Source organism: Ambystoma mexicanum, chromosome 5q (genome assembly GCF_040938575.1).
Source record: "Ambystoma mexicanum isolate Mex_15411 chromosome 5q, UKY_AmexF1_1, whole genome shotgun sequence".
NCBI classification, from domain to species: domain Eukaryota; kingdom Metazoa; phylum Chordata; class Amphibia; order Caudata; family Ambystomatidae; genus Ambystoma; species Ambystoma mexicanum.
The window spans coordinates 741,493,001-741,781,358 of NC_090933.1; positions in this window are offsets into that span (position 1 = coordinate 741,493,001).

Consider the following 288,358-nt stretch of genomic DNA (forward strand, 5'->3'; position numbering starts at 1 on the left):
TACTCTGCAGGTAAGACACATATGCAGTATGGGATCCATTTCTTTTTTCAACATTGTCTCGTTGAATTGACCACAGCTTGCAAGGGTTGGCATTAAGGACATACATTTTAGATTTTGATGAGTTAATTGTTCCATGACATCAGGAGCAGAAGTGTTTCATCCATAGAGCTAAGGCATTCGTCTACTATGTAAGATGGATTTTGCATCTTTAGGAAGCAGACCAGTTGTAATGCTTTTTAAAATGTTAGCATATGTGAAGTCTGCATACAGGCACATGTTTTGAGTGAGTTCTCTGTACTGAAAATGTTGCCAGAGATTTACATTTCCACTGCTGCTGAGGGTATTGCTGCATTGTTTGTGTCCTAATGTTTTAAAAATCTGTTGATCTTTCACTGGTGTTAACTATGAGAGGTCTCTGAAAACAATAACATATTTTCCTCCAAATAGTTTATCGTAGTTGGTTTTTAGGACTTCTTGCATTCTGACATGAATTAAAGCAAACATGAGGTTGGTATCCATGCTTACTTCATCTATCAGTAGCACATTCATTTGCTTTAGAATTCTGTGTACTTTAGTATCAGCTTCTGCTGATAATTTGTAGTATTCTAATTTATTTTGGTGTTCTATGGGTAGGAGTAGTAGTCAGTGTAATGTTACACCTCCTATGTTGAATGCAGCTAAACCTGTGGGGGCTCTTACTACAGCTGAAAAGTTGTTGTTTGTTCAGTTTCGTAGATATTTTCTGATTATTTTAATTAAATAGGTTTTACCAGAACCAGCTTCACCACTTACATACAGGAGCAGAGGTTGATAATGTTTACATCTGCAGGTTTTAGTTTCATGTTAAAAATCATGTTCAATTTCTTGAGTGACTTCTAGATGAATGGTGAGTTGTTCATCATTTAGCTGTGATTAAAGCACTGACAAGTCTTCTTCAGATTGTTTATATTGCTACACAATAGTTTCTACCTCAGTCATGGCTATTCCGGCTTCATTTAGAATGAGTGGTTCTCCAAGTGGTTTTTGACTTCCTGTAAAAGAAAGTTGACTGCCCTCAGGAGTGTCTTTGTCTAGTTCAGCTTCAATTTCTTCCTTTTTTTGGCATACATTGACCAACATTTGTTTGTATTATTTGAAATTGTGCTTTGGTATACTGCTTTCATTTGCTTTGAATGCTGCCTCAATGGAATTATAGTCACCTAATAATTATTTTTTCTTTTCTCCAAGGTTTAAACGGTTGGAGTAGGGCCATTTAATACAGGTCTCTATGTTGTGGAGAATTAAATGATAACTTTATAGTATCAATTAGACTGGGTTTGGTGACTTTCACTAGGCCTCCTTCGCAAGCTGATACTGAATATTTGCCAGTTCTCTCATTTGATGGGACAGCATTGTTTTTGTAGGTGTAGTTTTGGGCAATGTCGTACAGACACATATTTTCCAAATGAGTACTTCTGTTTGGGTAGCATGTGTCAATTAAATTATTTTTTAAAATGCCCTGGCTATTGGAATCATTTGTGGCTAAGTTTTCTATCACTTGGTGGAATTTTATATTTTGTATTTGTATTTTATTATTTATGTAGCACTTTTTTAGTACTATTTTTCGGGATGAAGCTGGTCCAAGGTTCAGCCAGACAATCTGTTCATTTTGCCATATAAGTGTGTACATGTTAAATGGTCTAAAGCGTCCTAGCACCCACATTCTCTATGGGAGAGAATTTTTATACTGGAACTGTAACATTTTTGTGAAAGTGTTTTGTCAGATGATATGTAATCCCAGAGTTCTATTAGCTCTGTTTTCTCAGCTTTGGTGACATATCTTGGCTCTGCAGTGTAATTGTCTTCAATGTGTTGCATGTCTATGTTTGCATTCCACAAGAGGGCAATGATTGCATTGTAAGCATTGAAGCACTTGGAAGCTCATTTTTTTATTTCTGATTGTATTTTTAGGGGATTTTAGGATGTATCTAACAGAAGATATCCAGCTAGTTTTACTTACTTACTTTTTTGCAAACTGGTCTAGGTAAGCCAAAGCGATATTTGGTAGAGTATTGCCTTTGTTTTATATCTACATCGGCAGTATTTGCCACATTTATGTTTTTGGAAGCGTAACACTTGTGTTTATAGGTCACTCTCTGTGGTTTCTGAATGGATGTCACAGGTAATGTATTTTTCAATAAACTGTAGAACAGTGGCATCACTGTCATGGTCAAAGTTACGAACATCTTTTATCCACAAAAGCATGTGCATTTGTGGTGTTTCTCTGGATTGATATTTTTTTCTCAAAAACAAGTGTTGTACTTCTCTGAGCGAAGGGGTAGTTTTATTGCACATAGAATGCAGCATGGCAATGAAGAGATGGTGAAAGTACCTTGATACATTGACAGGGTCAAGAGAACAGAGTGTTTTTATATCTATTCCATCTTTATTTGGTTTTAGAGTGGGCAAGAAGTTGTGAATGTCATCCCATGCGTACTCTGCACAACTTAAAGTAACAAACCTTGTGGGTGGGCCTAGTTTCGTTAGCATACAACGTGATGTCAGAACCAGTATTCTTTTGTACCATGCATGTTTGCCAAGATACTTGACCACAAAATTCATCTTTGTATTTATTTTTGAAGCAGTTGGGTAACAGATATTTTTAAATGGTTAGTGCCTGTTTTTAATGTGTGTGCAACTCCATAACATAGAGTTGATAACTCACTTTCGAGGAGGAGGAAAATGTGTTTGACATTTTGTCTGAATCTGGGTTGTAGGCTAGATCTATTATTTTTCTCCTCTTTTTTATAAAACGTTCTGTGACAACAGACACATATAGCCTCATCACGAGTTGGGCTGTATTCCCGGCTGTAATACCGCCGACTGTAGTAGCCCTAGCACTGACCGGTCCGGCTGTATTACCGCCAGATCACGAGTTGGGTATTAACGGTAAATCCCCATTCCCAATTGTGTCCATTGGATTCAATAGGGTATTTTCAGCGCTTATTATGCGGGCTAATACAGCCGGCGGTAATACAGCCGAAAACAGGGGATTTTCACCTCCAGAGAAAGGCTGGAGGTAAAACAGCCCATTTAGCGCCCAACTCGTGATAGGGCCAGCCCTTAAATGCGGCTGTAATACCGTTACCACCGTATTTAAGGGCTACAGCCCAACTCGTGATGAGGCCCATGGTCTGGTATTTCAGCAGGTGTGTTTTAAAACATATATATTTCTTTTTTGTATGTCATTATTAGGTCATTGGTGTTTATGAGGTTTTTGGTAATGTTTTCTAAAGGTACAGCATTTTCTAAGTCACCTTCAGTTCCAAAGGATTTATTTTGTATGTGCTCTATTTCTTGAAGCAGTTATTTGGCTGTTCCATGTTGGGGAATGTTAATTACATTTTTCAGTTCTAGAGCAGGACGTTTTGCATAGTATAGTCAATGCACACGATTTTGTATAGTATAATGGTGTGTCACTTACATTTTGATGTGGTGGAAAGTGCTTTTGCAAGCAGTTCCTAAAATACAGGCTAATGAATGTCCTTGCAGACCAGTGTGGCTGCGCACTCGACAGGAGTCTATGGTTTGCAAAGTTTTCATTCTACTTTTGTCTTTTAGTTTCACATAGTGATCAAGGTATTGTTGTAATAATTTAAAGGATTGTTGGCTTAAATTCCACATTGAGCTGCATGTCCATTTGTGCACTGGATGGTTTGTTTGGGTGAAAGGAGCATTTGGTTCAAACTTTCTCTGCAACTTTTTTTCTATCATTTTTTCTTTTACCATAATGGTGTGTTCCACCATTTCCCTGGACCATTATTTTCTATGGAAATTATTTTGTGGTTCTTGTTTATAAGCTTCTTCATTAAAGTATGGTTCTGTACTGCTAGTGTGAATCCATTCACTGTCACAGATGTTTGAATAGTTTTTTATATACACACTGCATATGTGTATACGTACTTTTTGTAATTTATTGATTAATTTAATTAGTGGTTTCATTCTTTTTTAAATCAATATAAACAATTTTCGTTTTATTAGAAAAGCACTGTCAATTAGAGCTTGCAGTATTAGTCAGTCTCCTCCAGCAGATCGAGGGTTAGGTTCATTAGTAGGTTTGCCTTTCTTTGTACATCATTTTTTACTTTTACTTTTTGCAAGAGGGGCCTTACCTTTTTTAGTCATGGCTTGTTTAGTTTTATTGAGTGAGGTTACTAGCTCTTTTGTTTTAATGTTTCTATACACTGTTTTGGAGGTGAATGAAAATATGGTGTAGTTTTAGTTTTATCTGCTCTAATTTTTCTTTCTTATCTACGGAGTTGCTTTTTAGTAGGCATTTTGTTGTGTCTGTTGGGAAAAGAGAAATTATGCTTTGGAAATGTGTGCAATATATATGCATGAATGGTGCATAGGTTTGTGGTTGTGATTGTAGAGATAGAGTGCTGTTTGACTGTGAAGTGCTATATTAGGTGTGGTTGGGAAGGTTGTGAGAGTAAGAGTCTGCAAATGTGTGATCATGTTGGGTAAGTGAGTAAGAGAGTGGTGGTGCCTTGGAATCTGTCGGGTGTTTGTGCTGTTTTGAGCAACAGAGTTGCTGTAGCAATGGTGGTGTGTAGATGGGAAGAATAAGAGTGTGAATAATGGAATTTAATGGGCTAGAGTGAAAGACATGTTGGTTTGAAAAGAGTAGTGTGGGTAATAAATAGTGGAACCGTGCTGCTGTAGCTACATACATATACATGGTACATTAATGTACTTACTTTGTTGGATGGGAAGAGTAGTTGTTTGTCGGGTGTTTTCTTCTGTAAAGTGCATCTTTCCTGTTTTTGTAAAAGAAAGAACGTGGGGATATGTGTTAATGCTGAAGTACTTTTAGTAAGAAAGGATCATATTTATGAAGGAAGGAGGAGTGGTGGTGAAAAACAGTTAATAACATGGGTGGCCGGTTTAGGAGCATTATCATGAAAATTAAGAAATGTGTTTGTGTATTTGTAGATGCTCTGTAACATTTTGTAAACGAGAAGAACATTTGTTGGAAACAATTTGTAGTAGACTTTTAAATGGCAGTTAATGTGTGGAAGTTCAATATGTTAGGACTATATGCATACTTGCAAACATGATGCATAATAATCTTTAGGTGTTTATGTAGTCCTTGATTTTTTGTTTGCATTCTGGGACTTGTAGTTCCACTTTTTCTGTTGTGAAAGTTGGAGCACAAGTCACAGAATGTTGAGAAAAAAGTATGACTGCATAAGCAGATGAAGATTGGAATGGGTTATGTTAGGAAGTATTCATGTACTGTCAATATATTAAACTGGCACACACTGAGTGCCAATTAGAAATTGTGTACAAATCTATTTTATCTGCTTTTAGTTTCTTTCATGTAAAGTTGACACAGTGCTGCTGTACATTTTTGAAATTTATTTAAAATGCTTCCATTTGAAAAGCACAGTACTTTATATGTTTATTTGATATACATATAACAGTTAAGCTGTGTTTTTTTCTGTGTAGCTTGAGTTTTATAATGGACGAAGTAATAGAACTTGACAGAATGCAAAGTAAAAAGAAAAACTTAATAATCATGCATAGATTGGAATGGGTGATGTTGGGATGTATGCATATGATGACAACATATTAAACTGGCAGACACTGACAGCCGCTTAAAAATGGACTAAAGATCTATTTTATATGCTTTTCCTTTATTTTATGAAACAGCGACACAGTGCTGCTATACATGCATTTTTATTTACTTTCATCATATTGATTGTAAATAAAAACATTTTGAAGTGCAGAGCATTGTAATTGTTTGCTGCTTCATGTCAACAGGTAATGAATGCTTCGATAAAAATAGAATATGCTGATTGAGAAGCGTATTACAGGCTAAGTAATAGGAACCCTTTATATATATCTGTGAAAGAGTTAAAGAAACATTTTTTTAAATATAAACATATGTGTACTATGTTGTGTACATTTGTTGGAAACAATTTGTAGTAGACTTTTAAATGGCAGTTAATGTGTGGAAGTTCAATATGTTAGGACTATATGCATACTTGCAAACATGATGCATAATAATCTTTAGGTGTTTATGTAGTCCTTGATTTTTTGTTTGCATTCTGGGACTTGTAGTTCCACTTTTTCTGTTGTGAAAGTTGGAGCACAAGTCACAGAATGTTGAGAAAAAAGTATGACTGCATAAGCAGATGAAGATTGGAATGGGTTATGTTAGGAAGTATTCATGTACTGTCAATATATTAAACTGGCACACACTGAGTGCCAATTAGAAATTGTGTACAAATCTATTTTATCTGCTTTTAGTTTCTTTCATGTAAAGTTGACACAGTGCTGCTGTACATTTTTGAAATTTATTTAAAATGCTTCCATTTGAAAAGCACAGTACTTTATATGTTTATTTGATATACATATAACAGTTAAGCTGTGTTTTTTTCTGTGTAGCTTGAGTTTTATAATGGACGAAGTAATAGAACTTGACAGAATGCAAAGTAAAAAGAAAAACTTAATAATCATGCATAGATTGGAATGGGTGATGTTGGGATGTATGCATATGATGACAACATATTAAACTGGCAGACACTGACAGCCGCTTAAAAATGGACTAAAGATCTATTTTATATGCTTTTCCTTTATTTTATGAAACAGCGACACAGTGCTGCTATACATGCATTTTTATTTACTTTCATCATATTGATTGTAAATAAAAACATTTTGAAGTGCAGAGCATTGTAATTGTTTGCTGCTTCATGTCAACAGGTAATGAATGCTTCGATAAAAATAGAATATGCTGATTGAGAAGCGTATTACAGGCTAAGTAATAGGAACCCTTTATATATATCTGTGAAAGAGTTAAAGAAACATTTTTTTAAATATAAACATATGTGTACTATGTTGTGTTAGATGCAGATCTTGTTGAATCTGGAAATAGAAAACTTGGACAGTTGCAGAATAGTTTTTGATGCAGATGTCTTTCATTAACAGGAGATATGTACTCTGAGAGTTAAAGTGTACATCTGAAGTGTTGAAGTGAGATGACAGCGTTAGGTGTATAGGTTTTGGATGGGAATGGTGGATGGATGTGTGATTCTTCCAGCAGCCAATGAGGGAGTGTTGCAAACATGGCAGTGGAAAGGGTAAAAGGGCTGCCTCTCTATAATGGGGTCCGCGGACACTGCAGTAGTCCGGAGATGGCACATGCCACATCCTGTTCTTTTGAGAATGCATGGCATGGATAGGGGACTGTGGGGATTAGCCAATCAGGATCCCTGGGTGTGGTGTACAGGAAGAGAAGAAAGTAGGGGTTTTGTTTGCAGGAGTTGTGAGATCACTGACAATGGCTATAGCTATGTGTTTGAGAAGGCAGAGAGTGTGGATTCTGGGGGCTCTTTAATTCAGTCATTGAAGGCGTATGCTGAAAATCATGGTATCCTTGGAAATATTGAATTGGCAGAATTCGACGTTTTTTGGTATGCAGTTTGTGGATTAAACTTGGCAAGCTTAGTTTCATCCTGTGAGAGTATGGTTCACTTTAAATGTCCAGACATTGGGATTGTGCATTGGGCAGTTTGGGGTTTGTGACTCCAGTGTCTTTTCAAGTTGCCCTAAATGATTTCTTTAAAAGCAAAATGCAACTGTTTCCTACTGTTAAGGCTATTTTCTCTGAAATAAATCAGAGGCAAACATGGAACTGTCCAACAAACCTTTTCAGTCCACAAATTGTAGAATCAAGGCAGCTTGGCAATAAAACTGTATCTGCTTTTTTATATGCTGCAGGAATGTCATCTTTTGAGAATGATAAGTTCTGATGGTATGATTTCTTTTGTCAAGATGGAGTTCACTTCACAGATTTACAAAATGCAATGTTCCTTTACAATCTTATTAATGCATTGAAAAAGCTCCTGTAAGGAAATTGTAAAGGAAGATGTAGAGTGTATATTACAACTGTACACGAATGCCAAACAAAGCAAAAAAAGGTGTTTGTTAACAGACCATCCCAAAAAAGGTTATTTTGAGAACCACCACTAAAGATTAAATAACTTATATTGTGTTTGACCCCCCCACCTCTTTGGGTGGGGTAACACCTGTGAACATGGCAGTAGTCTGCGGACGGCACATGCCACATCCTGGTCTTGCATGAAAAGGGGGCTGTGGGGATTAGCCAATGGAGAGGGTAGTAGGTGTTTTGATTGTAGGGAAGATGGATGTGGCTATTGCTAAGTTAAAGCTCACTGTGTGAATGTTGGGAGATTGTTGTATACATAATTTGAAATGGTATACTGAGTTGTGTGGCATTTCCGGTACTATTGGTTTGGAGGGAGTGGAGGTTTGGTGATATACAGTGTCTGGGCTAACCTGGGTGAGTTTACTATCATTTTGCAAGACTATGGCTCACTTCCAATGCCCATGTATTATTCTTGTTCATTTTGGAAGAAATAGTTTGGGCTACATTACTCCACTGTATTTGGATGGTGCATTAAAAGATATATTTGGAGGCTTAAGGGAACTATTTCCATGTGCAAAGATTATTTTTTTCAGAAATACATCCAAGGTTTTGTGCACAACTAGAACAAGGTAGGCACCTTGTAAATAAAGGTGTATGTGTTTTTTTAATGGTGTAGGCATGTCACCTTTTGAAAATTAAAATATCAAGTTTGATTCTGCAAACAATGTTCTGAGTGATGCAGTGAATGTTACTGATTTTGAGAATCAGATGTTTCTTGTAAATATTCAAAATGCGCTGAAAAAGTTTACGTGAAAAAGATGTACTGTGCAAATGAAAATATTTTAAGTAGTATTAGGAAATAAAATCAGAAAAACAAAAGAAAATTCAAAACTGAAAAAATAATACCGTTCTTTTAAGAGCCACAATTGTACAATACATGGTTCAAATTAAGTGACAGCACGTGCCGAATTCAGCTCTTTTTCTTTTAAGGTTGCCTGGCATGGAATGGGGACTCCGGAGACCACGGACAGTCATGGGTGTCTGCGGACCTCAGAGGATCAGCCAATCAGATTTCCTGGGTGTGGTGTACAGGAAAAGACGGGAGCAGGATTTTTGTCAGTAGGAGTTGTGAGAGGATTGAAAATTGCCGTGGCAATGTCTTTCAACAGTGTTTGGCTTTTGGGGGACTATTTGGTCCATTGGTTGAAGGTGTATGCTGAGCATTGAGGAATAGCTGAAAATCTTGGATTCCCTGAATTGGAAGTGTTCTGTTATGGAAGCCAAGGCATAAAGTGGGTGGACTAGGTCCATTTTGTGCAAACATGGTTTAATTGAAACCACCAGAGATTATTATTGTTCATTGTGGAGGGAACAGTTTGGGGAACGTGACTGACATTTCATTGCAGTTTGCAATTAGGGAGACAATGGGAAAGTTGAATGAAATGTTCCCTTAATCAAAATAAATTGTTCATGCTTTGTCCAGAGACAGATGTGGATGCATTCCAGTTCATTTGGTCTCCAAATGGAAAAAGCGACTTGCACCATCAATAAAGCAGTGCGTGCTTTTGTTTGAGTTGTTGGCATGGCATTGTTTCAAAATGAGAACATTACATTTGATAGGGCCAACATTGTTCAGCGAGATGGAGTCCAGCTAACTGATGTGGATAATAAGATTTTTGAGGAAAACATTAAAAAATGATTTGATGCAGTTTTTGATAAAAAGTGAGAAAAAATGATTAAATTCAGTGAAATGTTTTCTTGGTTCAGTTTGGAAAAGCAACATTTTAAAAAAATATAAAAGCCACAAACAGAAAAAAGGTTCTTTTAAGAGACACTCTTTTTGAATGCAAAACAATTTAAAAGATTTCAACTGTCCCATGCCTTAAATGGTTTAGATACCTGCGGACTACCATGCTGTCTGCGTACTATGCAGGCTGCACATGGGCCTATAACTTCTTTTCTCACTTTTATTTTTTAACTTTGAAAGGTGGCTCCTAAAGTAACCTTTGATTTGAGTGTTTTTAATTTTGTATTTTTGGGGGCATTTATTTTCAGGGGAGGCAAGTAATGGGAGGTAAAGGAGGGAAGGGGCACCAACCACAGGGCTGAAGGGGCAGGTGGAGAGAGGAAGATGTTGGGGACGGGCCTTAATCAGGTAGGTAGCAGTGTTTCTCATTCTCCTTGACCGCAGCCTCGAAAGCACTATGAAACTGCCCCCCCTACAGATTGGTGCTTCACAGTACCACTGTGACCCTCGAAAGGAAAGGGTCAACAGCAATCTGTAAGGCCTGCAAAGCCGCCGCTGGGATCCTCTACCCCAAAGCAGTATCCTGTGTGGTGATAGGAGCAGATGAAGATGATGGGGTGGAGGTAGTCAACCTGCTCTTACCTGAGAGCAGTCGGGTAGGTCGATTTTGTGATGTCATCTTTGATGTCCTGGCTGTTAGTCTTAACAGTGCACAGAGGTGGTGCAAGTTATGGTTGCATAGCGTACCATAACTGGCAAACTTCAAGGGTTTTTCAGATTTATTTGTAAACCATAATGTCCCTTTAACCAATTTTTTTCACTGAATTTCATGGCTTTTTGTTAGTGCAACTTAACCATAACATCCCTTTAACAAAGTTTTTTCAGTGAATTTATATATATGTATACATATATATTTATATATTACATGGTTATGGTTAAGTTGCTGTTTCCATAGCAAGAGCACTTTTTGGGCGGCTTATAACTCCGCTCACCCTGGACAAATCCTCACCAAACTTTACAAAAAAAGTATATTGGGCACTCTGAATTTGTTTTTGAGAATTCGTCCAGGGGGAGCAGAGTTATAGGGGGGGTCCCAAAATGTCTTTTTTTCCCATACACTGAATGGGGTAAAAACTTTGTGCACGGCTACAGGTGAAACCGCTGGACGGATTTTGACGAAATCTGCGGCAGGTACAGGGGCTTGGTCCCGAAAGGGTGCTTTTGTAAATTTTGTCACCATACGTGCAGTACGCTTCTTTATAATTATGAAAAAGTAGGTCTGAAATAATTAGTGATATCTATATTCACTCCGCGGTCACACTTCCCTGTTCGGTCGACAAACAAGAAACCGATTGGCTAAGGGACAGCCGTCATGACCGCGTACACACAATGTCTCTGCCCAATGTCTCTGCCCATTGGCTGCTGCGAGACGTGTTCTGCGTTAGATGGTTCGGATGCGCCCGACATCTTGGATCCTTGGAAAGCGGAGCAACAATCAGCGTACACATGCTTTTTTCATTAACCTATTTTGCTGTGTCACAGAGCATTGGGAAAGGTTCAGACAGTGAGAAATGGGTGATCTATGCATTTGTACGTACAGTAAATGTGGGGTGGTAATAACGATAGCACTTCAGTCCATGTAGTGGGTAGGAAATTTGTAACACTTCAGTCCATGTAGGGGACAGGAACATTTTTAACTCGTGAAAGCACACGGGTATAGGTAGGCAACATTGAAATTGACAACATGCGTGAACGTATTATTTCTCCCAATGGCTATTTTTATAATCATTAGCACGCCGCCATGGTTGGCACATGCTACAGTGATAGTGGCCAGGGGCTACAGTCTTAACATATGGGTAAATAATGTACTTGTTCTGGGGGTCGGTCGTCATGATGTAACGTGTATGGACATCTTGTACGCACAATACTCTTATACCTACTTAATGATGTATGTTCTATGGCCTCCTTGTACGAACAGAAAAGGAGGGGTCCAATAAGGGCAGTATTTGAGCCTGTGCACTGCATGGGGGAATTGTTACATTTGTAAGGGCACGTGTGGTGTTAGGGAACATTTAAATTGCCTACATGCTGTGAATACATTACATTTTCCAATGGCTATTATTATATTCATTAGTATGCTCCCATGGTTGGCACATGATACGGTGGTTGTGGCCAGGGACTAGAGTCTTGGATGCATGGCCATCGGCCAAAGGCCGAAGGCCTTACTTCCAAGACTCTAGGCCCTGGCCACAACCACCGCCGCATGTGGCACCCATGCATACACCCCTTGTGTTGCATTTTCATTGGGAAGTTGTGGGGAGTGCGTGTAGTGTTGGGTGCATGGCCAGAGGCCACGCACCCAAAAACAAAGAGGTAGTTGTGGGGAGATACTGCACGCTTGGGTGCAGGGCCGAAGGCCATGCACCCAATAATACACTTATACCTACTTTATGACGAATGTTCTGTGGCCTCCTTGTATGCACAGAAAATGAGGGGTCCAATAAGGCCAGTATTTCAGCCCGTGCAGTGCACAGGGAAGTTGTTCAATTTGTAAGGACAGGTGTGGTGTTAGGGAACATTGAAATTGACAACATGCCCTAAATGCATTGTTTTTTGTTATGGTTATCATTATAATCATTAGTACACCGCCAGGGGTGGCACATGCTACGCTGGTTGTGGCCAGTGCCTAGAGTCTTGCATGCATGGCCGTCGGCCTTACTTCCAAGACTGTAGGCCCTGGCCACAACTACCGCGACATGTGCCACCCATGCACACACCCGTAGTGTTGTGTTTTGATTGGCAAGTTGTGGGGAGGGCGTGCAGTCTTGGGTGCATGGCCAAAGGCCATGCAACCAAGAACAAAGTGGTAAGTACTAGAGTTGGAAGACACTGCACACCCATACCATGTAAGATCTCCAGACACACACCTAGGAGGGAAGCCTCTAGGCAGAGGTACTTAATGATAACACGCATATAGAATAACCCCTCTACCACACATCACCGAGGTAGTTGTGGGGAGACCCTGCAGTCTTGGGTGCATGGCTAAAGCCCATGCACGCAAGACTGAAGTTACAAGCAGTGAAGTTACAAGTTAATATGGATGTGGTGGATTGTGGTCGTTGTGTTCATGCCCTAGTTTCTTCATTTCATGGCTGCAGACGATGGTCGGCAAAGTACATTTATAAGCAGCTAATTTACAAGGACCATGTTTTACATATGCAGCAATGGTTGTGGATAGGAACTGTACTCCTTGAAACTTGGTTTAGGCGTAGCTGGTAGGTTACTTACTGCAGACAAAAGGCCAGTCTACAGGCACTGCAGCATATTACTACCATAGATTAGACGAGTTGATTCCCATGTGTAGAAAATGCCTGCCAATATTCTTACTCCCCACTTTGTTCAGAATCCATATTTTTCTTTTACAATTGGTTATCCTACTTGGCAGAAGACCCAGTTTTTCCATTTCTGTGATGAAAGAAAAAGGTGTGTTAATGTTTGCAGTTTTTCCACATTTGACAAATTGCATAATAGACAGTTAACTTTTTTTTTTAGACCATCATATTTAGTTTACAAACCAGTGTACTGTGCATTGCGCTCAGTTTCTGTGTTTGCTTTTCTAATCTTTGGGTCTGGGGAAAAAAATCCTTGTCGGATTAAAAAGAAACCCTTCATTTTTTATGCAACTAAGTACTTCATTTTTTCCTTTCAGTGTTTTCTTCATTTTTCTAATCAATGTTATGTTTGTTGCCTTCCTGCCCATTTTTAATAACAGTTAGATACCTGTAGGCGTATTCTAACTGAGCATGTGTTCTTACACATTTTTGATACTCATTCATTTGTGTCGTTGTTAAATACTGTTTCCTTCATCTTTTCCATTAATGTTTTCTTGGTTGCCTTCCTGCTGATTTTTACCAACACTAAGATACCTATAGGCATATTCTATCTGTGCATTTGTTTCCAACGATCTGTGATTATCATTTATTTGTGTCATTCTTCCATCCTGTTGGGTAGTTAGATACCTGTAGGCGTATTCTAACTGTGCATTTGTTCCTACAGATTTGTGATACTCTTTCATTTGTGTCGTTGAGTGCATTTTTCATTTTTTCTGTTGCTTCTTTGTCGATGTGCCTGGTTTACATTCCCTAATAGGTTCTTCTATGTTTACGGCAGTTGATGAAACCTTAGCTTCTTTTCTTTTTTTTGCAATATCCTGTTGCATTTTGTTGCATTTCTGTTTCATTTACTTTTCTTTTACCACATTTCACTTTATCTGGAACAGGGTATTGTTTCAGATGAGGGGTGTACAGTGAACCGAATCTATTGTATTCTAGAATGCAAGGAATATCAGCTTTGACTTTACTTGAATCAAAGTTTATTAGCATTAGACCGTCAAGTGTACGTAAGCGTGATAATGCTACGTAGCTCATGCCTTCCTGTCTTTCCTATATCTATCATTGCTTTCTCTAGGGTAAGACCTTGGGATTTATGAATGGTAACTGCATATGCAAGAGTTAGATAAAATTGCTCTCTACGTACATACATGTCTTTGAAGAGAAGGAATCGAGCCATTGAGCGACCTATCCTTTTTACTTCTGAAACATTATCAAAACGAATATTGACAAACTGAATGCTGCTATCACGTGGGTATGGTTGAAAGCCAACAACTGTGCCCAGTGCTCCATTAACTAGCCCTTGCTCTACGTCAAGGTTACATTTAAGCATTACTCTACAATTTAATGATAATTTCAATACTTTTTCCAACCCAGCTGGTTGGAGATTGAATTTTTCGAAACTATTTAGTCTTGTTGTGGCTTGCTCACACATGGGTACTGTCAAACCATGTATGTCTAGTTTGTCTGTGGCGCTAATTTCCTATATTGCTTGCATTTCTTTCGTTAACATTGTTTCATTGAATTTGAAACAGCTTGAAAGAGTTGGCATTAAGGCCATAGAATTGACATTTTTGTGCACTATTTGTTCCATAACATCAGTTGCACATGCATTATCGCCATAAAGTGAATGTATATGCCGCTTTTTCAATACAGCTTGTGCTTCTTGCGATAATACACCAACTCTAATACTTTTCAAAATGTTGGCATAAGGGAGATCTGCAGATTGCTGCATGTTCTCAGTTAATTCTCTGTATTGGAAATGTTGCCAAAGGTTAACATTACCTATGCTACCAACAGTTTTCCAGTAGAGTTTGTGGCCTAAGTTTTTAAAAATCGGTTCACCTTTTACTGGTGTCAATTGTAGACGATCTCCAAAAGCGATAATGTGTTTCCCTGCAAAGAGTTCTTCGTTATTACTTTTAAGTACTTCTTGCAATCTGAGATGAATCAAAGCCAACATTAGATTGGAGACCATGCTCACTTCATCTATTAGTAGCATTTTCATTTGTTTCAATACTCTGCGTAATTCCATTGCAGCTTCTGCAGAAAGTTTGTAATAGTCTAATTTGTTCTGGTGTTCTACTGGTAATAGTAGTAATCGGTGTAATGTAACACCACCTATGTTGTAGGCAGCTAAACCTGTGGGGGCAGTGACAACAGCTGACAGTTTGTTGTTTGTCAATTGTTGAAGGAACTTGCTGATGATTTTGATTAAGAATGTTTTGCCTGAACCAGCTTTACCACTGACGTACAATAGTATAGGTTTGTAATTTTGGCAGGTACATTCTTTATTTTCGTGTTGTACGCCATGCACAATTTCTTTTGTTACCTCTTAAAAAATGGTGCGCTGATCGTTGTTAAGTTTTCCTTGTTGTACAGTTAAGTCCTCTGTATCTTCTTGATACTGATACATGGTGTTTTCTACTTCTGCAATAGCAACTTCAGCCTCATTTGCTATTAGTGGTTGTCCTAATGGTTCTTGACTTCCTGTTACAGAAGGTTGACTACTGTCGGAAGAGTCTTTCAGCCTGATTAATGGAATTATTTGCGTGAAAAATGCAGATTTGCCTGTTTGAAGTATGGGGATTTTCGGGCAGAAAGGAATGCAAATCTGCGATTCCACGTGAAAAATTCCATGAATCAGGCAGTTTATCTAGTTGGGCCTGAATTTCTTCTTCCTGTTGTTGCTCATTGTGTAACATTGTTTTGTACTGTGTAAAGTTACCATCGGTGATAGTGCTTTCATTTGCTTTGAAAGCATCTTCATAGCACTCATAATTATCTAGTATGTCTTCCTCTTTTCTCCATAGTTTGAAAAGTTGTAACAGAGACATGTAATATAGTTCTTTCTGTTGAGGAGTTTTTAATGACAATTTCACATGATTAATTAATCTTCGTTTGTTAAGTTTCACTAAGCTCCCTTCACAATCGGTCACTCTATATCGATGTTTGCTTTCATCGGGTTTTACATTATTTTTGTATGCAAAGTTTTGAGTTATGTGGTATAGACACATACTTTCCAGAGTATCCTGTTCGGATAGTATGTGTCCAGTAAATTGTTTTTTAGAATGTCTTGGCTGTTGGGATCATTTCTGGCAATTGTTTCTATGTCCTCATATGATTTTAGCACTCTTTTTCTAGGTTTTGCAGGACCAAGACTGAGCCACACTATGTTGTCTAATTTTCCATACAAAGCAGTGCCAGTTAAGCGATCTGCTGCTTCATAGGCCTCACATTCTCTATGAGAGAGCATTTTTATGCCTAGGCTGTACAATTTCTGTGATAATGTTTTCTCTGATGCTAGGTCATCCCACAAGTCTTGACACTCTGTTTTTACTGCTTTTGTTAAGTAGGCTGTAACATATCGTACAACAGCAGTTGAATTGTCTGCAATGTACTGCACATCTATGTTTGCATTCCATAATAGGGCAATGATTGCATTGTAATCATTTATATATTTTGATTCTTCCCTTCTTTTTATGTAATATGTGTTTTTAGGTGATTTACCATTAACACTATGTCGAACTGAAGACATGAAGTTCTTTACTTCACCTGTTTCTGTAACTAGTCTAGGGAAACCAAAGCGCCATTTTGTATAGTATTTATCTTAGTTTTTGTATTTACGGCGATAATATTTGCCACATTTGTGTCTTTGAAATTGTAAAATCTGCCCATGCAGCTCACTATGTGTCTGTTCTGAAGGGATTTCACATGTGACATATTTTTGGATAAACTGCAAAACAGTGCTATCACTGTCGTGCCCAAATTTTGGAGCACCTTTGATCCATAGCAGCATGTGAATATGTGGTGCTCCTCTAACTTGACATTCTTTTCTCCAAGAGAAGTGTTGTACTTCTCCAAGGGGAGGAACAGTTTTATTGCAAATAAAGTGTACTATAAAGTGTAGTATCCATATAGATGATGGAAATATCTTGAGACATTAACTGGATCTAGAGAGCAAATTTCTCCAGGTGTTAATATATCTATGTTGTTTTTGTTGCTGTTTGATATGCGTAGGAACTCATGCAAATCTTCCCATGCATATTCTGCAAAACGTAGCGTAACAAACCAAGTTGGTGGTCCAAGGTTTCTGATCATGCAACGCACGTCTCCGTGCCGTCTGAACCAGTATTCCTTTGTACCACGCATGTTTGCAAACAAATTTGCTATACTTGACTGTAAAACCTTTTCTTTTTCTTGTACATTTTGTATAAACTGCATAGCTGACATATTTTGAAAGTGCGTTCCAGATTTAAGAATGTGTGCATCTCCATAACATAGTGTTGCTAATTCACTTTCATAGAGTAGGTGGAATATGTATTCCACATTTTGCCTAAATCTGGGATCTTGCGAATACATTTGTAATGAGCGGTATTCTGATGCCACAATCTGAGTTGGTCTATCATCGTATCTCCCACCTTTGCCAGTTGGAAATAGCAGTAGAAAAGCACATGCTTCTATACTTTTTTCCCAAATACTCATTGGTGACCCTTTGGTTTGTCGCATTTGGAACGTTTCTAGTGCATCATCTATGCTTTCATTGGAATGCAATGGATGAATTGTGTAATGGTCCAAAAGAGTGGATACTGTAGCTGGATCCAAACGTTCGAATTGCCCAGTTTCTAATGGCTCTTGGATTATTTCAGTTGTTTGCCTTAAGATTTCATCAACATTTATTTCCTTGTAGTACTCATTGTTATCTTTTAGATATTGCAATGCTTGTGTTACTTTGTGTAAGTCTACTAATCGTTGCCAAATTTTTTTATCCCTTGTTGGTACTCCATTTAGCAAGACTATTAAAGAATGGTTTGTTTGTTTGTTTGTTTGTTTGTTTGTTTATTTATTTATATTGCGCACCGGACCCTGAGGTAGCAGGGCGCATATGATAAGAGGGCTTACAGCTTGGTTACAGAAGTTACAAGTTTGCAGAACATGGTAAAAACACTTTTCTTGGTACATGAACAAATGGTATGCAGACACCAAGACATCGTATATCTGACATTTACATACTACCAAATCTATAACAGGAACGATACAAGCGATCGGTACGTGGGCAGAATGCGGGTCACATAACATTTCCAGTGAGCCATTTTATTGTATTTTTTCTGAATTTGTTGAAAGTTTGGTCAGATCTAAGTTTGAATCTAGGCACAAGAAGGCAGTTGGGGCTAGCTATTCTTGTTGGTCTAGTGGAGTTTTTTCTAGTAAATCGTTCTGTTAGGTAGCGGGGGCTTTGTTGTTTGAGCATTTGTGGATGAGGGAGGCAGATTTGAAGTTGATTTTCTGTTGGGTAGAGAGCTATTTATCCTCCCGTCTTATTTCAGAAATATGTGTTCTTCTGGGAATATTCAGGGCTGCTCTAAGTGCATTGTTTTGGAGCACCTGTATTCTGTTGATGGTTTGTTTGGTTGCCCCTATGTAGAGGGAGTTACAATAATCTAACTTTGATAGGATAAGGGCTCTGGATAAAATTAGGCAGCTGTCATCTGATAGGAATTGTTTCCCGGGTCGTATTAATTTACAAGTATAGGCCATGGAAGAGGCCAGTGAATTTACCTGTTTGGTAAGGGATAAGGTCGAGTCGAGAGAGAAACCTAGGGTTTTTACTTCTCTGGCGACCTTGATAATGTTCCCATCGATGGTAAATGCTGAGTAGTTTGGGTTGAGTTTAGAGATGCGAGCTGCGGTGCCCAGGATGATGAGCTCCATTTTGTCATCGTTCAGGCATAGGCCGTGGTTGGCCATCCATGCCTGAACGATGCTATAGACTCTGTTCACCAAAGCCAGATCTTCCCCATAATCCCCAGTAAGAGGTAGGAGAATCTGGGTATCGTCTGCGTAATTGGTATAGGTGATACCCAGATTGTCAAGATCGTCAAAGAGTGGCTTGGTGAAAATATTGTAGAGTGTTGACGAGACACAAGATCCCTGGGGCACTCCACAGGTGATGGGTATTGTGTCTGCTGCCGCTGAGGGGGAGAACACCCTCATAGTCCTGTCACTAAGGAATGACTGTATCCAGACTATGGCCTCCCCTGAAAAGTGGGCTGCAGAGTCCAAGTGATTACACAGGACTCTATGGTCCACCAAGTCAAAGGCGGCTGAGAGGTCTAGTAGGAGGAGGAGTGCTACTTTACCCTTGTCTCTGAGTGAGTCTATTTGGGCCTTTAAGTCGAAAAGGGCAGTCTCTGTGCCATGTTGGGGTCGGAAACCAGATTGGCGGACACCAAGGAGACGGTTCACCTCAAGGAAGTTCTGAATTTGGGTGTAAGATACCTTATCTAGTATTTTTAGTAAGAAAGGCACTGTGGTAATGGGCCTGTAGTTTGTGGGAATGTTAGGGTCCAGTGTTTGTTTTTTCAGGATGGGTAGTACCGAGGATTCCTTAGGTTACGTGGAATTGTGCCAGTAGTAAAGGAAGCATTGATAAGTTTGGTGATGAAGGGAGCTAGATCTCTAGCAGCGTCCTTGATCAATTGTGCTGGGCATTGGTCGCCTTTGCAATTGGATGGTTTAAGTGCAAGAATAATCTTCTCTACCTCGATCACTGAGACCTTAGAGAAGTTGAATTGGGAGAGTTCTTTGGGTTTGGATATGGTTTTGATCAAGGGATTTTGGGTTTGGGCTGATAGTGAAGCTTTCTTTAGAGCAATTTTAGTTTGGAGGTTGGCCACTTTGTTGGTTAGTGCCAACTGTATCTCTGTGCACCAGGTTGTGTCTTTGATAGAGTCACCCTGTACTGCAATAGAGGTTTCCAATTCTTTTAGAATAGAGAAGATCTCCTTCATACTGGTGTTGGCTTGGGTAATCCTATTGTTATACGTTTCTTGTTGGGCCAGGATGATATCATTTTTATATTGCGTTGAGATATTTATTAGATTGGTTTTATTTTCTGCGCTGTGATGAGTGTTCCATACCGTTTCACATTTTTTTTTCTGTAGTCTTAGGTTTTTTAGGTGGGGTGTAAACCAAGAGTTAAGATGCTTTTTTGGTTTACTGCTCCTAAGTTTAAGCGGAGCAATGCTATCGAGAGCAATAGTCATAGCATTATTGAATTCCTCCACTAGAAGGCCTGGGTCAGTATAGTTTGGTAAGAAGTTAAGATTAGGTAAGATATGGGGTAAGATATTGTCCTCTGTGATATTTTTCTTGTTTCTAGTTAATGTTGGTACGGCAGGGGAGGGTGTTGGCGCAGTGGGTCTTTTAGTGTTGAGAGTAAAGGAGATTAAGTGGGGGTCAGTCCATATTTGGGGGAGGCCATGGATGTAATGGAGAGGTTACAGTTGTGACTGGCAATCCAGTCGAGAGTTCTCCCTTTGGTGTGAGTAGGCCTGTTCACTTTTTGCGTGAAGCCTAGTTCTGTCAGGATGTTGGCTACGGGAGTGGCTTGGTGATCATTGATATCATTGTATCCTAGGTTAAAATCTCCTAACACTAGGGTTTGTGAGGAGTTTTTTAGCTTCTCAGAGATAACAGTGGTAATATCTTCATTGAAGGTGATGATTAGGCCTGGCGGTCTATAGAGGAGATGGATGTTTAATGTTTGAGAGTTGGCGGTGGGTAGTTTAATGGAGAGAAACTCGCAGGATTTAAAGTTAGGTGTAGAGGTGATTCTCACGGAGAGATTGGTTTTAGCGATGATCGCTATTCCTCCACCTCGTGCATCTGGTCTGTCAGCTCTAAAGATAGTGTAGTTGTCTGGGACTGCGAGTGTTAGTGCTGGACGTGCTACCTTGTGGAGTCAGGATTCAGTAATGGCGATGGAATCAAGGTCATTTTCCAGGATAGTGTCTGCAATGTCTGTAGCATGTGCCACTAAAGATCTAGCATTGATTAATGCCCCTTTAAGGTCAGGTTCTGGCTGTAGTGTAGGACGCAGGTTGGCTGTGGCAGGTCGGTAGGTGGTAGGCTTATTTCTTTTGGGGTGGAGTTTGCGGCTAGGAGGAACGGTAGTTTCCACAGGTGGAGGTAGTTTAGGTCGGAGGTGATCCAGGTTAATGTTATATTTATTGACAGGTTTGAATATTTTGGGTAGTCGTGCCCGGAGCCTGAGGTTTCTCTGTACTGTGTTACAAGGGGATTTAGCGAAGGGCGGCATAAGAGAGGCTCTTACGCCCTCTGGGGACAATATGGAGGGCATAATGATGTAGACGGTAGTGATGAATTGCGCTATCCGATTAGTGAGAGATGCTCGAATGACTGGGGTTGGCAGGTAATAGTACATAGTGTTATAGCTCACGCTGGAGCCTGCTATTACATATATTGATCGAGTATTGGACAGCATAGTCTAGATATTCGGCAGAGTGGGCTGGGTGGTGGCCAAAATGGTCTGGGTGCAACAGGCAAATATTTGGGCAGAATGGCTGAATGCAACAATCAGGTATTGAGGCAAAAATGGCTAGATGCAATATTCAAGTATTTAGGCAAAATGGCTAAATGCAACAATCAGGTATTGAGGCAAACATGGATAGATGCAATATTCAAGTGTATAGGCCAAATGGCTAAATGCAACAATCAGGTATTGAGGCGAAAATGGCTAAATGCAATAATCAAGTATTTAGGCAAGAGTAGCTAAATGCAGCAGTCAAATATTTGGGGAGAATGGCTAAATGCAACAATCAGATATATGGGTATAAGGGCTAAAAGCAACAATCAATAATTGGGCAAAGTGGCTAGATCCAACAAACAGATATTTGAGGAGAATGGCTAAATACAGCAATCAGGGAAGGGACAGTGTTCTGATAGGGAGTAGCTTAGACCTTTCAGCACCATGGGACTATCAGCGTAGGCAGTTGGGGGCGAGGTACATATCAGAGACCTGTATGTGCCGCCTGGTACAGGATATAGTATGAAGCGGCACACAGATAGTACATCTTAGGAAACTAATGGGCAGCGTGCAGGTATGAGCATAAGTGAGACACTGTACGAACAGGGCAGAGTATGACAGGTTACTATGGTACAGTATCATAAATTGGGTCACAGTACTGGTTTATGGTGCAGGTAGTATGGTACTTACAACAGATATGCAGGTACCTGTAGGTTGAGGATAGTTCATGCAGTAGCGTCCAATTTGGAGAGGCACCTTGCGCCGAACCGCGGCGAACAGGGGCAAACAGGGCAAGCGGCCTTATGTTGGCCTTAGGTGGCCGCCGGCTTCCGCCTGCCGGCGGATGTTTGGCCTCAAATGCAGGCTGGAAGATGTTGATTAGCAACGGTGAGGACGTGCAGCCTTGCTTTCAGGCCGCATCGCGCCCAACATTTTGTTTTTGCAAATGTCGACGCGTGCGGACCTGGGGGCTCTGTGAGGCTTCGGGGGACTCTTTTGTGGTAGAAGGTGCTCAGGGGAGGCAGGGGCAGAGGCAGATGAATTCTGCTTTGATCCTGCGAAGGGATCAGGCGCCGGTACTTGTCTATGACGGATTTCGGTGTTGCTGATGCGCTTCCAGCGATGTCCTGGTCGGTGGTGGGGGGCTCCTGCCCGCTCCACGGTGATGGGGTCTGAGGGGGCAAACAGGGCAAGCAGCCTTATGTTGGCCTTAGGTGGCCGCCGGCTTCCGCCTGCCGGCGGATGTTTGGCCTCAAATGCAGGCTGGAAGACGTTGCTTAGCAACAGTGAGGACGCGCAGCCTCGCTTTCAGGCCGCATCGCGCCCGACATTTTGTTTTTGCAAATGTCGACGAGTGCGGACCTGGAGGCTGTGTGAGGCTTCGGGGGGCTCCTTTGTGGTAGAAGGTGCTCAGGGGAGGCAGAGGCAGATGAATTCTGCTTTGATCCTGCAAAGGGATCAGGCGCCGCTACTTGTCGACAACGGATTTTGGTGTTGCTGATGCGCTTCCAGCGATGTCCTGGTCGGTGGTGGGGGGCTCCTGTCCGCTCCCCGGTGATGGGGGTCTATTGAACATTCCACTCCTAGAGTGTGCACATTTTGCGTTAGATCTAATGGCAAGTAAACTACTTTGCCACAAATTCCTTTCACCAATTCAGAGGAAGGTAAATTTGCTGTTTTTGGATGAAGGCGTATAATTGCTTGAAATGGGTGAACTATTTGAATTATTATGCTCTCATACAAATTGAGCTGCTGCAGGATTTTTGGTAATGGAAACAATTCCAAATTATTTGTAATGGCACGTGAATATATGTGTGTAATAGAAGGTTGCTATGTACAGAATTGTCGCTACTATGCTCTAAAACTGTTGCATTTTCTATGTGGATTTCACTTCCAAAATACTTTTTCTGAATACCGTCCATTTAGTATTTGGGTGCACCATGCAGAAGAGTGGTATTTAAATTGCCTAATTCTGAAGCTGGACATTTTGCACAGTATATTTTGCACACTAAATATCTCACTTTGGAATGATGTACTACTATTCTTTTGATATCATGGAAGGTACTTTTGAAATAGGGCCCGAAATGCAGGCTAATGAATGTCCTTTTAGTCCTGTGACTTTCCGCCCTACACAAATATCCATATTTTGCAGCACTTTCATTTTACTTTTCTCTTTACCTTTTACATATTGATTGAGTAACTGACGTAAAGATTTGAAAGCTTTGTTTGGAATGGCACACATTGATGTATATTTGTATACTGGACGGTGTGGGTCTACTGAATCAAGAGGTAATTCTGAGTTTTCAGAAGACAGTTTTGTAAGCAGTGTTTCTTGTTCCATGATGGTAGTATTGATTTTCTCATACCCTCGTTCACTGCTATGGATGGCAATTGTGTATGTTTGATTTTGTTTGTATGCTTCTTCATTAAAGTATGGCTCTGTGCTTGTTGTGTGACTCCATTCACCACCACAAACATGCAAAAAATTATTTTTGTTCACATTCCGTTTATTGGTGAGTTTCATTTGTAGTTTGGTACTTAGTTTTGTTAATGCTTTCATCCTTTTCAACACTAATATGAACAACTTCCTTTTGAGAAGGATGGCACTGTCCACGAGTGCTTGTAGAATTAACTTTCTACGGTACGTTTTAAGGGATGAGGATGATTTTGGTCCGCTTCTTAGTAGATTGTGAAGTACTCTGTGACGAAACATTTTTGCTAACATACTATTTTTACTATGGGTTATTCTTACACTATCAGGATTATTAGGAACATTGTTAGCTGTACTGGCAGCTGTTTTTTTTGACAACATTTCTGTGTTTCGTGACACTTTTTGATGGAGGAGGTACAGTTTCGGTAGTTGAGACTTCTTTTATTATGTTACCCAACTGCATTAGGTGGTTTGTACCAAGATTCTCCACTAACTCTACAACAGGTGGATGCTTACATTGGGCACCTTTATTTTTATTTGCTCTAATTCTGCGTTCCTTTTTACAGAGCTGCTTTTTGGTAGGCATTCTTTGGTGTCTGTTGAGAAAAAAAAGTATACTTTAGCCTGTTCTCCAATGTATGTGTGCTGTGTGCATGTGTGCATAAGTGTGATGGGGAAGCTCTTTGGCATGGTGTGTCAACGCACAGTGACCTCTAACTATTATTTGGTAAGGCTACTTTACTGTTTGTATACTAGTACAATGTGCTTTAGATGAGAGTACAAAGTGCCCTACTTGTGATGAGAACCCTTATTAATAACCGAAATTCCAAAAACGTGCTACCACAACTTACTTTCACAATCTAACCTTCTAAGGATTCCCTATGTTCTTTCAGTACCAAACACACAGGGATTTGTCAGCCATTCCACCTGTTATTCTTTTTTCAATAAATGGATATTTGTAGGTAGAATGGTTTACAAATGAATGCTTGCTTTGGTGCCCAAAATAAACAAATAACCCACGCAGCCTCTTTAAGGAGTAGTTACTATATGAAGGTTGTACTGCTTTTGTACAAGATGACCAGGTTTCTTCGGATATGTCATCTGCAGTGTAGATGTTGTTGATTCTCAAGACAGTAATCTTCACTGTGAATTAAAAAAAATATATCAATTACTTTGTGTGTTTGCAGCGGTCATGATACTGCAGACTTTACATGTACTTCTTTCGACAGAGGATTAAACTATCATATTTCAACCCAGTCGACGTGCACATTTCACTTCTCTCTATGCAGTCTTTCCATACTACTTTCAATATGGTACTTGAAAGTCCTTCAAAATGACTACAATTTTTAAGGGTTTGGAAATGGCTTGTTCTTTACAAAATGTAGTATGCATAGGAGAGAGGTTTGTAAGCGATATGGCAAAGTACTAGATGGGCAAGCATTTTGTACTTGTTAATGAAAAGCACAATGCCCAAAAATCGGGAGACCCTCCGAAGGACATGTGAACACCACAATTGGGAGCGTTTACTATTCTCATACGATCACATTGCAAGAAGCATTATTGTAGGCAGTGCAGAGTACAGAACTCCAACATTTTCACATACAAAATTGAGGTCTGCCCTAAATTCTACTTCTAAACTCACACGCTTTTGGCGGGTGTTGCCCGTCTTGTAAAGGGCAGACTCACCCGCCAAGCCTCCTGCACAGCCATTCTATCCAATGGACGTCTTACCCGCCAAAAACAAAATCGGCTGATTTCACCCGCCTTTAAGACAAAAATGGTTGAGAGCTATGAGTAAATAGGCATGCTTGCAACGTATGTACAGGTTATGCAGAGGACAGTAAGCGGTCGTGCAATTTGTTAATGACAAATCGGCATTGTTCCACTTTAAAAGGGGGAGCGTTGTTATGTGTTCCCTATGGAAATTTACAGCTATTATTTTCTCTATTTTACATCATGAGGGTTCCACATGTACGCTGATTAAAATGTACATACCTGTACTCTATACTGATGTACGTGCACATGCATGGAGCTGTACGTAGAAATTCGCAATCCTTGCACAGTCGCTTGTGAAGTAGGTGCTTTGCAATGGTATGCGATTTTCATTAAGAATCATCGACAGTAATTTTGAAGTCTGCAATGTTGATGGCGGAGTTCAAATTAGCGAAGTTCTATGTGATTGGTGGATGATTGTGTGCCCGCATAGTTGTGTCCAATGAGGGACTTACTTTGGTACCGCTGTAGAAAGGGTGGAAGGACTGGGTAAGAGTTACGTGCCGCACGTAGGCAACGCTTGTCCGCTGGTAAGGCATGTCACATACAGGTTTCTACAGCAAATCCTTCATGGCATGATGACTGTAGGCATCAGCCAATCAGATGTTCACATTAGTCTTTTGTGTTGAAAGACGGTGCACACACTGAAAATGGCAGAGGAGCAGAGGGTCAGGGTTTTGCTGCTTAGAGACATTTTTGTGCAAGGCTTACAACACTATGCCGAGAGTAGGCATGTGGCACACCATTTCGATGTGCGAGGAGTGGAGGTGGTGTGGAGCGCTGACACTGATGCCAATGCTGCGGCAATTCTGCAAGTTTGCAGAAACATGAGTCGAATGACCACTCCTCATGTGGCAATTTTGCACTACGGTACTTGCCACTTGGGATACGTGACTTCACGTACTTTGTTGGCAGATTTGGCACAGTTGGTTGAAGCACTCATGACCATCTTCCCAACATCGAAATTTTTTTTTGTTGCTTTACTCCCGAGAGTGCAATGGAACAATACTTCTGTTTTCTGTCCAGATCAAAGCATCGGGAGGTGCATCATCAATCGCGGCATGCGTGCATTCATTCTATGAGTTGGTATGTTTTTTTGTAGCCACAATAACATTGCTCCAAGCAATGTACATTACTTTGAAAGAGATGGTGTTGCGCTATCCTCTTTGGGAAATGCAATGTTTTTTTGGAACCTAAGATTTGCTTTAGAGAAGGTTCTGTAATGTTTGCACGAGTAAAGCAAGGACAAAATATACAAAAAAATACATAAAATACCACATCTCTGTACAATATGTGGCCAAAAATTAAAAAAAGGCTCTTTTCAGAGCCTACCTTAAAGGGGAAAAAGGGGAATAGTACTTTAATGTACCGTCGTCACACTCTGATCCTGTACATGTCCGCAAACATGGCGGTAGATAGCAGCCAGCACATATCACCACCAGGGATTGAAAGGTGGAGCTGCATGTAAATGAGAATGAGTGGAGCTAAGGATTGGTCCATAAAGTTCAGTAGGTGTGTTCTGACCGACGTACTTTAGTAAGACCGTCTTCTCCCTCAGAGGACACCACACAGCCATGGCTTTCCATGCTCGAAAACAGATTATCTGGATTGTGGGAGACTCATGGATACATTGGTTGAAGTGCATGCAGAAAGCTGCAGTTTATCTACAAATCTCAGATTTCCACATGCGGAAGTGCGCTGGCATGGCGTGCGTGACATGAGATGGGTGGACTTGGTACCTCTTTGTGTTACTTTACAGACAGAGCATCCTCCAGATATACTCATCATTCATTGTGGAGGAAACAGTTTAGGCCATGTATCTGGCATTTCTTTACAATTTGCCATGAAGGAAGGACTCGCGAAGCTCATGGACATGTTTTCAAAATGTCAAATACTTTTTTCCCGTATTGCCCAAATACAAAAATGGTTGTGTTTTTTAGCATTTGGTCCACAAATGGAGAAAGCGAGACGCAATGTGAATAAGGCTGTGTGTGCCTTTTTAAGAGATGTTGGCATGTCCTCTTTCCACAATGAAAACATTTTGAGTCCACCTCACATATGCTGGTAATCAGATGTTTCTTCACAATTTACAAAATGCATTGGGCCCTCTTTTGCAATCACACTAACCTATCTGACAATCCATTTTCCCCAATCCACTGTTTTTCACCCGCACAACACACCACCAAAAGGCTCTTTTCAGAGCCGCCACTTACTCCCAATGTACACTTTATTGCATTTGCGCCGCTTGCACCCTCCCTTTTTCCCCTCTACGACTGTCCGCAAACTTTTGCTGAACTCTGCAGGGGTCTACAGCCTTCACTTCATAGTTCTATTGTTACACTGAGAAAGGCAGCTCTGAAAAGAGCCTTTTCTGTAATTTTTGTTGTTTTTACATTCATTAATTAACAGCAATCGACACACTAGGAGAAGAGGCGAAAGGAGGGTAAGGAAGGGACACCAGCCACGGGGATAAGAAAGGGCAACTCAACAGACAAATATTACGGGTGATCTTTATTTTGGTAAGGAGCATATCTTCTGGTGCTCAGTGACTGCAGCCTCAAAAGCACTTCCAAAACTCTCCCCCCTGCATAGTACTGCATCACAATACGTGCACACTACTGTCACCTTTGAAACGTAAGGGTGCACAGAATTGCAAATGGCTTGTGAAGCAGCTGGAGGGAGGCGCTCCCCCACAGGAGTGTCTCTTGTGGTGTGAGGAGCAGATTCCGAGGATGCTGTGGAGGAACTCAATCGACTACGCTCGTCACATGGCATTACCTTGCAAATGTCCGCAGTGTGGAATGAAGTGAGGTGTCGCTTCATGGTTGTCGTACCAAAACTGTACGCCCCAAATCTCCCGCGACTCAACACCACATCGCACTGGTTACACTTCACCAGGTTCGCACATGCTTTTGGTACGTTCCCATAAACGGAAAACAACCGCCACACCCACCACTCCCGCCGAGTGCTCGTAGTGCTGAGTTCCTTCACTTCATTCTCTTCCTCCTCTTCTTCCTCAATCTCTACATCCTCACCCATATATCGTTCTGTAGGCCCTTGGTGAGGTGGTGATGGTGGCGGGTTTGGGGGTGGTGCAGAGGCTAATAACCCAACAGCAGCCATGGAAGCCATACCGATTAGTTTCCTTTTCGTCACTACAGCAGAAAAGGCAACGCACCTCTATCTACTATAGCTAGAAGGACAATGAAAATTCGCTCAGGGGTGTTGCCTTTTGAAGGGGTGCAGGGATGTGCCTTGCACCCGTCTTCATCCCTACAAAGCAGTACACACATTTTACACAGCAACTCATGAGGTGGTCTATTGTTTGGGATGTGTGAAATTACATTTTTACACTACTCAATAGTTTGTCTTGTGTCTACAAGTTCATTTTTAGTGTTGCGGAAGCACACAAATCGTGGAAACTAGTCCCCACATGCGGCGTAGGTGCGGTCACAAGATGACGTCCTCAACACATCCACCCCCTTAATGAAAGTCCCCTGGATAGCAAATGCAAAGATGCAAACATGTGCATGTGCACAAGTGTCCTAAGGACAGTGTTCGGGTTCTCAAACTACTTCAAAGTGCAACACAAGGGAGATGGACAGTTAGCAACTGGGGCCATGTTGCCAATCCTTTCGTCTGTACTGCGCACGCATGCAATGTTCACTATACGGACAGTTCCAGTGTCCTTAGAACAACTCCATTTTGTTTGCCTATGAACTTGCCAGCCACCGTGCCTGTTCCATGGATGGCACCATTTTGACTGCGCCCAATATGGACCACTATACTGTCCTTCCCACACTCCCTTTTTACTTATTTACACCCATTCCGGACATCTTGTGTGTTCTACGACCATGTATTATCTTGTTTCCAAGCGGTACGCCGAGGTAGTATATCCTTTGGACACCCCTTTCTGTTTATGTACGCAAATTTTGAAAAAATGGTGCAGTCACACATCACATCCGTCTTACTTGGCATTAGACAGCACCCACATTCGCGAACATATTACGTTTAAAAAAAAAATACACACAAACTCTTTCTCTACAGCTACTGAACAAAACCATTTACTACACACATACTCACCCATCAATCTAAAGAAACAGCGGGGGAAGCGGACACTGAAACAAATACGGGGGAATTTGCATTTAAAACTGGCTGGTTATGAGGGGAAGATTTTTGAGGGGAAGAAGGGATGGATACTTTATCGAAACGTCTATTTTCCTCTTGCAGGTTTGGTGATGGGTCACTAGGTAATGGAGAAGCAGGGCAGGTGCAGGTGGGACAATGGTACCAAACATTTCCTCTCACAACGTCCTCTACAAACTCCCGTAAACTTTGAAAATTGTCGTTCAAAATGTCCACTTTCTGCTCTATCCTTTTTATCCTGTCTTCTTCTATCTCGTTTGTTGCCCTTTCCTCTTTTTTTTCCTGGTCTGTTGAAAAAAAAACAGCATAAGTTAAATGCCTACAAAATACTGGTCACCATTCTCCATATGCGCACCATAGTGTACCATTGTTGTCGCTGTCTTCAGACATTTCCCTATGAGGGAAATACTCCTCCAGCCACTCCCAAGTACTAGCCATTTCTGAGTCAAAACAACAGAAAGAAATTATTATTTCTGTACCACATACCAAAAAAAAAACCCACGCACATAAAAAAAAGGCCTACACTCACTCTTTTGATGTAATCTCCCTTCGTCCTACTGCGTCCGTCCACTGTCGTTCCAGGCTGCTGAGTTTCTGTGAAGTGCTTACGCTGGAGGCATCCTTTCTTTTTTTTTTGGTTCCATCCACTTCATTCTACATGGTTATTAAATGTGTTGTTTTCTTTTCCCACCTTCAGGTTTCCATATTTACTTATTACTACTTACAATATCTTTATGCCCTTCTTCAACTTTTCACACTTTTTGTGTAAGACAATAGTACATTTTCAGATACCCCCCGCCTCTTTGGTTAATGGTGATTCTGTCCGCCCCCATCCACAAACAGGCGCTCAGTCCATCCCTTTCTAAAATCAATAGGGAGGGGGCTCTGTATGTTCTATGTTAAATGTATGTCAAATACATAGATTATACTACATATCTCTTAAAATCACATGATTACAGTGCATATTCTGATCAACAACTTCATTGCCACAATTTCATGCTTAGGTTCGACCTTCCAAAAACCAGTACAATTCCCTACAAAAAAAACTTTGCTAAGGGGACGTTATGGTTAAGTTGCCCTCCCAAAAATCAGTGAAATTCACAACAAAAAAAACTTTATTGAGGGGACGTTATGGTTAAGTTGCCCTAACAAAAACCTGTTCACTTCACTAAAAAAAAACTTTCCACCCCCCCTTTATGGTTCAAATTAAAACCAAAAAAAACACTGAATTTCATCAGTTATGGTCAACTAAGCCCCAACCCTGCCACCACCCCTGTGCACTGCTAACACTGACACCCACACCATGAAAGATGTAATCTCACATGTCAATGAAGCCATCAATGACAACATCACTTGTTTAGCCCCTTTCTTTCCCTTCCCTGCCATACATATATATGTACATTTACTAAAAAGACTTCACTAAAGGAATGTTATACTTCACAGTGCACCCAAACTCCACTGCACATTCCCCCTTTATAGTAAGCTAAGCAACCATAACTCACACCATCTACGTGCATTGCTAAGACTAACACCCAGGACATCAAAGATGACATCACAAATAACATGTGATGTCATCTTTGATGTCCTGGGTGTTAGACTTAGCAGTGCACAGTGGTGGAGTGAGTTATGGTTGCTTAGTGTACCATAACTGGCGAATTTCAGGTTTTTTTTGGTTTTACTTGGAACCATAAGGTCCCTTTAACAAAGTTTTTTTCACTAAATTTCATAGGTTTTTTAGTAGCGCAACTTAACCATAACGTCCCTTTGACAAAGATTTTTTACTTAATTTCATAGGTTTTTTGTAGCACAAGTTAACCATAATATCGCTGACTTTATATACATGTGATCTAGAACATGCTGAACCCCCAGCTAGTGTTTTTGATGTCCACGGACTGTGCGTATGTCCGCGGACGTACGCGTACAACAGCAACACTATCCAAAAACTCAGGGGGTATCTTAAATTGTTATATCGTGCCATATGAACAGTGCACAATTTCAAAAACCAGCACACAAACACATTATATGTAGTAATAAATACGAAGTGGAACCTATATATCTAACACATCAACCATCCATTTAAATTAAATACCAAATGTACTAAAATGGAATATACCAAAAGAAGAAAGATAGGCTTCCAACATAATTACCTCACAGAAACTGCACAACTAGAAGCAAAAGCAGATCTACAGACCAGCAAGAATTTACCAGAAGCTAATAAGTGTACTGCATTTTTCTTATATATTTATAAAATGTCTGTATTAGATACAATAAACGTAATATACAGTTTTTTTTCACAGAAATGTTTAGTACTTTGTAGTGGCTTGAAGAGAATTTCCCACGTAAGGAAATGTCTGAAGATAATGATACTAATGGTAGATACTTCTCTATATAACCAAATTAATAAGCATTACTTTATGTACACTTAACATATATACATATTTTTTTAACAGCCCATACAAACATTGAAAATAGTAGACCAAAAGATACATTGGAAAAGACTCTCCAGCGCATGGAAGAAAAAATGGACACGCTCATGGCAAATTTCAACCATTTGAAAAACTTTGTGGAGGACCACATAAAAGAAAAACATAAATACCATTGACCCACATGTACCTGTCCCCCCTCACAATAATCCCAGTCAATTATCCCCAAACCCTCTCCACAAAGAAAAACATTTTGATGAGACTTCTTTCCCTTCATCACCTCCTATCCATCCTCTTGAAACCCCCAATTCCCCTGTGTTTGTGTCAGTTTCTGCTTCCCCTTCTCTTTCATAAATTGTACATCTATATATAATAAAACAAAAATATTATATGTGTTTTAATTCAGTTCTTTTTGTGCTTTTTTTTTAAAAGGCAGTTGGGGTGTCTGCAGACAGTACGGGTGTCCGGGATGTCCGTAATTAACCAAGATGGGGGTGTCCTAAGGACACTATACCTGTCCGTACTGTTCGCAAGCAAAATGGAACCGTTCTTAGAACACACTCGGTGTCCGGGATGTCCGTAATTAACCAAAATGGGGGTATCCTAAGGACACTACATCTGTCCGTATTGTCCGCAATCAGGTTGAAACTGTTCTAAAAACACACGCAGTGTCTGGGATGTCTAAAATTAACCAAAATGGAGGTGTCCTAAGGACACTATACCAGTCCGTACTGTTCGCAAGCAAAATGGAACCATTCTTAGAACACACTCGGTGTCCGGGATGTCCGAAATTAGCCAAAATGGGGATGTCCTAAGGACACTATACCTGTCCGTAATGTCCGCAGTCAAGTTGAAACTGTTGTAAGAACACACGTGGTGTCTGGGATGTCCGCAATTAACCAAAATGGAGGTGTCCTAAGGACACAATACCTGTCCGTACTATTCGCAGGAAAGTTGAAACTGTTCCAAGAACACACTCAGTGTCCAGGATGTCCGTAATAAACCAAAATGGAGGTGTCCTAAGAACACAATACCTGTCCATACTGTTCGCAGGCAAGTTGAAACTGTTCTAAGAACAAACACTGTTTCCGGGAGGTCCTCGTATATGCAAAATGGGGGTGTTCTAAGGACACTATACCTGTCCGTACTGCCTGAAGAACATCTACGCACATGCGCACCACACCCGTAAGTTCTCTGAACATCGCACCTGTCCGTAACTGTTCGTCTCACTTGTGTCACACTTTTAATTAGTTTCAGGACCCGAACATTGTCTGTAGAACACCTGCGCGCATGCTCACAACTGTTACCATGCATTTTGTGTCTTGCAGACACCCGTTCCCTTCGCAGACATGTTCGCGACGCCATCATGTGACCGCACCCACGCTGAGTATGTGTCCTGAATTGCGGACCCTGTCCGGGTCCCCGAACATTTTAAAATTACATTTTCAGGCAATCCACAGTATTCTATAGTAGAAATTCACCATAGCACATGTCCCAGACAATGACCCTGACTTTCCACATACTTTTTGGAACTTTTTGAGCTTTCTTGGGGTGTTCGATCTGTCCGCGGACAGTGCGGGTGCATGGGTGTACACGAAGCGCGCCACCCCACCCCTATAAAAGGCCACACCCCAGAGCTCATCCTCATTGTGTTTCTGGCTATCTGACAGAAAACTGTGTACTTTGGCTGCCAATCTTCCAGATTTTGCTGAAACCTGATGGCATCCATGGCTCCTCTACTTCCACCTGGTGCTACATCTGCCTCAGCACCACCCCCGCCCCCTCCACCACCACCACCACCTCCCCAAGGGCCTGAAGAGGGGAACAAGCGTGAGGATGTAGAGGAGGATGAAGAGGATGACGAGGATGAGGTAGTGGAAGTCCCTACTACCAGCACTCGCCATGAGTCTTGGGTGTGGCCGTTATTTACCATTCATGGTAACGTACCCAAGGCGCGTGCGAACAAAGTCACCTGCAACCAGTGCAAAATGGTGCTGAGTCGCGGGAGGCTTGGTTCGTACAGCTTTGGTACAACAACTATGAAGCAACACCTAAGGTTGTTCCAGGTTGTACCTTGTGAGGAGCACAGTAGGTTAAGTTCCTCTACTTCTTCCTCCATTTCTGCTCCTCTCACCACAAGAGACACTCCTGTGGGAGAGCGCATCCCTCCAGCTGCCTCACAGGCCATTCACAATGCTGATGACCCTTACCTTTTGAGTGTCACAGTTTTGTGTATGTACTGCGACACAGTACTCTGCAGGGGGAGAGACTTTGAAGTGCTTTTGAGACTACGGCTCGGAGCACGAGAAGACCTGCCCACTACCTAAGTAAGGCCCACCCTACATCTTCCTCTCTCCACCCGCCCTTTCTTATCCCCGTGGTTGGTGTCCCTGTTACCCTCCTTTCCCCTCCTCTCCTAGTGTGCTGTGTGTAAAAAACCTACAAAAATATAAAACAACAAAAATCCAAAAAAAAAGCCTCTTTTCAGAGCCGGCTTTCACAGTCTAAAAATAGAAGTGACAAATAAATGGAGCAGGGCCATGTGCATTTTTTTTTTAGAAGTCCACGGACAGTTCGCGAACATCGAAAATGTTGGGGTGCTGCCCTATCAAAATCATTGCATTTTTCTCTGGGAGGAAGTGGTGGCTCTGAAAAGAGCATTTTGGTGGTGTTTTTTTGTGTTTGAAAAACTTGAAATAGTCAACACCTACTGCAAAATGGATGGCTGTAATTCCACAAAAGGACGCAATGCATTTTGTACATTTCTCAGAAAAATCTGATTACCTGCATAAGTAAGATGGACTCCATCTCTGCGAAAAAAGTAAGTGCTATGAAACATAATATTTTCATTGTGAAAAGAGGACATGCCAACATCTCCTAGAAAGGCACAAACAGCCTTATTAACATTCCGCCTTGCTTTCTCCATTTATGGACCAAATGAAGAAGAAGGCAGCCACATTTGTCTCTGCGCAATACGAGACACATGTCCTAAACTGTTCCCTCCACAATGAATTATAACTATGTCTGGATGAAGCTCTGTCTCCAAACTAGCACAGTGAGGTACCAAGTCCAGCCACTTCATTCCACCCACTCCATGTCAGTACACTTCCACATGAGGGAATCCAAGATCTGCAGCTACTCTACAGTGTTCTGCGTGCACCTCCAACCAATGTATCCATGAGTCTCCCAAAATCCAGACAATCTGTTTTCTGAAACACATAGCCATAGCTAACTGTTCTTCTCTCAGGAAAAAGACTTTCTAACAAACTCTCTCCTTACACAACACACCAACTAACATTTACTGACCAATCAGATGCTCTGCTCATTCTCATTTTCATGCCTCTCCACCCCAAAATCCCTGTATGTAATATGCGATGTCCTTGGGCTACCGCCATGTCCGCGAACATATCGAAAATCTGAGCATGCTGAATGTAAATTCAAATATTGTGCCCCATTTCCCCTTTGAGGTTGGCTCTGAAAAGATACTTTTTTCTTGTAGATGCTTGACAAACACCTGTTATTTTGTATTTTTTTTGTTTTTTATCCTTACTTTACTACTAAAATATTCACATAACCTTCTCCAAAGCAACCCTTACATTCCAAAACAGAATTGCATTTCCCGAAAAAGATGAGGAAATACCATCTTCTTCAAAATTAACAGCATTACTGGAATCAATATTCTCACTATTACAGAAGAACATACCAGCTCTAAGCATGAAAGCACAGATGCCTTGGTTGATTGCACACCTAGCAATGTTTTCCTCAGGACAAAAAACAGAACTATTGTCCCATATTGCCCTAGGTAATAATCCAGAAAAAATTACTTTGTAATTTGGAAGGATGTTCATTACTGCTTGAACCAAGTGTTCCAAATATTCCAACAAAGTAGGGGCACTGACACAGCCCAAATGGAAAAGTCCATAATGCAAAACTACCACATGGGGACTGTTCATACTGCTCATATCTTTACAAACTTGTACAACTCCCTGTACCTTGTTATCAGGCACAGTGCTCCACACTACCTCCACTCCTTTAACATCAAACATATTTGCCACATGCCTGCATTGAGCATACTGCTGTAAACCATGCACAAACATATCTCCAAGCACCGACACCCTCACTTTCTCCACCTCTGCCAACTTCACTAAACTCAGTCTCTTTCAACACAAATCCACAACCTCAACATCTGATTGGCTGATCCCTACAGTCCCCTTTTCATGCTGCATTTGCTGGAAACCCCAGATGTGGCACGCCCTGTCCGCAGACAACCGCGGTGTCCGCGGACCGCGTAACTCTTAGACAGCCCTTCTACCCTTTCCACATCACTTTCTGTGCCATTCCCTCATTGGATACAGCTAAGCAGTCACACAACCAACCATCAATCACATCCAAGACCTCTACATCTAACTCCATCATCAGAGTTCAGCACTTCAAATATACTGTAGATCACTCTGAGTACATGTCTCATTTCATTGGAAAGCACCTACTACAAAAACTACTGTACAAGTCTTCAGGATTTCTACTTGCAGCTGCATGCATATCCACATGCATGAATACAAACTACAGGTATGCACATTTTCTGCACAGTACATGTACAACTCTTATAAATGAATATAAACAGAGTAACTGCCACTTAACCTGTATAGCCTATAAAATTAATTTATTGTCATTTTTTCCATCTGCTAAAATCAACTATCACTTCCAAACCTGTCTACTATCTAATTTATTTTTTGCACACACACCTATCTAAAAAATTATAATATTAGAAGGTGGAAGAAATAACAATATAATTGTGGAAAAACAAAATTACACACAGCCAGTAAAATTGCATGCATCTTCATAAACTCACACACATAGACGCTATCATTGAAATGCTCTCAGCTGTAATAACACCACTACCTGTAAATCACATCTTTCTACTTCATTACCCACAGCTTCACAAATACATATATGCCATGCTTTTCTATACAGTTTCTACCATTCATCTAATAAAAATTGCAAACTAAATATAACATTATTTGTTCTTTCTCCCAACATTTTATAACACAGCTTTAAAAAACCAAGTGAATTTCATACACTTAATATTCTACTCATTTACAAAGCATGTTGAACTAACATAATGTAAATAAAATATAAAGGCTGCACATAGTCACATGAAACTGCATGCATACACTATATTCAGAAATCAAACAAGAATACTACTACAAAGACATAAAAATGAATCTCTCAATTAACATCACTGCTATAAACACACAAAATCACTGACTTCTTTCTTTTACAATTGCAGTGAAAATCACTCTCCTGGAAAACGGCAACATCTGAACTACAAACACCAACTACAAAGAAACCTGCTCATTCCACAAAAAAAGAGTAAGTACAATACTACCTTACTTTCTCTGCCTACTCTTTAAATCTCTCCACAATCCTGCTCCACCTTATCTCTCCTCTCTCTTCTCTTTCTACACTCCCTCCCATTCCCTTCACTCTGTTGACCACTTTATTCTCACTGTTCCTCCTTCCCCTTGTGCCACATCCAGTTTCCTTTCCTTCCATCTCCTAGCCCCCCCTGCACTGGAACTCCTTACCTCTCTCACTCTGCTCTATTTCTACCTTTTCCTCATTCTACACTTTCCTCAAATCTCTCCTTCTCCATTCTCCAACAGGAAACCCCTCCCACCTTTGTGACCCCTTCCCCTTGCCTTATCTCCTTAATCATCTCCCTCCCCTTCGTTCCCCCCCATTCTCACCTTTAAACCCATCCGTTTCCCTCCTCCTCCTCTCCCCCACCCTTCCCTCTCTCTCACTTCTACTGCACTACTCTCCTTCTCCCCTTCAGTTTAATTGGTCTACTTACTGTTTTCTTGGCCTGATTCATGTAATTTGTTCACCAAAAAACAAAGATTTGTGTACCATTCTACCCACAAATCACCATTTATTAAACAGGGGTTAGCACGCAGAATGGCACACACATCCCCGTTTTTCAGAGCACAAATAACATAACTCAGCCCCTAGAATATTAGTATTACAAAACAAAGAATTGTTTTAATTTTATACCATTTGATTTAGTATTAGTACTTATCCTCACCACTAGCTCACTTTCTGCTGTCATCTGAACCACAGTATAGTAACACAAAAATAGAAGAATAGCCTTCAAAATAATTGTAGCTGCCCAATGCACAATCACACACCACCAGATACATCTTTACCATCATACTCAAACACTCATGCATACAGCACACATACATTGCACAACAGCCCAACTCATACCTTCTATTTTTTGGTTTCAAGAGACCCCACAGACTGCCTACCAGAAAGCAAGTCTGTAGAAAGCAAGGCAGAAATAATGCAAATGAAAATAAAAATGTCCAAAATAACCATCCATCTCTAGCAGAGTTTGTAAAAAAAGTTCAAACAAAACAGCTAATACAGTCATTTAGCAAAACTAAACAATCTTCCAGTACAGAAACTTTGCCTCCTCTATCAAAATGTAAAAGAAAACAGAAAACGATTAACAGAAATGCAGCTACCACTACTGCTAAAACTGTTCCTATACATATTGATATAGTAGGAAGTAATCATACCAAAAAAAGTACATTAGCAAAAATGTTTTGCCACAGAGTCCTTCAGAATCTTATAAAAACAGGAGACAAATCATGCACAACACTTAAAAACTACCGTAGAAAATTAATCTTAGAATCTTTGATAGACAGTGCAATCCTTCTCAAAAGAAAGTTAATTATTTTAGTGTTAAACAGAATGAAACCACTAACAAAACTAAGTACTAAATTACAAAAAAGGCTTCTCAATAAACGGAATGTCAACAAAAATAACTTCTTAAATATCTGTGGAGGTGAATGGAGTCACACCACAAGCACAGAACCATATTTCAATGAAGAAGCATACAAACAAAATCAAACAAACACAATTGCCATCCTTAGCAGTGGACGAGGCCATGGACAACTTAATAATACCATAATGGAACAAGAAATACTGCTTACAAAAATATCCCCAGAAAACTCAGCATCAATTCTCCATTCGACTGAGCCAGAACATCCAGTATAAAAATGGTCATGCACGTCAATGTGTAACATTGCCAAAAAATCTTTCAAATCTTTACGCCGGTTTCTCAATCAATATGTGAAAGGCAAAGATAAAATCAAAATAAAACTGCTGCAAAATATGGATACCTGTCCAGTGTGCAAATACACAGGACTGCAAGGACATTCATTGGCCTGCATTTCAGGGCCTATTTGCAAAAGCAGCTTCCATGATATCAAAATGATATCAACACATCATTCAACTATAAGAAATCTAGTCTATAAACTGTACTATGCTAAAGGCCCTGCTTTAGCACTAGCCAATTTAAATAACAATCTTCTACATGGTACAGCCAAAGACCTACTCGAAGAAATCAACCATATCCAGAGTAAATATTTTGGAAGTGAAAACCACTTACAAAATGCAATAGCTTTACAACAGACTAGCAACAATTCTGCATATGGCAACCTTCTACTACACACATACAAAAAAGAAATACAAAAATTCAAAAGTACATCCGCTGAAATACCAAACCGTGTGTGTGTGTGTTGCCGCAGAACTTTTTATAAAAGTAACACAAAAACTATAGACATAACATACAAAATAGAAGACAATGAAGATTCCAAATGGTTTGAATTAGCTCTCTACCTTATAGCAGAAAACAAATATGAAATAACTGACCCCTTAACAGTTTGCAGTTACTGCACTACAAAACTTGACAACAATCAAACTCCTTAACGTGCTATCACAAATAATTTGGAATTATTCCCTCTACCAAAACCCCTGCAAACACTCAATTTATATGAGAGCATCATAATTCAAACAGTGCACCCATTTCAAGCAATAATACGCCTTCAACCAAAAACAGAAAAATTACCTCCCTCTGAATTGGATAAAGACATTTGCAGCAAAGTAGTATATTTACCATTAGATCGAAAAGAAAATGTGCACACTCTGGCAGTGCAACGTCCAATAGGAAAATCTTTAATTGTCTTAGTAAATGGTGTACCTACAAAAGACAAAAGAAAATTGTCAACAACTGGTAGACTTACATAAAGTTAGACAAGCCTTGCACTATATAAAAGGCAATGATGAATACTACAAAGAAATAAATATTGAAGAAAACTTAAGGGAAACAACTGAAATAATTCAAGAGTCACCAGAAACTGGTCAATTTGAACTTCTAGATGCTGCTACAGTATCCAATATTTTAGACCATTATACAATTCATCCACTACACTCTAATGAAACCATAGAAGATGCATTAGAAAAGTACCAAATGCGACAAACGAAAGGATCGTCAATCAGCATATGGGAAAAAAGTATAGAAGTACATGCTTTTCCTATACTCTTTCCTACTGGCAAAGGAGGAAGGTACGATGATAGACCCACTCAGATAACAGCATCAGAATACCGCTCACTACGAATGTTTTCTGAAGATCCCAGATTTAGACAAAATGTGGAATACTTATTCCACCTACTCTTTGAAAATGAACTAGCAACTCTACGTTACGGAGCTGCACACACATTAAAATCAGGAACCCACTTTCAAAATATGTCAGCTACGCAATTACTACAAAAAGTGCAAGAAAAAGATGATGTTTTACAATCAAGCATTACAAAACTGTTAGCAAACATGCGTGGTACGAAAGAGTACTGGTTCCGATGGTCACGGAGATGTACGTTGTATGATAAGAAACCTTGGCCCACCCACTTGGTTTGTTACATTAAGTTGTGCAGAATATGCATGGGAAGATCTATATGATTTCCCATGCATATCAAGCAAAAACAAAACAAAGATAGATATACCAACACCTGGAGAATTTTGCTCTCTAGACCCTATTAATGTTTCAAGATATTTCCATCATTGCTTCATTGCTATGCTACACTTCATTTGCAATAAAACTGTTCCTCCTCTCGGAAGAGTGCAACACTTCTTTTGGAGAAAAGAATACCAAGCCAGAGGAGCACCACATATCCACATGCTTTTATGGATTAAAGATGCTCGTAAATTTGGTCAAGACAGTGATAACACTGTGTTACAGTTTATCGAAAAATATGTCACTTGTGAAATTCCATCATAAGCAACAAATAGTGTTCTTCATGCACAAATTGTTCAATTTTAAAGACACAAATGTAGCAAATATTGTTGTTGCAAATACAAAAACAAAGGGAAATACTATACCAAATGCTGTTTTGGTTTCCCTAGACCAGTTACAGAAACAGGTGAAGTGAACAACTTCATGTCTTCAGTTAGACATACTGTTAAAGGTAAATCACCTAAAAATACATATTACATAAAATGAACAGACAAAGCAAAACATATCAATGATTACAATCCAATAATTGCCCTATTGTGGAATGGAAACATAGATGTGCAGTACATTGCAGTTGCACGATATGTTACAGCCTACTTAACCAAAGCAGAAAAAACAGAGCTTCAAGACCTCTGGAATGACCTGCCATCAGACAAAACACTGTCTCAGAAATTGTACAGCTTGGGCATAAAAATGCTCTCCCATAGAAAATGTGGCTGCTATGAAGCTGCAGATCGTTTAACCGGTACTGCTTTGTTTGGAAAATCTGAAAATATAGTATGGCTAAGTCTTGGTCCTGCTAAATCTAGAAAAAGAGATCTCAAATCATACGACGACATAGAAACAATAGCCAAAAATGATCCCAACAGCCAAGACATTTTGGAAAAACAATTTACTAGACACATACTACCCAAACAGAAGTACCACTTTGGAAACCATGTGTCTATACCACATAGCCCAAAACTTCACATACAAAAATAATATAAAACCTGATGAAAAAAAGGTAGATGCAGAGTGACAAATTGTGAAGGCGGCTTAGTAAAATTTACCAAATCAAGTTTAATTAATCATATCAAATTGTCATTAAAAACTCCTCAAAATAAAGAACTATATTACATGTTCCTACTACAACTCTTTAAACCATGGACAAAAGAAGAAGAAATACTAGATAGCTATGACTCCTATGAAGACACTTTCAAAGCAAATGAAAGCACTATCACCGATATAAACTTTACACAGTACAAAACAATGTGGCACAATGAACAGCAACACGAAGAAAACTCCAGGCCCAACTAGATAAGGACACTCCTGGCAGTAGTCAACCTTCTGTAACAGGAAGCCAAGAACCACTGGGACAGCCACTAATAGCAAATGAGGCAGAATTTGCTATGACAGAAGTAGAAAACACCATATGTCAGTATGAAGATACAGAAGACTTAAGTACACTACAATCAAAACTAAATAATGAGCAGCATAGCATTTTTCAAGAAGTAACAAAAGAAATTGCACATGGTGTACAACATGAAAATAAAGAATGTACCTGCCAAAATTACAAACCTATACTATTATACGTCAGTGGTAAAGCTGGTTCAGGCAAAACATTCTTAATCAAAATCATCAGCAAGTTCCTTCAACAATTGATAAACAACAAACTGTCAGCTGTTGTAACTGCCCCCACAGGTTTAACTGCCTACAACATAGGTGGTGTCACTTTACACTGATTACTACTGCTGCCAGTAGAACACCAAAACAAATTAGAATATTAGAAACGTTCTACAGAAGCTGCAATGGAACTATGCAGAGTGTTAAAACAAATGAAAATGCTACTAATAGATGAAGTGAGCATGGTCTCCAACCTAATGTTGGCTTTGATTCACCTCAGATTACAAGAAGTACTTAAAACAAACTATGAAGAGCTCTTTGGAGGAAAACACATCATTGTTTTCAGAGATCTTCTTCAATTGACACCAGTGAAAGGTGAACCCATTTTTAAAACCTTAGGACACAAACTCTGCCGGAAAACTGTTGGCAGCATAGGAAATGTCAACCTTTGGCAACATTTCAAATGCAGAGAATTAACAGAAAACATGCGACAGTCTGCAGACCACACATACGCCAACATTTTTAAAAGTATTAGAGTTGGTGTACTATCTCAAGAAGCACAAGCAATATTAAAAACTCGGCACATCCATGCACTTTATGGCCATAACTCATGTGCTACTGATGTTATGGAACAATTAGCGCTTAAAAATGTCAATTGTATGTCCTTAATGCCAACTCTTGCAAGCTGTTCCAAATTCAATGAAACAATGTTGAAAAAAGAAATGCAACCAATAATTGAAATTTTCGCAACAGACAAACTGGACGTACATGGTATAACACTACCTATGTGTCAACAAGCCACAACAAGAATAAATACCTTAGAAAATTCTATCTCCAAAACAACTGGTTTGGAAAAAATATAAAAATTATCCTTAAACTGTAGAGTAATGCTTAAACGTAACCTTGACATAGAGCAAGCACTAGTTAATGGAGCACTGGGTACAGTTGTTGGCTTTCAAACATACCCACGTGACGACAACATTCAGTTTGTCAATATTCTCTTTGACAAACTTTCAGAAGTAAAAAGGATAGGGCGCTCAACAGCTCGATTCCTTCTCTTCAAAGACATGTATGTATGCAGAGATCAATTTTCTCTAACTCTAGCATACGCAGTCAACATTCATAAATCACAAGGTCTTACCCTAGATAAAGCATTGGTAGATATTTGTAACACAGTCTTTAAAGAAGTCATGAGCTATGTAGCACTATCACGCTTACGTACACTTGACGGTCTATTTCTAATCAACCTTGATGCAAGTAAAGTAAACACTGATATTCCTTGCATTTTAGAATACAATAGATTACGTTCACTATACACCCCCTTCTAAAAACATATCCTGTTCCACAAAAAAGAAAATGTTGTAAAAGAAAAATAATTCAAACAGAAATGCAACAGGATCTCACTGCAAATCCTCCAAAGAGACAAAAAGAAGCTAATACTTCATCAATTACCAGAACCAAAGAAAAACCTATTACTCAAAGTAACTCAGGTACTTCTTCAAAGAAGCAACAAAAACTCTGAAAAAATTACTTGGCACAGACCTATCTGGTCCTTTCAAATTTTCAAATATAACTGGTGTAAGTTGCTATGCAAATGTAGCAATTAATATTCTATTTCAATTACCACCAATTGTTGATAACATTTACTTACACAGTACAGACCAATTGTGTTTGCAAATGTTGGTACTTCATAGAAACGCAACAAACAATACTGACACCACTTATAGTGTTCATGGAATAAGACAAGAATTGGACTACTGTGCTGGAATGGTGAAATTCACTATAAATGCACAAGAAGATCCACAATAATTTCTAATGTACTTGAAAACAAAAACATACCTATAAATTTTCCAGATTTCATACATGTGGAAACATACATGCACTCTCTGCAACAATGAGACACAGGAACAAATCCCTAATGAGCACTTTGTGTATGTATCCATACCTAATTTTGAATCCGTTCCATTTCAGCAACATGTACAAAATGCAAACCATGGTAGATTATGTACTACCTGCAATTCAGATAATCGCTCCACCTTACTAATACAAACACATAGTAAATACATAATAGTAATGCTTCTACGTTACAATGCAGATGGTACCAAAAACAACTGCAAGCTGACTGGATTCACACATGGTCAAGTATCACTTGGTAAGAAAACTTTCACAACAATAGGTATAATCTACCACGCAGGAGCCACAACCAATGCAGGTCACTACACTGCATATATTAAAAAGAAATGTGGATGGTTCGAATGTGATGATAGTACCATTACTCTAAAGCAGAGATTACCAGTAAATCTTACAAACACTTATTTAATCTTCTTAAAACCAACATTTAGTAACTAATCTGTACTTAAACATTAACAAAACTTCAATTAAAAAACTATAAACTGTTTCAATACGCCAACAGGTATCTACTGCTCAAATATTTTACAACAACCAAACAGATAAATAAATACCACTAAATCATAACAAAAATAGACAGAATACGCCAACAGGTATCTAACTGCTCCAAAAATGTGCAACAAGCCAACAGATAGAACATTAGTCAAAAACAACGAGTGAATACTAAAAACAAACAAACAAATAGACTGTAGCATAACAAAAAAAGGGTTTTTTATCTACCACGCAGGAGCTACAACCAATGCAGGTCACCACACTGCATATATTAAAAAGAAATGTGGATGGTTTGAATGTAATAATAGTACCATTATTCTAAAGCAGAGATTACCAGCAAATCTTACAAACGCTTATTTAATCTTCTTAAAACCAAAATTTTATAACTACTCTGCACTTAAACATTAACAAAACTTCAATTAAAAAACTATAAACTGTTAGAATACGCCAACAGATATCTAACTGCCCCAAGATTCTATAACAACCAAACAGACAAATAAATACCACTAAATTATAACAAGAAATAAAAAGTTAGAATACACCAACAGGTATCTAACTGCCCCAAGATTTTGCAACAACCAAACAGATTAATTAATACCACTAAATTATAACAAAAATAGACAGTTAGAATACGCCAATAGGTATCTAACTGCTCCAAAGATATGCAACAAGCCAACAGATAGAACATTAGCCAGAAACAAAAAGTGAACTCTGAAAACAAACAAACAAATAGACTGTAGTTTAACAAAAAAAGTTTTTTTTTAATCCAACATGGATTTTGTTTTCCCACAGACCCAATGATTTGAAAAACAAACACAGAAAATGAGAAAAAAGCACAGTACACTGGTTTGTAATCTACTAAATATGAGGGTCAAAATGCATAAACAATGTCTATTGTTCAATGCTATAAGTCCTTACAAACTACCAATACTAACATGATCTTTTATATGTACTCCTGTTACCAAACAAAACAGTGAATATATTACAATAAGTACAACTCATAAATACTGCTCCATAACACAATCATTGAAGCAAACAGTGCATATAACTTCGGTCTTAGGTGCATGCCCCATGCACCCAAGACTTTAGGACCTGGCCACAATCACTGCAGTATATCACACCCATGGTAGCTTATAACTTCGGCACTTATAACTTTTGTCTTTGGTAGGCCCTGGCCACACCCACCGCAACATATCACACCCATGGTAGCTTATAACTTTGCTACTTATAACTTCAGTCTTGGGTAGGCCCTGGCCAACCACTGCAACATATCACACCCATGCTAGCTTATAACTTCGGTACTTATAACTTTGGTATTGAACTTTGGTCTTGGGTGCATGAACTTTGGCCATGCACCCAAGACTCTATGCCCTGACTACAACCACCACATGCACCCAAGACTCTAGGCCCTGGCCACAACCACCACAGCATATCACACCCATAGATCACACCCATAGAATCAAACATTTTAACGATGTCATATGGTCAATTTTTATGTCCGCGGACACCGTGTGTGTTCTTAGAACAGTTTCAACTTGCCTGCGAACAGTACGGACAGGCATAGTGTCCTTAGGACACCTCCATTTTCGTTTAATAACGGACTTCCCAGACACCGTGTGTGTTCTTAGAACAGTTTCAACTTGCCTGCGAACAGTCGATTGCGGACATCCAGGACAGCGCGGCTGTCCGCGGACACAACAAACACAACAGAGGTGCCTGCCACTTAAATAGATACAATATTTGACCTATCTCTTAGTCCCCCACCCTCCCCAAACAGTCTTACACGCCAACACACTCACCAAAATTGTATTTCTCCACCATTTGTCAATGCACTGTCCGCGGATGTCCCCGGATACAAGATGGTGGGCGTTCCCAAAAATCTGACGCACTCCACGCTCTCCACCATCCAATCAGCGGACACGTTGCATGTCTGCAGACATGACGCAAGCCAATTAGCCAATCAGGACACTGTCCGCTGAGCAAACAGGGAAGTGTGTCCGCAGACCGGACATAGATATCACACATTTTTTTTACCTACTTTTTGGTAATTTGTTTACAAAATACTGGACGGGTTTTCACCAAATTTACAGAAACACACTTTGGGGACCAAGCCACTGCTCCTGCCGCAAATTTGATGAAAATCTGTCCAGCGGTTTGGGCTGTAGGAATGAGCAAAGCTTTTTCCCCATTTAGTCTATGGCAAAAAATAAATTTTGGGACCCCCCCTTATAACTTTGCCCCCCCTGGACCAAACCTCACCAAACCTTGCAAATTCAGAGTGGGACATATACAAAGTTTGGTGAGGATTCGTCCAGGGAGAGCAAAGTTATAAGCCGCCCAAAAAGTGCTCTTCCCATGGGATTAGCAACTTAACCATAACTACACGGCCACTAACATGGCCGTGTAATATATATAAAAATAACAAAAGGTTGTTTTAGTTTGCATCATATGTGCAAGCTGGCTTTGCATTTCTCCATGTATTAGAAACTCTATACCCAGAGATAGCTGCTCTTTTCATGTGGGCCTCATGTTAGCTTTCCCTTTAGAGTACACTACTTTCAAGGAATGACAGTAACATGGCTTAAACAAAACATTGTGGATGTTGTGTGTTTACTTAAAGTGTTAAGAGAAATTTAAAACTAAGAAAATATATAGCATCCGTGACTGTGGACTGTCTCTCATCCTTGAAGTGACCAGTCCAACCCTGCTTAGCTTCAAATCCAGAAAGGTACCTGCCCCCCAAGTCATGTTGCTCTTGGGCTCATTTATTCTGCAACATGGCATGAGGGGCTGGCACATTCCTCCCTTTGAAGCTAAGCAGGATCAGTCCCAGTTACTGCCTGGATGTGAGTCCTGGATTCCTATTTCCACTGTCTGGACTACAGGTAGCCGCGGCTATGTGCAGTTTAATAGCTGCGAATACTGGAAAAACAGTCAGGGAAACATTTCTTTTTGTTCCCGACATGCCTTCACCAAGTGCCCCCTCATCTGTGCCAGCACCCCCCACTTTCCAGATGGCCGCCCCACCTCCCCTGCCTGCTCTCTTTCCTCACACAACACACAGTGTTTCTGTGATGCAGTTTTCTTTGAAATGTTGTCTATTCACAGCTATAGCCGAGGTTACAGAAAAGCTTTGTGTTGTAAACTCAGTCTCTAGACCCCCTCCAACTCCCAATGTTCACTTGGTGTCCTCTTGCCTCCCCCACCTGTAGCCTGATAGCATTTGCAGGTTCTTCGACCAACACATGGCTTCTTTCCTGCATTTCAGTTTCTGATACCCTCGGCTATATCCGAGGCTACCTCTCAAATCAACAACAAAAAAGTTGGCAGCTATTCATAAAATTCCTGCTTCTTGGCAATTAACCTGAGATATAGCTAACTATTTCTCCATCAAATATTTTGACAACTACTGGATGGAATTACCCCAAACCACAAAAAGGACTCAAGTCAACACTTCTTGCCCACGTTGTTTCGCACCTGGTCCAAATACATCCAGCTGTTTGGGCTGTGTGGTGGAGCAAAAATGCACATTTTTTGTCTATGGGAAAATGTGTTTTGTGGGGGGTGGGGTGTGTTCTAGATAACTTTTAATTCCCAAAATATGCAGTCTGCAGGGTCACGGGCATACCTAGTTATCTTCAGAATTTCGACCAAATCCGTTGCAAGAGTCGAAAGTTATTATCAATTAATTTGTGTGAGTTTCCTATGGCAGTCCGACTCACCTAATCATAATATACATGGACATTCAGTCGTCAGTATTAACCATATGTGTTTGGAACCGCGTGTGTTCATAGACCACCGAAACACTAGCAGTTTACATTCCGTGCTTTAATTGAATCAGCAGCAAGACAGCATCACGTGGAATATTTTGACTGATTATAAGCTGTTTCATAGCTATGCTGTTACTCAAAGGCACTTGCTTATAGCCTTTGTAAAAAAAAGAGGAATGAAGTAGGAAAAAAAAAGAAACAAGGCATGGATAGAGGCTGTGTCATTTATGTAGCTGTGTGTTGTGTGCGAAACATCATCTTCAACACATGTTCCCTGTGGCCTATCATCCAACAGTTTTTTTAAATTTATTTTTTTACAGGTTAGAAAAGCAGAGGAAACCTGGATATATGTATGCACTGTCGAATATCACTGAAGCCCGTTTTCAGGCTATATGAAAGTTGTCGTCCTAATTCTTGTACTCGCACATGCGCTCTGTCTCCAGATGGGTATTGCTTTCAAAGACATTATACGTAACCTCTGTTCTAAAATGACTTTCCATTTTAAAGTGAAAATAGACACTCTTGATGAAGTGCACACAGTAATTTACAATTCTGAAGTTTGTAATTTCAGTGATTACTATATCTCATGGTAAGCTGCTTAGGCTTTTGAATTTCTAGAGCTAAAACATTTGGCTGCGCAAAAGAGGGCATACGCATACCTTGTCATACAATCAATTTTTTTTAATCATCTTCGATTTATAATCTAAATGATGATTAAGCTTGTCTCTGAGATTTCTTTCCTCTTCTAAGACACATTTGCATTAATCCCTTGCTAGACGTTTTGATTTGTTCTTACATTTTTAGGAACGAATCTGATTAAAGCTCTCTTTTAAAACGATCAGATCGAATGCAATAATATTTAAATGCACATGCTTAAATCAAGTTTGGCAGCTAGACATAGAACATTAAAATAGAACCAAACTGACATGGAAAACGGTGGGGATGAATTGTGGTTTTGTAAAAGGTAACAAAACAAAAGTCACAGGGCCTCATTACAAAGATGGCGGAGAACCATGGCGCTATTAGCGCCATGGTTCATGCCGGTAAAATACTGGCACCGCCTTGGCGGAAAGGGGAATTATCGCCCCATTCCAAGGTTGGCAGGGCAGTAATTCCCCCTTCCACCATTGCCCTTCCCCATTCCCATTTTTGCCCCATAGGGCATAATGGGAATGGGGAAGGCGCTAATTACGGTACCGCAAATTGAGGTACCTTAATTAGCTCCCTGGGTCCGTTTGCGGTTTGGTTTTTAACGCCTGCAAAAAGCAGGCGTTAAATCCCCCAACCCGCAAAGGGACCTCGTAGTAAGGCAGTAAGGATGTACCGGTACCGGTATTTTACCGGTACCGATAAATCCTTACCGCCATCCGTGTAATGAGGCCCACAGTCTTTAAAATCTGAATTGATTAAACAAATATCCTTTTTTGAACATCTGGTTTTGCACATGTGCACAAAATATATATGTGTGTCTGTGTGTGTGTGTGTTCTGTGAATAGTACTTCTATTGGAACAGCAATATTGGCTTTTTACCTAAACTCTATAAAGCAAGGTGACTGAGAAGTAAGACCTAGACTCAGGATAATGTGGGGGACCGGGATGGTTCAAATACACACACAAACACAGCACTCTTAATAATTCAAGTTCGACAGTACCTATACAAATACAGCTATTCATACAGTGTTGAACAAACTTCAGCATTGGGTGCTATTTTCCTTTTCAACAGCTAGCCACGATTCAAGTAAAAACACAAGAAAACTGTATGCAGTAAAATAAGTGAAGAACTATGTATTGTACAACCAGTTAGAAACAGGTAGGTATGTAAACAATGTATCCTCCATTACAATATAATGGTGTAGCACCTACAACAACTGTCCTGGCTAAAGAGAATGGTGACCTAAGAGTCACAAGTCCAAAAGCAAGACCTTTGTAGTGGGTAAGGAGCCCTCTAATGTCAGAGACCTTGTTTTGCAAAGCTAATATGTGAGTGCAAGTTTTCCAGGAATGCAAGAAGAGGGTAAGCAAAGCTCTTTATGGGTCCTCTCCCAGTTCCACCACTTGAGGAGAAGCGCAGGGGAGGATCATTGGTCAGATCACAACCAGGTAAAGTAGAGGTAGGGAAAGGACTTTGGACCTGTTAAATCCTATAGCAGCGCTTTTTTAGTTTAGAAAAAGATGTGTGAACTCAGCCCCTTTTGAATCCGATTGCTTCAGGGCACACCCTGATGTTTCTGAATCCACTGGTCCCAATTACTTTGAGTGTTTGGTATCATTGGATGGGGGTCTAATGTTCTCTGGTGCAGAGCCGATTTAGGCAGTGTGTTTGGGTCTGGCTACTGTATGGCTCTGTGCACTGGTCAGACTGTTCCTTTGACTGGGTAGCTGGATGACCCTGACACAATTGGAAGAAGGCCACCATAATACCAATGGCCTCCGGAGACCCTCAGGACATGAAGAAAGTGGGTTGCAATGGTGAACACACAATCAGGTGGTGAAAACTACCCTCATGGCATAGCAACAGAGCTTGTCCGGGAAGGCCCCTCTTTGTTCTGGAGAGCTGCACCTGCAAGGGTAGGCATTTGTCTTACAATCTGAGAGTCTGCAGCGACTCACATCCAAACTCAGGATGGTGATTGATGCAGCAAAGAGCTCTAGGAGGAAAAGATGGTCAGTTCAAAGATCGATCCCAGGGCCCTTCTGAAACCTCAAACGGAGGATCCTCGAGCAGGGTTCGGAATTGTTTGTTCCTACTGGTCTAGAGGTTCAAGCAAAGTTGAAAGCGTTAAGGAGATCTGAACAAAGAAGCAAGCCTTCACAGTGAGTTTGCTTATGGCAATGCTAGTTTGGCTGCACTCATGATCCACAGTTCCTTAGCAGGATGATCCTCTTCAAATGGGTCTTGGCTCCAATGACAATCTGAAGAATTGATGCAGGAGTCCTCCTTTCATTCTACATTTGACCTGGGGTCACCCCTGAGTCCACCAATGGTAAAGATCTACACTGTTCACACTGGCAGGGGCTTATATGTGCCTTTCGGGTCCACTATCTTTTTAGACTTGAAACCAGACTGGACTGCAAGTACAGGTAGATTACACTAAAATCTCTTACTCATTAGATTTCAATTAAGTAGATAATTCAAAAATCAATCGATAAAAACAATCTCACCCTTTGGTTTGAAATGAAGGTATAGTACATATCAACAAGCCAACATTAAACACATCAATCAATTTAAAACACATATAAAAACGAATATAAAGTGTAATTGTGCTAAGGTTTCACCGTTTTGAGTCTTTTGACTACTATCACAAACCCTACCTCATGTGCAAAACTTACAATTGTTCTCTAGATCATGTTAGAGATCCATACAATCGTCAAGTGCCCAATATGTTTAGTTCTTTTTTCATTAGAATCAATTTATAGAACTTCTTTAGGGGCTAGTACCCCTTATCAAACCTATTGTACAATTGCCTGTACTTGGGTGATGTGTGCATTACTTCTCTACGCTGCCAAGAGCCGTACAATCTTAAAACTCCACCTTCCATGGTGGGCTAGAGGTTGTGCAAATATTATACCTATACTTGCTAAGGTTGCTTTTTAATCCCTCATAATGTTTCCACATTACAAATCAGCCTTTTGTTATTATTATTATTATTATCAGCCTTTGGGTTTGATGGCCTTATCTATGAGCCAGGCAAAGTGGCTCGATGTCCAGCTTTTGGCTTGAAGTCCTCCATGACTACATACGTGTCATTCACTGTGGCTCTTCTTCAGAGTGAAGTGTCAAATGTCCACCTTCACCTAAGCAGCAGATGCTGGGTCCTGGTCTGGTATGGAGATTAAAGGGTTAATGATTCACTCTGGTAGCTTGGAATCATAATTCTTTGGCTTGACAGTGGACGCTGGTTAGCCTTATGCCTGTAGTGTTCTTCTGTGTGAATGCTATCCTTGCAGTTTTTGCTGTTCGGAACAGTGGTCTGCTTATTCCTGGTTTGCTCTCTGTATCGTGTCTGCACTAAAACTGTCAACCTCTGTCAACCTTCAGACCCTGGCTAGTGAGCACAGCCTTCAGGTGTTCCTATTGTATTGTTTAAATCACTACCTTTTTTAGCCCTCACTTGACATGGCCTTCGACCATGACCATTGGCCCCGGCATTCGGCCGTGGTCCCTTTACATGTTGTCCCAATAGCTTTCTTTTGGTCCCACTTGCCATGAACTTTGGCCATGTCCAGTGCCCATGGCCTTCGGCTGTGGCCATTCCACATATTGCTCCAATAGGTTTTCTAAACCTATTGGAACAATAAGTAGAGCCAATCCATCCCCCCACACCCTCCTTTGGTTGTGGCCTCACCACTAGGTTTCTTTTGGGTCAACTAGCCATGGCCTTTCACTGTGGCCCCTTGGCATGCAGCCCACTAGGTTTCGTTAGGGCCCACTAGTCATGACCTTCAGTTGCGGCTACTTTCCATATTGTGCCATTTGGTTTCTTAATCTAACCCAGTAGCCATACCCTTTGGACTTACCTCTTATCTCACCTCACTGTAGCTATGAAATTACCCCTTTTTTGTCTTAATTGCATTTTTTAACTCTTACTTTTTTAAAAGACTTAGTCCCCAAAACTACAGTTGTCAATGTACTACAAATAACTACAGTTATCCGTAAACATCCACAAATAACCACAGTTATCTGTCAAAAGCGTGCAAAATCCCAAACTCTAACACACCCTCCCAGCACTCACCAAGTGCCCCCTCCTCGTGACATCCACCAAAGACCTTAAGTTCTTTTTCCCTCCCTAGCCCACTCCCATTCCCCAACACTTCTCCTTTTGTCTGACTCACTTTCATTCCCGATCTTGTTTTCTATCATAACCATGGTTATTCCCCCGTATAAGTCCGGTTATGAGAACATTTTCATGCTCTGAACTTGTTCCCCAGCACATCCCAACTTCTAATTTCACATGGTGTCCTCTTTCCCCCTCTCCATCTCATGCTAATGCCAGTCATCCTTTTTCCTCCTCCAAATGGCATTTTTTCCACTTTTTGTTTTCAGCTAACTCCGGTTGTACCTGTTATAAATACAGATAATTTGCAGTGAGCAACAAAAAAAACTCGCTGGAGCATTGTGGGATATATATATGGCTATAATTTTGGGAGAAGATGGCACCCCTGTTCTCCATCAAATATTTTAAGAACTACTGGACGAAATAACTTCAGACACCTCTCGGAAAATTAATTTGCCTCTCTACTGCAAAGCGACAAGACCGACATATAGGTTTTAAGGAGCAGGGCACACCCTGTTCTCTGTTGAACATTTAAAAAACTACAGGATTATCCCAAAACTAGTCAAGGGAATTAAGTCAATGCTTTGCGCCCAAATTGTTTCTAATTTGGTCCAAATCTTTAAAGCTGTTTTCACGCTACGGCTGTTCAAAAACTGCACTTTTCTCTTTGGCAAAACAAATGGGTGTTGGCTCAAAACTGTTTTTATATCTTTTCATTTTTTATCCTTTCTTAATAACATCTTCATTTTTTTGATGAATTGTTCCAATAATTTCCAGTTTGGGGGAACTTGACAAAACCTTGCTGTAGTAAATATCCTATAAATCCCTCCAGCAAGCCTAAAGTTATTGGCATCTCTCAGCATCTTTTCTGCAAAGCACCAAGACTGATATAAATGTTTTAAGGCGCTTGGGGTAACCCTGTTCTCTGTTGACTATTTTAAAAACTACTTGATGGATTTGCCCCAAAATGTCAGGGAAATTAAGTCAGCTCTGTGTGCCCAAATCGATTCTTATTTGGTCCAAACCTGCTAAGCAGTTTTCATGCTATGGCTGTTCAAAAACTGCATGTTTTCTCTCTGGGAATTGGCTGAAAACATCATTTGTATGTTTTCTTAATAAAATGTTCACTATCCAATGGGTTGTTCCCAAAATGTCCAGTTCAGTGGGCTCCTGACAAACTGTTTATAAAATGTCATCCAAATCCATCCAGCAAGTCAAACGTTATTAGCCTCGCTCAGCCTCTCTGCTGTAAAAAAAAAGCACGAAGCCCAATATGAGGCAGTTACATCTCTCACAACTAACTATTTAAAACACTATAAAAAACACCCTTGTCAAAGAATACGGAACATGCATAATTGATATGTGTAGGCAATCTGGATACTTGAGCTAGGAGAAAAAAGGCACACATTGAAAGAATGCCCCTGAAAAGGATATTTTATTTAGAAAAAAGATGCAACAAGGGGCAGAATCAGTCACTAGGCCTCCAAAGATGGACCAAGGTGACAGAGTCTCTCAATAGCACCTCTATCCAGTTCTTAGGCTGTATTACACCTTCAAACTAGACATCAAGATGCATCTGGATTGAATTGGGTTTGAAGATGCGAATCATGTCGATCTCAGGCAGCAAGTTGGCTTTAAGTCATGTTTTAGCAGTGTTTCATGCAAATAGATAACCAGGAGTGGTTTGATGATCGCGCGAGAATTGAAACTAAGAAAACTGATGTTAGTTTGGTCGATGAGTGACTGGATCATCCTGCTGTTCGAGTCCAGCTGCGATGCTAAGTCCTGGAGGTTCGATGCTTGGTTCTATAACGCAGTGGTTTGAAGTCATCTGCAGGGTGCACTTGTGCTCTGTCCTAACAGGTAATGACAGTCTGCTGGGGTGATTCATCATCAAACTAGGTCGATGGATGCAAGAGGCAGTTCAAAGTTTGAAGGCAGAACTGCGTGTCCTGGTGGTTTCAAAGCAGTGAACACAGTTTGAATTCAACTTAAGTTGGTTCAAGTGATGAAAACAGAAGATCTGGCTATTCTGGACGTTGTGGCAACCCACTGCAGGGCAAAGGCTGTCCATTTCAGGCATTGCTCTCCTAGAGCAGCAGGCCTAGGTTCTGAGTAAAGTCAGCCCCTTTGTGCCCTGGGAATGGGTTGGCAGCAGAGCATGCCAACCCTCTTCCTTGAAACACCTATATTCACCTCTAGCAGAGGGCTTTGAAAAGGGCAGCTTCCAGATGATTTTTTCCCTGAAATCCTTGAAGGTCCAAATGATTAATAAAAGAAAAAGTAGGAGCCCCTTTGCCACCTCCCATTGGTAAAAGGCCACAGGTCTGTCGCCCTACTGCACTTAACCCAAGTTTCTTGTCCAGATTTCCTGCAGTGCTCAGCCCCTGTACAGTGTCCCTGCAGCTTTCAGCCTCTGTTACTTGCGCTGTTTTCATTCAATCTCCTTCTCAGCTCCCTGCTCTGCCCTTCCTCGGCTTTCAGTTCTATTTACTTTCATGCTTTACCCAATTAGTCAGTCTCTGTTTATCTTGCTTCTGTGTGTACCCTTTACCCTTTGTTCTAATCCTGTTTCTACATTCTGGTCTTGTAAAGTTTGTGTGGTTCCAGTCCAGTTTTCTAGCGTGCTTTTTTAACCTAGATTCAGTTACATTGCAACAGTGCCCTGCTCTGTGACCTTGTACCAGTACCCTGCTTTACTACCTTGAATCAGTATCTGGTCTCTGGAACATTGTACCAGTATCATGCCTCTGTCACGTTGTACTCTTATCTTGCCTCTGTTACCTTATACCAGCTCCTTGCTTCTGGTACCTTGTACCGGCTCCTTGCCTCTGTTACCTCGTGCCAGTTATTTGCCTCTGTTATGTTGTACCAGTTCCGTGCTACAGTTTTCTGCATTTCTGGTTCCAGTTCTGAACTCCTGTTTCCCGTTTGGGGCTCGTAGTGTCTAGTAAGTGTTTTATGTGGTCCGTACCCATGCCTCTGTGTAATCCTTTGTACAGAGATTGGCTCCTATACCCTAGGAGGCAATATGTGTCCCTTCCTTTGTCAAATTGTACCTGTAGTCTATAGTGTATTTAATTTAACAATGCATTGTGTTCTGTTCCCACAGAAGGCATTCACTGTATGTTCCTGCTGGATCCACACCGGCTTGTCTTGTGTAAGTACACTCCTTGTTTATGCCTTAGGGTGCAAATACAGAAGCCACACTTGCTGCCCCCTTCCATGGGCTTGCAGGGTGTGGTGCATGTAAGAGTAACTTGCACAGAGGCATTGAGCTTCCCTTTTTTCAGTGGGTAGTCTCACATCTGACCTGTGTACACCCCTAGTGGGACTCCTCATTGTTTGTCTAGTACATGGTTTCCATCTCTTCTTGTTCACATCAAAGTCTACCCTTTCTTACTGTTCCGTTGTTCAGATTTACAATGTCTGTTCTTCCTTCTTGTTTACCTTCCTGGTGTACGCGGTTTCCTGTCCCCTTATATCAGCATAGTTACCCCACACCTACTTGTGTGCCCTGTGTATCTCCTGGCAGGCAACATGGTGCATGTATACTAGACTTTTGACATTGAGTTTTATGAAAGGGATATTTTGGTTAGCAGGACACCCATTCTGTGATGGATTACCTGCAACATGTTATCAATAAGACAACTCAAAAAATGCCAGATGGAAATGCTTCAGAGGGGTATTGTGCTTAAATCAGGTAACTTATCTAAATTGAGTTTGGATCTTCACAGTGGAAATCAGGAGTGTCCTCAAAAGCCTTTAGGAATATGGTACTTTGAGAAGGAATTGTCACAAGATAAATGCACGCACAACTCACCCCTCAGTGTAATTTGGTTTAATCACAATTACGGTACTGTGTACATTTAGAAACAAAAACATAAAAATCATGGTAGATAGTTGTGATGATCACCCAGCATTTTAAACAATATTGCTTGCCAAATTCTCCATTTGGTACATTAGTATCAAAAATCTCCTTAAAAGAAAAATGTCAAACCTCTATTGTGGAGATGTTTTAAATAGTATACAGTGATGGCCAGTGTTAATGCACCAATATTATTTAAAATGTCAAATGGTGTCAAATGATGGATTTCTTTTGAATGTGTATACTATGAATGAAGCAAAGAGTTTTGTTTGGAAAACTATTTAGAAATAGAATGTTCTTCTGAAAATTGTATATTTGGATGCAAAATTCAGTGAATTTTAAATGTTAATAAATGAGGCATAACCAAACGACAACCTGCATGGGCACCTCTGAGGATTAACCACAGATCAACTACCACTTTCAATGTTAGCAATTCAGCACTATTGAAGCTGCTGCTTCACACAGTCCCTAAAATTAAAAATCTAAAATTAAAACATAGCTTCCCTAACACCAAACATATAGTTTCTTAATGCAAACCATCCCAGTTACTGTTTTACATGTATGTATACACAAGAAAACAACAACTATATATATATAAAACACATGTATTACATAATTGCATTACTATAGACAAAACACAAAAGACACAAGAACACATACCAATATGGGAATATACAGGGAAAGTGAAGTTAGCAAAAAAGCACAAGTAGTAGCAGAAACAATTCATAACTTAACTGCTCATTTTCATGCAAATAAATTATTGCTCTGTTTCAAAGCTGCTATTTACCCTATGTATATGTATCACTTGATGTGATTTGACCCTAAGGAAAGTAGTGTGAGTACAATGTATACAAATATGATCATATACAGGGAAAATAAAGCCATAAAAAAAAACAACAGAACTATCAGAAAGTGCTCATTAGTCTATTGGTTATCTTTATGCACAAAAAGGATTGCTGTCTTTCAAGCTTGTGTCTTCCCGTATGTATATGTTTCATATGATGTGACTGGACTCTAAGGGAATTACTGTAAGAACCTACTTGAAGGATATGTCCACAAATAAAATAACATTTTTAGTTTCTGACTGTTACTGAAGAAAACCATGTGGGCTAGACATGTCAGCAAAAGAAAAAAGAGCGCGCCAGACATGTGATGTCATCAGTGATGTCATCAATGACATTTGTGATGTCATCTTTGATGTCCTGGGTGTTAGTCTTAGCAGTGCACGGTGTTGGCGCAAGTTATGGTTGCTTAGCTTACCATAACTGGCGAATTTCAAGGGTTTTTCGGTTTTACTTGGAACCATAACGTCCCTTTGACAAAGTTTTTTCACTGAATTTCATAGGTTTTTAGTAGCGCAACTTAACCATAACGTCCCTTTAACAAAGTTTTTAGTAGTGCAACTTAACAATAATGACTTTCACTTTATATACATATCATATGGAACTGAGTGAATCTCTTCTACTGTACTTGATGTCCGCGAACTCATTTAATGTTCGCGGACATGTTCGAAGAACAGTATCACTACCTAAAAAACTCTGGGGGGGTATCTTTGATTGTTATATCATAACATAGGAACATTTAACAAATTTAAAAAAAGCACACAAACACGTTATATGTACTAATACATAATAAATGTAACCCATATATACAACACACTAACCATTCATTTAAATGCACTATGTTCTAAAATGGAATATACCACAAGAAAATAAATTGGCTTCCAACATAATTACCTCACAAACACAACAGAACTGAGAACAAGAGCAGAGCCACTGAGTACATTGGACATATCTTACCTGAAATAGTAAGTGTACTTAATTTTATTCATATATTTATAAACATTCTGTATTAGATAAAAAAATATATTATCTTTTTTTTTTTCTCTCACAGAAATGTCTGGTACTCTGGAATGGCTAGAGGAACATTTCCCACGTGAAGAAATGTCACAAGATAGTGAAACTAATGGTAAACACTTTATAATATAAACCATTTAAATATTATTATTTTGTATACATTTAACATATATATATTTTTTTGTACAGAGCATAACAAAATAGAAACTACCTCTGAAGAAGCTGTTATGGAAAACACGCTTGACAACATAAAAGAAAAAATTGATTTATTGTTGAGCAATTTTAATAATTTGAAAACTTTTGTTGAAGATCATTTTAAAACAAAAACGTCATACCATTGCCCCACATGTACTTGTCCCCCCTCACCATATCCCAGTCAATTATCCTCAATCCCTCTCCATAACCCAAAACGTTTTGATGAGACTTCCATCCCTTCTTCACCTAATAACAATTATGATGAAACTCCTAATTCTCCTGTTTTTGTTTCTGTTTCTTCCTCACCTTCTCTGTCATAAATTATTAATATATGTTAAATAAAATTTAATTTTTATATTGTGTTGTAAATAGTTTCGCTTTTTTTTTTAAACAATGTAGGTGTCCGCGGACATTGCAGGTGTTCTAAAATGTTTGTAAATAAATGAAAAAGGAGGTGTCCTGAAGGACACTATACCTGTTCGTACTGTTCGCTAGCAAGATGAAACTATTCTAAGAACACACGCGGTGTCCTGAAATGTTCGTAAAAAAAAAAATTAAAGTGTCCTAAAGAACACTATATCTGTCCGTAGTGTTCGCTAGGAAGTTCAAACTGTTCTAAGAACACACGCGGTGTCCTGAATTGTTCGTAATTAAACGAAAATGGAGGTGTCTTAAAGAACACTATACCTGTCCGTACTGTTCGCTAGCAACTTGAAAATGTTCTAAGAACACAATTGGTGTCCTGAAATGTTCGTACATAAACGAAATTGAACGTGTCCTAAAGAACAGTATATCTGTCCTTACTGTTCGCTAGCAAATTTAAACTGTTCTAAGAACACACGCAGTGTCCTGAAATGTTCGTTTCACGTGTGATGCAATTTTAATTAGTTCAGGACCCGAACAGTGTCCGTAGAACATCAACGCGCATGCGCTAGCCAATCTCCGTGCATTTGGTGTCCTGCGGACATGCGCTTCCTTCGCGGTCTTGTTCGCGAACGGATCATATGACCGCACCCACGCTGATCACGTGTTCTGAATGCGGACTCTGTTCGGGTCCCCGAACAAATTAAAAGTACATTTTCAATTAATCCATAATATTTTTCAATAAAATCTCACCATGGCACAAGTCCCACATAGTAATCCTGAGTTTCTATATACCTTTTGAAACTTTTCAAACTTTTTTTTTGTGTTCGATCTGTCCATGGACCGCGCACAAGACCCATATAAAAGACCACGCCCTAGAGCTTATTCTCATTGTGTTTCTGGCTATTCTTCGAAACAAAGCGGTTTTTGCTGCCAACTGCAGATTTCCATCGCATCTTTGATGGCATCCCTGGCTGCTGAACTGCCACCTGGTGCTGCCCCTGCTTCAGCACCACCCCCACCCCCTCCACAACCACCACCTCCCCAAGGGCCTGAAGAGGGGAACAGGAGTGAGTATGCAGAGGAGGAAGAAGAGGATGATGAGAATGAGGTAGAGGAAAACCCTACCACCCGCACTAGGCGTGAGTCTTGGGTGTGGCGGCTATTTACCATTCATGGTAATGTTCCTAAGGCTCTTGCGAACCGTGTTACCTGCAATGAGTGCAAAATGATACTCAATTGTGGGAAGCACGGTAAGTACAGCTTTGGGACCACTACTATGAAGCGACACCTGAGGTCATTTCACTCTGGGGCTATTCGCAGGGTTGTACCTTGCGAAGAACGTAGCAGGTTGATTTCCTCTACTTCATCCTCTGTTTCTGATCCTGTCACCACAAGGACCACCTCTGTGGGACAGCGTCTTCCTCAAGCTGCCTCACAGGCCATACAGAATGTTGATGACCCTTACCTTTCGAGGGTCACAGTTGTATGTATGTACTGTGACACAGTACTCTGCAGGGGGGAGTGACTTCGTAGTGCTTTTGAGACTATCGTCTCAGAGCATGAGAAGATTTGCTCACTACCCAAATAAAACCCACTCTACATCTTCCTCTCTCAGCTCGCCCTTTCTTATCCCTGTGGCTGGTGTCCCCCCCTTTACCTTCCTTTCTCCTCCTCTCCTAGTGTGTCGTGTATAAAAAACCAAAAAAAATACAAAATATCAAAAATCAAAAAAAAAAATAAGGCTCTTTTCAGAGCCGCCTTTCACAGTTAAAAAATAGAAGTGAAAATAAATGAAGCAGGCCCCTTTGTGTTTTTTAGAAGTCAGTTGACAGTTCGCGAACATTTAAAAAATTGGGTTGCTGCCCCATCACAAACATTGCAATTTTCTCTGGGAAGAAGTGGTGGCTCTGAAAAGAGCCTTTGGGTGGTGTTTGTAAGTCAAAAATTATAAATGCTTAACACCTACTTCAAAATGGTTGTTGTAATTCCAAAAAAGGTCGCAATGCATTTTGTACATTTCTCAGAAAAATCTGGTTGCCAGCATAAGTAAGATGGACTCCATCTCTGCGAAAAATGTATGTACTACGAAACATAATATTTTCATTGTGAGAAGAGGACATGCCAAAATCTCTTAGAAAGGCACAAACAGCCTTATTAACATTGCACCTTGCTTTTTCCATTTGTGGACCAAATGAAGAAGAACGAAGCCACATTTGTCTCTGCGCAATCCGTGAAAATATCACTTGAGAATTAGGAAACATGTCCATAACCTTCCCAAGTCCTTCTTTCATAGCAAATTGCAAAAAAATTCCAGTCACATGTCCTAAACTGTTCCCTCCACAATTAATTAAAATTATGTCTGGATGTTGCTCTGTCTCCAAAGTAGCACAGAGAGGTAGCAAGTCCAACCACTTCATTCCACGTACTCCATGCCAGTGTACTTCCACATGTGGGAATCCAAGATCTACAGCTACTCCACAGCTTTCTGCATGCACCTTCAACCAATGTATCCACGAATCTCACAAAATCCAAACAATCTGTTTTCTGAAACACACAGCCATAGCTATCTTTTGTTCTCTCAGCAAAAAGAGTATCTGAGAAACTCTCTCCTGGCACAACACACCCACTAAACTTTTCTGACCAATCCCTTTCAGTGCTTATTCTCATTTGCATGACTTCTGAACCCAAAAATCCCCGGATGTAACTCCCGATGTCCACGAACTACCGCCATGTCTGTGGACATATCGTAACATGAACAGCCCTTCTACCATTTCCACTTCACTCTCTCTGCCATTCCCTCATTGGATGTAGCTAAAAAATCACATGACCATGCACCAATCACATTCAAGACCTCTAGATCTAACTGCATCATCATAGATCAGCACTGCAAATGTACTGTGAATCTCTCTGAGTACAAGTGCCATGTCATTGGCAAGCACCATCTACCAGAAATACTGTACAAGTCTCCAAGATTTCTACTTGCAGCTCCATGCATATGATATGATATGATATGATATAGCATTTGTAACGCGCCTATACACAAGTGTTTCAAGGCGCGACGAGGCAGGGGGGGGGACAAGGGGATGACAGACAACGATCCTACTAGGCCAGGTGTCATTCAGATCGCGCAAGTGCAGGGGTGGGGGGAAGGGAAAAGTGCAAGGGGAAGGGGAGGGGGGGAAGTGCAGTACAAGGTAAGTAACGTAAAAAATAATAAATAAGGCCAGCTGGTGGCAAGTGCAAGGTAGATGCAGAACAAGTGCTGGGAAGGGGGGGCTGTAAGGATACAGTGATAGTCCCGCAGTGCAGGGGGGTGCCAGGGAGGCAGTGCAAGTGGAGAGTGGCTGGGCCCTGGACCGAGGTCACTGAGAGTGGCCCAGTTGCAGATTCAGAGCAGATTCAGTGAAGAATTAAAGCTGTTCAGCAGGGGAGAGGGAGAGAGAAAGCAGAAGCAAAGAGGAAGGTTTTGAGGTACTTCCGGAACCGGAGGTGGTTCTCCTCAAGTTTCAGGGAGGCAGGAAGGCTGTTCCAGAGGGAGGCCCCTTCTGCAGAGAGAGATCTACCCCCAGCTCGTTGCTTCGAGAAGCGGCTGACCCTGAGGGAGTTGGAGACGGATGAGCGAAGGGCTCGGGAAGGAAGATATTTAGGAAGAGAGAGTTGAAGGTATTTGGGCCCCAGGCCCCAGAAGGCCTTGTGGACAATGCAGAGGGTTTTGAACTTAATCCTCGCAGCCACTGGGAGCCAGTGTAGAGATTTCAGTCCTGGAGAGATATGCATATCCATATGCATGAACACAAACTTCAGGTATGCATATTTTCTGTACAGTAGATGAACACATTTTAAAACAGACTTTTAGCTTGTGTAATCTGTAAAATGAATTTACTGTATTTTTTTCAATATCCTAAAATCAACTATCACTTATAAACCTTTATACTATTTACTTTCTTTATACACACAAACTGAAATCATGTTAAACTAACATTTTTTAAATGAAATATATAGACTACATATATTCAAACAAAATTGAATGCAAGAACAATCTATGTTTAAATCTTTAAAAAAATACTTATACAATTTCATATTTTTTTGTTTTTATTTATTTATTTACTTAATTACTTTAATTTAGACATGACATTGAGGCGCTGTTACCTAGAACAGCTTACTTACAGAAATAGTAGTATTCACTGGTATATTATAAATTTCACAAGACATAGTAAAGATATTTTTTTTTGCTACAGATAGTCATTCAATACAATTTGTTCATTAAGAACATATCATATGTACTGAACTGATGCAATGTATCTTATGTAAATAAATTAGTTTAATGGTTTTAAAGAAGGCTCTGAGAATTTCAATTAAAAAAATCAATATCTAAATTAAAAACAGCGCTATATACAAACAAAGTTACTATTTTGAAGCTTTTACAATTGCAGTGAAGACCAGTCTACTGAAAAGAAGCAGCCAAATTCGAAGAACAAAGAAGAACTAAGAAGTTACCTGTTAATTTAAGAAAAAAAGTAAGTAGAATATCACCATAATATTTGTATTATTAATCAAACATACCATAACATTAATACAAGCTATTTTGGTGCCTAAAAATAGATGTTTACCATTCTGTCCAAAAATCTCCATGTCTTAAACAGCGATTTACAGCCAGAATGGCCCACAAATTCCTATTTTTGGGCACACAAATTACCCAACTGAACCGCTACAATTTTCATATTATAGAACAAACAACTGTTTTAATTGTATACATTAGATTTACTATTTGTACTTTTCCACACCAGTAGCTTACTTTTTTTTTTGGCATCTGAACCCCAGTTTAGTAACACATAAATTCAAGAATACCTATCCCTATTAGTTGTAGTTCCCAATGCACAATCACACACCATTACATACATCTTTATCAACTTACTCATACACTCATGCACACAGCACACATACATTCCAGAACACCCCAAACCATATCTTCTTTATTTTTTTCAACAGACCCTAAAGAATGCCTACCAAAATTCAAGTCCGTAGAAAGCAACGCAAAAGTAGAGCAAATGAAAATAAAAGTGTCCAACATAAGCATCCATCTCTAGCAGAATTTGTAAAAAAAAAGTTGAAACAAAATAGCTAATACAGTCATTTAGTGAAACACAAGAAGTTTCAAGTACAAAAACTTTGCCTCCTCTATCAAAATGTAAAACAAACCAAAAAACAATTAACAGAAAATCAGCTATCACTACAGATAAAACTACTTCTTCACATTTTAATATAGTGCAAAGTAAGCATACCAAGAAAAGTGTTTTAGCCAAAATGTACCGTCACAAAGTCCTTCAAAATCTTATAAAAACAGGAGAGAAATCAGGTTCAATGCTTAAAACCTATCGTAGGAAATTAATCTTAGAAGCGTTGATGGACAGTGCAATTCTTCTGAAAAGAAAGTTATTTATTTTACTGTTAAACAAAATGAAACCACTAACAAAACTAATAACTAAATTACAAAAAAGACTTCTCAATAAGCGAAATGTCAACAGAAAGAACTTCTTAAGTATCTGCGGAGGTGAATGGAATCACACTACGAGCACAGAACCATATTTTAATGAAGAAGCGTACAAACAAAAGCAAACAAATACAATTGCCATACATAGCAGTGGTTGAGGTTATGAAAAAGTGAATAAAACCATAATGGAACAAGAAGTACTCCGTACAAAAATATGCCCTGAATCAGAACGTCTAGTGTACAAATGGCCATTCACGTCAATGTGTAACATTCCCAAACAATGTTTCAAGTCTTTACGCCAATTCCCCAATAGATATGTAAAAAGCAAAGACAAAATCAAAATGAAATTACTGCAAAATTTGGATACCTGTCCAGTGCGCAAGTACACAGGACTACAAGGACATTCATTGGCCTGCATTACAGGACCTACCTATAAAACCACTTTCCATGATATCAAAAGGATATCAACACATCATTCAACTATAAGAAATCTAGTCTATAAACTGTACTATGCTAAAAGTCCTGCTTAAGCACTAGCAAAGTTAAATAACATCCTTCTACATGGTACAGCAAAAGACCTACTTGAGGAAATTCACTATATCCAGAAAAAATATTTTGGAAGTGAAAGCCATTCACAGAATGAAATAGCTTTAAACCAATTAAGCAACAATTCTACACATGGCAACTTTTTGCTAAACACATACAAAAAAGAGCTGAAGTACCAAACCATGTATGTGTATGTTGCCATAGAACTTTTTATAAAAATAACACAAAAACTGTAGACCTATCATACAAAATAGAAGACAATGAAGATTCTAAATGGTTTGAATTAGCTCTCTACCTTGTAGCAGAAAACAAATACGAAATAACTGAGCCCTTAATACTTTGCAGTTACTGCACTACAAAACTTGACAACAACCAAACTCCTTCACGTGCTATCACAACTAATTTGGAATTATACCCAGTACCAAAACCCCTACAAAAACTTAACTTATATGAGAGCATCATAATTCAAACAGTACACCCATTTCAAGCAATAATACGCCTTCAACCAAAAACAGCAAAATTACCTCCTTCTGAATTGGTAAAAGGCATTCGTGGAAAAGTAGTTTATTTACCATTAGATCTAAAAGAAAATGTGCATACTCTAGGAGTGCAACATCCAATGCAGTAATCTTTAATTATCTTAGTAAATGGAGTACCTACAAAAGACAAAAAAAATGGCAACAGCTGGTAGATTTATATAAAGTTAGACAAGCCTTCCAATATCTTAAAGAGAGTAATGAATATTACAAAGAAATTAATATTGAAGAAAACTTGAAAGATACAACTGAAATAATCCAAGAAACACAAGAAGCTGGTCAATTTGAGCTACTAGATCCTGCTCCAATATCAAATACTTTAGACCATTATACAATTCATCCTTTGCACTGTAATGACAACGTAGAAGATGCACTGGAAACTTACCAAATGCGTCAAACAAAAGGATCGCCAATCAGCATATGGGAAAAAAGTATAGAAGCACATGCTTTTCCTCTACTCTTCCCTACTGGCAAAGGAGGAAGGTATGATGATAGACCTATTCAAATATCAGCTTCAGAATACCGCTAATTACGGATGTATTCTGAAGATCCCAGATTTAGACAAAATGTGGAATACATATTCCACCTACTCTTTGAAAGTGAACAAGCAACTTTATGTTACGGAGTTGCACACATATTAAAATCAGGATCACACTTTCAAAATATGACAGCTACACAATTATTAGAAAAAGTGCAACAAAAGGATGAGGTTTTACAATCAAATATTACAAATCTATTAGCAAATATGCTAAAGAGTACTGGTTTCGACGTCATGGAGATGTACGTTGTATGATCAGAAACCATGGCCCTCCCACTTGGTTTGTTACATTAAGTTGTGCAGAATATGCATGGGAATATTTACATAATTTCCTACGCATATCAAATAAAAACAAAACAAACATAGATATACTAACACCTGGAGAACTTTGTTCTTTGGATCCTGTTAATGTTTCAAGATAGTTTCACCATCGCTTCATTGCTATGCTACATTTTATTTGTAATAAAACTGTTCCTCCCCTTGGAGAAGTGCAACACTTCTTTTGGAGAAAAGAATACCAAGCCAGAGGAGCACCACATATCCACATGCATTTATGGATTAAAGATGCTCCTATATTTGGTCAAGACAGTGATGCCACTGTTTTACAGTTTATTGAAAAATATGTCACTTGTGAAATTCCATCAGAAGCCACAAATAGTGATCTTCATGCACAAATTTTACAATTTCAAAGACACAAATGTGGAAAATATTGTCGTCGCAAATACAAAAACAAAGGGAAATACTACACCAAATGCCGATTTGGTTTCCCTAGACCAGTTACAAATGCAGGTCAAGTGAACAACCTCATGTTTTCAGTTAGACATAGTGTTAAAGGTAAGTCACCTAAAAATACATATTACATAAAAAGAAAAGAAGAAGAAAAATATATCAATGATTATAATGCAATCATTGCCCACTTATGGAATGCAAACATAGATGTGCAGTACATTGCAGACAATTCTACTGCAGTTGCACGATATGTCACAGCATACTTAACTAAAGCAGAGAAGACAGAGCTCCAAGACCTCTGGAATGACCTGTCATCAGATAAAACAGTATCTCAGAAATTATACAGCTTGGGCATAAAAATGCTCACCCATAGAGAATGGGGATCATATGAAGCAGCTGATCGTTTAACTGGTACTGCATTGTATGGTAAATCTGAAAATATAGTATGGCTAAGTCTTGGTCCAGCGAAATCTAGAAAAAGAGTTCTAAAATCATATGAAGATATAGAAACAATAGCCAAACATGATCCCAACAGCCAAGACATTTTAAAAAACAATTTATTGGACACATACTACCCAAACAGAAGTAATACTTTGGAAAACATGTGTCTATACCACATAGCCCAAAACTACACATACAAAAAAAATATGAAACCTGATGAAACAAAAGGTAAATATAGAGTGACAAACTGTGAAGGCAGCTTAGTTAAACTCACTAAACCAAATTTAATTAATCATATCAAATTGTCATTAAAGACTCCTCAACATAAAGAAGTATATTACATGTCCCTGCTACAACTCTTCAAACCATGGAGAAAAGAAGAACAATTACTAGATAACTATGACTCATATGAGGATGCTTTCAAAGCAAATGAAAGCATTATAACTGATGTAACTTTACACAGTACAAAACAATGTTGCACAATGAACAGCAACACGAAGAAGAACTCCAAGCCCAACTAGATAAGGACACTCCTGACAGTAGTCAACCTTCTGTAACAGGAAGCCAAGAACCACTAGGAGAACCACTAATAATAAATGAGGCAGAATTAGCTATGATAGAAGTAGAACACACCATGTGTCAGTATGAAGATAAGGAAGACTTAACCATACTACAATCAAAACTAAACAATGAACAAAGTAGCATTTTTCAAGAAGTAACAAAACAAATTGCACATGGTGTAAAACATGAAAATAAAGAATGTTCCTGCCATAATTATAAACCTATACTACTGTACGTCAGTGGTGAAGCTGGTTCTGGCAAAACATTCCTAATCAAAATCATAAGTAAGTTCCTTCAACAATTGACAAACAACAAACTGTCAGCTGTTGTCACTGCCCCCACAGGTTTAGCTGCCTACAACATAGGTGGTGTTACATTACACCGATTACTACTATTACCAGTAGAACACCAGAACAAATTAGACTATTACAAACTTTCTGCAGAAGCTGCAATGGAATTACGCAGAGTATTTAAACAAATGAAAATGCTACTAATAGATGAAGTGAGCATGGTCTCCAACCTGATGTTAGCTTTGATTCACCTCAGATTACAAGAAGTACTCAAAACAGACTATGAAAAGCTCTTTGCAGGAAAACACATTATTGTTTTTGGAGATCTGCTTCAATTAACATCAGTAAAAGGTGAGCCTATTTTTAAAATATTAGAACACAAACTCTGCCGTAAAACTGTTGGCAGCATTGGAAATGTCAACCTTTGGCAACATTTCCAATACAGAGAATTAACAGAAAACATGCAGCAATCTGCAGATCTCACTTATGCCAACATTTTAAAAAGTATCAGAGTTGTTATACTTTCTAAAGAAGCAGAAGGAATATTGAAAACCTGGCACATTAATGCACTTTATGGCGATAATGCATGTGCTACAGATGTTATGGAACAATTAGCCCACAAAAATGTCAATTGTATGGACTTAATGCCAACTCTTGCAAGCTGTTTCAAATTCAATGAAATCATGCTAAGTAAAGAAATGCAACTAATCATGGAAATTAGCGCCACAGACAAAATAGATTTACATGGTATGACACTACCCAAGCCACAACAAGACTAAATAGTTTAGAAAAATCAATCTCAAACACAGCAGGCTTAGAAAAGATATTAAAATTATCCGTAAATTCGCAGAGTACTGCTTAAACGTAACCTTGACATGGACCAAGGACTAAGTAATGGAGCACTGGGTACAGTTGTTGGCTTTCAAACATACCCACCCGACAACAAAATTCAGTTTGTCAATATACTCTTTGACAAACTTTCAGAAGTAAAAAGGATAGGACGCTCAACAGCTAGATTCCTTCTCTTCAAAGATATGTATGTACTCAGAGAACAATTTTCTCTAACTCTTGCATACGCAGTCACGATTCATAAATCACAAGGTCTTACCCTAGACAAAGCAATGATAGATATTGGTAACACAGTCTTTAAAGAAGACATGAGCTATGTAGCACTATCACGCTTACGTACACTTGACGGTCTATTTCTAATCAACTTTGATGCAAGTAAAATAAACGCTGATATTCCTTGCATTTTAGAATACAATAGACTTCGCTCACTATACACCCCCCACCTAAACACATATTCTGTTCCACAAAAAGTAAAACGTTATAAAAGAAAAATAAATCAAACAGAAATGCAACAGGATGTCACTGCAAATCCTCCAAAGAAAGTAAAAGAAACGAATACTTCATCAAGTACCACAAGCAAAAAAGAATCAATTAGGGAAAGTAAACCAAGTACTTCTTTAAAGAAGGAAGACAAACTCCAAAAAAAGCAGTTAGATACAGAACTACCTGGACCATTTAAATTCTCAAATATAGTTGGTGTAAGTTGCTACGCAAATGTAGCAATGAATATTCTTTTTCAATTACCACCAATTGTTGACAACATTTACTTACACAGTACAGACCCATTGTGTTTGCAAATGTTAGTACTTCACAGAAATGCAGCAAACAATCCTGACAACACGTATAGTGTTTTTGGAATAAGACAACAATTGGACTACTGTGCTGGAATGGTGAAATTCACTATAAATTCACAGGAAGATCCACAAGAATTTCTAATGTACTTACTACAAGTACTGGAAAACAATAACATACCTATAAATGAAATCTTTCAGATTTCATACATATGGAAACATACATGCACTCTCTGCAACAATGTAACACAAGGAGAAATCCACAATGAACGCTTCATATATATATCAATACCAAATTGTGAATCCATTCCATTTCAGCGACTTGTACAAAATGCAAACCATGGTAGATTATGCTCTACCTGCAATTCAGATAATCGCTCCACATTAGTAATACAAACACATAGTAAATACATAACACTAATGCTTCTACGTTACAATGCAGATGGTACCAAAAACAACTGCAAGCTGACTGGATTCACACATGGTCAAATATCACTTGGTAAGAAAACCTTCACAACAATAGGTATAATCTACCACGCATGTGCCACAACCAATTCAGGGCACTACACTGCATATATAAAAAAGAAACGTGGATGGTTTGAATGTAATGATAGTACCATTACTCTAAAGCAGAGATTTACCAGGAAATCTTACAAACGCTTATTTGATGTTCTTAAAACCAAAATTTGATAACTAAACTGTATTTAAACCCTAAGTAAACTTGTGTTAAAAAATATAAACTGTTAGAATACTCCAAAAGCTATCTAACTGCTCAAAGATTCTACAACAACTTATCAGATAAGTGAATACCACTAAATTAGACCAAAAAATATACAATTAGAATACGCCAATTGGTATCTAACTGTCTCAAAATTTAACAATATCCAAATAGATAAATCAATACCACTAAAATATATCAAAAAACAGACAGTTAGAATACGCCAATTGGTATTTAACTGCTCCAAAATTTTATAATATCAAAACAAATAAATCATATGTTACTGCTCCAAAAAAATACAACAAGCCAAAGTATTAAGCATTAGCCAGAAACAACAAGTGAACACTGAAAACAAACAAACAAATACACTGTAGCATAACAGAAAAAGTTTTTTTTTAATCCAACATGGATTTTTTTTTCTCCCACAGACCCAATGATTTTAGCAACAAATACAGAAACTGAGCACATAGCACAGTACTCTGATTTGTAATCTACTAAATATGAGGCTCCAAAAAAAAAAGTATATTGATTATACAATGTAATAAGTCATTACAAAATACTAATACTAACATGCTATTTTCTTTTATCACAGAAATTAACAAGAAAAACATGGACTCCCGTTACTAGACCAAACAGTAAGTATACAATAATAAGGAGAACCATAGCAGCATATCACATCCATAGTATCTAATACCTTTGTTCCTTATACATTTGTTTTTCACCCAAAGTTATAAGCAAATATGAATGTGATATGCTGCGGTGGTTGTTGGCCATGCACCCAAGACTCTATGCCCTGGCAACAACCATCGCAGCATATCACATCCATAGAGTCAAACATTTCAACTATGGTCTATGGAAACTTTTAATGTCCACGGACATTATGAGTGTTCTTAGAACACTTTCAACTTGCCAGTGAACAATACGGACAGCGTTTTCAGGACACCCCCTCCGAACATTTCAGAACAACGCGATAGTTCTTAGAACACTTTCCACTTGACAACGAACAATACGGACAGTGTCCTCAGGACACCCCCATTTTGTTTATTTGCGAACATTTCAGGACACTGCGAGTAATCTTAGAACACATTCAACTTGCCAGCGAACACTAGGGACTATGCCTTCAGGACACCCCCTACGAACATTCCAGGACACCGCGAGTGTTCTTAGAAACGTCTTCAGAACACCCCCATTTTGTTTATTTGCGAACATTTCAGGACACCACGAGTGTTCTTAGAACACATTCAACTTGACAACGAACAATACGGACAGTGTCCTCAGAACACCCCCATTTCGTTTATTTGCGAGCATTTCAGGACACCATGAGTGTTCTAAGAACACATTCAACTTGACAGAGAACAATACGGACAGCGTCCTCAGGACACCCCCATTTTGTTTATTTGCAAACATTTCAGGACACTGCGAGTGTTCTTAGAACACATTCAACTTGCCAGCGAACAATACGGACTACCCCTTCAGGACACCCCCTACGAACATTCCAGGACACCGGGAGTGTTCTTAGAAACGTCTTCAGAACACCTCCATTTTGTTTGTTTGCGAACATTTCAGGACACCGCAAGTGTTCTTAGAGCACATTCATCTTGACAGAGAACAATACGGACAGCGTCCTCAGGACACCCCCTACAAACAATCCCCGGACACCGCGAGTGTTCTTAGAAGCGTCTTCAGAACACCACCATCTTGTTTATTTGCGAACATTTCAGGACACAGCGAGTGTTCTTAGAACACATTCAACTTGACAACGAACAATACGGACAGTGTCCTCAGAACACCCCCATTTCGTTTATTTGCAAACATTTCAGGACACCATGAGTGTTCTAAGAACACATTCAACTTGACAGAGAACAATACGGACAGCGTCCTCAGGACACCCCCATTTTGTTTATTTACGAACATTTCAGGACACCGCGAGTGTTCTTAGAACACATTCAACTTGACAGAGAACAATACGGACAGCGTCCTCAGGACACCCCCATTTTGTTTATTTGCGAACATTTCAGGACACCGCGAGTGTTCTTAGAAAACATTCAACTTGTCAGCCACAACCCCATTCATATTTGCGAACATTTCAGGACACAGCGAGTGTTCGACAACGTCTTTAGAACACCCCCATTGTGTGTATTTGCGAACAATTCAGGACACCACCAGTGTTCTTAGAACATATTCAACTTGACAACAAACAATACGGACAGCGTCCTCAGGACACCACCATTTTGTTTATTTGCAAACATTTCAGGACACTGCAAGTGTTCTTAGAACAGTTTCAGTTTGCTTGCGAACAAAAAGGACACATATTGAGTCCTCAGAACACCCCCCATTCAGTTTATTTAGAACATTTCAGAACACCTGTGATGTCCGCAGACAAATCGAACACAAAAAGAACATCTAACACACAAAAAACACAACTTTCATCCTATCTCATACACTCCCACCCTCCCCAAACACTCCTACACACCAACACACTCTACTAAATAAAAATTTTGAACAAAGTTTTACCGCGCTATCCGCGGACGACCGCAAATCCAAGATGGCGGGCGCTACCGAAAATCTGACACGCTTCACGCTCCACGCTGTCCAATCAGCGAACACGTTGCATGTCCGCGAATATCACGCAAGCCGATTGGCCAATCAGGAACAGGGAAGTCTGTCCGCGGACTGAACACAGATATCACTAATTTTGTTTGACCTACTTTTTGGTCATTTTAAAAAAAACTACTGGACGGATTTTCACCAAATTTGCAAAAGCACGCTTTTGGGACCAAGCCGCTGCTCCTGGTCCAAATTTGGTGAAAATCCGTCCAGCGGTTTGGGCTGTAGACGTGAGCAATTTTTTTTCCCCATTCAGTCTATGGAAAAAAAAAAGTTTTGGCACCCCCCCTATAACTTTGCTCCCTCTGGACGAATCCTGGACCAGGAGCAGCGGCTTGGTCCAGAAAGCGTGCTTTTGAAAATTTGGTGAAAATCCGTCCAGTAGTTTTTTTTAAAATGACCAAAAGTAGGTAAAAAAAATAGTGATATCTGTGTTCGATTCGTGGATACACTTCCCTGTTCGCTCCGCGGACAGTGTCCTGATTGGCCAATCGGCTTGCGTGATGTCCGTGGACATGCGACATGTTCGCTGATTGGATGGTGTTAAGCGCGAAGCGCGTCAGATTTTCAGTAGCGTCCGCCATCTTGGATTTGCGGATGTCCGGGGACAGCGCAGTGAAAGTTTGTTCAAAATGTGTATTTAGTAGAGTGTGTTGGTGTGTAGAAGTGTTTGGGGAGGATGGAAGGGTATAAGATAGGTTAAATGTTGTGCTTTTTTATGTGGTAGATGTTCTTTTTGTGTTCGATTTGTCTGCGGACATCACGGGTGTTCTGAAATGTTCTAAATAAACTGAATGGGGGGTGTTCTGAGGACTCAATATGTGTCCGTTTTGTTCGCAAGCAAGCTGAAAGTGTTCTAAGAACACTCGCAGTGTTCTGAAATGTTCGCAAATAAACAAAATGGGGGTGTTCTGGGGACGCTGTCAATATTGTTCTGTGGCAAGTTGAATGTGTTCTAAGAACACTCGGGGTGCCCTGAAATGTTCGCAAATAAACAAATTGGGGGTGTCCTGGGGACGCTGTTCGTATTGTTCTGTGGCAAGTTGAATCTGTTCTAAGAACACTCGGGGTGTCCTGAAATGTTCGCAAATAAACAAAATGGGGGTGTTCTGATGACGCTGTCCGTATTGTTCGTTGTCAAGTTGAAAGTGTTCTAGGAACTCTTGCGTTGTCCTGAAATGTTCGTAGGGGGTGTCCTGAAGACACTGTCCGTATTGTTCGATGGCAAGTTGACAGTGTTCTAAGAACTGTCTCGGTGTCCTGAAATGTTTGCAGGGGGTGTCCTGAAGACGCTGTCCGTATTGTTCAATGGCAAGTTGAAAATGTTCTAACAACACTCGGGGTGTCCTGAAATGTTCGCAAATAAACAAAATTGGGCGTGTTCTGAGGTCGCTGACCGTATTGTTCGTTGTCAAGTTGAAAGTGTTCTAGGAACTCTCGCGTTGTCCTTCTAGGAACGCTCGCGTTGTCCTGAAATTTTCGCACATAAACAAAATGGGGGTGTGTTCTAAGAACACACGTTTTGTCCTGAAGTGTTCTAAGAACTCTTGCAGTGTCCTGAAATGTTCTTAGGGGGTGTCCTGAAGATGCTCTAAGAACACTCGCAGTGTCCTGAAATGTTCGCAAATAAACAAAATGGGGGTGTTCTGGGGACGCTGTCCGTATTGTTCTCTGGCAAGTTGAATGTGTTCTAAGAACACTCGGGGTGTCCTGAAATGTTCGCAAATAAACAAAATGGGGGTGTTCTGGGGACGCTGTCCGTATTGTTCTGTGGCAAGTTGAATGTGTTCTAAGAACACTCGGGGTGTCCTGAAATGTTCACAAATAAACAAAATGGGGGTGTTCTGATGACGCTGTCCATATTGTTCGTTGTCAAGTTGAAAGTGTTCTAAGAACTCTCGCGTTGTCCTGAAATGTTAGCAGGGGTGTCCTGAAGACGCTGTCCGTATTGTTCGATGGCAAGTTGAAAGTGTTCTGAGAACACCTGGGGTGTCCTGAAATGTTTGCAAATAAACAAAATGGGGGTGTTCTGAGGACGCTGTCCGTATTGTTCGTTGTCAAGTTGAAAGTGTTCTAAGAACTCTCGTGTTGTCCTGAAATGTTCGCACATAAACAAAATGGGGGTGTGTTCTAAGAACACACGCGTTGTCCTGGAGTGTTCTAAGAACTCTCGTGGTGTCCTGAAATGTTCGTAGGGGGTGTCCTGAAGACGCTGTCCGTATTGTTCAATGGCAAGTTGAAAGTGTTCTAAGAACTGTGTCGGTGTCCTGAAATGTTCACAAATAAACAAAATGGTGGTGTGTTCTAAGAACACTTGCGTTGTCCTGAAATGTTCGTAGGGGGTGTCCTGAGAACGCTGTCCGTATTGTTCGTTGTCGAGTTGAAAGTGTTCTAAGAACTCTCGTGGTGTCCTGAAATGTTCGCAGGGGGTGTCCTAAAGACGCTGTCCGTATTGTTCAATGGCAAGTTGAAAGTGTTCTAAGAACTTTCGCGTTGTCCTGAAATGTTCGTAGGGGGTGTTCTGAAGACGCAGTCCGTATTGTTCGCTGGCAAATTGAAAGTGTTCTAAGAACACTGGTACTGTCTGCGGACATTAAAAGTTTCCATAGGCCACAGTTGAAATGTTTTACTCTATGGGTGTGATGTGCTGCGGTGGTTGTGGCCAGGGCATAGAGTGTTGGGTGCATGGCCATTTGGCCATGCACCCAACACTCTATGCCCTGGCCACAACCACCGCAGCATATCACATTTATAGTTGCTTATAACTTTGGGTCAAAAACACATTTATAAGGAACAACGTTATAAGATACTGTGGGTGTGATATGCTGTGATGGTTGTGGCCAGGGCATAGAGTGCATAATATACTTACTGTTTGGTTTAGTAACTGGAGTACATGTATTTCTTGTTAATTTCTGTGATAAAAGAAAATAGCATGTTAGTATTAGTATTTTGTAATGACTTTTTCCATTGTATAATCAACATTTTTTTTTCATATTTAGTAGATTACAAACCAGAGTACTGTGCAATTTGCTCAGTTTCTGTGTTCGTTGCTAAAATCATTGGGTCTGTGGGAGAAAAAAAATCCATGTTGGATTAAGAAAAAAAACTTTTTCTATTATCCTACAGTTTATTTGTTTGTTTGTTTGTTTGTTTGCAGTGTTCATTTGTTGTTTCTGTCTAATGCTTTATACATTGGGTTGTTGCATTTTTTTGGAGCAGTAACATATTATTTATTTGTTTGGATATTGTGAAATTTTGGAGCAGTTAGATACCAATAGGCGTATTCTAACTGTCTATTTTTTATATATTTTAGTGGTATTGATTTATCTGTTTTGAAATTGTTACATTTTGGGACAGTTAGATACCAATTGGCGTATTCTAACTGTCTATTTTTTTATATATTTTAGTGGTATTGATTTATCTGTTTGGATATTGTTACATTTTGGGACAGTTAGATACCAATTGGCGTATTCTAATTGTCTATTTTTTGCTCTAATTTAGTGGTATTCATTTATGTGATTAATTGTTGTAGAATCTTTGGGCAGTTAGATAGCTTTTGGAATATTCTAACAGTTTATATTTTTTACTACAAGTTTACTTGAGGTTTAAGTACAGTTTAGTTATCATATTTTGGTTTTAAGAACATTAAATAAGCGTTTGTAAGATTTGCTGAATTGGTTGTGGCTCCTGCGTGGTAGATTATACCTATTGTTGTGAAGGTTTTCTTACCAAGTGATATTTGACCATGTGTGAATCCAGTCAGCTTGCAGTTGTTTTTGGTACCATCTGCATTGTAACTTAGAAGCATTAGTATTACGTATTTACTATGTGTTTGTATTACTAACGTGGAGCGATTATCTGAATTGCAGGTAGAACATAATCTACCATGGTTTGCATTTTGTACAAGTTGCTGAAATGGAATGGATTCACAATTCGGTATTGATATATATACGAAGCGTTCATTGGGGATTTCTTCGTGTGTCACATTGTTGCAGAGAGTGCATGTATGTTTCTACATGTATGAAATCTGGAAGATTTCATTTATAGGTATGTTTTTGTTTTCCAGTACTTGTAGTAAGTACATTAGAAATTCTTGTGGATCTTCCTGTGAGTTTATAGTGAATTTCACCATTCCAGCACAGTAGCCCAATTGTTGTCTTATTCCATAAACACTATTAGGGTAATTCATAGAATTTCGCACAAAAGTGGCGCACGCTGTTGGATGACCTGTGCGCCGGCGTGCGCCGTGCACTTTTTCAGCGCACATCCATTATTTTTCTCACGCACGGACTTCCATGGATCGATGTGCGCTGGTTTCCCTGCGATTTTTGCATTTGCACTGCGATTTTCACACTTTTACTGCGAATCGCACGTTTTGGCACCTCTGCGCCGGAATTTTCGGTGCACATTAATTCCATGAATCGGCCTGTCAACGTGTTGTCAGGATTGTTTGCTGCATTTCTGTGAAGTACTAACATTTGCAAACACAATGGGTCTGTACTGTGTAAGTAAATGATGTCAACAATTGGTGGTAATTGAAATAGAATATTTATTGCTACATTTGCGTAGCAACTTACACCAACTATATTTGAGAGTTTAAATGGACCAGGTAGTTCTGTATCTGACTGCTTTTTTGGAGTTTGTCTTCCTTCTTTTTTGCTTATGGTACTTGATGAAGTATTACTTTCTTTTACTCTCTTTGGAGGATTTGCAGTGACACCCTGTTGCTTTTCTGTTTGATTTATTTTTCATTTATAACGTTTTACTTTTTGTGGAACAGAATATGTGTTTAGATGGGGAGTGTATAGTGAGCGAAGTCTATTGTATTCTAAAATGCAAGGAATATCAGCGTTTATTTTACTTGCATCAAAGTTGATTAGAAATAGACTGTCAAGTGTACGTAAGCGTGATAGTGCTACGTAGCTCATGCCTTCTTTAACGACTGTGTTACCAATATCTATCATTGCTTTGTCTAGGGTAAGACCTTGTGATTTATGAATCGTGACTGCGTATGCAAGAGTTAGAGAAAATTGTTCTCTGCGTACATACATGTCTTTGAAGAGAAGGAATCGAGCTGTTGAGCGTCCTATACTTTCAACTTCTGAAAGTTTGTCAAAGAGTATATTGGCAAACTGAATTTTGTTGTCACGTGGGTATGTTTGAAAGACAACAAGTGTACCCAGTGCTCCATTAACTAGTCCTTGGTACACGTCAAGGTTACGTTTAAGCATTGCTCTGCAATTTAAGGATAATTTTAATATCTTTTCTAAGCCTGCTGTGTTTGAGATTAATTTTTCTAAACTATTTAGTCTTGTTGTGGCTTGGTCACACATAGGTAGTGTCATATCATGTACATCTAGTTTGTCTGTGGCGCTAATTTCCATTATTGGTTGCATTTCTTTACTTAACATTATTTCATTGAATTTGAAACAGCTTGCAAGAGTTGGCATTAAGACCATACAATTGACATTTTTGTGGGCTAATTGTTCCATAACATCTGTAGCACATGCATTATCGCCATAAAGTGCATTCATTTGCCGGGTTTTCAATATTGTTTCTGCTTCTTTAGAGAGTATACCAACTCTGATACTTTTTAAAATGTTGGCATAAGGGAGATCTGCAGATTGCTGCATGTTTTCTGTTAATTCTTTGTATTGGAAATGTTGCCAAAGGTTGACATTTCCAATGCTGCCAACAGTTTTACGGCAGAGTTTGTGTCCTAATGTTTTAATAATAGGTTCACCTTTTACTGGTGTCAATTGAAGAAGATCTCCGAAAACAATAATGTATTTTCCTGCAAAGAGCTCTTCATAGTTTGTTTTCAGTACTTCTTGTAATCTGAGGTGAATCAAAGCCAACATTAGGTTGGAGACCATGCTCACTTCAACTATTAGTAGTATTTTCATTTGTTTCAATACTCTGCGTAGTTCCATTGCAGCTTCTGTAGAAAGTTTGTAATAGTCTAATTTGTTCTGGTGTTCTACTGGCAATAAAAGTAATTGGTGTAAAGTGATACCACCTATGTTGTAGGCAGCTAAACCTGTGGGGGCAGTGACAACAGCTGTCAGTTTGTTGTTTGTCAATTGTTGAAGGAATTTACTGATGATTTTGATTAGGAATGTTTTGCCAGAACCAGCTTCACCACTGACGTACAGTAGTATAGGTTTATAATTATGACAGGAACATTCTTTATTTTCATGTTGTACACCATGTGCAATTTGTTTTGTTACTTCTTCAAAAATGCTACGTTGTTCGCTGTTTAGTTTTGATTGTGGTATAGTTAAGTCTTCTTTATCTTCATACTGACACATGGTGTTTTCTACTTCTATCATAGCTAATTCTGCCTCATTTATTATTAGTGGTTCTCCCAGTGGTTCTTGTCTTCCTGTTACAGAAGGTTGACGACTACTGTCAGGAGTGTCTTTATCTAGTTGGGCCTGGAGTTCTTCTTCGTGTTGCTGTTCATTGTGCAACATTGTTTTGTATTGTGTAAAGTTTACATCAGTTATAGTGCTTTCATTTGCTTTGAAAGCATCTTCATATGAGTCATAGTTTTCTAGTATTTCTTCTTCTTTTCTCCATGGTTTAAAGAGTTGTAGCAGGGACATGTAATATATTTCTTAATGTTGAGGAGTCTTCAATGACAATTTGATATGATTAATTAAATTTGGTTTAGTGAGTTTAACTAAGCTGCCTTCACAGTTTGTCACTCTGTATTTACCTTTTTTTTCATCAGGTTTTATATTATTTTTGTATGTGTAGTTTTGGGCTATGTGGTATAGACACATGGTTTCCAAAGTATTACTTCTGTTTGGGTAGTATGTGTCCAATAAATAGTTTTTTCAAAATGTCTTGGCTGTTGGGATCATGTTTGGCTATTGTTTCTATATCTTCGTATGTTTTTAGAACTGTTTTTCTAGATTAAGCTCTACCAAGACTTAGCCATACTATATTTTCAGATTTACCATACAATGCACTACCAGTTAAATGCCCAAGCTGTATAATTTCTGAGACACTGTTTTATCTGATGACAGGTCATTCCAGAGGTCTTGGAGCTCTGTCTTTTCTGATTTGGTTAAGTATGCTGTGACATATCGTGCAACTGTAGTAGAATTGCCTGTAATGCACTGCACATCGATGTTTGCATTCCATAAGTGGGCAATGATTGCATTATAATCATTGATATTTTTTTCTTCTTCTTTTCTTTTTATGTAATATATATTTTTAGGTGACTTACGTTTAACACTATGTCTAACTGAAGACATGAGGTTGTTCACTTGACCTGTATTTTTAACTGGTCTAGGGAAACCAAATCGGCAATTGGTGTAGTATTTCCCTTTGTTTTTGTATTTGCAACGACAATATTTGCCACATTTATGTCTTTAAAATTGTAAAATTTGTGCATGAAGATCACTGTGGATTCTGATGGAATTTCACAAGTGACATATTTTTCAATAAACTGGACAACAGTGGCATCGCTGTCTTGACCAAATTTAGGAGCATCTTTAATCCATAAATGCATGTGGATATGTGGTGCTCCTCTGGCTTGGTATTCTTTATTCCAAAAGAAGTGTTGCACTTCTCCAAGGGGAGGAACAGTTTTATTACAAATAAAATGTAGCATAGCAATGAAGCGATGGTGAAAATATCTTGAAACATTAACAGGATCCAAAGAACAAAGTTCTCCTGGTGTTAGTATATCTATGTTTGTTTTGTTTTTATTTGCTATGCATAGAAAATCATGTAAATCTTCCCAAGCATATTCTGCACAACTTAATGTAACAAACCAAGTGGGTGGGCCAAGGTTTCTGATCATACAACGTACATCTCCATGACGTTGAAACCAGTACTCTTTAGTACCACGCATATTTGCTAATAGATTTGTAATATTTGATTGTAAAACCTCATCCTTTTGTTGCACTTTTTGTAATAATTGTGTAGCTGTCATATTTTGAAAGTGGGATCCCGTTTTAATATGTGTGCAACTCCGTAACATAAAGTTGCTAGTTCACTTTCAAAGAGTAGGTGGAATATGTATTCCACATTTTGTCTAAATCTGGGATCTTCAGAATACATCCGTAATGAGCGGTATTCTGAAGCTGATATTTGAATAGGTCTATCATCATACCTTCCTCCTTTGCCAGTAGGAAAGAGTAGAGGAAAAGCACGTGCTTCTATACTTTTTTCCCATATGCTGATTGGCGATCCTTTTGTTTGACGCATTTGGTATGTTTCCAGTGCATCTTCTATGGTGTCATTAGAGTGCAAAGGATGAATTGTATAATGGTCTAAAGTATTTGATATTGTAGCATGATCTAGTAGCTCAAATTGACCAGCTTCTTGTGTTTCTTGAATTATTTCAGTTGTATCTTTCAAGTTTTCTTCAATATTAATTTCTTTGTAATATTCATTATTCTCTTTAAGATATTGTAAGGCTTGTCTAACTTTATGTATATCTACCAGTTGTTGCCATATTTTTTTGTCTTTTGTAGGTACTCCAATTACTAAGATAATTAAAGATTGCTGCATTGGACGTTGCACTCCTAGAGTATGCACATTTTCTTTTAGATCTAATGGTAAATAAACTACTTTTCCATGATTGCCTTTTACCAATTCAGAGGGAGGTAATTTTACTGTTTTTGGTTGAAGGCGTATTATTGCTTGAAATGGGTGTACTGTTTGAATTATGATGCTCTCATATAAATTAAGTTGTTGTAGGGGTTTTGGTAGTGGGTATAATTCCAAATTTGTGATAGCATGTGAAGGAATTTGGTTGTTGTCAAGTTTTGTAGTGCAGTAACTGCAAAGTATTAAGGGGTCACTTATTTCGTAATTGTTTTCTGCTACAAGGTAGAGAGGTAATTCAAACCATTTAGACTCTTCATTGTCTTCTATTTTATATGAAAGGTCTACAGTTTTCGTGTTACTTTCATAAAAAGTTCTGCAGCAACATACACATACATGGTTTGGTACTTCAGCTGATGTACTTATACATTTTAGTATTTCTTTTGTGTATGTGTTTAGCAAAAGGTTGCCATGTGTAGAATTGTTGCTAATTTGGTTTAAAGCTATTTCATTCTGTAAATGGCTTTCACTTCCAAAATATTTTTTCTGGATATAGTCAATTTCTTGAAGTGGGTCTTTCGCTGTACCATGTAGAAGAATGTTATTTAAATTTGCTAGTGCTAAAGCAGGACTTTTAGCATAGTACAGTTTATAGACTAGATTTCTTATAGTTGAATGATGTGTTGATATTCTTTTGATATCATGGAAGGTGGTTTTACAAGTAGGTCCTGTAATGCAGGCCAATGAATGTCCTTGTAGTCCTGTGTATTTGCGCACTGGACAGGTATCCAGTTTAAACTGGAGTTATATGTTATTGTAAGCAGACAGATGCAGCTAAAGTTGTTTAATAATGTATGTAATGAACACTGCTATATCCATGTTGAAAATCAATAAAACCAATTTTTAAAAAAAGCAACACATCAATAAATTACGTTCAACAAAAAATAAGAAGTGGAAACTGTATATGTAAGACACCAACCGTCCAATTAAATAGTATATGCAACATAATGGAATATAACAAAACAAAATAAATATGCCTCCAACAGAATTACCTCACAGAAACGGCACAGCAAAAAGCAGCAGCAGACCTACGCAGAAGTAACAACAAAACTTAGCAAGAAACTGGTAAGTACACTACATTTATGTTACATATTTATACACTTTCTGTATTAGGTACACTAAAAGGATATTTTTTTTGTTGTTTTTTTTATACAGAAACGTCTAATACTTTGGAATTGCTGGAAGAAAATTTCCCTCTGGATGAAATGAGTGAAGACAGTGATACTTATGGTAGAGACTACACTTCTCTATGTAAGCCAATTAATAACCATTACTTTATGTGTTAACAATTTTTGATTTTTTTTAACAGACCATACAGACATTAAAAATGATATACCAAGAGAGACATTAGAAAATCCTCTGCAGGGAATGGAGCTAAAAATGGATCTGTTAATGAAACATTTCATTCTTTGTAGAGGAGCATTAAAAGAAAAAATGTAATATCAGTGCCCCAGATGTACCTGTTCCCCCTCTCAATGTCCCAGTCAACTATCTCCAAAACCTCCCCAGCAAGAAAAACATTACGATGAGAGTTCGTCCCTTCCTCCCCTACCGTCCATCATGTCCAAACCCCTAATTCCCCTGCATTTGTTTCTGTTTCTGCTTGCCCCTCACTTTATGTAATTTTTATACTTTTATACAATAATAAAATATTAAGTGTGTTGTTAGTATATTCCTCTGTGTCTTATTTTTTTTAAAAAGGCAGTTGGGGTATCTGCGGACAGCGCGGGTTTCCGGGATGTCCGTAATTAACCAAAATGGAGGAGTCCTAAGGACACTATACCTGTTTGCACTGTTCACAATCAAAAGGGAGGTGTCCTTAGGACACACAAGATGTCCACCTGTAAGTAATTAACCAAAATGGGGTTGTCCCAAGGACAATATACCTGTTCTCACTGTCCCCAATCAAGATGGAAGTGTCCTTAGGACACACAAGATGTCCGCCTGACCGCAATTAACCAATATGGGGGTGTCCTAACGACACTATACCTGTTCGTACTGTACATAGTCAAAATGAGAATGTTCACAGAACACTAAAGACATCTGCATGTTTGCAACTATGCAAATTAAGGTGTCCTAAGAACATTCCCCCTGTTCGCATTGTCCGCAACCATAATGAATATGTCCGTAGAACACATCTTCCGTCCACCTGTCCGTAAACTTGTGACACACATTTATTTTGTTTCGGGGACCTGAACACGGTCCGCAGGACACCTGCGTGCATGCGTATCACACTCTTGGGTCCTACGAACATCACGGCTGTCTGTAAATGTCCGTCACACGCGTGTCACACATTTAATTAGTTTAATTAGTTTGGGGACTGGAACACTGTCCATAGAACAACCGCATGCATGCGTAGACCCGACCCTGAGCATTTCGTGTCCTACGGACAGCTGTCTCATTCGCGAACATGTCCACGACGTCAATATGTGACCGCACACGCGCTAAGCATAACGAACACTGTCCGGGCCCCCCGGACACCTAAAAAGTGATTTTTTGAGTAATCCAATGTATTTGTCTGTGAAAGTTGACTCTTGCACATGTCCCACACCACGTCCCTGGCGATCTGCATACTTTTTCTTTGGAACTCTTTGAACCCTTTTTTGGAGTTTGAAGTGTTCACAGACAGCACGGGTGACTGCAAAACACGCCCCAGCACCCCTATAAAAGGACACACCCCAGAACTGTTCCTCATTCTGTTTTTGGAGTTCCAGGACAGACATTGCTGAATTTTATATTCTGCTAATTGCTGCCTTTGCTGTGCCTCTTGAAACCATTGAAGATGGCAAACATGCCTGCTGCTGCTACAGCTGGTGCTATTCTGCCTCAGCACCGACCCTAACCCTTCCACCACCACCACCTCCCCAAGGGCCTGCAGAGGTGAATAGGCGTGAGGATGCAGAGGAGAGTGATGAAGAGGGTGAAGAGGATGAGGTAGTGAAAGTCCCTACTACTAGCAATCATCGTGAACCTTGGGTGTGGAGGTTATTTGCCACACTTGATGGAGTACCAAGAGCATGTGCAAACAAGGTGCGCTGCACTCAGTGCCAGATGGTGCTGAGTCATGGCAAGCCTGGTTTGTTTAGCTATGGTACTACATCAATGACGCGACACCTAAGGTCATTCCATGGTGGGGCTATTCATAAGGTTGTACCTTGCGATAAACGTAGTAGGTAGAGTTTCCTAGCAGCATCCTCCGTTTCTGCTCCTGTCGCCACAAGAGACGCTCCTGTGGTACAGCGCATCCCTCCAGCTGCCTCGCAGGCCATATGTGTTGCTGTTGACCCTTACTTTTTGAGGGTCACAGTATTATGCATGTATGCGACGCAGTACCCTGCAGGGGGGAGAACCTTCGAAGTGCTTTCGAGGCTGCGGCCAAGGAGCATGAGAAGGACTGTCCACTACCTGAATAAGGCCCACCCTACATCCTCTTCTCTCCACCTACACTTTTTTATCCCCATAGTTGGGGTCTCTTCCTTACCCTCCTTTCCCCTCCTTTCCTTGTGTGTCGTGTTTAAAAAAAAACAAAAAAATATAAAACAACAAAAACCAAACAAATGGCTCTTTTCAGAGATGTTTTTCACAGTTTAAAAATAAAAGTGTCAATGAAATGCGCTAGAGCTCTGTACATTTTTAGAAGTCTGCGGAATGTCCACGGACCTCTAAAGTTTTTGCAGTGCTGCCCTGTGAGAACCATTGCACTTTTCTCTGGGAGGAAGTGGTGGCTCTGAGAAGAGCCTTTTTGTGGTGTTTTTTGTATTTCAAAAAATTTAAATGGTCAACACCTACTGCAAAATGGATTGCTATAATTCCAAAAATGGTTGCAATGCTTTTTGTATATTTCACAGAAAAATCTGATTGCCAGCATAATTAGGATGTACTCCATCTCTGCGAAAAATGTGTGTGCTACAAAACGTAATATTTTCATTGTGAAAAGAGGATATGCCAACATCTCTCAAAAAGGCACAAACAGCCTTGTTGACATTGCGCCTTGCTTTCTCCATTTGTGGACCAAATGAAGAACAACGCAGCCACATTTGTCTCTACGCAATACGAGAAAAAATTACTAAGGAGTTTGGAAACATGTCCATGACTTTCCGAAGTCCTTCTTTCATTGCAAATTGCAAAGAAATTCCAGAAACTGTTCCCTCCACAATGAATAATAATAATATCTGGATGACACTGTGTCACCAAAGTAGCACAAAGAGGTACCAAATCCAGCCACTTCATTCCACGCACTTCATACCACTGCACTTCCACATGAGGGAATCCAAGATGTGCAGCCACTCCACAGCGATCTGCATGCACCTCCAACCAATTTATCCATGAGTTGAGAAAATCCAGACAATCTGCTTTCTGAAACACACAGCCATAGCTATCTGCTCTCCTCTCAGGAAAAATACTTTCTGACAAAGTCTCTCCTTACACTTCACACCCAGTAAACCTTATTCACCAATCCCTTGCTCTGCTAAGTCTCATTTGCTTGACTCTCAGCCTCAATGAGCCTTTAATGTGCGCTGTCCATGGACAACCCCGGTGTCCGCAGAGAAATAGAAAAATCTGAGAGTGGGGAATGAAAATTTAAATAATGTGCCCCATTTCCCCTTTGAGGTTGGCTCTGAAAAGAGCCTTTTTTGTTTTGTTTTTTTAAGATGCTTCAGAAATACTTTTTATTTTGTTTTTCTGTTTTTTTTCTTATTTTCCTCCAAAAATCTTCACATTAGCTTATCCAAAGCAATCCTTATGTTGCAAAACAGCATAAAAAAATGCCATCTTCTTCAAAATAATCAACATTACCAGACTCAGGGCCTGATCATGACTTGGCCGTTACCGCTGGTGGTATTACCGCCAGTGGTAATAGCCCTACCGCCGAACTCCCCGGCGCTAATAGCGCCGGATCACGAGTTTGGCGGTAAAGTAATTCCCCATTGAGCCCATTCGGGAATGCCCCATTGGGTTCAATGGGGAATTTTCGTGCTCTTACCACGGGTGGATTTCCCGACGGCGGTAATAGCGCAAATTTTCGGCGGATTTTCCCCCAGCTCAGAGCTGGGGCAAAATCTGCAAAAGCCCTGATTCAGCGGACCCTTAAATCCGGCGGTATTAGTGCTACCGCCGGATTTAAGGGTTACCGCCGAAGTCGTGATCAGGCTCTCAATGTTGTCATTGTTACAAAAGAACATGCCAGCTCTAAGCATAAAAGCAAACATGCCTTGGTTAATTAAACACCTAGCAATATTTTGCTGAGAACAAAAAAATCAGAACTATTGTCCCATATTGCATAGGTACCAAACCAGAAGAAATTACCTTGGCATTTGGAAGTAGTGTCATTACTGCCTCAAACAAGTTTTCGAGATCTTTCAACAAAGTAGGGGCACTGACATAGCCTAAATGCAAAGCACCACAGTGCATAACAACCACATGTGGATTGTTCACCCTGCCCATATCTTCACAAAACTGTACAATTGACTGCAAATTGAAACCAGGCACAGTGCTCGACTCCACCACCACTCCATTTACATCACATTTTTTTGCCACAATCCTACATTTTGCATACTGCTCCAAACCCTGCACAAACATATCTGCAAGCGCCAACACCCTGACTTTCTCCACCTCTGCCATCTTCACTAAACACAACCTTTCTTAATACAAAGCTGAACCTCAACACCTCATTGGCTAATCCGTACAGTCCCCTTTCCATGCTGGATTTGCTGAGAAACCCCGGATGTGGCACATCCTGTCTGCAGACAGCCCTGCTGTCTGCGGAGCACGTAACGCTGGGGCAGCCCTTCTACCCTTTCCACTTCACTCTCTGCACCATTCCCTCATTGGCTACTGTTAAGCAGTCACACAACCATCTACCAATCACATGCAAGAATTATACTACTATAAAACTCCCCAAGATTTCTACTTGCAGATTCATGCACATCCACATGCATGAACACAAACTGCAGGTATGAATATTTTCTGCACAGTACAAGCACAGCTCTTGTATGGATGCATATAAACAGCGTAACTGCCACTTACCCTCTACAACCTGTAAAACAAACTTACTGTAATTTCTCCTATCTGATATTATCAAGTGTCACTTGCAAACCTGTCTGCTCTCCACATTTTTATTTACACACACAGCTATCTAAGAAAGTATCATTTCATGTTAAAAAAAGTGAGAAATAGCATTATAATTGTGGAAAAAAGGCTTTTTAGTGTGTTATAAAATGACACACAGCCAGGATGAGTACATGCATCTTTATTCATGCACATAGATAAGCAATATGATTTAAAAGGCTCCCAGCTGAAACAACACCACTGCCTCTACATCAAATCCTTCTGCTTTATTTCCAACACCTTCACAAATGCATGCATTGCATGCTTTTCTGTACAGTGCCTGCATTTACCCTTTAAAAAGAGCAAAACAAGCATATGATTATGTCTTCTATCTGCTAACATCCAACAACACCGACTTAAGAAGCAAAGTGTGCTATGTGTGCTTACTATTGTTCTCATTTTTAAAGCACGTTCAACTAACAGATTCTAAGTAAAATATACATAATGCAGATAGGCAAATGCACATAGGCAAAGGAAAGTGCATGTACATACTATGCTCAGTTATCAGAAAACACTACTACTACAATAACAAAGAAATGAATGTCTACATTAACAGCAGTGCTGTTAACACACACATTTACTAACTTCTTTGTTTTACAATTGCAGTGCCGACTACTCTCATGAAAAACAGCAGCGTCTGAAGTACGAACAAGAATTCAAAAGAAACCTACTCTTTCCATACAAAAAAGTAAGTGCAATACCACATAATGTTCTAACTGTTACTCAAACACAGTAGAATTTTAGTATTGTAGAACAAACAATTGTATTAACCTTGTAACATTAGAGTGTTTTCCCTCACCACCTGCATACTTTGTATTGTCATCTGAACCCCAGTATAGTAGCACACAAATACAAGAATAGTCTTCCCAACCTGATGTAGCTGCCCATTGCACAATCACACACCTCCATATACATCCTTACCATCATACTCAGCCACTCATGCACAAAGCACAAAGCACACATACACTGCACAACAGCCCAACTCACACTTTCTTTTTTTCTCCAACAGACCCCAAAGAATGCCTACCAAAAAGCAAATCTGTAGAAAGCAACGCAAAAGTAAACAATATCAAAATAAAACTCTCCAAAATAAGCATCCACCTCTATCAGAACTTGTACAAAAAGTTCAAACAAAACTTTGCCTCCTCTTTCAAAATGTAAAACAAAACAGAAAGTAATTAACAAGATTTCAGCTACCACTACTGCTAACAATACACCTATAAATCGTGATGTAGTGGCAAGTAAGCATACCAAAAAAAATATTTTACAAAAAATGTTCCGACACAGAGTCCTTCAGAACCTTAGAAATCATGCAAAACCCTTAAAACCTACCGTAGAAAATTAATCCTAGAGGCTCTCATAGACAGTGCAATCCTTCTCAAAAGGAAATTATTTATTTTAGTTTTAAACAGAATGAAAACACTAACAAAAGTAAGTACTAAACTACAAAAAAGACTTCACAATAAATGGAATATCAACAAAAATTGTTTCTCAAACTTCTCTGGAGGTGACTGGAGTCACACCACAAGCACAGAACCATATTTCAATGAAGAAGCATACAAACCAAAGCAAACAAACCCAATTGCCATACATAGCAGTGGACAAGGGTATGAAAAAATACCATTATGGAACAAGAAACGCTGCTCACAAAAATATCCCCAGAAAACTCAGTATCACCTCTCCATTCCACTGAACCAATACGTCCAGTCTACAAATGGCCGTGCACATCAATGTGTAACATTGCCAAAATATCTTTCAAATGGCCAGTTCCTCAATCAGAATGTGAAAGGCAAAGACAAATTCAAAATGAAACTACTACAAAATATGGACATTTATCCAGTGCGCGCATCCACATGACTACAAGGACATTCATCAGCCTGCATTTCTGGACCTATTTGTAAAAGCACCTTCCATCATATCAAAATGATATCAAAATGATATCAACACATCATTCAACTATAAGAAATATGGTTCATAAACTGTACTACGCCAAACGTCTGGCTATAGCACTGGCCAATTTAAATAACAATCTTCTACATGGTACAGGCAAACTACTCAAAGAAATAGAGCATATAAAAAAAAAATATTTTGGAAGTGAACGACACTTACAGAATGCAATAGCTTTACAACAAACTAGCAACAACTGTACAAATGGCAACCTTCTACTACACACATACAAAAAGGAAATACTACAGTTTAAAAGTACATCCGCTGAAGTACCAAACCATGTGCGTGTGTGTTGCCACAGGATTTTTTATCAAAATAGCACAAAAACTGTAGACATAGCGTACAAAATAGAAGACAATGAAGATTACAAATGGTTCCAATTAGCTCTCTTCCTAGCAGAAAACGAATACGAAATTACTGACCCCTTAATACTTTGCAGTTAATGCACTGCAAAACTTGACAACAACCAAACGCCTTCATGTGCTATCACAAATAACTTGGAATTATTCCAACTACCAAAACCCCTGCAACAACTTAACTTATATGAGACCATCATAATTCAAACAGTGCACCCATCTCAAGTAATAATACACCTTCAATCAAAAACAGCAACATTACCTCCCTCTGAATAAGTGAAAGGCATTTGTGGCAAAGTAGTTTATTTGCCATTAGATCTTAAAGAAAATGTTAGCACTATGGGAGTGCAATGTCCAATAGATCGATATTTAATTGTCTTAGTACATGGCCTACCTACAAAAGACAAAAAAAAATTGGCAACAACTCGTGGACTTACATAAAGTTAGACAAGCCCTGCAATATCTAAAATACAACAACGAATACTACAAAGAAATTAATATTGAAGAAAACCAGAGGGAAACCACTGAAATAATTTAAGGGTAATCAAAAACTGGTCAATTTCAACTTCTAGATCCTGCTACAGAATCCAATATTTTAGACCATTATACAATTCGTCCATTACACACTAAAGACATCATAGATGATGCACTGGAAATGTACCAAATGCGACAAACCAAAAGATCTCCAATCAGCATATTGGAAAAAATTGTAGAAGCATGTGCCTTTCCTCTAATCTTTACTACTGGAAAAGGAGGAAGGTACGATGATAGACCCACATAAATAAAAGCATCAAAATACTGCTCTTTACGATTGTATTCTGAAGACCCCAGATTCAGACAAAACGTGGAATACACATTCCACCTTCTCTTTGAAAGTGAACTAGCAACTCTATGCTACGGAGTTGCACAAACATTAAAATCAGGTGCCCATTTTCAAAATATGTCAGCTATGCAATTACTACAAAAAGTACAAGAAAAAGATGAGGTTTTACAATCAAGCATTACAAATCTTTTAGCAAACGTGTGTGGTACAAAAGAATACTTGTTCCGACGTCATGGAGAAGTATGCTACATGATAAGAAACCATGGCCCACCCACTTGGTTTGTGACATTAAGTTGTTTAGAATATGCATGGGAAGATTTACACGATTTCCTATGAATAGCAAACAAAAACAAAACAAACATAGATATTAAAAGACCAGTAGCACACTGCTCTCTAGCTCCTGAAAATGTATCAAGATATTGCTGTCATCGCTTCATTGCTATGATACACTTCATTTGTAATAAAACTTTTCCTCCCTCGGAGAAGTGCAACACATATTGTGGAGAAAAGAATACCAAGCCAGAGGAGCACCAAACATGCACATGCTTTTGTGGATTAAAGATGCTCTTAAATTTGGTAAGGACAGTGATGCCACTGTTTTGCAGTTTATCCAAAAATATGTCACTTGTGAAATCCCTTCACAAACAACACAAAGTGACCTTCATGCACACATTTTACAATTTCAAAGACACAAATAGGATTAATTAAGCTGCATTTGGTAAGTTTCACTAAGCTGCCTTCACACTTTGCCACTGTATATCTACCTTTCTTTTCATCTGGTTTAATATTATTTTTGTATGTGAAATTTTGGGCTACGTGGTATAGACACATGGTTTCCAAAGTGGTACTCCTGTTTAGGTAGTATGCGTCTAGCAAATTGTTTTTCAATATTTCTTAGCTGGTGGGATCATTCCTGACTATTGTTTCATTGTCCTCATATGATTTGAGAACTCTTTTTATAGATTTAGCAGGACCAAGACTTAGCCATACTATATTGTCAGATTGTCCATACAAGGCAGTACCGGCTAAACGGTCTGTAGCTTTATAGCTGCCACATTCTCTAAGAGAGAGCATTTTTATGCCTAAGCTGTACAATTTCTGTGACAGTGTTTTGTCAGATGATATGTCGTCCCGCAGGTCTTGAAGCTCTGTTTTCTCTGCTTTGGTTAAGTAGGCTGTGACATATCACACAACCGCAGTGGAATTGTATGCAATGTACTACACATCTATGTTTGCATTCCATAGGAGGGCAATGATTGCATTGTAATCATTGATGTATTTTGAATCTTCTGTTTTTTTTATGTAATTTGTGTTCTTAGGTGATTTACCTTTGACACTATGTCTAACTGAAGACATGAAGTTGTTTACTTGACCCGTTGTTGAAACTGGTCTAGGAAAACCAAAGCGACATTTGGTGTAGTATTTCCCCTTGTTTTTATATTTGCGATGACAATATTTCCCACAATAAGGCTAAACACCTTGGAAAACTCTATCTCTAACACAGCTGGTTTGGAGAAAACATTAAAATTATCTTTAAACTGTACAGTAAAGCTTAAACGTAACCTTGACTTGGAGCAAGGACTAGTTAATGAAGCACTTGGTACAGTTGTTGGCTTTCAAACATACCCAGGCAACTATGACATTCAATTTGTCAATACTCTCTTTGACAAAATATCCGAAGTTAAATGGATAGGACGCTCAAAAGCCCACTTCCTTTTTTTCAAAGACATGTATGTACACAGCGAACAATTTTCTCTAACTCTAGCATGCACCATCACCATTTACAAATCACAAGGGCCCTCATTACGACCCTGGCGGAAATCGAAAAATGATGGCGGAAATGTAATACCGCCATCGAATACCGCTCTGTGCGATTATGACCCGTCACCGTAAAGTACGATGCCATTAGCGACACCGTAGTGAACGCCAACGCTAACTGCACCAAGTACGCGCACGCGCGCCATGCAAAACCGTAATTACCACCATGGCGCAACGGCACACGAATTCTGACCCTAGCGGACATTTACTTAACGCCATCAAGCATGGCGGAAAGTACCATTCCGCCATGGTGAGAATTACGGCATCGTGAACCAACCGTAAATGGCCCTACTGAGTGCCTGTACACCACTCCCTGCCCACATTGCACAACTCCTCGTAGGTGCAATGAAGTTACACAATGCAACCAGTGAAATGTACAAGTCACCCATGCATGCCAACGAACAAATGAATGTAGGGGCTCCAAGTTCCTTGTGAGTGGCCATCCATATTTGGCATGTCACCATTGCCGTACTGATGCAGCACAGGCATGTGAAGGTTCAAGTACAGCAATATGAACTGAAAAATGAGACAAAACAACAACAGGCCCCCATCGCTTGACACCGGTGTAAGGCAACATTCAAAGCAGTATCCTGAGGGAGACTGCACCAGCCCTGTACTCTTGCCAGTAAACAAACCAACCATCAGCATAAGCATGTACCACACAAGTTGGCAGAGTGACTGAGCAGCCAGGCTCATCTCAAGAGGGGCCAATGGGAGCTGCAGGGCACAGATGGCACGAATACAGAAGCTATTCCAATGGACATGACCTCAGTCTCCCTCCAAGAAACGCACGCAAACACAGGCACCTGTGACCAGCCATTTTCTGATAATCACATCATTCCACCAATCCACCTGGCTGACCGGCATCTGTTACACAAAAGCTAATCCCCCGCTCCTGAGCATGACATCATTAAAACAGTCATAATGGCAGCCCCTATCCCTGACCTTACTGGGCTTCGTAGGCAAACGCGGCCAGTACAGTACCACGCAACTATACTCAGAAGCCGGAACCCAATGCAGATCTTCTCACAATACATCGCTCCACAAATAGGAATATGCTACATTACTTGCAAAGAATAACGCTACACGGTTAATATCAGAATAAAATTTAAATGCACATCAAATTCACCAAGCCCATACAGCTATTAGGTCATAAACTCCAAAATATTTTTCATTACTGTGGGCTGCATCCGCAATAAATGACCAGCTTCTTCTTGTGTGACGCCCTGTTCCTTCATGGTACACAGGGGCTACATTCACGTTCGAAAAGGCAACATGGAAGCGCCTAGAATCGCAGGGCCGTCCCATTAGGTAGGCACTAGTCCAGCTGAAAGGTTGATATGTTGCTCCTAGCCACTAGTACTGCGTAAGGGCATGTGGCCCATTGGCGATCGTCCCATAAGATCGTAATGGTGCTCCACTGATTAACTCGAAGCAGCAGGTGTCGGGAGTAAAAGCCATCTGCAGGAGTGGCATACAGATGGCAGCGGCAAAAGGGGAGGAGATACCTGTCACCCAAATGAAATGAAAAAGAATAGTATGGGCATCAGAACTTCATTTGTATTACTCACTTCAATGATCACACTAAATCTACAGCCATATGCATGCTAGCCCACTCAAAAGGATTATTTCCACCCAAAAATCACTTGCGAATCATAACTATATAAATCGAGGTGAAAACACTATTACAAACGAGTGTTTGTGTGCATGCGTCTGTTAAAACAGAATCCATTAGATGGGATTAGTAACGTGCATAGACACAAGTGTTTGAAGGCGCGTCGAGACAGGGAGGGTTCAACAAGGGCAGATAGACGATGGTCCCACTATGGCAGCTCTGCATCACATAGCGCAGGGGAAGGGGATAGATTCCAAAAAGCCATGTACATGGCAAACTCTCAATTAAATCATCTGTCCATGCATCCATACATCATTCCCTCATCCCGGTATAAAAACGCCTGATTATTTACTCACATAACATTTGAAATTTCCATTGAGTCTGTGCGTAATGCAGTCTGCAAAATCCACTGTGCTCCAGCCCGGAATTCTAGTGTTGTGAAGTAACATGTATTTGGGAACGTCCTGCCTTATCGTCCACTACGCTATTGCGCAACCCATACTATTCATATCAATCATTGCATTCTCGCCATGGCCCCTGTCCCAAGGACATTAAACAATAGAACGTTATATTTGCAGTCAGACCTGTGGGCGTCTCCTCGCCGCTAGCTGAAAACCGAAAGCGCTGTCCTTCGAATTCCTCATTTGCAACATCACGTCGAAAAGGCATCTGTGACCGCTTGAAATCACAAATTCATCAATGTAGTGCGGCAGTGTGTGAAAATGGCAACTGGCTTCACTCACAAATGGGTCGCCCCGCCCGTCGGTGAACCTCGGTACAGTGCTGCATGAGGGTCCACCGTTAATCGAGTACTACATTCCACTGACCCTTCACAAGTTTGTTCGCGACTGCAAAGATAGTATGTGAAACAATGGGACCATAGCAGAATGAACATATAAACCAATATTTCACTGCCATCGGGATTAAATACATGATTGTAATAGCAAGATGCCATGCGTCACATTGCAGCGTTGTGTGCGGGACGTGCTCGCCCAAAGGGGATTGCAGCTGGCACAGGTGGAATGAATCACCACAGATGGAGGCTATACAGCCTGAAAACACATAAATTGCACACCCAACCCCCTCCCACAACCACACCCACTCCAAAATGCTACCGGCAGGACTAGCGATGTTGGCCCTGGGGGACCTGATAGCACTGCAAGTACTCCAACTTCAAGAAGAAGACGAACACCAACTACTACAACAACCGGCCGCACAGAGGAGACGCAGGAGGAGGGCAAGGCAGGGCCAGCAAGGCCCACCAGCACAGCCACTACCACCACGCAGGCAGCCCGCAATCCCACGCCTCCGAGCTCATCCGTTCAACCTCACTGCTGAGCAGATCCACACCCTCTACCGTTTGGACCGGGACACCATAACCGCCATTGTGAACATGACACACGCTGACCTTGTCAGCATGATAGATAGCCCAACCGCCATCCCACCCCTACTGAAGGTGGTGTCTGTACTCCACTTCCTGGCCACAGGCACCTACCAGCACACAGTCGGACAGTTGCATGGCATTTCACAGCCATTGTTGTCACGGACACTATCGCAAGTGCTCGATGCCCTCCTGAAGCACGCAGACGACTACATCTCTTTACCACGCTCGGAGCAGGAGATTACAAACACAAAAGTGGGATTCCATGCACTTGCCGGCATACCGGGTTGCATTGGTGCCATCTACTGCACCCATGTGGAATTGGTTGTCCCACATGCCATGGAGGTCCAGTACCGCAACCGGAAACAATATCATTCTCTTAATGTACAAATGGTGTGTGACTCCAACAGGATCTTTACACATTGTTGTGCCCGATTTCCTGGATCAACCCATGATTCTATGGTCTTGAGGAACTCTACAATACCACGCTACATGGAGCGACACGCAGGGAACAGATCCTGGCTACTCGGTGAGTCTCATTTCATGCATGATAATGTGGGGTATGTGATGCGGCAATGACCTGGCAGGAAGGGGGGGATGCGTACGTAGCAATGTCATTCCACAAACATCCTTTATTGTCCACATACAGGTGATGCCGGGTATCCACTGAAGAGATGGCTCCTTACACCACTCCGGAACCCACAGAACCAGCATGAGGAGGACTACAACCATGCCCACTCACGTACCCGTGTAGTCATAGAACAGGCATTCGGCCTACTGAAGGCTCGTTTCCGCTGCCTCAGCAGGTCTGGCGGGGCACTCCTGTACCGCCATGAGAAGGCTGCAAAGATGGTCATGGCATGTGTCATGCTACACAACATGTGCGTACGTAGAAATGTGCCCATGCCCCCTGACGCAGAACTGCAAGCACCTGAAGATGGTCATGATGAGGGTGGGGATGTGGCTGCACCTCAAGGAGTCCGCGAGGCACAGGAGGCCTGTGAAATTCGTCAGAATATCATAGATTCATGCTTCTAGCACTCACGCCTGGTGGCTGATACATGGACACGGGACTTGTGGCACTGTGTGTGTCTGGAACATGCACAATGTGGACTGTACGCCTATAAAGGCCTCGTACACAAAGATCAATGTCCACACATCTCATTGGATGATTATGAAATGTTTATAGCATATGTGAAATTATATTACACACCCCATCGACCCGCCACCCAAGAAAGCCCAACACCCCCCTTCACCCTCCTACCTCCCCCCCGAACACCAGTGTCCAAAGATGCTCATTGTCAGTGGGCAGACGCTATTGCAAGCCCCCTCTCCGGGTATCAGGGGCACCCCTGCCTGTGGAGCGCAGGTTCCTCCCAGATCTACGTTGGGGGCTGCCCTGGACGGAACTTGCAACGGATGATGTCTCTGCCTGCTCACGTCCATGCATGTCCCTAAGGGTTTGTGAGAGCTCAGTGAGCACACGGCGCACAGCGGCAAGTTCACCACATACGTCTTTGGACGTCGCATGCAGTTCCCCCCTCAGGCTCTCGGTGCTTCTCTCCATTTGTACCCTTAGTGTCTCTGTACTTCTCTCCATTTGTACCCTTAGTGTCTCTGTACTTCTCTCCATTTGTACCCTTAGTGTCTCTGTACTTCGCTCCATTTGTGCCCTAAGTGTCTCAGTAGATGTTTCTATGGCTGCCTTAGAACCCCCAGATTCATCAGCATGCTCCTTGAGGATCGTGGCCAGTTGCTGCTGTTGCACGATCACCTGGTCGAGGGACTGTTGCCTCTGCTGGGCCATGCCCATTTGCGGTGGTGTCACAGAGGGGCTGATCACCTCATGTTGCCTTGCCACAGGGCTTGTGGGGGATGGCCAGTCGTCGTCTTGTGGGTGCCCCTGCGTGGTATCCTCATGGTGTACGGGATGAAACAAACAGGGGGATTGAGACAGGTCATGGATGGGTCCTACATCGACAGCACCGTTTTCTGTGTCGGAGCATGCTGGCATTAATGCAGTGTCACCTATGGTGCTGCTGCCACCAGAAGCAGTGCCTTCTGTGGCATCCATTGGGGGGACCTGTGGTGCTGCTGTTGTGGGCATGCTGGATACTGGGGTGCCTGTTGAAGTCCCCTCCTGTGTGCTGCCACTTGATTTGTGCTGCTGCCGTGTCTTGATCCGTGCAGCTGAGGTGGAGGGTCTTTGGCCGTTGGTCTTGGCCCTCTTTGCAGGTGTGCTGGTAGGGGTGTCCTGAAGCTCGTCGTTTGAATCGGACCCTGTGGTGGAGGAAAGGAGGGCGAGCGTTATTTATGGGTCTGTGTAAATTGGAATGGCAATGTATCACATGCATTGGGGTGGTACCTGAGGGTGATTTGGGTCAGGGCCTTGGTGGTGGTTTCATTTTTGTGTGGATTGAGGATGCAGTTGTTTTGCAGCCTGCAGTTAGGGTGTGCATGCTGCACGTGTAGAGGGTGTTTTTAGGATTTTTAATTATTTATGTATTTAATGTGACTTTTAAAGTGCGCTATCAGGCCAATGTATGTGGACGTTCTCCTGGACATGTGTTTCTGTTGCACTATGTGGACACATGGTACTTCACATGATTGGACATTGTGGATTTAGCATTGTTTTATTTGGCCCACCTACCTGATTCTTCGGATGTCTGCACTCCTTTCTCCATCCCTCCGACTCCCTCTATACTCTCCATTCCAATGGTGGAGGCACAGATTTCTTCCCAGGGGGTCAACTTGATGGGTGATTCCGATCCTCCCCCGGTAGCTGTGGCAATGTTACGGTTGGCTGATAGTATGCTCCGTACGCGTATCCGCAAGTCGTCCCATCGCTTTCTGCATTGCTGTGGGTTGCGGGGTGCGGTCCCCACCGCACTTACCCGCTGTGCCACCAGGGCCCATATGGCCTTCTTGTTCGCAAGTGCCGTCCTGGTCATTTGCGTCGAGAAGACGACGGCAGCATTCTCCTGGAGGGTCTCTGTGAGCACGGTGAGTTCCTCATGGGAGAAGTGGACCTGCCGCTTGCGGTCGCACGCTTTTTTAGCAACTTTTCCCATTTTGATTGTTTTTACTAGGGTGGCTAACGGGTTGGGATGTGTCTCAGGGTCGGATTTTTAATGGTTGTGTTGGGATTCTGATTTTATAGGTGTACGGCGTGCTGTTTCCCGTTCCGGCCCCATGTTTTTACTTCCGTTTCCGTATATTTACGGTCACCGTATTTTGCGATCACCGCTCATTACGGTGACCGCTATGATGGGTGGCGGAATTGCACCTAGGGCGCCGTACGACGGCGGTGAGGGGCGTTTTGGGGACATTTCCGCCATCGCGGACTTTGCACTTCCGCCATGGCGTAATGCTCGTGCCCGATGGGTCAGAATTAGCCGCACTTTACTCCATCGTGCAATGGCGGAAACGCTATTTACGCTATGGGGGTCAGGTCAGTTACTTTCCGCCAGGGTCGTAATGAGGGCCAAGGTCTTACCCTAGATAAAGCATTGATAGATATTGGTAGTACAGTCTTTAAAGAAGGCATGACCTATGTAGCACTATCACGCTTACTACACTTGACAGACTATTTCTAATCAACTTTGATGCAAGTAAAGTAAATGCTGATATTCCTTGCATTCTAGAATACAATAGACTGTGTTCACTCTATACTCCCCATCTAAAAACCTATCCTGTTCTGCAAAAAGCAAAACGATGTAAAAGAAAACTACTTCAGACTCAAACTATGCAGGATCTCATAGCAATTCCTCCCAAGAAAGTGAAAGAAGCTAATACGTCATCAATGACCACAACCAAAGAAGGATCTACTGCTCAAAGAAACAACTACCTCTTCAAAAAAGCAATGCACACTCCAAACAAATGACTTGGATACAGAACTGTCAGGTCCATTAAAATTTTCAAATACATCTGGTGTAAATACTTACACAGAACAGACCAATTGTGTTTGCAAATGTTAGTCCTTCATAGAAATGCAACCAACAATCCTGACAACACTTACAGTGTTCATGGAATAAGGCAGGAATTGGACTACAGTGCTGGAATGGTCAAATTCACTGTAAACTCACAAGAATATCCACAAAAATTTCTAATGCACTTGATAAACTAAAGCATGCCATGAATGAAATCTTCTAGATTTCATACATGTGGAAACATACATGCACTCTTTGCAGGCATGTAGTACAATAAGAAGTTCCTAATGAACACTTTGTATATGTATCCATACCTAACTGTGAATCCATTACATTTGAGCAACTTGTACAAAATGCAAACCATAGCAGATTATGTACTACCTGCAATTCAGATAATCGCTCCACCTTACAAATACAGTCACATAGTGAATACATAATAGTAATGCTTTTATGTTACAATGCAGATGGTACCAAAAACAACTGCAAGCTGACTGGATTCACACATGGTCAAGTATCACTTGATAAGAACACCTTCAGAACAATAAGAACAATCTACCGTGCAGGAGCCACAACCAATGCAGGTCACTACACTGCATTTATAAAAAAAGAAATGTGGAAGGTTTGCCTGTTATGAAACTACCATTACTCTAAAACAGAGATTACCAGCAAATCTTATAAACGCTTATTTAATAATCTTAAAACCAAAATTGAATAACTAATCTGTGCATGAACATTAACAAAACTTCAACGCCAAAAATATAAACAGATAGAATACGCCAACAGGTATCTAACTGCCCCAAAATTCAGCAACAAGCAAACAGATAAATACCACTAAAATCAAACAAGAAATATACAGTTAGAATATGCCAACAGGTATCTAACTGCCCCAAAAATCTGCAACAAGCCAACAGACAGAAGAATAGCATGAAACAAGAAATAAACAGTTATAATACGCCAACAGGTATCTAACTGCCTCAAAAATCTACAACAATCCAACAGATAGATGAATAGCGTAAAACAAGAAATAAACAGTTATAATACGCCAACAGTTATCTAACTGCCCCAAAAATCTGCAACAAACTAATAGATAGATGAAGACCACTAATATGGAAAAAGAAATAAACAAATATAATAAACCAGCTACTATCTAATTGCAACAATACTACCACCACTTCCAAATAAAAAACCCTACACCTATTCAATTCCTCCTACTGAAATCAATGAAATAAATATATTGTACCACAACGTATAATGTTTTTTTTTTAATCCAGCATGGATTTTGTTCTCACAGACCCAATGATTTAATAAGCAAACACAGAACTGAGCAAATTGCACAGTACACTGGTTTGAACTATAGTACTTCTAAAGTACTAACTATGAGGGCCAACAGAATACAGAAATGTCTATTATGCAATGCAATAACTCATTATGAACTACCTACACCTGATCTTTTCTTTTATCACAGAGTTTGAAAAAGAATGTCTGCTCCAATTACCCATGCCATGAAAGAACTGCATACAACCACAAACGTCAAATAGTAAGTATATCATGAATGGACTCACAAACACCACAGCATGACACACTCATTCAAGCAAACATCTAACCATAGACCACAATCCACAATGTTTGCTTCCATGGGTATCTTATGCTGCAGTGCGTGTTGCCAAACCCTACAATCTTGACTGCATGGCCTGGCCAAACCTCTACATACAGCCTCAACAAATTAAACAGTAAAGAAACTTTAGAAAACATATATCCCCTAAGCAGCCCACATACCACAGTCAAAATGTTTGGTAGCATGGGTGTGTTTTGCAGCAGTGTGTGGCCAGGGCCTAGAGTCTTGGGTGCATGGCCAAAGACTCTAGGCCCTGGCCACAACCAGCACAGCATAACAAACCCATAGAATCAAACACCTACCAAATACCCACAACCCAAAAACATAACCTATCCACCTCAAAACCTATCCACTTCAATTAACATTCTAAAAATAATTACAATCAATGCTCTACTAACAACCCAAAACCAACATCATACTAAAGAAAAATAGCCAATAGGGCGCCAGGTATTTAGTATGTCCATGGACAACCGCAGTGACCGCGGACACCGCAAACACATCAAGGCCTCCTGCCGCCTTAACAAATACAGCATTTGACCCATATCTTATTCGCCCACCCTCTCCAAGCACTCCTACACAACAACACACTCCCCAAAATTAGATTTATGCTCACTTCCATGCCGTGCTGTCCGGATCCAATATGACAGGCGCATTGAAACAATGCGACGCACCTCACGCTTCATCCCTGCCAATCAGAGAACACGTTGCGTGTCCGTGGACATGACGCAAGCCGATTATCCAATCGGTGTCCTGTCCGCGCAGCGGACATAGATATCACTAATTTTTTATTTAGACCTACTTTTTGGTCATTTTTAAAATAAACTGCTGGATCACCAAATTTACAAAAGCATGCTTTCGAGACCAAGCCATCGCTCCTGCCGCAAATTTGGTGAAAATCCGTCCAGCAGTTTGGGCTGTAGGCACAAAAGAAATTATTTCTCCATTCAGTCTATGGGAAAAAATACATTTTTGGAGTCCCCCCTATAACTTTGTGCCCCTGGACCAAACCTCACCAAACTTTGCAAAAGAATTCAGAGTGGGCCATATACTTTGTTTTTGCAAAGTTTGGCGAGGATTCATCCATGGTGAGCAAAGTTGTAAGCTGCCCAAAAAGTGCTCTTCCTATGGGTTTAGCAACGTAACCATAACTACATGGCCGCTACCGCAGGCCCTATAATGTCATCAATTACTTTTGTGATGTCATCTTACTAATATGATACTTAAACCAATATAGCACAATTTCTGTCCAATTTCAAAGTTTCACCTTAAAACTCAGCCAGTTCCGACCTTCTAGCATCATTTTTAATACTTCTATACACTCTTCGCAACATTTTCCACTGTTTTTATGTTTGCGAATGTTCGCGGATATTCGCGGATGTCTTACATCATTGTAGACTTTCTGGAGAATGTCACATGATCACGCGCGCGGCATGATGATGTGTCTGTGAACGTGTTTGCACCTTACAAATGGGTCTGTGCTTCAGGAACAGTTTGGAATTTTAGCAAAACTGATTTTTATTTTAAAAATGGCATCATCAATTGCCATCCCTACTTCCCAAGAGCTACCACCACCACCACCAGCTGGAGGATCTACAGAACAAAAAAAGCACAGTACTTCAAAAGACAATGAAGAGGAGCAACAAGAAGAGGTAGAGGAAGACGCTACCTCTAGCACACAGAGAGAATCATTGGTGTGGCAGTTCTTTAGCTCTGTTGGGAATGTACCAATGGCTAACGCTACCAAAGTGAAATGCACTGAGTGATGTTGTACTCAGTCACAGACTATCTGGACAGTAATCCTATGGGACCACTTCCATTCACTGCCACACCAAATCCAACCACCACAATACTCTCAGAAAGATTGTTCTTTTCTTAGCAAGTAGTAGGCTGTCTTCCTCCACCTCATCTTCCTCAACCAATACTGTAATCGCACAACCTACTTCGGTGGAACACAAATCTCACCATTTACTTGGCAAGCAATAAAAGAGGCTTTTGATACATATCTTGTATACTGCAACACACCACTATGCAAGGGGGAGCAATTTAGAATTGCATTTGACAATGTAATCAAAGAGCATGAGAAACACATCCCCCTACATTAGATGCAACACACTGGCAACATCTCCCCCTGTCCACCTGTCCCTCCATATTTGTGGTTGGTGCCTTGTCCCTCATTTCCCTCCCCACCTTAAATTCTGACCTCTTCTGCCAAAAAACAAAAACAACAAAAAAACACAAAAAAAAGATTCCTTTAGGAACCACCTGATTCATGGAAGTGTTTTATAATGGTGCAATCCCATAGAAAATTGTTCCATGAATCAGGCACCATATCTTTTAGTCTCCATCTACTTTACATTTCTCAGTAAATTAGATAGACTCAAAAAGATTCTCCAACATTTCCATTGGCATTTAGTGTTATGCTAGTAAGAACAATGGACAAGTGTATGCTGGAGAAAAAAATAGGACAGAAACAATTTTCTGTCCCAAATACTTTTCTCTAGCATACAAGGAAGACCATAATCGATGGACCTCTATGACTATCTGCTCTCTCCGCAGTCCCCTTTCCAGGCCATGGATCATTAAAACACTGGATGGCAAGTGCACACCATTGCACAGGGCAGTCCTTATAACATTTTGATATTTGTAACAATGCCGCAATGCCTGCTTTTAAACAGTCACACATCCATCCACCAATCACACCAACTGCGCCACTTAACAATGTTTTACAAATCTTTTGCATCTGCATTTCCCTTACATATACAAACAGATTTTACATAGTGCTCCTAGAAATGCACATATGCACTGTGCAGTGAGAGAAGTGCATAAATATAAGGAGCAGTATGGATTGGCAAGTGCTCATGAGAACCCAAGATGAAAGGGCCAAGGGATGACAAGGTGGGATGTCACTGGCTAACTACTGTAGCAGAGGAGTCCCAGGTGTGGGATGCATCTTAACCGTAACAGTTTGTTCTCTCAATTTCATACTTTTTATTAAAAAAAATGGTTCATGGTGTTACATCGCTGTATATACGTTTTCATAATTTTCCTTTTCATATATATGAAAGAACTATAAACTTCCTTTAAGAAACATATTTTTCACAACACATACTTATGTCTGTCATTATCGCAGTGCATGCTGGGGATGCAAATCATCGTTCAATTGCCTATGGCATAAGGCTCCACCATGAACCCAGCCAAATCAAACCACCCCTGTTATTCACTGAACCTACCATGCATCCTAGCTCAGCGTTCACTATACCCTAATAATGCAACCAATGGCCAGTGATCATGGCTTGCAGCCATGCCAGTCTCCAAATGCATGGGGCATGGTATCGGCCTTGCCGCATTCCCCAATTAGCAAATCAGAGTACACATTTGCATTTGCTGAGGGCCAGGCCCGCTACTCAGACACCAAATGTATATCACTAGTTTTTCTAATTACACTATGGAAAAATAAAACACAACACATATTTCCAAAAACATGCTTTCAGGTCCTTGCTAATGTTTGTCATGCAAGTTTGGTGTAATCTAGCCTACCACTTCACGCTGTAACCGCAAGCACAAAATTCTTTCTCATTCAAACCCACCGCTTCAGCTACGCTGCATGCCCCAATAAGCAAATTACAATACGCATTTCTCCTTGCTGAGTTCTGGGCCCATTGCCCAGACACCAATGTTATATCACTGTGTTGTGCACTTTCATTTTCACACTTTCCAAAAAATAAAACAAGGACATATTTGCAAAACCATGCTTTGAAGTTCTTGCTGACCCTCCTCGTGCATATTTGGTGCAATCCTATCCAGCACTTCAACCTATACCCAAAAGCAGATTTATTTTTCCCATTCAAACCTATTCCAATTGCGAAAAACTTTACCATATAGCCAGTCCCTGGTGGGCATGTCCATTTTAACACCACGTGTCCCTCGTGTTCATGGCCAGTAGCCAGATTGTCCGGGTCGTGGTCTTGGCCAGTGACCCGTACAATCTGGCCACTGCTCATGGCCGCAGGCTATATCTCATTCACCATAGGTATATTACTATCTTTTGTACTTAAATTTTGACACTTTTCAAAAAATAAAACAGGGACACATTTGCAAAATCATGCCTTAATGTACTTGCCAATGATCCTTACACAAGTTTGCTGAAAACCTGGGCATTTTTTTTTTAAGTGTCAAAATGTACATACATAAAATAGTCATATAGCCCCCACTTGAGAAAATCCATTCAGACTTTGCACAAACATTCAAGGCTGGCTGTATAATCTTTCGTCAAATTGCAACAAAGTTATAAGCCATATACAAATGTTGGGACCACCTTCTAACTGGGCCACGTCTAAAATTTAAAAAATGGAACCACATTTGTAAGCCTTTAAAATATTTTGTGACACCCCCTCTAATGTTGTTCCCTCTTATCAAAACCGCAACACTAGCTATTGTTCCATGAAAACGCGCTGTTACAAGAATTGATTATAAAAACAATCTGATTGAAGTATACAGTCCTTTTTTAATCAGGATTGTATGTTTCAGTTAGTGCAGTCTTTGCTGACACGTGTTTCCACCACCTTTGGCCCTTTTTAAGGCAAAACTTGTTCCAACACTATATTATGCCATAGAAATACAAAATAGTTGTATGGATGTATACAAATCAGTGAGATCATAACAAACAAGAATGATGAAATATTGTGCAATAGTATTTACATGGATCAATTAAAATCAACCACAAGAAAGAGAACAAATCCATTGGATGAAAGAGAGAGAGGGAAGAATAAGACATAAGTTTGCTATCAAAATATTGAAACTTTCTTAGCATGAGTCTTATACAACTGAAGGAATTTTCTCATAGCCTCAGATTGTCATGCTGAGATCCATGCACTATAATTTGCCAGACCATGTTTAACAAAAAGTGAGATCTGATACCAATTAAACAACTAAAATTAGTTTGCACTCATTATTCCTATGCCCGGCTTATCATTCAAGGTCAGTTTGGAGTACTGGAAGGTATTGTAACTAAATAGTGGTTTGTGACTGCATATTATAAACACACTTTTGTTCTGCTATCAAACACTTCTATAAGGCTAATATACAAACGGGGTAGGTGATGATTTCCAATGCAAAGGCTACCTGTTCGGTATTTCCAATCTGCTGTGAAGGCATTGTTATCGGACCAAACTAATTGAAATGCCTAATCCTTAAATTAAATTTAGGTTAAATGGGTAACGGGAGAAACCCCTGTCATTAAGTCTTTCCATTGTGTGTGTTAACCACCTTGTACCAAAGTGCATGAATTCTATACGTGATATTCACTTCCATGCTGTGTGACAAATGAGAGTTAACAGAGAACCCAATCTGTTCAATACATATATTTATCTCACTGAGTTGGAATTTTTGTTCGTTGGACTGCAAGTAAATGGAATGGACCCACAATTGGGTATATTCTGCAGAGAAAAGCAATAGAAGATATATTATACTCGTGCTGTTTCTTGAGACGCATACATTCTCATATTGTTGAAAATATTGCAAATATTGGGGGGCGCTGTTGCGCGGCTAACCAAGATGGCTGTAGCCTGAGAGGCTCCATCTACAGCAATAATATCCTCTTCAATATTCTTGATCCTGACTGCTCGACTAGCCCCAAAGAATAGCAGATCTGCAAGGCAAAGGACTCTGGCACCCTCCGGTGTCACATTGACAAACATCGCAGCCTCTCTACACAGATAGTTTATTATTTGGTGAGGCACTTGGCCTGTGGCCGTTGGAGTCAGAGAGATGCAGACCGCGAACATATCGCGGGCGCCCAGAACACGGCATTCTGTGACTGCGGCTCCTGAGGTCTGTCCCCCCACCAGGGGAAGAAGAAGAGAGCACCGCTCCCCGTGACACGCTGTGAGGAACTGCAGACAGATTTTGATTACTCTCCCTGGATGGGTCTCAAATTCGCATATATTGACATTCAAGAGGTGCACATCGGGATATAAGGCTGTGAAGTCATGTTATTATACCGCATATGGCAATTTGAATTATACTAAGGAGGGTGTTGTGCACAGTTGTCACTACTGAACGATTATGGGATATCAGATTAATATCTGAAAATATACTTATGATGTTTACTTTTTCCTCCCTATTCCTTTTCCTTTGTTGTTTTCTCTCTCCCCCTGACCATTCTGTCATTTTCTCATTATGTTCATGCATATTTTGTGATTTCTTTTGATGTATCCTTTATTACAACAACAATTGGATTTGTATTTGGATTTTTTCCAAAATGGTGAATGCATATGTTGTGTATAGAACAACTGTGCATTACAACCTTATCATGATAGATGTTTTAAGCCCTGAGGATCTCATGGAGGTCGGAAAACGTGTTGGATTTTTGTGATAAATCTTATATAGTGGCAAAGCATTGTTCCTTATACAATTCCACACTGTTTCACTAATCTGCACCACATGTTACATAGCTGCCTATTAGGACCCTCTTGATATTACTGGCTACATGATATTTGGAAACCCCACCACTTTCCCCGGATTTCAGCAAACATCCAAATGTGTTTGTGGGTTTGTGGCTTGGTGAAGCGTTGTTCCTTATACAATTACACACTGTTCCAGCAATCTGCACCAAAGTGTACCTAGTTACCTGTTAGGACTCTCCAGACATGATTGGCTACATGATATTTGGACACCCCACCTCTTTACCCAGACTACAGCACCTTCACACATGAGACTGTTATCTGAAATCAGTGAAACGTTAATGTGGTCGCAGAAGGACCCATCCTGAAACAATGAACACAACTCAAGGTCCAGGCCCTAGGATGCAGTTTCCAAGATATTTTCACTGCAATGGACTGCAACAAACTGCACCACACTAGGGTGAGGTGACAGGTGGGGTGAGAACTCAGAAGGTGCCAGTATGCAGCAGCACACCAATGCTTGCATCCCCCCAATTTCTGCTCTGGGGTATGCCAGCCAGTCACACGCATCAATTCTAAGTGCGATGTACTTTAGGGTGCAAAGCACATCAAGCCATGAGTAAATCTGTACAGCGACCTACAGGATCAGTGTTTTAATGCCTGTCTACAGAACCAATTCAGAGAACGGGTACACCTGCTAGTTATCATTATATTCTTGACCAGTTTATGGTCTCTTGGTTTGTATAATTATCATTTTTTGTGAATTAGAGTTTCATTAGTGCAAGCCAGTAATTTCAAGTTTGAATTTGTTATCATCAGGAGATAAGGAGTGCATGGACCATAGTTCTTCTTACTTTAACATATGCAGCATAGTGGCCTGAAATGGTTGTGGCACCAGCGTGGTATATTATGCTTACTATTATGATGGTTGTATTGCTAATTTTTGGTACCAAGCTTATGAGTTTACAGTCATTTTTGGTACCAGCTGCACTGCCCCTTAAAAGCATTAGTATGGCATGATGACAATCTAAATATATTTGTATGATGGATTGATTGTCTGATTACAAAAAGAGTACAATATGCCATGAGTTGCATGTTGTTAAAGCTGTTCAAATGGAATGGATTCACATTTGGGTTTGGATACATAAACACATTTTTCATTTGGGATTTGCTCTTGTGAAACATGGTTGCAGAAAAAGCATGTATGTTTCCACGTGTATGAAATCGGAAAGATTTAATTTATAGGTATGTTCAATAATTCTAGTACCTGTAGTAAGTAGATTAGGAATTCTTGATTATTGTGGATCTGTGTGTGTTTATGGTCAATATAATCATTCCTATCCAGTGGTCTACATCTTATCTTATAGCTGAGACACTGTCAGGATTATTTGTGACATTTCTATGAAGGAGGAACATTTGCAAATACAACTGCTCTGAACCATTTCAGTAAATGTTCTCAGCAAATGGTGGCAATTGGAAGAAAAGAGTGATTGCTAAATGTGCATAGCAATTTATTTCCCTTGTGCTGCGGAATTGAAACGGACCAGAGAATGTTGCCTCTGCATACTTTGATGGGCCTGCAGTTGTTTTTTGGGCCAGAGAGCTTTGTCTCTGTGTCCTTTGATGGACCTGCAGTTTTTTTTGGACGGGATAGTTTACTTTTTGTATCATTTCATGGACCTGCAGATGTTCTTTTTTATTTTTATTTTTATTAAAAATTGTTTTAATCAAGTAAAACTTGATTTTTCAACATACAATCTACGTAACATTTTTAAGAATAAAAGAATGAAAATATAATCACGAATCATATACATATACAAAAATTGCATAATCACTTGCAAATTAGGATATATACTTGTACTTATTCATGCTTTATAAAAAAAAAAGGAAAAATAAAAGAACCAACAAGATGCAAATGGCAAAGTGTAGCCTGAATCTAAAACTTATCTAGTGAACTCCTTAGATGCGACTTAATGTACTGACTTTGCTTTTTAGTCCCAAGCCATACAGAAAATTCAGTATGGCATATCTGACAATTTTCAGGTGACTATGAAATAACAGATTCCAACAGCGCATTTGAGACATAGGCATATACCCAGAAAACAGATATTCAAAATAAACAATGCTTTTTGTTTGCAAGCTTTGGCATTCAACACATAAATTCTGCATTGTTTCAATGGCAAATTGCCAAAACCGACACTGAACATCATTTTTTGAGATAATTCTGTGAGAACACAGCATTTCCTTTGTGGGCCAGATATTGAGTCGAAACCTTAGGTAATCATCCCGCTGTCGGGAATGTGGGAACATAACCAAATAGCTTTTTAAGGCAAATGGGTTAATGTTAAACTTTTTGTATAGGAGACATGCTGACCTTGTTTTTATCCAGTCATCCTCCCAAATCCGTTTCTTCGCCTTATCGGGATTTCCTAGCAATAATGCCAAAGAAAAAACGATATTATTAATGATTTTTTCGGCGTTACTTCTCCAGGATACCGCAAATGCATCGTCAGATCTTAAAAGGTATATTGCAATCATTCCTAACAACCCAGGTTGATTGATACTTAGTATACATTTTCGATACAACGAGCATAATCTCCATTTATAGATGGCATAAAGGGACAGATGTCCTCGCTCGTGTCGCAGGATGCAAATGGGTTCCGACAGTGGGAGGTTTAGAGCACGCTCCCAATAGCAGCCTTCTAATATGGCCCAATATTGATATAACTTTCCCATGATGGCCTCCGAACCGTAAAGAATTACAGGGGTACATTTCTGTCTATAATAGACCAATAATGGTGTTATGCAGAATTTCAATATTTGCTCCTAATAAACCTACTTTGTGAAATGGCGGTCGTTAAACGCTGCTTTAGATGTTGATGGTTAGCGTGCTTGTCTGATGAATTACTTATGTAGACCCCCAAGTAGATATAAGAGGAGACTGATAAGAGGTTAACACTTTGTAAGGGCCATCTATATGTAACATTCCGTTGCTTACTTTTACCAAATTGCATTACCTTTGTTTTACTTAGATTAAAGGTGATACAGTTCTTTTTGGTATATGTATCCAAAGCACACAGGAGTGCACGTAACCCTTTAGGTGTTTTCAAAAATAGCACCATATCATCAGCATAAAGCAGATATTTTACTTTGACTCCATTAATTTTAGGTGGATCTGCTACAATTTTACTGAGATCTACACCAATGTCTGAAATGAAGAAGGTAAATAAGGCCGAGGCTAGCAGGCAACCTTGTTTCAACCCACATGCAGTCTGAATAGGATCGGACAGAAGACCATCACTGGAAAGTTTGATTTGTATTGAAGTGTCTGTGTGTAAATCAATAAGCCACTTGACAATTGACCATGGACATTTTCTATTCATCAATTTTTTAAAAAGGAGTTCACGAGGTACAGCGTCAAACGCCATTTTAAAATCTATAAAGGCGGTATAGAGTGCCTGTTGTTGTTGGAGTGCCTTCTGAATAATACTTGTGAGAGTAGTAGTATTTACCGTCGTCCCATTTCCAGGCAAAAACCCTGTTTGAAACACATCTCTGAACTTGTTTGCGTCCAGTCATGTGTTAAATCTATTCAACACTAATCGTGCAAAAGTTTTGCCCGGACAATCCAGGAGCGCTATGGGGCAGTAGGCGGCTGGATCGTCCTGGTTTCCTTTCTTGAACATGGGTAGGATGATGGACTTCTTCCATGAGTCAGGAATAACACCTGTCAAAAGTATTTTACTGAATATCTGATGGAGAATCCTTGCCCATTCTTTTGGATGATCTTTAAGTATACCATTATGAAGACCATCCAGGCCCACCGACCTCGAGCGACTCAAGTTTTTAATACATATCTGTATATTGTCAATGGAGATAGCAAAGTGATGGGACCAGCCTAGAGAATGTGTATTCGGGATCAAGTTTGGAAAAGGTGATGAGTAGAGCTTACCACAATAGGCTTTCCAGGTTGCATTTGGAATGGCATTTACTTGAACAGCATCCTGTGTTTTAAACGTGGCCTCATTCAGGCAAGCCCATATGCCACTAGTGGACTTCTTAAGGATTTGAACAGCATTACCTCTCCATCTCGTTGATAGCAGAGGGCTCGCTGGCCCTTTAGCCATGTTTTATAGGAGGCTTTTAGTTGTTTTTTGACTAAGGAACGATCGATTATTGGTACAAATTTTAGGTTACGTAGATCTCTTCGTAATTCAGCTTTTCTACACTGTACTATAGGATCAAAGGGATGACAATGTTTGTGCCGAACACTCAGGTCCGGCATTCTTACCTGCTTAAACAATCGCATCACTGTTACATAACAGTTGTTTGACCCAGATGACACAAGAAGCGCCTCATGAAACTGATCTAATCGATTTACAGTTCATCTCACTCGGGTGCCACTGTTGTTTACGAGATTCGAATGTGCATAGGTCTCAATCCTAAAAGGGTTTACAGGTGGTGTTCTTAAATAACGCATAACAAGCTTATTATGATCACTACGATTAGTTGCAACGACTTGCATAGATTGTACACAGTTTAAGAAATTCTTATGGACAAAAACATAATCGAGGATTTCTCGCTGTGGCCCCCTACTCCATGTAAATTCAGCAGGAATGTCCCCCACAATTGCACCATTCAGCGTCACAAAACCTTTCTCTTCCATCATATTTGACCACATTAGTTCATCAGCAGTGTGTCCCTGTGGACTTTGTGATATCAAATGGAGGTTTAAATCACCTACTATGATAGTTTGACAAATATTGCTTTCAAAGGTCAAGCGATCGAGAATCGAATTTAATGACTGAAAAAAGGATTCCGAAGTCATATTACCTCTACTCCAATAAATGTTGACAATTACTATGAGCACATTGTTTCTCTGCAGTCTAACAATCTGAAAATACATGGAGGGAGAGACTAATTTTTCACTTACAAAGCCAGCAGATTTGTTGATTGCTAGCAAAAGGTCACCTCTAGGTCAGCCCCTACAGTTTTGAATAGCCGGTGTTATTATAATGTTATGGGATTCCCAGATGGGGCAATCAACAAGCCAGATTTCCTGTAGGGCTATCAATTCATAGGAAGCCAAATCTTTACTTGCAAGGTCAAATAAGTGCCTATGCCCTCTCGTGTTCCACGAAAGTAGGCTGCCTATATTATCGTTGACATTATGTTATGATCTTGTAATGAATTCATGTGATGTCAACATTTTTGGAGCAAAGTTTACAATCTGATTCGATTCTCTATTTTTAGTAGGTTGGTATGTCCTGATTTGAGCCTTGTCCATCACTTTACTTGTTGTAAGTGGATCTTGAAACAGAAGGAAGCCCATTTCATAAAGGGCTGTTTTGGATTGCCACAAAATATTCATCACAATTGTTGATTGAAGATGGATTCTTGTTTCAGATGGATCATTTATGTTAGTAAATTCGACCAATGTTACATCTGATGAGGATATGTCAGACAAGGATGGGATTTCACTGCATATGTTCAAGATGCTAGACGACTTAATACGTATTGAGGATAAGGGTCATCACGACATCTGATCACTAGGCAGTGAGACCTGAACTTGGCTTGTTGTTTATTACCATCTATAGAATTAATATTGGGGGCTTGAGCATTTGTCGAGAATTTTAGCCTTGTTGCAACATCATTTTCTAACGCTACTCGATCGACCAACTGGGCTGGTCCCTTCAATAACTGGCTCACATCAGGATATCGCAGCATTTGACTATCACCAGCACCTTGGGAACATTGGCTGGTCTCGTCGATATATGCCGCAATCGAAGATTTTATAATATCTCTGATATCCTGAGTCTGGACAGTAGTTTCTGGCCGGAGCACCTGACCATGTATTTGTGTGATGCCATATTGTTGGGGCAGTGGAGCACCCAAGATGTTTACTGATTGTCGGGGCATGGCTGAAAGCTGAGGTTGACCAAAGGAACTCGCCTCAGCTTGTAAGTGGATTTCACCAAACGTTACCGTTTTTACATTTCCCATTACAGTAGTCTCTTTGCCCACATCAACACCCTGCATCATCATAGAGCCTGCACTGTTCAGTGGACAGGCGGGAGCCTCGGGTATGAGTGACATATATGACTTGATAGATGTTCTAATTTCCTCTCTAAGTTCGGCTAGGGCCAACTGACTCAAATGCCCATCACTCGCCTCCGTGGGCACCTTGGTCTGTGCATCTTCATGGCCCTTGTTGTATGGTCTTATACCATTGTTCATAGAATAACCAGAATTAGGATTATTTGATGTTTTTGGGGGATTAGGACACCGTTCAGATTCTGGGGCACCCTTGCCAACTGAAAGAGTAACCAATTCATCCAGGGGCCCATACGGCATGAAGGTTTGAGTGGCTTGCTTGGGGCATGGTTTTGCCAGATTGCCTTTTGCAGCTTTAACAATTTGTTCATGTCTAGATAGGGTTTTCATAAACTTGCGCCTTGGGACCTGTGATCTGGTACCTCGCCCCTTTGTAAATAATATGCTGGGTGCAGGGGGCAAGGGGTCTGTAACTACCGCTATTGTCTTGACTGCATTTGCTTTAGCAGGTTTAGATGAAAAAAATGTGTAGCTTGATGATGCTGCGGTGATTACTGGCCCCTTCTTCTTAATCTGAACATCGGTCTCATGGATAGTTTTATCATCAATTATTTTGATAACATTAAGTTGTTCGGTACCTTTACTGTTAGATGAATCTGCCCCAGCCAGATCTATCATTATCGTTGTCTGCTGATTACAACCATTCAGATCTACATCACACATTCTTTCATTGCCTCCTGTTTCAGTCAAAGCACAGACTTTTATACATTCATCATTCATGAGGTTTCGGGAATCAGGCCGATGAGCTTGAACAGCCTCAACAATGGACTGAGTGCACACTAGCTCATTGGGCGGAAGTTGTGTTAACACTGCTAAGCCACTGCAACATTGTTCTAATAAGATGGTTTGATGATTGAGCTTGCCATTGAGAATTTCGTAAAGCTTTGCTAAAGCTAGCAATGCAGTATTCATGGCGCCAAGAGTATTATTAAGCGCCGGGGCTTCCGGAAATGAAAACCGCTTGGAGCAGTTCTTATTAATAAAAAAGTCAGACTCTCAATTAGGTTCCTCGAACCTTGTCCTTCGAGGAGTCGGAGCTATGAAAGAGGGTGATTCCTCAATACATTTGGATCTAGGCATTTGATCAATATCTGGAGGGGTTTGATGAAATTTTTGAATGGGAGTCCCCCCTCCCCTGCAATTAGCTGCCTGATTTTCGATCCCTTTAGTATTATCTTGGTGTAGTTGGATTAAATCCCCAGTGTTTGAACATATATACATGACATCAGTGGAGGGGGAGATGGACCCTCCCGATGTATTCAGAAACTCCATAGCTTCCTCGTCAATTTCCCCTGTCAGAGTAAGCGCCTCATGGGCAGCGCGCAAACGATGTTGGGCTGCCACTGAGCAACAAATGGGCTCCAACATGGGCTGTGTGCCCATGTCAGTCTGGGGCATGAACTCTCCACCAGGCTGGAGACCATCAAGAGTACAAGCTGTCACCAAAGTCATGCCTGTGACTTTGCATGAAGGGTTAGTAATCACATGCACATCAGCAGCTATCAGATTATCTCTACTAATAATTTCATTCATATCAACTGACATATGTGATTCCGCAAGTGTTCCGGAAACAAGCAAAGGGGCAGCACTCTCGGTAGCCTCTGCCAACACATTCTTTGTCAGCTCTTGGCCAGACTCAGCGCGCAGTAGTTGGTTAGGGGCCGTTATTGACAGAGGCTCAGTTGACAGACACGTACTACCATTAGACCCACTCTCTTCACTAGGCAACGTTTCTTGGGTATAGTACAGGCGAATGTCAGACAAGGTTAATTTACATTTTTACTAACCGTTGTTGTCATTTTAAATCAACAGCCAACAAATTTGGCAATTCAGAGGGGCAGCCGCAGCCCGCTCACACGCGAGACAGCAAGACAGCCCACTCATAAACCACTCTTGCAAAATGCGCACGCAAAAACGCGCAGCGTTGATGGTTTTGAAGAGGTTGCTGGGAAAAGGGGCGGGCAGGAAGCTGGCAAATGGCCTGAAGAACGTCAATGTAATGGACTGGTTACACAAGTAACTATGAAAAACAAAGAAAATAAGCCGCTATCCACCAGAATAAAGTCAATCAGTTCCTTAGTAGAATTTCATAACTGGTTTGTACCAAAGTTCAGCAGAATCAACAGAGTCCAATCCGAAATCGATTCACAGTGGTTTTGCTATTGACACAGGAGCAGCATGGAAGACAGCAAGACAGCCCACTCAGCAACCACTCTTGCAAAACGCATGAGGTTCATGGTATATATCTAGATAGGGGGTGTACAGTGCACATAGACTGTTGCATTTTAGGATGCAAGGAATGTCAGCATTGACTTTGTTTGCATCAAAGTTAACTAGGAATAAACCATTGAGTGTAAAAAAATGTGAAACTTCTATGTAACTCATACCTTCTTTGAAGACTGTACTGCTCATGTCGATCAGTGCTTCATCCAGAATTAGGCACTGTGAGTTGCTTATAGTGACAGCATACGCAACAAAGAGAGAGAGAGAAGTGTTCTCTTCATACATACAAGTCTTTGAAAAGAAGGAAGCGTGCTATTGTGGGGCCTATTCTTTTAACTTCTGCAAGTTTGTCAAAGTCGATGTTGACAAACTGATTATTGATCTTGTGTACATATGTTTGGAAGCCAACAACTGCTCCAAATGCTCAATTGCTCCATTTATTAACCTATATTATGTTTTAGAATGGCTCTGCAGTGTAGACACAGAGTTAACAGTTTTTCTAATCCAGCTTTGATGTAGAAGCATTTTTCTAAGCCTATTTAGTCCTACTGTTGCTTGTTGACATATAGGGAGTAAAAAACAAAAAACAGTGTCCTAAATTAGTGTAGTACTATCTAGAAAGATAGGCACTACTTTGATACTGATGAAGTATCAGGTTTGTTAATGAGCTATCTTCTTTAATTAATACTTCAATCACAGTGTTCAAGAATTCCAAATCTTTTTTAATTATTCATTAAACACAATTGTGTTCAGTTTCAAACATAAACGGGCCGATTCATGGAATGAATCTGCTCCGAAATCGGTGGAGCAAGCGTGAAAAAACCAGCACATGCATGCGAATCGCATGCAAGCAATTCATGAAAGGGCCTGAGCATGGCTTACCGGGGAGCTGCGCCTAATTCGCGCTTACCTCACATATCACTGCAATATCCCAAACGCGTGCGCGACACGAACAGTGGAAGTGCACAACGTGTAGCACATACACCTAAGAAAGGGTGGAACACACGGAATGGGGAACAAAGTGTGAAAATGGGGGCGTAACAGGGGAAGTACGTCTGGGAAATACACACAACGCCCACACATTCGCGAACATTACGTATTCATGGAATCGAATAGGGGAAACACGCGCACGCCAAAAGACACACACAGGCGTAAACACGTCAGCCACACAAAAGCAGGCGGAAGTGCCCCCACGCAGTACCAAAGTGTGTGCAAACAACAAACAAGCATGTACAGCTACAATGAATGTCCCATTTCTTGCAGCCTTGATCGTGGTACACCACAGGAGGAGGAGAATAGTGAGGCCTGATTATTTTTGCCCAGGACCAGCCTTTTTGGGATGCCTGATGACCAGGTTTATGGCCGGTATAGGTTTCCAATTCATATCATCCTACACCTGGTCGCTGAGTGGGAGGATGACCTCACATCACCCACCTTGTGCTCCCAAGCACTGAGCCCCTTGGAAAAGCTGCCCAATCTACTGCATTTTTTGGCCACTGTGTCATTTCAGCAGACAACTGCCATAGTGGGGGGCGTCTCACAGCCCACGCAGTCACGTTGCCTACACCAGGTGTTGGCAATCATGACTGTGCACCCCTCAGTACGCAGGCACATACATGCCCAGAACACCCGCAGAAAGGCAGGCCGTGATCCAGGACTTCTACAGGGTGGCACACTTCCCCAAAGTGCTTGGTGCCATAGAATGCACCCATGTAGCCCTACGTCACCGAGGGCCACTGCAAACATCTACCACAACCGAAAGCACTGGCATTGCATCAACCTGCAGGTTGTATCCGATGCCAAGGAAATCATCACCTCTGTCTATGCAAACTATCCAGGGTCCACCCATGACAGTTTCATATACAGAGTGTCCACCCTGAGTCGGGACCTGGAAGCTGGGAAGCATGGCAACACATGGCTCATTGGTGAGTACAAATGCCTGTGCACATGCATGCATGTCACACACATACAAATACACAAACCCAACTAATGCCCACCATTATCACCTCCCCAGGGGACAGTGTCTACCCTCTGAGGACACACATGATAACGCCAGTACAGAACTCCACCACACCACCCCATGTAAGATACAAGGCAGCCCATATTACAACCAGGGGCATAGTGGAGCACACATTTGTAGTGCTCAAGTCACATTTCCGCTCCGTTGACTGCTCTGGCGGGCAGCTACTAAATGCGCCCCCAGTAGTGTGCAGGATCATTGTGGCAGCATGCGTGTCCTGCACAACGTTGCAACACGGCGGGGCGTACCGGTGGACATGGCGGTGCCCCCACATCCCCAACCACACGCACAGCCGCTGCGCATGGAAGGGGAAAGGGTATGTGGCGAGGCAGCCAGTACCAGGCTTGTGGTCACATTATTCAACTAAACTCCCACCCCTGCAGAGTGCACACAGGCCTGTCACATAGCAGGTGACAATCAATGATGACAAAGAGACAGTCAACTGTCACAACCTTACAGCCCTAAGAATGTGTCCACAGAAGTGCTACATTGTGTGCATCCCTACCTACTTAAACATAACCAATCCCGTGTGACCAAAAGGAACACATGCAAGGTGCACATCCCACCACCCCCTGCAAAACAGGCCATGAAAATACTGGTATGTCACCCAAACCCTCACAACCCCCATGACCCCATCTGCCACACCATGCAATGGCATGCAACATCAAAACAGAAAAACAAATGCACAATACATGACACAATCCTCATGAGGTGTCATCTGAGAAATGTAAACAGGCACAAGACAATTACACCTGACATGGAATCTGATGAAATTACTGACCAAAAGCTTCCATCCCTAAAAAGTGTGGCACAAATGCATGCCACCAGCAGTACAAGCAACAAAAGTCCAAATGCCTGTTGGCATGCACATCGGGCAATAGAAATTTCCTAATAGAAACACTGTGTGCTGCGTGTGTGTCCCCTGCAACACACCCCTCACCAGACAGCCAGCACAGTGAGTGGGCTTTGCGTTGGGGAAACCCCTTGAGCATCATGAAAAACATGTACAATCAACCTAAAGTACACTGTGATGCATGTACATGGTCATGGAATTGAAAGTGATCATGCACTGCAGGGACACAGAATGCCTGAGAAGGAAATCTGGGTGCACGTGGGTGCATGTTTTTGTCGCTGTTGGTGTGGGGGTGCATTGTCCAAGTGTTTGTGTCAGTGTCAGTAGGGACATCACTGAATGCATGCATGCATGATGAAATGAAGTGACCCTCGTTGTTCTGTACACCTCACATGTTAATATTGCCCTCGTGGACCCCCCAGTGTGTTAAACCACACCAATCCCTGATACCTCAAAAGCAAACCCAATGCAGGATCATCCATTGATCAGCTTAACAAATCATGTACAGAGTACCCCACATCGACAATGTCAGACAGTGACCAATGACTATAGTCCAAATCTCCCAATGTGACATTGTCACCACATGGACCCCTCCCATCATCAGTGTGTTTCACAGCCAAAGGGTGCACGGTACCGCCTACAACAAGTGCATCAACAACATAGATAGGCAAGTCATAAAATACATCACAAGCAACATGATAAAATGTACAGACAACAAAATACTCACCAAAATGAAGTGCAGACATGCATTGGAGAAACCATCCGGAATCCCCGCTAGGGGTGTATACACAAGTAGGACTGCAGACTGGCCACAGATATGACAGAAGCCCAATGCCCCTGTGTAAGATGCTGTCACACCGAGCCATCCTTGTGAGCCTATGGAAAGGGGAAGCAGGAGTGGCATATGTGTCAGGACCCCAAGCCACAAATACATACACGAAACAAGCCTGTATGGGCCCAGCTGCAAAACACAGTGCTTTTAAATGCCACAAAGCACCACAGTGTCACATGAATGCGCAATAGACAAAAAATAATAGAAAACAAAAATAAAAATGGCAAAATACGACCCGGGGGGGGGGGCTGCAGGGCGCACCTCAACACCCACATGTGTTGATGTTGAGATAAAAAAAAATCCTCCATGGGCTAAACGCCTGCATGGCCTGACCTGTGTGAGAAATAAGTTGTTGTCGTCGTCACCATCTGGATGTAAATCAGAAGGTTGATGTGGCACAGTTGCCTGACCACGCCTGTCTGCAGCAAGCCCCTCCATGGCAGCAAGCATGCGGGTCTGGTAAGCCCGGTCCTGCATGGCTATGGCACGTAGGTCTGCATGCAGCATATCACGTGATACACATGCTTCCTCATGCAAGGTCTCACGTGTATGATGGAGTTCTGCCTGCATGGCCACACATGACATACGGAGCACCTCCCGGCTTGCATGGAGTTCAGCCGAGATGGTGTTTTCAAGCTCCTACATCCTCTCTTCTGACCGCGTCCTCTGGGTCATCATGAGCACACCCAGAGTAGATCTGAGGGATTGGTGTTCTTCCCTCAGGGCCTCCCTCTGTGCCTCTGCCTGAGCAGAAAGTGCTTCGCACAGAGCCACCATTTCAGTCTGGCGTGCCCTGTCAGTGGTCACCATGCCCAGCCTGAGTGAGAGGCACATGGACCGCATTGCCTGCTGCTGGAGCTCCACCTGCCTCTCAGGGGGGAGGATGGAATGGGCCACACTTCATCATCTCAGCTGCTCCCCCCTGTTGCTGTGCTATGGCATACATGGCATGCTTCCACTCAGTGGTCCCGGCTGACGCACGGCCACCGCGTTGCCGGACACTACACTTGCTGGGCCCAAGGAGTCATGGTCCTTGCTGGGTTGGCACTGCCCGTGGCTGCAGGACTGCATCCCTCCGTCGACCTGATGCCCCAGGAACATAAGCAACTGGTCTGGAGTGTAACCCTGCACCTGCAACCACCACAGGCAGACATTCCAACACTGCTTGGCCTCTTGAGGGCACTACCCTCACAGCAGGTGTCGCAGACAGAAGATCATCCACTGCAGGATCACTTACCGGTGGGGACACATCATGACGCACATCCAATTCAACATTGTGGTCAGATAGTTCATCAGAGCTTGTCTCGTAGTCAGCCCTGGACACGATGGTCTGGAGAAATAATGGGTTTTTGTGGTCTACTACCCCACGACCACCACTGGTGCTAAATTGTTGACGTAAACCCACCACTGTGTCTGGAATCACATCCTCATCCTCTGCCTCCAGTGCCTTATCATCTGTAATGTAAACAAAAGAAACATGAGCACACATGTCAGCAGCACACACCACACATATAGACACCAAAACATCGACAGCCAACACATGAAGCAGACATGTCACACACAACTCAAACTCTGACATGCATCCAGTGGCATTGCAATGCAAGGGTATCCCAAAAGCAGACATGAATGTGTTTAAAACGTGAAGCCTAGACATGTACTACATGTTACATATCACCTGCATCACACACAACCTCTGGCAGGCACAGATCCAAGGCAGAAACGAGAGATGGCATCAAAGAGATGGCATCTAGCATAAGCATGGCGGAACAGCCAAATAGCCTCATCTGCAAGTGAAACCAAACACACCACAATACATGTAATATGCATGTTGACATGCAGCACTCAACAACCATCACCAATACATAGTACATGTGTCACAGGATGCACCTACGCTAGTGCGTTTCAATACAGTGAAGGGATGAACATGGGAACATACATGCCAGATCACTTTGACATAGCAGCATTGCATAGGCATGTTGAAGGGCGGAACATGGTACAAAAGTGGGTGGGTGCAGTGCAGTGCATGTATACTGCCTCAACTTCCAACATTAACACGTACGTAGTGATGTCAATCTCTTAACATGACGGCAGTGTAAGGCCAAGTGCAGCCATCATGTGCAAAGTGCATGTACTGGGTTGCATGGATACTGTGAAGCCCCCACCCTTTGGGGAATTGCAGGGAGGCAGTGCATGGCAATGAAAGGTTGACCAGAGAACTGTGCATTGGCAGACAGTGTTGGCATGTGTCAATTGCATCTCATCACTCAAATGACACTACAGCAGATGAGAAGTGGACATTAAGCAGGACACATGAGGAACCATCAGTAGTACAGCCATGCATGCAGAAGCCACGGCAACAGTTGAGCAAAGGCAAGGGGCCTGTAACAGGGTGAGGCCTGTGCACGACACAGACAAGGAGACCCTAAACTTGTTCGTGATGAGGGACTGAACCAGAGTGAGCATTAAAAGGATGACCAAATACCATGACAATTATATAATCCTGGAGACGTACTACGATGATCAGCCTGTCAAGGACCCATAAGGGCATACATGGAATGCACATGGAGCATGAATGGGCACTCATGTCCACGGGGAGCCACTGCCATCTGCACAGTCCGAGTGAGACACACTGCACCAAGGACAAAGGATGTACACCACAGTACGTGTTTTGCAGATTTGCAGAGGGAAGTGTGCATGTACACAGGAACGGGGGACAGGCAATTGCAGTAGTCCAATATGTGACTCACTAGTGCCATGTTGAAATTGAGCTAGCAGGGGTTTGACAGTCAAGGAAGCGTGCCCGTGAGGAGGACCACCTTGCAGGCTGTCCACACATACACAGCAGTCATGTGATGAGATAGGGCGAGTGCTGAGTGCAGCAACACCACAGGCTACATGCAAACATGTGAGTGAGCAGGAACATGTACCGGAGGGCAGCCGAGTGACTAGGATGTGAGTAGAGTGCATGTGTGGTGATGAGGGCAGTCCCTATGTACATCACATATACTGCATGCATCACAACAGGCATGCATCAGTGAAGCATTGCATGACTCAATCATGACAACCATGTATACATAGCATGTAGTGGCAGTCAAGCACAACACATCACACAAGCCAAACACACATGTCCTGGACAAACACGCATCAACACTCACCGGCCGATGCATCATAATCCATCATCTCTCCCACTCCATGGATTAGTTCTGCCTCCATGAACTCTGCAGCAATCTCCTCGTGCCGTGTGAGTGCATCCTCCTCTGGTGCTGGCCCACTGTCACGGCATAATTGGAGGCACAATTTTTTGCACAGCGTCAGAGGTAATTCCAACGCTTGCAGCAGTCTTGAGCTGCTCCATGGCATTCACATATTTCATAAAAGGTAGCAGGCGCTCCTCTCTAGAAAGAACATGGCATGATAACCTGTTCTGGGATGAGAGTTTGCAGCACACACGTTTTGCTCACTGTACCTTTCACAGATGGGAATGGGCTGTGTTCGTGCTGGTAGAGTTTCCCAGACCCCCCTCTGTTTTGCATACCAAGTAACTTTGGGTCTCACCCTAAGTTACCAGGGTAATCCAGACGTGGACCCCTTGCTCACTGCTCTTAGAGAGGCACAGCCTCACCTTACTGATGATGCCCAACTAGGCTGAAACATGCATATGGGGTTGCTGTGGTACTCTTGTTCAGAGGAGAATTGCTTAGCATTTCGGTGCTGGACTTCCCCTGCTTGTTGAAAAGCTTCTTCCTCGATGTGCCGGAGGCAGGAGCTGTGTCTGGGGTCCCGGCCTCTTGCATAGAGGCACCCTTCCTCCTCTTGGGCGGTAGTATGGACCTTGAGTGACCAATATGCCCGGATCAGTAGGGGCAGTGGCACTGGTGGGCTGGACCATGGGAGTGGTTGGCGGAACCAGGACGAAAGTCCTGACTTGAGTCAGTGGTTGCTGGGTGCTGTTGCAATTCTGCCTGGGAGTCCTCAGGTGCCAACGCAACATGCGCAGGCTGACCCCGACTACTGGTGGGCCGATGACAGCAGATGTAACTGACTGTCTGGTAATATGGGTGCCTGGGTTGGATGCAACAGCTGCATCTCTTGGAGCGCAGGGGGTGGTGGCATGGCTGTACCAGCACGTGGCTGGACATCCTATCACAGTAGTGCAGCCCTGCCTCTTCCCCCTCTGCGGCCACCCTGGCAACCCTGGACTCCCTGTACTCCCTGGTGACTCCGACCAAGTGCCCGACCACTCACAACACTGGGAGGATGCCCAACTTTGCCGTCCTTTACCTTTGGTGGCCTCCCAACCATGGCACGGATGTGCTAAAGCCAATGGTAGGTGCACACAACAATTGTCCTGGGCAATTGGGGCGAGGGGGGCAGGGTATGTGATGTTAAACGCACCCCTGTGCTCCTGCAATGCTGTCTGTGACTCCTGGTGTAAAATGACGGGTCACGCAATGGTCAGGTACCCCAAAAATACAATAAAAACATGCAGTCAAGCCCCGGTAGCCCACGTGCGTGAATAAAGCTCCCGCAGTATACTGTGGCACCCAGGGACACAAAAAACACATACGCGTGGAACAGGCAGGCTACTATGACCTCAAAAACGGGTACACGATACACAGGAGGAACCACAGTGGGAAAAATAGTGTACGCGCCTCACCGTCAGCCTTGCGTGGAAAAGAAAAATACACGCCCTTATGCGCTTAGTCAACACCCCCGCCAAAAGAAAAAGTACGAACTCTATCCTCTGTGAAGTAATTGCATGTGAAACCACAAAAAGAACCTCTGTCTCCATGAAAAAGCACGTAGAGCGAACTGCTGGCCCGTGCTCACATTTAACCCGTGGAGAGGTAAGCGTCCATGCATGTCACATCACTTACACACTCAGGGCCTGTCCTCAAATTACAGACTTGCCTGCTTTCTCTTCACGTGCTGAATCACTCTGCATCGAGCTGGCCAAGTGACAACACACGGAAGACCACGCTCCTGCCCAGAAGGCAATTTACCTGCCCCCCAGAGCCCCGAGCAGCCTCCTATTAGCCATCTCCTGCTGCCTTCCTGCATGCGTCCAATATGCCCTGCTATTTGGTGCCTGCACATCAGCCATTGCCAGGGTCCAGTTGCTGTGACCACCCCTGCTGGAACAGAAGACTCCCGACTGGTGTTCCATCGCTCCACACCCCAGCCCCAGAACCCAGTTGCCCACCCACACCTGCCTCAGGGGTTGCCATGTTGGGCCAAACTACATCTGGAACCAGTGGCGACCCCCTGGCAGAGAGGCAGAGGGCTGCCAGCTTCACTTCAAAAGAAGTTGGCATCCTGTTGGAGAAAGTCCTGGGGCATTATGATGCCCTCTTCGGATGACCACACTCTGATAACGATGAACGGGGAAGGATCTGGTTGGACATTGTCGGTGCCATCAACACAGAGGTGGGTGGCATCCCCCGAACCTCAAACATGTCCATAAGTACTGGGAGGACTTCAAGTCCAGGACCCTCAAGAAGGCCCGGTGTCTCTTGGACGCAGCGGATGCAGTGGGGTGTCGGGTCCTGCTTACCACTGACCAGATGAGGGTCCTGGAGTGCATTCGCCCATTGCTTCACCAACAGGTCCTCAAGAGGCAGACCCATCTGGAGTCGAGCGGTAAGTGTACATGAGTTCTCATTCAACACAGTGCAAGTTGAGGTGTGGCAGGAGTGTGAAGCTTAAACATATGTCTGAAATGGCCCATGTATGCATGTGTGTGTGCAGGGACATGACCATGCTGCACATCAATGGCTTATGTGTTCCGATGCATGATGCACAACTGCATGTGAAGATGCACACATGTTTGTATGCCTGTGTATGTACTCAGCCATGTTTGTGGTGTGACACATGGATGATCGTCCCACCTTAATGTACATGCACGGTGTACGTGTGTGTATCTGTTTGGTATGTGTGTGACTGTGAGACGCCATGGATGTATGTGACATTGACATCTAGGTACCCGATTGGAAGACGTGACATAGTTGACAATGATTGCACTGTGACAGGAGGTAGATATGGCCAGATGCATGTCTTTCTGGTGGCGTGTGTGCATGTGAATGGCATGCTCCATGATGCTTGTGACGTCATGCCACCCTTAGGATGTTCATGCAGTTCCATGTGAATGGATGCATATGCTTATTGCACATTCCCTGCTTGTGTGTGCATGTGTGTGGGTTCAATTGACCTGAGTGATGGGGAGTGTGATGCAGTCTGTGATGTTTGACACTGCCACTCATGTGCAATAGTTATGTGTCTAGCAGACCATTGTACGGTGTCCTGATGACTGTGTTCTGGCTCTCCCAGTCTGCATCGTGGACGGATGAAGAGGGCGGTTATGGCGATGTGGAGCCTAGCGGCAGGGATGCCACGGCCAGCCGGAGACCCAAGACCCTGCCCCCCTCCCAGGTAATAATATCTTCAGGGAGTGAGAGGACTGGTGCCACGTCCAGGGCCGCAGCTGCCGAGGGGGGTCCAAGAGGCCAAGGTTGGATGTAGATTCCTCGAATCGGCAAAAGGGGCAGGTGAGCACAAACAGGGGCATACTACCGAAGACGGCACGGAGTCATCCAGGTTGGTGGTGGGTGTGGTTGTGGAGGAGGCCGTATCAGACCCACACATGGGGCCTTGAGGGGGTGGTTCCACTAGTGCAAGTGGTGCAGTCCAGGGGCAGGAGCAGGAGGCAGAACAGGTCGCTGTGGAGGTGCCTGTGTGAAATCCTGTCCCTGATCCTGTGACTGCATCATCCTGCACCAGCAGGGATGCCTCTGTCCAGGCCTGTTCGCAGGTAGGGGAAGCATCTACGTCAACTGACCTTTGCAATCCGTGACAGGGTTGAGCCTGTCCTAGTCGGTGTCGCATTGCGCACATGGGGGATTCAGGATGATGTGCGTTGTTCTAGTCAGGACAACGCACATCATTTTGAATACCTGTTTGCCACCGTCGACTTGCTAGGACAGGTCCTTGGCACAATGTTCCTCTGTGTGCTGGGAGCTCTTGTGACCCCCTCCTCATCTGCACACCGTATGTGCCCATCGTCCTCCGTGCTGTCTTCCTGCCCATGTGTCACATTGGCCCCCTGTGGACTTGCCCCATCCACTGTGGCCAGGCTGGTGGATATCACATCCCTGCCACAGTCAGGAGTCGGAGGACCAGCAGAGGTGGTCACCCCAACAATTGGACTCCTGCCAATGGAGGATGTGCAGGCACCTCCGAGCAGGGCACTTGCATGGCAGCACCGGGGGATTCCATCGTCCCGAAGGCCATCATGGTGGCACAGGCAGATGGAATTGTGGCAGCAGTAGGCTCGACGTGGGAGGCGTCAGCACTCGAGGCCAACACCACCCTGGGATGTCATCGACCAACGGGCAGGAGGACCCAGGACTGAGTGTGTCTTCCGTGTGGCAATGGTTGGGCCAGCGTATAGATGCAGAGCGGCAGCAGGCAGAGAGGGCATGGCTCACAATGGTCAGGGTGGAGAACTGCATGCACTGGGCATTGAGGCGGGCAGCATTCCTTGAGGAGACTCACAGGGAGTTGGTGGAGACCATGGCAATATCCCTGCGAGCCCTCAAGGACAGAGTCCAAGCCTGCCTCCGGGGTATCAACATGGAGTTTGATGATGCCCTGGCCAGAAACATTAACAACAGAAGTGAACCGTAGGACTAGCCTGCCGCCGTTGTAAATAGTTCTTTAGGTATAAGTTTACTTTTACTTTTTTATTTATTTTGGAGTTATTGGACATTGCTCCACTTTTTGTAAATAGTTGGATTTTTGATGGACCTTGTTCCTGGATTGTTCATTTTTGTGGGGATCATGGATCCTTGTGGACATTACTTGTACATAGATGGATGTTCTGTGGATTTTATTTTTATTTTTGACATGAGGTAATAGTTTTTTTATTTATTTTTCCTTGTGGCTATGCGGAAGTGGTGAAGGACAATGAACTATATTTTTCTTTGTCATGTTTTTCATGGATTTCTTTTCACGTTCTGATTTTGTTTTCATTTAAATTTGCATTATTTGTTCATACATAGTCATTTTTTTTCATTTTGTCATATTTTTTTTATATTTAAACAGTTCATTCATGTCCAGTGTTGGTGTGGTCTGATATTACTTGCTTGATGCATGTTTCAGTTGTCAATGGCTAAGTCTTGTGTCACTGCTGTATGCCTATGTTGCACATGTCTAGGGGTGCATGCACATGTGCTTCTGTGATTGACTTGGAATGGGGCATGTGCTGGGCAGTGGCAACAATGGATGGTCGTGGATTTGCATTGTGTGGCGTTGATATAGGATTACATTTGGTTGTGCATACGATGCTGGGGTCAGTGTTGTCATGACCGGGGTTGGGGGACTTGAGTCAGGGCCTGCTGGCAGGTTGCCGTCACTGATGGGGGGACATGAGTCGAGGCCTGCTGGCTGGTTGCTGTCACTGGTGGGGGTGGGGGGACATGAGTCGGGGGCTGCTGGCAGGTTTCCGTCACTGGTGGGGATGGGGGGACATGAGTCTGGGCTGCTGGCAGGTTGCCGTCACTGGTGGGGATGGGGACATGAGTCGGGGCCTGCTGGCAGGTTGCCGTCACTGGTGGGGGAGGGGGACTTGAGTCAGGGCTGCTGGCAGGTTGCCATCACTGGTGGGGGTTGGGGGATATGAGTTGGGGCCTGCTGGCAGGTTGCTGTCATTCAGGGGCTCCGTTGTGGTGTGGGCTGCCTGCTGCCAAGCTCATGCTCACGGGTGATGGGGGGCTCTGTTGTGGTGTGGGCTGCCTGCTTGCATGTTCACGGGTGATGGGGGGCTCCATTGTGGTGTGGGCTGCATGCAGGCATGCTGACAGGTGATGGGGGCTCCGTTGTGGTGTGGGCTGCCTGCAAGGTGCGTTTGCGGGTGTTCCGAGCAAACGCAGACTTTTTCACGCGATTTGGCTGGCGCGAGCGGGATATGTGTATTTCGAGGGGTGCGCAAGTAATTTTTACATGCGATTTGGCTGGGGTGAGCGGGGTACGCATATTCCAAGGGGTGTGTGAGGAGTTTTACACACGATTTGGCTGATGCGAGCGGGGTGCGCGTATTCCGAGGGGTGCGCAAGGAATTTTTCACGCGATTTGGCTGGCGTGAGCAGGGTACATGTATTCCGAGGAGTGAGTGAGTTATTTTGACATGCGATGTGGCTGTCGCAAGCGGGGTATTCGTACTCCAAGGGGTTCGCAAGGAGTTTTACACATGATTTGGCTGGCACGAGCGTGGTACATGTATTCCGAGGGGTGCACACGGAGTTTTACACGTGATTTGGCTTGCGCAAATGGGGTAGGTGTATTCTGATGGATGCGCAAGGAGTTTTACACACGATTTGGCTCACGCGAGCGGGGTACGCGTATTCTGAGGGGTGTGCGAGGAGTTTGACACGTGAAATGGCTGGCACGAGAGAAGTGATTTTGCTTTTTTGTCGCAGTTACGTTGTTGGGGAGCTGTATGCTGGTCCATTGGCCTTTGCACCATATTGGGGATTTGTGCGGCTGTTTTTGGAGCAAGGGGCGGGGTTGGGGGCGTAACTGGCACTGCTGGATGGTCGCTGCCCCATGGCTGGATATGGATGTTGTAATCAATTAATACTCGGTGCGTGGAAATGGAATTTAGCGCACGCGGCTGGCACACACTGCCTCTCTGTGCCAGCTGCGTATGCTACTTCTGCGTGGGAATCTATGAATTACCCCGATAATGTGCTCAACATGTTTCGAGAGAGACCCTTCTTCACAAGCTGATTGATCTTTCTTCCTAGAATTTCCAATCGTATCTATAGAAAAAATTGGGATCTATATATAGAAAACAAAGTTGTATTTGTTTGTGGGTTTGTATCTGTCTTTGATCTTGGGGACATAACTCCTCATGAACAGTGAGGTCTGGTGTCATGAATTTTTCATGGAATATTCTTTATTTCATTGCCAAATGAATTCAACTATTTCTTGTTCGATAGGTCATCTCGTTCCAGAGATAATTAACTTTTTGTGGGGTTTTCAGCATTACTTTTGTGGTGTTCCACGTGCCCTCTACAGGTCATTTGTTGAAAGTGCTCATCATCACCCTGTCTGTGTTGAACAGGGCTTTTTTTTGCTTTTTATTTGGAAGAGAGAGTGTCTTTGTTTTCATTGGTTTCTTTTGCAATAAACTCAATGCATGTTAGTTTCACTAATTAATTGAACACCACACTTTTATTTACCTCCAAATTAAATTCTCATATGAATATCATATTTGTATGCCTACGTTGATTATTTGCAGTGTGTGTTTAGCATTGACAATGGTCACCACTGCTAACAACGATGCAAATACTCAGAGTAAGCATAAAAATATGATATTCATATGAGAATTTAAATTGGAGATAAATGAAAATGTGGTGTTCAATCAATTAGTGAAATTAACATGTATTACATTTTACCTTTGAGGCAAACAACAATATTTGTAAATCTTTTTTCGGTGGAATATTAAAACTAATTTGAGAATGTACATCCCGGGCAAAGCCGGTACATAGGCGAGAATGTACATAAAAGATTTGTATCTTAAGATAATCAGTTAATATATACATGTGTCTACTCTTTATATAGAATGCAAGAATCCTTCACCTGGCTAGACTATGTTGTGTGCCTGCTTCAGGTAGGGTTTCATAGGTCACAGTCTGTAGTTCTTCATGGTTCCCTTCGTATAATAGAAATGGTATGTAGTCATGGGGATGACCTCCTTATGTTCACAGTGTTTAATTATATCTTGGTTTAGAGCATAAATGCTGACCTCTTCAGATATATTTCCATGGGTAGTCATCCCAGTGAATTATAATTTAGATTCTTTAGTTTTTAATGTAGTCATCAATCTGTGCGTTTAGGTGTAAAATAAATGTATTTTCAAATCTATGAACATTGTGGATGATACTTAGAATACAATCGGGTAGTAAGGCACAATCACATGAGTATGGGTGTCTTGTCACAATTCCAATTCTTGCTGATGTGGTTGTTGATTAAATCCATCCACATATTCTAAATGGGTAAAAGTTCTCTGTGTTCATTTTCTAGGTAGAGGTATTGGAAAAATCAAATAGTTGTCGTCAAAAGGTTCCATGTCCTTTATTTCTCATCTACTTACTACATGACTTAGTTCAGAATGGAACATTCTGATAAAATGACAAAGTACTTACTCGGGGGATTCTTAAACAGCATCTCTCGCTCATTCTGCTTGTTAAGAGGTATGTTTGCCATCCACAAAGGCCACAAGTTTTATCACATCATGTTTGTGACACAATCACGTGAGGACATCATCATGTCTGTAAATTTGCATGATATCATGTGTCATTGTGTTGTATCATGGTCCTCTTTTAAAGGATTCCTGTTTATGTGTACAATTTGAGGTTCAATGATTATGCAACCTCATGCCCTTACACCATTTAGTTGTGATCTCTTACCACTCTAAGCACATCCATAAATATACATGTCCTTCAGAGATTTCTGTGCTTAGTACCATTGTGGGGATTTTCTTGTAATCCTATTAATGAACAGACAGGTATGAGTTCAGATGAATCTGAATTCTTACTATTAAGTGTATCTCCTAAGCAACATGTCAACATGACATTTGCCTATTTTAAGTTCCAACCCCTCTATTATTCCATATTTACAATCTAAAGTGTCTTGGATTATAGATTATGTTTGTAATTACAATGACCGTCAGTACTAGAGTTACATATGTTATCGTATTTCCCTCTTCAGAACTTATTCAGAGCATTTTGACTGATTACCAAAATCAAAATACTAAATTCATCCTTCACAGTAGGGTGGTGTTACTTCTACATTCCAATTTCAAAAATACCTTTGATGTCATGTTTTCCCGTCTCAGAGAGATCATCAAGTAAGAAAATCATTTGTATTCAGTTAGTTATTACAAGTCGATAATATTCCTACACATTGCAATAACTGAATTCCCAGTATTTGCACCAGTAATTTAGTCATCATTTTGAATATTCAGAACATTAGCGAACTGTGAACATTGGCAAATTTCCCAGGTCAAATAGTTCACATCTACAACTGCATAATGGTGCCAACCTTCATACAAATGGTGCTAATGTGAATTCATCATTTATTCCCTTTGGATCCAATGTGTCTAATCTATGGTTTCAGAACATCTCTCTTTTGAACATAAGACTTGTCATCCCCCCTCAGGGTGGTGCTTTGATTGTTTCCAAGATTAGAAATCACAGTTGTGAAATGGTATGTCTCATTGTTGTAAAATGTCTGGCTGCTGGTGATTTTTATTATTTTGTGCAGATTTTGGATTTGTGTTCAGTTATTCATTCTTTTGTTTTATGTGACGTTTGGCCTATGTACAATTTTCCACATGGACAAATGAGTCTATAGATCAAATTATTTGAATCACATGTAGCATAATCTGTTTGCATTATCTGTTTGCCCGTATTAGGGTGCCTGATCTGATCTCCGTTCTGGATGTTGTTACAGTGTCCACACTGTAGACACTGGAATGTTCCCTGTTTTGGTCTTGACAAGAATGGTTGATTTGACTTCCTTATTCTTTCTGCTATTATCAAGCTGCCTTTCAAATTATTTACTCCCATGTTGGCCACCATGGTTGGGTTCAGAAAGAATTTATCAAGTTGTGGGTCTAGCTTTGTTATTTTCCAGTTCTTCGTTATTAATCAATTAATTTGATTGCTCTGTCTTGAGAATTTCATGATATGAATTAATTCAGGTACATTGTTATTTTGGGTGCTAGAAAGGTGGCTCTTTTTTTAGACATGCATCTCCTGTTTGCTATGGCCAGTATTTAATTTGGGTAACCCCTATTTCAGAATCTGTTCAATATCTCTTATGTCACATCAATGCCTTTGTTTTCCTTAAACCTCATTCTTTTGATTCTCAGGTACTGGCTCAAGGGGTGATTGTCCTTCAATTGCTGTGGATGGAAACTCTTGTAATGTAAGGTGTTATAAATATCTGTGGATTTGCGATATGCCGTGGTTTCTTAGTTGTTGGTTTCAAAGGTGATAACCACATCCAGAAAGTAGATTTCTGGACTACCTTTTTCTTGTGTACATTTTATTTGTGAATGACATGTATTCAAGAATTCAAAGAACTGTTCAAGTTCTGTTCTTGTGCCTTTCCAAATTCCAAATATAATGTCTATAAATTTCTTCCACGTTAGTAATATCTTGGACCAGAGTGTATTTTCTAGTATGTTTTTCCATTCAAATACATGCATAAACAAGTTTGCATAGATTGGGGCCATGGCAGAGCCCATTGAGATGCCCAAAATGTGCCAGTAATAATCTTCTCCAAATCTGAAATAGTTACTGTATAAGAATATTTTTGTCAGCTCTATAGTACAAGTTTTGTCTGCTTTGAAATAATCTTCCCTGAGTAATGCCCATTCTAGTGCTTCAAGTCCCTCCCCTTGTGTGATGGAAGTGTAGAGACTCTGCAAGTCTAGTGTGAAAAGGATCAAGTCTTGTGGAAGGTCAGTCAGGTCCTTTAGTGTATTTAGGACATGTGTGGTTTCTCTTAAATATGTAGATGTTTTCTGGATGATAGGTTGAAGTAATGTGTCAATATACTTCGCCAGTCTATCAAAGATATTGTCTGTTGCTGAGCCAATTGGTCGTAAAGGATGATTTAACACATTATTATGAACTTTGGATAAGCCATAAAAGACTGCCATGTGATTCTTATCTTAAGATAATCAGTTTCTATATACATTTGTCTACTCTTTATATAGAATGCAAGAATGCTTCAGGTGGCAAGACTATGCCATGTGCCTGCTTCAGGTAGGTTTTCATAGGTCACAGTCTGTGGATCTTCACAGTTCCCTTCCTGTGATGCCAGACTGAACTTCCACATGTGTGTGTGTGTTGCGAAGCATGATGACATATACTACAGCAGCAGGCAGGCACTCCGAAGACCTAAATCTAAAATGTGTGTAAACAGTGTAGTAGAATGTAAAATGGTGTTCTGTTAATGTTGACAAAAAATGTGTCAAGTCATCCCCAGAAATAAATATTAGGATGATGGAGGGCAACTGAGTAATGGAATGCAAGTAAGCAAGAATTTGGAAACAGGAGGTATATACTGACATTGTCAATTATAAACTGATGTCCTATTGATGGTGCTAATATTAAAGACTCATCTAGTTGCACCCAGAATTGAAAGTAAAAAATACAAAGACAGGAAAATAAATGAAGATCAGAGTGCAAGTAGGCATGAATATGCAGACGTGGAAAGGCACAAAGCCTTGTAGGAATGGTAAAGACTGCAAACAATATGAGTTAGTGAACATGGGGCAAGAATTACACAGACATGTTCAGAAATGATTGTAGTGACCTTCATGGTCACATAGGAGCATGGAGGAGTGGCATGATTGCTGGTACTGTGGGATGTTTTGACCTACTCAGCTGTGCTATGCTACATCACTTTGCTGCATTGGGGCAAGAAACAGTAAAATGGCTGCGCTGAATCCTGTGCACGCCAGGATCTCTAAGCTGCATTTTTGCAACAACCAGAAAATGGCTGCACCAGCCTGCCACACACATTTCAGGTGGGATGGAACAGAGTACTCACTGCAGGAATGTGCCAGTGTGCTCTGCAACATTTAACATGGAGTGAAGTGAAAGAGGCAGCATTACTTTGCTGAAAACCCAAAATGCATCTTTAAAATGACACATTTTTCAACCTTTAAAAGTGTTGCTTGGTGCTGAATTCATCCAGTCCTTATGAACCACTGTGATTGAAAATGCACTGCAATGCCCAGGTTCATCCATTGTGTCTCAGAAGAACCGGGCCTTACTTGAATGACAGCTCCTGTCAAAAGTATCCTTGAAAAATCAATCACAGGCTTTGTTTTCATTATACAAAAGAAACAAGTCTAATTTCTTTGCAAAAGTATCAAGAATCAGCTGTTCAGAGAAAGACGCTAGATAGATGCCTGTTAAATGTTTCCATGCTGCAAAACAATTCCCGCGCTCAAGAAAAGAACTATAGCGGCAGAAAGTGTGTATTTGCTGGAGATGAAAACCAAATTTAAAGAAATAGTAAAATGTGCTTTTTCTAACTGAAGAGAGAAAATCGCCTATTTAAAAGTACATTGTTGTGTGAAGACCTGCTTACTTAGACATGTAAAAGTATTTGTTCCTGGTAAAAGTGCACCTATGAACTGTTTTCATTCCATAGGTTTAAGTCAAAATGTAAAATGAGAAAATGAAAGCTAAAACTCAGGCTAAGTTGGCAAACTATAAAAAACTAGACTGCTTTTCCATTTGCTAGCCCTGAGAAAGGGTGACACCTCATAAACCTCTGGAACAGGAAATGCTAATTGCTAGCTTGGAGGACTTTGAATGCACCAGGACAAATGGAATTCCCCAGCTCATAAGACATTTGTCTTTGTTCCAGGCTGGGACAATAGTATGCTGAGACTCTCACCAGCCAAGTGTGAGGGGCAATAAAAACTTCAATCAAGAGAGAGGCCCCTCATCCTGCTTCAAAGGAATTGACAGCTGCTTGCAGTTGGGGGAAAGAAAAAAAACGGATCAATTGACAATAGACTTCCTTTTGGTTGTAAAGGCTATCTTGTAACTGAACTTTAAAGACATTTAACTTTGCAGCAAGAATTAGGAAAAATATGAATAGTTGGTAGTTCTAAATCTAATTTGATGCTCTTTCTTTGAAAACTTGGTAGAACTCATTACTGCATAAGGAACAGAAGTTGTAAAAAATGACAGATTACGGGGAAAGTAATGATGTTGCGAACATTACATTTTGTACACACATCTCAGGGGTAAATGTGCATCTGTGTACAAAATTGGGGCATTTTAGGCCAAATCTTTCATGGTCAAAATTGCCAAAATGTAGCAGAAAGGCAAAACCAGGTCCCACAGGATTTGGATTGAAATATGATGCACAAAATATGTGAACAGTGTAACTGATTTTCTCTGAGGTTACAACTGCATACATATGTATTTGTGGCAAAATTAGATTGTGGTTCCAGCTAGATTCTGGTTCTAAACACTGTAAAAGTCACCCCATAAACATGACATCCTTTTTCTGTGATCCAATCAGCCGTGGGCAAGGCAGAAACTATGCTTTTGCCCAATCCTAGCATTATGGGTGTGGGTAGTAAGTCTGCCCCTGCTACATACTGTGGTGATTTCATTTGGCATGATACATAAAGGCACCTGACAGCACACACACACACACACACACACACACACGGATTCCTGACTTACTTCCTGAATTCCTGCGTGGCGTTCTTTTCCTGATTTCTTCATCCTGTTTGATCCTGATTCAGATTTTCATTGCAAAACCAGGGCCTATGCTTTGCTGAACCTCTTTTCAGCTAGGCCTCAAATTCTAAAAATCCCCAAAACCCAAGGGAAGCATCCGGATCCAGCCTGGCTTGCGGGTACTAAATGCATGCCTGCTCCAAACTCGCCATGCCACTGATCTGTAGTATCCAGTAACAAGAAGCGCCAGTCCAGTACAGTCCAGTGACCAGAACGGCCCAGCTGATCCTGTCCCACCCGATTTGCCCAGCTGTCCTGCTGGAGCCCAGATCCATGTGGTGACCACAACCCTTGATGGTCCAAAATCCTAAGTTAAATTGGACTGTAAATATTAATAGGAATCATAGAAAACCATAGCATACCTTTCCTTGCCTTGTCCTATCCCAATCTCTAAACAATCCTATACATACCCTAATAACTGGTAACAGTGTCAGAATCCTTACTGCAATCCTGTCTTTGATTTATTTTGCTAAGCGCCATTTCCTTAGTCATTTTATCTTGTGTAAATCCTAAAATATCAATTCTATTTTGAGTGGTCAGTCTGGTTCCGCCAGAGCGGATGCTGGGGATCTGGGGTGAAGTCATGAATCAACTCGAGAGCTTACTGTGTCCCTCTTTGGTATTCTAGTAGGAATGCTCTAGTCTAGAGTAAAACTATAGTTAATATTTTCTTGTTCAAACTAAGTTTCTTTTCTGTTTTCACTACTTGATTTTTCTAAAAACGCCTCTCATTCTACATTGCATATCTCCCTCAGTTTAGTAGCTAGAGACTTCATTTCAATTCCAGATTATACCTTAGACCTATAGCTACATCCCAGCACTCATCAATCAGTATATTTCACCCGTTTCAATTAAATACTGTTTAGTTAATTTTAGGCGTGAATCAACATTTATGCAAAGTTTTACATGTGTTATTTTTGTTCTAAATTATTTTCAACCTTCCATTCAAATTTGAATTGTTTACTTTTGCTCAAACTATTGTTTATGATTGCTAGTATCTTTCCAATGTTGCTCCTATAGAAATTTGAACTGATTTAAGGATTTTTGCACATTTTCAGTTTTTTATTCAGCCATTTACGAAATGTCATTTTAAACAGTAGTGTTTCAAATCCGTGTTTCTCTCGTGTTTGGGGAGGGAAGGTTGGAATTGAATTCTGTTTTCTATTTCTTATTCCTGATTGCCTGCTGCTTCCTTTTATCTTTTTAGAGTTGCTTATTTGTGGGTTGAGGAATATTGCAGGGGGAATTCCTAATTTAAGTGCTATCTTTCTAAACAAGCCAAAAGTTTTTTTTAATTTCGTGTTGCTAAAGAGTGAACTTAAGTGCATTGCATACCTTCTTATTTGTTATTGTCACCACGTTGGTGATTGCTGCCGCATATAAAGTATATGTTTGATTTGAATTTTAAAAAAATAAATACATAAATAAATAAATATTACCTTTACCAACCAGCCTGATTCCTGGTTCATTGTGACCCGGGGCATTTGAAAAGGTGTGTGATATAAGTTATGTATCACTCAAAATATTGAACCTATATATATAATAAAATAAGCATTTTGGTTTGTACACTGCATACTAGGCTGAGACCAGGGTGTATCACCTGATTGAAATACTTAACAGTACATACTGTTCATTCATTCCATAATACTTTCAGTACAGTCTATCTATCCAGCGTGCTTCCATGTTGAGCAAGCTACGTTGGATATTCAGTGTTCTTTTCATAAATTCCAACACGCACAATGTCAGATCATTGGGGGTATGCTGGTACTCCATATAATGAGACACAATGGTTGCCGTGGCACTTTTGCACCTTATCCTAGATCTATGCTCAGATATGCAGGTATGTACAGAGCACATTGTCTGGCCCAAATCTCTGAGGCTGCACAAACATTCTATACAGTAGAACACTTGCCATGTTGTGCAGTTAGAGAGGCTGCACAGTTCCAATCTCTTATCACCAATCATGAAGAACTTCATTTTCCTGGTGAATTTGCATACTACAAAGTTGCCACATGGAAAATGTCCAACAGCTTGTCTCAATTTCCAGAGGTGTGACCTGTAGGGTTTCTTTTCAAATTTGGAGTGGACAAGACGGTCATGTATGTTACTGGTTCATTTGAATGCAAAACATAGGGGTGGTTCTCTGAGTAGGTTGGGTTTCACCAGTGCCCAATCTCTTCAGATCAGATTCTTGATCTCGAAAGTATGGGGGCCATGTGTGATTACACAATACAATTGAGTTTGATCAGGGCTCAAGACTTGAGTATGTGTTGTAAGTAAGAATTCCTGTGGTGTAAAATGAGTCTTCTTTCCAGAGTCCCTGGTATTTGGATATCCCGTTGGCGGAGCCTATCATCCATTTTGCGTGCATGTACCTGAGTGACATACGATTATGTCTGATGCAAAAATATTGACCAAAGGGTAGATTTTCCTTGATATGCTTAGGGTAGTTGCTGTCAAAATATAATGTGTTCCTGTCACTGGGTTTTCTGTATAGAGTTCATGCCAAGGACCCTTGTTGATGTTTAATGATCAAATGTAGGAAATGTATTTGATGGTGGTCATGATCCAGGGTAAACTGTATTTCTTTTTTACATTATTGTGCATTCAGCTTTAAAACAAGTTAAAACCTTACACAAATTCATCAAGCATCATGAAGAATGAAACAAATAATTAAAATAATTAATAAAAAGCCATAATATACATTACAATGCATTCAAATACATCTTATATAATAGGTTCATCAGTCATCCAGCAATTAGATAACGTACTTCAGTGCAAACACCCATTATCCCACCAATTCTATCCCACCAATTTGATCATAATCAAGAATTGAAACAGGGACCGACTCAGCTGATAAGGCATTTTGGACAGGTAAATATTCCATATTACCATCCCTGTATTTCATCCCTACAAATTGATAAGTTTAAGAAAACAGGCATGATGTTGCACCGGCGGAGCGTTCAAGTGCAAAAGTAAGTGTTGTATTGTCTCCCTGTTCGCTAGACAAAATCTACATCTGCCGGACAGGCTGACCTCCTTCTTCCATCTAATACATTTTAAACTGGTGGTTAAAATTTCAAGCCTGAACCTCAACAGTGTATACCTAATTTTCCAGGAAGGAAATGCACTAAGGTACTGTACACATACTCCCAATTTTTTATACCTGACAGTTAAGATCTGAACCACATTGTGAGCCACAGTCTGTAACACCCAGAATCTCATTTAGCAATTCCCCATTTAAACCCCACTCTTCCAGTGTTCCAGCTGTTTCTTTAACAAGGGAATTATCTAATAGGGTATCACTCTCTTTAAAATCCCAAAACAGCGTGTTTGCTGGTGAGGATTTAAATTTGTAACACAATCAGATCCTCTTCCATAGAATATGAGCTTCTATTTATAATACAACCAATACAAATTCAATAACAGAAATGGGTATGGCCTACGGTAATCTTAAAATGTTCTTCCATATAAAAACTTTCAAATTATAAAAATCCTTGAGTAGCAAGCTATGGTGCGTCTCTACCCCGTAGATCAGCATGGAAATCATTTTTGCTTTATAACAATTAAGAAAGGGAATTTTGAAGAACTTTCCATATTTTAAATAAAAAATGTACATCTGTCTTACTGCCTCAAGAGCTTTCACATACAACCCTTCCATGACCAATCTCTTGCCAGGATTGCTAAATATTTTGAAAACAAGATACTTCATACTGCCCACCTGGTCTATTCTTTGAACCCCCCCCCCACCCATCCATAGAGAATTTCTCTTTTTATGTTTACCTGCTGACAAGGTTAACAGATGGGTTTTCTGTGTATTTACGGTAAGATCATTCTTTGTACAATATAAGTGGAAACAATTGAACAGTCTTTGGGATCCGACCTTTGTACAGTCCAACAAAATGATATCATCTGCATATTTTATTCAATACATTTTTGTTCCCAAAACATTCAGGGCAATGAAAGATGCAGACTTAAGATACTCCCCTATGTCTCCCATATATTTGTTGAACAAAAACAGTGCCAATATGCAGCCCTGGCAGAGGCCACTATTTGTCCGAATCTTTGAAGACAACATACCCTCATGGTTCAACCTAATCTTAAGCATAGCGTGTTCATGGAGGTGGATGAGGGGTGATAGTAGGCCCTTCGGAAGACCCCAGTCTAGAAGCTTTGTCCGCAGTTTGTTCCTGTTGAAACAGTAAACTGTATATTGTTGTCACACATGCTTAACAGTTCAGAAAAGCGTACTAGTTCCTACTCTGTACCTTGTCAGATGAAAATAGTATCACCAATATAGTGTTTCCAAGATAAGATCTCCTGCTTAAAGGGATTGGTGTCTGATAATATGTACTCTGACTCAAAGGATGTCTTAAAACAAATCCCAGGACTGGGTGTGAAGGCCACTTCCATGGCAGTACCTTTGGTCTGGAGAACAAACTGCTTGTTGGTGACAAAATAGTTCTTGCACAGGGTGATTGACATGAGTTCAACAATAAAGTTATAGGGAACACGTGTTTGAAGGTTAAAGGAATTTAAATGTTCTCTCATACACTCAATATCAAGTTGTGGGATGCTCGGATATAGGGACTGTATGGCCATTGTCACTAAGAATTGAGTCTCTGGGCCATAAGGTGTGCCTTCAAATTTGAGAATAGTATGAGCTGTGTCTCTTAGGTGTGTCTCTGTGCGTAAGCACATGGGTTTGAGGGAATTATGTAAAAACGTACAGACCAGTTCTATGGCTTAGCCACTTCCAGACATGATGGAGCAGACATGGGGGTTCATGCGATCCGTATGGACCTTTGAAAGTACATACACATTTGGGGTACAGCCATGTGAGCTGTTGAAAAAGTCAAACTCTTCCTTTGTGATCAAATTGCGTTGGTACCCATATAAGGTGGTGTCTGCAATACACTGATGAATTTCCTTGGTTGGACCTTTGGAGCACACAGAAGCCAACAGGTACACAAGGTAAGTAAGCTTTATTGTGATTTCAGGTAACAAGCTAGAAGTAAGGGGAGAGCATAGGTACACACAACCTTCCAGTAATGTCTCCCATCCTGAATCCCCAACTGTAGTCAGTAGAATCCTGAGGGAACACAAGGTTCCAACCTGACCAGCATTCCATGGTTTGCATTGCCATATGCAATGCAAGCCCACACTACACATCCCCCATTCTTATAAAGAAGGGGTCAACACATAGACTCACACCAAACCAAACAGGATGCCTCACCAAGCACACCCAACAACAACCACCTAGTAACCAAAACCACATTCACAAACTGCAGAGCATAATATACAACCTTGTAACTAACAAACAAGACCAGCACATAAACATACACCCATTAATCCACAATTGCCATTCTAAGATCTCAGAGCTGCCACCTTCGAGCACAAACCATACCATAAAACACTCAGAACCATCACATCGTACTCTTCTATTACCCTGGATGCCACACGGTGCGTCAGGTCTGCCGCACCCAAGCACATTTGCAAGGCACACTTGCAACCCACGCATCATCACATAACATACCCGAAAGCTGAGTCATTCGCAACCTTCTGCTAATAAATCTAAACACACCTGTCTTACCAACATCCTCAACATCCTGAACACCCACAGTAGGATCCTGCCATTAAACAGATATGAAACAACATCATGCAACACAACCAGACTCTTCCCCATAGAGCACACAGAGCACGTAGGAAAGGACAGCAAAGGAACAAACAAAATAAACAGCACATACAAATGGATGACAATGTTGATGAAACAGAGCATCTAGAAACACTGACACAGGTTAATTACTCCCGTGGAGTGGCAACAAAATGAAATAGAATCAAATGCATGCAAATAACCGGTATACTGTTTCCTTTTCTTGTGCACAGACATATCGCTTTTAAATAATTATTCATTTCTCTCACTGGCATTTAAATTGTAATATATCATCATATTCATCGCCTATAGCAGAGGTTAAAATTTCTCAGGCTGAAACATGCGCTACTGCTACTCAACATAATGCCAAGGATAACTGCAGCAAATATATAACAAGATGAATATCCCCATTAACATTTTAACTGGCAACATTAAAATATGTATGGATTGTGAGTGCCGGTAGATTAATGCCACTTCCCTGCAAGTGGTGGTGATCAGGCACCACTCACAGAAAAGCATTTAATAACAAATAATCTATCATGAGCTATCTGAACAGAAAACATTTGAAGTGTCCTGGTTCAGGAAGGCAGGCAGGACACAGTGAGCACACGGGAGCCAGCAGGTACAAAAGGCAAGTAAGCTTTGTTGTAATGTCTGGTTACAGGCTAGAAGTAAGGCGAGAGCATAATTACAGACAACCTTCTAGTAATATCTCCCATCCGAGGGACCACAAGGTTAAAACCTGACCAGCATTCCATGGCTTGCAATGCAATGCCACACTCCACATCCCCTTCCTTACACTCTTGTACACAGTTCCTGATTAATTAGATTAGAAAGATTTTGCCAGAACCATATTCACCACTTACATACAAGAGCATACAAGAGCAGAGGTTTATAACATTTACAGCTGCAAGTTTTAGTTTCATGTTTTAGTCCATGTTCAATTAGTTCAGTGACTTCTAGTTAAATGGTGAATTGTTCATCGTAGCAGGTCTGATAGCACAGAGAACTTGCTTTGACATCTGTGCAGATCCTGCTGACGCAGCTTTTCATCCTTCCGAGGTCGATAAATGAGCACCACACACCGTGGGTAATAATAAGCAGGGCTCAGATACCTGAGGGTTTGTAGCGCTATATAAATGCTAGATTATTATTATAATCATTTACCTGTGATTTGAGCACTGGCAAACCTTTGTCAGATTGTTTAGATTGATACATTGTGTTTTCTACCTCAGTCATGGATATGATATGATATGATATGATATAGCATTCATAACGCGCCTAAACACAAGTGTTTCAAGGTGCAACAGGGAGGGGAACAGAGGGAGGACAGACAACGATCCTACTAGGCCAGTTGTCATTCAGATCGTGCTCTGGTTCATTTTGAATGAGTGGTTCTTGGCTTCCTGTAAGAGAAGGTTGACTGCTTTCAGGTGTGTCTTTATCTAGTAGAGTTTAAATTACGTCTATATTGATGCTCATTGTGCAAAATTTGTTTGTAATCTTTAAAATTGACATTTATTATACTGCTTTCATTTGCTTTGAATGCAGCTTCAAATGAGTCATGGTCACCTAACAATTCTTCCTCTTCTGTCCAAGGTTTGAATAGATGCAGTAGGGCCATGTAATAAAGTTCTCTATGCTGTGCAGATTTAAATGATAACTTTACATGATAAATTAGACACGGCTTGGTATGGTTTACTAGGTTCCCTTCACAAGTTGAGACTAAACATTGCCAGTTGCCTCATCAAGCACAATATTATTTTTTTGCAGTAGTTTTGGGCTATGTCGTACAGGCAAATATTTTCAAAAGCAGTGCATCTGTTTGGATAGTATGTGTCGATTAATCCTGGCAGTTGGGATCATTGTTGCTATTCTTTCTATCTATTGATAGGATTTTAGTACCCTTTGTTGTGATGCAGGTGGACCAAGTTTTAGCAGGAAAACGTTTTCAGATTTCCCATATTTGCAATTGTCACAATCCTAGTCATCTGCCACCCAGCACCGCTACATGTACACATTCAGAGACTCACTTGCAAAGTTAAAACCTGCAAACTACCTCTGTATTTATTTATTTATTTTACCGCTGCAGTTTTGGACCAATCTAATTGCATGTTCCATTACAGCTTTTGGGTTAAACCAGCAGATGCATTTTGGGACATTTATGCTGTCCAAAAGGCAGAGGGCTGGAGGAGGCATACTAAATACATTTGTTTGCAGCAAGCTGCTAAGAGCTGCAGAGGACCTGATTGCATTCAACTGTTCCAAGCTACTGCAGGCTAGGCTGCATAGAGCTGGAGAGCCCTTAATTAGAAACCACTGATGCAGGCTACTGAAGGCAGGGCTGGCTAGGCTTAATTGAATAGAGCTGCCAGCATCTGCAATCAGCTCCACCCTGCTGGCCTGCTGGCTGGAATGGTCTTTATAAACTCACTTTGAACAGAAGCAGTTGTTAGTGAACTGTTTCCACTGGGAGTTTTTTCTTTTGCTCCTGTTACCAGTTTTTGACCTTTCCTGGAAATCCTCTTGGTGCTGTTTTACAGTGTGACCCTTGGTTGGTCTCCCTTCAGACCAGATAAGGGAATGACGTCTGTTGCCTTCGCCTAATCCATTGAAGTCGTACCTGCCTCAGTATATGGTCTTCAGTTTTACCCTTGCACTGACTACAACAGTTTCTTCTGCACGCCTAAGTTATGACGCTGCTGTATGACTGTTGTTAAGAGTAATCTGCTGGTACCTATCCCAAGGGTTTTCCTTAATCCCTGGAGAAACCTTACCATATTCCGGTACACCCTTATTTCTGATCAATCCATGTTGCCCAGTGTACCTGCTGGTCTTTGCTTTTTCTCTGTCTCTTCGTTTACATCCTGCTTCTGCTCCTGCAGTTCCTGTGAATACCTGTTTCAACTAACAACTTGGTATGTACCCTTTTTCTACTAAATGCTAGCATTGCCTCCGGAATCTTCCCTATTCTATGTGCATACTGTAAGAGACAGCCTCTACCCTGTGCTCTCCGCCCAGACTTGTAATAGCAATATACTGAATGTCTACAATTGCATTACTCACGAGGGCATATTGTATGTGTATATAGGGGATTTGGCTTTTACACTATGCGTAACAGAAGAAATCAAATGATTTACTTGTCCTTTAGTAGAAACTGGTCTAGGGAAGCCAATGCAATATTTGGTGTAGTATTTACCTTTGTTTTTATATCGATGCTGGCAGTATTTGCCACACATATGTCTTTGGAAGCGTACGCTTTGTGTACATAGGACACTATATGTGGTTTCTGAAGGGATGTCACAGGTAATTTATTTTTGAATACATTGTAAAACAGTGGCATCACTGTCATGGCCACATTTGGGAGCATCTTCTATCCACAAAAGCATGTGGATGTGTGGTGTTTCTCTGGATTGATATTCTTTTCTCCAAAAGAAGTATTGTACATTTCTGAGTGGGGGGGGGGGGGGTGGTTTGTGTTTCAGATGAAGTGCAGCATGGCAATGAAGCAAAGGTGAGGTTATCTTGAAACATTGACAGGATCAAGAGAACAGAGTTCTCATGGACTTGTTATGTCTTTATTTTGGTTTGCACTGCATAGGAAGTCACACAAGTCATCCCATGCATATTCTGCACAACTTAAATTAACAAACCATTTGGGCAGGCCTAGGTTCCATAGCATAAAACGTACATCAGCATTACATCAGAACCAGTATTCTTTTGTACCACGCAAGTTTGCCATGAGATGTATGATACTTGATTGCAAAACTTCTTTGTTTTTTATCTTTTGATGGAGTTGGCTATCTGAAATGTTTAAGAAATGAGAGCCTGTTTTATTTTCTGTGCGTCTCTGTAACTTAGAGGTGCAAGTTTGCTTTCAAACACGAAGTGGAAGATGTGTTCTATATTGTGTCTGAATATTTGGTCTTCAGAATACTTTCGTAAAGAATGATATTCTGATGTGCTAATTTGTGTGTCTCTTTTATCATATCTTCCTCCTTTTCTGGTGGGAAAGGAACTGTGCGTCTACACTTTTTTCCCATATGCTCATTGGAGATCCTTTAGCTCAATGCATTTAGTATGTTTCTAATGCATCTTCTGTAGTGTCTTTGGAATGTAGTGGGTGAATTGTATACTGACCTAAAATGTTGCCTGCAGTAACAGGATCTAAACATTGAAATTGGCCAGTTTGTGGTGGATGTTCAATTATTTGGTTGGTTTCTTTTAAGTTTTTTTCTATTTTTATATCTCGGTAGTATTCATTGTTTTAAGATTTTCTAGGGCTTGTCTAACTGTGTTAAACTCACCTAGTTGTGGCCACATATTGTTGTTTAAGATATTCTAGGGCTTGTATAATTTTGTTTAATTCAACTAGTTGTGGCCACATTTGTTTTGTGGTATACCATTATCTTTTTCTTTGGAATACCAATAACTAGCACAATTAAAGATGGTTCTGTTGGCCGTCCTACTGCTAGAGTTTCTAAATTATCTTTAAGATCTAATGGCAAATATAGTATTTTGCCACAAATGCCTTTGATTAACTTGGGAGGCAAATTGACAGTTTTGGGTTGAATACGTTTTATAGCTTGAAATGGGTATGCTGTTTCAATTATGCTGCTCTCATTCAAGTTAAGTTGTTGGAGAGCCTTTGGAAGTGGGGAGATTTCTAGTTACTAGATACTAGGGATAGCTCTTGCTGGCATTTTGTTATTGTCAAACTTTGTATTGCAGTATGTGCAAACTATTGAAGGATAAGGTATTTTCTGCTGTTAGATATAAAGCTAATTGTAGTCATTGGTATTACTCATTGTATCGTATTTTGAAGGCTATTTCTACTATTCTTGTACACTGTTTATAAAAGGTTCTGCAACAACAGACATATATGTTGGTATTTTGGCAGATGCATTCTGAAACTTTGCTATTTCTTTTTTGTATGTATTTGTATGGAGGTTGCTGTTGGTGATGCGTTCACTAATGTTAAGTAACTGAATTTTCTTAGTCAACTTCAGTTCCCAATATTTAGTTTGGATGTGTTCTACTTCTCGAAGGAAATGTTTGTCTCTTCCATTTAGGAGAGTGTTATTTAATTTTGGGAGTTCTAGAGCAGGACTTTTTGCATAGTAGAATCTATGGACAAGGTTTTTCTTAGCAGAACGGTGTGTTGCTATCATTCTGATGTGATGGAAGGTGCTTTCCTAAACAGTTCCTGAAATGCAGGCTAATTAATGTCCTTGCAGTCCAATGTGGATGCATACTGGGCAGGAGTCCATGGTTTGTAATGTTTAAATTTTACTTTTGTCTTTTAGTTTCACATAGTGATTGAGGAGTTGTCATAAACATTTCAACGACCGTTGGTGTACATTACATATTGCGCTGCATATCCATTTGTACACTGGATGAAAAGGTTTGGCCAAAAGGAACATTTGGTTGAAAATCTGTTCGGAAATATTTTTTGAGTATGGTTTCTTGTGCCATGATGGCGTCTGCTACCACTTCATACCCTCGCCCATTATTGTCTATGGCAATTGGGATTGTTTATACTTGTTTATATGTGTTTTCATTGAAGTATGATTCTGTGCTGCTGGTGTGAAGCCATTCACCTGCACAGAAGTTGGAACAGTTATCTATATTGACATTTCACATGTTTACAAGTAGTCTTTCTTGATTCATTGTGTTAGTGGCTTCATTATGTTTAAAATCAATACGAACTTTCTCTTTAGTTCAAATGAACGGTAAGTCAGAGGTTGAAGGGCCAGTTTTCTGTGGTAGTTTTTGAATGCAGAACGTGACTTGGCAGACTCTTTACTTTCATTTTTTGAAGCAGGGGCTTACTTTTTTAGTGCTGACTGTTTTAGTTTGCTTCAGTGAGTTTACTAGCTCTTCTGTTTGTCTTTCTTTTCATCTTATCCAATTTTTCTTTGTTTTCTATGGAGTTGCTTTTTAGTAGGCATTCTATTGTATCTGTTGGAAAAAAGAAAGTGCGTGTTTTAAAGTTGTAGAATGTGTATGCATGTGTTGATGTATGGAGATGGGTCTGTAAGTGTAATTGTGGAGGGTTGAGAAAGACTGCTGTTTGATTGTGTAGTGGGATGATAGGTGTGGTTGGGAATGTTGTAAGAGTGAGTGGTGTTATAGATTTGGGTAAACATGACATTGAAATCGGGGAGTATTGTATGGAATAAGTATGTGTATGAGTTGGGGAATGGGTAATAAAGTGTTTGCACTAATATATGTTGCACATTAGTGGTGTTAGAGTGTAAGGAAGTGGTGGTGGTATTGAGTAAGGAGGAATATTGTTCTGTGATGAGAAAGATAGTGGTTGCTATAATGATGTGACGTACTGTGAAAGTATGAGGGTTATGTTGTTGTAATCATAAAGGGGTGCAGGTTTCTGAAGGAGGTGCGGAAGACTCTAGTTTCCTAATATGGAAAAGAGTTCTTTTGTGCTTGACTTGGCATTCTGAATTCTATCATTATAGATGTCACTTTTAGTACCGATAATAGCTGCTTTGTAGGTAGTAGCGGCTGTGGTGAAATTCTATGCCACACCCATGACTGCTTCTGTGTGACCATGGTAGTAGGTACCTCCTCTACCTCATGTTCCTCTTTCAAATTCCCCTCCTCTGCACATGTTGAGTCGGTTGTGATAGAAGGATCTAATGTGTCTATCCGACCATTTACTAGAGAATTTTCCTGTCAGGTATTTTGGGGCTGTGTTTGACAAGCATTTATGCATGACAACTAGTGCACGGAGTGTGATTCTATCACGCAAGGTTAGCCACTGTACGTCACATCTGTATTTTGAGATATGAAAGGCTCGTGAGATATTCTGTGCCGATCTAAGGGCATTGTCCTTGAGAACTTGTAATTTATTAGTTCTGTGCTGATGGGCCAAGGAAAAGGGTGTTGCAATAATCAAGCTTTGAGAGGATCAGGGCTCTGGCTGGCGTAATACAGCTAGTAAGGCAGCTATTGGTTGATAATTAGGGTTTGCAGGCATTTATTAGTTTGTTGATATAGGCTGTGGTTGAGGCTATAGAGATAAATTGTTTATTGAGAGATAGAGTGGAATCTAGGTACACCCCTAGTGTTTTAACCTCGCTAGCAACTTTGATGGTATTTCCATCAATGTTAAAGGTCGTGTAACGATTATAAATGTTGTTTAGACAGGCTTGTGAACCAATGATCAGAGGTTCAGTCTTGTCATCATTTAAACAAAGGCTGTGGGTGGCCATCCAAGCTTGAATCCCCAGGTAGATGTCATTAATCATTTTGGAATCTTTAACATAGCAACCAGAGAGCTTGATTAGGACCTAAGTGTCATCAGCATAATTAGTGTAGGTGACACACAGGTTATCAAGACGATCAAAGAGGAGCTTTGTAAAGATGTTATATTGTGTGGGCAAGATGCAAGATCCCTGTGGGACTCCACAGTGGATAGGGTGAGAGGGGGGTGGACGCTGCAGGTGTTAAGACCCTAGTTGTTCTATTTGATAGGAAAGATTGGATCCTGCGCAGAAGAAGTTAGATGTGTGGTAAGGATCTGATGTTCAACAAGATCGAATGCTTCTGAGAGGTCTAATAGAACGAGGATGGCCAGCTTACCCTTATCTTTGGTTTCATCCATCTGGATTTTTAGGTCATGGAGTGCGGTTTCAGTCCTGTGTCTGGGTCTGAAACTGGACTGATGAAGGCCTAATATATCATTATCATCCAGGTGTTTTAGAAATTTGGAGCTAGGCAGCTCGATCTTTTTAAAAGAAATGGCACTGTTGTTATGGATCTGTAATTAGTTGTGTACTAGGGTCTAGGTTAGATGTTTTAAGAAGCTTCATGACCCATGCCTCTTTTAGATAATTGGGGAGTGTACAGCTTTTGAAGGAGGAATTAAATAAGGCTGCTATGAATGGGGCTAGGTATTTAGCTTCCTCCTTAATGATTGGGGCTGGGCATTTATCTCCTTGGCAGTTGGAAGGTTTGAGACCTAAGATGATGTTTTCTACTTCTTTGGTATTGACTGAGTAGAAGTGGAAAGGGGGGCACAAGGGTCCTCTAGGGTGAAGTAGTTTGTGGTTGTTGGTGCTCATGGCTAAGCTGTTTTACTTGGTTTCAGTTTTGGTTTCTAATAAGGCTATTTTGTCCGAGAGGGTCTTCTGGATGTCTGCGCACCAGGCTGCATCTTTCAAGCAGGTTTCTGAAGGAGGTGTGGGAGACTCTAGTTTCCTAAGTATGGAAAAGAGTTCTTTTGTGCTTGACTTGGCATTCTGAATTCTATCATTATAGATATCTCTTTTAGTACCGATAATAGCTACTTTGTAGGTAGTAGCGGCTGTGGTGAAATTCTCTTTGTTGAGGATTGAGGGAGTTTTTCGCCAGATAATTTCAGTGGATCTCTTAGCATTACTTAGCAGTTTTAGGTCAATTGTGAACCATTTATTTAGGTGGGCTGAAGGTTTAGCCTTTCTAAGTTTTAGTGGTGCAATTTTGTTTAGTGCCGTTTCAAGGCTATTATTGTACAATTCAACCAGCGATGAAGGGTCCATGTTTCAGTTACATGGCATGCTGAAAATGGGCTGTAGTAAGGGCCATAAATTGTCAAGGGTGATGTTGCGCTTATTTCTGGATAGGGTTTGAGATGCTACAGATGAACTAGTATTAAGGAATGTCTTCTCCTGTATGGAAAAGGTGATGCAGGGGTGATTGAAACCTAGTTGTGAAATGGTATTTTCGACGATGGTGACCTTTACATCTTTGGGGTCATGGAGACCTAGGCTCAGATCTCCCAGAAGAATAATTTGTGAGCTAGGTTTAGTATTGTGTGTCAGAAGGACTGAGAGTCTTCCTCGAAGGAAGAAATGGGGATGGGGGCCGATAGATCAGATGGAGTAGTAAGGTACGGGTGGCGGAGAGCGGGAGTTTAACTGAGAGGAGTTCGGCTGAGTGGAGGGGAGTACTTGTGAATTCTCTAAGGCCGAGATGTGATTTGGCTATGAAAGCCACCCTGCCACCTTTGCCCCTGCCTCTGTCTGCTCTAATGATTGTATATTTGTCTGGTGAGGCTTGCGCTAGGGGAGGGCCTGCAGTTGGATTTAACCAGGTTTCAGATATGGCCAGGAAATCTAGTTGGTTGGTCACTATGAAATCTGCAATGTCGAGAGCATGGGCAACAAGTGAAGGAGAATTGATAAGAGCTCCTTTCATGGATGGTGAGTCTGGGGTGGATTTTGTGGTGAAGAGACTGTGGGTAAAGGATGAGTTGTTGATGGAAGGGCGACGCCAAGGTAAGGCTAGTGCGCTGGGGCATGATGGTTGTCACACTATCGTGGTGAGTATTATGACTAGTTTTTTTCTTCTTGAGTAAGAAGCGAGATCTCAGTCTTGCATTCCTCCAAATGATAGAGCATGGGACAAGTGGCATTGCTGGAGAGGCGTAGCGAAGGATCCACTCCCCTGGGATGATTGGACAAGAGGCACTGGGGAAAGATGATGAGTTAGAGACAAAAGGCGGTAGGTTGGACTGGAAGGGGGGTAGGAACTTTGTTGGAGTAATGTTGTGGAATAGAGGTAGGAGAGTAGCCATGGTGAGCATTACCCTACGTAGAGTAGCCATTTGTGCAGGGGTATAATATTAGTGGAGAGAGTTTTGCTGCATAAGGCTGGTATAAGCATTGGCAACCAATATTGGGGTGTAGTCTAGCAGTGGAATGCAACACATTAGCTATGCGAGATGGGTGGTACTGGTGGACAACAAACTAGCTATGCAAGATAAGTAGTACTGGAGGGCAACACATTAGCTATGCAAGATAAGTAGTACTGGAAGGCTACACATTAGCTATGCAAGATGGGTGGTGCTGGTGGACAACACACTAGCTATGCAAGGTAAGTAGTCCTGGAGGGCAACACATTAGCTATGCAAGATAAGTAGTACTGGAAGGGAACATATTAGCTATGCAAGATAAGTAGTCCTTGAAGGCAACACATTAGCTATGCAAAATGGGTGGTACGGGTGAGCAACACACTAGATATGCAAGATAAGTAGTACTGGAGGGCAACACATTAGCTATGCAAGATAAGTAGTACAGTAAGGCAACACATTAGCTATGTAAATAGGCATTGGAAGCAGTAAGTTAGTGAGGCATTTCCTGTTTACTTGCAAAACAAGTCCTCTGGACAAAGACCTTCTTTTGACTTGCCACAGTGGCTGACACAAAGAGTTTACCTTTTTAGTGCCATGCAACGTTTAAAATGCAGACCATAGCAAAAGCAGCCCCAGGGTTTAAGAAAGCCAGCAAAAACACAAAATCTGGTTTCCAATGACGTAGCTCACTAACTCTAAGCACATTCAATAAATGTATTTTATGGGTATGCTCATATAAAAGGAAATGTTCTCCTCAGCACGTAGGCAATGCCCATCACCTTGATTGGGGGCAGCCTACCATTAAAAGGTGTTTGCTTTTAAATGGAAGGAATGTTTCGGTGTCCTACAAGAAAAGTGTTAGGTGTTGGGGACCATATTAGTACCCAAGGCAGGGATGGCAACCAATCAGGTTGTTCGAATCACAGGCTGAATCCCATGATCTCAGCCTGCACTCCAAGCAACCTGTTGGCTGCTTTCCCAGCCTGCCATCTTCCCTCCACAACCTCCTCAGGTCTCCCTCCCCTTCACACTCTACCTGCCCCACTTACCTGATTCCTTTGGAAGTAGGCCCCCGCTGCCAGCGCTGCTGCCACTATGAGTCCCCACTGGTTGCCATAGAAATGGAAGAGGGGCTCCATATGGAGCTCTGTCTTCCAACTCCATAGTGGCCATCTTAAGTGAGTATTTTGTTTGAAAGAACAGGACACTGTAAGGCATGCCATTCACTCAAATAAAATACATTGCTGTTAGCGCGCCAGACTCCAAATTGAAAACCCAGGGAGCTAATAGCAATGACACCTGATCCAGCCTGCTCGATCGAGTGTTAACCGTGCCCGGCCCCACTGTATCTTGGGTCCCGTGCCATTAACACCTGATCCATCCTGCCAGATTGTGTCTTATTGCTATATTAACATACCCTATTAATGCCCAAAAATACAAAGCGGGAGAAACAAGATAACAAATATTATATAGGGTTGTCTACAACCTTAAAGAAAGCTTTAAAGAACTGGATAGACATATTGGTGATAGGTTCAGGGTTTTTCAAAGCAAAAATAAAGTCTGATAATTACTAATGTCCTTTTAATAGTGACCAACCAGCCATTTTTGGACAATTCCCCAAAGTAAGTTGATTTGTTTTGTAACAATATGGTTAGTGTTCCCTCATTACTCACACACACAACACGCTACAGTAAAATCAACCTTAAAGACAATAAGTCTGTTAAAAAGGTAGCCTTGTTTCCAAATGCAGTGGGTAAGTTGATGTAGTTGGCAGAACACCAAGAGGCCAGACAAAAATGAGGGTTTTCCCCTTCTGTAGAGTCTCTAAATTCCACAACCCCAAAGTTCACTCCTAAATGCCCCAATACCTATCAACTTTCCCCAGTAGTTTCCCAGCATATGCCCAACCTAGTGCTGCTTCATTATATGGCAATTCTGAACAGGCCCCTGTCAACTTGATTAATTTTTAACCTGTGTGTTTCAATATTAATCTTCCACGTGAGGCATTGAATGACGATAATTCCAAGGTAAGCAACATGCTTACAAACTTGCAATCTAGAACCATTTAGAAAAATGTATATTTTCGGGGGCCTTCTTGGGGTATGTGAAAAGCACCTAACAAAGCATTTCCCTGCATTTGCGATCAGTCCACGGTGCCGTGTAAGCCATAATTCTTAGCAAGTGACTGCAGAGATGTTGGTGTTCTGGTAAGTGCACTGCGTTATCGGCATAGCTCTGGACCGCCAGTCTTCTGCCGCCAACATGTGGGATGTCGTCATTTACAACTTCTAGTGTGTATGTAAGGGAATATATATAACGAGAACGCACCTCTGTCTAGCACCCTTCCCTACCTTATGACCTTGCTAAATTCGCCACCCCTTACCATAATGAACCCAAACTTCTCAATCGCTATGGAGAGCCTTCATCATCGGAAGCAAGGTTATCGAAATGCCCATCAGATCAAAGTTTGCCAAAAGGATCCTCCTGTCCACGTGATCAGTGGTTGAACTCAGATCCATAAAGGTCACTTAACTTTAGAACCAATAAATTTTTCGTACCACAGGAGCATCTTGCCAGAAATTAGTTTCTTTATGTAATATGTAGTATATGTACTATATGTACAAGCCTTTTCCCCGGCCATAACATATGGGTTGAAAGCCCTCCTCGAGATCAACCTAAAGTAGCTTCTGGTGATTGAAGGGAGATTTTGGCGTCGTATTCTTGGCCTACCCCCGGCATTCCAATGGCCTTAATAAGGTTAGAGCTTGGGCTGATCTCCTTAAAGGCTACAGTTTTGAAGAAGCGGGCCTCACTATATTTAAAAATGACCCGAGACACAAGCAACCGATTATTAACAGCAGTCTAACAGGAAATGACTATGGAGAATTCTTCATGTACAACTATTGGACAGATGGCTAAACTGTTCACTGAAATAGGCAATCAAGGGAAGGGTGCTATTCAGTTGAGGCACAAAGAGCATTGGGTAAACAAATAGATCTCTGGGATTGGTTAGAGAACTATGATCACCTGAGGAGTTTAAAAAGTTATCAATTTGTGCAGTACAGATTGTACGAGTTTAAGAAGCCTCAGAGATATTTGAACCTCTGTCCATCAGCAAGGCTTAGACTGTTTATTTTATTGCTCAGATTGGAGCAACTGCCCACTATGATGATCACAGCGAGGAAGGATAAGATTGCTGTAGAACCCCAAACATGCCTTCTGTGTAAAGCACAAGATCAGTTGGAGACAGCTAAGCACCTTCTGATAGAATGCCCTGAAATGGCTAGCACATTTAATCTCCTTGTTGGTAGATACGTCCATGACAATGAGCACATTAAGGAGGAACTTTTCTGGCTCCACTATGTTAATTCTAATAGTATGCGCCTGCTGACAGCTTTGTATAACATCTGTCTGAGAGTTGAAGTTAGCTTGGGCATAACACTATAAGAAGTTGATTAAGGAAAAGTGATATTGTATTGTTTGCTTGTTTGTTTTATTATTTGTAATGCGCAGGCATACCCTCGGGGAACAGTGCGCAACATTTACATGAGATTGCGAGACTTAGTTACAACAACAAAAATTATGTACATACACATATTAGAAATAATAGCAGGAATATATACATATATGCAGATAGGCAATAGTAAGTACAAACAGTGGGCCGTACGATATGTACAGATGGCAGGAGTATAGAGACTATGTGCCTGGATGTGTTAGCAGGCATACGTTTTCAACCATAAAATGAACTTAGATCGAAGTTCTGATAATGCAGGTCCATTCTGAGAGTTGGGAGTTCCACAGTTTAGATGCTTTCACTGGGAAGCTGTTACCCCCTATGGTGGAACGTTGGAAGTTGGGTACAGAGAGGCAGTCTTTATAAGCTGTTCTTATAGGTCTCAGGGAGGTCTGTCTATGAAATCTGTCAATCAGATAGATAGGGGCAGCGTTATTGAGGGATTTGTGGGTGAGTGAGGCAGTTTTTAAGAGAATGTTGTCCTTCATGGGGAGCCAATTGTTCTGTTGGCAGTGTGCTGTAATATGCTCTTTTCTGGAGATGCTCAGTGCTGCTCTAAGAGCGTTGTTCTGTAGAGTTTGAGGTTTTCTGGTGATGGCTTTAGAAGACCCAAGATAGAGAGCATTACAATAGTCCAAATGGGACAGTATTAGTGCTCTAGCGAGGGTCAAGCAACTGGTGTCAGACAGAAAGGGTTTGGTTGCACAGATCAGTTTACACGTGTAAGCCATGGAAGAGGCTAGGGAGTTCACCTGTCTATTGAGGGAGAAGGTAGAATCCAGGTAGAAGCCTAGTGTTTGACCTCTTGTCCTACTTTGATGTTGTTACCGTCAATCGTAAAAGAGCAGTAGGCAGGGTCTAATTTCTTTAGGCTGGTGGTAGTACCTAGGATAATGAGTTCAGTTTTATCATCATTCAGGCATAGTCAATGTGTGGCCATCCATGCCTGGATGATGATGTACACTCTATTCACCAAGGCCAAATCCTTCCCATTATCTCTACTAATAATTTCATTCATATCAACTGACATATGTGATTCCGCAAGTGTTCCGGAAACAAGCAAAGGGGCAGCACTCTCGGTAGCCTCTGCCAACACATTCTTTGTCAGCTCTTGGCCAGACTCAGCGCGCAGTAGTTGGTTAGGGGCCGTTATTGACAGAGGCTCAGTTGACAGACACGTACTACCATTAGACCCACTCTCTTCACTAGGCAACGTTTCTTGGGTATAGTACAGGCGAATGTCAGACAAGGTTAATTTACATTTTTACTAACTGTTAAATCAACAGCCAACAAATTTGGCAATTCAGAGGGGCAGCCGCAGCCCGCTCACACGCGAGACAGCAAGACAGCCCACTCATCAACCACTCTTGCAAAATGCGCACGCAAAAACGCGCGGCGTTGATGGTTTTGAAGAGGTTGCTGGGAAAAGGGGCGGGCAGGAAGCTGGCAAATGGCCTGAAGAACGTCAATGTAATGGACTGGTTACACAAGTAACTATGAAAAACAAAGAAAATAAGCCGCTATCCACCAGAATAAAGTCAATCAGTTCCTTAGTAGAATTTCATAACTGGTTTGTACCAAAGTTCAGCAGAATCAACAGAGTCCAATCCGAAATCGATTCACAGTGGTTTTGCTATTGACACAGGAGCAGCATGGAAGACAGCAAGACAGCCCACTCAGCAACCACTCTTGCAAAACGCATGAGGTTCATGGTATATATCTAGATAGGGGGTGTACAGTGCACATAGACTGTTGCATTTTAGGATGCAAGGAATGTCAGCATTGACTTTGTTTGCATCAAAGTTAACTAGGAATAAACCATTGAGTGTAAAAAAATGTGAAACTTCTATGTAACTCATACCTTCTTTGAAGACTGTACTGCTCATGTCGATCAGTGCTTCATCCAGAATTAGGCACTGTGAGTTGCTTATAGTGACAGCATACGCAACAAAGAGAGAGAGAGAAGTGTTCTCTTCATACATACAAGTCTTTGAAAAGAAGGAAGCGTGCTATTGTGGGGCCTATTCTTTTAACTTCTGCAAGTTTGTCAAAGTCGATGTTGACAAACTGATTATTGATCTTGTGTACATATGTTTGGAAGCCAACAACTGCTCCAAATGCTCAATTGCTCCATTTATTAACCTATATTATGTTTTAGAATGGCTCTGCAGTGTAGACACAGAGTTAACAGTTTTTCTAATCCAGCTTTGATGTAGAAGCATTTTTCTAAGCCTATTTAGTCCTACTGTTGCTTGTTGACATATAGGGAGAAAAAAACAAAAAACAGTGTCCTAAATTAGTGTAGTACTATCTAGAAAGACAGGCACTACTTTGATACTGATGAAGTATCAGGTTTGTTAATGAGCTATCTTCTTTAATTAATACTTCAATCACAGTGTTCAAGAATTCCAAATCTTTTTTAATTATTCATTAATCACAATTGTGTTCAGTTTCAAACATAAACGGGCCGATTCATGGAATGAATCTGCTCCGAAATCGGTGGAGAAAGCGTGAAAAAACCAGCACATGCATGCGAATCGCATGCAAGCAATTCATGAAAGGGCCTGCGCATGGCTTACCGGGGAGCTGCGCCTAATTCGCGCTTACCTCACATATCACTGCAATATCCCAAACGCGTGCGCGACACGAACAGTGGAAGTGCACAACGTGTAGCACATACACCTAAAAAAGGGTAGAACACACGGAATGGGGAACAAAGTGTGAAAATGGGGGCGTAACATGGGAAGTACGTCTGGGAAATACACACAACGCCCACACATTCGCGAACATTACGTATTCATGGAATAGAATAGGGGAAACACGCGCACGCCAAAAGACACACACAGGCGTAAACACGTCAGCCACACAAAAGCAGGCGGAAGTGCCCCCACGCAGTACCAAAGTGTGTGCAAACAACAAACAAGCATGTACAGCTACGATGAATGTCCCATTTCTTGCAGCCTTGATCGTGGTACACCACAGGAGGAGGAGAATGTGAGGCCTGATTATTTTTGCCCAGGACCAGCCTTTTTGGGATGCCTGATGACCAGGTCTATGGCCGGTATAGGTTTCCAATTCATATCATCCTACATCTGGTCACTGAGTGGGAGGATGACCTCACATCACCCACCTTGTGCTCCCAAGCACTGAGCCCCTTGGAAAAGATGCCCAATCTACTGCATTTTTTGGCCACTGTGTCATTTCAGCCGACAACTGCCATAGTGGGGGGCGTCTCACAGCCCACGCAGTCACGTTGCCTACACCAGGTGTTGGCAATCATGACTGTGCACCCCTCAGTACGCAGGCACATATACATGCCCAGAACACCCGCAGAAAGGCAGGCCGTGATCCAGGACTTCTAGAGGGTGGCACACTTCCCCAAAGTGCTTGGTGCCATAGAATGCACCCATGTAGCCCTACGTCCACCGAGGGCCACTGCAAACATCTACCACAACCGAAAGCACTGGCATTGCATCAACCTGAAGGTTGTATCCGATGCCAAGGAAATCATCACCTCTGACTATGCAAACTATCCAGGGTCCACCCATGACAGTTTCATATACAGAGTGTCCACCCTGAGTCGGGACCTGGAAGCTGGGAAGCATGGCAACACATGGCTCATTGGTGAGTACAAATGCCTGTGCACATGCATGCATGTCACACACATACAAATACACAAACCCAACTAATGCCCACCATTATCACCTCCCCAGGGGACAGTGTCTACCCTCTGAGGACACACATGATAACGCCAGTACAGAACTCCACCACACCACCCCATGTAAGATACAAGGCAGCCCATATTACAACCAGGGGCATAGTGGAGCACACATTTGTAGTGCTCAAGTCACATTTCCGCTCCGTTGACTGCTCTGGCGGGCAGCTACTAAATGCGCCCCCAGTAGTGTGCAGGATCATTGTGGCAGCATGCGTGTCCTGCACAACGTTGCAACACGGCGGGGCGTACCGGTGGACATGGCGGTGCCCCCACATCCCCAACCACACGCACAGCCGCTGCGCATGGAAGGGGAAAGGGTATGTGGCGAGGCAGCCAGTACCAGGCTTGTGGTCACATTATTCAACTAAACTCCCACCCCTGCAGAGTGCACACAGGCCTGTCACATAGCAGGTGACAATCAATGATGACAAAGAGACAGTCAACTGTCACAACCTTACAGCCCTAAGAATGTGTCCACAGAAGTGCTACATTGTGTGCATCCCTAGCTACTTAAACATAACCAATCCCGTGTGACCAAAAGGAACACATGCAAGGTGCACATCCCACCACCCCCTGCAAAACAGGCCATTAAAATACTGGTATGTCACCCAAACCCTCACAACCCCCATGACCCCATCTGCCACACCATGCAATGGCATGCAACATCAAAACAGCAAAACAAATGCACAACACATGACACAATCCTCATGAGGTGTCATCTGAGAAATGTAAACAGGCACAAGACAATTACACCTGACATGGAATCTGATGAAATTACTGACCAAAAGCTTCCATCCCTAAAAAGTGTGGCACAAATGCATGCCACCAGCAGTACAAGCAACAAAAGTCCAAATGCCTGTTGGCATGCACATCGGGCAATAGAAATTTCCAAATAGAAACACTGTGTGCTGCGTGTGTGTCCCCTGCAACACACCCCTCACCAGACAGCCAGCACAGTGAGTGGGCTTTGCGTTGGGGAAACCCCTTGAGCATCATGAAAAACATGTACAATCAACCTAAAGTACACTGTGATGCATGTACATGGTCATGGAATTGAAAGTGATCATGCACTGCAGGGACACAGAATGCCTGAGAAGGAAATCTGGGTGCACGTGGGTGCATGTTTTTGTCGCTGTTGGTGTGGGGGTGCATTGTCCAAGTGTTTGTGTCAGTGTCAGTAGGGACATCACTGAATGCATGCATGCATGATGAAATGAAGTGACCCTCGTTGTTCTGTACACCTCACATGTTAATATTGCCCTCGTGGACCCCCCAGTGTGTTAAACCACACCAATCCCTGATACCTCAAAAGCAAACCCAATGCAGGATCATCCATTGATCAGCTTAACAAATCATGTACAGAGTACCCCACATCGACAATGTCAGACAGTGACCAATGACTATAGTCCAAATCTCCCAATGTGACATTGTCACCACATGGACCCCTCCCATCATCAGTGTGTTTCACAGCCAAAGGGTGCACGGTACCGCCTACAACAAGTGCATCAACAACATAGATAGGCAAGTCATAAAATACATCACAAGCAACATGATAAAATGTACAGACAACAAAATACTCACCAAAATGAAGTGCAGACATGCATTGGAGAAACCATCCGGAATCCCCGCTAGGGGTGTATACACAAGTAGGACTGCAGACTGGCCACAGATATGACAGAAGCCCAATGCCCCTGTGTAAGATGCTGTCACACCGAGCCATCCTTGTGAGCCTATGGAAAGGGGAAGCAGGAGTGGCATATGTGTCAGGACCCCAAGCCACAAATACATACACAAAACAAGCCTGTATGGGCCCAGCTGCAAAACACAGTGCTTTTAAATGCCACAAAGCACCACAGTGTCACATGAATGTGCAATAGACAAAAAATAATAGAAAACAAAAATAAAAATGGCAAAATACGACCCGGGGGGGGCTGCAGGGCGCACCTCAACACCCACATGTGTTGATGTTGAGATAAAAAAAAATCCTCCATGGGCTAAACGCCTGCATGGCCTGACCTGTGTGAGAAATAAGTTGTTGTCGTCGTTACCATCTGGATGTAAATCAGAAGGTTGATGTGGCACAGTTGCCTGACCACGCCTGTCTGCAGCAAGCCCCTCCATGGCAGCAAGCATGCGGGTCTGGTAAGCCCGGTCCTGCATGGCTATGGCACGTAGGTCTGCATGCAGCATATCACGTGATACACATGCTTCCTCATGCAAGGTCTCACGTGTATGATGGAGTTCTGCCTGCATGGCCACACATGACATACGGAGCACCTCCCGGCTTGCATGGAGTTCGCCGAGATGGTGTTTTCAAGCTCCTACATCCTCTCTTCTGACCGCGTCCTCTGGGTCATCATGAGCACACCCAGAGTAGATCTGAGGGATTGGTGTTCTTCCCTCAGGGCCTCCCTCTGTGCCTCTGCCTGAGCAGAAAGTGCTTCACACAGAGCCACCATTTCAGTCTGGCGTGCCCTGTCAGTGCTCACCATGCCCAGCCTGAGTGAGAGGCACATGGACCGCATTGCCTGCTGCTGGAGCTCCACCTGCCTCTCAGGGGGGAGGATGGAATGGGCCACACTTCATCATCTCAGCTGCTCCCCCCTGTTGCTGTGCTATGGCATACATGGCATGCTTCCACTCAGTGGTCCCGGCTGACGCACGGCCACCGCGTTGCCGGACACTACACTTGCTGGGCCCAAGGAGTCATGGTCCTTGCTGGGTTGGCACTGCCCGTGGCTGCAGGACTGCATCCCTCCATCGACCTGATGCCCCAGGAACATAAGCAACTGGTCTGGAGTGTAACCCTGCACCTGCAACCACCACAGGCAGACATTCCAACACTGCTTGGCCTCTTGAGGGCACTACCCTCACAGCAGGTGTCGCAGACAGAAGATCATCCACTGCAGGATCACTTACCGGTGGCGACACATCATGACGCACATCCAATTCAACATTGTGGTCAGATAGTTCATCAGAGCTTGTCTCGTAGTCAGCCCTGGACACGATGGTCTGGAGAAATAATGGGTTTTTGTGGTCTACTACCCCACGACCACCACTGGTGCTAAATTGTTGACGTAAACCCACCACTGTGTCTGGAATCACATCCTCATCCTCTGCCTCCAGTGCCTTATCATCTGTAATGTAAACAAAAGAAACATGAGCACACATGTCAGCAGCACACACCACACATATAGACACCAAAACATCGACAGCCAACACATGAAGCAGACATGTCACACACAACTCAAACTCTGACATGCATCCAGTGGCATTGCAATGCAAGGGTATCCCAAAAGCAGACATGAATGTGTTTAAAATGTGAAGCCTAGACATGTACTACATGTTACATATCACCTGCATCACACACAACCTCTGGCAGGCACAGATCCAAGGCAGAAACGAGAGATGGCATCAAAGAGATGGCATCTAGCATAAGCATGGCGGAACAGCCAAATAGCCTCATCTGCAAGTGAAACCAAACACACCACGATACATGTAATATGCATGTTGACATGCAGCACTCAACAACCATCACCAATACATAGTACATGTGTCACAGGATGCACCTACGCTAGTGCGTTTCAATACAGTGAAGGGATGAACATGGGAACATACATGCCAGATCACTTTGACATAGCAGCATTGCATAGGCATGTTGAAGGGCGGAACATGGTACAAAAGTGGGTGGGTGCAGTGCAGTGCATGTATACTGCCTCAACTTCCAACAGTAACACGTACGTAGTGATGTCAATCTCTTAACATGACGGCAGTGTAAGGCCAAGTGCAGCCATCATGTGCAAAGTGCATGTACTGGGTTGCATGGATACTGTGAAGCCCCCACCCTTTGGGGAATTGCAGGGAGGCAGTGCATGGCAATGAAAGGTTGACCAGAGAACTGTGCATTGGCAGACAGTGTTGGCATGCGTCAATTGCATCTCATCACTCAAATGACACTACAGCAGATGAGAAGTGGACATTAAGCAGGACACATGAGGAACCATCAGTAGTACAGCCATGCATGCAGAAGCCACGGCAACAGTTGAGCAAAGGCAAGGGGCCTGTAACAGGGTGAGGCCTGTGCACGACACAGACAAGGAGACCCTAAACTTGTTCGTGATGAGGGACTGAACCAGAGTGAGCATTAAAAGGATGACCAAATACCATGACAATTATATAATCCTGGAGACGTACTACGATGATCAGCCTGTCAAGGACCCATAAGGGCATACATGGAATGCACATGGAGCATGAATGGGCACTCATGTCCACGGGGAGCCACTGCCATCTGCACAGTCCGAGTGAGACACACTGCACCAAGGACAAAGGATGTACACCACAGTACGTGTTTTGCAGATTTGCAGAGGGAAGTGTGCATGTACACAGGAACGGGGGACAGGCAATTGCAGTAGTCCAATATGTGACTCACTAGTGCCATGTTGAAATTGAGCTAGCAGGGGTTTGACAGTCAAGGAAGCGTGCCCGTGAGGAGGACCACCTTGCAGGCTGTCCACACATACACAGCAGTCATGTGATGAGATAGGGCGAGTGCTGAGTGCAGCAACACCACAGGCTACATGCAAACATGTGAGTGAGCAGGAACATGTACCGGAGGGCAGCCGAGTGACTAGGATGTGAGTAGAGTGCATGTGTGGTGATGAGGGCAGTCCCTATGTACATCACATATACTGCATGCATCACAACAGGCATGCATCAGTGAAGCATGGCATGACTCAATCATGACAACCATGTATACATAGCATGTAGTGGCAGTCAAGCACAACACATCACACAAGCCAAACACACATGTCCTGGACAAACACGCATCAACACTCACCGGCCGATGCATCATAATCCATCATCTCTCCCACTCCATGGATTAGTTCTGCCTCCATGAACTCTGCAGCAATCTCCTCGTGCCGTGTGAGTGCATCCTCCTCTGGTGCTGGCCCACTGTCACGGCATAATTGGAGGCACAATTTTTTGCACAGCGTCAGAGGTAATTCCAACGCTTGCAGCAGTCTTGAGCTGCTCCATGGCATTCACATATTTCATAAAAGGTAGCAGGCGCTCCTCTCTAGAAAGAACATGGCATGGTAACCTGTTCTGGGATGAGAGTTTGCAGCACACACGTTTTGCTCACTGTACCTTTCACAGATGGGAATGGGCTGCGTTCGTGCTGGTAGAGTTTCCTAGACCCCCCTCTGTTTTGCATACCAAGTAACTTTGGGTCTCACCCTAAGTTACCAGGGGAATCCAGACGTGGACCCCTTGCTCACTGCTCTTAGAGAGGCACAGCCTCACCTTACTGATGATGCCCAACTAGGCTGAAACATGCATATGGGGTTGCTGTGGTACTCTTGTTCAGAGGAGAATTGCTTAGCATTTCGGTGCTGGACTTCCCCTGCTTGTTGAAAAGCTTCTTCCTCGACGTGCCGGAGGCAGGAGCTGTGTCTGGGGTCCCGGCCTCTTGCATAGAGGCACCCTTCCTCCTCTTGGGCGGTAGTATGGACCTTGAGTGGCCAATATGCCCGGATCAGTAGGGGCAGTGGCGCTGGTGGGCTGGACCATGGGAGTGGTTGGCGGAACCAGGACGGAAGGCCTGACTTGAGTCAGTGGTTGCTGGGTGCTGTTGCAATTCTGCCTGGGAGTCCTCAGGTGCCAACGCAACATGCGCAGGCTGACCCCGAGCCTGGGTGGTGGTCGCCACAGCTGCACCTGCAACTTTCACTACTGGTGGGCCGATGACAGCAGATGTAACTGACTGTCTGGTAATACGGGTGCCTGGGTTGGATGCAACAGCTGCATCTCTTGGAGCGCAGGGGGTGGTGGCATGGCTGCACCAGCACGTGGCTGGACATCCTATCACAGTAGTGCAGCCCTGCCTCTTCCCCCTCTGCGGCCACCCTGGCAACCCTGGACTCCCTGTACTCCCTGGTGACTCCGACCAAGTGCCCGACCACTCACAACACTGGGAGGATGCCCAACTTTGCCGTCCTTTACCTTTGGTGGCCTCCCAACCATGGCACGGATGTGCTAAAGCCAATGGTAGGTGCACACAACAATTGTCCTGGGCAATTGGGGCGAGGGGGGCAGGGTATGTGATGTTAAACGCACCCCTGTGCTCCTGCAATGCTGTCTGTGACTCCTGGTGTAAAATGACGGGTCACGCAATGGTCAGGTACCCCAAAAATACAATAAAAACATGCAGTCAAGCCCCGGTAGCCCACGTGCGTGAATAAAGCTCCCGCAGTATACTGTGGCACCCAGGGACACAAAAAACACATACGCGTGGAACAGGCAGGCTACTATGACCTCAAAAACGGGTACACAATACACAGGAGGAACCACAGTGGGAAAAATAGTGTACGCGACTCACCGTCTGCCTTGCGTGGAAAAGAAAAATACACGCACTTATGCGCTTAGTCAGCACCCCCGCCAAAAGAAAAAGTACGAACTCTATCCTCTGTGAAGTAATTGCATGTGAAACCACAAAAAGAACCTCTGTCTCCATGAAAAAGCACGTAGAGCGAACTGCTGGCCCGTGCTCACATTTAACCCGTGGAGAGGTAAGCGTCCATGCATGTCACATCACTTACACACTCAGGGCCTGTCCTCAAATTACAGACTTGCCTGCTTTCTCTTCACGTGCTGAATCACTCTGCATCGAGCTGGCCAAGTGACAACACAGGGAAGACCACGCTCCTGCCCAGAAGGCAATTTACCTGCCCCCCAGAGCCCCGAGCAGCCTCCTATGAGCCATATGCTGCTGCCTTCCTTCATGCGTCCAATATGCCCTGCTATTTGGTGCCTGCACATCAGCCATTGCCAGGGTCCAGTTGCTGTGACCACCCCTGCTGGAACAGAAGACTCCCGACTGGTGTTCCATCGCTCCACACCCCAGCCCCAGAACCCAGTTGCCCACCCACACCTGCCTCAGGGGTTGCCATGTTGGGCCAAACTACATCTGGAACCAGTGGCGACCCCCTGGCAGAGAGGCAGAGGGCTGCCAGCTTCACTTCAAAAGAAGTTGGCATCCTGGTGGAGAAAGTCCTGGGGCATTATGATGCCCTCTTCGGATGACCACACTCTGATAACGATGAACGGGGAAGGATCTGGTTGGACATTGTCGGTGCCATCAACACAGAGGTGGGTGGCATCCCCCGAACCTCAAACATGTCCATAAGTACTGGGAGGACTTCAAGTCCAGGACCCTCAAGAAGGCCCGGTGTCTCTTGGACGCAGCGAATGCAGTGGGGTGCCGGGTCCTGCTTACCACTGACCAGATGAGGGTCCTGGAGTGCATTCGCCCATTGCTTCACCAACAGGTCCTCAAGAGGCAGACCCATCTGGAGTCGAGCGGTAAGTGTACATGAGTTCTCATTCAACACAGTGCAAGTTGAGGTGTGGCAGGAGTGTGAAGCTTAAATATATGTCTGAAATGGCCCATGTATGCATGTGTGTGTGCAGGGACATGACCATGCTGCACATCAATGGCTTATGTGTTCCGATGCATGATGCACAACTGCATGTGAAGATGCACACATGTTTGTATGCCTGTGTATGTACTCAGCCATGTTTGTGGTGTGACACATGGATGATCGTCCCACCTTAATGTACATGCACGGTGTACGTGTGTGTATCTGTTTGGTATGTGTGTGATTGTGAGACGCCATGGATGTATGTGACATTGACATCTAGGTACCCGATTGGAAGACGTGACATAGTTGACAATGATTGCACTGTGACAGGAGGTAGATATGGCCAGATGCATGTCTTTCTGGTGCCGTGTGTGCATGTGAATGGCATGCTCCATGATGCTTGTGACGTCATGCCACCCTTAGGATGTTCATGCAGTTCCATGTGAATGGATGCAGATGCTTATTGCACATTCCCTGCTTGTGTGTGCATGTGTGTGGGTTCAATTGACCTGAGTGATGGGGAGTGTGATGCAGTCTGTGATGTTTGACACTGCCACTCATGTGCAATAGTTATGTGTCTAGCAGACCATTGTACGGTGTCCTGATGACTGTGTTCTGGCTCTCCCAGTCTGCATCGTGGACGGATGAAGAGGGCGGTTATGGCGATGTGGAGCCTAGCGGCAGGGATGCCACGGCCAGCCGGAGACCCAAGACCCTGCCCCCCTCCCAGGTAATAATATCTTCAGGGAGTGAGAGGACTGGTGCCACGTCCAGGGCCGCAGCTGCCGAGGGGGGTCCAAGAGGCCAAGGTTGGATGTAGATTCCTCGAATCGGCAAAAGGGGCAGGTGAGCACAAACAGGGGCATACTACCGAAGACGGCACAGAGTCATCCAGGTTGGTGGTGGGTGTGGTTGTGGAGGAGGCCGTATCAGACCCACACATGGGGCCTTGAGGGGGTGGTTCCACTAGTGCAAGTGGTGCAGTCCAGGGGCAGGAGCAGGAGGCAGAACAGGTTGCTGTGGAGGTGCCTGTGTGAAATCCTGTCCCTGATCCTGTGACTGCATCATCCTGCACCAGCAGGGATGCCTCTGTCCAGGCCTGTTCGCAGGTAGGGGAAGCATCTACGTCAACTGACCTTTGCAATCCGTGACAGGGTTAAGCCTGTCCTAGTCGGTGTCGCATTGCGCACATGGGGGATTCAGGATGATGTGCGTTGTTCTAGTCAGGACAACGCACATCATTTTGAATACCTGTTTGCCAGCGTCGACTTGCTAGGACATGTCCTTGGCACAATGTTCCTCTGTGTGCTGGGAGCTCTTGTGACCCCCTCCTCATCTGCACACCGTATGTGCCCATCGTCCTCCGTGCTGTCTTCCTGCCCATGTGTCACATTGGCCCCCTGTGGACTTGCCCCATCCACTGTGGCCAGGCTGGTGGAGATCACATCCCTGCCACAGTCGGGAGTCGGAGGACCAGCAGAGGTGGTCACCCCAACAATTGGACTCCTGCCAATGGAGGATGTGCAGACACCTCCGAGCAGGGCACTTGCATGGCGGCACCGGGGATTCCATCGTCCCGAAGGCCATCATGGTGACACAGGCAGATGGAATTGTGGCAGCAGTAGGCTCGACGTGGGAGGCGTCAGCACTCGAGGCCAACACCACCCTGGGATGTCATCGACCAACGGGCAGGAGGACCCAGGACTGAGTGTGTCTTCCATGTGGCAATGGTTGGGCCAGCGTATAGATGCAGAGCGGCAGCAGGCAGAGAGGGCATGGCTCACAATGGTCAGGGTGGAGAACTGCATGCACTGGGCATTGAGGCGGGCAGCATTCCTTGAGGAGACTCACAGGGAGTTGGTGGAGACCATGGCAATATCCCTGCGAGCCCTCAAGGACAGAGTCCAAGCCTGCCTCCGGGGTATCAACATGGAGTTTGATGATGCCCTGGCCAGAAACATTAACAACAGAAGTGAACCGTAGGACTAGCCTGCCGCCGTTGTAAATAGTTCTTTAGGTATAAGTTTATTTTTACTTTTTTATTTATTTTGGAGTTATTGGACATTGCTCCACTTTTTGTAAATAGTTGGATTTTTGATGGACCTTGTTCCTGGATTGTTCATTTTTGTGGGGATCATGGATCCTTGTGGACATTACTTGTACATAGATGGATGTTCTGTGGATTTTATTTTTATTTTTGACATGAGGTAATAGTTTTTTTATTTATTTTTCCTTGTGGCTATGCGGAAGTGGTGAAGGACAATGAACTATATTTTTCTTTGTCATGTTTTTCATGGATTTCTTTTCACGTTCTAATTTTGTTTTCATTTAAATTTGCATTATTTGTTCATACATAGTCATTTTTTTTCATTTTGTCATATTTTTTTTATATTTAAACAGTTCATTCATGTCCAGTGTTGGTGTGGTCTGATATTACTTGCTTGATGCATGTTTCAGTTGTCAATGGCTAAGTCTTGTGTCACTGCTGTGTGCCTATGTTGCACATGTCTAGGGGTGCATGCACATGTGCTTCTGTGATTGACTTGGAATGGGGCATGTGCTGGGCAGTGGCAACAATGGATGGTCGTGGATTTGCATTGTGTGGCGTTGATATAGGATTACATTTGGTTGTGCATACAATGCTGGGGTCAGTGTTGTCATGACCGGGGTTGGGGGACTTGAGTCAGGGCCTGCTGGCAGGTTGCCGTCACTGATGGGGGGACATGAGTCGAGACCTGCTGGCTGGTTGCTGTCACTGGTGGGGGCGGGGGGACATGAGTCGGGGCCTGCTGGCAGGTTTCCGTCACTGGTGGGGATGGGGGGACATGAGTCTGGGCTGCTGGCAGGTTGCCGTCACTGGTGGGGATGGGGACATGAGTCGGGGCCTGCTGGCAGGTTGCCGTCACTGGTGGGGGAGGGGGACTTGAGTCAGGGCTGCTGGCAGGTTGCCATCACTGGTGGGGGTTGGGGGATATGAGTTGGGGCCTGCTGGCAGGTTGCTGTCATTCAGGGGCTCCGTTGGGGTGTGGGCTGCCTGCTGCCAAGCTCATGCTCACGGGTGATGGGGGGCTCTGTTGTGGTGTGGGCTGCCTGCTTGCATGTTCACGGGTGATGGGGGGCTCCATTGTGGTGTGGGCTGCATGCAGGCATGCTGACAGGTGATGGGGGCTCCGTTGTGGTGTGGGCTGCCTGCAAGGTGCGTTTGCGGGTGTTCCGAGCAAACGCAGACTTTTTCACGCGATTTTGGCTGGCGCGAGCGGGATATGTGTATTTCGAGGGGTGCGCAAGTAATTTTTACATGCGATTTGGCTGGGGTGAGCGGGGTACATGTATTCCGAGGAGTGAGTGAGTTATTTTGACATGCGATGTGGCTGTCGCAAGCGGGGTATTCGTACTCCAAGGGGTTCGCAAGGAGTTTTACACATGATTTGGCTGGCACGAGCGTGGTACATGTATTCCGAGGGGTGCGCACGGAGTTTTACACGTGATTTGGCTTGCGCAAATGGGGTAGGTGTATTCTGATGGATGCGCAAGGAGTTTTACACACGATTTGGCTCGCGCGAGCGGGGTACGCGTATTCTGAGGGGTGTGCGAGGAGTTTTACACGTGAAATGGCTGGCACGAGAGAAGTGATTTTGCTTTTTTGTTGCAGTTACGTTGTTTCGGAGCTGTATGCTGGTCCATTGGCCTTTGCACCATATTGGGGATTTGTGCGGCTGTTTTTGGAGCAAGGGGCGGGGTTGGGGGCATAACTGGCACTGCTGGATGGTCGCTGCCCCATGGCTGGATATGGATGTTGTAATCAATTAATACTCGGTGCGTGGAAATGGAATTTAGCGCACGCGGCTGGCACACACTGCCTCTCTGTGCCAGCTGCGTATGCTACTTCTGCGTGGGAATCTATGAATTACCCCGATAATGTGCTCAACATGTTTCGAGAGAGACCCTTCTTCACAAGCTGATTGATCTTTCTTCCTAGAATTTCCAATCGTATCTATAGAAAAAATTGGGATCTATATATAGAAAACAAAGTTGTATTTGTTTGTGGGTTTGTATCTGTCTTTGATCTTGGGGACATAACTCCTCATGAACAGTGAGGTCTGGTGTCATGAATTTTTCATGGAATATTCTTTATTTCATTGCCAAATGAATTCAACTATTTCTTGTTCGATAGGTCATCTCGTTCCAGAGATAATTAACTTTTTGTGGGGTTTTCAGCATTACTTTTGTGGTGTTCCACGTGCCCACTACAGGTCATTTGTTGAAAGTGCTCATCATCACCCGGTCTGTGTTGAACAGGGCTTTTTTTTGCTTTTTTTTTGGAAGAGAGAGTGTCTTTGTTTTCATTGGTTTCTTTTGCAATAAACTCAATGCATGTTAGTTTCACTAATTAATTGAACACCACACTTTTATTTACCTCCAAATTAAATTCTCATATGAATATCATATTTGTATGCCTACGTTGATTATTTGCAGTGTGTGTTTAGCATTGACAATGGTCACCACTGCTAACAACGATGCAAATACTCAGAGTAAGCATAAAACTATGATATTCATATGAGAATTTAAATTGGAGATAAATGAAAATGTGGTGTTCAATCAATTAGTGAAATTAACATGTATTACATACATTTTACCTTTGAGGCAAACAACAATATTTGTAAATCTTTTTTCGGTGGAATATTAAAACTAATTTGAGAATGTACATCCCGGGCGAAGCCGGTACATAGGCGAGAATGTACATAAAAGATTTGTATCTTAAGATAATCAGTTAATATATACATGTGTCTACTCTTTATATAGAATGCAAGAATCCTTCACCTGGCTAGACTATGTTGTGTGCCTGCTTCAGGTAGGGTTTCATAGGTCACAGTCTGTAGATCTTCATGGTTCCCTTCGTATAATAGAAATGGTATGTAGTCATGGGGATGACCTCCTTATGTTCACAGTGTTTAATTATATCTTGGTTTAGAGCATAAATGCTGAACTCTTCAGATATATTTCCATGGGTAGTCATCCCAGTGAATTATAATTTAGATTCTTTAGTTTTTAATGTAGTCATCAATCTGTGCAGTTAGGTGTAAAATAAATGTATTTTCAAATCTATGAACATTGTGGATGATACTTAGAATACAATCGGGTAGTAAGGCACAATCACATGAGTATGGGTGTCTTGTCACAATTCCAATTCTTGCTGATGTGGTTGTTGATTAAATCCATCCACATATTCTAAATGGGTAAAAGTTCTCTGTGTTCATTTTCTAGGTAGAGGTATTGGAAAAATCAAATAGTTGTCGTCAAAAGGTTCCATGTCCTTTATTTCTCATCTACTTACTACATGACTTAGTTCAGAATGGAACATTCTGATAAAATGACAAAGTACTTACTCTGGGGATTCTTAAACAGCATCTCTCGCTCATTCTGCTTGTTAAGAGGTATGTTTGCCATCCACAAAGGCCACAAGTTTTATCACATCATGTTTGTGACACAATCACGTGAGGACATCATCATGTCTGTAAATTTGCATGATATCATGTGTCATTGTGTTGTATCATGGTCCTCTTTTAAAGGATTCCTGTTTATGTGTACAATTTGAGGTTCAATGATTATGCAACCTCATGCCCTTACACCATTTAGTTGTGATCTCTTACCACTCTAAGCACATCCATAAATATACATGTCCTTCAGAGATTTCTGTGCTTAGTACCATTGTGGGGATTTTCTTGTAATCCTATTAATGAACAGACAGGTATGAGTTCAGATGAATCTGAATTCTTACTATTAAGTGTATCTCCTAAGCAACATGTCAACATGACATTTGCCTATTTTAAGTTCCAACCCCTCTAGTATTCCATATTTACAATCTAAAGTGTCTTGGATTATAGATTATGTTTGTAATTACAATGACCGTCAGTACTAGAGTTACATATGTTATCGTATTTCCCTCTTCAGAACTTATTCAGAGCATTTTGACTGATTACCAAAATCAAAATACTAAATTCATCCTTCACAGTAGGGTGGTGTTACTTCTACATTCCAATTTCAAAAATACCTTTGATGTCATGTTTTCCCGTCTCAGAGAGATCATCAAGTAAGAAAATCATTTGTATTCAGTTAGTTATTACAAGTCGATAATATTCCTACACATTGCAATAACTGAATTCCCAGTATTTGCACCAGTAATTTAGTCATCATTTTGAATATTCAGAACATTAGCGAACTGTGAACATTGGCAAATTTCCCAGGTCAAATAGTTCACATCTACAACTGCATAATGGTGCCAACCTTCATACAAATGGTGCTAATGTGAATTCATCATTTATTCCCTTTGGATCCAATGTGTCTAATCTATGGTTTCAGAACATCTCTCTTTTAAACATAAGACTTGTCATCCCCCCTCAGGGTGGTGCTTTGATTGTTTCCAAGATTAGAAATCACATTTGTGAAATGGTATGTCTCATTGTTGTAAAATGTCTGGCTGCTGGTGATTTTTATTATTTTGTGCAAATTTTGGATTTGTGTTCAGTTATTCATTCTTTTGTTTTATGTGACGTTTGGCCTATGTACAATTTTCCACATGGACAAATGAGTCTATAGATCAAATTCTTTGAATCACATGTAGCATAATCTGTTTGCATTATCTGTTTGCCCGTATTAGGGTGCCTGATCTGATCTCCGTTCTGGATGTTGTTACAGTGTCCACACTGTAGACACTGGAATGTTCCCTGTTTTGGTCTTGACAAGAATGGTTGATTTGACTTCCTTATTCTTTCTGCTATTATCAAGCTGCCTTTCAAATTATTTACTCCCATGTTGGCCACCATGGTTGGGTTCAGAAAGAATGTATCAAGTTGTGGGTCTAGCTTTGTTATTTTCCAGTTCTTCGTTATTAATCAATTAATTTGATTGCTCTGTCTTGAGAATTTCATGATATGAATTAATTCAGGTACATTGTTATTTTGGGTGCTAGAAAGGTGGCTCTTTTTTTAGACATGCATCTCCTGTTTGCTATGGCCAGTATTTAATTTGGGTAACCCCTATTTCAGAATCTGTTCAATATCTCTTATGTCACATCAATGCCTTTGTTTTCCTTAAACCTCATTCTTTTGATTCTCAGGTACTGGCTCAAGGGGTGATTGTCCTTCAATTGCTGTGGATGGAAACTCTTGTAATGTAAGGTGTTATAAATATCTGTGGATTTGCGATATGCCGTGGTTTCTTAGTTGTTGGTTTCAAAGGTGATAACCACATCCAGAAAGTAGATTTCTGGACTACCTTTTTCTTGTGTACATTTTATTTGTGAATGACATGTATTCAAGAATTCAAAGAACTGTTCAAGTTCTGTTCTTGTGCCTTTCCAAATTCCAAATATAATGTCTATACATTTCTTCCACGTTAGTAATATCTTGGACCAGAGTGTATTTTCTAGTATGTTTTTCCATTCAAATACATGCATAAACAAGTTTGCATAGATTGGGGCCATGGCAGAGCCCATTGAGATGCCCAAAATGTGCCAGTAATAATCTTCTCCAAATCTGAAATAGTTACTGTATAAGAATATTTTTGTCAGCTCTATAGTACAAGTTTTGTCTGCTTTGAAATAATCTTCCCTGAGTAATGCCCATTCTAGTGCTTCAAGTCCCTCCCCTTGTGTGATGGAAGTGTAGAGACTCTGCAAGTCTAGTGTGAAAAGGATCAAGTCTTGTGGAAGGTCAGTCAGGTCCTTTAGTGTATTTAGGACATGTGTGGTTTCTCTTAAATATGTAGATGTTTTCTGGATGATAGGTTGAAGTAATGTGTCAATATACTTCGCCAGTCTATCAAAGATATTGTCTGTTGCTGAGCCAATTGGTCGTAAAGGATGATTTAACACATTATTATGAACTTTGGATAAGCCATAAAAGACTGCCATATGATTCTTATCTTAAGATAATCAGTTTCTATATACATTTGTCTACTCTTTATATAGAATGCAAGAATGCTTCAGGTGGCAAGACTATGCCATGTGCCTGCTTCAGGTAGGTTTTCATAGGTCACAGTCTGTGGATCTTCACAGTTCCCTTCCTGTGATGCCAGACTGAACTTCCACATGTGTGTGTGTGTTGCGAAGCATGATGACATATACTACAGCAGCAGGCAGGCACTCCGAAGACCTAAATCTAAAATGTGTGTAAACAGTGTAGTAGAATGTAAAATGGTGTTCTGTTAATGTTGACAAAAAATGTGTCAAGTCATCCCCAGAAATAAATATTAGGATGATGGAGGGCAACTGAGTAATGGAATGCAAGTAAGCAAGAATTTGGAAACAGGAGGTATATACTGACATTGTCAATTATAAACTGATGTCCTATTGATTGTGCTAATATTAAAGACTCATCTAGTTGCACCCAGAATTGAAAGTAAAAAATACAAAGACAGGAAAATAAATGAAGATCAGAGTGCAAGTAGGCATGAATATGCAGACGTGGAAAGGCACAAAGCCTTGTAGGAATGGTAAAGACTGCAAACAATATGAGTTAGTGAACATGGGGCAAGAATTACACAGACAAGTTCAGAAATGATTGTAGTGACCTTCATGGTCACATAGGAGCATGGAGGAGTGGCATGATTGCTGGTACTGTGGGATGTTTTGACCTACTTAGCTGTGCTATGCTACATCACTTTGCTGCATTGGGGCAAGAAACAGTAAAATGGCTGCGCTGAATCCTGTGCACGCCAGGATCTCTAAGCTGCATTTTTGCAACAACCAGAAAATGGCTGCACCAGCCTGCCACACACATTTCAGGTGGGATGGAACAGAGTACTCACTGCAGGAATGTGCCAGTGTGCTCTGCAACATTTAACATGGAGTGAAGTGAAAGAGGCAGCATTACTTTGCTGAAAACCCAAAATGCATCTTTAAAATGACACCTTTTTCAACCTTTAAAAGTGTTGCTTGGTGCTGAATTCATCCAGTCCTTATGAACCACTGTGATTGAAAATGCACTGCAATTCCCAGGTTCATCCATTGTGTCTCAGAAGAACGGGGCCTTACTTGAATGACAGCTCCTGTCAAAAGTATCCTTGAAAAATCAATCACAGGCTTTGTTTTCATTATACAAAGGAAAAAAGTCTAATTTCTTTGCAAAAGTATCAAGAATCAGCTGTTCAGAGAAAGACGCTAGATAGATGCCTGTTAAATGTTTCCATGCTGCAAAACAATTCTCGCGCTCAAGAAAAGAACTATAGCGGCAGAAAGTTTGTATTTGCTGGAGATGAAAACCAAATTTAAAGAAATAGTAAAATGTGCTTTTTCTAACTGAAGAGAGAAAATCGCCTATTTAAAAGTACATTGTTGTGTGAAGACCTGCTTACTTAGACATGTAAAAGTATTTGTTCCTGGTAAAAGTGCACCTATGAACTGTTTTCATTCCATAGGTTTAAGTCAAAATGTAAAATGAGAAAATGAAAGCTAAAACTCAGGCTAAGTTGGCAAACTATAAAAAAAAGACTGCTTTTCCATTTGCTAGCCCTGAGAAAGGGTGACACCTCATAAACCTCTGGAACAGGAAATGCTAATTGCTAGCTTGGAGGACTTTGAATGCACCAGGACAAAGGGAATTCCCCAGCTCATAAGACATTTGTCTTTGTTCCAGGCTGGGACAATAGTATGCTGAGACTCTCACCTGCCAAGTGTGAGGGGCAATAAAAACTTCAATCAAGAGAGAGGCCCCTCATCCTGCTTCAAAGGAATTGACAGCTGCTTGCAGTTGGGGGAAAGAAAAAAAACTGATCATTTGACAATAGACTTCCTTTTGGTTGTAAAGGCTATCTTGTAACTGAACTTTAAAGACATTTAACTTTGCAGCAAGAATTAGGAAAAATATGAATAGTTGGTAGTTCTAAATCTAATTTGATGCTCTTTCTTTGAAAACTTGGTAGAACTCATTACTGCATAAGGAACAGAAGTTGTAAAAAATGACAGATTACGGGGAAAGTAATGATGTTGCGAACATTACATTTTGTACACACATCTCAGGGGTAAATGTGCATCTGTGTACAAAATTGGGGCATTTTAGGCCAAATCTTTCATGGTCAAAATTGCCAAAATGTAGCAGAAAGGCAAAACCAGGTCCCACAGGATTTGGATTGAAATATGATGCACAAAATATGTGAACAGTGTAACTGATTTTCTCTGAGGTTACAACTGCATACATATGTATTTGTGGCAAAATTAGATTGTGGTTCCAGCTAGATTCTGGTTCTAAACACTGTAAAATTCACCCCATAAACATGACATCCTTTTTCTGTGATCCAATAAGCCGTGGGCAAGGCAGAAACTATGCTTTTGCCCAATCCTAGCATTATGGGTGTGGGTAGTAAGTCTGCCCCTGCTACATACTGTAGTGATTTCATTTGGCATGATAAATAAAGGCACCTGACAGCACACACACACACACACACACACACACGGATTCCTGACTTACTTCCTGAATTCCTGCGTGGCGTTCTTTTCCTGATTTCTTCATCCTGTTTGATCCTGATTCAGATTTTCATTGCAAAACCCGGGCCTATGCTTTGCTGAACCTCTTTTCAGCTAGGCCTCAAATTCTAAAAATCCCCAAAACCCAAGGGAAGCATCCGGATCCAGCCTGGCTTGCGGGTACTAAATGCATGCCTGCTCCAAACTCGCCATGCCACTGATCTGTAGTATCCAGTAACAAGAAGCGCCAGTCCAGTACAGTCCAGTGACCAGGACGGCCCAGCTGATCCTGTCCCACCCGATTTGCCCAGCTGTCCTGCTGGAGCCCAGATCCATGTGGTGACCACAACCCTTGATGGTCCAAAATCCTAAATTAAATTGGACTGTAAATATTAATAGGAATCATAGAAAACCATAGCATACCTTTCCTTGCCTTGTCCTATCCCAATCTCTAAACAATCCTATACATACCCTAATAACTGGTAACAGTGTCAGAATCCTTACTGCAATCCTGTCTTTGATTTATTTTGCTAAGCGCCATTTCCTTAGTCATTTTATCTTGTGTAAATCCTAAAATATCAATTCTATTTTGAGTGGTCAGTCTGGTTCCGCCAGAGCGGATGCTGGGGATCTGGGGTGAAGTCATGAATCAACTCGAGAGCTTACTGTGTCCCTCTTTGGTATTCTAGTAGGAATGCTCTAGTCTAGAGTAAAACTATAGTTAATATTTTCTTGTTCAAACTAAGTTTCTTTTCTGTTTTCACTACTTGATTTTTCTAAAAACGCCTCTCATTCTACATTGCATATCTCCCTCAGTTTAGTAGCTAGAGACTTCATTTCAATTCCAGAGTATACCTTAGACCTATAGCTACATCCCAGCACTCATCAATCAGTATATTTCACCCGTTTCAATTAAATACTGTTTAGTTAATTTTAGGCGTGAATCAACATTTATGCAAAGTTTTACATGTGTTATTTTTGTTCTAAATTATTTTCAACCTTCCATTCAAATTTGAATTGTTTACTTTTGCTCAAACTATTGTTTATGATTGCTAGTATCTTTCCAATGTTGCTCCCATAGAAATTTGAACTGATTTAAGGATTTTTGCACATTTTCAGTTTTTTATTCAGCCATTTACGAAATGTCATTTTAAACAGTAGTGTTTCAAATCCGTGTTTCTCTCGTGTTTGGGGAGGGAAGGTTGGAATTGAATTCTGTTTTCTATTTCTTATTCCTGATTGCCTGCTGCTTCCTTTTATCTTTTTAGAGTTGCTTATTTGTGGGTTGAGGAATATTGCAGGGGGAATTCCTAACTTAAGTGCTATCTTTCCAAACAAGCCAAAAGTTTTATTTATTTCGTGTTGCTAAAGAGTGAACTTAAGTGCATTGCATACCTTCTTATTTGTTATTGTCACCACGTTGGTGATTGCTGCCGCATATAAAGTATATGTTTGATTTGAATTTTAAAAAAATAAATACATAAATAAATAAATATTACCTTTACCAACCAGCCTGATTCCTGGTTCATTGTGACCCGGGGCATTTGAAAAGGTGTGTGATATAAGTTATGTATCACTCAAAATATTGAACCTATATATATAATAAAATAAGCATTTTGGTTTGTACACTGCATACTAGGCTGAGACCAGGGTGTATCACCTGATTGAAATACTTAACAGTACATACTGTTCATTCATTCCATAATACTTTCAGTACAGTCTATCTATCCAGCGTGCTTCCATGTTGAGCAAGCTACGTTGGATATTCAGTGTTCTTTTCATAAATTCCAACACGCACAATGTCAGATCATTGTGGGTATGCTGGTACTCCATATAATGAGACACAATGGTTGCCGTGGCACTTTTGCACCTTATCCTAGATCTATGCTCAGATATGCAGGTATGTACAGAGCACATTGTCTGGCCCAAATCTCTGAGGCTGCACAAACATTCTATACAGTAGAACACTTGCCATGTTGTGCAGTTAGAGAGGCTGCACAGTTCCAATCTCTTATCACCAATCATGAAGAACTTCATTTTCCTGGTGAATTTGCATACTACAAAGTTGCCACATGGAAAATGTCCAACAGCTTGTCTCAAATTCCAGAGGTGTGACCTGTAGGGTTTCTTTTCAAATTTGGAGTGGACAAGACGGTCATGTACGTTACTGGTTCATTTGAATGCAAAACATAGGGGTGGTTCTCTGAGTAGGTTGGGTTTCACCAGTGCCCAATCTCTTCAGATCAGATTCTTGATCTCGAAAGTATGGGGGCCATGTGTGATTACACAATACAATTGAGTTTGATCAGGGCTCAAGACTTGAGTATGTGTTGTAAGTAAGAATTCCTGTGGTGTAAAATGAGTCTTCTTTCCAGAGTCCCTGGTATTTGGATATCCCGTTGGCGGAGCCTATCATCCATTTTGCGTGCATGTACCTGAGTGACATACGATTATGTCTGATGCAAAAATATTGACCAAAGGGTAGATTTTCCTTGATATGCTTAGGGTAGTTGCTGTCAAAATATAATGTGTTCCTGTCACTGGGTTTTCTGTATAGAGTTCATGCCAAGGACCCTTGTTGATGTTTAATGATCAAATGTAGGAAATGTATTTGATGGTGGTCATGATCCAGGGTAAACTGTATTTCTTTTTTACATTATTGTGCATTCAGCTTTAAAACAAGTTAAAACCTTACACAAATTCATCAAGCATCATGAAGAATGAAACAAATAATTAAAATAATTAATAAAAAGCCATAATATACATTACAATGCATTCAAATACATCTTATATAATAGGTTCATCAGTCATCCAGCAATTAGATAACGTACTTCAGTGCAAACACCCATAATCCCACCAATTCTATCCCACCAATTTGATCATAATCAAGAATTGAAACAGGGACCGACTCAGCTGATAAGGCATTTTGGACAGGTAAATATTCCATATTACCATCCCTGTATTTCATCCCTACAAATTGATAAGTTTAAGAAAACAGGCATGATGTTGCACCGGCGGAGCGTTCAAGTGCAAAAGTAAGTGTTGTATTGTCTCCCTGTTCGCTAGACAAAATCTACTTCTGCCGGACAGGCTGACCTCCTTCTTCCATCTAATACATTTTAAACTGGTGGTTAAAATTTCAAGCCTGAACCTCAACAGTGTATACCTAATTTTCCAGGAAGGAAATGCACTAAGGTGCTGTACACATACTCCCAATTTTTTATGCCTGACAGTTAAGATCTGAACCACATTGTGAGCCACAGTCTGTAACACCCAGAATCTCATTTAGCAATTCCCCATCTAAACCCCACTCTTCCAGTGTTCCAGCTGTTTCTTTAACAAGGGAATTATCTAATAGGGTATCACTCTCTTTCAAATCCCAAAACAGCGTGTTTGCTGGTGAGGATTTAAATTTGTAACACAATCAGATCCTCTTCCATAGAATATGAGCTTCTATTTATAATACAACCAATACAAATTCAATAACAGAAATGGGTATGGCCTACGGTAATCTTAAAATGTTCTTCCATATAAAAACTTTCAAATTATAAAAATCCTTGAGTAGCAAGCTATGGTGCGTCTCTACCCCGTAGATCAGCATGGAAATCATTTTTGCTTTATAACAATTAAGAAAGGGAATTTTGAAGAACTTTCCATATTTTAAATAAAAAATGTACATCTGTCTTACTGCCTCAAGAGCTTTCACATACAACCCTTCCATGACCAATCTCTTGCCAGGATTGCTAAATATTTTGAAAACAAGATACTTCATACTGCCCACCTGGTCTATTCTTTGAACCCCCCCCCCCCACCCATCCATAGAGAATTTCTCTTTTTATGTTTACCTGCTGACAAGGTTAACAGATGGCCACTATTTGTCTGAATCTTTGAAGACAACATACCCTCATGGTTCAACCTAATCTTAAGCATAGCGTGTTCATGGAGGTGGATGAGGGGTGATAGTAGGCCCTTCGGAAGACCCCAGTCTAGAAGCTTTGTCCGCAGTTTGTTCCTGTTGAAACAGTAAACTGTATATTGTTGTCACACATGCTTAACAGTTCAGAAAAGCGTACTAGTTCCTACTCTGTACCTTGTCAGATGAAAATAGTATCACCAATATAGTGTTTCCAAGATAAGATCTCCTGCTTAAAGGGATTGGTGTCTGATAATATGTACTCTGACTCAAAGGATGTCTTAAAACAAATCCCAGGACTGGGTGTGAAGGCCACTTCCATGGCAGTACCTTTGGTCTGGAGAACAAACTGCTTGTTGGTGACAAAATAGTTCTTGCACAGGGTGATTGACATGAGTTCAACAATAAAGTTATAGGGAACACGTGTTTGAAGGTTAAAGGAATTTAAATGTTCTCTCATACACTCAATATCAAGTTGTGGGATGCTCGGATATAGGGACTGTATGGCCATTGTCACTAAGAATTGAGTCTCTGGGCCATAAGGTGTGCCTTCAAATTTGAGAATAGTATGAGCTGTGTCTCTTAGGTGTGTCTCTGTGCGTAAGCACATGGGTTTGAGGGAATTATGTAAAAACGTACAGACCAGTTCTATGGCTTAGCCACTTCCAGACATGATGGAGCAGACATGGGGGTTCATGCGATCCGTATGGACCTTTGAAAGTACATACACATTTGGGGTACAGCCATGTGAGCTGTTGAAAAAGTCAAACTCTTCCTTTGTGATCAAATTGCGTTGGTACCCATATAAGGTGGTGTCTGCAATACACTGATGAATTTCCTTGGTTGGACCTTTGGAGCACACAGAAGCCAACAGGTACACAAGGTAAGTAAGCTTTATTGTGATTTCAGGTAACAAGCTAGAAGTAAGGGGAGAGCATAGGTACACACAACCTTCCAGTAATGTCTCCCATCCTGAATCCCCAACTGTAGTCAGTAGAATCCTGAGGGAACACAAGGTTCCAACCTGACCAGCATTCCATGGTTTGCATTGCCATATGCAATGCAAGCCCACACTACACATCCCCCATTCTTATAAAGAAGGGGTCAACACATAGACTCACACCAAACCAAACAGGATGCCTCACCAAGCACACCCAACAACAACCACCTAGTAACCAAAACCACATTCACAAACTGCAGAGCATAATCTACAACCTTGTAACTAACAAACAAGACCAGCACATAAACATACACCCATTAATCCACAATTGCCATTCTAAGATCTCAGAGCTGCCACCTTCGAGCACAAACCATACCATAAAACACTCAGAACCATCACATCGTACTCTTCTATTACCCTGGATGCCACACGGTGCGTCAGGTCTGCCGCACCCAAGCACATTTGCAAGGCACACTTGCAACCCACGCATCATCACATAACATACCCAAAAGCTGAGTCATTCGCAACCTTCTGCTAATAAATCTAAACACACCTGTCTTACCAACATCCTCAACATCCTGAACACCCACAGTAGGATCCTGCCATTAAACAGATATGAAACAACATCATGCAACACAACCAGACTCTTCCCCATAGAGCACACAGAGCACGTAGGAAAGGACAGCAAAGGAACAAACAAAATAAACAGCACATACAAATGGATGACAATGTTGATGAAACAGAGCATCTAGAAACACTGACACAGGTTAATTACTCCCGTGGAGTGGCAACAAAATGAAATAGAATCAAATGCATGCAAATAACCGGTATACTGTTTCCTTTTCTTGTGCACAGACATATCGCTTTTAAATAATTATTCATTTCTCTCACTGGCATTTAAATTGTAATATATCATCATATTCATCGCCTATAGCACAGGTTAAAATTTCTCAGGCTGAAACATGCGCTACTGCTACTCAACATAATGCCAAGGATAACTGCAGCAAATATATAACAAGATGAATATCCCCATTAACATTTTAACTGGCAACATTAAAATATGTATGGATTGTGAGTGCCGGTAGATTAATGCCACTTCCCTGCAAGTGGTGGTGATCAGGCACCACTCACAGAAAAGCATTTAATAACAAATAATCTATCATGAGCTATCTGAACAGAAAACATTTGAAGTGTCCTGGTTCAGGAAGGCAGGCAGGACACAGTGAGCACACGGGAGCCAGCAGGTACAAAAGGCAAGTAAGCTTTGTTGTAATGTCTGGTTACAGGCTAGAAGTAAGGCGAGAGCATAATTACAGACAACCTTCTAGTAATATCTCCCATCCTGAATTCCCAACTGTAGCCAGTAGAATCCCGAGGGACCACAAGTTTAAAACCTGACCAGCATTCCATGGCTTGCAATGCAATGCCACACTCCACATCCCCTTCCTTACACTCTTGTACACAGTTCCTGATTAATTAGATTAGAAAGATTTTGCCAGAACCATATTCACCACTTACATACAAGAGCATACAAGAGCAGAGGTTTATAACATTTACAGCTGCAAGTTTTAGTTTCATGTTTTAGTCCATGTTCAATTAGTTCAGTGACTTCTAGTTAAATGGTGAATTGTTCATCGTAGCAGGTCTGATAGCACAGTGAGTAGAGAACTTGCTTTGACATCTGTGCAGATCCTGCTGACGCAGCTTTTCATCCTTCCGAGGTCGATAAATGAGCACCACACACCGTGGGTAATAATAAGCAGGGCTCAGATACCTGAGGGTTTGTAGCGCTATATAAATGCTACATTATTATTATAATCATTTACCTGTGATTTGAGCACTGGCAAATCTTTGTCAGATTGTTTAGATTGATACATTGTGTTTTCTACCTCAGTCATGGATATGATATGATATGATATGATATAGCATTCATAACGCGCCTAAACACAAGTGTTTCAAGGTGCAACAGGGAGGGGAACAGAGGGAGGACAGACAACGATCCTACTAGGCCAGTTGTCATTCAGATCGTGCTCTGGTTCATTTTGAATGAGTGGTTCTTGGCTTCCTGTAAGAGAAGGTTGACTGCTTTCAGGTGTGTCTTTATCTAGTAGAGTTTAAATTACGTCTATATTGATGCTCATTGTGCAAAATTTGTTTGTAATCTTTAAAATTGACATTTATTATACTGCTTTCATTTGCTTTGAATGCAGCTTCAAATGAGTCATGGTCACCTAACAATTCTTCCTCTTCTGTCCAAGGTTTGAATAGATGCAGTAGGGCCATGTAATAAAGTTCTCTATGCTGTGCAGATTTAAATGATAACTTTACATGATAAATTAGACACGGCTTGGTATGTTTTACTAGGTTCCCTTCACAAGTTGAGACTAAACATTGCCAGTTGCCTCATCAAGCACAATATTATTTTTTTGCAGTAGTTTTGGGCTATGTCGTACAGGCAAATATTTTCAAAAGCAGTGCATCTGTTTGGATAGTATGTGTCGATTAATCCTGGCAGTTGGGATCATTGTTGCTATTCTTTCTATCTATTGATAGGATTTTAGTACCCTTTGTTGTGATGCAGGTGGACCAAGTTTTAGCAGGAAAACGTTTTCAGATTTCCCATATTTGCAATTGTCACAATCCTAGTCATCTGCCACCCAGCACCGCTACATGTACACATTCAGAGACTCACTTGCAAAGTTAAAACCTGCAAACTACCTCTGTATTTATTTATTTATTTTACCGCTGCAGTTTTGGACCAATCTAATTGCATGTTCCATTACAGCTTTTGGGTTAAACCAGCAGATGCATTTTGGGACATTTATGCTGTCCAAAAGGCAGAGGGCTGGAGGAGGCATACTAAATACATTTGTTTGCAGCAAGCTGCTAAGAGCTGCAGAGGACCTGATTGCATTCAACTGTTCCAAGCTACTGCAGGCTAGGCTGCATAGAGCTGGAGAGCCCTTAATTAGAAACCACTGATGCAGGCTACTGAAGCCAGGGCTGGCTAGGCTTAATTGAATAGAGCTGCCAGCATCTGCAATCAGCTCCACCCTGCTGGCCTGCTGGCTGGAATGGTCTTTATAAACTCACTTTGAACAGAAGCAGTTGTTAGTGAACTGTTTCCACTGGGAGTTTTTTCTTTTGCTCCTGTTACCAGTTTTTGACCTTTCCTGGAAATCCTCTTGGTGCTGTTGATGCTTGCAGCTCCCTCTTCAGTCTGCTGATCGCTTCAGTCTGGCTTCTCTGGGCTCCCACCTGATGGCTCTGCCACACTGCGATGCCCTGCGCCCTGCTCCTCTGGCCTCCCGCCTGAAGGCTCTGCCACACTCTGCTGCCTTCCGCCCTGCTCCTCTGGGTTCCTGCCTGGCAGCTCTGCCGCTCTCCTCTGCCTTTTGCCCTGCTCCCCTGGGCATCCGCATGACGGCTCTGCTGCACTCCATTGCCTTCCACCCAGCTCCTCTGGGCTGCCTGCCTGGTGGCACTGCCTCACTCTGTTGCCTTCCACCCTGCTTTCTGGGCTTCCCGTTTGGCAGTCCTGCCTCACTCTGCTGCCTTCTGCCCTGCTCCTCTGGGCTTTCCTGCCTGGCAGGCCTGCCACACTCCTTTGCTTTCTGCCCTGTTCCTTTGAGCTCCTTGCCTTGCAACCTGCCTGTTCTAGCTTCTGATATCTTTCTGTCTTGCTTTTCTTTCTTCCTTGTTCCAACTCAGTCTGTTGAAGTTTTCCTGTTTGTTCCTCGCCTACGATATTTTCCAACTTCAGTCCTTAGTTCTAGTGTCCATATCCTATCCTGTCCTGTACCTGGTTATTTCTTTGAATGCTGCGTTCTACTTGTATTACATCTTGGTCCACTGTGGTGCCGCCACTTGAATCCATTTTACAGTGTGACCCTTGGTTGGTCTCCCTTCAGACCAGATAAGGGAAAGACGTCTGTTGCCTTCGCCTAATCCATTGAAGTCGTACCTGCCTCAGTATATGGTCTTCAGTTTTACCCTTGCACTGACTACAACAGTTTCTTCTGCACGCCTAAGTTATGACGCTGCTGTATGACTGTTGTTAAGAGTAATCTGCTGGTACCTATCCCAAGGGTTTTCCTTAATCCCTGGAGACACCTTATCATATTCCAGTACACCCTTATTTCTGATCAATTCATGTTGCCCAGTGTACCTGCTGGTCTTTGCTTTTTCTCTGTCTCTTCGTTTACATCCTGCTTCTGCTCCTGCAGTTCCTGTGAATACCTGTTTCAACTAACAACTTGGTATGTACCCCTTTTCTACTAAATGCTAGCATTGCCTCCGGAATCTTCCCTATTCTATGTGCATACTGTAAGAGACAGCCTCTACCCTGTGCTCTCCGCCCAGACTTGTAATAGCAATATACTGAATGTCTACAATTGCATTACTCAAGAGGGCATATTGTATGTGTATATAGGGGATTTGGCTTTTACACTATGCTTAACAGAAGAAATCAAATGATTTACTTGTCCTTTAGTAGAAACTGGTCTAGGGAAGCCAATGCAATATTTGGTGTAGTATTTACCTTTGTTTTTATATCGATGCTGGCAGTATTTGCCACACATATTTCTTTGGAAGAGTACGCTTTGTGTACATAGGACACTATATGTGGTTTCTGAAGGGATGTCACAGGTAATTTATTTTTGAATACATTGTAAAACAGTGGCATCACTGTCATGGCCACATTTGGGAGCATCTTTTATCCACAAAAGCATGTGGATGTGTGGTGTTTCTCTGGATTGATATTCTTTTCTCCAAAAGAAGTATTGTACATTTCTGAGTGGGGGGGTGGTTTGTGTTGCAGATGAAGTGCAGCATGGCAATGAAGCAAAGGTGAGATTATCTTGAAACATTGACAGGATCAAGAGAACAGAGTTCTCATGGACTTGTTATGTCTTTATTTTGGTTTGCACTGCATAGGAAGTCACACAAGTCATCCCATGCATATTCTGCACAACTTAAATTAACAAACCATTTGGGCAGGCCTAGGTTCCATAGCATAAAACGTACATCAGCATTACATCAGAACCAGTATTCTTTTGTACCACGCAAGTTTGCCATGAGATGTATGATACTTGATTGCAAAACTTCTTTGTTTTTTATCTTTTGATGGAGTTGGCTATCTGAAATGTTTAAGAAATGAGAGCCTGTTTTATTTTCTGTGCGTCTCTGTAACTTAGAGGTGCAAGTTTGCTTTCAAACACGAGGTGGAAGATGTGTTCTATATTGTGTCTGAATATTTGGTCTTCAGAATACTTTCGTAAAAAATGATATTCTGATGTGCTAATTTGTGTGTCTCTTTTATCATATCTTCCTCCTTTGCTGGTGGGAAAGGAACTGTGCGTCTACACTTTTTTCCCATATGCTCAGTGGAGATCCTTTAGCTCAATGCATTTAGTATGTTTCTAATGCATCTTCTGTAGTGTCTTTGGAATGTAGTGGGTGAATTGTATACTGACCTAAAATGTTACCTGCAGTAACAGGATCTAAACATTGAAATTGGCCAGTTTGTGTTGGATGTTCAATTATTTGGTTGGTTTCTTTTAAGTTTTTTTCTATTTTTATATCTCGGTAGTATTCATTGTTTTAAGATTTTCTAGGGCTTGTCTAACTGTGTTAAACTCACCTAGTTGTGGCCACATATTGTTGTTTAAGATATTCTAGGGCTTGTATAATTGTGTTTAATTCAACTAGTTGTGGCCACATTTGTTTTGTGGTATACCATTATCTTTTTCTTTGGAATACCAATAACTAGCACAATTAAAGATGGTTCTGTTGGCCGTCCTACTGCTAGAGTTTCTAAATTATCTTTAAGATCTAATGGCAAATATAGTATTTTGCCACAAATGCCTTTGATTAACTTGGGAGGCAAATTAGCAGTTTTGGGTTGAATACGTTTTATAGCTTGAAATGGGTATGCTGTTTCAATTATGCTGCTCTCATTCAAGTTAAGTTGTTGGAGAGCCTTTGGAAGTGGGGAGATTTCTAGTTACTAGATACTAGGGATAGCTCTTGCTGGCATTTTGTTATTGTCAAACTTTGTATTGCAGTATGTGCAAACTATTGAAGGATCAGGTATTGTCTGCTGTTAGATATAAAGCTAATTGTAGTCATTGGTATTACTCATTGTATCGTATTTTGAAGGCCATTTCTACTATTCTTGTACACTGTTTATAAAAGGTTCTGCAACAACAGACATATATGTTGGTATTTTGGCAGATGCATTCTGAAACTTTGCTATTTCTTTTTTGTATGTATTTGTATGGAGGTTGCTGTTGGTGATGCGTTCACTAATGTTAAGTAACTGAATTTTCTTAGTCAACTTCAGTTCCCAATATTTAGTTTGGATGTGTTCTACTTCTCGAAGGAAATGTTTGTCTCTTCCATTTAGGAGAGTGTTATTTAATTTTGGGAGTTCTAGAGCAGGACTTTTTGCATAGTAGAATCTATGGACAAGGTTTTTCTTAGCAGAACGGTGTGTTGCTATCATTCTGATGTGATGGAAGGTGCTTTCCTAAACAGTTCCTGAAATGCAGGCTAATTAATGTCCTTGCAGTCCAATGTGGATGCATACTGGGCAGGAGTCCATGGTTTGTAATGTTTAAATTTTACTTTTGTCTTTTAGTTTCACATAGTGATTGAGGAGTTGTCATAAACATTTCAACGACCGTTGGTGTACATTACATATTGCGCTGCATATCCATTTGTACACTGGATGAAAAGGTTTGGCCAAAAGGAACATTTGGTTGAAAATCTGTTCGGAAATATTTTTTGAGTATGGTTTCTTGTGCCATGATGGCGTCTGCTACCACTTCATACCCTCGCCCATTATTGTCTATGGCAATTGGGTTTGTTTATACTTGTTTATACGTGTTTTCATTGAAGTATGATTCTGTGCTGCTGGTGTGAAGCCATTCACCTGCACAGAAGTTGGAACAGTTATCTATATTGACATTTCACATGTTTACAAGTAGTCTTTCTTGATTCATTGTGTTAGTGGCTTCATTATGTTTAAAATCAATACGAACTTTCTCTTTAGTTCAAATGAACAGTCAGAGGTTGAAGGGCCAGTTTTCTGTGGTAGTTTTTGAATGCAGAACGTGACTTGGCAGACTCTTTACTTTCATTTTTTGAAGCAGGGGCTTACTTTTTTAGTGCTGACTGTTTTAGTTTGCTTCAGTGAGTTTACTAGCTCTTCTGTTTGTCTTTCTTTTCATCTTATCCAATTTTTCTTTGTTTTCTATGGAGTTGCTTTTTAGTAGGCATTCTATTGTATCTGTTGGAAAAAAGAAAGTGTGTGTTTTAAAGTTGTAGAATGTGTATGCATGTGTTGATGTATGGAGATGGGTCTGTAAGTGTAATTGTGGAGGGTTGAGAAAGACTGCTGTTTGATTGTGTAGTGGGATGATAGGTGTGGTTGGGAACGTTGTGGAGTGAGTGGTGTTATAGGTTTGGGTAAACATGACATTGAAATCGGGGAGTATTGTATGGAATAAGTATGTGTATGAGTTGGGGAATGGGTAATAAAGTGTTTGCACTAATATATGTTGCACAGTAGTGGTGGTGTTAGTAGTGGTGTTAGTAGTGGTGGTGTTAGAGAGTAATGAAGTGGTGGTGGTATTGAATAAGGAGGAATATTGTTCTGTGATGAGAAAGATAGTGGTTGCTATAATGATGTGACGTACTGTGAAAGTATGAGGGTTGTGTTGTTGTAATCATAAAGGGGTGCAGGTTTCTGAAGGAGGTGCAGGAGACTCTAGTTTCCTAATATGGAAAAGAGTTCTTTTGTGCTTGACTTGGCATTCTGAATTCTATCATTATAGATGTCTCTTTTAGTACCGATAATAGCTGCTTTGTAGGTAGTAGCGGCTGTGGTGAAATTCTATGCCACACCCATGACTGCTTCTGTGTGACCATGGTAGTAGGTACCTCCTCTACCTCATGTTCCTCTTTCAAATTCCCCTCCTCTGCACATGTTGAGTCGGTTGTGATAGAAGGATCTAATGTGTCTATCCGACCATTTACTAGAGAATTTTCCTGTCAGGTATTTTGGGGCTGTGTTTGACAAGCATTTATGCATGACAACTAGTGCACGGAGTGTGATTCTATCACGCAAGGTTAGCCACTGTACATCACATCTGTATTTTGAGATATGAAAGGCTTGTGAGTTATTCTGTGCCGATCTAAGGGCATTGTCCTTGAGAACTTGTAATTTATTAGTTCTGTGCTGATGGGTCAAGGGAAAGGGTGTTGCAATAATCAAGCTTTGAGAGGATCAGGGCTCTGGCTGGCGTAATACAGCTAGTAAGGCAGCTATTGGTTGATAATTAGGGTTGGCAGGCATTTATTAGTTTGTTGATATAGGCTGTGGTTGAGGCTATAGAGATAAATTGTTTATTGAGAGATAGAGTGGAATCTAGGTACACCCCTAGTGTTTTAACCTCGCTAGCAACTTTGATGGTATTTCCATCAATGTTAAAGGTCGTGTAACGATTATAAATGTTGTTTAGACAGGCTTGTGAACCAATGATCAGAGGTTCAGTCTTGTCATCATTTAAACAAAGGCTGTGGGTGGCCATCCAAGCTTGAATCCCCAGGTAGATGTCATTAATCATTTTGGAATCTTTAACATAGCAACCAGAGAGCTTGATTAGGACCTAAGTGTCATCAGCATAATTAGTGTAGGTGACACACAGGTTATCAAGACGATCAAAGAGGAGCTTTGTAAAGATGTTATATTGTGTGGGCAAGACGCAAGATCCCTGTGGGACTCCACAGTGGATAGGGTGAGAGGGGGGTGGACGCTGTAGGTGTTAAGACCCTAGTTGTTCTATTTGATAGGAAAGATTGGATCCTGCGCAGAAGAAGTTAGATGTGTGGTAAGGATCTGATGTTCAACAAGATCGAATGCTTCTGAGAGGTCTAATAGAACGAGGATGGCCAGCTTACCCTTATCTTTGGTTTCATCCATCTGGATTTTTAGGTCATGGAGTGCGGTTTCAGTCCTGTGTCTGGGTCTGAAACTGGACTGATGAAGGCCTAATATATCATTATCATCCAGGTGTTTTAGAAATTTGGAGCTAGGCAGCTCGATCTTTTTAAAAGAAATGGCACTGTTGTTATGGATCTGTAATTAGTTGGTGTACTAGGGTCTAGGTTAGATGTTTTGAGAAGCTTCATGACCCATGCCTCTTTTAGATTATTGGGGAGTGTACAGCTTTTGAAGGAGGAATTAAATAAGGCTGCTATGAATGGGGCTAGGTCTTTAGCTTCCTCCTTAATGATTGGGGCTGGGCATTTATCTCCTTGGCAGTTGGAAGGTTTGAGACCTAAGATGATGTTTTCTACTTCTTTGGTATTGACTGAATAGAAGTGGAAAGGGGGGCACAAGGGTCCTTTAGGGTCAAGTAGTTTGTGGTTGTTGGTGCTCATGGCTAAGCTGTTTTACTTGGTTTCAGTTTTGGTTTCTAATAAGGCTATTTTGTCCGAGAGGGTCTTCTGGATGTCTGCGCACCAGGCTGCATCTTTCAAGCAGGTTTCTGAAGGAGGTGTGGGAGACTCTAGTTTCCTAAGTATGGAAAAGAGTTCTTTTGTGCTTGACTTGGCATTCTGAATTCTATCATTATAGATATCTCTTTTAGTACCGATAGTAGCTGCTTTGTAGGTATTAGCGGCTGTGGTGAAATTCTCTTTGTTGAGGATTGAGGGAGTTTTTCGCCAGATAATTTCAGTGGATCGCTTAGCATTACTTAGCAGTTTTAGGTCAATTGTGAACCATTTATTTAGGTGGGCTGAAGGTTTAGCCTTTCTAAGTTTTAGTGGTGCAATTTTGTTTAGTGCCGTTTCAAGGCTATTATTGTACAATTCAACCAGCGATGAAGGGTCCATGTTTGAGTTACATGGCATGCTGAAAATGGGCTGTAGTAAGGGCCATAAATTGTCAAGGGTGATGTTGCGCTTATTTCTGGATAGGGTTTGAGATGCTACAGATGAACTAGTATTAAGGAATGTCTTCTCCTGTATGGAAAAGGTGATGCAGGGGTGATTGAAACCTAGTTGTGAAATGGTATTTTCGACGATGGTGACCTTTACATCTTTGGGGTCATGGAGACCTAGGCTCAGATCTCCCAGAAGAATAATTTGTGAGCTAGGTTTAGTATTGTGTGTCAGAAGGACTGAGAGTCTTCCTCGAAGGAGGAAATAGGGCCGGGGGCCGATAGATCAGATGGAGTAGTAAGGTACGGGTGGCGGAGAGCGGGAGTTTAACTGAGAGGAGTTCGGCTGAGTGGAGGGGAGTACTTGTGAATTCTCTAAAGCCGAGATGTGATTTGGCTATGAAAGCCACCCTGCCACTTTTGCCCCTGCCTCTGTCTGCTCTAATGATTATATATTTGTCTGGTGAGGCTTGCGCTAGGGGAGGGCCTGCAGTTGGATTTAACCAGGTTTCAGATATGGCCAGGAAATCTAGTTGGTTGGTCACTATGAAATCTGCAATGTCGAGAGCATGGGCAACAAGTGAAGGAGAATTGATAAGAGCTCCTTTCATGGATGGTGAGTCTAGGGGTGGATTTTGTGGTGAAGAGACTGTGGGTAAAGGATGAGTTGTTGATGGAAGGGCGACGCCAAGGTAAGGATAGTGCGCTGGGGCATGATGGTTGTCACACTATCGTGGTGAGTATTATGACTAGCTTTTTTCTTCTTGAGTAAGAAGCGAGATCTCAGTCTTGCATTCCTCCAAATGATAGAGCATGGGACAAGTGGCATTGCTGGAGAGGCGTAGCGAAGGATCCACTCCCCTGGGATGAGTGGACAAGAGGCACTGGGGAAAGATGATGAGTTAGAGACAAAAGGCGGTAGGTTGGACTGGAAGGGGGGTAGGAACTTTGTTGGAGTAATGTTGTGGAATAGAGGTAGGAGAGTAGCCATGGTGAGCATTACCCTACGTAGAGTAGCCATTTGTGCAGGGGTATAGTATTAGTGGAGAGAGTTTTGCTGCATAAGGCTGGTATAAGCATTGGCAACCAATATTGGGGTATAGTCTAGCAGTGGAATGCAACACAGTAGCTATGCGAGATGGGTGGTACTGGTGGACAACAAACTAGCTATGCATGATAAGTAGTACTGGAGGGCAACACATTAGCTATGCAAGATAAGTAGTACTGGAAGGCTACACATTAGCTATGCAAGATAAGTAGTCCTTGAAGGCAACACATTAGCTATGCAAAATGGGTGGTACGGGTGAGCAACACCCTAGCTATGCAAGATAAGTAGTACTGGAGGGCAACACATTAGCTATGCAAGATAAGTAGTACAGTAAGGCAACACATTAGCTATGTAAATAGGCATTGGTAGCAGTAAGTTAGTGAGGCATTTCCTGTTTACTTGGAAAACAAGTCCTCTGGACAAAGACCTTCTTTTGACTTGCCACAGTGGCTGACACAAAGAGTTTACCTTTTTAGTGCCATGCAACATTTAAAATGCAGACCATAGCAAAAGCAGCCCCAGGGTTTAAGAAAGCCAGCAAAAACACAAAATCTGGTTTCCAATGACGTAGCTCACTAACTCTAAGCACATTCAATAAATGTATTTTATGGGTATGCTCATATAAAAGAAAAATGTCCTCCTCAGCACGTAGGCAATGCCCATCACCTTGATTGGGGGCAGCCTACCATTAAAAGGTGTTTGCTTTTAAATGGAAGGAATGTTTCTGTGTCCTACAAGAAAAGTGTTAGGTGTTGGGGACCATATTAGTACCCAAGGCAGGGATGGCAACAAATCAGGTTGTTCGAATCACAGGCTGAATCCCATGATCTCAGCCTGCACTCCAAGCAACCTGTTGGCTGCTTTCCCAGCCTGCCATCTTCCCTCCACAACCTCCTCAGGTCTCCCTCCCCTTCACACTCTACCTGCCCCACTTACCTGATTCCTTTGGAAGTAGGCCCCCGCTGCCAACGCTGCTGCCACTATGTGTCCCCACTGGTTGCCATAGAAATGGAAGAGGGGCTCCATATGGAGCTCTGTCTTCCAACTCCATAGTGGCCATCTTAAGTAAGTATTTTGTTTGAAAGAACAGGACACTGTAAGGCATGCCATTAACTCAAATAAAATACATTGCTGTTAGCGCGCCAGTCTCCAAATTGAAAACCCAGGGAGCTAATAGCAATGACACCTGATCCAGCCTGCTCGATCGAGTGTTAACCGTGCCCGGCCCCACTGTATCTTGGGTCCCGGGCCATTAACACCTGATCCATCCTGCCAGATTGTGTCTTATTGCTATATTAACATACCCTATTAATGCCCAAAAAATACAAAGCGGGAGAAACAAGATAACAAATATTATATAGGGTTGTCTACAACCTTAAAGAAAGCTTTAAAGAACTGGATAGACATATTGGTGATAGGTTCAGGGTTTTTCAAAGCAACAATAAAGTCCAATAATTACTAATGTCCTTTTAATAGTGACCAACCAGCCATTTTTGGACAATTCCCCAAAGTAAGTTGATTTTTTTGTAACAATATGGTTAGTGTTCCCTCATTACTCACACACACAACACGCTACAGTAAAATCAACCTCAAAGACAATAGGTCTGTATAAAAAGGTAGCCTTGTTTCCAAATGCAGTGGGTAAGTTGATGTAGTTGGCAGAACACCAAGAAGCCAGACAAAAATGAGGGTTTTCCCCTTCTGTAGAGTCTCTAAATTCCACAACCCCAAAGTTCACTCCTAAATGCCCCAATACCTATCAACTTTCCCCAGTAGTTTCCCAGCATATGCCCAACCTAGTGCTGCTTCATTATATGGCAAATCTGAACAGGCCCCTGTCAACTTGATTAATTTTTAACCTCTGTGTTTCAATATTAATCTTCCACGTGAGGCATTGAATGACGATAATTCCAAGTTAAGCAACATGCTTACAAACTTGCAATCTAGAACCATTTAGAAAAATGTATATTTTCGGGGGCCTTCTTGGGGTATGTGAAAAGCACCTAACAAAGCATTTCCCTGCATTTGCGATCAGTCCACGGTGCCGTGTAAGCCATAATTCTTAGCAAGTGACTGCAGAGATGTTGGTGTTCTGGTAAGTGCACTGCGTTATCGGCATAGCTCTGGACCGCCAGTCTTCTGCCGCCAACATGTGGGATGTCGTCATTTACAACTTCTAGTGTGTATGTAAGGGAATATATATAACGAGAACGCACCTCTGTCTAGCACCCTTCCCTACCTTATGACCTTGCTAAATTCGCCACCCCTTACCATAATGAACCCAAACTTCTCAATCGCTATGGAGAGCCTTCATCATCGGAAGCAAGGTTATCCAAATGCCCATCAGATCAAAGTTTGCCAAAAGGATCCTCCTGTCCACGTGATCAGTGGTTGAACTCAGATCCATAAAGGTCACTTAACTTTAGAACCAATACATTTTTCGTACCACAGGAGCATCTTGCCAGAAATTAGTTTCTTTATGTAATATGTAGTATATGTACTATATGTACAATCCTTTTCCCCGGCCATAACATATGGGTTGAAAGCCCTCCTCGAGATCAACCTAAAGTAGCTTCTGGTGATTGAAGGGAGATTTTGGCGTCGTATTCTTGGCCTACCCCCGGCATTCCAATGGCCTTAATAAGGTTAGAGCTTGGGCTGATCTCCTTAAAGGCTACAGTTTTGAAGAAGCGGGCCTCACTATATTTAAAAATGACCCGAGACACAAGCAACCGATTATTAACAGCAGTCTACCAGGAAATGACTAGGGAGAACTCTTCATGTACAACTATTGGACAGATGTCTAAACTGTTCACTGAAATAGATTGGCAATCAAGGGAAGGGTGCTATTCAGTTGAGGCACAAAGAGCATTGGGTAAACAAATAGATCTCTGGGATTGGTTAGAGAACTATGATCATCTGAGGAGTTTAAAAAGTTATCAATTTGTGCAGTACAGATTGTATGAGTTTAAGAAGCCTCAGAGATATTTGAACCTCTGTCCATCAGCAAGGCTTAGACTGTTTATTTTATTGCTCAGATTGGAGCAACTGCCCACTATGATGATCACAGCGAGGAAGGATAAGATTGCTGTAGAACTCCAAACATGCCTTCTGTGTAAAGCGCAAGATCAGTTGGAGACAGCTAAGCACCTTCTGATAGAATGCCCTGAAATAGCTAGCACATTTAATCTCCTTGTTGGTAGATACGTCCATGACAATGAGCACATTAAGGAGGAACTTTTCTGGCTCCACTATGTTAATTCTAATAGTATGCGCCTGCTGACAGCTTTGTATAACATCTGTCTGAGAGTTGAAGTTAGCTTGGGCATAACACTATAAGAAGTTGATTAAAGAAAAGTGATATTGTATTGTTTGCTTGTTTGTTTTATTATTTGTAATGCGCAGGCATACCCTCTGGTAACAGTGCGCAACATTTACATGAGATTGCGAGACTTAGTTACAACAACAAAAATTATGTACATACACATATTAGAAATAATAGCAGGAATATATACATATATGCAGATAGGCAATAGTAAGTACAAACAGTGGGCCGTACGATATGTACAGATGGCAGGAGTATAGAGACTATGCGCCTGGATGTGTTAGTAGGCATACGTTTTCAACCATAAAATGAACTTAGATCGAAGTTCTGATAATGCAGGTCCATTCTGAGAGTTGGGAGTTCCACAGTTTAGATGCCTTCACTGGGAAGCTGTTACCCCCTATGGTGGAACGTTGGAAGTTGGGTACAGAGAGGCAGTCTTTATAAGCTGTTCTTATAGGTCTCAGGGAGGTCTGTCTATGAAATCTGTCAATCAGATAGATAGGGGCAGCGTTATTGAGGGATTTGTGGGTGAGTGAGGCAGTTTTTAAGAGAATGTTGTCCTTGATGGGGAGCCAATTGTTCTGTTGGCAGTGTGCTGTAATATGCTCTCTTCTGGAGAGGCTCAGTGCTGCTCTAAGAGCGTTGTTCTGGAGAGTTTGAGGTTTTCTGGTGATGGCTTTAGAAGACCCAAGATAGAGAGCATTACAATAATCCAAATGGGACAGTATTAGTGCTCTAGCGAGGGTCAAGCATCTGGTGTCAGACAGAAAGGGTTTGGCTGCACAGATCAGTTTACACGTGTAAGCCATGGAAGAGGCTAGGGAGTTCACCTGTCTATTGAGGGAGAAGGTAGAATCCAGGTAGAAGCTTAGTGTTTGACCTCTTGTCCTACTTTGATGTTGTTACCGTCAATCGTAAAAGAGCAGTAGGCAGGGTCTAATTTCTTTAGGCTGGTGGTAGTACCTAGGATAATGAGTTCAGTTTTATCATCATTCAGGCATAGTCAATGTGTGGCCATCCATGTCTGGATGTTGATGTACACTCTATTCACCAAGGCCAAATCCTTCCCATAATCTCCAGAAAGCGGAAGGAGGATCTGGGTATCATCTGCGTAGTTCGTGTAGGTGATACCGAGATGATCCAGATCATCGAAAAGGGGCTTGGTAAATATATTGTACAAAGTAGGGGAGACACAAGAGCCCTGTGGCACACCACAGGTAATAGGTATTGGATCTGCTGCAGCTGTGGGTGAAAAGACCCTCATGGTTCTGCCGTTAAGGAATGATCTGATCCATGTGATGGGCTCAGCTGAAAAGTGAGCTGAGGTGTGTAGATGCGTACATAAGCCTGTGTGATCGACCAGGTCGAATGCTGCAGAAAGGTCTAGGAGGAGGTGTAAGGCGGCTTGGCCGTTATCTCTAAACTTGTCGATCTGTATTTTAAGGTCGATGAGAGCCGTCTTAGTCCCATGTTGTGGACGGAAGCCTGATTGTCTGGCTCCTAATAGGTGGTGTTCTTCCAAATACTTCTGTATTTGAACATAAGCAACCTTGTCCAATATTTTTAGGAGAAATGGTACGATAGTTATGGGTCTATAGTTTGTAAGCGTGGCTGGGTCAAGTGTAGGTTTTTTTAGTAATGGGAGTATCCAAGATTGTTTTAGGTTGGTGGGGATGGAGCCAGTGGAGAAGGAGGCATTGATTAATTTTGTGATGAAAGGGGAAAGGTCACGGGCAGCATCTTTGATGAGCTGTGCAGGGCACAGATCGCCCTGACAGTTGGATGGTTTCAATGACAAAATAATTGTTTCTACTTCCAATGCGGTGACTTGAAGTGGGTAGTTTCCCTTGAGGTAAGCTTCTCAGGCAGTTTGGAAGGGAGAGGGTCATTCAAGGAGGCTTTTTTACAGGATATTTTGTTTTGCAGAGTAGCAATCTTGTTGGCTAAGGCATTTTGGATTTCTGAGCACCAATTTTTATCTTTGGTACAGGTATCTGTAGGAGCTATGGGGGTTTCTACTTCTTTCAGGATGGAAAATAATTCCTTCATGTTTGATTTTGCTTGGGATATGCAGGAATCGAAGGAGGAATGTTTTGCAAGGTAGATTTCTTTTTTTTATAGAGGGCAGCTAGTTTAGAAAGTTTGAGTTTATTAGCTGCTGAGGGGAGTTTTATCCAAGTGGCTTCACAATTTCTTTTTTGTTGTCTTAAACCTTTAAGGAATGGTGTGTACCATTTGTTCAAGTGGGTTTTGGGCTTACTTGGTCTAAGTTTGAGGAGTGCGATTAGATCCAGTGAGGTGGACATGATTTTGTTGTTTTCTTTGACCAAAGTCTCTGGATTCAGGTTCTCAGGTAGTGTGTTGAGTGTGGGGAGAACGTTTGGGATAAGTCTCTCCACAGTGATACTCTTCTTGTTTCTCATGATTGTGGATGGGGCCCTGCTGATAGGCAGGGGTGGGGGTCGGATAGTCGAGAGCATGAACGATACCAGATGGCGGTCAGTCCAGGCTAATGGTGAGATGTCGGTGATGTTAGTTAGACAATTATGGACAGCCACCCAATCGAGTGTTCTGCCCTTGGCATGTGTAGGTTCCGTACATCTTTGGATAAATCCTAATTCAGTGAGGGTATTAAGTGTAGTACTGGCAATGAGGTCTTCAGGGTCATTGAAGCATATATTGTAGTCCCCTAGGGTGAGTACTTGGGTAGAGCTTTTGAGGTTGCTAGATAGAATAGTGTTAATGTCCTCATCAAAAGTGACTATTCGGCCTGGGGGGCAATAGATCAAATGGATATTGAGAGTTTGGGCATTGGTAAGAGGGACTTTAACGGAGAGTAGTTTGCAAGAGAGGACGTTAATAGTGGTTACATTTCTCATGGTCAGACTACATTTGTGTATAATTGCAACACCCCAACCTCTTGGTCTTGTCTTGTTTCAAGATGGAGTAGTTGTCTGGGACTGCAAGCATGAGCAATGGGCCTGCTGCCGGATGTAACCAAGTCTCCGTAATCACAAATTGATAATTGAAAGCCGGACATACGATTATATGTCTGTGAAATTATGGTTTTATATGATATGTTTTTCTTTGCTTTTATTTGTATTATATATTTGTATTTTATTATCTCAAAAAGTTTGTGTAAAGTTTATAATGTTATCATTATCATTATCATTATTATTATTATTATTATTATTATTATTATTGTATGTAATTCTGTTACTGCTTCCTAGTCCCTGTGAAGTCTTCTGTCTGAATAAACTATTCATTTTACCAGTATGACAACTGGTGTCTTGTGCATTGCATGCCTATTGCTCGTCTGAGATTTCGTGCACCATGAAACGCATTCGTCACACCAGACGCCCTACATTGTTTATTTCTCTAGACATAGGTGTGTGCGAGTAATGCAAATGAAGGGATGAAGTTCACTTATGGCATGAGAATATTTGTCATAACCCCATTTCTGACTACTTCTTGCTCATCGTTTGCACTGTACACTAGACAAATAACCTGTGTTGGCAGTATTTTCCCAACAACATTTCCGAATACAACTTATACAAAGATAAGAACATCAGAAAAGCAATGATGCCAATACAGCTCTTGAAGTCCATGTTTAGAAGGGTGAATTGATGCAAGATGCAAAAGTAACGAAGTATGAATACATGAACCTCAAATATGAAAAAAGATCATGAGTGGTATTATGGCTTATTTGGCCACGTTCATGAACTGTATTATAACACTAGATCCATCCAAATACATTTAATGATCTTCATTCATATAATGACAACACAGAGGCAAGAGGAGAAGTTCTACTAGGCGCAGGAACCAGAAGGCCCACAATGACTGTAGGAATGACCTGGAAGGGAGTCAGGCTTTACCTACAGCACACAAGAGAGCTCTATTACTCACATGATGTAAACAAAAAAATAACACTCTCAGTAAAAATGCCACTCATATTCCATTGTCAGAAACACATGTTGAATGTACCACAATGGCTCCATTAGAAACGGCGACTTTGTTCTGACAGCCTTGGCAACGCAAATGAATGTTCTCAAAGCAAATGAATGTTCTCTTTCCTCCGAGCGTGGAACCTACCCACACAAATAATGCCAAAGAGAGTCAAGGACTAGGATTTAGGTTTGCTTATCAGTAAATATGTCGTTCTATTGTGATTTTACATTTTAGATATGCAGGAAAAAAGAAAATACAAATGGGTGCCTATCTCCAGAGGAACGACACAATATACGTGTTTGCAGTGGGTCAATGCCTACATTCTGTCAAGGCTTCATCAGCGGGAATATGTTGTTGATGAGTATGGCAATTAACTTAGGGTCATGAGATGAATCTAATGGAAACAAAATAATACAAAATATGGAATGCAGTCCTTTCATGATTCGTCATAACACACAGGACACATTACATTGAAAACAGGTCACTGTGAATTCTTTGGATGGCGTATCAAATGCATCTCAATACGGGCGGTGGGAGGATCACCAGGGCCAGAAAATTATATTGTACGAACTACATGTACTGTAAGAGAAATGTATACATGCATACATTTTTACACTATGTTCCTTTCAATTGAAGGATTTGTGCTCGCTTGATAAACTGTCAATTTACAGACATTTTAATTGTTCATTCACCAATTTTTAATCTAGTCAAATTGTATATGATTTATTCAACACTACTTTTAGGTAAGAATTTAAATAATATCCTTCCCTCTTTTGATTTAATAACCATCTTTTCTAGTTAGGGACTGTGACAGTGCAGGCTTTTTCTGTGACTTGTAATTAAAAAAGCCTACCTGGTCAAAGTCCCTTTCAAAAACAAATGATACGATGCATTACATTTTGAATTTGTCAACCCTTTTACAAAATGATATGTCTATAGTGCACAGCCCAATTTAAGGTTGGGTTGTGCACTATAGCATTTGAATTTAGTAATATTGTTCAAGACTTGAAACGGCGAAATACAAGATGAGGCCTGCCAGTGTGCAAACTCTTAACTGAATGTTTTTCGTTCCTTGATGTTTCTTACTGGTGAAACGTGTGGGTTCCCAGCATGACCCTCACAAAGTTATTTCATGCTAAGTAGGCTTGTGGGCAAACTGATTTGGGCAAAATGTGTTCCACCAGACATTGAGGCGGTATGAGTCCCACAAATCTTTCCAGCTGAGCAGCACATGGAGGCTTGTGTTTAAAGTCACTTAGGAGAAGGGCCCTTTCAGAATAATATGGATATCTCCTACGAAATGCCGAATACCCTACCAGGTTCTAGCAGGTGGTATTAGGGCATGATAAACTTTGTTTCTATTGCCAGCACTGTATAACTGAACATACATGTAAACAAATGTAAAACATTCTTACTTTGCTGATGTGTGGGAGTCAGCCCATGGATTCAGTGTCCAGTCAGGACGGTTGGGATCAAAGAAGCTGATTTGCACACTCAAAAGGAGCCAGAATTCAGTGGGACACTTTTGGAAGATTTTGATCTCAACTATTGTTCATAATGTGGGTGCTGTACATCGTAGGCAGTGGCTCTCTACTGATGTGAGTCAAGTCACAGATGTAAGGTGCACAACTGAACTGACCATGCGATTGTGGGAGTATTTCGATCTGGGTAAAGGCAACAAAGTCATTTCTACATAAATATACCCTGAACTCTGCAATATGTACATGTCATTAGGATGACAATCGGATGAATCTAGGAACACAATCTAACATCATTTTACATTTTCTGAAGACATGTACTGCAACAGTAATACACAACACTTACTCAACTCCTTGAAAGAATTTAAAATGCAGGCTAGCACTAAACCTGTCATACCACCAAACATAAACTACACTTCAAATTACAAAAACAGTTTACATAACTACAAGCCAAACTAAAATGCATCCAACAGGGCCTGATCACGAGTTGGGCGGTAGCCCTTAAATGTGGGAGTAACGCTAATACCGCCACATTTAAGGGCTCTAAATGGGCTGTGTTACATCCAGCTTTTTGCTGGAGGTGAAAATCCCATTTAGCGCCCTGTTTTTCAGCGCAATTACTGCCGGTTGTATTAGCGCACATTAATTGCACCGGAAATGCCCCATTGAGTCCAATGGGGAATGGGGATTTCCCATTATCGCCCATCCCGCGATCCGGCGCTAATAGCGCTGGACCAGGTGGTGCTAAAGCAATTAACGTTGGACGGTATCCAAGCAGTGTTACCACTGTGATACTGCCCAACTCGTGATCAGGCCCATGTGCCTGGAAGGACTGGGCACAGGGCCTGTCATGCAACCAGGCCCCTTGCCACTTTACAATCGGACTGACTCCCATAACATCCATAACAACACCCACACACATGCTCCAAGCATATTTTACAACACTAGTATCAGTGCCTCAACCATTACCAAGCAAAAGCACACATAAAGCCTAGGGTCCTTTAGAAACATTTCATTGTATGTGCCAACTAAGTTACAAACCCCCTGACATTGCACAAACACTACTACACAACATACAAAGCAGCTAAAACTCAGCAAATACTACATCATTATAACACTACTACCACTGAATCATCAATAGAAGGCAGACGTGGGCATCAGACATGGCCCACCTTTCCCTGACATTATTGATGAAAAGAGCCACACACCTCTTTACGCGACTACCAGCCAAGCTACTACACACCCAACATTGTTCAGACACTTTTGCAACACTATACGGGCACATCATTAGTGCCAGGAAAGATTGGGTGCTGTGCTGCAACCAAAACCTATACCTACTTTACAATGAAACAGAACACTCAGAAAACACTACCTCATTCTGAGTATGGAGGTCTGGTAAAAAAAGTGCTGATATTCGTGGATACTGGCACTTTTTCGGACTGTACGACTACAGGTTTGCCGGTGGGGCACCTGGGTTACCTCCAGCACTGGAGGTAAGCCAGGTACCCTACCAACCAAAAAAGCCCTTGTTACCGCCACCGGCATTGCCGGTGACGGTAATGATGGAAAATCCCCTCAAGGAGTCGTATGGGACACCATGAATGGGGATTTACACCATACCGCCTGCAATCGTAATCAGGTACTGGTAAAGGTAAGTACAAGATGCCGGTATCCTGGCGTCTCTCCCGCCAGGATAACGGCAAACTCGGAATGAGGCCCATTATCTCTTAACAACACTACAAATAGTTCATCATCAGCATCACCTGGCAATGAAGATCAGAAAACCCACCTACCTCTGTACCAAAGCAGCAACCAACCTCTGACACACCTAACATTGCACAGACACCTTTACAACACTACAAATAATATATCAGCAGAACCAGAAAAAGTGGACATAGCACCCGTGCTGCGACCACGACACATGCCCAGTTTTCAAAGTGACAGAACACTCAGCAAATACTATCACTTTATAGCACTACAATTAGAACAGTGCTAGATGGATCTCTTCTCAAAACGACCAGGCAACCTACTGCACACCCAACATTCCTCAAACACATGTATAATACTACAAACAGTATATCATCGGCACCAGAAGAAATGGGCATGGGGCATGTGCTGAGACGAAGATACGTGCCCACTTTACAGTGCGGTGAAACAGCAATCATTACTCTTTACAGAACTGCAATCATTGCATCATCACACCCTGTTGTACACTTATCCCTGGCACTAACAGTGACAAGATAAACACACCTCTTTACAAGACTAGCAACTAACATAGCATGCACCCAGCATTCTGCAGCACTACAAGCAGAGCCAGCTAAGAGTGGGATAGGGCCTAATCTGCAACCACAAGCACTTTACAATGACACTGTTCATAACAACATACACACACATGTCACACAACTTTTAAAACACTACAGTAAGTAGCAAGCAAAGTGAGCACAAAGCCTGGCCTCCATTACAATAATTTCCTCTGTCCCCCCAAAAATGTCAGTGCACAGCAACAGTGAAACGAGGCTACTTGTTTTGTACCATTTTGCACACCTTTACTGACCAATCATAACCACCCGCCACAAACCTTGACCATATTTTATGGGTTACGTTTTCCCAAGGGTCTCTTCCTCCAATATGACGAGCATGCTGTCCATGATCGTCAGTCAGCAGACATCGTTAGGGACAACAACGCATATTGCAGGGTGTGTGAAGGGCATGCCAGGGTTGCTCTATGGCATGTGCAATGTCCATGCCTAGCCACTGGTGTTTGCAGACTTTGCAAGAGAGACAAAGCAGGTTTACTTCTTCTCTTTCAACTGAGATATATTCAAGTCATGCTGATTGGCAATTTCAAGCAGGCACATTAGCATCCAGCAATCAAATGGACAAACACTTGATCAAACCTTCTCATCTCTGATCAACATTTCACAAGCATCATTCACCATTCAGATTTTAAAATGTCAACAGAAATACAGTTGGGGGGGCAAGAGATAAACTATGTTCCCACACATACAATTGAACTGTCTTGAGCACCTGTATATAATGGATTTCATATTATGCACTTTAAAGAAATGTAAACAGGGCCAACAAACTTCCCGTGTCTTCTACACACCTCTATGTCACTTCCATAGACTTAGCAAAGTGGAGCTAAGAATTGGGTCCACATTTACAGGAGGGCAGAACAGGGGCAGTAGAACACACGTTTTCTCAAACCCTTTGCAACTTTTGTCCAGCTACATTCATAACACCTAAGAAGATATCTGAAATTTATATGTAACTGTCAACTATTTTAAACACGCAACTCATCTCTTTATCAGAATACAGTGCTTACCTCTCAAGATTGCATATTTAACAGGCAATGCACATATTTTCTGTAGCCAACATACATCTCATCAAAATGATAAACTGGGCTTTTCCTTTAACCGTCTCTTTACAGTTAAACGTTGATTCACTTGAAAGCAAGTGTTAAAATGTGTTGATTCATCCAAAAGCTCATTTGTTGTCATTGTTTACATTTGTAGAACACACTTTACATAACTTCAACTGTTAGAAGTAATCCATTTGTTCCAAACAAACACACAGCAGTTACATAGTTCTGTTTCGTTTTAACCTGTATTGTTTTTCAAAATACGTGCTGAGTCACATCCAAAGAAGCATTTCCATAACCATATTCTCAAGTGTACTTTCTTTCTAAACACCTGATGCACTTTGAAATGTGCTGAAATGTTAATTCATTTTTAAAGGGCAATTACGATAGAAAAGATATGTAAATGCCTGCATGCACCATGTGCATACTTGCATATCTTTAGAGCATCAAGTTATAAGAAATGTGACTCTATGCAGCAAAGGAATATTGTGTACACAATGTCAATAGGAAGAGGACAAAGTCAAAAGTACACTAAAGAAGAGTCCCTGATAAGTGGAGAGGTGTCCTTGGACACCAAATCAAAAAGTGAGTCAGCAGACCAGACTGAAACATAACACATGTTTCTACCTACATTTAGACCATTGAAACCATATCATCTGTAATGATTAATACCACATTACCAAAAGCATGCTTTTGGGATCAGGCCACCACTCCTAGGACCAGTTTGGTCACACTCAATCTGGCGTTTCAGGCTGCAGCTGTGATAGGAATTATTTTCAGTTTAAGTTAATCACGATGTAAAAAATGCTGTGACGCAGCCATAACTTTGCCCTCTTATAGAAACTGCACAAAACATGTGGGACTTTATTTTTCTGTACATTTCTAAAGGTAACAAAAGTTATAAGACACCCAAAAGAGCTTCTCTTTTGTGGAGAGAAGCATAATCATAACTACAATGTTGCTATCACTGACCCTGTAATATACATGTATTGATGCATACAGTTAAGAGAGCAATATAAAAAAGGCATATGGAAAGCTGGAATAGAGATTGGCTTCAGTAGAGATATTTTGAGGGAGACTGGGAATGAAAAATAAAATACAAAAAATCAGACAATACTATGTGACCATGACAGGTGAGCGGGGTGTGCTGTAAAAGGTAGATTTAGTAAATGAATGTAGGCGGAAATCCTCAATATGCTGACAGAGGTCCCTTGGGAAAACCCTAAGAAGAAGAAGAAAAAGAAAATAAACCACCAATTTGTATTGAATTTTCTCCAAATTCTATTGCTAATATCCTTAGATTCACTAGACAGATTTGAATGAAATGTTCCAAACATAATTTCTGGCGAGGGCTTCTCCAAACTGGAAATGTTGGGGACCAAGTAGTCAATGGTACAAAAGTGTAAATCTGTCCAGTAGTTTTCAAAAACAGGTGATAGATGATGAGCTGCACCAGCCCACACATGTGTATATATCTCCATGGCATTGTAACAACTGAGGATTTAAAAAAATGAAAATTCCCCATTCTGTGCCATTTTCACATTAAAGTTGCAGTATAAAAACACTCATTTTGAGAAACATTTTAAAGGAAACAAATGGTCCCAAAAAACTATTTTAAAAATGTATGCCAAAATACAAAGTGTGCCATTTTGCAAAAAATAAACATTTTAGTTGCATACTGGGGACCACCAACATTAGTACACACATGTTGGCATATTATTTACTTACAAATACAAACATTTGCAAAACAGAGACTAAAAGTGAAGAGTAAAAATGTCTTTTTATTTTTAAACTACAAATGATACTTTTCAGACATCATTCGCAATGGAGTCCTATGGAATCCAAATGCCTTTATATGGTGATTAAACAGCCAGATCCAATAGGAATGCCTGGGTTGATCTCCTGCATTAAAATCTCGTAAGCAGATCTTTATTTATTTATTTATTACTTGTGTTTATCCAAATAAATAGATTTTACAAGAGTCTTGCGTTGAAGGTGTGTTCAGGAGAAGATTTCGAGAAGTTGCAGAAGTTACAGTTACAGAGGCCAATCTGTGATTCTATGGATGCGGGTCATCCTTTATGAGACGCGGAGCATAGGAGAGGCAAGGTAGCTTACTCCTGGCTGTTTGCTACATTCTTCCAAAGCAGCTTGAAGGGTCTTGGCTGTGGCGATTGTCCAAGAGGTTTTAGCCCCACTAATTAGGCGCGGCCACCTCTCCTCTTCCTCAGCATCGCCCTGCGATTCAAGCACCGGTCGTAGGTATTCAAGCCGTATTTCGGCCATCACCGAGCAGGTGGTTAACAGGTGCCAAACAGTTTCTATTTGATCACTTTTTTTGCACAGTCTACAGGTTTTTGATGCAGATTGGCCTTTGATTTGGAGAATTTCATTGGTATGTAAGAGATTGAGACGCGCTATCAAAAAGAGATGCCGTAAGGGTCTGCTTGGGAATCTCTTCAAAAATTGGGGAATGCCATTCTGTTTCATTGTCTGTGCTGGAAGATGGCCTAGGAGCTTGATCTCATTTGCTTTTTCCAGTGAAGAGATCCAATCTAATTCGGCCAATTTCTTTTTGATTTTGGATGGATTAATGATTAGGTTGGCCTCAGTACAGGTGATTTGATCAAGCTGGTTCTTTATCTTTGTCACCCAGTTGGTAAGCATTTTGCACTTGCCTGTGGTGATTTCGACGTTTATCAGTTGGTATAGCGGAAGACATTCCAGCAGGATCATTTTCCTGTATAAGGAAATTCTGTTAAATTCTACTGTGGCTTTAAGAGAGACTAGGCCCAGTTCTCTCCTTATTGCTGATATTGCAGTGGATTTGGGAAGATTCAGCACTGATTTCCAAATGTAGCCCCTATTTTTTGCCAAAAGGACTCCGGAATTGAGGGCAAGGCTTCTCCCCCATAGGTTAAAGCTGGGACGACTTTCGCCTTGTAGAATTGCAGAGTCGGAATCAGTGAAAAGCGACCAAATATCTTCTCCAGAATTTGAGCCTGTGTAGTTAGTGATCTTGCTTTTGCCCACAGATGGTTTTGCATGCTGATTTCTGACTTTGTGCTGTCGACAATAACACCCAGGTATCTGAACTTGGACACTGTTTCAATCTCGATCTTTTCCAGACTCCATTTGAAGGCACTAGCTCTTTTCAGTTTCCTCTCCAGGATTAAGATTTTAGTTTTGGTCTTATTTATCTCTAAGTTGGATTTGCTGATGTATTTGTAAAGGTGGCTTAACTGTCTCTGGAGATCGATCTGGGTTTGGTCGATGAGTGCAATATCGTCGGCATACACTAGGCATGGCATGGCGCCCCCTATTTTTGGCAGGAAAGCTCTCACAGTGGCACAGGTGTCTTTAAAGTCTCCCATAAAGGTCACCAACAGTGCTGGCGCCTGCGGACAACCCTGCTTGAACCCTCTGCACGTAGGTATTTCCCCCCGATAAGAGACCTTTGCTGTTCAGTTTTATTTGCATGGTCGTATCTGTGTGTAGTGCTCTGATGGGAGCTTGCTTTGCAGGCACTGTCAAAAGATAAGCTTTGACCATAGAAGGTCTCTGTCGATAAGGTCGAAAGCTTGGGTCAAGTCTATAAATGCCACAAAGAGTCTGGTCGAACTTTCTAGAGTTTTGCTTTTGGCTATGCTAAGTAGCATGATGTTTACTGTTGTGCATGAATTCTTTTTGATGCCCGCTTGGAAGGGGTCTGTGCAAGCTGCCGCTGCAGCCCAGCTCTGAAAATGCTTTAGCAGCAGCATACCGAAGATTTTTCCAATCGTGTTGAGGGGGGCTATTGGCCGGTAATTGCTATTGGCCGGTAATTGCGTGGGTCCGATTTGTCGCCTTTTTTATATATTGGGACCACTGTCGCTGAGGTCCAAGATCTATGAATAGATCTGGTGGTTTCAGGCCATTCCATGTTTTAATTGCCGCAGATTTTACCCCATTTTTTGACAGTTTAACTGCTACTGATGTATTTGTATATATCAGCTTGATTGATTCCATTATATCTGCCGGACACTTCCACGCTGTCAATTTGGACCACAGTTTCTGCCTATTTATGGAATCAAATGCCATTGTGAGATCAACAAATATTGCATGGACCACAGATTTTGAGGTTATAGCTTCATGCTTAATGAGATTTATTGTCAGAAGATTAATGTTGGTGCCTACATTTGCTGTGAAGCCTGTCTGCCTTATTGCCAGGCGGTTGCATTCTTTGGCCCAAATCTTTAATTTCTTCAGGAGGAATGACACAAATAGTTTGCCCAAAGGGTCTAATAGGGCTATAGGCTGATAATTAGATGGTTCCTCACGTGAGCCTTGTTTGAAGATAGGGATCAGGATCGCTTTGTTCCATGATTCCGGGATCTGGTCTAATTTGTTAATCAGCCTCAGGATTTGCATCACCATATTTGCCCAAACTACAGGATCTTGTTTTAAGGCTGCATTAGACAGGCCAGGGGACTGCAACCCTTTCAGACGCTGTATTGTCATCAATTCCCCATTCTAGTTTCCAATTTTGTACCTGGTTTGGTTCATCCACATCCTTTGGGTCTTTTTTATATATAGAAGCAAAGTGAGCAATCCATTTCTCTCCTGAGACATTTGAGACTAGCCGGTGTTGGCATTGAGCGTTATTGTTCAGCAGGGACCATTTGTCTCGTAGGTTCCGATTTCTGAACGTTGCCAGCATCAATTCAGCATCGTTTTGTTCCATCATCATTAAATGAGATTTCTTCCAATTAATATAGGATTGTTTGGCTTTTTTGATTTGTAGTAGGTTTCCAGGATTGACAATTATTTTCAATGATCGTATGGTTGCCCTTAGTGTCTTCTTTTTGTCTGCTAATTCCGGGTTGTACTGATGTTTGTGGGGAGCATGACTTGCACTGGCACAAGGCTTCTGAAAGGGCGCCAGTAGCCATTCATAGTTTAATTTTGTTGTATCAGTTCGGTCTGCTTCCTCATACAACTTTGGGAGTGTGTTTGCTTGAATTGTTGTTAATCTTTGTCTTGAGAGTTTTGGATTGACTTCCAGTTGGATTGCTGAGTCTCTCTTCTTTTGATGGCCTACAATTGTTCCTTGCATTGTCACCATATTATGGTCACTTTTATGGGATGGAATAACTTTGATTCTCGTTATTGATTGATGTAGCTGCAATGACGTGAAGATATAATCAATAGTGGCCACCGATTTCCCTCGGTTCCACATCGGTAAAAGTGACGCTCCTTTTTCACTGGTCATATTACATAAAATCACATTTCTGTAAGAAGTTTCTTTCAGCCATCTGTGGGCACGTTGGGATAGTTCATGTAAGCCTTTACTTTACCCTTTATTGTCAAGTAAATGGATGTTCATATCTCCACAGACAATCGTCTCTAAATTTGCATAGCTGTCTGCTAGTGTGTCTATTGACATGAATACAACATCTATAAAAGTCTCATCATTGATTGCAGCTGGATTCCAGTAGATGTTCATAATCACTATGTGTCTGGCAGGAGCTTTCCTGTTCTTGAGTCCATTCGTGCTCGCGTTGCCGTGGATCTTTAAAATGGTATATTGGATCCATGGATTCAAATTCACTGATTCTACCAAAGACCATTCTAGGTCAATTTTGATCAGAGTAATCAATCCAGCCGATGGACGGCTTATGGTTTTTTGTATAGCTGGATTCAAAAAGGTCAAATAGCCGTCGCAACATGGCGGTGTACTTAGCCATGTCTCTTGGAGACAAATGATTTGATATAGGGACAGTTCTGGGGCTGTCTGATCAAAAAGATGTTAAAGGCCTCTCGTGTTCCATGAGCAAAGTGAACAATTTACATTGTTCAGTTCTCTTAATGGTTATGAATTTTGATTCATCCGCTCTGAGCTGTTGTGTAGATTGTCATCGAATTCACGACGAAAAGGGTTTCTAAATTGCAGATTTCTTGAAGACTCTCTGTCTCTTTCTGATGACACTTCCCCAGGCTTGGATGACCTACTCATCGTGGCTTGAGTTTTCTTAGAGCTGCTCGCTTGATGACTACTTGTTTGTCATACTGATGGGTTCCGGAGTTTCTGGAGTGGATGTGGCTGCGTGGTTTTACTTTGTAGGGGCTCAATAGAGGTTGATAGTCAATGTCAACTTTTTGCTGGTCTGTGACAAGCTGTTTTGATTGGTAGCTCAACGTCAGTTCATCCACTCTAGCCGCGGTAATTCTCAGGCGGTTACCTTGTGTGTTGCACTCATTGCATGTCTTCATTGTGGGATTGATTGACGCGATCAAGTTCCATGCTGTTCTTAAGAGATTGTGGTTGTTCGCGACTGTGCAAATTACTTCAAATTCCGTTATCAATTCCAACATAGCATCAGAGACGAAGATATGATCTATTCTGGTGTTTAGGTTATCTCTTTCCCAGGTGGGAATCCTTCCTGGGACGGGTAAAACCAAGTCTGTGTTGTGGAATCCTTGTGAAGACATCAGGTCTCTCCAGAGCTCGCCTCTTGTCTCTGATGCCGTTTTCGGTTTAAGCGCCTGGCTCTGGGGGGCCACATTCTTGCATTTCGTGTTACGATCACCACAGATGATAACGTGGGTGATGTGTTTATTGGCGTAGATGTTGTCGCAGGAATTTTTCTTTTTGGTAATCGTTTATGATGGCTATCTCGGTGGTTGTTTTTTTTTCCAAGAGCAGATCGTATTTCATCCAAGAAGTTCTGATCGCTAGGTGGTGTGTTGTGAAGGCGAGAGTTTCGACAATGCTGCTGTCGTTGTCAACCTGGACAGCTGGAATCAGTCCGGATGAGGGGCGACCCAGCTGATTTTTGCTGGCCGGAGCGAAGGTGATCTGGAAGCCCTCTATGGCCGGTTTGTCGGTCAACCATAATTCTTGTAGGGCTAGTTTGGAGCGATTGGAGATGTTGAGTTGCAGGCCCCGTCTCTAAGGGCCACTGGTTGCTATTTTTTCAAAGTCGATGCTAAGCACTTCGGCAGCCAGGCCCAGAAGTGTTTTGAGGGTGCTGATGAAGCTGACGGTGTGAATTTGCCCGGTTCTTTGGGCAAATTTGTTTTAACGATGCACGTGGATTTGAGTTTGAGTGGTCTTTCCTGCCGAGTAGTAGTTTTCGATGCATGAGATGATTTGAGAGGTGCTTCACCTTTTTTCGGGCAAGAGCCTATTGTCTTTGTATAGGATTTCTGTTCTTGACACATAGCGGGGTCTTTTCTCAGTGGTGTGTTTTGGGTTCGCTTTAGCGATATCCAAATCGCTGTTGCTGGTTAGGTCTGTCAGCTTTAATCCCCGCTCCAGTAGGGCTTCCTGACCTTCGTCCAGTTCGAATCCGAGCTTCTCCGACCTGATGTGTAGGTAGCATTTGGCTTTTGCAGCCTGTGGTACGGTTCCACTAGGATTAGGTCCTCCGATGTTAGGTGGCGCAGAGACCTGTTGTGTCTGAGGATTTTCAATACCGTTCCTCTGTTGAGTATAAGAGCTTCTTTGTTTCTGCTTGTTTGTTTCAATTTCAAAATTATAGTTGGAGTTGACTTTCTGGACTGTGCCTTTCTCGACTGTTCTTGGTGTGCACTGGATTTAGGGTGATGAGGCCGTTTCCTGCTGAAGGAATGCTGGCGACTAGCCTTGTGGTGGATTTCACGCTGCGAGAAGGTATGGTTGTGAGATAAAGGTTTCCAGGGGCGTTTTTTGGAACTGTGAAAGTATTGTTTCCGAATAACCCTCCGTTCTTCTTCGATGTGGAGATGATGGGGGTTTGGGCGATTTCAATCCTGCCTCTCTTGGTGGGGCTTAGAGCTGTTCGGAGGTTGTCGGCTGGAAGATCTTTGGTGATTGTGTCACCGGAGAGGCAGACAGCATGCTTGCTGTGGGCCTTAGGTGTCATTCAGTCGACCAAGCGAGTTTTCTTATCGAGCACCTCAACTTTGTCTTCGTACACTGAGATGTTCATCAAATTTCTGTCTACCAAGAAATCCTCAACGGAAATTGGCGAGCCATTTCACTGGTTCGATGGTGGGTGTCTCGAGACGCAATTGTCCTTTGTTCCCCTGAAAGTTGGCGGCTCTTCGGTTAGGTTCAGAAGTGAACTTGAAGCTGATGATGAAATTGTCTTAGTGTCTGCGGATGTGGTACTTTCTTTGCTTGGTGGTTCTGGGAGCTTAAGAAGCATTTGATTCTTTTTGTGAATCTTTGAGACTGTTGGTGTGGAGTCACCCTTTTTTTGTTTGGCAGTGGAAGTCTCTGTCTTTGTGGGCAAGTCCTCAATGATGAAAGGCATAGGATCCACTTGGACAGATCTGAAGATGAAGGGTTCTGACTGAGGAAGTGATCAAATGGAACCGTATCCAGAGTTGTTGTTAAAGATGCTGAAAATCCCTTGGGTTTGGGTTTCAGTTTCTTTCGTGTGGCTAGTTTGTTCCTCGTTGAGAGGGACTGAGGGGGTCTGCGTTTCCGTGTCTAAGGATGGCGTTTTGGAGGTATTCTGCAATGTAGGCGCTTGTCTTTCCTACCGGAAATTGCAATGCTTCTCCCTGTTTAATTCGTTTTGGTGAGCCTCTGTTCGTTTTTCCATAGCAGTCACGTAACTCTCCAGGTATATCAATTTTGGATGCATCATTGCAGAAACTGTTGTGTGATCTTTCAGAGTGTCATTCAGCGATTCATACAGTTTGCCAAACGGTGCTAGAGCAATTGTGATTGCAGACATGATTGTGAGCATGTCCAGTTTTTTAGAAAGCATGTCTTTTGGGCGAGTTTTGAAGCATCGGTTCTACTCCCTGTCCCAGAGGGGGTGTTTAACAACTGGTCACAGGACTTTCGACGGGGCGGTGTCAAAGAGATTTGTTAGTTGCTGTCCATTCCAGATGGACGGTGGTAGTATTGTTGGGAGTCGTTTAGTGGATGGTGACCTTCCTCTGTGTTTATTCTTTCACCCTGGAGCATTCTTGGTGGCCAGGGGGGGTGTGAGTAATTTGGCTGCCATGGAAGTTGGACTCTTAGGGGAGCCCAGCAGTGGAATTCCCATTTTTTTCCTGTCGGGGAGCGAGTATTTTTCTCCAGCATTCGCTTGGATGGTGCCTCAGGCCGCTCCAATGATGGTGACAGTGAGTGGCTTGTGGGAGCAGATTTCCGCATTTCAAAGTTCACGGAGTGCAGTTTAAACTTTTGGTGCTTCGGACGATGTTGATCTTCCCGACAGATTCCACAGTCTTCTCAATTGATGGGCAAATTGGATTTGCAGAATTGGGCGGTTCGCTAGAGGCGTCCCAGGTGATGGGTGATAACTGATCGTTCCTCTGGTGGGGAGGGGTTTGTGTTAGAGTTTGGGTTGAAGCTGTGCACAGGGCTTGCAATTTTCTCATATGGAATTTCAGGACTCACAGTGGTTTTCTGCACTTTAGGCGGAGGAAAGGCTTCTTGGATTGCTTCCAGGATCTCTGCATCGGAGAGTTCCAGGATGTCATATTTTCGTTTGCCCTGGCTTTTGAAGGAAGAAGTCTTTCAATGAGTAATATTGCACTGTTTTGGCGAGCACCTTTTTAGGGATTTGCAATTTGTGTGTGCTTTTGTTTTTTTGTTACTTTTTTTGGGTTATCTTGCTCGTTGGTGATCCCCGTTACCTTCTTTCCCCTGGGAGGGGGTGAAGTTAAATTTATCACTTCTTCAGGGGCAATTGGCGGTTCTAGATATTTGTTTTTTGTTTTCTTGTTTTTGATTGTTTGTGGCCGATGGTTTAAATGTGTATTGGAGTTTTTCTTTGCTTTTTGAGTTGTGGAGCTGCACTTTTTTCAGGTGTGCACTCCAACTCTTCCCATATGTCTGGGGGTAATTCTCCCCTCTTTCCAGCAGGGTGATTCACAGTCACAGCGACTGGGCTGCTGTGTCGGGCTCTTTCTCTGGAGGATCATCCGGAATGCTTCCTTCCAGAATGGGGTGCAATTCCACATAGTCCTGGGCAGCGTGGACCAGGGCGGTCGTGTTCTTCAGGACTGTGGGTGCGTCCACCCTCGGGCTGCTGTTGGAGCTGGGGGATGACGCCCGGTGGAGCTGGAGCTTCTCGTGAACGGTATCCACTGGGTGAGGGGCCTGCCAAGGTCCCGTGCGCGGCGTCCTGGGCCCCATGCAGCTCCCGAAAGGAGGAGGGAGGCTCACAGCAGTCGCAGGCACAGTAGGCATTTTCTCATTATTTCCCATTGGGGGACCGCTCGGTGGATGGTGAGCACTCATGGTCGCTCGGGTCCCCGCCTCCTCCGCCATGGCAGAACCAGCCTCTTCAGCCCTTCAGCTAGCGGCTGTGAGGACGCCAGCTCAGTGGAGGCCAGCAGGGAGTCCGAGTGTAGAGCTTGCAGGTCCGGTGATTAGAGTTCCAATTGTACGAGGGTGCACGATATCTCAGAGGTGGGATAAACACCGGCCCTCTGATGTTCTTGACTTGGCTGACTCTGTTGTTGTTTCCCGCCGATTGGCTTCAGTCCGCTTGGCCTGTCCGATGGAATTACGATCGGCAGCTGCTTCTGTGGGCTGGTGTAATCAGCTGCTAGTGCGTCAGAGAGTTTGTGCACCGTAGTGGGGGTTGAAAGCAGATGGGCCGGGGGTGGTCCAGACCTGCCTCACTTAACATCATTGTGGGCCGAGTGCTCTGCAATGTTCTTTTTTCTCCTTTGCCGTCCGTCATGGGGGAATGGCTTAAGCAGGATGTTGCGGCCATCTTCAGTCTAAAGGTCCTGACAGGTCCTGACAGGGACTGCAGAGACAGCAACTCCCTCTGCGACTGGCTCCGCAGATCTTTATGTATATCATAGGGTGGTAGTTGCCCAGAGTGCGACATATGTAATAGGGACAGCACTCATAGTAGTAAGGGAGATATGGGTCTTGTCTGTAGGCCCGGCCCATTGGCCATGGCCATGCCCACAATCTTTTAGCCAATTTACCAGAACAGGCACATCCAATAATAGTTGTACCACATTTCTGAAGTATCGATAGTGGACATTGTCACATTGTCACATTGGCAGATGAATGTGGACCACAGCCATAGACGGGCATAGCCAGTTGGCCTCAGTCTTTTTTAGTAATTAGTGCAACATGTACAGTGGCCAGGGCTAAAGGCGGTGGCTGTTGACTCTGGCTGTAATTGTCATGCCAAAATACCTATGAATGTTTAGCTCCATATAAATATAATACATCAGTGCATACATTTTTTCTGAATCAATACGTTTTAAACACATTGAAGATATATATTTTTTAGAGGAAATCTATAATATTACTGCTTAGAAGTGAAAGAAATATAAGGTGTGTTTGCTTCCAACTCTTACAAATGTGCTCTTTTATTTCGATCAAGGAGCCTCATAACAATGTAAGTGTCTCAGACATTTCTCAGAAAGAGAATTGTAACACTTCACAATATAAAATAATACGAATGCAACAAAGGAGACCTTAGGATATGGAAAGATCTGGAGCCCACTTACAGAATATATTGTAGTATCCAGCTGTGATCAGGTGGACCAGCGTTAAGGTAAGGAACACTCCGTAACCCGGTAAGTGCAATACGAGCTGCTTTATTTGTACAGGGTAGTAATAGAAAGGTTAAGTAGGAGAGTCATAGGGTAAACTCCCTTTCCTGTCAGAGCTTCCATCCTGTTTCTTCCAACTGTCACATCTGGAACACCCAGACCTCCAGGTTCCACATTCCATGATGCCTTCCTCCCACTCAAGCAATGCACCCAGCCACGTACTGAACATTTGCATCATTTTAAGGGGAATTTTAGATTGGTAATACCACTCTGGCAAATCTTGCCCTAGTGCAAAGGACTATGCTTGCTTGAGTACTAATACCATGCCTTCATTGCAGTAGGGCTAGCATTTCCTGGGTGGAAAAGTGATTTTTTGTCATCGTGCTATTAACATGAAGAATTGTAGTTGCACCGGTGAAACATTTTCGTAATGAATTCACGAAAGCGCTGGCGTCAGGGCACTCCTGGTGAATGCATCCGCAGTGAATGAAAGCTCAAACGTCCAAGCTTTGAGCACAAATCATTGGTACCGCAGTGTGTTTCCCAATGTTTGTAATTCACAATGCAATGCTGCTTTAAGGGAAAGACACTGCCTTCAATTAACAAGCATTGGCAGTGCCAACAGTGTGGGCTTTTGTGTAGGTATCGGAAAGTCACTTGCGAGGCAACACCATAGTGGTGTTAACTACCCATTGTTGGAAGCAGGTGGAAAATAGTGCGAGTATCTGAGCATCTAATAGCAGTCCATGGCAATAGCTTAAAACACATGCACAATCCAACAATGTTGGCTTTGCCAATGTTTGTTTTTAACGGGACTTCAGTGAAGGCATGCAGAGTGCTTATAAATCGAGTGACTGAAGGCAGGTCTTTTAAGATATTTTTATTACACCATTTGTGTGCTTAAAACTGAAATTACGTCATTAGCTCTCAGCAGGCTGCTTTGAAAAAAGATTGGCAGGCAGTCTGAGTGCAAAGTTTTATGGTAAGGCTTGATTAAATCAAACTCAAAGAATGACTATGAGGAGGTGTTTTAGGTGGGCAGAGACAGGAATGAGTGGGGATGGCCATAGGGACCAGCATGGCCATGGGCAGTCAATTTGTGGGCCCATAACCAACCATACAAAACCTACATACTCTGTGTACCACCTCATATTTCATTCCTCCCTATGGGTACTCCAGTGCAATATTTTCAGCTTATAAGTGTTGCTTGCTTTAGCCCAAACTAAAAAGAAAACAGAACCATAAGTCCCAGAACACAAGTGCTGGTGTTTGAAAAGGCAGAACGGACTTAAAGTGTTCACTTGGCAGCCCCGCCATGTACGAACGACCCTGCTTGCAGCATCTTGATATTTAGCATACAGGCAATGATAAAATGTGGAGCTTGCAAGGTAATTGCATAGAAAAGGCATGAACTTTTAACAGAACTGTGCAGATTGTCACATGTGGGAGCAGGGTTGGCCCTAGAATTTGCCGGGCCAGGGGTGGCAAAAGATGTGTGTTCCCTCCCTAATTTGCATATATAATGGCATCAGTGATATCACAGAATTAGTCTTTAGTACGCAAAGGTCTCATGGGAAGGTACATTAAAAACATATTGCCATGCGTAAGGTAGTAGACATATACACTGAGGTCTCCAGTATATGAATTGTGAATATTAATCTGAACTTGTGTGGCAATATTAGGAGCACGTTATTTTGGAAGTAGCAGACAGTGTAAGCTGAATCACTTGTATAGACTTCTCATTTTAGCAGATAAGGCATAGTGTGAAAAAAAAGGGGTTGCCTGGATTTGTGGGCAATATGCGAGTCAGGAATTTGAACAAATCTCTTCCCATATGTAATTGGTGGGAATACTCTTTTCAAAGATATTTGTGAAACTTTGGTTTGGAAATACTAGCGGACTGTGAAAGGCATTGCAAAAATATGGTGACTGTGTTTTGCTAAGTGGAACAAACTCGTTTTTTCAGATATTTCACAATTGTTTTTATTTTTATTGTGTGTATATTTGATCATATTGTCCAAATTAGCAATAAGCTTTTATTTGAGAAGGTATAGATCAGGATTATTTTGACTGTCAAAAGTCGAATATAAACTCCAAGCAGATTATAACTATGTTTATCAAGTGCTGCTCTATAAAATGACAAGGGAGACTAATTGATGCACCCACTGAGCCTTGATTGGAGGGAATGAGAAACCTAGATCTGTTCGTTGGGTGCAGCAATAGCAGGGAATCCTATAGCAAAATATTGCAGAGGCAACTAAGGAGGTTAGGAGACTGTAGTGAGATGTTTTATGTTTGTAACTTCTTGTAAATCAAATGGCTTTTTCCTATTCCTTCTGCAACATATGCTGTAAAATGTGTTGTTCTAACCTGTGGATGAATACGGCTCCCTCGCTTCACTCAGTGTTGAATCTTTTGCCCCCATAGGGAAAATCAAAAGCTAGCACACATGGATATACGCACAGAAAGCAAACATATTTTAAAGAGAAATATAGTTCAATTGAAATTTCTCCTTAAAGGTAAGTTCACAAGACGAAAGAGTTTTGGCCTGTCCAAAAAAGTAATGAAACACCAGAAACATATCCTAAGAGAGGAAATGTTCCAATAAATATGCTGGCAAAGTACAAAAGGGGCTCACCTTTTAATTAAGCATCTGCACTGGGAACATGAACACCTGAGTGAAATCCTGGAAGCCAAATGCTTGAGCAAGCTTGCAATCTCAAAAGAACCCAAAGGAGTTGTGTTCAACCTCTGGAAAAGTTAGGCTGTCCACCCACGTTTCCTTTACTTGGTCCATGAAAAGCAGCACATGGCCACAATCTGGGCAAAAACTACACCAGTATCCAGGATGCAACCTCTCCTGCCACATCTCAGGCAAATGTTCATGGCTCACTTGCTCTCTCATCATTTCCCCTTGTCAACCTCATGTCTGGCTTTAAACAATACTCTGCTTTATAAGAAATGAATTGAAATGCACACATGCCATAGTAAGGTACTTACTCAAATATATAAATTCTTGGAATATGTTATGCAAAAAGTGTACATTTGTGGCATTATTCCACCCATCTCAACTGAGAGACTACAAATACCAGAATGCAATTCTGCAGAAGGCACAAATATGGCCTTTGGGTTTTGAAAATGTACTTTTAAACTCCCAGAAATGCACGCTTTTGGGCGTCTTGAACATGAACATCTGAATGTAATTAAGTTAGTTTAAAAGTATTCTGTATGATATAATTTAATTGACCTGGAGGAGGGTGCAGACGCAGGCAGCTAATGTGTGCTTACCGTCTGCTTTCAAAATGAAAATGCCTATTTGCATTTAGTAAGATGGAAATGTTATGAACGTCCTGTCCAAAACAACGGCCGCTTAAATAGGAATTCACCCCCACTTTAAATGCTCTGCTTGAAGGAATAAACTGATAAGCAGTAATAAAAGGCTAAAACAACTTTTTGCTCACAGTTTAGTGTATTTGTCCACACTGCCGGGCACACATCTATACGAAATCAGAACAAACCCCTAAAACATGTGTTGTTTCCTCAGCATTTTATTTGTTTTTGTATAAATTGAGCAGCCCATCGATTTAATGTCACAATGTTTACAACTCCAATTATGTCAATAACCCTCAGAAGACTGCTTTGAACAAACAATGCCAAGCACTTTGAACGCAAGCTCAAAGAGATCCCAGGAGGAGATGTTTTTGGGGGGGGGGGGGCAGAGGCGGGAATGGGTAGGAAAGGCCCTAGAGATTAGCATGACCAAGGCCATTCAATGAGTGGGCACATAACCAAATAACACCTACAGTCTATGTGCACCTCCTCATTTATCATTCTTCTGTGTCCCTTCTCATATTCCCCATGCCTCCCTGTCTGTACTCCAAGGCAATAGTTTTGGTTTATAGGTGTCGTAAGCGCACCTAATAGCCCAAACCAAGAATGCGCCTAGACTATGTGTAATTTAAACATCTTCATGGCAGTAATGAATTCAGTGAATATTCAATAAGAAATCCTGAAAATCATTTAGAGAAAGGCATCCTCGTTAGGAAAACAATAATATCTGTTTTAGTGGATTGTATTTTCTTCCTGATGGATGAAATCCTTTATCCCAGTTGCTAAATTGGTACATAGATATAACATAAAGAAATATTTATATGCTATGCTGAGTGGAAAAGCTATCCTGGTAAATTTCACATATCCATCATTTTTCAAGTCAAGGGCTTCTCGGAAATGGTTGGGGCGAGGGAAATCTTTGCAGCATGGCATTTGTCATCAGGTTAATGCCTGGCACTCAATTGCAGTATTGTAATGCTTAATTATTTTACAGTTTATGTGGAGAGCAGGTCTAGATGTAGATGCATGAACCATTCCATCATTAAAATGTTCTGCACAGTGTAACATAGCAGATAATCTACTCTTGTACTGGCTGGTAGACACCACCGCTCATCTTTCTCTAATAAGCAGACACAGTCTTGTGATAATATTGATTAGAAACTTTTCTGGTGTTTCCACTAACTTGAATGATTAATCTGAAGGATATACAAACTGGTATAACCCGCTTCCTACTCCGCCTGCCTCCCATTCTGGACCTTCAATAGTTAGAGTCTAAGTCTTACTCTTTGCCACCCTGAAGGTACAGCTGCTTAGGAGGAAGAGGATAAAGATACACATTTATTTCTTTATTTTATTTATATTTATTTGTAATCAGTTATAAAACTTTTACAAAATTAAGATTTAACTAAAATAAAACAATTCCCAGTCAATGACAAAGTATATCTTTCAGTTAAGACATTGGGCCTCATTACACGTTGTGCACTAAAAATCTCAAATTATCGGCATGGCGCTCTTAACGTGTCCGCCCTCGCAAGAGGGCACTAATAGCGTACCATTACGAGTACGCGGACACGAGCATAGCGCCATGCCGGTAATGACCCTACCACCATGCCGCTAAAGACCCCAAAAAGTCTCTTACCGCCTTGGACGAAAGTGCAGATAGCATCTCCGCCCTCACGCTGCATGCAAATAGCAGTCACCGCTATTAGCGGTGATCGTTAAATTGCGGAACCGGAAATAGCGTCATCGCACAGGAACGGGAAAGAGCACAACGGCCAGCTTTAAAAACACAATCCATTGCCATCCTCTGCCCCCTGGACCTGTTTGGAGTAGCTTGCAGTTGGAAATCATCAGGGACACCCTCAACATGCCCAAGGCATTGAAAAAAACCACCGACCGTCAGCGGAAAGAAAAGTTCTCCTCAGAGGAGCTTATCATGCTGACCCAGACCCTAGCTGACAATGCCGCCGTGGTCTTTGCCTGCGACATACGGCGGGAGACTCTCATGAAAAAAAAGGCAATCTGGGCTGAGGTTGCATTAAAAGTCAGTGCTGTGGGCACCACCACCCGCAATGTGCGTGAGTGCCGAAAGAGGTGGGATGACCTGAGACTCCGGGTGCGAAGCATCCTTGCCGAAAACCACCAAATTGCCACAGCAGGTGGATCTGGGTCGCCCACAAAACTTAAAGAATGGGAGGAGACATACGCCAACCTCATTGGTGTGGAATGCATAGATGGAGTCGGCACGATGGAGCATGGCGTGGCAACCACTTCAGATGGAGGTGAGTGTACACATGAAAGCATGCAATGTGAATCTACTGGTCCCCTCAAATGTGAGCCTAGAATCACCTCATGGATGGGCAAACATCCACATATGCAACACACCCTGCCCATGTCAGTGTCAGACCCAAACACACACACATGCACACATCACCAGCGACAAGTGCCACACACAACCATTCATGGATGAGCCACTGCACTGACACATCACCTGTATCCTTTACAATGTAGTCCAAATGCCCACAACTGCATCATTGATGTATACTGCATTAAGTACATTGAACCGTAACCAGTAACATCCTCCTTCTTGTCCCCGACAGGCTCACATACAGACAGTGAGGATGCTGGCAATGCATCACTAGCACCCCCTGCGCATAAGAAACAAAGGGCTTTGGACACAGAGTACACCCCCACAACCTCAAGTGGCAAAGGCAGAAGGGTCCAGAAGCAGAGTGCGAAACATCGTTGGAGAGCCACTTCCAAGCCACAAGTTGCCACACCACCAACAACTGCCCCACCTCCGGTGGTTAACCCACCACCACCGATCCCGGCCACAGAGGGCCCACCCTCAGCTCCAGCTAGTTCAGCAGGAGAGGAGGCAGCCACTGCCCCACTATCAGATGTGGAGGACCCCACCGACTTCCACATGGAGATGCACACCCCAACCCCCCCTGGAACCCCTGAGCCATCACCTCAGCACACACCTGGGTCCAATGTCACTGGCGATGAGAACATGGGAGCTTTTAGTAGCCCCCCGGTGGCTTCATCTGTTGACCTGGTCTCATCACAGGCCACAGCAGCCACACCACCAGGACCCAACACTGCCCTCGACCTGGCCAGCATCAGCCAGCGGCAACAAGAAATAACTGTGCTGGTTGGGCAGAATGTTGAGGAGGCTGCCCGTCTCAGGGCAGACATCACGGAGACAGCAAGGCACTCCAGGGAGGGGATGGTGGCATGTACAGACAGGCTGTGTGGGGAGATCATCCGAGTCAGGGAGGTCCTCACACGGATAGCGGACACATTGGACCGCCAATTCCCACCACCACCACCACCAGGACAGTTTGCAACATTCTCATCTGCCAGTTTGAGGCAGACAAGCCCCCTCCGCCGCTCCTCACGCACCACCAGGCGCACCTCTAGTCAGCCTCCCAATGCTGGTGTTGGCAATGGCCAATAGGGAGTGCATGGTGAAGCCTCTGCGTGCATGGCTGGAGGGAAACATTGTGCAAGACACATGTGGAACTGTTTTGGGGGTGGGGGGAAGAGTGTTAGGGGACTGTTGTGGGGGGTGGGGGGAAGGGTGTTAGGGGACTGTTGTGGGGGGTGGGGGGAAGGGTGTATTGGGACTGTTGTGGGGGGAGGGTGTTGGGATGTTTGGGGACATGCACATTTTCTTCTTTACTTTCCTTAATACACTGGTGTTTGAACAAAACACAGGCTTGTACTTCTTCATTGTGTATGTGTACTTTATTGACGCCATGGTCCATTGTGCGCTTCCAAACAGACACCAGTGCACTACTACCCATATCCATGTGACAATACGAAACCATGTTACTCAGAATATTTGGTTGATCAGATGCTGTCTCACAGCACGTCCCTCCCGGCCATCCCCTCTTGCATGACCTGCATCCCCTTCACCTCCATCCTCATCACCATCATCATCCTCATCAGGTGCTTCTATTTCAACGTCAGGGGGCAGTGGCACATTCCGTCTGATACACATATTGTGCAGCATGACACATGCCATGGTGATCTTGGCCACATTCTCATGGCCATACAACAAAGCGCCACCAGACCTGCTAATGCACCTAAACCGTGTCTTCAATAGGCCAAAAGTCTGCTCGATCACAATGCGGGTACGGGTATGTGCACGATTGTATTCCTCTTTGTGCCTGTTCTGTGGGTTCCGTACAGGGGTGAGGAGCAACCTCTTCAGGGGATAGCCGGCATCACCTGTATGGGGGGACCAGGGGCGTTGCTAGGGGGCGGCTAAGGGGGCTATAGCCCCTGATCTTTTGGTTGTAGCCCCGGATAGAATCTCAGGAGCTACAGCCAAAAGACTAGCTAGACCCCAGTCCCAACAGTTCCGACATCAGCTTAGCCCCGGGTCTTTTCCAGACCTAGCAACTCCCCTGGGGGGGACGAATGGGGTCCTGTTACTGTTCAACTCAAGAGCGGCCTGTCCATATGACACAAATGGACTTTGCATTGTGATTGAAGTACACAATTAACAGCATACATACTGATGGTCTGTGTGACTGCAATGACATGCCCCATGAATGCCTCCAACAGTAATTGACATGTCCTGGGTGAGGCCAGGTCTCAGGTGTCCCTAGGCCCAGGCAGATTTGGTACCACACTGCTGGTGTGATGCCATTCCAACATTGATGTTCTCATTCTGAGAGGCATCCCTTCAATCCCTTCAGTGCTATAGTTGTGTGGTGCTATGCTATGGCTAGGGGTGATCCCTTTGCATGCTTTCAAGGGCACATTGCATTATTGTTGTTGTGCTGGACTAATTCTGTATGACTATCTTGACGGCATGTATGACATTTGTGTATTTGGTGGCGTGGAATGTTGTGCAATGTGGATGTGGATGGATGTATAAGGTTTGTAGACCTGGATTGTCATCTATGTTGTGCAGCTTATACTTGCATGTCCGTTCATCTGAAGTACGTTGCGGCCTTCCCAGATGGACATTGGCGTGCATCTGTATGTGCATTCATCCGACGGACGACAAGCTACAGCCATTTCGAGTATGTATCTCTCCCCCCCAATCACACCCAGTTGGAGTATGTATCCCCCCCATCACACTGACATGTGCTTGTCCTGCTACTCACCAAGTAGCCACGAACGTTGTCCGGCTTGTCGCTCCATGTAGCGCGGGATCTTTGAGTTCCGCAGGACCATGGAATCATGGGTTGATCCGGGGAAATGGGCACAACAATGTGTGATTACCTTGTTGGCATCACATACCATTTGGACATTGATGGAGTGGAATTGCTTCCTATTTCGGTAGACTACTTCATTTTGATGTGGTACAACCAATTCCACATGGGTACAGTCGATGGCCCCGATGCAACTTGGGATGCCTACCAGTGAATAGAAGCCAACTTTGGTGTTTGCAATCTACTGGGCAGTCCGTGGCATGAATATGTGTTCAGGTGCATGCTTCAGGAGGGCATCGAGTACCTGGTTCAGCGTGCGTGAGAATACTGGTTGTGAGATGCCATGCATCTGGCCCACTGTATGCTGGTAGGTGCCTGTGGCCAGGAAGTGGAGCACAGTCACCACCTTGAGTAGTGGGGGGATGGCAGTTCTGATGTCTATGAGGCTCACAATGTCATTGTGTATCATGTCCACGATGCTGGTGATGGTATCCCGGTCCAGACGGTACAGGGTATGTATCTGCTCTGGGGTTAGATTGAATGGACTGGCTCTGATCCTGGGGATTGGTGGGTGCCTCTGTGATATGATTGGGTGCCGTGGTGGTGCTTGCTGTGGCTGTCTTGCCCTCCTCCTCCTCCTCCTGCGTCTCCTCTGTGCTGCCTGTTGTTGTTGCTGCTGCACTGCAATCATGTCCTCCAGCCCATGTAATGCTGCAAGTATTGGAACCATCTTGGTGTGGGAAGGGGTGTGGGAAGGGGTGTGGTGTGCTCCTTTTGGGCTGCCACAGTCTCCATTACCTCCACCTGTGCAGATTGTGTCCACCTGTGGCAGGTGGGAACACTGCTCACTTCTCTTAACGGGTGGTTCGCGATGGCCTTGTGATGCTGTGCTATTAGCGGCATGGCGTTATTTACGGGATGGAGGGTCGCGCGCACGCGGACTGCCCGCTATTAGTGGCACTGTACTTAGCGGTGCCACTAATAGCAGTGAGCAGGGTCATAATTAGAATGGGGATTTAACGTTACCGGTATTCCATTACCGGTAACGTTAAATCCCTACCGCCTACCGTGTAATGAGGCTGCATTAGGGGTTAACCATTCACCAAATTGGTTTAACATCAACATGAACACACTTTAGAAACTTGTATAAAACACAGGGTATAGATGCATGATACTAAAACTTGAAAACAATAAATAATGATAAAAGATAGTCCATCATCTAGACTATTAAAACACCTTTAAACTCATTGTCAGAATGGGAGTATAAGACATTCTATCCATAGACATTAAGTAGATTTATTACGCAAACTCATTACTATCATGTTTCGGGAGCATTTTACTTATCATTCTTCAAAGCCTAAATAAAGCAAGATGCATTGTCACATTATCCGTGTTCAGGCAATAGGTCCAGAATGCATCTGTTTGGATAGTCTCATAACTATGCACTAGGCTGCCAAAAGTTGACATTTTCTCTGGGGCCAGCCCCACACATTCTGTAAACAAGTGTTGTGTTGTCTCCAATTGCACACTACTCTTACAGATCCTACATGTACGTGCCACAAGGGGTATTTTATACCTAGCTCCAAGCTTAAACCAAACAGGTAGCTGATTCAATCTTAATTTCAAATGAAAATCCCTAGCTGCAATGCTATGACATAATATGAAATAGCTCTGAGCTTTAAGGTATCAGTGGGTAACATTTTCCACATCCTTATGGGAACTTAAACTACTAAGGTACTCACTAGCATTAGGAAGGTACAACCAATTCCACATGGGTACAGTCGATGGCCCTGATGCAACTTGGGATGCCTGCCAGTGAATAGAAGCCAACTTTGGTGTTTGCAATCTAATGGGCAGTCCGTGGCATGAATATGTGTTCAGGTGCATGCTTCAGGAGGGCATCGAGTACCTGGTTCAGCGTGCGTGAGAATACTGGTTGTGAGATGCCATGCATCTGGCCCACTGTATGCTGGTAGGTGCCTGTGGCCAGGAAGTGGAGCACAGTCACCACCTTGAGTAGTGGGGGGATGGCCGTTCTGATGTCTATGAGGCTCACAATGTCGTTGTGTATCATGTCCACGATGCTGGTGATGGTATCCTGGTCCAGAATGTACAGGGTGTGTATCTGCTCTGGGGTTAGATTGAATTGACTGGCTCTGATCCTGGGGATTGGTGGGTGCCTCTGTGGTATGATTAGGTGCCGTGGTGGTGCTTGCTGTGGCTGTCTTGCCCTCCTCCTCCTCCTCCTCCTGCGTCTCCTCTGTGCTGCCTGTTGTTGTTGCTGCTGCGCTGCAATCATGTCCTCCAGCCCATGTAATGCTGCAAGTATTGGAACCATCTTGGTGTGGGAAGGGGTGTGGGAAGGGGTGTGGTGTGCTCCTTTTGGGCTGCCACAGTCTCCATTACCTCCACCTGTGCAGATTGTGTCCACCTGTGGCAGGTGGGAACACTGCTCAGTTCTCTTAATGGGTGGTTCGCGATGGCCTTGTGATGCTGTGCTATTAGCGGCATGGCGTTATTTATGGGATGGAGGGTCGCGCGCACGCGGACTGCCCGCTATTAGTGGCACTGTACTTAGCGGTGCCACTAATAGCGGTGAGCAGGGTCGTAATTAGAATGGGGATTTAACGTTACCGGTATTCCATTACCGGTAACGTTAAATCGCTACCGCCTACCGTGAAATGAGGCTGCATTAGGGGTTAACCATTCACCAAATTGGTTTAACATCAACATGAACACACTTTAGAAACTTGTATAAAACGCAGGGTATAGATGCATGATACTAAAACTTGAAAACAATAAATAATGATAAAAGATAGTCCATCATCTAGACAATTAAAACACCTTTAAACTTATTGTCAGAATGGTAGTATAAGACATTCTATCCATAGACATTAAGTAGAGTTATTACGCAAACTCATTACTATCATGTTTCGGGAGCATTTTACTTATCATTCTTCAAAGCCTAAATAAAGCAAGATGCATTGTCACATTATCCGTGTTCAGGCAATAGGTCCAGAATGCATCTGTTTGGATAGTCTCATAACTATGCACTAGGCTGCCAAAAGTTGACATTTTCTCTGGGGCCAGCCCCACACATTCTGTAATCAAGTGTTGTGGTGTCTCCAATTGTACACTACTCTTACAGATCCTACATGTACGTGCCACAAGGGGTATCTTATACCTAGCTCCAAGGTTAAACCAAACAGGTAGCTGATTCAATCTTAATTTCAAATGAAAATCCCTAGCTGCAATGCTAGGACATAATTATTATTTTTTATTATTATTTTACTTGTGTATAATCAAAGAAAAAGAAAATGATTTTTACAAGAAGTTGATGGTTACAGTAGATGAAAATCAAAAGAAAATCAAAAGAAAGGTTCGCCAAGTTAAGACCCAGCGACTCAGCTGCACAGTAGTTTTCAAAAGTAGCAGAAAGCCATCAGTTAAACAGCCATGGTCGGCAGGCCACTAGCTATGCCGCCAATTTTAGTGAAGGCTGCTTCCAATATTTTGGCCGTGACAACCGCCCAACGAGACTTCTCGCCAGATATTAAGCGGCACCACCACGTGTGCTCCTCGATCAAGACCGAGTCTAACCAAAGCGGAGACAGAAATGGGGCGCGAATGTCGTTCAAAGCCGGGCAGATTAGGAGCAGATGGCGGATGTTCTCCACAGAGCCAGGGTCTTCACACAATCTGCATGTAGTTGAACTGGTCTGCAGTCTTCTTCCCAAGGTTTCGCGGGTATGGAGCAGATTTAAACGAGCCCTTAGAAAAGTTGAGCGCAGTTTTTTATCTGGGAATCGCAGACAGTACGTCATGGGAGATTTCAGTTTATTGTAGGTTGGAGGAAGATGGTTTAAGCACTTGATGGACGCTGCTTTGTCCACGGTGGTGATCCAGTCCTGCTAGGACATAATATGAAATAGCTCTGAGCTTTAAGGTATCAGTGGGTAACATTTTCCACATCCTTATGGGAACTTAAACTACTAAGGTACTCACTATTATTAGTCCAGTCCCTTAACCGTATTTTATTTTTCAACATACGTTTCAACACTCTGTTGCTAGTTCCCCGATTAAATTACGGTGTCCAGTCAATATTCTCAAAAAACTTCATCATGAGATTTTCAAAATCTTTACCTTTGTGCCTAACACTGTCATGATCATGTACAGCCAACAATCCCAAAAGATGACATTTTGGATTTATGTGAATTTTCAAATCAAGCATCCCCTGGTTTATTCTAACCCAGCTTTTTACGGACACTAAGCCCAACTCCAGCCTTATATACTCTCCATTGATGTAGACTGTGCCAGGCCCAGTATCCTTCTCCAGAAATACCCCTCAATGACATCCAGCCACCTGAGATCCACCATCGCCAATGCATCCAAGCCGTATACTAGCATTGTACAAAGACTTTGATTATACAATGTCAACACCCCTTCCAAGGAGAATCCAGTGTCCGGTTTGCAAACCTCTATATCAAATTAGTTAACCTCTTAGCCTTAATGCCCTTACTTTCTTTTATGTGAATATATGTAAGTAAAAAATTCATCTCTAAACCGAGATTTGTGTATTTTTCCACCCTTTCAATAACTGGTATTAAATAAAGGGCATTGAATATGCTTGGAGGCGACAACCATTATCTTCGTTTTTTCCATATTAATCACAAGTTTATTATTCTTAGCATATTCCACCAATTTCTTAAACATATCCTTCGCACTGCTCAATGTATGGTTAAACAGTGCAAGATCATCCGCAAAAAGGATACACAGTACATTACAATTACGAATTTTAGGGCAATATCCCATGGTCTCACTAAAAATAAGTGGAAGATCCGCAGTATATAGACAGTACAATAGAGGTGCCAGTGTACATCCCTGCTTAACCCCGGTGGAGGTACGTATCCACCATTATCATCCAATCGCACTTGCACCAAAGTTTCATGATGTAGACCCTTGAGTATGCAAAGCAGCCACATGGGGAAGCCCCAGAGCTCCAATTTAGCCCAGAGATTTTCACGACATACCCCATTGAAAGCGGCCATAAAGTCCATAAATATAGTATACAAGGCCACCCCCCAGCCCTGTGCAGTGGCATCCCGATATAGGCTATCCATCATTAGTCGTATATTATGGACAGTACCACATTCAGGCCTAAAACCTGTCTGCCCATAACTCAGGATCTTGGTCGTATCCACCATTGCTGTAGAGCATCCTGAACATAGGATGCAAACAGTTTCCCAGAAGTATCCAGCATAGACAATAGCCTGGAATTATTCACAAGATTGCAATCTCCTTTCTTGTGAACTGGAACCAGGACAGCCTGTTGCCAAGATAATGGTATGGTCTGGTTTCTACACACCTCATCAAATAAGATTTTCAATATATGTGCGCCCCGTCCTGGATTTAATTTGAGGACGGCATTCGCCAGTCCATTTGGACCGGGGCCCCTAGATCCATTTAATTTACCAATCCTATTCTCAATTTCAGCAATGCCCACATGTATTTGATATGACATATATATATCACACATTTATATAACAGGGCATCAGTGAGTCAACATTACATCATGATTTTAATAGCTGCAATGGTGGGCCCACTAGTTTCAACAACTAATCCCTAGTGTTGTCTTCTCAGGGACAATCCACTTCACACTGCAAGTAAAACAAAGAAATATAGTCTGAAATTTCTGGACCAACTCACTATCACAGTGATGACAACACAAGGCCAAGACAGCAACAGTTTTGTGTATGAGGTAATAATATCCCCATACATAATGTCACTGGGAAAAGCCATTGACAACATTATATATGGTGACATTATGTATGGGGACGAGTTGCGGGGATGTCCCCTGTTCCCCTTCTAAAAAAGAAAAAATCAAGAGTTGCGGCAGTGTCCCCACACGTTCAATGTAATAATGTCTCTGCAAAAAACAGTGACATTTTTGTCAAGAGACATTTTTGCAGGGACATTATTACATAGAACCCATTTTTGAGAATACCTGTACTGGAGGGGTACAGATGACCAGTTACCACCCCTCTAAGCAGTTCCATACTACATCAATGCTGGAACACAAAGCACAAAACATGGGACAATAAGCATGTGCGTTACTCGGTTAAAACACAAAGGGCCTCATTACACGGATGGCGGAGAACCATGGTATTATTAGCTCCATGGTTCATGCCGGTAAAATACCGGCACCGCCTTGGCGGAAAGGGGAATTACCGGCCCATTCCAAGGTTGGCGGGGCGGTAATTCCCCCTTCCACCATTGCCCTTCCCCATTCCCATTTTTGGCCCATAGGGCTCAATGGGAATGGGGAAGGCGCTAATTACGGTACCGCAAATTGCGGTACCATAATTAGCTCACTGGGTCTCTTTGCGGGTTGGTTTTTAACGCCTGCAAAAAGCAGGCGTTAAATCCCCCAACCCGCAAAGGGACCTCGTAGTAAGGCGGTGAGGATTGTCCGGTACCGGTATTTTACCGGTACCGGTAAATCCTTACCGCCATCCGTGTAATGAGGCCCACAGAATGGCAAATGACCATCAAATGTATAATCTTTCTCCTGCAAGAGGAAAAATGAAACACAAACTACCCCTGTCTACCACTTTGTATCTTACTGTACACATTCTTTTGATTCTCATTTCATATGTAACTTGTTCAAAAAGGTTTAGCGAGTCTGCAAAACAGCCTGTACACAGCGAAAGGGAAAGCTCTTGCGACCAAATGCATGTACTCTAGACACCGGTTCTGGACCTGATGAGAAGTGACCCATGTTTTAGGATCTAGGACAAGTTTGACATACGGTCAGCATAAGAACAACAGAATTCCTCTAGCATTGTATGCTGAAGCACGGTAGTCCCCGCTAACAGTCTACTCAACAAGTGTTTTTGCCAACATAGCTACAAGAATATTAGCCTTTGATCATCAGTCACCTGTCCTGAAGAAGACCTTTACACGAACATCTGAAGAATCCACTATAGGAGGTGGTTCATTCAACACCAGATAGGCCGAAATGCGTCGATACTTAATCCTGCCAGATCAAAATGGCTATTTCAAGTATTGTTTATATTTGAAATCAAAAAACTGTTTGGCAGAAATCACTAAAGCAATTTTGTCGAAATGTATGTTTGTTAACATGGTTTGAATTAAACAAAGTAAAGATAAATAAATGTTATATATATTTTCCTAAATCCAGGGTCATGTATGTCCACATAGTTTTTTGAACAAGTTACATATGAACTGAGAATCGAAGGAAAGTGTACAGTAAGATACAACGCGGTGGACAGGGGTAGTTCGTGTTTCATTTTTCCTCTTACAGTATCCTTGCTCAGCTACAACACGCTCCCCCCATTAACAAATAACTCGAGTATGACCTACCCCTGATTATAATCTTAGTCCTGCCCAAAGTGTCCTGCTATAACAAGAAACGCAGCGACACCCACTTAAAAAGCCTACTGTTTTTAATCAAAATGTGGAATCAAAATGCTTCACTGGCTTCATCAGTGTACTAAGGGGAGAGAAACTGACCGTTTCTCTACAGCTTTGCGCAGCAGCAGGCATGAAACCTAGACTCAGTTCAAAGTTAAACTTCATAGATGGATTGGGCAAACTGTAATGTTTAGTGCAGCCTTACATGGTGGACATATTAGCATATGCATTCAATCAGGTAACTTATAGTATTAAATGCAACACAAATCCAAAGACGGTATAGTAACCTCACTAATCCCTAATCTAATGTTTCAAATATATGGGATTTAGCTCAGCCTTTCCCTGTGGCCTTATTTTTATTAGAATATAGTGAATAAAAATGCCTTTCCAAACAGTTTCTAATGTATACACAGCAAACAGAATCGAATTTGAAACACATGAAGCATTAGCCTTGCATGCATTTCACATGAAAACTGGCCAGTCAAAATGGTCATTCAAACTATAAATATGGGAATTTAATCAATAAATCCAGTGCTGTTCCAATCTGGATAGAAAGTTTCCATCACCTCTGTATCACTTTTTATTGCTTTATCGATGACAAACCATCGCAGGTCTCCCTCCATGTGATTCATCTGACAAAAGTGCGACACCAGTGGAGCCATAGCTAATCTATTATGTTTTCTGGACTTATGTTCCAAGTGAACTGCGCACATAATTTCAATCACATACAGTTTGTTGCAAGGACAGTTAATAACATAAATAACACAATTGGGCCTCATTACAACAGTGGCAGTAAGGCAACAACGGTGCCAGTAGTTCTACCGGCACCGTTGTGGCCATGCCACCACATTACGAGTTCTGTACGCGGGGGCCGCTCTGCACTCCTGGTCAGACCAGACGTGCAGAGCGGCACCCATGAGCAGAACAGGATGGTAGCAACGGTACCATTATGAACTTAACCACTGCTACCATCCTCCCCATTCACATTGAGAGCCATGGGGGCTCAAATGGGAATGGGGACGTACCGGGTGCGGGTCCCGCGAAAGGGAAATTACCGGGCCCGTAGAAGTCGGAATGGCCCGGTAATTCCCCTTTCGTGGGACCTGAGCCGGAGACCCGAGTTTGGGGGTAGCCATGCCCTTGTTAAGGGCATAGCTACCTCCAAACCTGTAATGAGGCCTACAATTAGCAAGGTGTTATAGCATCCATGTTCGATGTCTTGCCTTAAAGGAGGACGTTTGTATTGTGCATTCACATATAGCACAGTTGAACACTTGAAATGCCCCTTAATCAGTGGCAATCCCAGTAGTTCACGGGTGTCACTTCTATCCATACTGATGCTCACTGCTGCATGCACTAGTGATTGTCACAGTTTGACACCCTTTTTCAAAGCAAACAGTGATTTCTCTAATTCTGGTTCAGCCACTTGTAAAATATGCCAGTTATGATTGATAAGGTTGTGTAGCATCACTCAGATTGCAATATACCATGGCACATAACAATCTAGTGTTAGGGATCTTTCATTTAGATTCCAAAAGTTTTTTCCTAGGAGAAAAGCGGGCACATATGATTGAGTGTTTAAGTAGTTCCTTTGAGCATGTGAAGAGTGGAAGATAATTTGGGACCATCCTACATAAAGTCAGGGATGATGAGAGTGATCATGGTAACATATTCTAATATGACAGTGTGCTGATTAAGAGTATGCATTTTGAAGAACACCTAAATGTTCTATACCACAAATTGTCAGAGATACCGAAAGTTTAAGGAGAAATACTTGGGTGAAGAGGTCACACACAAATGTTTCAACCAATAGAAAGATTTGAAGCTGGGCTCAAGCTAAAGGATTCCACAACCATCAATGAATTGAGTATTGTTGATGAGGTTGACTAATTATAGGAATATGAGAAAAATTGCATCTGTGCCTACACTTGTTTGTGCCAAGATAGATTGTTAACATGTATACTTTAACTATGAGTAACCATTCCAAAAACCGTTGTATTCAACACAGTCTTTTATTTGATATTTTCAGCCCGTCTTGGATGACACGTGTTTCGCGTATATACTGTGCCTTTTTCAAATCCGGGCTAATTTGATTCATAAAGAAAAATAAAACATACAAAACAACATTTTGAGACTAATATATGAAATCCATGTCGATTATCAAAGACAAAAAAGTGTGACCTTATTTGTGTTTTAACCACATACCTTATATTATACAAAACATTTCACCTCGTGCATTTTGTGAAACCAGACTGTAAATATATGCCACTAAGTCCGAGCGTTAGGTGGAGGGATGGGGATTGGGATGCTCCTGCTGATTGTATCTACATCTGATTTGATGTTCTATTTATAGATATCATTACTGTTAATTGGTGTGATTATCATTATTTTGTTTCTCCTAAGATTATTTCACCTCTTACCCTTTTTTAGCGTTGCAGTTAATACAGTAATTACTGTTCTTCTCTTAACCGATTAGCTGTAAAATTCTTGGGCTCAATCCCACCTATACAAAGAAGCATAAATACATATGTATTGGTGTAAGACTTGCTGATTCTGTCTCCAAATTGACATCCCAATTTACTCTAATTATATTTGTAAACACTACTTGAATATACTTAAATATACTTTTCACCGTCTAAGCCGAATCGCAGTCTACTGTGTGTAAGGCCATGAAACTTTATTTTAAATATGCAGCGTATGGCATGACACCCTCTTTAACACTTCACGGCAGTTGATTTTATATAAAATTAGTTGCGTACTAATAGATAATACCCCAAATTTCAAATGCCTAAAGCGGCAATGCAATGCTGTATGCGTTGTCTTTAGAGAAGAATTCCATCTGTTGCAACGCGTATTACTATTTACATTTCTGAGATTATCACATTTTTCTATTCCAAATGTCCTGATGTGGGATTGTTTTCATAGCACGATCTAAGGCGTGCGAGTAACTTTAGGTGGACTTCCCTCCTGCTTCAAGGGCTTACCTAAAAATTCTAATGCTCGCGCTCTAAGCGTCGGGTTTCCTCTTTCTTGGGGCATGCTGATTGTTGCTAAATGCCCCATGTACCTAAGTCCTTCTTCACTTTCCTTTCACTTGAAAACGTGACGGCCATATTTTGGGATGGCTTGCCGCGTTCCCCTGTATCGCGGGTTATCGTTGCCCTTCCTAACCCCAGTTTTCAATGATCAAATGGTTTTTAGTAGTTGAAGAAGGTTTTTGGGCACATTATACCCGAATGAAAATAAATTATCGGCTAATGTTTATCACCATATGCAATTGTCAACCCATAATAAATGTATTGCTTAAAAAATGTTGTTAACCATATTTTGTTTAATTTGAGTGAAATGACTAAGGGAGAGTGTTAATCATTGTCATCCCAAGGTGTAAAGGATTATGGTTATGGTAGTTAGTTCGCCCAAAGTTTATTCTGCACCTGATTCTGTTTCCGGCCTCTCCATTTTCATTTTGCATATCCTAGTGTGATCTCGTCATGATTCTAGATGGACTCTATTCATTCTTGGGGTTGTACACTTTTCACAACTATTTGCCACCACCAATCAGTCATCCAAAACATCCCTAAAGGGGAATTTATTTGTGCAAAACGGAATTGTACAAATGTATCATCATTTGAGAAAGAATGTAATTTACTATCCAAAACGTTTTTCAGTCAGAGGGTACCCTTACAAAGCAATCAAAACTGCAAGGAACAAAGCTCAAAATATGACTAGGGAATCAACATTGACTCAAAAGACTAAGGAGATACAACCAGACAATACGATCCAATTTATCACCATGTACTGCACAAACAACAAGGAAATCAAGAAAGTCCTTAAAAGAAATTGGTATCTATTGAAGCTAGATCCACATATAGGCAAATGTATCCAAGATCATCCGACGATAGTGTACAGAAAAGCCAAAACTTTGAAACTGATTTTAAACCCATCACTACTGCCAGAAAAAGAGGAGATGAGACCAACGACTTGGTTACACCAACCATTTTCGGGGTTTAGTAAGTGTGGTTTTTGGAACATGTGCAATTATGCAGTGCCAAATACTGATGTGTTCAGAAACAAAAACGGGGTGAAAACTCAAATTAAAGAACAGATAAACTGCAGATCCAAATACGTTATCTATGCCATAATATGTGTTTGCAACCTATTATTCATTGGAAGCACCATTCGTGAGCTAAGAACGAGAATTAGAGAGCACATCTCTGCAATTGGAAGCCAAGACAAGAACCTTCCACTGTCACACCACTGGCAAAATCACCATCAGTTACAAAATAAAAAGGACCTCAGATTTGTGGGCCTCAAAAAGATCAAAATGGGCAAACGTGGAGGTGACCAGGAACTACGTCTACGGCAGGAAGAAGCCAGACTCATTTGTCGTTTTAAAACTGTGGAACAGGGTCTGAACTGGGACAGTGAAATGGTTCACTTCCTATGATAAAAAAGCATATGTCTGGAATGTTTTATCTTTATCATAATCCCTAATGCATAATGTTTCTTTTTGCTATTTAATTATAAACCAGCACCAATCATCATAGAGATGTTTTTCTAATACCAACATATTTAGAGCAATGTGTAGTTAAAACTACACGAACCACAGACCTCTTAAATAAATACGAACCCCAAGAATGAATAGAGTCCATCTAGAATCATGATGAGATCACAGTAGGATGAAAATGAAAATGGAGAGGCCCAAAATAGAATCAGGTGCAAAATAAACTTTGGGTGAAATAACTACCGTAACCATAATCCTTTACACCTTGGGATTGACAATGATTAACACTCTCCCTTAGTCATTTCACTCGAATTTAAAAATATATGGTTAACAATGTTTTTTAAGCAATACATTTATTATGGATTGACAATTGCATATGGTGATAAACATTGGCCCATAATTTATTTTCATTCGGGTATAATGGGCCAAAAAACATTCTTCAAATACTAAAAGCCATTTGATCATTGAAAACTGGGGTTTGGAAGGGGCAATGATAACCCGCTATACAGGGGAAAGCGGCAAGCCATCCCAAAATATGGCCGCCACGTTTTCAAGTGAACGGAAATTGAAGAAGGACTTAGGTACACGGGGGATTTAGCAACAATCGGCAAGCCCCGAGAAAGAGGAAACCTGACGCTTGGAGCGCGAGCATTAGACATTTCAGATAAGCCCTTGAAGCAGCAGGAGGGAAGCTCACCTAAAATGACTTGGATGCCTTAGATCTTGCTATGAAAACAATCCCGCATCAGGACATTTGGAATAGAGAAATGTGATAATCTCAGAAATGTAAATAGTAATATGCGTTGCAACAGAAGGAATTCTTCTCTAAAGACAACGCATACAGCATTGCATTGCCGCCTCAGGCATTTGACATTTTGGATATTATCTATTAGTACGCAACTAATTTTATATGCAATCAACTGCTGTAAAGTGTTAAAGAGGGTGGCATGCCATACGCTGCATGTTTAAAATAAAGTTTCATGGCCTTACACACAGGAGGCTGCGATTCGGCTTAGACAGTGAAAGTATATTTAAGTATATTCAAGTAGTGTTTACAAATATAATCAGAGTAAATTGGGATGTCAATTTGGAGACAGATTCGGCAAGTCTTACACGATTACATATGTATTTATGCTTCTTTGTATAGGTGTAATTGAGCCCAAGAATGTTACAGCTAATCGGTTAAGACAAGAACAGTAATTACTGTATGAACCGCAACGCTATAAAAGGGTAAGAGGTGAAGTAATCCTCGGGCAAACAAAATGATGATAATCACACCAATTAACAGTAATGATATCTATAAACAGCACATCAAATCAGATGTAGATACAATCAGCAGGAGCATCCCAATCCCCATCCCTCCAACTAACGCTCAGACTTAGTGGCATATATTTACAGTCTGGTTTCACAAAACCCACGAGGTGAAATATGTTTTATAATATAAGGTATGTGGTTAAAACACAAATAAGGTCACACTTTTTTGTCTTTGATAATCAACATGGATTTCATATATTAGTCTGAAAATGTTGTTTTCTATGTTTTCTTTTTCTTGATGAATCAAATTACCCCGGATTTGAAAAAGGCGCACTATATACGCCGAAACATGTGTCATCCAAGAGGGGCTGAAAATATAAAATAAAATACTTTGTTGAATACAACGGTTTTTGGAATGGTTACTCATAGTTAAAGGACACATGTTAACAATCTATCTTGGCGCAAACAAGTGTAGGCAAAGGTGCAATTTTTCTCATAGTTGACAGAAGGAGTAAAGGGACTCAGTGTCTCTGTAGTAGCCTACATCCATGCGGCAAATAACCAACATAAAAGGAGAAAAGTTATAAAAAGCAAAGGAATCACAAAAACAAACCAAATTAGGTTGCGCAGGTACAAGCCTATGATATCTCCAAAAACTTCCTCAAGGTCAGATAATTATAGGAATATGTTAATTGAGTACAACCCTGAAATCACCCAACTCCTTATCGAATTGTTTAGAAAAGGGATGATATGTAGTGATTCATCTGAAGCCTCACAGACAACATGCCTCATATATCTTACTAAGACTCTGCTAATTTACCTGTAGACAGAATAATCAGATACCTTCTTGTCAGATGTCACATATCAAAACGTTCTCAAAACAAAAGTAAGACTGCATCAGATTTAGAGCAAAAGCTCAACCAGTATGAAATGGCACTAGGAATAGAATATGGCCCCATTAATGTTTTAGGGTTCTATTATGGGGAGAGATGATCATAGTCATTGCCCTCCAACCCCTCCAGTGCCCTCAGAGTAATTGTATTAGAGCAGAATGTATGTCTAACCTTGGATAACCTCATAGTCCATGATGTGCCAAGATTTTCGAGTTAAGATTAGGTATGACCAGAAAAAGTTCATGTACCAGAAGTTGGTATGAATGTGTGATTGTACTGCAGCTCATCCATTCAATGATAATTAGGATGGTAAAGATCATGTGGACTTCCATGAATCACCCTCTCATTAATTATACCAAAATGTGTGCATAGACATACTCATTGTATCTGTGTATCTGTGTACATTACATGTAAAAAATGTGAAACGGGTGAGATGGTAGCTGGTAATGGAAAAGCCTGGGTAAGTGAAATTCCAGCTGAAGTTTCCTGCTTAAAATTGGACTAACCATTCTATGGTGTCTGTATTAATAGCTATGCATTGTGCTGTTCAATAAGCTGTGAGTAATGCTGTGAGTAAAAACAAAAATAAAAAAATAAAATCCTGGTTATCATTGCAGACATTTTTGACAATGTTTTGTGGTGTGAGGAATATGCTTACCTCTATTAAGGAACCACTGTAACATGACAAGTTGGTTGAAGACATATTTAAATAAAATAAAACGATAACCCACTGGAAAAACTTACAATGGTGCATTTCCATTGAAAAATGCTTTGTAAATCAAGCGCACAATGTCTGTCATGTATTTTTGGAGGCCCCTGCCAATTTGTCCGACTTTGAGGAAAGCGGAAAACCTCTTGTGGCCCCAAATATTGTACACGAGATAGTTCATAAGTGTGTAAATGAAAATCAAATGCCTTCACATTAAGCAGTATTCCAAAGCACCTACACGTTGTGCTTCCTATGGTGTATAATAATGTAAACGTTGAAAGGCATTACATTTCTGCTAGAGTACATTATATTCCATACTACAAGCAACTACATGTTTATGTTTCAGAACACTACATAGTAATTTAACAATGCAAATCTAGACCCTGATGCAAGCTCTGCTGTGACTGTGATGAGTGAACAAAAACATAAAAGGTAATTTTGAGCCCTGCTACTGAGATGCAAGATGCTTACCATAAAACGCAACCATGTTTCTCGTATCTCTTTATCAATATGACAACATTGAATTAGATTGAAAATGTGAAATCATTTACAAGTATATTCTCTTAATTGATTCATTATAAAAAGATAGTTTGTAGTTTAAAAAATGCCATGCCACTTTCCACTTCTATTCATTGGGTGGGTCAAACATTAAGATAATATTTGGTTAACAGGATGACAAAAGCACCATTCTGGTTTGCCCTATGCATCACCTTGCACTGAATGATGCTCATTTGTGTGCCAGTGCAATGACAGAAGACCATTTAGATGCACCCTGTACCTAATATTGGGATCTGCTTTGGCTTTGTTGGGTCTATGAAAAGCAGTATCAAGATGCCAGCCTGCAAATCGTGTGGCTGCCACCAGCTGGCTGGTCAAAACCATAAAGACATTTTCAAAACAGTGTTTATTTTTGGTTTATACATAGATGAAAGAGAGAGTGATACAACATGCTGGCTGAAGATAGCGTTGTGGCTTGAGGGTAGCAGGAGTAGCAGGAACATGAAGTTTTGATAAAGAGAAGAGTGCCATGCTTAGATGGATTCAACCTGGCTATGGTTTTTATAGGTTTATATGTTTTTTTTTTTAAATGCAGATGACTAGAAATCTCCCAACATAAAGTTGAGTGCTTGAACATGTTACCATACAATATCTTTATAACTATGTTGCACATATTGCTCTATGTATAAAAATACGTGCATAAAATGTTTGACTAAGTTTTACCTTCAATCTTAAAATCGGACATAAATACGTTTAACAAGAGGGAATGTTTTATTACTGGCGAAGGGACTTTGGAATCTTATAAATTCACCCACTGAGATTCCTGTTTCAAACATTACTTTATATCTCTACTACTCCATCTTCTTCTGATCTTGTTTTGGAGCATTCATCCCTTACTAATCATATCACATAACACAATGTAAAAATGTAAAAATACAATATTTTCCACAGAGGTACCCTGAACCTTATGTGCAATACATAGATTGTAGGATGTGGTTCCTGTGAGGTCTGATATATCCACATAGTCTGGGCAGACATCAGTCATTGACAGTGAACTATTTACAATTAAGAGACTGTATAACATTTCACCCCAAGAGAACTATTACTCGCTCAAACAATCAAACACATTTTGAACTTTTAAGAATATTCACACACGTGCGCTGGAATTAAATGATTATGGGCCTCATTGTGAGTTTGGCGGTAGCCATGGAGCTATTAGCTCCATGGCTGCCGCAAAACCGGGCTCCTTTTACTGGGTTCACAGAATGGGGAATTACCAGGCCATTCCGAGTACGGAGGGCCCGGTAATTCCTCCCTCTGAGAACCCGGGCCGGGGCCTTTCCCATTACCATCTGATCCCCCATAGGGCTCAATGGGAATGGGAGAGGGAGCTAACAACGGGCCGATTACGAGCGGCCTGTTGTTTTCTCCCTCTTCCCCTCGCGGGACCCGGTAACAACGCCTGGTTTTGCCAGGAGTCCTAACCGGGTCCCATGAGGGGACCTCGTAATTTCACGGGAGGGGTTTAACGGGTCCGCCTCCATTAGCGGAGCCAGTTAACCCGTTCCGTGAGGCCCCATGTTTCTGTAGCAGCATCAATTCGCCTCTCTCCAAGTGTGATGGAAGCATGAAGTAAATGCAATATGATTCATTGAAAACACCTATTGGCATTCACTCAACATTAGGTAGCACCTAAATAATGAATTGCAGGGATGCGCTAAGTGCAAAAAACAATAGACATATTAATAAAGCAATATTACAACGTTCTATTTCTTCACTAAGAGGTGACACGGAAGCTGCCCTTTACTGAGAAACAAGATGGAAGACCGCAAGCTAGGGGCATAGTATCAACTTCAGGTAGAAACTGCCTCGGTGACATAGACCTAGAAATAGGAGGAAATATATCAGGAAGAAGAGAAGATATCTGTGGAAGATCAGACAGAAGACAGCATATAATGGCCTGCTTATAAATAGTGGAAGAGAAAGAGTCCGTCTCCTTCACCACCAACCTGGTTACAGGTTAAAACTCAGCAAGTCCCAGACAAACAGAATCATTTCCAATACAAGGCAAAAGAGCATTAAGGAGCACCCTCGGTGAAGGAGCACATCTATAACAGTAATTTTTAAGATATAAAGCAGATTTGAACAAACTAAGGGGTCGATTCATGGAATTAATGTCCGCCGAAAATTCCCGCGCAGCGGTGCCAAAACGTGCGATTCGCAGTAAAAGTGCGAAAATCGCAGTGCAAGTGCGAAAATCGCAGGGAAATCAGCGCACATCGATTCATGGAAGTCTGTGCGCGAGAAAAACATTGGTTGTGCGCTGAAAAAGTGCGCCGCGCATGCCCACGCATAGGTCATCCAACAGCGTGCACCACGGCCACTGTGAAATCCCAAATAGCGCGGCGCACATCACAAAAGCAGGCGGAACACGGGGCGTAACAATCGGAATGGGGAACAACGCGTGAAAACATGGGCGTCACGGGGGAAGCACAGGAGGCAAGTGCGCGGAACGCCCACACGCTCGCCTACAACCCGTATTCATGGAATCGAATAGGGAAAACCAGCGCACGGTGAAAGACGCGCATAGGGCCAAACAAGTACGCCACAAGAAAGCAGGCGGTAGCGTCCCTGCGCCTGAAAAAAATGTGCGCCAAAATGTGCGCTAACAAAAAGCACCCATATACAGCCATGATGAATGGTCCATACAGTGGCCCTCTGGGACAAATGAGGTGCAAAGGGGTACCTACAAACACGGACACCTGCTGTGTGAAAAATAGCATGTGCGTGTGTTCCTGGGTGCGCGGGAAGTTCCACACACGATTGGCCTGGGTACGTGTACTTCGGGGTGCGCGGGAAGTTCCACACGCGATTGGCCTGGGTAGATGTACTTCGGGGTGCGCAGGAAGTTCCACACGCGATTAGCCTGGGTACGTGTACTACGGGGTTCGCGGGAAGTTCCACACGCGATTAGCATGGGTACGTGTGTTTCGGGGTGCGCGGGAAGTTCCACACGCGATTGGCCTGGGTACGTGTATTCTGAGGTGCGCGGGAAGTTCCACACGCGATTTCAGCAGGGTACGTGTATTTCGGTGGTGACGGGGAATGCTACACGTGATTTGGCCATGTGGGTCCTCCCAGGTGTTCCCTCTACACCCTCCATGGCCCGTGCAGGCAGCCCACATCACAGGGGACTACCCTGCACCCCTGCTCATGTCCCACAGGCAACCCATCCACCATGGCCATGCCCCCCAGCCAACCCACATGTCACCTTGCACTACTGATCACCAACACATGTCTCCCAGCACCCCCACCCCCCAGCATCCAGGGGCACCCTCCACCAGGCCCCCACTCATGTCCCCCTGCACCCCCACCCCCCAGCATCCAGGGGCACCCTCCACCAGAACCCCACTCATGTCTCCCATCACCCCCACCCCCCAGCAGTGCAGGGGCAGCCTCCACCAGGCCCCCACACATGTCTCCCACCACCCCCACCCCCCAGCAGCGCAGGGCAACCTCCAGCAGGACCCCACACATGTCTCTCACCACCCCCACCCCCAAGCAGTGCAGGGCACCCTCCACCAGGCCCCCACACATGTCTCCCACCACCTCCACCCCCCAGCAGTGCAGGGCACCCTCCACCAGGCCCCCACACATGTCCCCCTGCACCACCACCCCCCAGCATCCAGGGGCACCGTCCACCAGGCCCCCACTCATGTCTCCCATCACCCCCACCCCCCAGCAGTGCAGGGGCAGCCTCCACCAGGCCCCCACTCATGTCTCCCACCACCCACACCCCCAGCATCCAGGGGCACCCTCCACCAGGCCCCCACTCATGGTCCCCCTGCACCCCCACCCCCCAGCATCCAGGGGCACCCTCCACCAGGCCCCCACTCATGTCTCCCATCACCCCCACCCCCCAGCAGTGCAGGAGCAGCCTCCACCAGGGCCCCACTCATGTCTCCCACCACCCCCACCCCCCAGCATTCAGGGGCACCCTCCACCAGGCCCCCACTTATGTCCCCCTGCACCCCCACCCCCCAGCATCCAGGGGCACCCTCCACCAGGCCCCCACTCATGTCTCCCATCACCCCCACCCCCTAGCAGTGCAGGGCACCCTCCACCAGGCCCCCATTCATGTCCCCCTGCACCCCAACCCCCCAGCAGTGCAGGGCACCCTCCACTAGGCCCCCACACCACCACCACCCCCCAGCAGTGCAGGGGCAGCCTCCACCAGGCCCGCACTCATGTCTCCCATCACCCCCACCCCCCAGCAGTGCAGGGCACCCTCCACCAGGCCCCCACACATGTCTCTCACCACCCCCACCACCCGGCAGTGCAGGGGCAGCCTCCACCAGGCCCCCACACATGTCTCCCATCACCCATACCCCCCTAGCAGTGCAGGGGCAGCCTCCACCAGGCCCCCACACATGTCACCCTGCACCCCCACCCCCCAGCATCCAGGGGCACCCTCCACCAGGCCCCCACACATGTCCCCCTGAACCCCACCCCACAGCATCCAGGGGCAGCCTCCACCAGACCCCACTCATGTCTCCCACCACCCCCACCCCCCGGCATCCAGGGGCAGCCTCCACCAGGCCCACAACCATGTCTCCCATCATCCCCACCCCCCAGCAGTGCAGGGCACCCTCCAGCAGGCCCCCACACATGTCTCCCACCACCCCCACCCCCGAGCAGTGCAGGGCACCCTCCACCAGGCCCCCACACATGTCTCCCATCACCCCCACCCCCCAGCATCCAGGGGCACCCTCCACCAGGACCCCACTCATGTCTCCCATCACACCCACCCCCCAGCAGTGCAGGGGCAGCCTCCATCAGGCCCCCACTCATGTCTTCCACCGCCCCCACCCCCCAGCAGTGCAGGGCACCCTCCACCAGGCCCCCACTCATGTCTCCCATCACCCCCACCCCCCAGCAGTGCAGGGGTAGCCTCCAACAGGCCCCCACTTATGTCTCCCACCCCCCCACCCCCCAGCAGTGCAGCGTACCCTCCACCAGGCCCCCACACATGTCTCCCACCACTCCCACCCCCCAGCAGTGCAGGGCACCCTCCACCAGGCCCCCACACATGTCTCCCATCACCCCCACCCCCCAGCAGTGCAGGGGCAGCCTCCACCAGGCCCCCACTCATGTCTCCCACCACCCCCACCCCCCAGCAGTGCAGGGCACCCTCCACCAGGCCTCCACACATGTCTCCCACCACCCCCACCCCCAAGCATCCAGGGGCACCCTCCACCAGGCCCCCACTCATGTCCAACTCATGTCTCCCACCACCCCCACCCCCCAGCAGTGCAGGGCACCCTCCACCAGGCCCCCACACATGTCTCCCACCACCCCCACCCCCCAGCAGTGCAGGGCACCCTCCACCAGGCCCCCACACATGTCTCCCACCACCCCCACCCCCCAGCATCCAGGGGCACCCTCCTCCAGGCACCCACTCATGTCTCCCATCACCCCCACCCCCCAGCAGTGCAGGGGCAGCCTCCACCAGGCCCCCACTCATGTCTCCCACCACCCCCACCCCCCAACATCCAGGGGCACCCTCCACCAGACCCCCACTCATGTCCCCCTGCACCCCCACCCCCCAGCATCCAGGGGCACCCTCCACCAGGCCCCCACTCATGTCTCCCATCACCCCAACCCCCAAGAAGTGCAGGGGCAGCCTCCACCAGGCCCCCACTCATGTCTCCCAACACCCCCACCCCCCAGCATCCAGGGGCACCCTCCACGAGGCCCCCACTCATGTCCCCCTTCACCCCCACCCCCCAGCATCCAGGGGCACCCTCCACCAGGCCCCCACTCATGTCTCCCATCACCCCCACCCCCACCCCCAAGCAGTGCAAGGGCAGCCTCCACCGGGCCCCCACTCATGTCTCCCACCACCCCCACCCCCCAGCATCCAGGGGCACCCTCCACCAGGCCCCCACTCATGTCTCCAATCACCCCCACCCCCCAGCAGTGCAGGGCACCCTCCACCAGGCCCCCACTCATGTCCCCCTGCACCCCCAACCCCCAGCAGTGCAGGGCACCCTCCACCAGGCCCCCACACATGTCTCCCACCACCCCCACCCCCCAGCAGTGCAGGGGCAGCCTCCACCAGGCCCCCACTCATGTCTCCCATCACCCCCACCCCCCAGCAGTGCAGGGCACCCTCCACCAGGCCCCCACACATGTCTTCCACCACCCCCACCCCCCAGCAGTGCAGGGGCAGCCTCCACCAGGCCCCCACACATGTCTCCCATCACCCCCACCCCCTAGCAGTGCAGGGGCAGCCTCCACCAGGCCCCCACTCATTCTCCCATCACCCCCACCCCCCAGCAGTGCAGGGGCAGCCTCAAACAGGCCCCCAAACATGTCTCCCACCACCCCCACCCCCAGCAGCACAGGGCACCCTCCACCAGGACCCCACACATGTCTCCCACCACCCCCACCCCAACCACCAAGCAGTGCAGGGCACCCTCCACCAGGCCCCCACTCATGTCTCCCAACACCCCCACCCCCCAGCATCCAGGGGCACCCTCCACGAGGCCCACACTCATGTCCCCCTGCACCCCCACCCCCCAGCATCCAGGGGCACCCTCCACCAGGCCCCCACTCATGTCTCCCATCACCCCCACCCCCACCCCCAAGCAGTGCAGGGGCAGCCTCCACCAGGCCCCCACTCATGTCTCCCACCACCCCCACCCCCCAGCATCCAGGGGCACCCTCCACCAGGCCCCCACTTATGTCCCCCTGCACCCTCACCCCCCAGCATCCAGGGGCACCCTCCACCAGGCCCCCACTCATGTCTCCAATCACCCCCACCCCCCCAGCAGTGCAGGGCACCCTCCACCAGGCCCCCACTCATGTCCCCCTGCACCCCCACCCCCCAGCAGTGCAGGGCACCCTCCACCAGGCCCCCACACATGTCTCCCACCACCCCCACCCCCCAGCAGTGCAGGGGCAGCCTACACCAGGCCCCCACTCATGTCTCCCATCACCCCCACCCCCTGCAGTGCAGGGCACCCTCCACCAGGCCCCCACACGTCTCCCACCACCCCCACCCCCCAGCAGTGCAGGGGCAGCCTCCACCAGGCCCCCACACATGTCTCCCATCACCCCCACCCCTCTAGCAGTGCAGGGGCAGCCTCCACCAGGCCCCCACTCATGTCTCCCATCACCCCCACCCCCCAGCAGTGCAGGGGCAGCCTCCACCAGGCCCCCACACATGTCTCCCACCACCCCCACCCCCAGCAGCACAGGGCACCCTCCACCAGGCCCCCACTCATGTCTCCCATCACCCCCACCCCCACCCCCAAGCAGTGCAGGGGCAGCCTCCACCAGGCCCCCACTCATGTCTCCCAACACCCCCACCCCCCAGCATCCAGGGGCACCCTCTACGAGGCCCCCACTCAAGTCCCCCTGCACCCCCACCCCCCAGCATCCAGGGGCACCCTCCACCAGGCCCCCACTCATGTCTCCCATCACCCCCACCCCCACCCCCAAGCAGTGCAGGGGCAGCCTCCACCAGGCCCCCACTCATGTCACCCACCACCCCCACCCCCCAGCATCCAGGGGCACCCTCCACCAGGCCCTCACTTATATCCCCCTGCACCCTCACCCCCCAGCATCCAGGGGCACCCTCCACCAGGCCCCCACTTATGTCCCCCTGCACCCCCACCCCCCAGCAGTGCAGGGCACCCTCCACCAGGCCCCCACACATGTCTCCCACCACCCCCACCCCCCAGCAGTGCAGGGGCAGCCTCCACCAGGCCCCCACTCATGTCTCCCATCACCCCCACCCCCCAGCAGTGCAGGGCACCCTCCACCAGGCCCCCACACATGTCTCCCACCACCCCCACCCCCCCAGCAGTGCAGGGGCAGCCTCCACCAGGCCCCCACACATGTCTCCCATCACCCCCACCCCCCTAGCAGTGCAGGGGCAGCCTCCACCAGGCCCCCACTCATGTCTCCCATCACCCCCCACCCCCCAGCAGTGCAGGGGCAGCCTCCAACAGGCCCCCACACATGTCTCCCACCACCCCCACCCCCAGCAGCACAGGGCACCCTCCACCAGGACCCCACACATGTCTCCCACCACCCCCACCCCAACCCCCAAGCAGTGCAGGGCACCCTCCACCAGGCCCCCACTCATGTCTCCCAACACCCCCACCCCCCAGCATCCAGGGGCACCCTCCACCAGGCCCCCACTCATGTCTCCCATCACCCCCACCCCCACCCCCAAGCAGTGCAGGGGCAGCCTCCACCAGGCCCCCACTCATGTCTCCCACCACCCCCACCCCCCAGCATCCAGGGGCACCCTCCACCAGGCCCCCACTTATGTCCCCCTGCACCCTCACCCCCCAGCATCCAGGGGCACCCTCCACCAGGCCCCCACTCATGTCTCCAATCACCCCCACCCCCCAGCAGTGCAGGGAACCCTCCACCAGGCCCCCACTCATGTCCCCCTGCACCCCCACCCCCCAGCAGTGCAGGGCACCCTCCACCAGGCCCCCACACATGTCTCCCACCACCCCCACCCCCCAGCAGTGCAGGGGCAGCCTCCACCAGGCCCCCACTCATGTCTCCCATCACCCCCACCCCCCGCAGTGCAGGGCACCCTCCACCAGGCCCCCACACATGTCTCCCACCACCCCCAACCCCCCAGCAGTGCAGGGGCAGCCTCCACCAGGCCCCCACACATGTCTCCCATCACCCCCACCCCTCTAGCAGTGCAGGGGCAGCCTCCACCAGGCCCCCACTCATGTCTCCCATCACCCCCACCTCCCAGCAGTGCAGGGGCAGCCTCCACCAGGCCCCCACACATGTCTCCCACCACCCCCACCCCCAGCAGCACAGGGCACCCTCCACCAGGACTCCACACATGTCTCCCACCACCCCCACCCCCACCCCCAAGCAGTGCAGGGCACCCTCCACCAGGCCCCCACACATGTCTCCCACCACCCCCACCCCCCATCAGTGCAGGGCACCCTCCACCAGGCCCCCACACATGTCCCCCTGCACCCCCACTCCCCAGCATCCAGGGACACCCTCCACCAGGCCCCCACTCATGTCTCCCATCACCCCCACCCCCCAGCAGTGCAGGGGCAGCCTCCACCAGACCCCCACTCAAGTCTCCCACCAACCCCACCCCCAGCATCCAGGGGCACTCTCCACCAGGCCCCACACTCATGTCCCCCTGCACCCCCACCCCCCAGCATCCAGGGGCACCCTCCACCAGGCCCCCACTCATGTCTCCCATCACCCCCCCCCAGCAGTGCAGGAGCAGCCTCCACCAGGCCCCCACTCATGTCTCCCACCACCCCCACCCCCCAGCATCCAGGGGCACCCTCCACCAGGCCCCCACTTATGTCCCCCTGCACCCCCACCCCCCAGCATCCAGGGGCACCCTCCACCAGGCCCCCACTCATGTCTCCCATCACCCCCACCTCCTAGCAGTGCAGGGCACCCTCCACCAGGCCCCCACTCATGTCCCCCTGCACCCCCACCCCCCAGCAGTGCAGGGCACCCTTCACCAGGCCCCCACACATGTCTCCCACCACCCCCATCCCCCAGCAGTGCAGGGGCAGCCTCCACGAGGCCCGCACTCATGTCTCCCATCCCCCCACCCCCCAGCAGTGCAGGGCACCCTCCACCAGGCCCCCACACATGTCTCCCACCACCCCCACCCCCCAGCAGTGCAGGGGCAGCCTCCACCAGGCCCCCACACATGTCTCCCATCACCCCCGACCCCCTAGCAGTGCAGGGCAGCCTCCACCAGGCCCCCACTCATGTCTCCCATCACCCCACCCCCCAGCAGTGCAGTGCATCCTCCACCAGGCCCCCACACATGTCCCCCTCCACCCCCACCCCCCAGCATCCAGGGGCACCCTCCACCAGGCCCCCACACATGTCCCCCTGCACCCCCACCCCACAGCATCCAGGGGCAGCCTCCACCAGACCCCCACTCATGTCTCCCACCACCCCCACCCCCCGGCATCCACTGGCAGCCTCCACCGGGCCCACACTCATGTCTCCCATCACCCCCACCCCCCAGCAGTGCAAGGCACCCTCGAGCAGGCCCCCAAATATGTCTCCCATCACTCCCACCCCCCAGCATCCAGGGGCAGCCTCCACCAGGCCCCCACTCATGTCTCCCATCACACCCACCCCCCAGCAGTGCAGGGGCAGCCTCCACCAGGCCCCCACTCATGTCTCCCACCACCCCCACCCCGCAGCAGTGCAGGGCACCCTCCACCAGGCCCCCACTCATGTCTCCCATCACCCCCACCCCCAGCAGTGCAGGGGCAGCCTCCACCAGGCCCCCACTCATGTCTCCCACGCCCCCACCCCCCAGCAGTGCAGGGCACCCTCCACCAGGCCCCCACACATGTCTCCCACCACTCCCACCCCCCAGCACTGCAGGGCACCCTCCACCAGGCCCCCACACATGTCTCCCATCACCCCCACCCCCCTGCAGTGCAGGGGCAGCCTCCACCAGGCCCCCACTTATGTCTCCCACCACCCCCACCCCCCAGCAGTGCAAGGCACCCTCCACCAGGCCCCCACACATGTCTCCCACCACCCCCACCCCCAGCAGTGCAGGGCACCCTCCACCAGGCCCCCACACATGTCTCCCACCACTCCCACCCCCCAGCACTGCAGGGCACCCTCCACCAGGCCCCCACACATGTCTCCCATCACTTCCACCCCCCAGCAGTGCAGGGGCAGCCTCCACCAGGCCCCCACTTATGTCTCCCACCACCCCCACCCCCCAGCAGTGCAGGGCACCCTCCACCAGGACCCCACACATGTCTCCCACCCCCCCCACCCCCCAGCAGTGCAGGGCACCCTCCACCAGGCCCCCACACATGTCTCCCACCACCCCCACTCCCCAGTATCCAGGGGCACCCTCCACCAGGCACTCACTCATGTCTCCCATCACCCCCACCCCCCAGCAGTGCAGGGCACCCTCCACCAGGCCCCCACACATGTCTCCCACCACCCCCACCCCCCAGCATCCAGGGGCACCCTCCACCAGGCACCCACTCATGTCTCCCATCACCCCCACCCCCCAGCAGTGCAGGGGCAGCCTCCACCAGGCCCCCACTCATGTCTCCCACCGCCCCCACCCCCCAGCATCCAGGGGCACCCTCCACCAGGCCCCCACTCATTTCCAACTCATGTCTCCCACCACCCCCACCCCCCAGCAATGCAGGGCACCCTCCACCAGGCCCCCACACATGTCTCCCACCACCCCCACCCCCCAGCATCCAGGGGCACTCTCCACCAGGCACCCATTCATGTCTCCCATCACCCCCAGCCCCCAGCAGTGCAGGGGCAGCCTCCACCAGGCCCCCACTCATGTCTCCCACCGCCCCCACCCCCCAGCATCCAAGGGCACCCTCCACCAGGCCCCCACTCATGTCTCCCATCACCCCCACCCCCCAGCAGTGCAGGGGCAGCCTCCACCAGGCCCCCACTCATGTCTCCCACCAACCCCAACCCCCAGCATCCAGGGGCACCGTCCTCGAGGCCCCCACTCATGTCCCCCTGCACCCCCACCCCCCAGTATCCAGGGGCACCCTCCACCAGGCCCCCACTCATGTCTCCCATCACCCCCACCCCCCAGCAGTGCAGGGACAGCCTCCACCAGGCCCCCACTCATGTCTCCCACCACCCCCACCCCCCACATCCAGGGACACCCTCCACCAGGCCCCCACTCATGTCCCCCTGCACCCCCACCCCCCAGCATCCAGGGGCACCCTCCACCAGGCTCCCACTCATGTCTCCAATCACCACCACCCCCCAGCTGTGCAGGGCACCCTCCACCAAGCCCCCACTCATGTCTCCCTGCACCCCCACCCCCCAGCAGTGCAGGGCACCCTCCACCAGGCCCCCGCACATGTCTCCCACCACCCCCACCCCCCAGCAGTGCAGGGACAGCCTCCACCAGGCCCCCATTCATGTCTCCCATCACACCCACCCCCCAGCAGTGCAGGGGCAGCCTCCACCAGGCCCCCACTCATGTCTCCCACCACCCCGACCCCCCAGCAGTGCAGGGCACCCTCCACCCGGCCCCCACTCATGTCTCCCATCACCCCCACCCCCCAGCACTGCAGGGGCAGCCTCCACCAGGCCCCCACTCATGTCTCCCACACCCCCACCCCCCAGCAGTGCAGGGCACCCTCCACCAGGCCCCCACACATGTCTCCCACCACTCCCACCCCCCAGCAGTGCAGGGCACCCTCCACCAGGCCCCCACACATGTCTCCCATTACCCCCACCCCCAGCAGTGCAGGGGCAGCCTCCACCAGGCCCCCACTCATGTCTCCCACCACCCCCACCCCCTAGCAGTGCAGGGCACCCTCCACCAGGCCTCCACACATGTCTCCCACCACCCCCACCCCCCAGCATCCAGGGGCACCCTCCACCAGGCCCCCACTCATGTCCAACTCATGTCTCCCACCACCCCCACCCCCCAGCAGTGCAGGGCACCCTCCACCAGGCCCCCACATACGTCTCCCAAAACCCCCACCCCCCAGCAGTGCAGGGCACCCTCCACCAGGCCCCCACACATGTATCCCACCAACCCCACCCCCCAGCATCCAGGGGCACCCTCCACCAGGCACACGCTCATGTCTCCCATCACCCCCACCCCCCAGCAGTGCAGGGCACCCTCCACCAGGCCCCCACACATGTCTCCCACCACCCCCACACCCCAGCATCCAGGGGCACCCTCCACCAGGCACCCACTCATGTCTCCCATCACCCCCACCCCCCAGCAGTGCAGGGGCAGCCTCCACCAGGCCCCACTCATGTCTCCCACGGCCCCCACCCTCCCAGCATCCAGGGGCATCGTCCACCAGGCCCCCACTCATGTCCAACTCATGTCTCCCACCACCCCCACCCCCCAGCAGTGCAGGGCACCCTCCACCAGGCCCCCACACATGTCTCCCACCACCCCCAGCAGTGCAGGGCACCCTCCACCAGGCCCCCACACATGTCTCCCACCACCCCCACCCCCCAGCATCCAGGGGCACCCTCCACCAGGCCCCCACTCATGTCTCCCATCACCCCCACCCCCCAGCAGTGCAGGGGCAGCCTCCACCAGGCCCCCACTCATGTGTCCCGCCGCCCCCACCCCCCAGCATCCAGGGGCACCCTCCACCAGGCCCCACTCATGTCTCCCATCACCCCCACCCCCCAGCAATGCAGGGGCAGCCTCCACAAGGCCCCCACTCATGTCTCCCACCACCCCCACACCCCAGCATCCAGGGGCACCGTCCACGAGGCCCCCACTCATGTCCCCCTGCACCCCCGCCCCCCAGCATCCAGGGGCACCCTCCACCAGGCCCCCACTCATGTCTCCCATCACCCCCACCCCCCAGCAGTGCAGGGACAGCCTCCACCAGGCCCCCACTCATGTCTCCCACCACCCCCACCCCCCAGCATCCAGGGGCACCCTCCACTAGGCCCCCACTCATGTCCCCCTGCACCCCCACCCCCCAGCATCCAGGGGCACCCTCCCCCAGCCCCGCACTCATGTCTCCAATCACCCCATCCCCCCAGCAGTGCAGGAGCAGCCTCCACCAGGCCCCCACTCATGTCTCCCATCACCCCCACCCCCTAGCAGTGCAGGGCACCCTCCACCAGGCCCCCACTCATGTCCCCCTGCACCCCCACCCCCCAGTGCAGGGCACCCTCCACCAGGCCCCCACACATGTCTCCCACCACCCCCATCCCCCAGCAGTGCAGGGGCAGCCTCCACCAGGCCCGCACTCATGTCTCCCATCACCCCCACCCCCCAGCAGTGCAGGGCACCCTCCACCAGGCCCCCACACATGTCTCCCACCACCCCCACCCCCCAGCAGTGCAGGGGCAGCCTCCACCAGGCCCCCACACATGTCTCCCATCACCCCCACCCCCCTAGCAGTGCAGGGGCCGCCTCCACCAGGCCCCCACTCATGTCTCCCACCCCCCCCGACCCCCCAGCAGTGCAGGCCACCCTCCCCCAGGCCCCCACACATGTCTCCCATCACCCCCACCCCCCAGCAGTGCAGGGGCAGCCTCCACCAGGCCCCCACTCATGTCTCCCACCACCCCCACCCCCCAGCTGTGCAGGGCACCCTCCACCAGGCCTCCACACATGTCTCCCACCACCCCCACCCCCCAGCATCCAGGGGCACCCTCCACCAGGCCCCCACTCATGTCCAACTCATGTCTCCCACCACCCCCACCCCCCAGTAGTGCAGGGCACCCTCCACCAGGCCCCCACACATGTCTCCCACCACCCCCACCCCCAGCAGTGCAGGGCACCCTCCACCAGGCCTCCACACATGTCTCCCACCACCCCCACCCCCCAGCAGTGCAGGGCACCCTCCACCAGGCACCCACTCATGTCTCCCATCACCCCCCACCCCCCAGCAGTGCAGGGCACCCTCCACCAGGCCCCCACACATGTCTCCCACCACCCCCACCCCCCAGCATCCAGGGGCACCCTCCACCAGGCCCCCACACATGTCTCCCAACACCCCCACCCCCCAGCATCCAGGGGCACCCTCCACCAGGCACCCACTCATGTCTCCCATCACCCCCACCCCCCAGCAGTGCAGGGGCAGCCTCCACCAGGCCCCCACTCATGTCTCCCACCGCCCCCACCCCCCAGCATCCAGGGGCACCCTCCACCAGGCCCCCACTCATTTCCAACTCATGTCTCCCACCACCCCCACCCCCCAGCAGTGCAGGGCACCCTCCACCAGGCCCCCACACATGTCTCCCACCACCCCCACCCTCCAGCAATGCAGGGCACCCTCCACCAGACCCCCACACATGTCTCCCACCACCCCCACCCTCCAGCATCCAGGGGCACCCTCCACCAGGCACCCACTCATGTCTCCCATCACCCCCACCCCCCAGCAGTGCAGGGGCAGCCTCCACCAGGCCCCAACTCATGTCTCCCACCGCCCCCACCCCCCAGCATCCAGGGGCACCCTCCACCAGGCCCCCACTCATGTCTACCATCACACCCACCCCCCAGCAGTGCAGGGGCAGCCTCCACCAGGCCCCCACTCATGTCTCCCACCACCCCCACCCCCCAGCATCCAGGGGCACCGTCCACAAGGCCCCACTCATGTCCCCCTGCACTCCCACCCCCCAGCATCCAGGGGCACCCTCCACCAGGCCCCCACTCATGTCTCCCATCACCCCCACCCCCAGCAGTGCAGGGACAGCCTCCACCAGGCCCCCACTCATGTCTCCAGCCACCCCCACCCCCCAGCATCCAGGGGCACCCTCCACCAGGCCCCCACTCATGCCCCCCTGCACACCCACCCCCCAGCATCCAGGGGCACCCTCCACCAGGCCCCCACTCATGTCTCCAATCAACCCCACCCCCCAGCAGTGCAGGGCACCCTCCACCAGGCCCCCACTCATGTCCCCCTGCACCCCCGCCACCAGCAGTGCAGGGCACCCTCCACCTGGCCCCCACACATGTCTCCCACCACCCCCACCCCCCAGCAGTGCAGGGGCAGCCTCCACCAGGCCCCCACTCATGTCTCCCATCACACCCACCCCCCAGCAGTGCAGGGGCAGCCTCCACCAGGCCCCCACTCATGTCTCCCACCACCCCCACACCCCAGCAGTGCAGGGCACCCTCCACCAGGCCCCCACTCATGTATCCCACCACCCCCACCCCCCAGCAGTGCAGGGGCAGCCTCCACCAGGCCCCCACTCATGTCTCCCACCACCCCCACACCCCAGCAGTGCAGGCACCCTCCACCAGGCCCCCACTCATGTCTCCCACCACCCCCACCGCCGAGCAGTGCAGGGCACCCTCCACCAGGCCCCCAAACATGTCTCCCATCACCCCCACCCCCCAGCATCCAGGGGCAGCCTCCACCAGGCCCCCACTCATGTCTCCCATCACACCCAACCCCCAGCAGTGCAGGGGCAGCCTCCACCAGGCCCCCACTCATGTCTCCCACCACCCCCACCCCCCAGCTGTGCAGGGCACCCTCCACCAGGCCTCCACACATGTCTCCCACCACCCCCACCCCCCAGCATCCAGGGGCACCCTCCACCAGGCCCCCACTCATGTCCAACTCATGTCTCCCACCACCCCCACCCCCCAGCAGTGCAGGGCACCCTCCACCAGGCCCCCACACATGTCTCCCACCACCCCCACCCCCAGCAGTGCAGGGCACCCTCCACCAGGCCTCCACACATGTCTCCCACCACCCCCACCCCCCAGCATCCTGGGGCACCCTCGACCAGGCACCCACTCATGTCTCCCATCACCCCCACCCCCCAGCAGTGCAGGGCACCCTCCACCAGGCCCCCACACATGTCTCCCACCACCCCCACCCCACAGCATCCAGGGGCACCCTCCACCAGGCCCCCACACATGTCTCCCACCACCCCCACCCCCCAGCATCCAGAGGCACCCTCCACCAGGCGCCCACTCATGTCTCCCATCACCCCCACCCCCCAGCAGTGCAGGGGCAGCCTCCACCAGGCCCCCACTCATGTCTCCCACCGCCCCCACCCCCCAGCATCCAGGGGCACCCTCCACCAGGCCCCCACTCATTTCCAACTCATGTCTCCCACCACCCCCACCCCCCAGCAGTGCAGGGCACCCTCCACCAGGCCCCCACACATGTCTCCCACCACCCCCACCCCCAGCAATGCAGGGCACCCTCCACCAGACCCCCACACATGTCTCCCACCACCCCCACCCCCCAGCATCCAGGGGCACCCTCCACCAGGCACCCACTCATGTCTCCCATCACCCCCACCCCCCCAGCAGTGCAGGGGCAGCCTCCACCAGGCCCCAACTCCTGTCTCCCTCCGCCCCCACCCCCCAGCATCCAGGGGCACCCTCCACCAGGCCCCCACTCATGTCTCCCATCACACCCACCCCCCAGCAGTGCAGGGGCAGCCTCCACCAGGCCCCCACTCATGTCTCCCACCACCCCCACCCCCCAGCATCCAGGGGCACCGTCCACAAGGCCCCACTCATGTCCCCCTGCACCCCCACCCCCCAGCATCCAGGGGCACCCTCCACCAGGCCCCCACTCATGTCTCCCATCACCCCCACCCCCAGCAGTGCAGGGACAGCCTCCACCAGGCCCCCACTCATGTCTCCAGCCACCCCCACCCCCCAGCATCCAGGGGCACCCTCCACCAGGCCCCCACTCATGTCCCCCTGCACCCCCACCCCCCAGCATCCAGGGGCACCCTCCACCAGGCCCCCACTCATGTCTCCAATCAACCCCACCCCCCAGCAGTGCAGGGCACCCTCCACCAGGCCCCCACTCATGTCCCCCTGCACCCCCACCCCCCAGCAGTGCAGGGCACCCTCCACCAGGCCCCCACACATGTCTCCCACCACCCCCACCCCCCAGCAGTGCAGGGGCAGCCTCCACCAGGCCCCCACTCATGTCTCCCATCAAACCCACCCCCCAGCAGTGCAGGGGCAGCCTCCACCAGGCCCCCACTCATGTCTCCCACCACCCCCACACCCCATCAGTGCAGGGCACCCTCCACCAGGCCCCCACTCATGTCTCCCACCACCCCCACCCCCCAGCAGTGCAGGGGCAGCCTCCACCAGGCCCCCACTCATTTCTCCCACCACCCCCACACCCCAGCAGTGCAGGGCACCCTCCACCAGGCCCCCACTCATGTCTCCCACCACCCCCACCGCCGAGCAGTGCAGGGCACCCTCCACCAGGCCCCCAAACATGTCTCCCATCACCCCCACCCCCCAGCATCCAGGGGCAGCCTCCACCAGGCCCCCACTCATGTCTCCCATCACACCCAACCCCCAGCAGTGCAGGGGCAGCCTCCACCAGGCCCCCACTCATGTCTCCCACCACCCCCACCCTCCAGCGGTGCAGGGCAGCCTCCACCAGGCCCCCACTCATGTCTCCCATCACCCCACCCCCCAGCAGTGCAGGGGCAGCCTCCACCAGGCCCCCACTCATGTCACCCACCCACCCCACCCCCCAGCAGTGCAGGCCACCCTCCACCAGGCCCCCACACATGTCTCCCACCACTCCCACCCCCCAGCAGTGCAGGGCACCCTCCCCCAGGCCCCCACACATGTCTCCCATCACCCCCACCCCCAGCAGTGCAGGGGCAGCCTCCACCAGGCCCCCACTCATGTCTCCCACCACCCCCACCCCCCAGCCGTGCAGGGCACCCTCCACCAGGCCTCCACACATGTCTCCCACCACCCCCACCCCCCAGCATCCAGGGGCACCCTCCACTAGGCCCCCACTCATGTCCAACTCATGTCTCCCACCACCCCCACCCCCCAGCAGTGCAGGGCACCCTCCACCAGGCCCCCACACATGTCTCCCACCACCCCCACCCCCCAGCAGTGCAGGGCACCCTCCACCAGGCCCCCACTCATGTCTCCCACCACCCCCACCCCCCAGCATCCTGGGGCAACCTCCACCAGGCCCCCACACATGTCTCCCACCACCCCCAAACCCCAGCATCCAGGGGCACCCTCCACCAGGCACCCACTCATGTCTCCCATCACCCCCACCCCCCAGCAGTGCAGGGGCAGCCTCCACCAGGCCCCCACTCATGTCTCCCACCGCCCCCACCCCCCAGCATCCAGGGGCATCCTCCACCAGGCCCCCACTCATTTCCAACTCATGTCTCCCACCACCCCCACCCCCAGCAGTGCAGGGCACCCTCCACCAGGCCCCCACACATGTCTCCCACCGCCCCCACCCCCCAGCAATGCAGGGCACCCTCCACCAGACCCCCACACATGTCTCCCACCACCCCCACCCCCCAGCATCCAGGGGCACCCTCCACCAGGCACCCACTCATGTCTCCCATCACCCCCACCCCCCAGCAGTGCAGGGGCAGCCTCCACCAGGCCCCAACTCATGTCTCCCACCGCCCCCACCCCCCAGCATCCAGGGGCACCCTCCACCAGGCCCCCACTCATGTCTCCCATCACACCCACCCCCCAGCAGTGCAGGGGCAGCCTCCACCAGGCCCCCACTCATGTCTCCCACCACCCCCACCCCCCAGCATCCAGGGGCACCGTCCACGAGGCCCCACTCATGTCCCCCTGCACCCCCAGCCCCCAGCATCCAGGGGCACCCTCCACCAGGCCCCCACTCATGTCTCCCATCATCCCCACCCCCAGCAGTGCAGGGACAGCCTCCACCAGGCCCCCACTCATGTCTCCCACCACCCCCACCCCCCAGCATCCAGGGGCACCCTCCACCAGGCCCCCACTCATGTCTCCAATCAACCCCACCCCCCAGCAGTGCAGGGCACCCTCCACCAGGCCCCCACTCATGTCCCCCTGCACCCCCACCCCCCAGCAGTGCAGGGCACCATCCACCAGGCCCCCACACATGTCTCCCACCACCCCCACCCCCCAGCAGTGCAGGGGCAGCCTCCACAAGGCCCCCACTCATGTCTCCCACCACCCCCACACCCCAGCAGTGCATGGGGCAGCCTCCACCAGGCCCTCACTCATGTCTCCCACCACCCCCACACCCCAGCAGTGCAGGGCACCCTCCACCAGGCCCCCACTCATGTCTCCCATCACACCCACCCCCCAGCAGTGCAGGGGCAGCCTCCACCAGGCCCTCACTCATGTCTCCCACCACCCCCACACCCCAGCAGTGCAGGGCACCCTCCACCAGGCCCCCACTCATGTCTCCCATCACCCCCACCCCCCAGCAGTGCAGGGGCAGCCTCCACCAGGCCCCCACTCATGTCTCCCACACCCCTACCCCCCAGCAGTGAAGGGCACCCTCCACCAGGCCCCCACACATGTCTCCCACCACCCCCACCCCCCAGCAGTGCAGGGGCAGCCTCCACCAGGCCCCCACTCATGTCTCCCATCACACCCACCCCCCAGCAGTGCAGGGGCAGCCTCCACCAGGCCCCCACTCATGTCTCCCACCACCCCCACACCCCAGCAGTGCAGGGCACCCTCCACCAGGCCCCCACTCATGTCTCCCACCACCCCCACCCCCCAGCAGTGCAGGGGCAGCCTCCACCAGGCCCCCACTCATGTCCCCCTGCACCCCCACCCCCCAGCACTGCAGGGCACCCTCCACCAGGCCCCCACACATGTCTCCCACCGCCCCCACCCCCCAGCAGTGCAGGGGCAGCCTCCACCAGGCCCCCACTCATGTCTCCCATCACACCCACCCCCCAGCAGTGCAGGGGCAGCCTCCACCAGGCCCCCACTCATGTCTCCCACCACCCCCACACCCCAGCAGTGCAGGGCACCCTCCACCAGGCCCCCACTCATGTCTCCCACCACCCCCACCCCCCAGCAGTGCAGGGGCAGCCTCCACCAGGCCCCCACTCATGTCTCCCACCACCCCCACACCCCAGCAGTGCAGGGCACCCTCCACCAGGCCCCCACTCATGTCTCCCACCACCCCTACCCCCCAGCAGTGCAGGGCACCCTCCACCAGGCCCCCACACATGTCTCCCACCACCCCCACCCCCCAGCAGTGCAGGGCCAGCCTCCACCAGGCCCCCACTCATGTCTCCCATCACACCCACCCCCCAGCAGTGCAGGGGCAGCCTCCACCAGGCCCCCACTCATGTCTCCCACCACCCCCACACCCCAGCAGTGCAGGGCACCCTCCACCAGGCCCCCACTCATGTCTCCCACCACCCCCACCCCCCAGCAGTGCAGGGGCAGCCTCCACCAGGCCCCCACTCATGTCCCCCTGCACCCCCACCCCCCAGCAGTGCAGGGCACCCTCCACCAGGCCCCCACACATGTCTCCCACCGCCCCCACCCCCCAGCAGTGCAGGGGCAGCCTCCACCAGGCCCCCACTCATGTCTCCCATCACACCCACCCCCCAGCAGTGCAGGGGCAGCCTCCACCAGGCCCCCACTCATGTCTCCCACCACCCCCACCCCCCAGCATCCAGGGGCACCCTCCACCAGGCCCCCACTCATGTCTCCCATCACCCCCACCCCCCAGCAGTGCAGGGACAGCCTCCACCAGGCCCCCACTCATGTCTCCCACCACCCCTACCCCCCAGCATCCAGGGGCACCCTCCACCAGGCCCCCACTCATGTCCCCCTGCACCCCCACCCCCCAGCATCCAGGGGCACACTCCACCAGCCCCCCACTCATGTCTCCAATCACCCCCACCCCCCAGCAGTGCAGGGCACCCTCCACCAGGCCCCCACACATGTCTCCCACCACCCCCACCCCCCAGAATCCAGGAGCACCCTCCACCAGGCACCCACTCATGTCTCCCATCACCCCCACCCCCCAGCAGTGCAGGGGCAGCCTCCACCAGGCCCCCACTTATGTCTCCCACCGCCCCCACCCCCCAGCATCCAGGGGCACCCTCCACCAGGCCCCCACTCATGTCCAACTCATGTCTCCCACCACCCCCACCCCCCAGCAGTGCAGGGCACCCTCCACCAGGCCCCCACACATGTCTCCCACCACCCCCAGCAGTGCAGGGCACCCTCCACCAGGCCCCCACTCATGTCTCCCACCACCCCCACCCCCCAGCATCCAGGGGCACCGTCCACAAGGCCCCACTCATGTCTCCCAACGCCCCCACCCCCCAGCATCCAGGGGCACCCTCCACCAGGCCCCCACTCATGTCTCCCATCACCCCAACCCCCCAGCAGTGCAGGGGCAGCCTCCACCAGGCCCCCACTCATGTCTCCCACCACCCCCACCCCCCAGCATCCAGGGGCACCCTCCACCAGGCCCCCACTCATGTCTCCCATCACCCCGACCCCCCAGCAGTGCAGGGATAGCCTCCACCAGGCCCCCACTCATGTCTCCCACCACCCCCACCCCCCAGCATCCAGGGGCACCCTCCACCAGGCCCCCACTCATGTCCCCCTGCACCCCCACCCCCCAGCATCCAGGGGCACACTTCACCAGCCCCCCACTCATGTCTCCAATCACCCCCACCCCCCAGCAGTGCAGGGCACCCTCCACCAGTCCCCCACACATGTCTCCCACCACCCCCACCACCCAGAATCCAGGGTCACCCTCCACCAGGCCCCCACTCATGTCCAACTCATGTCTCCCACCACCCCCACCCCCCAGCAGTGCAGGGCACCCTCCACCAGGCCCCCACACATGTCTCCCACCACCCCCCAGCAGTGCAGGGCACCCTCCACCAGGCCCCCACACATGTCTCCCACCACCCCCACCCCCCAGCATCCAGGGGCACCCTCCACCAGGCACCCACTCATGTCTCCCATCACCCCCACCCCCCAGCAGTGCAGGGGCAGCCTCCACCAGGCCCCCACTCATGTCTCCCACCGCCCCCACCCCCCAGCATCCAGGGGCACCCTCCACCAGGCCCCCACTCATGTCTCCCATCACCCCCACCCCCCAGCAGTGCAGGGGCAGCCTCCACCAGCCCCCCACTCATGTCTCCAATCACCCCCACCCCCCAGCAGTGCAGGGCACCCTCCACCAGTCCCCCACACATGTCTCCCACCACCCCCACCACCCAGAATCCAGGGTCACCCTCCACCAGGCCCCCACTCATGTCCAACTCATGTCTCCCACCACCCCCACCCCCCAGCAGTGCAGGGCACCCTCCACCAGGCCCCCACACATGTCTCCCACCACCCCCCAGCAGTGCAGGGCACCCTCCACCAGGCCCCCACACATGTCTCCCACCACCCCCACCCCCCAGCATCCAGGGGCACCCTCCACCAGGCACCCACTCATGTCTCCCATCACCCCCACCCCCCAGCAGTGCAGGGGCAGCCTCCACCAGGCCCCCACTCATGTCTCCCACCGCCCCCACCCCCCAGCATCCAGGGGCACCCTCCACCAGGCCCCCACTCATGTCTCCCATCACCCCCACCCCCCAGCAGTGCAGGGGCAGCCTCCACCAGGCCCCCACTCATGTCTCCCACCACCCCCATCCCCCAGCATCCAGGGGCACCGTCCACGAGGCCCCCACTCATGTCCCCCTGCACCCCCAGCATCCAGGGGCACCCTCCACCAGGCCCCCACTCATGTCTCCCATCACCCCCACCCCCCAGCAGTGCAGGGACAGCCTCCACCAGGCCCCCGCTCATGTCTCCCACCACCCCCACCCCCCAGCATCCAGGGGCACTCTCCGCAGGGCCCCCACTCATGTCCCCCTGCACCCCCACCCCCCAGCATCCAGGGGGCACACTCCACCAGCCCCCCACTCATGTCTCCAATCACCCCCACCCCCCAGCAGTGCAGGGCCCCTTCCACCAATCCCCCACTCATGTCCCCCTGCACCCCCACCCCCCAGCAGTGCAGGGTACCCTCCACCAGGCCCCCACACATGTCTCCCACCACCCCCACCCCCCAGCAGTGCAGGGGCAGCCTCCACCAGGCCCCCACTCATGTCTCCCATCACCCCCACCCCCCAGCAGTGCAGGGCACCCTCCACCAGGCCCCCACACATGTCTCCCACCCCCCCACCCCCCCAGCAGTGCAGGGGCAGCCTCCACCAGGCCCCCCACACATGTCTCCCATCACCCCCACCCCCCTAGCAGTGCAGGGGCAGCCTCCACCAGGCCCCCACTCATGTCTCCCATCACCCCCACCCCCCAGCAGTGCAGGGCACCCTCCACCAGGCCCCCACACATGTCCCCTGCACCCCCACCCCCCAGCATCCAGGGGCACCCTCCACCAGGCCCCTACACATGTCCCCCTGCACCCCCACCCCACAGCATCCAGGGGCAGCCTCCACCAGGCCCCACTCATGTCTCCCACCACCCCCACCCCCCAGCATCCAGGGGCAGCCTCCACCAGGCCCCCACTCATGTCTCCCATCACCCCCAACCCCCAGCAGTGCAGGACACCCTCCACCAAGCCCCCACACATGTCTCCCATCACCCCCACTCCCCAGCATCCAGGGGCACACTTCACCAGCCCCCCACTCATGTCTCCAATCACCCCCACCCCCCAGCAGTGCAGGGCACCCTCCACCAGTCCCCCACACATGTCCAACTCATGTCTCCCACCACCCCCACCCCCCAGCAGTGCAGGGCACCCTCCACCAGGCCCCCACACATGTCTCCCACCACCCCCACCCCCCAGCATCCAGGGGCACCCTCCACCAGGCACCCACTCATGTCTCCCATCATCCCACCCCCCAGCAGTGCAGGGCACCCTCCACCAGGCCCAGACTCATGTCTCCCATCACCCCAACCCCCCAGCAGTGCAGGGGTACCCTCCACCAGGCCCCACTCATGTCTCCACCACACCCCACACCCCAGCAGTGCAGGGAACCCTCCACCAGGCCCCCACACATGTCTCCCACCACCCCCACCCCCCAGCAGTGCAGCGCACCCTCCACCAGGCCCCCACACATGTCCCCCTGCACCCCCACCCCCCAGCATCCAGGGGCACACTTCACCAGCCCCCCACTCATGTCTCCAATCACCCCCACCCCCCAGCAGTGCAGGGCACCCTCCACCAGTCCCCCACACATGTCCAACTCATGTCTCCCACCACCCCCACCCCCCAGCAGTGCAGGGCACCCTCCACCAGGCCCCACACATGTCTCCCACCACCCCCACCCCCCAGCATCCAGGGGCACCCTCCACCAGGCACCCACTCATGTCTCCCATCATCCCCACCCCCCAGCAGTGCAGGGCACCCTCCACCAGGCCCCCACTCATGTCTCCCACCACCCCCACCCCCCAGCATCCAGGGGCACCCTCCACCAGGCCCCCACTCATGTCTCCAATCAACCCCACCCCCAGCAGTGCAGGGCACCCTCCACCAGGCCCCCACTCATGTCCCCCTGCACCCCCACCCCCCAGCAGTTCAGGGCACCATCCACCAGGCCCCCACACATGTCTCCCACCACCCCCACCCCCCAGCAGTGCAGGGGCAGCCTCCACAAGGCCCCCACTCATGTCTCCCACCACCCCCTTACCCCAGCAGTGCATGGGGCAGCCTCCACCAGGCCCTCACTCATGTCTCCCACCACCCCCACACCCCAGCAGTGCAGGGCACCCTCCACCAGGCCCCCACTCATGTCTCCCATCACACCCACCCCCAGCAGTGCAGGGGCAGCCTCCACCAGGCCCTCACTCATGTCTCCCACCACCCCCACACCCCAGCAGTGCAGGGCACCCTCCACCAGGCCCCCACTCATGTCTCCCATCACCCCCACCCCCCAGCAGTGCAGGGGCAGCCTCCACCAGGCCCCCACTCATGTCTCCCACACCCCTACCCCCCAGCAGTGCAGGGCACCCTCCTTCAGGCCCCCACACATCTCTCCCACCACCCCCACCCCCCAGCAGTGCAGGGGCAGCCTCCACCAGGCCCCCACTCATGTCTCCCATCACACCCACCCCCCAGCAGTGCAGGGCAGCCTCAACCAGGCCCCCACTCATGTCTCCACCACCCCCCACACCCCAGCAGTGCAGGGCACCCTCCACCAGGCCCCCACTCATGTCTCCCACCACACCCACCCCCCAGCAGTGCAGGGCACCCTCCACCAGGCCCCCACTCATGTCTCCCACCACACCCCACCCCCAGCAGTGCAGGGAACCTTCCACCAGGCCCCCATACATGTCTCCCACCACCCCCACCCCCCAGCAGTGCAGCGCACCCTCCACCAGGCCCCCACACATGTCCCCCTGCACCCCCACCCCCCAGCATCCAGGGGCACACTTCACCAGCCCCCCACTCATGTCTCCAATCACCCCCACCCCCCAGCAGTGCAGGGCACCCTCCACCAGTCCCCCACACATGTCCAACTCATGTCTCCCACCACCCCCACCCCCCAGCAGTGCAGGGCCCCCTCCACCAGGCCCCCACACATGTCTCCCACCACCCCCACCCCCCAGCATCCAGGGGCACCCTCCACCAGGCACCCACTCATGTCTCCCATCATCCCCACCCCCCAGCAGTGCAGGGCACCCTCCACCAGGCCCCCACTCATGTCTCCCACCACCCCCACCCCCCAGCATCCAGGGGCACCCTCCACCAGGCCCCCACTCATGTCTCCAATCAACCCCACCCCCAGCAGTGCAGGGCACCCTCCACCAGGCCCCCACTCATGTCCCCCTGCACCCCACCCCCCAGCAGTTCAGGGCACCATCCACCAGGCCCCCACACATGTCTCCCACCACCCCCACCCCCCAGCAGTGCAGGGGCAGCCTCCACAAGGCCCCCACTCATGTCTCCCACCACCCCCACACCCCAGCAGTGCATGGGGCAGCCTCCACCAGGCCCTCACTCATGTCTCCCACCACCCCCACACCCCAGCAGTGCAGGGCACCCTCCACCAGGCCCCCACTCATGTCTCCCATCACACCCACCCCCAGCAGTGCAGGGGCAGCCTCCACCAGGCCCTCACTCATGTCTCCCACCACCCCCACACCCCAGCAGTGCAGGGCACCCTCCACCAGGCCCCCACTCATGTCTCCCATCACCCCCACCCCCCAGCAGTGCAGGGGCAGCCTCCACCAGGCCCCCACTCATGTCTCCCACACCCCTACCCCCCAGCAGTGCAGGGCACCCTCCACCAGGCCCCCACACATCTCTCCCACCACCCCCACCCCCAGCAGTGCAGGGGCAGCCTCCACCAGGCCCCCACTCATGTCTCCCATCACACCCACCCCCCAGCAGTGCAGGGCAGCCTCCACCAGGCCCCCACTCATGTCTCCCACCACCCCCACACCCCAGCAGTGCAGGGCACCCTCCACCAGGCCCCCACTCATGTCTCCCACCACCCCCACCCCCCAGCAGTGCAGGGGCAGCCTCCACCAGGCCCCCACTCATGTCCCCCTGCACCCCCACCCCCCAGCAGTGCAGGGCACCCTCCACCAGGCCCCCACACATGTCTCCCACCGCCCCCACCCCCCAGCAGTGCAGGGGCAGCCTCCACCAGGCCCCCACTCATGTCTCCCATCACACCCACCCCCCCAGCAGTGCAGGGGCAGCCTCCACCAGGCCCCCACTCATGTCTCCCACCACCCCCCACCCCAGCAGTGCAGAGCACCCTCCACCAGGCCCCCACTCATGTCTCCCACCACCCCCACCACCCAGCAGTGCAGGGGCAGCATCCACCAGGCCCCCACTCATGTCTCCCACCACCCCCCACACCCCAGCAGTGCAGGGCACCCTCCACCAGGCCCCCACTCATGTCTCCCACCACCCCCACCGCCGAGCAGTGCAGGGCACCCTCCACCAGGCCCCCAAACATGTCTCCCATCACCCCCACCCCCCAGCATCCAGGGGCAGCCTCCACCAGGCCCCCACTCATGTCTCCCATCACACCCAACCCCCAGCAGTGCAGGGGCAGCCTCCACCAGGCCCCCCACTCATGTCTCCCACCACCCCCACCCTCCAGGGTTGCAGGGCACCCTCCACCAGGCCCCCACTTATGTCTCCCATCACCCCACCCCCCCCCCCCGCAGTGCAGGGGCAGCCTCCACCAGGTCCCCACTCATGTCTCCCACCCACCCCATCCCCCAGCAGTGCAGGCCACCCTCCCCCAGGCCCCCACACATGTCTCCCATCACCCCCACCCCCCAGCAGTGCAGGGGCAGCCTCCACCAGGCCCCCACTCATGTCTCCCACCACCCCCACCCCCAGCTATGCAGGGCACCCTCCACCAGGCCTCCACACATGTCTCCCACCACCCCCACCCCCCAGCATCCAGGGGCACCCTCCACTAGGCCCCCACTCATGTCCAACTCATGTCTCCCACCACCCCCACCCCCCCAGCAGTGCAGGGGCACCCTCCACCAGGCCCCCACTCATGTCTCCCACCACCCCCACCGCCGAGCAGTGCAGGGCACCCTCCACCAGGCCCCCAAACATGTCTCCCATCACCCCCACCCCCCAGCATCCAGGGGCAGCCTCCACCAGGCCCCCACTCATGTCTCCCATCACACCCAACCCCCAGCAGTGCAGGGGCAGCCTCCACCAGGCCCCCACTCATGTCTCCCACCACCCCCACCCTCCAGGGTTGCAGGGCCCTCCACCAGGCCCCCACTCATGTCTCCCACCACCCCCACCCTCCAGGGTTGCAGGGCACCCTCCACCAGGCCCCCACTTATGTCTCCCATCACCCGACCCCCCCCCGCAGTGCAGGGGCAGCCTCCACCAGGTCCCCACTCATGTCTCCCACCCACCCCATCCCCCCAGCAGTGCAGGGCACCCTCCCCCAGGCCCCCACACATGTCTCCCATCACCCCCACCCCCCAGCAGTGCAGGGGCAGCCTCCACCAGGCCCCCCACTCATGTCTCCCACCACCCCCACCCCCCAGCTATGCAGGGCACCCTCCACCAGGCCTCCACACATGTCTCCCACCACCCCCACCCCCCAGCATCCAGGGGCACCCTCCACTAGGCCCCCACTCATGTCCAACTCATGTCTCCCACCACCCCCACCCCCCAGCAGTGCAGGGCACCCTCCACCAGGCCCCCACTCATGTCTCCCACCACCCCCACCGCCGAGCAGTGCAGGGCACCCTCCACCAGGCCCCCAAACATGTCTCCCATCACCCCCACCCCCCAGCATCCAGGGGCAGCCTCCACCAGGCCCCCACTCATGTCTCCCATCACACCCAACCCCCAGCAGTGCAGGGGCAGCCTCCACCAGGCCCCCACTCATGTCTCCCACACCCCCACCCTCCAGGGTTGCAGGGCACCCTCCACCAGGCCCCCACTTATGTCTCCCATCACCCGACCCCCCCCCGCAGTGGCAGGGGCAGCCTCCACCAGGTCCCACTCATGTCTCCCACCCACCCCATCCCCCAGCAGTGCAGGCCACCCTCCACCAGGCCCCCACACATGTCTCCCACCACTCCCACCCCCCAGCAGTGCAGGGCACCCTCCCCCAGGCCCCCACACATGTCTCCCATCAACCCCACCCCCCAGCAGTGCAGGGGCAGCCTCCACCCGGCCCCCACTCATGTCTCCCACCACCCCCACCCCCCAGCTATGCAGGGCACCCTCCACCAGGCCTCCACACATGTCTCCCACCACCCCCACCCCCCAGCATCCAGGGGCACCCTCCACTAGGCCCCACTCATGTCCAACTCATGTCTCCCACCACCCCCACCCCCCAGCAGTGCAGGGCACCCTCCACCAGGCCCCCACACATGTCTCCCACCACCCCCACCCCCCAGCAGTGCAGGGCACCCTCCACCAGGCCCCCACTCATGTCTCCCACCACCACCACCCCCCAGCATCCTGGGGCACCCTCCACCAGGCCCCCACACATGTCTCCCACCACCCCCACCCCCCAGCATCCAGGGGCACCCTCCACCAGGCACCCACTCATGTCTCCCATCACCCCCACCCCCCAGCAGTGCAGGGGCAGCCTCCACCAGGCCCCCACTCATGTCTCCCACCGCCCCACCCCCAAGCATCCAGGGGCACCCTCCACCAGGCCCCCACTCATTTCCAACTCATGTCTCCCACCACCCCCACCCCCCAGCAGTGCAGGGCACCCACCACCAGGCCCCCACTCATGTCTCCCACCGCCCCCACCCCCCAGCAATGCAGGGCACCCTCCACCAGACCCCCACACATGTCTCCCACCACCTCCACCCCCCAGCATCCAGGGGCACCCTCCACCAGGCACCCAATCATGTCTCCCATCACCCCCACCCCCCAGCAGTGAAGGGGCAGCCTCCACCAGGCCCCAACACATGTCTCCCACCGCCCCCACCCCCCAGCATCCAGGGGCACCCTCCACCAGGCCCCCACTCATGTCTCCCATCACACCCACCCCCCAGCAGTGCAGGGGCAGCCTCCACCAGGCCCCCACTCATGTCTCCCACCACCCCCACCCCCCAGCATCCAGGGGCACCGTCCACGAGGCCCCACTCATGTCCCCCTGCACCCCCAGCCCCCAGCATCCAGGGGCACCCTCCACCAGGCCCCCACTCATGTCTCCCATCACCCCCACCCCCAGCAGTGCAGGGACAGCCTCCACCAGGCCCCCTCTCATGTCTCCCACCACCCCCACCCCCCAGCATCCAGGGGCACCCTCCACCAGGCCCCTACTCATGTCCCCCTGTACCCCCACCCCCCAGCATCCAGGGGCACCCTCCACCAGGCCCCCACTCATGTCTCCAATCAACCCCACCCCCCAGCAGTGCAGGGCACCCTCCACCAGGCCCCCACTCATGTCCCCCTGCACCCCCACCCCCCAGCAGTGCAGGGCACCCTCCACCAGGCCCCCACACATGTCTCCCACCACCCCACCCCCCAGCAGTGCAGGGGCAGCCTCCACAAGGCCCCCACTCATGTCTCCCACCACCCCCACACCCCAGCAGTGCAGGGGCAGCCTCCACCAGGCCCTCACTCATGTCTCCCACCACCCCCACACCCCATCAGTGCAGGGCACCCTCCACCAGGCCCCCACTCATGTCTCCCATCACCCCCACCCCCCAGCAGTGCAGGGGCAGCCTCCACCAGGCCCCCACTCATGTCTCCCACACCCCCACCCCCCAGCAGTGCAGGGCACCCTCCACCAGGCCCCCACACATGTCTCCCACCACTCCCACCCCCCAGCAGTGCAGGGCACCCTCCACCAGGCCCCCACACATGTCTCCCATCACCCCCACCCCCCAGCAGTGCAGGGGCAGCCTCCACCAGGCCCCCACTGATGTCTCCCACCACCCCCACCCCCCAGCAGTGCAGGGCACCCTTCACCAGGACCCCACACATGTCTCCCACCACCCCCACCCCCCAGCATCCAGGGGCACCCTCCACCAGGCCCCACTCATGTCCAACTCATGTCTCCCACCACCCCCACCCCCCAGCAGTGCAGGGCACCCTCCACCAGGCCCCCACACATGTCTCCCACCACCCCCACCCCCCAGCATCCAGGGGCACCCTCCACCAGGCACCCACTCATGTCTCCCATCATCCCCACCCCCCAGCAGTGCAGGGCACCCTCCACCAGGCCCCCACACATGTCTCCCACCACCCCCACCCCAGCATCCAGGGGCATCCTCCACCAGGCACCCACTCATGTCTCCCATCACCCCCACCCCCCAGCAGTGCAGGGGCAGCCTCCACCAGGCCCCCACTCATGTCTCCCACCGCCCCCACCCCCCCAGCATCCAGGGGCACCCTCCACCAGGCCCCCACTCATGTCCAACTCATGTCTCCCACCATCCCCACCCCCCAGCAGTGCAGGGCACCCTCCACTAGGCCCCCACACATGTCTCCCACCACCCCCCAGGAGTGCAGGGCACCCTCCACCAGGCCCCCACACATGTCTCCCACCACCCCCACCCCCCAGCATCCAGGGGCACCCTCCACCAGGCACCCACTCATGTCTCCCATCACCCCCACCCCCCAGCAGTGCAGGGGCAGCCTCCACCAGGCCCCCACTCATGTCTCCCACCGCCCCCACCCCCCAGCATCCAGGGGCACACTCCACCAGGCCCCCACTCATGTCTCCCATCACCCCCACCCCCCAGCAGTGCAGGGGCAGCCTCCACCAGGCCCCCACTCATGTCTCCCACCACCCCCACCCCCCAGCATCCAGGGGCACCCTCCACCAGGCCCCCACTCATGTCTCCCATCACCCCCACCCCCCAGCAGTGCAGGGACAGCCTCCACCAGGCCCCCACTCATGTCTCCCACCACCCCTACCCCCAGCATCCAGGGGCACCCTCCACCAGGCCCCCACTCATGTCCCCCTGCACCCCCACCCCCCAGCATCCAGGGGCACACTCCACCAGCCCCCCACTCATGTCTCCAATCACCCCCACCCCCCAGCAGTGCAGGGCACCCTCCACCAGGCCCCCACACATGTCTCCCACCACCCCCACCCTCCAGAATCCAGGGGCACCCTCCACCAGGCACCCACTCATGTCTCCCATCACCCCCACCCCCCAGCAGTGCAGGGGCAGCCTCCACCAGGCCCCCACTTATGTCTCCCACCGCCCCCACCCCCCCAGCATCCAGGGGCACCCTCCACCAGGCCCCCACTCATGTCCAACTCATGTCTCCCACCACCCCCACCCCCCAGCAGTGCAGGGCACCCTCCACCAGGCCCCCACACATGTCTCCCACCACCCCCAGCAGTGCAGGGCACCCTCCACCAGGCCCCCACTCATGTCTCCCAACACCCCCACCCCCCAGCATCCAGGAGCACCCTCCACCAGGCACCCACTCATGTGTCCCATCACCCCCACCCCCCAGCAGTGCAGGGGCAGCCTCCACCAGGCCCCCACTCATGTCTCCCACCGCCCCCACCCCCCAGCATCCAGGGGCACCCTCCACCAGGCCCCCACTCATGTCTCCCATCACCCCCACCCCCCAGCAGTGCAGGGGCAGCCTCCACCAGGCCCCCACTCATGTCTCCCACCACCCCCACCCCCCAGCATCCAGGGGCACCCTCCACCAGGCCCCCACTCATGTCTCCCATCACCCCGACCCCCCAGCAGTGCAGGGATAGCCTCCACCAGGCCCCCACTCATGTCTCCCACCACCCCCACCCCCCAGCATCCAGGGGCACCCTCCACCAGGCCCCCACTCATGTCCCCCTGCACCCCCACCCCCCAGCATCCAGGGGCACACTTCACCAGCCCCCCACTCATGTCTCCAATCACCCCCACCCCCCAGCAGTGCAGGGCACCCTCCACCAGTCCCCCACACATGTCTCCCACCACCCCCACCACCCAGAATCCAGGGTCACCCTCCACCAGGCCCCCACTCATGTCCAACTCATGTCTCCCACCACCCCCACCCCCCAGCAGTGCAGGGCACCCTCCACCAGGCCCCCACACATGTCTCCCACCACCCCCCAGCAGTGCAGGGCACCCTCCACCAGGCCCCCACACATGTCTCCCACCACCCCCACCCCCCAGCATCCAGGGGCACCCTCCACCAGGCACCCACTCATGTCTCCCATCACCCCCACCCCCCAGCAGTGCAGGGGCAGCCTCCACCAGGCCCCCACTCATGTCTCCCACCGCCCCCACCCCCCAGCATCCAGGGGCACCCTCCACCAGGCCCCCACTCATGTCTCCCATCACCCCCACCCCCCAGCAGTGCAGGGGCAGCCTCCACCAGGCCCCCACTCATGTCTCCCACCACCCCCATCCCCCAGCATCCAGGGGCACCGTCCACGAGGCCCCCACTCATGTCCCCCTGCACCCCCAGCATCCAGGGGCACCCTCCACCAGGCCCCCACTCATGTCTCCCATCACCCCCACCCCCCAGCAGTGCAGGGACAGCCTCCACCAGGCCCCCACTCATGTCTCCCACCACCCCCACCCCCCAGCATCCAGGGGCACCCTCCACCAGGCCCCCACTCATGTCCCCCTGCACCCCCACCCCCCAGCATCCAGGGGCACACTCCACCAGCCCCCCACTCATGTCTCCAATCACCCCCACCCCCCAGCAGTGCAGGGCCCCCTCCACCAATCCCCCACTCATGTCCCCCTGCACCCCCACCCCCCAGCAGTGCAGGGTACCCTCCACCAGGCCCCCACACATGTCTCCCACCACCCCCACCCCCCAGCAGTGCAGGGGCAGCCTCCACCAGGCCCCCACTCATGTCTCCCATCACCCCCACCCCCCAGCAGTGCAGGGCACCCTCCACCAGGCCCCCACACATGTCTCCCACCACCCCCACCCCCCCAGCAGTGCAGGGGCAGCCTCCACCAGGCCCCCACACATGTCTCCCATCACCCCCACCCCCCTAGCAGTGCAGGGGCAGCCTCCACCAGGCCCCCACTCATGTCTCCCATCACCCCCACCCCCCAGCAGTGCAGGGCACCCTCCACCAGGCCCCCACACATGTCCCCCTGCACCCCCACCCCCCAGCATCCAGGGGCACCCTCCACCAGGCCCCCACACATGTCCCCCTGCACCCCCACCCCACAGCATCCAGGGGCAGCCTCCACCAGGCCCCACTCATGTCTCCCACCACCCCCACCCCCCAGCATCCAGGGGCAGCCTCCACCAGGCCCCCACTCATGTCTCCCATCACCCCCAACCCCCAGCAGTGCAGGACACCCTCCACCAAGCCCCCACACATGTCTCCCATCACCCCCACCCCCCAGCATCCAGGGGCACCCTCCGCCAGGCCCAGACTCATGTCTCCCATCACCCCAACCCCCCAGCAGTGCAGGGGTACCCTCCACCAGGCCCCACTCATGTCTCCCACCACACCCCACACCCCAGCAGTGCAGGGAACCCTCCACCAGGCCCCCACACATGTCTCCCACCACCCCCACCCCCCAGCAGTGCAGCGCACCCTCCACCAGGCCCCCACACATGTCCCCCTGCACCCCCACCCCCCAGCATCCAGAGGCACCCTCCACCAGGCCCCCACTCATGTCCCCCTGCACCCCCAGGCCCCAGCATCCAGGGGCACACTCCACCAGGCCCCCACTCATGTCTCCCATCACCCTCACCCCCCAGCAGTGCAGTGCACCCTCCACCAGGCCCCCACTCATGTCCCCCTGCACCCCCACCCCCCAGCAGTGCAGGGTACCCTCCACCAGGCCCCCACACATGTCTCCCACCACCCTAACCCCCAGCAGTGCAGGGGCAGCCTCCACCAGACACCACTCATGTCTCCCATCACCCCCACCCCCCAGCAGTGTAGGGCACCCTCCACCAGGCCCCCACACATGTCTCCCACCACCCCCACCCCCCGCAGTGCAGGGGCAGCCTCCACCAGGCACCCACACATGTCTCCCATCACCCCCACCCCCCTAGCAGTGCTGGGGAGGCCTCCACCAGGCCCCCACACATGTCCCCCTTGCACTCCCACCCCCCAGCATCCAGGGGCACCCTCCACCAGGCCCCCACACATGTCCCCCTGCACCCCCACCCCACAGCATCCAGGGGCAGCCTCCACCAGGCCCTCACTCATGTCTCCCATCACCCCCACCCCCAGCACCCAGGGGCAGCCTCCACCAGGCCCCCACTCATGTCTCCCATCACCCCCACCCCCCAGCAGTGCAGGGGCAGCCTCCACCAGGCCCCCACTCATGTCTCCCACCACCCCCACACCCCAGCAGTGCAGGGCACTCTCCACCAGGCCCCCACACATTTCTCCCACCACCCCCACCCCCCAGCAGTGCAGGGCACCCTCCACCAAGCCCCCACTCATGTCTCCCATCACCCCACCCCCCAGCATCCAGGGGCACCCTCCACCAGGCCCCCACTCATGGCTCCCATCACCCCCACCCCCCAGCAGTGCAGGGGCAGCCTGCACCAGGCCCCCACTCATGTCTCCCATCACCCCCACCCCCCAGCAGTGCAGGGCACCCTCCACCAGGCCCCCACTCATGTCCCCCTGCACCCCCACCCCCCAGCAGTGCAGGGTACCCTCCACCAGGCCCCCACACATGTCTCCCACCACCCCCACCCCCCAGCAGTGCAGGGGCAGCCTCCACCAGGCCCCCACTCATGTCTCCCATCACCCCCACCCCCCAGCAGTGCAGGGCACCCTCCACCAGGCCCCCACACATGTCTCCCACCACCCCCACCCCCCCAGCAGTGCAGGGGCAGCCTCCACCAGGCCCCCACACATGTCTCCCATCACCCCCACCACCCTAGCAGTGCAGGGGAAGCCTCCACCAGGCCCCCACTCATGTCTCCCATCACCCCCACCCCCCAGCAGTGCAGGGCACCCTCCACCAGGCCCCCACACATGTCCCCCTGCACCCCCACCCCCCAGCATCCAGGGGCACCCTCCACCAGGCCCCCACACATGTCCCCCTGCACCCCCACCCCACAGCATCCAGGGGCAGCCTCCACCAGGCCCCACTCATGTCTCCCACCACCCCCACCCCCCAGCATCCAGGGGCAGCCTCCACCAGGCCCCCACGCATGTCTCCCATCACCCCCAACCCCCAGCAGTGCAGGACACCCTCCACCAAGCCCCCACACATGTCTCCCATCACCCCCACCCCCCAGCATCCAGGGGCACCCTCCACCAGGCCCAGACTCATGTCTCCCATCACCCCAACCCCCCAGCAGTGCAGGGGCACCCTCCACCAGGCCCCACTCATGTCTCCCACCACACCCCACACCCCAGCAGTGCAGGGAACCCTCCACCAGGCCCCCACACATGTCTCCCACCACCCCCACCCCCCAGCAGTGCAGCGCACCCTCCACCAGGCCCCCACACATGTCCCCCTGCACCCCCACCACCCAGCATCCAGAGGCACCCTCCACCAGGCCCCCACTCATGTCCCCCTGCACCCCCAGGCCCCAGCATCCAGGGGCACACTCCACCAGGCCCCCACTCATGTCTCCCATCACCCTCACCCCCCAGCAGTGCAGTGCACCCTCCACCAGGCCCCCACTCATGTCCCCCTGCACCCCCACCCCCCAGCAGTGCAGGGTACCCTCCACCAGGCCCCCACACATGTCTCCCACCACCCTAACCCCCAGCAGTGCAGGGGCAGCCTCCACCAGACACCACTCATGTCTCCCATCACCCCCACCCCCCAGCAGTGTAGGGCACCCTCCACCAGGCCCCAACACATGTCTCCCACCACCCCCACCCCCCGCAGTGCAGGGGCAGCCTCCACCAGGCACCCACACATGTCTCCCATCACCCCCACCCCCTAGCAGTGCAGGGGAGGCCTCCACCAGGCCCCCACACATGTCCCCCTGCACTCCCACCCCCCAGCATCCAGGGGCACCCTCCACCAGGCCCCCACACATGTCCCCCTGCACCCCCACCCCACAGCATCCAGGGGCAGCCTCCACCAGGCCCTCACTCATGTCTCCCATCACCCCCACCCCCAGCACCCAGGGGCAGCCTCCACCAGGCCCCCACTCATGTCTCCCATCACCCCCACCCCACAGCAGTGCAGGGGCAGCCTCCACCAGGCCCCCACTCATGTCTCCCACCACCCCCACACCCCAGCAGTGCAGGGCACCCTCCACCAGGCCCCCACACATTTCTCCCACCACCCCACCCCCCAGCAGTGCAGGGCACCCTCCACCAAGCCCCCACTCATGTCTCCCATCACCCGACCCCCCAGCATCCAGGGGCACCCTCCACCAGGCCCCCACTCATGTCTCCCATCACCCCCACCCCCCAGCAGTGCAGGGGCAGCCTGCACCAGGCCCCCACTCATGTCTCCCACCCCCCCACACCCCAGCAGTGCAGGGCACCCTCCACCAGGCCCCCACTCATGTCTCTCATCACCCCCAGCAGTGCAGGGGCAGCCTCCACCAGGCCCCCACTCATGTCTCCCACCACCCCCACCCCAGAAGTGCAGGGCACCCTCCACCAGGCCCCCACACATCTCTCCCACCACCCCCACCCCCCAACAGTGCAGGGCACCCTCCACCAGGCCCCACACATGTCTCCCATGACCCCCACCCCCCAGCAGTGCAGGGGCAGCCTCCACCAGGCCTCCACTCATGTCTGCCACCACCCCCACCCCCCAGCAGTGCAGGGCCCCCTCCACCAGGCCCCCATTCATGTCTCCCACCACCCCCACCCCCCAGCAGTGCAGGGCACCCTTCACCAGGACCCCACACATGTCTCCCACCACCCCCACCCCCCAGCATCCAGGGGCACCCTCCACCAGGCCCCACTCATGTCCAACTCATGTCTCCCACCACCCCCACCCCCCAGCAGTGCAGGGCACCCTCCACCAGGCCCCCACACATGTCTCCCACCACCCCCACCCCCCAGCATCCAGGGGCACCCTCCACCAGGCACCCACTCATGTCTCCCATCATCCCCACCCCCCAGCAGTGCAGGGCACCCTCCACCAGGCCCCCACACATGTCTCCCACCACCCCCACCCCAGCATCCAGGGGCATCCTCCACCAGGCACCCACTCATGTCTCCCATCACCCCCACCCCCCAGCAGTGCAGGGGCAGCCTCCACCAGGCCCCCACTCATGTCTCCCACCGCCCCCACCCCCCCAGCATCCAGGGGCACCCTCCACCAGGCCCCCACTCATGTCCAACTCATGTCTCCCACCATCCCCACCCCCCAGCAGTGCAGGGCACCCTCCACTAGGCCCCCACACATGTCTCCCACCACCCCCCAGCAGTGCAGGGCACCCTCCACCAGGCCCCCACACATGTCTCCCACCACCCCCACCCCCCAGCATCCAGGGGCACCCTCCACCAGGCACCCACTCATGTCTCCCATCACCCCCACCCCCCAGCAGTGCAGGGGCAGCCTCCACCAGGCCCCCACTCATGTCTCCCACCGCCCCCACCCCCCAGCATCCAGGGGCACACTCCACCAGGCCCCCACTCATGTCTCCCATCACCCCCACCCCCCAGCAGTGCAGGGGCAGCCTCCACCAGGCCCCCACTCATGTCTCCCATCACCCCCACCCCCAGCAGTGCAGGGACAGCCTCCACCAGGCCCCCACTCATGTCTCCCACCACCCCTACCCCCCAGCATCCAGGGGCACCCTCCACCAGGCCCCCACTCATGTCCCCCTGCACCCCCACCCCCCAGCATCCAGGGGCACACTCCACCAGCCCCCCACTCATGTCTCCAATCACCCCCACCCCCCAGCAGTGCAGGGCACCCTCCACCAGGCCCCCACACATGTCTCCCACCACCCCCACCCTCCAGAATCCAGGGGCACCCTCCACCAGGCACCCACTCATGTCTCCCATCACCCCCACCCCCCAGCAGTGCAGGGGCAGCCTCCACCAGGCCCCCACTTATGTCTCCCACCGCCCCCACCCCCCCAGCATCCAGGGGCACCCTCCACCAGGCCCCCACTCATGTCCAACTCATGTCTCCCACCACCCCCACCCCCCAGCAGTGCAGGGCACCCTCCACCAGGCCCCCACACATGTCTCCCACCACCCCCAGCAGTGCAGGGCACCCTCCACCAGGCCCCCACTCATGTCTCCCAACACCCCCACCCCCCAGCATCCAGGAGCACCCTCCACCAGGCACCCACTCATGTGTCCCATCACCCCCACCCCCCAGCAGTGCAGGGGCAGCCTCCACCAGGCCCCCACTCATGTCTCCCACCGCCCCCACCCCCCAGCATCCAGGGGCACCCTCCACCAGGCCCCCACTCATGTCTCCCATCACCCCCACCCCCCAGCAGTGCAGGGGCAGCCTCCACCAGGCCCCCACTCATGTCTCCCACCACCCCCACCCCCCAGCATCCAGGGGCACCCTCCACCAGGCCCCCACTCATGTCTCCCATCACCCCGACCCCCCAGCAGTGCAGGGATAGCCTCCACCAGGCCCCCACTCATGTCTCCCACCACCCCCACCCCCCAGCATCCAGGGGCACCCTCCACCAGGCCCCCACTCATGTCCCCCTGCACCCCCACCCCCCAGCATCCAGGGGCACACTTCACCAGCCCCCCACTCATGTCTCCAATCACCCCCACCCCCCAGCAGTGCAGGGCACCCTCCACCAGTCCCCCACACATGTCTCCCACCACCCCCACCACCCAGAATCCAGGGTCACCCTCCACCAGGCCCCCACTCATGTCCAACTCATGTCTCCCACCACCCCCACCCCCCAGCAGTGCAGGGCACCCTCCACCAGGCCCCCACACATGTCTCCCACCACCCCCCAGCAGTGCAGGGCACCCTCCACCAGGCCCCCACACATGTCTCCCACCACCCCCACCCCCCAGCATCCAGGGGCACCCTCCACCAGGCACCCACTCATGTCTCCCATCACCCCCACCCCCCAGCAGTGCAGGGGCAGCCTCCACCAGGCCCCCACTCATGTCTCCCACCGCCCCCACCCCCCAGCATCCAGGGGCACCCTCCACCAGGCCCCCACTCATGTCTCCCATCACCCCCACCCCCCAGCAGTGCAGGGGCAGCCTCCACCAGGCCCCCACTCATGTCTCCCACCACCCCCATCCCCCAGCATCCAGGGGCACCGTCCACGAGGCCCCCACTCATGTCCCCCTGCACCCCCAGCATCCAGGGGCACCCTCCACCAGGCCCCCACTCATGACTCCCATCACCCCCACCCCCCAGCAGTGCAGGGACAGCCTCCACCAGGCCCCCACTCATGTCTCCCACCACCCCCACCCCCCAGCATCCAGGGGCACCCTCCACCAGGCCCCCACTCATGTCCCCCTGCACCCCCACCCCCCAGCATCCAGGGGCACACTCCACCAGCCCCCCACTCATGTCTCCAATCACCCCCACCCCCCAGCAGTGCAGGGCCCCCTCCACCAATCCCCCACTCATGTCCCCCTGCACCCCCACCCCCCAGCAGTGCAGGGTACCCTCCACCAGGCCCCCACACATGTCTCCCACCACCCCCACCCCCCAGCAGTGCAGGGGCAGCCTCCACCAGGCCCCCACTCATGTCTCCCATCACCCCCACCCCCCAGCAGTGCAGGGCACCCTCCACCAGGCCCCCACACATGTCTCCCACCACCCCCACCCCCCCAGCAGTGCAGGGGCAGCCTCCACCAGGCCCCCACACATGTCTCCCATCACCCCCACCCCCCTAGCAGTGCAGGGGCAGCCTCCACCAGGCCCCCACTCATGTCTCCCATCACCCCCACCCCCCAGCAGTGCAGGGCACCCTCCACCAGGCCCCCACACATGTCCCCCTGCACCCCCACCCCCCAGCATCCAGGGGCACCCTCCACCAGGCCCCCACACATGTCCCCCTGCACCCCCACCCCACAGCATCCAGGGGCAGCCTCCACCAGGCCCCACTCATGTCTCCCACCACCCCCACCCCCCAGCATCCAGGGGCAGCCTCCACCAGGCCCCCACTCATGTCTCCCATCACCCCCAACCCCCAGCAGTGCAGGACACCCTCCACCAAGCCCCCACACATGTCTCCCATCACCCCCACCCCCCAGCATCCAGGGGCACCCTCCACCAGGCCCAGACTCATGTCTCCCATCACCCCAACCCCCCAGCAGTGCAGGGGTACCCTCCACCAGGCCCCACTCATGTCTCCCACCACACCCCACACCCCAGCAGTGCAGGGAACCCTCCACCAGGCCCCCACACATGTCTCCCACCACCCCCACCCCCCAGCAGTGCAGCGCACCCTCCACCAGGCCCCCACACATGTCCCCCTACACCCCCACCCCCCAGCATCCAGAGGCACCCTCCACCAGGCCCCCACTCATGTCCCCCTGCACCCCCAGGCCCCAGCATCCAGGGGCACACTCCACCAGGCCCCCACTCATGTCTCCCATCACCCTCACCCCCCAGCAGTGCAGTGCACCCTCCACCAGGCCCCCACTCATGTCCCCCTGCACCCCCACCCCCCAGCAGTGCAGGGTACCCTCCACCAGGCCCCCACACATGTCTCCCACCACCCTAACCCCCAGCAGTGCAGGGGCAGCCTCCACCAGACACCACTCATGTCTCCCATCACCCCCACCCCCCAGCAGTGTAGGGCACCCTCCACCAGGCCCCCACACATGTCTCCCACCACCCCCACCCCCCGCAGTGCAGGGGCAGCCTCCACCAGGCACCCACACATGTCTCCCATCACCCCCACCCCCCTAGCAGTGCTGGGGAGGCCTCCACCAGGCCCCCACACATGTCCCCCTGCACTCCCACCCCCCAGCATCCAGGGGCACCCTCCACCAGGCCCCCACACATGTCCCCCTGCACCCCCACCCCACAGCATCCAGGGGCAGCCTCCACCAGGCCCTCACTCATGTCTCCCATCACCCCCACCCCCAGCACCCAGGGGCAGCCTCCACCAGGCCCCCACTCATGTCTCCCATCACCCCCACCCCCCAGCAGTGCAGGGGCAGCCTCCACCAGGCCCCCACTCATGTCTCCCACCACCCCCACACCCCAGCAGTGCAGGGCACTCTCCACCAGGCCCCCACACATTTCTCCCACCACCCCCACCCCCCAGCAGTGCAGGGCACCCTCCACCAAGCCCCCACTCATGTCTCCCATCACCCCACCCCCCAGCATCCAGGGGCACCCTCCACCAGGCCCCCACTCATGTCTCCCATCACCCCCACCCCCCAGCAGTGCAGGGGCAGCCTGCACCAGGCCCCCACTCATGTCTCCCATCACCCCCACCCCCCAGCAGTGCAGGGCACCCTCCACCAGGCCCCCACTCATGTCCCCCTACACCCCCACCCCCCAGCAGTGCAGGGTACCCTCCACCAGGCCCCCACACATGTCTCCCACCACCCCCACCCCCTAGCAGTGCAGGGGCAGCCTCCACCAGGCCCCCACTCATGTCTCCCATCACCCCCACCCCCCAGCAGTGCAGGGCACCCTCCACCAGGCCCCCACACATGTCTCCCACCACCCCCACCCCCCCAGCAGTGCAGGGGCAGCCTCCACCAGGCCCCCACACATGTCTCCCATCACCCCCACCACCCTAGCAGTGCAGGGGCAGCCTCCACCAGGCCCCCACTCATGTCTCCCATCACCCCCACCCCCCAGCAGTGCAGGGCACCCTCCACCAGGCCCCCACACATGTCCCCCTGCACCCCCACCCCCCAGCATCCAGGGGCACCCTCCACCAGGCCCCCACACATGTCCCCCTGCACCCCCACCCCACAGCATCCAGGGGCAGCCTCCACCAGGCCCCACTCATGTCTCCCACCACCCCCACCCCCCAGCATCCAGGGGCAGCCTCCACCAGGCCCCCACGCATGTCTCCCATCACCCCCAACCCCCAGCAGTGCAGGACACCCTCCACCAAGCCCCCACACATGTCTCCCATCACCCCCACCCCCCAGCATCCAGGGGCACCCTCCACCAGGCCCAGACTCATGTCTCCCATCACCCCAACCCCCCAGCAGTGCAGGGGCACCCTCCACCAGGCCCCACTCATGTCTCCCACCACACCCCACACCCCAGCAGTGCAGGGAACCCTCCACCAGGCCCCCACACATGTCTCCCACCACCCCCACCCCCCAGCAGTGCAGCGCACCCTCCACCAGGCCCCCACACATGTCCCCCTGCACCCCCACCCCCCAGCATCCAGAGGCACCCTCCACCAGGCCCCCACTCATGTCCCCCTGCACCCCCAGGCCCCAGCATCCAGGGGCACACTCCACCAGGCCCCCACTCATGTCTCCCATCACCCTCACCCCCCAGCAGTGCAGTGCACCCTCCACCAGGCCTCCACTCATGTCCCCCTGCACCCCCACCCCCCAGCAGTGCAGGGTACCCTCCACCAGGCCCCCACACATGTCTCCCACCACCCTAACCCCCAGCAGTGCAGGGGCAGCCTCCACCAGACACCACTCATGTCTCCCATCACCCCCACCCCCCAGCAGTGTAGGGCACCCTCCACCAGGCCCCCACACATGTCTCCCACCACCCCCACCCCCCGCAGTGCAGGGGCAGCCTCCACCAGGCACCCACACATGTCTCCCATCACCCCCACCCCCTAGCAGTGCAGGGGAGGCCTCCACCAGGCCCCCACACATGTCCCCCTGCACTCCCACCCCCCAGCATCCAGGGGCACCCTCCACCAGGCCCCCACACATGTCCCCCTGCACCCCCACCCCACAGCATCCAGGGGCAGCCTCCACCAGGCCCTCACTCATGTCTCCCATCACCCCCACCCCCAGCACCCAGGGGCAGCCTCCACCAGGCCCCCACTCATGTCTCCCATCACCCCCACCCCACAGCAGTGCAGGGGCAGCCTCCACCAGGCCCCCACTCATGTCTCCCACCACCCCCACACCCCAGCAGTGCAGGGCACCCTCCACCAGGCCCCCACACATTTCTCCCACCACCCCACCCCCCAGCAGTGCAGGGCACCCTCCACCAAGCCCCCACTCATGTCTCCCATCACCCGACCCCCCAGCATCCAGGGGCACCCTCCACCAGGCCCCCACTCATGTCTCCCATCACCCCCACCCCCCAGCAGTGCAGGGGCAGCCTGCACCAGGCCCCCACTCATGTCTCCCACCCCCCCACCCCCCAGCAGTGCAGGGCACCCTCCACCAGGCCCCCACTCATGTCTCCCACCACCCCCACCCCCCCAGCAGTGCAGGGGCAGCCTCCACCAGGCCCCCACACATGTCTCCCATCACCCCCACCACCCTAGCAGTGCAGGGGCAGCCTCCACCAGGCCCCCACTCATGTCTCCCATCACCCCCACCCCCCAGCAGTGCAGGGCACCCTCCACCAGGCCCCCACACATGTCCCCCTGCACCCCCACCCCCCAGCATCCAGGGGCACCCTCCACCAGGCCCCCACACATGTCCCCCTGCACCCCCACCCCACAGCATCCAGGGGCAGCCTCCACCAGGCCCCACTCATGTCTCCCACCACCCCCACCCCCCAGCATCCAGGGGCAGCCTCCACCAGGCCCCCACGCATGTCTCCCATCACCCCCAACCCCCAGCAGTGCAGGACACCCTCCACCAAGCCCCCACACATGTCTCCCATCACCCCCACCCCCCAGCATCCAGGGGCACCCTCCACCAGGCCCAGACTCATGTCTCCCATCACCCCAACCCCCCAGCAGTGCAGGGGCACCCTCCACCAGGCCCCACTCATGTCTCCCACCACACCCCACACCCCAGCAGTGCAGGGAACCCTCCACCAGGCCCCCACACATGTCTCCCACCACCCCCACCCCCCAGCAGTGCAGCGCACCCTCCACCAGGCCCCTACACATGTCCCCCTGCACCCCCACCCCCCAGCATCCAGAGGCACCCTCCACCAGGCCCCCACTCATGTCCCCCTGCACCCCCAGGCCCCAGCATCCAGGGGCACACTCCACCAGGCCCCCACTCATGTCTCCCATCACCCTCACCCCCCAGCAGTGCAGTGCACCCTCCACCAGGCCCCCACTCATGTCCCCCTGCACCCCCACCCCCCAGCAGTGCAGGGTACCCTCCACCAGGCCCCCACACATGTCTCCCACCACCCTAACCCCCAGCAGTGCAGGGGCAGCCTCCACCAGACACCACTCATGTCTCCCATCACCCCCACCCCCCAGCAGTGTAGGGCACCCTCCACCAGGCCCCCACACATGTCTCCCACCACCCCCACCCCCCGCAGTGCAGGGGCAGCCTCCACCAGGCACCCACACATGTCTCCCATCACCCCCACCCCCTAGCAGTGCAGGGGAGGCCTCCACCAGGCCCCCACACATGTCCCCCTGCACTCCCACCCCCCAGCATCCAGGGGCACCCTCCACCAGGCCCCCACACATGTCCCCCTGCACCCCCACCCCACAGCATCCAGGGGCAGCCTCCACCAGGCCCTCACTCATGTCTCCCATCACCCCCACCCCCAGCACCCAGGGGCAGCCTCCACCAGGCCCCCACTCATGTCTCCCATCACCCCCACCCCACAGCAGTGCAGGGGCAGCCTCCACCAGGCCCCCACTCATGTCTCCCACCACCCCCACACCCCAGCAGTGCAGGGCACCCTCCACCAGGCCCCCACACATTTCTCCCACCACCCCACCCCCCAGCAGTGCAGGGCACCCTCCACCAAGCCCCCACTCATGTCTCCCATCACCCGACCCCCCAGCATCCAGGGGCACCCTCCACCAGGCCCCCACACATGTCCCCCTGCACCCCCACCCCACAGCATCCAGGGGCAGCCTCCACCAGGCCCTCACTCATGTCTCCCATCACCCCCACCCCCAGCACCCAGGGGCAGCCTCCACCAGGCCCCCACTCATGTCTCCCATCACCCCCACCCCCCAGCAGTGCAGGGGCAGCCTGCACCAGGCCCCCACTCATGTCTCCCACCCCCCCACCCCCCAGCAGTGCAGGGCACCCTCCACCAGGCCCCCACTCATGTCTCTCATCACCCCCAGCAGTGCAGGGGCAGCCTCCACCAGGCCCCCACTCATGTCTCCCACCACCCCCACCCCAGAAGTGCAGGGCACCCTCCACCAGGCCCCCACACATCTCTCCCACCACCCCCACCCCCCAACAGTGCAGGGCACCCTCCACCAGGCCCCACACATGTCTCCCATGACCCCCACCCCCCAGCAGTGCAGGGGCAGCCTCCACCAGGCCTCCACTCATGTCTGCCACCACCCCCACCCCCCAGCAGTGCAGGGCCCCCTCCACCAGGCCCCCACTCATGTCTCCCACCACCCCCACCCCCCAGCAGTGCAGGGCACCCTCCACCAGGCCCCCACACTTGTCTTCTACCACCCCCATGCCCCAGCAGTGCAGGGGCAGCCTCCACCAGGCCCCCACTCATGTCTCCCATCACCCCCACCCCCCAGCAGTGCAGGGCACCCTCCACCAGGCCCCCACACATGTCTCCCACCACCCCCAGCCCCCAGCATCCAGGGGCACCCTCCACCAGGCCCCCACTCATGTCTCCCATCACCCCCACCCCCCAGCAGTGCAGGGCACCCTCCACCAGGCCCCCACACATGTCTCCCACCACCCCCAGCCCCCAGCATCCAGGGGCACCCTCCACCAGGCCCCCACACATGTCTCCCACCACCCCCACCCCCCTGCATCCAGGGGCACCCTCCACCAGGCCCCCACACATGTCTCCCATCACCCCCACCCCCAGCAGTGCGATTTGCCTGGGTACTTGTATTCCTGTGGTGCGCGGGTAGTCTCCCATGCGATACCATCAGGGTACGTATATTATGGGCCCACGTGAACTTCCACATGCGATACCAGCAGGCTACGTGTATTACGGGGTTCGCTGGAAGTTCCACGCGCGATTGCCCTGGGTACGTGTATTTCGGGGTGCGTGTGAAGTTTCACACGCGATTTTGCAGGGTACGTGTATTTCGGTGTGCTTGTGAACTTCCACACGCGACTGGGCCTGTGAGAGTGGGGTACGTGTATTCCAGGTGTGGGCAGGAATATTTACTCGCGACTGGGCCTGTGAGAGCATGTTACGTGTATTCCTGGGGTGGGCGGGAAGATTCACACGTTCGCCTACAACGCGCCGAAAAATAAATGGTCCAATCCTGAAACACGTACGCCAGCATGAAGCAGGCGTACGTCGACCCGCGCAGCATAAAAGTGCAAGCAAGCAACAAACAAGCTCAGATGCCAGGATGAATATACCGTTCCTAGAAACAGTGGCCGTGGGTTACCAAAGGAGGAGGAGGAGGATAGTGAGGGCCCAAATTTTCACTCCCAGAACCAGCCTTTTTGGGATGCCTGATGACCAGGTGTATGGGAGGTACAGGTTTCCACCACACATAATACTGGACCTGGTCAGTGAGTGGGAGGATGACCTCACATCACCCACCCTGTGCTCCCAAGCACTCAGCCCCCTGGAGAAGGTCCTCAATGTACTGTACATCTTGGCCACAGGATCATTTCAGCGGACAAGTGCCATTGTGGGTGGGGTGTCACAGGCCACGCAGTCACGCTGCCTACACCAGGTCTTGAACATCATCACTACACGCCCATCAGTCCGTAGGCACATATACCTGCCCAGGACACCTGCAGAAAGGCAGGCTGTCGCCCTTGATTTCTACGGTGTGGCACAATTCCCCAAAGTGCTAGGTGCCATTGACTGCACCCATGTGGCACTACGTCCCCCCAGGGCATCTGAGCACATCTATAGGAACCACAAGCACTGGCATTCCATCAACGTGCAGGTAGTATGTAATGCCAAGGGAATCATCACCTCTGTATATGCCAACTATCCAGGGTCCACCCACGACAGCTTCATTTACCGAATGTCTACCCTAAGCCGGCACCTAGAAGCTGGGCGGCATGGTGATACATGGCTGCTTGGTGAGTATGAATGCCACTGCACATGCATGCATGTCAGATGCAGAGTTATGTCACTACCCCACTAATGATACCCATCACCTCCTCACCAGGGGACAGTGCCTACCCTCTG